This window comes from Macrotis lagotis, chromosome 1 (assembly GCF_037893015.1).
Source record: "Macrotis lagotis isolate mMagLag1 chromosome 1, bilby.v1.9.chrom.fasta, whole genome shotgun sequence".
Taxonomy (NCBI): domain Eukaryota; kingdom Metazoa; phylum Chordata; class Mammalia; order Peramelemorphia; family Peramelidae; genus Macrotis; species Macrotis lagotis.
This window is the reverse complement of record NC_133658.1, coordinates 418,795,823-419,084,180: the sequence shown is the minus strand read 5'-3', so window position 1 is coordinate 419,084,180 and position 288,358 is coordinate 418,795,823. Positions and strand designations below refer to the sequence as shown.

At 35.2% G+C, this 288,358-nt stretch overlaps 1 protein-coding gene across 8 annotated transcripts; it reads right to left on the bottom strand.

The window, feature by feature from the left end:
• Window positions 1–107,567: 107,567 nt before the first annotated feature.
• On the bottom strand, window positions 107,568–277,539 carry VRK1 (VRK serine/threonine kinase 1). 8 transcript variants are annotated; one of them, XR_012473812.1, is made up of 16 exons: window positions 277,433–277,539; window positions 276,724–276,790; window positions 199,130–199,295; window positions 196,760–196,815; window positions 170,316–170,385; window positions 169,788–169,875; window positions 164,410–164,518; window positions 164,215–164,307; window positions 153,592–153,724; window positions 152,355–152,475; window positions 151,963–152,021; window positions 144,153–144,331; window positions 119,781–119,871; window positions 118,816–118,879; window positions 118,221–118,372; window positions 107,568–109,269 (listed from the first exon to the last, which is right to left on the bottom strand). XR_012473812.1 is itself a non-coding variant. In XM_074213045.1 (15 exons), the coding sequence occupies exons 3-14, from the start codon at window positions 199,287–199,289 to the stop codon at window positions 118,863–118,865; spliced, it is 1,176 nt and encodes a 391-aa protein (XP_074069146.1). In that variant the 5' UTR covers window positions 199,290–199,295; window positions 276,724–276,790; window positions 277,433–277,539; the 3' UTR covers window positions 107,569–109,269; window positions 118,816–118,862. The 8 variants fall into 8 exon arrangements, 6 of the variants coding, with proteins under 6 accessions (XP_074069146.1, XP_074069142.1, XP_074069143.1 ...); XR_012473813.1 differs by lacking the exon at window positions 107,568–109,269 and adding an exon at window positions 109,307–112,788; XM_074213045.1 differs by lacking the exon at window positions 118,221–118,372 and having other exon boundaries at window positions 107,569–109,269.
• Between the last annotated feature and the right edge of the window lie 10,819 nt (window positions 277,540–288,358).

The following is a 288,358-nucleotide window of genomic DNA, read 5'->3' as shown; positions in this document are numbered from 1 at the left end:
GGGTCTCCCCCGCCCAAGAGGTGATCTATGGTTTATTTATGCCTTTACTTTTCTCTCTAGTGCTTTTAAATCTTGGAAGTTTTCATTTTTTGATATCTTGAAATGTGATAATCCAGGCCTTTATTTGACTTTGGCTTTAATGGAATGGAAGGCTTTTTTGGTTTATTTTTCCAGGTCAATTGATTTTAATATGGAATACTTTACATTTTTTCCTTTTTTTCAGTTTTTTTAAAATTTTGTTCCAATATTTCTTGGTATTTTATGGAGTCATCGATTTCTGTCTGATTTTACTTTCAAGTAATCTGTTTCTTGGTAGAATTTCCTACCTTGTGTTCTAAACTAATCTTTCAATTCTTTCAACCATAGCTCCAATTTAATTTACAATTATATTTTATATTTTTGTTTCATTTCTTCTAAAAACTCACATAATCTTTATGGTGAATTCATTTTATTTCTCCTTGGTTATGTTTGTAATTATACCCTTTTACCATTGTTGATTATGACAGGAATCTGAAAACCCTGACCATTTCAGATTCTAGTGGAATTGTTCGTTAGAACTTTCTTATTTCTACTAGTCCTCTATAGGCCAAATCTTTCTCTTTAAAAAAAGTTTTCATTCCGAATTTAATGCCATATTAAGTACATTATTTTATAAACATAGAATGGGGGGGAAGAGTATTATACATGAAACTGTAAATCAAATGTTGAACTTGAAGTCAAAAAGGTATGAGTTCAAATCCTACCGCAGGTACTTAGACATTGTACAAATCATTTTGCCTTTCAGTCTCATTTTCCTTATCTGTAAAATGGAAAGAATTATAGTATCTACCATCTATGAGTGTTGTGGGGATCAAATAAGATACAAACTTTAAAGTACTAAATAGGGATAATTATTATATACATTTCACTTTTCTTTTTTAAGTATATAATAAAATCAACATGCAACTTTCAAAGTTGTCGTATTTGTCTGATTCACTCCAGTTTTTCTTTATCTTCTGTGCATCTTTTTTAAGAAATCTATTACCCTCTTTTTTTTTTAGGTTTTTGCAAGGCAAACGGGGTTAAGTGGCTTGCACAAGGCCACACAGCTAGGTAATTAAGTGTCTGAGACCGGATTTGAACCCAGGTACTCCTGACTAGCCGCCCCAGTTACCCTCTTTTCTTCCTCTCCTTTTGACAACTTGTCCCTCCTCTTCTCCCTATGAATTCTCTTTCCCCCACAAATCTGAAAAATAACAAAACCATTGTATTTAATATATATATATATATATATACATATATATATATATATATATATATATATATATATTCAAGTCAAACAAATCCTCACTTTAGCTGTGTTGGAAAATATACTTTAACATCAACTGGCTGATTTTTTTCTTCTGTGAGATGCATTTAAACCTCACCAATAGACTACAATACTAATTCAAAGTTAAAGAGAAGTAATTCGAAAATTTGTAGAATCAAAATTTAAACCCAAGTCTTGAAGCAAAAGTACAAGACTCTCTTCACCACAATCTGCTACCTCTATAAAAAACAAAAACTAAAATAGAAGAGGTTTGTTCCAAAACACAATTTTTTTCATATTTATATAATTAAAAGAAAATAATTCCCAACCAACTTTCAGATTCCAAAGATGTGCAAGAATTTGAGAAAATGTTAATAATTATGTATTTTATATTATATGAACTTTTTGCCATGTGCTGTCTGGGAATCAAAAAGTCAATATGTATAAACTGACAATCTTGTCAATGAGTGGAATTAATTTTCCTATTCTGCTGCATCATTAAACATGCTTTCAGACTGTCATGGAAATATTTAATATCCTTGTGGATGTGACCTGTAGTTGAAAGATAGTTATGTTATGGCTTAGAAAAAGCTGGCTAAATCATACCTACCTGAATCCAGAGACCATATTTGTGTAGTAGAATAAGTCACTAGCTTGGAGAGCACTACAGCACCCAATCACTCTAATGCCAAGGAGTTAGAAAATGTCAGAGTTTGAAGGAAGGTTAGAATATAAAATAGAATGCAAGTCAGAGTCAGAAGAGACCTTAGAACCAAGAAATTCCTTAGCACCACAGAGAAGAGGCGTGGAGGGAATCTTTAAAGTAATCTAGTACAAACTACTGAGACCCTGAGATAGACTGTGACCTGCCCAAGGTCATGCCATGAATTCATAGCAGAGCCTGGAATAAAGCCAAGTCTCCTAATAATTTTTCAGTAAAAGGGCAGTGAGTTGATACCTATAGAAAAGTGATTCACTGGTTGTTTAGGGTTTCCAGACTATGTCTCTTTCTGTTAATAGAATTACTGCAATCATGGTCTGTAAAAGCCCTGATCATATAAAAGCACACCTCTTCATTAAATGATCTTCTTTTGTCAGAAGAACAAATGGAAGTGCCAGTCAGTAAAAAGAATTTATTAAATGACTACTAGGTGACAAGAATTGTGTTAAGTGCTGCAGATGCAAAGAAACTCAAAATATATCTCCTCTGGAGGAGTCCTATAAGGGAAATAATATTTAATATGCATGTACAAATAAGTTATATATATTGAATACACTGGTGGTATCAGCACAAGAACGAATGGTCAGGAAAGTGTAACAATCCTCCTGGATTGGATTGGCTGTCTTTGACAGATAGGTCCAAGTCACTAAAGACCCTGGAAGTTTTCATTCTTTCTAGTTCAGAAAGGGAAAAAGCTAATAAGAAATCAGTACCAGAAGGCAGAGATATCAATTAAGGAGGAAGTTTTAATGGATCTTTCTAAAGATCCAGAGATCTTTAGAATACAAAGAGAAGAGGGGAAAGACTTTGACATCCTGGGAGTGGGGGGATCCCCCAATACCTAGGAGCATCTCCACATATACAGCTACTTTAATGGCAACATTGACAGCTTCCCTTTTCAAACTCAAGCCTTCAAGGAATACTGTGAGCATAAAAAGCTAAAGGAGTAGGAGGCATGAGAAAAAAAATCAATCATTTTTTTTTAAATCATGAGAGCTCCTTCATGGGGGTAGGAATGCTGAGAAAAAACAGACCAAAAGAAAGTGGTCGCCCTTACCCGCTTCCTCAGCCCTAATCTACCTTATTTAACTGGTACCCGTTTCTAAACCTGTCTTTTTAATCTATTAAAACTTTAATCTTTAAGATTTTTCTAATTTTATTTCTCATAGACACTTATGGTTGACCTTGTCCTCTTCATTATCCTGTTTCTCCTTCATTCACAACATGAAGGTATGGAATAATCTGAATGAATCCCTACCCTTTTTGTTAGAAACTTTTCTCTCTCTAACTAGGATCATAATCATAAACAATTTATATGCTTCATAACTATATTTCCAAGGGAAGAATTATTATTAATCAGGACATTTAAGTCTGTATCATAAGAAAACAAAATCTATAACACAGAAACACCCTAGAATAACAAAAGCATGGAAATATTAATTCTTTAAGTAACTTAATAGTCCTCTATGGCCACTGAAAGTCACTGAATTTCTAGTCCATTGAGCTCCAGTTTCCTTCAAAAAGGAATTTATTATATTCTGTCTTTTTTGTTTGTTTTGTTTTGTTTATTATGGGTCAATTCAACCTCTGGGGCAACTTGATGGCTCAATGTATAGAGTACCAAAAAGATTCAGGAAGACTTGAGTTCATATCTGACCTCAGACACTTATTAGCTGTGTGACCTTGGGCAAAGAATTTAACCTCTCATTGCCTTAATCCACTGGAAAAGGAAATGGCAAACCACTCTAGTATTTTTGCCATGAAAACTCCATAGATGGTATGATCCACAGGGTCATGAAGAGTCAGATATGACCTAACAACATCTATTTCAGTCTTTCCTAATAGCTAATTGTAACTTGAGGATAACTCTGAGTTCTTGAAGGCTATCCCAATAAAGCACAAACTCTGATAGGTCATTTTAATCCCAAAACACAATCTGGTCATTGACCACATCTGTTGTTCAAGACCTGGTCTAAGTAAAAGCCGAGAAGTGCAAAAGTACTGATTTGAATGGACAGGTGAGGTGGGGAGGTGGAGCAAGCTCATAAAACTTTTTACTAAAGTTGAAGGGGTCATGACCTTCACTGTTTGATTGGATCACCCACATTGATAAACTCTTCAGTCTTTGAAAGGATAACCTAAACTCTCCAATATTGTTTTTACTAGATCAAGAAATTTCCTCTAAATTATTCTGTGCATTGTTTAAAATGATTATTTTTATGGATTAACTGTGACATCTGAGTTTTCACTGTATGAATGAATTCATTCTTCAAATCCTTTTTAAAGAAACTGCAATGTTCCAGGTCTATGATAGGTGTTATGGGAGATAAAAAGATAAATAAGACATGATCAATAACCTGGAAGAGAGAGAAATTTAGTGGAAATACTAGATATAGAAATAGGCGTTAGAAGAGGATGTTGGGAGGAAGATAGGGGGTGAAGAGATTTATCACCTGTCCATATAGATAAAGAAGTTAATAAAGGCCAAGTAGAGCTAATAGAGGTCAGGGTAGTACATTCTCTGGGACTATTTGCTCAAGATCAGAAGCCCTGAGGATCAGTGGAGATTGGATAAGAGGGCTAAACAGTGCCAGTGCAAGCAAGTAAGAGTGGTATGCTGTAGGAAAAGCAAACCACATAAAACCCAAATCACAAAACCTTCCTCTTCCTTGTACTTAGTAAGGTACAGATAAGGGTAGGAGGTGGAGATAGATTCATTTGCATTGACTATCTACACTATTTACTTCCTGGTGCCTTTCTTTCCCAAAGAAAACAGAAGTAAAGAAAGGGGAGAAGTCTTCTTTCCTTAAATGCAGGCAGTTATCATTCCAGGCAGCCACCATTCCAATCAAATTCTTCCCCAATTGCTTTTAGTCAATTCATTGCTTATAAATGGATTTTTATTGATATAAAAGCTAGTGGCCATCAATCCTGATAATCGATAGCACGATTAATGCCCACAAAAGACAAGATTGGTGAGGAGAGGTTACTTGTGTTTCTTTTTCTTTTTGTACCAGGATACTGGAGATCACTAGTGAACAATGGTTTCTTAAGTCCTCTTATTTGAGATCCTAGGATTGCATGACTATGCCCAGTGAAATGGTTCTCCCCAACTTTTGTGGGAGAAAGAAGAACAAAAATATTTCAAGAGGCAATAACAGTGTGCAGATTCCTTGAGGAATCGTCATTGGCACCTCCAGAAATGTCATTGTCCCAAATAGAAGAGAGATTGACATGAATAATACTTGGAAAATTATGAAGCGATTTCCTTATAACAAACTTCTAGGTTAAAAATATTACTGACCCCATTTGAGAAATGGAGAAACTGAGATTCAAAGGACTGATTTGTATAGTCAGGTACTTAGCACTGGGAAAATCTGAGACTCCAACAATGGTGTCTTGATTTCAGGTCCAGTTAAACTATGTTGTCTTCCCAATTGGTCTCATTTTTAATAACCTCTATTATTCTAATACTAATTCTCATGATCATATCACCATAATGAAAAGATACAAATGCCTGTAATATCTAAATGGCTTTTTCTTCCCAGATCAGGAGAAAGAACATTGCCATATGAGAGGGAGATTGGATATGGTTTTTTTTTTGTCTTCTCATTTACAAACTGGATAAATATGGATTCTCTGAGCAAATATTTTTTCATGTTTATATGATGTGGCTTTTTTTTAGCTGAAATTAGGCAGCTGGATAATAGCATCCCTCTGGGAGTAGTACTAAGAACAGATTTTTTTTTTCATCTTGGTCTTTTGGGCTCCTGCCCCTAATTGGAGTTTAGTGTCCCACTAATGATTTTCTCTCCAGGGATGCATATGACCATTTGAGCTCTTCAGTTGCTGCCTAATGTACTACTGAATAAAGAACCTTGTCACTTTGTCTTAGAGGTCCTCTATTATATATACAGCAATCCTCAATTAACCTTGTTTAAAAAAAAAAACAGCAGCATGAAGATGTAAAGGCTAACTCCTTAGGAAGATGTTGGTAATCAATTGCTAGGATGTAACTGTTTCCCCTCTCCTCCCCTGATGCAAATATTTCCTTGTACAAAGACCAGCTTGCCAACCATATGAGCAGTTGACTCCAGGCACCTTGGTGATTGTAAAACAGATTTAAATGGAACCTGAATCAATTTCCATTCTTTGATTGGTGAGTATCAGTTTCAAGTCATTTAAGATCCTGAAAAATGAATGTCTTATTTACCTGGTGGGAATAACAATTTTCACAAGTCTTCTTTAAAATAACTCACCATCACTTCCAAGCCTACATATTGTACTAGTAATAGAACATTTTTAAATAGAGAAAAATTTCTATTTTCACATTTTTTCCTTTGAGCTTAATAGGCTCATATATCCATGGAGAATCTTCTTAGTTGCTGTCCTGGTTCTGGTGGACCACATGGGTCCTTTGAGTCCTGCTTCTACCATGTGTAATTCAGAACAAAAAGGCTTGCATTTTGTTATACATATCCCTATATTCATGTGTTTGTATATAATGTGTGTGTTTGTAAACCCTTGAATATAAATATATGCACATGTGTGAGTGTGCAAACATGTATATACATATAAAATATATATGCATGAATTTTAGTTATATCTTTACATACATATATGTGTATAAATTATAGCCTTTTTTAATGTTTTTGCAAGGCAAATGGGGTTAAGTGGCTTGCCCAAGGCCACACAGCTAGGTAATTCTTAAGTGTCTAAGACCGGATTTGAACCCAGGTACTCCTGACTCCAAGGCTGGTGCGTTATCCACTACACCACCTAGCCGCCCCTTATTATAGCTTATTTTCAATTCTAAACTCTCACTATCCTCTTACCACTTCTCCCACCTACTGAAATACAGAAATCATCATAAATATGAAGTCATGAAAAACAAATTTCCACATAAGCAAAATATTTACTTTAATCTGCACTCTGAGAACAATAGTTCTTTCTCTGAAAATGGATACCATTTTCCATCATGAGTGTTTTTGAACTGATATTGGTCATTATGTAGAACTTTCACAGTTGCATATCCTTACAGTGTTTCTGATACTGTATAGATTGCTCTCCTAATTCTGTTAACATCATTTTGTATCAGTTCATATAAATCTCAGATTTTTCTGAAACCATCACTTTCATCATTTTTACAAGCACAATAGTATTCTGTTAAATTCATATACCATCACTTCTTCAGTCACTCCCTACTTTATGAGCATTCCTCAGTTACTAATTCTTTGCTATCCCCAAAATAGCTATAGTATAAATATTTTTGTACATATGGGTCCTTTGTTCTGACTTTTATTTCTTTGGAGAATAGATCTAGTGATAATATTGCTAGGACAAAAGGTATGTATTGTTTAATAGTTTTGGGGGCATAGTTCCAAAGAGCTTTCTAGAATGGGGAAACTAATTGAGAGCTCTACCAATGGTGCATTAATGAACCTATTTTCTTACATCTCTAAATATTTTTATGTTTCTTTTCTGTCATCTTAACCAATATGATAGACTTGAGATGTTAACATTTAAGTATTAGTGACTGAATATTTTTTCATGTGACTATTGATAGCTTTGATTTCTTTCCTCTGAAAATTACCTGTTTATGTCCTTTGATCATTTACCAATAGGGGAATGGATTTTATTCTTAAAAATTTGGTTCAGTTCTCTAAATACTTTAGAAATGAGAAACTATGTGAAACTTTGATCTCTTGTCTGGTCATGAATTCTTCTCCCATCCATAGATCTGAGAAGAAAGTTCTACCATACTGACCTATTTTCAAAGTATTTCACCCTTTATATCTAAATCATGTACCCATTTTGAACTTAGCTTGACATAAAGACATTCACTTAAAAATTTAGAAAGAAATTTAAAAAGAAATTCACTTAGAAAGTTATCTGTAGAGCAAGAAGATCTTTCCCTAGAATTGAGAAGGAAGAAACAAAACTCTCACTCTTTGCAGATGACATAATACCTAGAGAATCTCAAGAAATCATCTAAAAAACTACTGGAAACAATTAGCAACTTTAGCAAAGTTGCAGGATATAAAATAAATGCTCATAAATCCTCAACTTTTCAATATATGACTAGCAAGATACAGCAGGAGGAGCTACACAGAGAAATCCCATTCAAATTGACCTTAGAAAATATAAAATACCTGGGAGTCTACTTGCCTAGGCAGACTCAGAAACTTTTTGAAAACAATAACAAAACACTACTCACACAAATAAGATCAGCTTTAAATAACTGGGCAAACATCAATTCCTCATGGATAGGTCGAGCTAATATAATAAAAATGACAATTCTACTAAAACTAAATTACCTGTTTAGTGCCCTACCAATCAAAATTCCAAAAATTACTTTAATGAGTTATAAAAAGTGGTAAGTTAATTCATATGGAGAAATAAAAAGTCAAGAATTTCCAGGGATTCAATGAAAAAAAATTCAAAAGGAGATGGCTTAGCTCTACCAGATCTAAAATTATATTATAAAGCATCAATCATCGAAACTGTCTGGTATTGGCTAAGAAATAGAGTGGTGGACCAGTGGAATAGACTAGATGCAATAGCAGGAAATGATTATAGTAATCTGTTTGATAAACCCCAAAAGTCCAGCTATTGGGATAAAAATTCTCTCTTTGATAAAAACTGTTGGGAAAACTGGAAGGCAGTATGGAAGAAACTTAGATTAGACCAACACCTCACACCCTATACCAAGGTAAGATTCAAATGGACACAGGATTTAGGCATAAAAAACATTATTATAAGCAAACTTGAAGATCAAGGAGTAGTTTACCTGTCAGATCTATGGAAAGGGAAGCAGTTTATGACCAAGGAAGAGTTGGAGGACATCATTAAAAACAAACTAGATAATTTTGATTACATTAAGTTAAAAAGCTTTTGCACAGATAAAACCACTGTAACCAAGATCAAAAGAAATGTAGTAAATTGGAAAACAATTTTTACAACTAGTATTTCTGACAAAGGACTCGTTTCTAAAATATACAGAGAACTGAATCAAATTTTCAAAAGAAAGACAAGCCATTCCCCAATTGGCAGATGGTCAAAGGATATGCAAAAGCAATTTACAGATAAGGAGATCAAAGCAATCCATAGACATATGAAAAATTGCTCTAAATCATTACTTATTAGAGAAATGCAAATTAAAGCATCTCTGAGATACTACCTCACACCTCTCAGACTGGCCAATATGACCAGAAAGGACAATGATCAATGTTGGAAGGGATGTGGGAAATCTGGAACACTAATGCATTGTTGATGGAGCAATGAACTCATCCAAAATTTCTGGAGAGAAATCTGGAATTATGCCCAAAGGGCAACAAAAATGTGAATAACCTTTGATCTAGCAATATCACTACTGGGTCTATGCCCTGAAGAGATTATGAAAAAGGGTAAAAACATCACTTGTACAAAAATATTTATAGCAGTCTTGTTTGCGGTGGCAAAGAACTGGAAATTAAGTGAATGTCCTTCAACTGGAGAATGGCTTAACAAACTTTGTTATATGTATGTCATGGAACACTATTGTTCTGTTAGAAACCAGGAGGGATGGGAATTCATGGAAGCCTGAAAGGATTTGCATGAGCTGATGCTGAGTGAGATGAACAGAACCAGAAAAACACTGTATACCCTAGCAACAACATGGGGGTGATGATCAGCCTTGATGGACTTGTTCATTCCTTCAGTGCAACAATCAGGCACAATTTTGGATTATCTGCAATGGAGAATGCCATCTATATCCTAAGAAAGAACTGTGCAATTTGAACAAAGACCAAGGACTATTACCTTTAATTTAGAATAAAAAACTGATATCTTATTGTCTTGATCTTGCTATCTCTTATACTTTATGTTTCTTCCTTAAGGATATGATTTCTCTCTCCTCATTGGATCAGTGTATACCATGGAAACAATGTAAAGACTGGCAAATTGCCCTCCATGGGGGGCTGGGAGGAGGGAAGTAAGATTAGGGGGAAAAATGTAAAACTCAAAATAAGTAAAATCTTTTAAAAATAAATAAAACAAAAAAGAATGGCTTTCCTTTATCATTTTTGCCTACTGACTTTCAATGCATTAAGTTCCAACTAAAATCTCATCTTCTACCAGAAACCTTTTCCAACCCCTTCTTAATTCTAGCACCCTCACTATCATTAATTTCCTATTTATAATATATATAGCTCATTTGTACATACAAGTTTCCCTCTCACTAGTTTGTGGACTTCTTGAGGGCAATGACTGTTGTCTTTTGCCTTTTTTCATATTTACGGAGTTTAATTGCAGTGATTAGCATATAGGAGGCATTTAATAAATGTTTCCTGACCGACTAGTCAATTGCTTCAGTTAATAGATAGAAGGAGCAACTCATCTCCTCACCGCTTTCTTTCTTTCTTTCCTACTAGAAACTGTGTCAGAACTGTTTTGAAGATGTTTAGGGTACTGAAAGTGTAGAAAAGGAAGGCAAAGTGGCCTTGCTGTATAGTCACTTTGCCTTCCATATGGCCATAAGCAAATTCACATATCCTGCCTAGGCAAGCCTAGTCCTGGGTTTTGGTAACTATATGTTCTTATTTTGACTTGTATTGATATTAGATGAGTAAATAATTTTGAAATGGATATATTCAAGTTTGAATGTGACTTGTAGGTTTACAAGGTCCAGAAGTTCCATCAGATTGAACGTTAATGGTAGAAGGGGAGGAGTGCCCAGAAACTACTTCAACTCTCAGGATAGAGAAATATGGTGAAGGGCAGAGCCAAGATGGTGACAAGAAAGGATGGGGTCTTAGGCGCTCTCTGATAAAACTCATAAGCTAAGGACTCTAACTAAACTTTCGAGAGACAGAACCCACAGAGGGTCCCAGTGAGGCAGTTCTCCTACTCAAGGTAACCTGGAATAGAGCAGAAAGGCTCTGCTCCCCAGGGTCAAAGGGGCAGCCTGCAAGAGGGGTGTCCCCCCAGAGCGAAAGAACTTCAGCCTCCTGGAGGCAGCTCCAGATGCCTATACCCCATTGAGTATATATGCTGTTTCCTCTCCTAGCCACCTCTGATGAGAGCAAAGGTTCCCTCATTCCCCCTTGTCTTTATGATAAGTCCATGGCAAAAGTTACTTCTATATTTTTCCGCCGTTGCCATTGTTCATTGCAACTCCCTACTTTCATATTTCTCTACTACCATGTACTATATCCACCCATCCCCCTGAGAAAGAGATCCCAAAAAACCAACCCCTAGGAATATTGTAGCCAAGTTCCAGAACTCCCAAGTCAATGAGAAAATATTACAAGCAGCCAAAAGGACACAGTTCAAATATCGTGGAGCTGCAGTCAGGATCACACAGGACTTAGCAGCAACTACACTGGAAGCTCATAGGGCTTGGAATATAATATACCAGAAGGCAAAAGAGCTTAGAATGCAGCCAAGAATGAACTACCCAGCAAGGCTGAATGTCCTCTTCCAGGGAAAAAGATGAACTTTCAATGAACCAGGGGAATTTCAAATGTTCCTGTTCGAATGGCCAGAGCTGAACAGAAGGTTTGATCATCAGATACAGGACTCATAGAGATTGGAGAAGGGGAAAATATGAGGGACTTAACGAGGATGAACTACATGTATTCCTGTATAGAAAAATGACATTGATAATACCCATATGAACCTTCTCAGTTAATAGAGCAGGTAGAGGGAGCTTTTATAGTTGAAGCACAGGAGAAAGCTGAATTCGAAGATAAAATATGGTGTAAAAATGGAGTCAATAGAAAAAAAAGAGAAATGTAATTGGAGAAATAAAAAGAAGAGGAGGAATAGGCTAAGATATTTCATATAATAAGATTTTTCTTTATTACAATGAGCTATTGCAAGGATATAGAATGGGGGAAGGCAAGGGGGAATGAGGGAACCTTTGCTCTCATCAGAGGTGGCTAGGAGAGGAAACAGCATATATACTCAATGGGGTATAGGCATCTGGAGTAAGAAGGAGAGGGGGGACAGGGGGAAGGGGAGGATGTGAGTCATGGAGGAGAGGATGGATCATGGGGGGAGAGTGGTAAGTTATAACACATTTTCTTTTTTACTTCTTGCAAGGGGCTGGGATTGGATGGCCGGTCCAGGACCATAGGGCCAGGTGGATGCTGGGCCTAAGGGGTAGTATGGGGGCTCAGGGCCTCTTGGCCCCAGAGCCGGGGATCTGTCTGCTGCACCACTCAGCTACCCTACAGCAGAGTCAGAGTGAAAGGAGAGAGAAAATATAGTACATGGTAGTGGAGAAATATGAAAGTAGGGAGTTGCAATCAACAATGGCAATGGCAGAAAAATATAGAAGTAACTTTTGCCATGGACTTATCTTAAAGAATGTGATCCACCGGCGACAGATTTGTTGGTATTGGATCAAAGACTCAAGCACATTTTTTATTATTATTGTTTTTTGGAGGGGGTGTAGGGCAAATGGGGCTGGCCTGCCTGGGGCCGCATAGCAGGGTGATCATTGGGCGTCTGAGGCCGGATTTGGACCCAGGTGCTCCTGGCTCAAGGGCCAATACTCTGTCTGCCACCCAGACACTCCTACTATTATTACTATTTTGTTTTATTTTGGGTCTTTTTTTTTCTTTTTTTCTTTTTTTTGGTTTTTGCAGGGCAGTGGGGGTTCGGGTGGCTTGCGTGTCACACGGCTGGGTGATTGTTGGGTGTACAGGGCTGGATGTGGGCTTGGGTGCTCGTGGCTCTGGGGCTGGTGCTCTGTCCATTGTGCCACCTGGCCATACCTACAATTAATACTATTTTTTTATTTTAATTTTTTTCTCTCCCCTTTACTTTATCACTCAAGCAAGTCTATATTTATGGGGGAGGGGGTATTTCATTTACTCTTAAACAAGAATATTTTATTAATGTAAAAAAATTATTTGTACAAAATGAGAATAAATATTAAATAAAAATTTTTTTTAAAGTAAAAAAAAAGAAATATGGTGGTCCTCCTCCAGATTGTACTCTGATGTGCAACCTGGCAGATAAGATACCAAGAGATTTATATGAAGTTGAGTTGGTACCACTATTTGAAAAGGCTGATCCCATTTGGGAGTTATTCCTTATGATGGATCTTCTGCTGGTCAGAATAGAAAGTGTATATTCATCATTTTCTGTGAATAGGATACCACACAGGATTGACCACATTCTTAAAAAATTGACTTAACTATTTCATCTTTCAGCAGCAATTTGCTGCCATTTGGATTGGATTAAAGAACTATTTTTGTGTATATACTCATCTTTTTTTTCATTCTCTTTTCCTAAATGCTTTTGAACATTATTGGGTTTACAGAGTTCCCTTATTGTAGAAGTTACAATGCTTGTATGATTTTAGGCACCATTTCAGTAGTTTGAAAGAAATCTGAGCATACTATTATATCATGATTTTTGTAGAACCTCTGGTTTCTTTTTTTTCATTTAAGATAGACTTCATAGAAGTATGAGTTTAAATAAAAGTACAAGCTAGCACTTTGTCTTAGTAGTTTTAAGAAATTAAAGCAAACAAATTTCAGCTTCCTTGTTTTGAAAATAATCTATGATTACATGTTTTGCCTTTTCAGAAGTAGGTTAGCTGTGTTTTAAATTGTTATGACTTCACACCTTTTTTTAAATCTGCCCTACAAAATCTGTTTGACTTCAACATCAAAGCCATGGTAATTTGTTCCCTGATGTGATTGTATTTCCAATTTCTTGTTCATGTAAGATTTTGATAAAACTCAAAATTCTATTTTTTAAAAAAGCATGAGCTGCAGAAAAGGTGCCCAACTGTACCAGGAAAGGGAATTTCTCACATAGGAGTTCCTTTTAGCATGGAAATCCCAGATCTAGTACCTATTCTTAATTAAAACTAAGATTTCATTAGCTTTCCTAGCTGCTAGATCATACTGCTGAATCATATTGAACTTTAAGTCAATAAAATCTCCAGTTTTTTTTTCACTAAACTACTGTGTGCTAGGCAATAAATATTTATTAGGCACTGTACTACGTTTTGGGGATACAAATATGAAAAAGAAAGCTAATCCCTGCCCTTAATGAGTTTATGATCTAATAGGTTAAGAAAGAATCCAAAAAGAAATTAAAGTAGGGTGGGGGGAGGGGAAATATCTGATACTAGATCTTGATGGGAAAAATGCAAAAAAAAATGCAGTTGCATGAGAAATTAAGAGATGACCTATCTGGGTACCCTCCTTAAATGGAGATTTGGGAAAGATCTCTCTGTTCTGTCCTATAACCAGAAGGGCCCCTAGGGCAGATTATTTTTGTTTTGTTTTTTTTAATAGGACCAGTGACATCACAGGATAATGTCTTGACTTTTGCCCTTGATTTGGATTCAAGGATTCAAGTGAGGAAGAGTTGTACAAAATCCTCAACCTCACTCTATCTTCCAGTCATCAAAGTCCAGTAGCAAGACGAATGTCAGGATGACGGGCAATGGACCAAAACAAAGGGAATAACCTTAGTATCTTCAATGTCTAACCAATTTCTAAGTGCTCCAAAATGTTGACTTCATATGTCTTCAAGGCTTTTGAACCAAATTATTCTCATCCACCTATTCTACTAAATGATTTCTTCACATGCATGGAGTAAACATTCCCTTAACTCACCAACAGTTTTCCTGACACCAAATTCAGCATTCTATGTATTTTGTTATTAGAAGAGAAGGCTAGAAAGAGGCATCCTAATGATCAAAATCATCCAACCACAGTTAACACCAGCACACTTATTTTCTGAAAATATAGATAGATGTTTACTAGGTTTAAAATGTTTGAGGAGAGATTCAATAAGTGACACTTGGTCCCCCTTAGAATGCTAACTGGACCTCAGAGACTTAACTTAGAAAAAAAAAATAATACTATCAAAGCCTTGTTCTCAAACCTCCTGCTTACCCCAACCCAAAAGGTGGGGGGAGGGGGAGCTTCCCAATCTTCAAAGGTCTGGAGAATCCCAGCACCACCTCTGAGACAAGAGCAGTTAGAGACATTGTCTACATTGTAAGCCAAAGCCTAGATTAATAAGCAAATTCAAAGCTTTACAAGAGTTTAGTAGAAGAATTACATCTTTACTGTGGGAACATCTTGAAAACCACAGCAAAGGACATTAACTATGAATTAAGTCTTCAAAGAGTGTTTACTGTTTCTCCTCCAGGGTACAGGCTTAGCCTTGTAAATTGGAGGGACCCCTAATGAACACTATGCTACAATGTACATTTCCTTATTCCAAAGATAAACTTTTCAAGTTTTTGACCAGTAATAAACAATTTGGATGTAAGGTGCTTTGTAATATAATTTGAGATCTATTGTTAAGTAGTGTAATAATTTATGTGGGTTTTTTATATCCTGCTATTTTGCTGGCTATTGTTTCAATTAATTTTGTAGTTTTATCTATGTGATTACAATAATTAGATCTTCATATTATCTACAAAAATATTTTTAATTTCACTTTAACTTAATTTCTTTTTCTTGGCTTACTATTCTAGATATTTCTAGAACAATATCAAATAATAGTGATGAAAACGAACATTTTTGATTTGCTCCTGATCTTATTGGAAAGGCTTCTAGCTTTTCTCCATTATGAAGAATGTTGGTTCTTGGTTTTAGGCAAATAATACTCTCTCTCTCTCTCTCTCTCTCTCTCTCTCTCTCTCTCTCTCCATACATATATATATATATATATATACATATATATACACACATATGCATATATGTCTATATATATAATATGTAGGTATGTAGGGAAGAACTCTTATTTTTGGTATTTTTATAGGAAATGAGTTTTGCATTTTGTAAAAAAGGACTTTTTTCACTTATTGATATAATTGTTGGTCTTGTCATTAATATTTATCTATTATGTTTCAAGCTTTCCTAATAATGAATAATGAATTCATTAATAATTTTTAATGACAACTCTGCATTTCTGACATAAATCCAACCTAGTTATGGTGTATAATATTTTTAATATGTTGCTAGATCCATTTTGTGATAATGTATTCAATATTTTATGACAATATTCAGTTGAGTTATTGATTTACAATATTATAAAGTTATTTATGTATGGAACTTGAATTATAGTTTTCCATTTTGTTTCTTTCTAATTCAAGGAAGAATTTGGTAAGATTCTTCCTTTTCGGGGTGGCTAGGTAGCGCATTGGGTAAAGCACTGGCCTTGGAGTCAGGAGTACCTGAGTTCACCTCAGACACTTAATAATTACCTAGCTGTGTGGCCTTGGGCAAGCCACTTAACCCCATTGCCTTGCAAAAAACAAAACAAAAAAAAAGATTCTTCCTTTTCCTTTGAAAAAATTACTTTATTAATATTGGAATTAAGTGCTACTTAAATTTTTGATACAATGCACTTGATAGATCCTAGTGTTTTTATTTTTTAGAACTTATTTATTGATTGCTCAATTCCTCTTTCTGAGATATTAATCTTGCAGTTCTGTTATCCTTGACCTTTCATATTTTTATAAATATTCATCCACATCATTTATTATATGGGGCATTAATTTCCTTTATTTTTGATTCATCTTGCTGATAATTCTTTTTAATTTTTAACATTGAAATTTAGTTTTTCTATATTTTAATAATACTGATTTATAATGTATCTTCTTTACAAGGTTTAAAAATCATATTTATATTTTGATGGATTGTTTTTATTTTTGTAGGAGAATTGCTTTTAATTTTAATCTCTTATTTTATCTTTCATAATTTGTTTTGGCAATTAGTTGAGGTTTTTGATTCATTGGTTTTTTAATTGGCATGCCCAATTCATTGGTATTTCTCTTTTATTTATAATAATATATAAAGATATACATTTTTCCCTAAGGACTTATTTGGCTGTATCTCAAAAGTTTTGACATGTCTCATTGTCATTTTCTTCTATGAAATTATCTATTGTTCCTATATTTGTTCTTTGACCCACCAATTCTTTTTTTTTTTTTGGCAAGGCAATGGGGTTAAGTGACTTTCCCAAGGCCACAGCTAGGTAAATATTAAGTGTCTGAGAACAGGTTTGAACTCAGGTATTCCTGACTCCAAGGCCAGTGCTCTATCCACTGCACCACCTAGCCACCTCCCACCAATTCTTTAGCATTAAAATAAGTTATTCTTCATTTGAGTCCTTTCCTCAAAAGCCCTTTACATTATAATATATTGTAAAGGATGTCTAAACTTTCCTGAATTTGTCAGAAAATTGCCATAGTCCATTGGCAATTTTTCTCAGTGTACTATGTGTTGCTTTTAGCAGTCACCAGTGTTTTATCATATTTTTTTAAAATTGTAATAAAGTCCTTCTTTCTTGCTTATTTTTTTTTGTTAAATATATGTAAGTTTAAAAGAAGTATACTGAAGCTCCCAATTAATGGAGTTTTGCTATCTACTTCTTATAATTTTGTGAACTTTTCCTTTAAATACTCAAATATTATGCCATTCAGTGTTCCTTGTTAAACACTGATATTATTTCATTGTGCATGGAAACTTTAAGCATTTAGAGCCATTTATAAGTCACACTATCAAATGCATATCACCCACCCACATTTGTGTTTAAAGTTCAAACCCCATTAGAATGTAAACTTCTATGAGGCAGGAATATTTTCCTTATATTTGAATCCCACTTAATCATTGCATTATCATTTATTCATCCATTCAATCATTTATTCTTTATCTCTTTTCACCATTTTTTATCTCTTTTCACCACTGTTGCTTTCAATTCATTGCTTTCCTAGGTACACAAGAAGAGTCATTGTGAATGTGATGGTGTCCTCGTATCTTGGATTGTTCTCATGTGGCAATTGCCTCAACTTCTTAGTCTAAAGTAGGAGATTCTAGGGCAGAATCCATGAATAGATTTCAGGAGGGACTGTGAACTTGGATGGAAGAAAAATTCATTTTTATTTTCACTAATTTCTAGCTAAAAATTTAGCATTTCCTTTAATTGTGAAATTTTTAGGAAAAGAATTTCTTAGCAAAGATCCACGGGCTTCACCAAGCTGCTAAATGGGGTCCATGACATAAATATACAAAGGTTAAAAAAAATCCTCTACTTTATAGCATATAAAGACTTCAGAGTGACTCCAGATTAAGATAAGCTTTCCCAATGCTAGTGAAATGAATGATTTCAGAAAGTTACTTGAGAATTTAAACAACTTTAGCCAGTTTTCTCATGGATCACCTTCCATCCTGAAACTCATTTGCTGGCCCTTACAGCATTGTGATCAGAGAGTTTATTTGTTCTTTGTCTGCTAATGCTGCTCTGCTGCATATGGAATGTAATTTCACAGGGCAGGGATAAGGTAACAAAAGTATGGCTTGAGGAATAGGAGGTGATGAATTATTGAATACCAGTGTTTTGTTTTATGAGTTCCGGCCCCTTCATTCCCTGCCAAACCCCCTCTCTATAGCGCTGGAACCCCTTAAAACTTGAAGACTTGTCAGATCTTTCCCACATGGTGAAGAAGAAAGTAATTTCCTTAGCAGGAATTGTTCTTATTATTCCCTTTACTAGAAATAGCATACTACTGTGAAATTTCCACTGAAGGCCAGCTCTCTCTTTTTGCTCTGTCAGGAATTGTTTAATGGTTTTAATAAAATACAACAATTAAATGTAATGGATTAGATGATCTTTCAGGTCCCTTCCAATTCTGCCAATCAAGGATGTACTGTAGTCCTAAGATTCCATGGTTCTTTAATACTTTGAGAGTCTGTAGTTTGGAGTCAGAAGAACTAGGTTTAATCTCAGTTCTGCTATTTATTTATCAACTTTGGCAAGCCAGTTAGCCTCTCAGAGCCTCAGTTTCCTCATCTAGAAATTGGATTGTATGAATTCTAAGGTCTCTCCCTGCTCAAAATTACAGTACTACCATTCTAAGATATCTTCCCACATTAATACTTTATAATTCAGGAAACAGAACTGCTATATTCTCTCACCTCATCCCTCCGAAGAGGAAAAAAAGCAGCAATATTTACAGAATATATTGAAAAATATAATCTCTTCATCAAAAAGAGAAATAATTATCTATGTAGGAAAAATGTAATTTCTTAGATAACTGTTTTGTGCATATGGTCTATTGAAATTTACTCTATTAAGATTTATAATATTTAATCATGGGTTAGGAATCATATAAACAATAACATTTTCATGTAAGAGGAGTGGTATATAATTCAGGCTAGTAAAAGCTCACTCAACAGCACTCTGTGAAACTTAAGTACATAGATGCTCTGCTACTCAATTAATGTCAAGCAATATGGATCTCAATCTGGCTTGAAATATATTTAAACAAATGAAGTAATATACGAATGTTGGCTCTTTGGGCAGCTAGAGCTAAAAATCCATTTTCTACCCCATTTATAATAAGAACTAATTTGAATGTAATTTATCTAAGGCATAATATGTTTCCTAATTTTTACATGTAACCATTACTTAGAGTTTAAGTAATAGTTATATCCATGGATCTTAGCACACTTAATTGAAAATGCATGTTATTAAAATGCAAGACTTAATCCTTCAAAAATAAGGGCATTATCCTAAAGAATAATGGAATACTCAGACTATGAGCAAGAGTAAAAAGGAAAAAAAAAAAGCTTTCAAAAAGGAAGAAAAAAAAGAATCCCCCCCTCTTTAAATACACCACTTCACTCTCTTTATGCCATATTAGAATTATGTCAGAGTGAAATTAGCCACTCTCGGCCACTATTTCAATTCTGATTACCCATCCCTTTCATCTAAGTGTCACATTTGGCACCCACGTCCAATCCTTCTGCTGCAGAGTGACATGTCAAGGGTGACAGTGACAAATTGTCACTAAGTAAGGAATATCGCATGACAGGGCATGTGGTCGTAATGAGATATATGCATGCCTAGAGAGCGTTGGGAGGCACGAGGCTGAAGGCAGAATGCTGGGAGCTCTTAATGTGGGGAGGCCTCATTAAGGCTCCACACCTCCTCCGATGTGTTTTTAGTCAAAAAAATAAATAATAAATAAGCATCTAAATGAACAACATGGGGGCAGAATGCTTCTTTTTTTAAGCCAAAGAGTTAGAGGGTTTTTGTGTGCTTTAATAAAAATTGCAGGAAACCTTTTAGTCATAAACTTTACCCAAATCTGACTTTGCTCAATGTTTTTGTCCAATTATAAAGTGGTCATTTTAGTGAAATTCAAATCCCTAAGCCAAGTAGTTTCATAGAGATGTAGATATATGCATTTATGCCCATATATGGATCTATGGATAGATAAATATGTATGTTGTTGCAGAAAGCACAACAACTTGGAGAAGACCTGGGTTCAAATCCAAGCTTTGTCTCCTCAAATCATATTGTATTGATTGTGAACATATTGTGTTTATATTTATTTGTGCACATATTATATACTCTGTTAGCATGTAAGATCCTAGAGGACTGGAACTATTTTCTGTGTATTTGTATGCCCATCCCCTGAAATATAGAATAGGGATAGAGTTCATGCCTATGACTTCATTGATATACAAAATTTCTACATGAGGAAACGCTCTTGCCCAATTCAGATTGATAGCTTTTGTGAACTGCCTGGAGCACTGAGAAGTTAGGTAACTTGTTCAGAGTTACACAGCCAATATGTGTCAGAGATAAAATTTGAACCCAGGTCTTCCTGGCTCCAAGGTCAGCTTTCTATCATGTTGCCTTTAGCTTAGTACACAATACATTCATAATAAATTTTTGTAGGCTTATTGATTATATGACTGTGAACAAGTCACCAAATACTTTACTACCTTTCTTTCCATATCTATAAAATTAAAATAATTAATCAATCAATAAGCATTTGTCAGTTCCCAATTTTGTATCAGAAACTAAACTAGGTGTTAGGGAGACAAAGAAAATGAAAGACTTTCTATTCTCAATTAGCTTACACTGTTTTCAAGGAGACTACAAGTAAATATATAAGTATACACAGAATAAACATGAAGAGATTAGCATGTTTACAATAAATACAAGGTGTTTAAGCTATTAATGTTTGAAATTTCATTAAGACTTCTGGAACATTTTACTTAATGAGACCCAGGATAGTAAAGGGAAACTAGATTCAAATTCTGATTCTAATGATTACATTCTATGTGACCTTGGCTAAGTCACCTCATCACTGTAAACTGACACTGTAGGCTCAGTGTCCTAACCTACAAAATTTTAAAGTTGATCCAGATAGCCTCTAAGACCCTTCTGGCTCAAAATCAATGGTCCTATGATCTTTAGGAAAATAAATACAAGGTAGTAAGAGAGGAAGGGCACTAGCACTTGAGGAATTAGGAAAGGCTTCATGTGATATTTAAACTGCATCTTGATAAGCTGAAGTTGCCTCTCTAGGGCAATGGGGAGGAGGGAAAGCATTCCAGATATGGAGGACAGTCAGTGCAAAGGTACAGAGATGGGGGGGGGGTGACATGCCAAGTGTAAGGAAGAGAACAGACAGTTTGACTGGATTTTAGAGTTTAGGAGAGAGAGAGAGAGAAATGAACATTGAGACTGGAAAGACAGATTGCAAGGGGGTTGCAAAAGCCTTCAAAAGCAAAATAAGGAGTTTCTATTTATCTCAGAGGCAACAGATCCTAGCCACTGGAGTTTACTGAATATAGGAATGACATGGCAAGATCTGCACTTAAGAATGTCACTTTGACAGCTGTGTGAAGGATAAACTGAAGAAGGTGACTTGAGACAGGGAGACCAATTAGGAGGTCATAGAAGCAATCTAGTTAATGGGTGATGAGATCCAGAACTAAGGTAGCAGCTCTGAGAGGGGAGAGAAGAGATTTGATGCAAGAGACATTGTAGAATTAGAAACAACAAGCTTTGGCAGCTGACTGAATATGTGGGGTGATGGAGAGTAAGAAATCATGGAAAATAACAAGATTACAAACTTGGAAGTTTGGAGGAATGATGGTTCCTTTGACATAATTAAATGTATTTCGAATAGTTAAATAGATTTGGAAATCTGTTTTGGAAAAAAAGACAATGAGATCTGTTTTGATTATAATAAGTGTAAAATGTCTCCAGGACACCCAGTTTCAAATGTCTAATAGGAGCTCAATGCTTGATAGAGGCTCAGCAAGGGAGACTGAAAAGGAGAAGTTAGAGAGAAGTATGAAAACCCAGAGAGGAAAGAGTATTCAGAAGACAGTGGTCCATAGTGTCAAATACTAAAGAGATCATGAAGGATGGGGACTGAGAAAATATATTCACATTTGTTAAGTAAGAGAGCTTTGGTATCATTGGAAAGAAAAGTTTCAGTGAGTGATGGGATAAAAAATCAGACTACAAAATAGTTACAGTCCCTGTGAAACTGGAGCAAGTCACTTCACCACTGCTGACGCAGTTTCCTCAATTGTAAAGTAGAGATAATAACAGCTTTTGTGAAAATTAGGTGAGATATTGGGGGGCAGCTAGGTGGCACAGTGGATAGAGCACTGGCCCTTGAGTCAGGAGTACCTGAGTTCAAATCCAGCCTCAGAAACTTAATCATTACCTAGCTGTGTGGCCTTGGGCAAGCCACTTAACCCTATTTGCCTTGCAAAATCCTAAAAACAAATTAGGTGAGATACTTATAAAGTGTTTAGCATATAGCAGGTGATTAATAAATGCTCTAGAGTCAAATGTTAAATTTTCAGTCTGAACATTTATACCTTGGAAATTAGTAAATGCTACAAATCCAGGGTTGATTTGTTGTTTTGCTGATCATCTAAACTTGAAAAAGTAATAAAGAAAATGTGCAAATTAAATAATTGAATAATAAATAAATAATATTAAATAAATATTTTTTTAGAAATGTGGTTGTTAAACATTTACTAGCACACCCTTGTGAATGACCTACCCTCTTCCTTACTTCTCATCTGAATTTGGTGTCAGGATTATCTGAGCCAATTCCTAGAGAAATAAATGAAGAGATTGGTGTCCTCACCAATAGGAAGAAATGTCAACACACAGAAGAAAAGGTATACCTGTTGCCTTAAGTGACCTTGGCTGTGAGTCTTGAGTCCCTTAGTGCCTATTCTGATTTATTTCTTTTTTGAGTAAAAGCAACTGAACATCATCCTGACATGTACACGTCCAACCTTTGAGGACACCTTCAGTTTGATATGTCTAAAGTCCCCATCTCCTCAGTCAATGCCAACTGAACTTCAGAAGTATCTTTGCTTCCATTCCAGTACTTGCTGGATGACAGATAATGAAAATACTACCCTTACTCCAGAATATACTCAGAAAATACTACCCTGATTCAACCTACCAGAAGATACAGTCCTGAAGGAAATTGTTTGGACAATGAAGATCTGAGAGGAAAGGTGAAGTATTTAATGAGTGGCTCCACAAAATTTATCACATCTTGTTATTTTAAGGGTTATACCCTCTTTCTGGGAGAGTATAAAAGGAGTTATGTTACTGCTACTTATTTAAATTTTTTATATAATGTTAAGTTAACGTTCTTTTGCGTAAAGGAAATGCATGAGTATCTTAGACCTGATTCATCTTGTAAAGGATGTCAGAAAAGTCTTAGTGCAGTCTTAAGCTATTAAAGTTAAATAAAAAATTGTAGCTTAAAACTACACTAAAACTTTAGAGGCAGCTTATAAATTGATATCTTTCTACTCCCTACCTCAGAGATAACAAATAATAATAGTAATAATAATATAATATAACATAATGTAATATAATAATAATAAACATTTATGTAGCATTGACTATGCACTGGGGATTATTCTAAGTTCTCTTCAATTTTTGTCTCATTTGATCTGCACAAGAACCCTGTGAAGTAGGTGCTCTTATCCCCATTTTACAGATAAGGAAACTGAAGCAAGAGGTCAAATGACTTCCCCAGGACACAGAGAGTAGGTGTCTTTGTCCGGAATTCAACTCAAGTCTTCCTGACTCTAGGCCCAACACTACCCACTGTACCACCTACCTGGTCTCAGGGAGACTTTAGATATGAGACAAGTCTAAATTTCACACAAATTTCCCCAAGGCTCTGGGATAGGGGCTTAAAGAATCAAAAAGTGAGACAAATTTATAGAAAATGACATCCACATCCAGAAAAAAAAAAAATTATGAAATCTAAATGCAGAACAAAGCATGCTATACTCACTTTTTAAAATTTCTTATATTTTTTTCTTTTTTTCTTATATTTCCTCCCCTAGTTCTAATTCATCTTTCACAAAAGAATGAATATGTAAATCTGTTCATCACAATTGTACACATACAACCTATATAAGATTGTTTGCTGCCATGGAAAGAGGGAAGGGAAGGGAGGCTGGCAGAAAAACTCAAAAGCTTGCAAAAGATGAATGTAGAAAACTACCTTTGCATGTAACTGGAAAAAATAAATTAAAAACTTTTAAAAGAGAGACAAAAAGAGCTTGACCCTTCTTTTCAATGTTCTGGCTTCCTCAGGAGTAAATCTGGTCCATCATATATGCAAAAGTCCAGAGAAGGGAAAAGACCCTTAGTGGAGAAGGCAAGGGGCGCACAGAGTCCATAAGTGGTTGTGTTGATAGAAATGCAGCATGTGTGTCTGTGTGTGTGTGTGTGTGTGTGTGTGTGTGTGTGTGTGCGTGCACACACATGCGTACAGGGTGACCAAGGGAGGGAGTGAAACATGGAGACAGAAAGAGAGTTTCTATGTAATTCTTTTACTTGGATACCAAAAGAAAATCATTTTCACCGGTATAAGATAGAGGAAACATGGAGATAGCACTTTTATGAAAAGAATCTTGGGAATTTTAGTGAAATGCTAGTTTAATAGGAATTAGCACTGAAGTTTTAGGTAATATTAAGAGGGGCATCATTTCCTGGATCTTACTAGCCTCTGCTCTCAGCAGACAATCAAGAATACTGGGCCTTATTCCCTGTAACATGGCTTAAGAAGGACATTGGTATATTGGAGGATGTCCAGAGGAGGACACCCAAGATGGCAAAGTGCCTTATGACATATGAGGACTGTAGAAGGAACTGGGAGAAGATTCCAAAGATTCAAACAGTAGGAGAGTTGTCGGGTGGTAGAAGAATTAGACATGTTCTGTTTGGTCTCAAAAGGCAGAACCAGGATCTATAAATGGAAATTACAAAGAGGCTCATTGAGGCTCCATGTTAAAAAAAAAAAAAAACTTCCTAACAATTAAAACTTCCCAAAGTAGAAGGAGCTAACTTATGAGGTGATAACATTTTCCCCATAGAAATCTTCAGAAAAAGGCTGGATTCCCACCTATCAGGATAGCATATATTCCTATGATATATGAGTAGAATTAAGTAGTCAATAAAGTCCTTCTGGCTTTCAACTTCTGAGACCTACATACAATCATATACAGACATGCACATGTGTTTATGATCTTAATGCAGAAATTTCCAATTTTCTTTTAGAAATTATTCTGGGGCAGCTGGGTGGCACAGTGGATAAAGCACTGGCCCTGGAGTCAGGCGTACCTTGGTTCAAATCCAGTCTGAGACACTTAATAATTACCTAGCTGTGTGGCCTTGGGCAAGCCACTTAACCCCATTTGCCTTGCAAAAACCTAAAAATAAACATTATTCTGACAATTTGATAATATAAACTTCACTGGAAAAATTCATATTAGCCACAAGAACTCAAAAGGACCTTTAAGTGACTGTGGTAATATCAAAATCTGACCATAACAAGAGTTTAAGGAGCTACTGCTAAATGGAATCTTTTCAAAATGATCTGGTTGTATTATATACATAGTTAATGAAATTTTTGTTTAGTTCTTTAATAAACTCTTTTCCAAACAAGAAAATAAATTTAGTAAAGTTATAATTTTGAATGGAAAAACATCTACAAATGACTAATAATGGTTTGTTAAAAGAAAAAACAAGAGAAAGCTACATATTGAAGTTCTGGGATGCAGCATCTTCAATTCAGAAAAACCCTAAGAATTTGAGATTATAAAATCGTGATGTCATTATAATTGTTCCATTTCATATATTATATATGTATATATACATATATATATATATGTATGTGTGTGTGTGTATCTGTGTGAATATGTATAAAGGAATTGCTGTAAATATGGCACAACATGTCAACAATACCTAACCACATGAACATTTTCTGAAAGGACCAAACAAGCATAAATTGTATTGTTCTCTGGTATAAATCATTGTATTTTTCATTCCAGTTGAATACATTGTATTTAGGGGGAGGAAAAACACAAAGATGAAATATGAAAGAAACAAACAGGAAAAAAAGTATTATTTTAAGAAATTAAGTAGGTCACAAAATAAATGGTCAAGGATGGCTATTAAATTTCTCCTCAATTTTCTCATTCTTTCTTTTCCCCCATCCATATGGGCTCTGTGAAATTGTTTGGTGCCCAAGCAAGAGGCAGTAGTTTTCAACCCTACTTTGTTCCTTCTATATTATGAAACTAACTTAGTCCCTCAAAGAATTCACTTAGACAGGATGAGCAATGTCACAATGGGAACAATGAATGAAATAGAAATAGAGAATAGGAAAGAACACAGCTATCATTAATAAATTAGTGTTCAAAATGATAATTGTATTTTACAAATAATGAAAATGGGAGATAAAGCAACCACAAAACTAACAATAATAATTGGTTCTTTGTAAAAAATTTTATTTATTTAAGGCAGTGGGGTTAAGTTTACGCAGGCCGAGGTTATGCAGCTAGGTAATTATTGAGTGTCTGAGGCTATATTTGAACTCAAATCCTTCTGACTCCAGGCTGGTGCTCTACCCATTGTGCCACCTAGCTGTCCTCAAAACTTGTATGAATAGCTTGGTGAAATGGTAGGCCAGGAAGCAGGAAGACTTGAGTTCAAATCCAGCCTCAGACACTTACTAGCTATGTGAATCTGGGCAAGTCATTCAATCCTGTTTATCTCAGTTTCTTCATCTGGAAAATGAACTGGGGTGGGGCAGCTAGGTGGGGCAGTGGATAAAGCACCCACTCTGGAGTCAGGAGTACCTGGGTTCAAATCTGGGCTCAGACACTTAATAATTACTTAGCTGTGTGGCCTTGGGCAAGCCACTTAACCCCATTTGCCTTGCAAAAACCTAACAAAAAGAAATGAACTAGAAAAGGAAATCCAAACCATTCCAGTATGTCAGCCAAGAAAACCCTAAATGGGGTCATAAAGAATCAGACAAAATTGAAACAACTGAATAACAACAAAGGGGATCCATTACCTCATTGATGTAGATACCTTTTCCAATAATATAGATTGCAACCCATACATGCATTCTTCCTGTTAATCAAGCAACAAATATGTTCTAAATGTTATTCTTTTCCCTATCCTGCCATAAACTCTCTACATGGTATACTCCAAATGTATTGGAGACTTTCTAAATATTTTACATTATTTAGGCTACCTACCTCACTACATGAAAAGAAAACATTTAAGGTTTTTGGACTTCATTTTCCATTTTTCTAGTCTATCCTAAGAGTCCACACAAGAAAAACAAAATGAATAAGAACTACGTATTGCCCAAATTATGCAACTGAATAGACAGACATCGAGTTGGCATACACATATAAACATTTGTTTATGTATGGGAGGGTAAGAGATCATCCCAGCTGATGAACAAGAAGCAGAGTCCAGAATTTATTAGAAACTAGAATGAGAAGAGAGCAAGTTGACTTGTTTCTGAGTACATCACTTTGAATGACACCAAGCTGCTCCCTCAAACAAAAATCTATCTTTTACATAAGAAGTCTTCTTGATATAGCTCTAATAGTTTCAAATTATTATCTGCAAATAATCAAATGCCCAGAAAACAAGATATTATCAGGGTGAAATTCTGTCTTAGACAGATAATGGGGCATAAAATAGGTATAGAAACAGTAGAAGACATTATTGTTAGAATCAACATAGCCTCTCATTATGTAATAATTATAATCTATATAGACTTAGCTACACAACAGATTTAGATTTTCTCTAATGACTCTGTGGGAACAACTGGAGAACCTCTAGTTACCTGATTCTGGAGTCCCTCACTAATGACATTCCTCAACAGAGCTAACATGGCACTTTGTTTTGCATGTAATATTGGGCATAATAGCTGTCTGTTTATGATTTCTACCCTTCCTGAATAAATTCCATAAAAGCACAGGTCTCATTTTATGTAACTTCATCTCTACCTCAGAATCAAGCAAAATATGCTAAATTCAGTAGTATAAATTAAACTAAAATTTATTAAATCAGTGTTCTGTTCCAAGTACTCTGTTAAGCACAGTATAGAATTTAACAACAAATTCAACAACTCCACAAATTATTTTCTAAAGTGCTAGGCACTGCAGATACAAAAAAAAAAAAAATACTTCCTGTCTTCCAAGAAGTTATAATCTATTGTCTGTTGAATCATGTCTGACTCTTTGTGACTCAGTATGGGGGTTTGCTTGGCAATGATATTGGAGTGGTTTTCCATGCAGAGGTTAAGTGGCTTGCCCTAAAGGCAAAGATAGGGCAGGGATAATCTTTGCCCTAGAGGAGTTTACATTCTAATGGAGGAAGAAATTTTATAAAAGGAAACAAAATGAGATGGGAAGGGTATAATAGAAAAAGTCCAGAATGAAATGAAGCCTGGAGAAGAATGAAGAGCATCTCCTAAAATGGTAGTTCTGGAGAAGCTATCCAGTCAGAGGGAGAACCTCCAAAGACAGAAGTGGAAGCTCCTTCCACTGGGTGAATTTCAGAGCTAGAATGAGTTTCCAGAATGAATAACTTTCTGAAGCATGGTGGAGAAATTTGGAAGTTCAGTCGGGGGGGGGGGGGTGGTAAATGAAATATTTTAATGAAAATATAGGATTGGGATTGTTGCAATTCAAAAACATGAACATTTTGGGTAGAAGAATCCATATGAAGATAGGTATGCCATTAACCTGTTTATTTAGCTCAAAAAACATTGAAGACATTTCCTTGAGGAGGCATTTCCTTATTTTCTCCCCTTTTTATGTAGCAAAGTGACTGGAACCATACTGTAGGAATATAATCAATACTTGAATGTATAAATAGCTAATATTTATATTGTATTTTAAAATTATAAAATATTTTTTCATTCTGATCTCATTTTAAAGCAAGAAAATTAAACTTCCCAGAATCTTATGACTATCAATCAATAATTAATCAATAAACTTTATTAAGCACTTACCATATGCCAGGCACTATGCTAAGTCAATGTCAAACCCGGAGGGTACAAGGTAAAATGGAAGGAATCCTGGATTTGTAGTTAGTGGACCTAAATTCAAATTTTCCCTCTTTTACTTTCTAGCTTTGTGATTTTTGACAAGCTTCCTCTCTTGGAGTTTCAATTTTTTTCAAAGATAAGTGAGGACATTAGACTAGAGCATTCCAAAGGTCAAAGCCCTTTGATGCTATGACTTTAAGTTCAGTAAGTTTCTATAAATTGCACTTCCTTTTCACAAAAAATACCCAACAACAAATCAGCAAATAATTACTGTTATGCATAGTTATTCTATACAAGGTCTTCTGAGGGATTCTAAAAGGTATATGATAGCTCCTGTCCTTATATAGGCTTATAATCTAGTTGAGAAGACCAGGTTTATACACATGAACTTTCACTGCACTCCCTATGAAGCTTTTTTCTAATAAGCTGAGAATTGGAGAACTGGGATCCCAATAGAATCACAAGAGTCATGTAATAAAGCCCAAATTCTTTAATAAGAGGAACTTCAAAAAATTCCTGGTGCTGGTAAAATTCCAATTGAGAGAGGCCACCTAATTAATTTCTAGGACCTTGGGAAATCAGAGGAAATTTTCTGGGGACATATCCCAAATCTCTAATTAAACGGACTCCCCCTCTCCCCTTCCAGCTCAATTATTTTTCCCTGATCCCCCTTTCATGTTCATGAATCCCATCCTAGTGTTTCCTCTCTTGCCAAGAGGGCAGTCTGTGTGGGTTCTACTTCTTGCCATCAGCCCATCCCTCACTGAATCCATTCCCTGCCAGGGCCAACCCCTGGGCCTCTTAGCTCCCACTCAAGCACTAAAAAGTTATGGCTATTGGGCCTCTAAACAGCCCCCATGACTAGAACTATAAACATTGGGCTCGTTCTCTTCTCTCCATAACAAATGAGTTTTGTGAGTTCATAAATTTCAATTACTTGGTCGAGTTGATGCCTTTTGCATTCTATGTTGCTATTGCTATTTTGTGGAGCCATTGTCATTAGAACTGTGAAAGGACAATCCAAATATCAAGTATGGCCTTTGCCAGAACAAGAGGTAATCACCAAATAGAGTCATTCACCATTTAATTTCAGTAATTCCACCAACAATGGAAAACACCAAGTCATTTAGATTAGTGAATGAATAGCTAGTTGGCCATGTTGAAAGATACAACTACTTTTCCATATCAACCACACATGCCACAGAGAGACCTATTTTTATACTGGATCTGCCATTAATCCTACCAAAATTAACAACACAATATAGGTCATTTTCCCAGGGCTTCAGAACTTGACCTATCTTTCATCCTTTTGTTTTTGTTATTGCTAATTTTTTTATAACTCAGCTTCTTAGCTATCAGATACCTAGAGTCAACTTTTCAAATTTAATCTTCTTTCTTGAAAAAAAAAAGGTATAACCACATACACTGAAATGAAATGGCAAAGTGCCAAGTCTTGATTTTTCCAAAGAGGTGATTTAGTGTAGTAGAAAGAGATCCATTCTGAGTTCAAGTGCTATGCTTATACCAAAATTTTAGTTTTAATTCTGCCATTGGTTTTCTGCATATTTGGGGGCAAGTCATAGGTCCTCTAGTCCTCATCTAAATACTATCCAGCCCATTTAATAGTAGGCTGTTGATTTAAAGTGAATGCAAGTGAAATACATAACCACTAACTAAAATTCTTTCCATTTCTCAAGTCTTTCATACAACCTTTAGTATTACATTTGAAGTGGTAAAGTAGTATGGAAAGAACATAAACTTAAGCGTCAAAAGACCCTTAGAACCTATATGACTTTAGGCAAGACTTTCTGAGACTTAGTTTTCTTATCTGATAAATGGGGATAATGAATCCCCAGAAGCATTATGGTGCAGAGGATTGAAACTTAAAGTCAGAAAGATCTGGATTCCAGTCCTGCCTTTGATACATAGTGACTGCATGATCCTGGCAAGACTCTAAATCTTTCAATAAACTAGCTAAATTTTAAAGAAGTTGTTGACCCGTATTGGTAGAGATATTGGTAGACCTGCATTGGTGAGTTCCTTATACTAATGAAATCCTCACAACCTATGATTCTATGAGTCTCAATCCCCCAAATGATTCTTAGACTGCTTTTCTTCCACAGTTATTGATAAGAAAGTTGAATGATTTTATATCAATCAATAAGCATCTATTTACTTTATAAGGCCACAAATTGGGTATTTAATGAATGTCAACTGATGGACTGCTTGGATTACAAAGACCCTCAAAGAGCTTGCATTCTAAAAGGAGGGACAGTAAGCATGTAAACAAATATAACACAACTCATACAAAATGGATACAAGATACCTTGAAGGCAGTCATTGGGGAACCCGGAAAACCCCGATGTGGAAGATAGCTTTTGAGCTGAGTCTTGAAAGAAACTAGGAACACCACAAATAGAGGTGAGGAGAGCATACATTTCTAGTTATGAGTTTAAGCTTGTTTGAAGGTTAGATATGAGAAATAGAGTATGATGTGTGCGGAACAGCTAAAAGACTACTTTGGCTAGACCATAGACTGACCACATGAAAGGGAATAATGTGCTTTAAGACTGGAAGCACAGGATAAAGTTAGGTTGTGAAGAGCTTTAAATATCTAATTTAGAAAATTATATTTGATCCTAAGAAGGTATTGGAGTTTATTTAGTAGGGGAGTGACATGGTCAGACCAGTGCTGTAGAAAAATCACTTTGTCAGCAGTGAATAAATAGATTAGAGTGGCAAGAAAGTGGAGGAAGACTAATTAGTAGATAATTGCAGTGGCTTAGAAGAGAGGTATTGAAAGCCTGAAAAAAGTTGGTAAGTGGATAAAAAGGGTGCACAAGATGCGGAAACAGACATACGAGATTTGGCAGCTGATGGGTTATGGAGTGAGTTAAAGCAGAATCACAAATGACCTGAGAGATTGGAAGGGTAGAGATTGGAAGAGTAAGAGGGAATTTGGAAAAGAGTATATACATAATGAGTGAATAATGTGATCAAATCACTTAGTGACTTTATCTGGAATTTGACTCATGAAAATTTTCTGCATGTCAGGAACTTGTAGTCTAGTTTAGAAACACACGAAATCACTACAACATTGAATGTTTCACCAATTCACATGACTCTACTCTGCAGTCTGATTTTCTGGAAAGTTCATGGAATTGAGTCAGTCCTCCAATTTTAGAATCCCTCATTCAATTATATGAGGCTTATAGCTTGGAGAACTGGAGAAGGTTCTAGTTGGGAATGGTGTGGGAGGGATACTGGAAGATTGGGAGCTTGTGCAGGGGAGAAAGAGAAAAGGACTGGGAAGCACTGTCTATCTGAGGCAGAGTGGGTCAAGAAACTCTGAAAAGAAGTCCTAAGTACTGACAAATAACTTTTGATCTAGTCATTAAATGTTTTGATCAAATTTTGACCTCTCATCTAATAAAGATAGAACTTCAGGCAAGCTCAACCATGAAAAGGAATCAGGATAAGTCACATGAAGTTAATTACTCTTATAATTAAATAAATATTGGGGGATTGTGAGGTTTTAGAACTATGGGGAAAAAGTCAGGATACCTGGTTTTAGGTCTAAATCCACTAATTTGTTTGATACCCTTAGGCAACACTTCCTTTCTCAAAAATTCAGTTTCTTTAGCTGAAAACTGAAGGATTTGTATTATGATATCTGAAGACCTTTCCATGTCTAAATTACAGTTATAGAATTGATGATAATGAGCATGATTCAGGCATCTTGTGGATAGAGAATTTAAAATTGGAAAGAATATTAAAGATTATTTAGTCAACATCTCCAATCCCCCTTCTTTTTTTAACCAATGAAGAAACTAAGACTCAGGGATGTTAAAGATGCAAATATAAGTGCAGTGACAAATTTGAGCTTTGAAGTCCACTGACTGACTCCAAATCTACTGCCATTTCTATTATATCATACCATAAAGTCAAGAGATTGGGTAAAATGTGCTTGTAAGATGGATTGCCTCCCATAATAATAATGTAATATGATTTCTCTATCATTACAAGTCAAAACTTAAACTGATCTCTCAGGAGGATTGACCCCAAACTTCTACCCTTGAATAAAGAGAAGGAATATCTAGGAGTGCCAACTGCCAGAGCTCTAATGAGTGTATGTTAGAATAGTATTTTTTTTTGGTAACAAGAGATTTCTAATGTACTTTGAACAGAAAGAAAATATTTACCTTATTTGGCTTATAAAAAGGAAGGAAGGAAGGAAGGAAGGAGGAGGGAGGGATCGAGAGAAAGAAAAGAAAAGAAAAGAAAGAAAGAAAGAAAGAAAGAAAGAAAGAAAGAAAGAAAGAAAGAAAGAAAGAAAGACATGGATTTATTAAGCAACCATAATGTGTCAGGCCACGAGATAAACATTTTAATTTTAATATTCACAAGAACCCTGTTGTTATCACATTTTATTATTGAGGAAACTGAAGCAGATGGGAATTATGTGACTTGCCCACTGAAGCTGTATTTGAACTCAGGTCTTCCTGACTCCAAACCCAGCATTCCATCCTCTGTACCACTTAACTACTTTTTACCATCAAAACCATTGCAATTAATTTTATTCCTAAAAGGAAATTTCACTTCTATTTCTCTAGTATTTATCCTCAGTTTGATAAATCCCAAATCAGATTATTATTTTTTTTAGTTTTTTGCAAGACAAATGGGGTTAAGTGGCTTGCCCAAGGCCACACAGTTCAGTAATTATTAAGTGTCTGAGTTCGAGATTTGAACTCAGGTACTCCTGACCCCAGGGCCAGTGCTCTATCCACTGTGCCACCTAGGCGCCACCTAGCCACCCCCCCACCCAAATCAGATTATTGATGCTTGCATTCCCTTCACTATATTACTTTATTAGGGTTTCAAACATCAGTGAGGTGTTATAAGGTGTCTGGTCAAGGGACCATAGAATATCAGAAATGGAAGCCATTGTTTGGTCATAAAACACCAGTATAGCTGAAAGAGAGTTTAGAATATAAAAATGTTAGAACAAGAAGGAATTTAGAATATAAAATATATTCTATATAAAAGAAAATAAAAGTTCAGGATTAAATACTAAAGTGTTTGAATCTTAGTGTACAGAATGTCATAACTCTATAGAACTCTATAGAAAAGGGATTCTTAAACTTTTATATCCTAAACTCATTAATAATCTATGAATTCCTCAGTCTATGGATTCCTCAAAATAGTTTTAAATGTATAAAAATAAATATAGAGTACTACAAAGAGAACCAATTGTATTGATATAGCCTATAAAAAGTTTTAAAAGTCAAATTCATGGATTCCAGTTAAAGAACCTCGATGTAAATAAATCTCCTTTTCTTCTAAAATACAAAAACAGAGACCTAAAAAGATGAAGCAATTTATCCTATTTCCTCAATAACTGCAATAAATATTTATTTAATGTTTAGAGCATGTTGCACTGGGGATTCAAAGTTTGTCTTGCCATTTACTAGCTAGGTCATCTTATATAAATGACTACTTATGTCAGTCTCTTTCCTCATTTGTAAAATAAAGGTTATAATAATGCTTGTCATCTACTTCACAAGATACTCTGGAGGAATATGTTTTATAAGCCTTAAAGTGCTATATAAAAATAAATTATCATTATTATTTAAAAGATAAATAAGTTCTTAGAAGTAAGGCTATTGGGGAGGTTAGATAGTTCATGGAAGATCCAGGACTAGAACTCACGTATCCCATCACAGTATTTTGTTCATTCTACTAAGCTCAAATCTTTTTTTGGTGGGGGGCACAAAACGGTTTATTTAAGTATTGCTGTAGTATATAGTATATATATGTAGTACAGCAGAAACTAAGGGAAAGAAAGAGCTGATCCTCTAAGGGGATTAGCATCAGCAACATCAAAGACATAAGCCTCCATGAAAGAATGAGCAGTAAGAAAAGATATAGGAGCATGAGAGGTTTACCTGAAGAATCACATTCCCCAAAAGTGACTTAATTTCAAAGTTACTCCTCCATACAAATATGCATAAGAAAAACAAGAAATAATATTATCCTAGTTCATTCAATTCAGTTCTGTCTGACTCATTTTACAGATGGGGAACTAAGGTAAACAGGGTTATATGACTTGCCCAAAGTCATACAGCTAGCAAGTGTCTGAGGCTGGATTTGAACACATGAAGATGCATCCTCCTGATTCTAAGGCCTGCTCTCAATCTATTGTGATTCATTGATGCTCCTATATTTTGTTAATAGAAGCAATATGCCTCATACTCCTCAGACCGTATCTTGGGTCTTATATGAAGCTCTGGTATCTCACCTAGAAGGAACATTCACATTTAGAAGGCAGATAGAGAAGAATCAGAGGAGAATCTTCAGAATAGTGAAGGAACTTCCCCCCTGGAATCAGATAGATTTTTAACCCAGAAAAGAGTTCTTAGAGCTCAGGGTGATCTTGGAGGTGATAGAGTTGAAGGATCATAGATTCAGAGCTGCAAGGAGAACCAAGAGAAAAATACAATAAATTTCTCTTATTTTAAAGATGAAGAAATTGAAGCCCTCATAAGTTAAATGGCTTTCCCAAGATCATACAGAAAGTCAAACGGTTATGAATTGAACCCACATTCTTTAAATCAGAATCCCTTTTACAATAGCCCCTTCATTCAGTCTTTCTTTGAAGACCTCCAATAGAATACTACTTTCCAAGACATTCCATCACTAAAATTATTTAAAAGGAGGCAGTATGACCAATTGTTGAGGTTGTTGTGGATAGGTTAAATAATTTGGCTACCACTGGGCTAAATAATCTGTACAGTCTCTTCCAACCTAAGACTATTTGAAAACAATTTTCAGTCTTAAAAAAAATCATTCACCTCATATGCCCAAGATGAATTTTTTTGTCTTCCAGTAAATTGAGAAGATTGTAGATCTTAGTGGTAAGTGTGACTTCCATTGGAAGAAAGTAAGCTAGTATTTAAAATTGTACAGTCTAGTAAATGCTTTATACTTATTGCCAGATTAGACAGTTGCTTCATTGCTCAATGCAAAAACATTATAAATAAGAGAGGTATTATTTTCTCCTCACTTGAAAAAAGAGAGATTAAACAGTAAAATAAAGATAATTCTTGGAATTGAAATTTGGAAGAGATATGACAAAACTACAGGAGAAAAAGGTTACTTAAGATTTTAAAAAGTGATATAAAAATTCATATTAAACCAGGGAGTTGAATTGAACTTAGCAGGCCTTTGGAATAAGATCCTCAGTCAAACCTAAGCTTCTGAAATTAATGTATAGAAAAAAACAGGATAAGAAAATAATACAGTGATAGCTTTGGGTCAACTCAAAAAAAAAGTTTTCTCATGTTCTTGAAGATTTTTTTAAGGATTGGAACTTTGACCTTTCTCTGCCAGTTCTTATATTCAATGTTCTATAATTTAAACATGATTCTGCATATGGGTCCATGACTGTGTTCTGTTTTATATTTCTTTTTCTCAGAACATAACAAACATCTGTGTCAAAATAGCCATGTTCAGGAATTGAGATTATGAATTTAAGAAATCTATCAAGTCCATGTAGTGTCATTAACTGGTATCCAGGGAAGCTTCTTCATCAAAAAGATGACCACTGAGAGAAGCATAATCAGGTAATATTTGTAATGTTTCAAAATATGGTAAAATGTTACTATGTTTATTCTGAGGTTCCATAAACTTCTTTATGTTCTGATGAATGAATAAATTAAAGCAGGGCTGTCAAATCTTACTTCTAAAAGTTTTTTATTGAAACAATAGACAATATATTTGATTTGTAATTTTAATGAGAGCTCTGTGGTAGCTCAGCTTCATTTACTAAAGCATTTGGTAAACCCACAGGCAGGCCACATAAAATTGCCCTGTGGGCTGCATGTGGCCCTCAGCTGTATTTTGGACAACTCTGAATTAAAGAATGAATGATTATCTGCCCTACTGCCTGCTACAATGCCACCTAACAGAGATTATGCCTGGGAATAGCTAAACTACTCATTTTAGCACACCCAAGTAGCATGTATCCTCCTAGGAATTCTCAGTCATGCCACCATTTGTGTGCTCTATCCACTCCGTCCTTTTCCACTTCTTACTGTAAAAACTATAATAAAATCGGCATTATAATTTTCAAGATCTTTTGACTCCCCTATTTTACCATGAAACATCTTTGTAAATTCCCAGACCACAATTCCCTTACCTAGTTACCACTCCCCTATATTTGTTATCTCCTCATAAAAATATAAAGTTCTTCAGACCAAGGACAGTTTTTGCTTTTGTATTTGTGTCTCCCAAACACATCTTGGTACAGATTAAGTGTTTAATAAATGCTTTTCATTCATTCATTTCCTTCAGAAGATCAAGAAGAACAAATTTCTCATATCATACAATAGTACCTCACTTTGGAACTATCTAGCTACAAATGCTAGTTCATAATAACTTAAGCATGAAAGTGAAAAAAATCAAGAAAACTAGTGTCATTGCTAATGAATGGAGGAATTACCATTATACCTGAATGTTGTTGACCTAATACCCTATCAAACAATAACAGCTTTACCATCTATCCATGGGTCACTCCCACAGAAGTTTTCAAAGAGATGACTGAATAGTATCTAGTTTGAATAGATTATCATGCAAAGCACTGAACACAGAAATATTGTATCTGTCCTTCCTTAAAGAATAATGAAAGCATTTATTCCACTTCCATGTGTAACAGATGGGGAGATCGTGCCTTATTCCTCTCTAAACTATCCCATCTGGAAATTTTCCAGGCAATACTATAAAGTAAGATAAGGCCAGTAGGAGTTCAATACAAGTCAATCTACAGGGAGGATGAAGTCAATGAAATACTAAAGGCAGAGAATCTTAAGTCATTTTAGAGGAAACTTACTAACATCCCAAATGGTGAGAAATCAACCTAAAATTTTTAAACACTCAGATAATGGATCATAAACACTTTTCTCTATCATCTTAAAATATTCTGAGGGGGGGAGAGAAGTGAGATTGGGGGGAAATTGTAAAATTCAAACTAAATTAATTAATTAAATAAAAAAAATCTTCTATGAGATCACAGAAATCATAAAACCATGAACTTTTAGAGCTCAAAAAGACTTTAAAATCATAGAACAGATTGTTAGAGTTGGGAAAAGTCTTAGCATATTGATTATTAGAGCTAAGAATATACTTAGAATTATAGAACATTGAACATAAGAGCTGGAAGAGACCATAGAATCATAGTTCCATGGAATTTTAGAACCAGAAGTGTTAGAACATCAAATGATAGAGCACAGTATCACAAATAGATGGAACTTCGGCAATCATTTAGTCCAACTCTTTCATTTTACAAGTGAGAAACTAAGATTTGAAGACTTGCTCAATTACATGACAAAGTAACAGAAAAACCAAACCTAAACACAGATTTTCTGACTCCCAGGTTGGTTCTTTTTCTAGTAACATTATATAGAAGAAATAAAAGACTAAAGAAATTTATAGTTCATGTGATCAGCTTTAGTTAGACATATATGTAACTATAGCTTCAATGTTAAGTGAAAATTTTAAGGGCAATTAGCAGACATAGAAAATCCCATGAAGTAATTTCCTAGAAATTTATCAGGAAGTCACTATGAAATTTTCTTGAAAAAAAATGCCCATGATATTTACTCCTTCACTTACAGACCTACAGTTTGTAGTGCAAGGAAAAGTTTTCTGATACTATTATACTTCCTAATACACTGAGCTCATACTTAACGTGTATTGTAGCTCAAATTTATATCATATTCCTATATCATAAATTGTAAGTTTCTTGAGTGAATAAGTAAGTCCAAAAAGCAATCTTATTACCTAACAAAACAATAACATACACTTAAAAAATTAAAAAGGATAAACAAGGAAACTACATTTATGCTGAAAAGAACTATGGGACATAACTACTATTAGTAATAAATTTATGTATTTCAAATTCCTTAGTATCTAAATTCATGAAGTTAAAATTAACTGAGCTACAAGAAGACATAGACAGTAAAACAATAATCACAGAAAATTTAAATATCCCTATATCCATTTCAGATAAATCCAAGGAAAAAGATAAACAAAACTGAAACAAAGAAACTGAGCAAATTGCTAAAAAACTAGAGTTGAAAGATTCATAGTATCTTCTAAAAGGGATTACCAAGGAATCTACAATTTTCCTCAACACTACTTGGAACTTTAAAAATGTATTTATGCATTAGGGTACAGATATGTGGCAAACAAATATTTGAAAAAACAGAAATACTTTATTCATCCTTTATAGATCATAGCACAATAAAAGTTAAGTCCTTAATTCATGGTTTAAAAACAAAAGACAGACTCAAATGAAGACATAATAAGAAAATATTAAAAAGCAAATGAATCAAAGACAAATTATAGGAACAGTTAATAATAATGTAAAAGAAAATAATAATGATGAAACAACAAACCAAAACTTCTGGGATGAAGATAAAGTAGTCCTCAGGAGAAAAAATCATATCCCTATAATATACATTGACAAAATAGAAAAAGAGGAAATTAATTAATTGAATTTTTTAAAATAGGAAGTCAAGAAATAAGCAAACTTTAAATAATCCCAAAAGAAGAGAAATCAAAAATTAAAAGAGAAACCTAAAGTCCATAAAATTGATAAATAAAACTAAAAGTTCATTCTTTGAAAAGATTAATAAAATTGATAAACCTTTAGCTAATCTGATTTAAAAGGGGCAGAGAAAAATCAACAAAATAGAAAATACACAAGGCAAAATCACAACAAAACCTGAAGACATAAAAAGAATAATCAAAATATTTTAAATTCAGTTGTATGCTAAGAAAACTGAGAATACATAAGAATAAGAAAAAGAAAACTAAAAGGGAATTATAAAAAGATCAGATAGGGAAATTAAATAACTCAATCTCAGAAAAATGAAGTAGACTTTTGAAAAACCTAACAAAAGTAAAAGAAAAACTCCTAGTCCTGATGGATTCACAAAAGAATTCCAACAAACTGTTATAGAATAAGTAGCACTTCAGGAATTATTCCCCCAAACTGAGAGAGAATACATCTTTCAATAATCTTTTTTTAAGATAAATATAGTCTTAATACCTTAACCAACAAAAGATAAAACATAGAAGAAAAACTGCAGGCCTATATGAGTAATCAATATTGACTCTAAAATTTTCAACAAAATACTGTCAGAGTACAGTTATTTATATAAAAAAATCCTTCATTATGATCAAGTGAAATTTATACTAATGATGCAAGGATGGTTCAACATTAGGAAAACAATCAACATAATTATGTTAAAAAACCAAACATTCAAAACCACACAATCATTTTAGATACAGAAAAAATCTTTGACAAAGTACAACACTCATTTGTGCTAAAAAGCTTACAAAGAGGTGGCTAGGTGGTACAGTGGATAAAGCACCGACCCTGGAGTCAGGAGTACCTGGGTTCAAATCCGGTCTCAGACACTTAATAATTACCTAGCTGTGTGGCCTTGGGCAAGCCACTTAACCCCATTTGTTTTGCAAAAACCTAAAAAAAAACACCTTATAAAATATAGAAATAAAGGGATTTTTCTATATCATGCAAAAGCACTAATCTAAAACCAAAAACAAACATCATATACAATGAGAACATTTTTTTCCAGGAATATGGATAGTATGCTTGGAAAACTCCAAGGAATCAGTAAAAATCCCACTGAGACAGCTTTGCAAAGTTGAAGACTATAAAATAAACTCAAAAATGAACAATATTTCTCTATGATGATAATAACAAAATTTAAGAATAAAACATAGAACAGGAAAACCCATTCCAAAATAACTACAAAATCCATTAAATATCTCAGGGAGCAACTTATCAAAGTGCATAAAATACTTATATAAATTCAGTTACAAAGTATTCCTTAAGGAAATAAAAAACAACTTAAATAATTGAAGGAATATTCAATGCTCATGACAAGGCCATGATGATACAATAAAAATCAAAATATTCTAAAATAATTTGTAATTTTAATGCTATAAAAATCTAATGATATTTTATAAAACTTAATAAAATAATAAAATTTATTTGGAAAAGTAAAAAATCTAGATTACCAAGGAAAACATTTAAATAAAAAAGCCATGAAAGGAGGGAATAGCACTTTCAGACCTCAAACTAAATTATAAAGGAGCAGTCATCAAAACCATCTGGTACTATTTTTAAAGTAGAGAAATAGATCAATGGAACAAACTAGATGAGAGAGAAGCAAAAACAATAGTACTTTGTAATCCTGTGTTTGATAAAAATAAAAACCATAAATTGTGATGTAATTATTAAGTGTCTGAGACCGGCTTTGAACCCAGGTACTCCTGACTGCAGGGCCGATGCTTTATCCACTACACCACCTAGCTGCCCCATCATACTATGTTTTTAAAGAAGAAAAATATTGTGATGTATATTACAGACTATTATTTTTCTGAATAAAATAAAAATAAATATTGCTAGTATTTACATAGCCCTAATATGTTCCAGACACTGTGCTAAGCCCTTTACAAATATTATCTCATTTAATCCTAACAATGACCCTGGTGGGTAGATGCTATTATTATCCTGATTTTATAGATAAAGAAACTGAGACAAAGAGATTAAGTAACTTGCCTACAGTCAAATAGTTAGTAAGTGTCTGGGGATGGGTTCTATCTCCTGCACCACGAGTAATAAGTTCAGGAAACAGAACACAAACTTGCCATAAAAGCAAGATTTAGTAACAATGAAGGATTCTAATTATATGGATACCTATTAAAGCTGTGAATTAAAAGCAGAGATTTTGATAATTCCTGATTAATCTTAATAATAATTTCATTCTTTAAAATTTAGAGGAAGCATGCTGTGTGACTAATTGCTTTCCTGGTTCTAATTTTGACCAATAAGGAGAAACTGTGTAAAAATCATCAAAAAGTAGAAGTGGCTATTTCATTATAGATAGGGAAAGGAAAATTGAATATGGTCTAATATGCTCTCTAGATTTTGGGTTAGGATCTTCTGAAACCCAATTGAAGTGTCACTTCTTTTTTTTTTTTTGAAGTGTCACTTCTTGTAAGACCTTTCCTGCAACCCTTGTTTGGTTAAACCCTCCCACAATAAAATTGTTTTGCATTTATTTTGCTGATATTTTATAATTATTATATGTACACATATTATTTCTTCTAAGATAATATAAACTCCTTGAGGACAGAGACTTTTATTTTGTCTCTGCTTCCCCAGCAACTAAATCATTATAGATATTTCATAAATTTTTGTTGAAAGAATAAATGGATTTATTATGTAACAAGAGTATACTATGGCCTAAAAGTCTACTGGGGAAGCCAATTCAACAGGAATGATATGTTGTAAAAAATGAAATTCTGATAATGAAAAGCAAAAGTTATTCCAATGAAGAAGAAAAAGGACAGTTATGTAAAGTAAGATAAATGAAAGATTAACTTATTATCCAACATGTATTTTAAAAAGACATTTTAAAAGATGGAACCAAGAGCAATAACTGAATATAAAAACAAAAAAGTGGCACAATCCTGAAAAAATGTTATAGCCTAGAAAAAAGTTTTCAGGTTAATGAAAGAACATGATATTGTATAACTGTAAAAAAAATACAATTACAAAGTCCATGACTGGAGTTGGTCATATATTGCCCTGATTTTTAAAAGATGAAAGAGAATTGAGTGGTCAAGCTAAAGGTTACTGAACATAACTTTAATTCTTGGTCATTTTCTAGAGAACATTATTAAATAATTGATAAAAATCACCATTTATGGTAAAAGAAGAGGAAGAAGAAAAAAAAAGAAAAAGAAAATGAAAAAGAAAAAAGTAGTGTTTTTGTAGAAGCTAAGTACTAGAAACAAAGTAGAATGGGAATGGTTAAACAATTTGTGGTATAAGAATGTTATCAAATGAAAGAAAAGAAAAAGTGATGAAAACAGATAATAACTGATGCAGAGGTAAGTAAGCAGAACCAAGAAAACAGTATACACAATGACTACAACAATGTAAAGGGGGAAAACACACACAAACACATAAAATCATACAAAGTATATGTTGAAAAATTACAAAGAATAAACATGGCTCCAAAGAAAGTATAGGAGAAGGTAGTCCCACACCACTTCTTTTCAGTGCTGGGAGATCTACAGCTGTAGAATATTACTTATCTTTTTATAATTTTTTAATGAATTTTAAAAACTTTTTCTTTTAAAAAATATTGCTTTATGAGATATTTCTTAGCTTGGGGACAGGAGAGGGATACTGTCAGAAATGTCAAACAAAAGGTATCAGTGAAGGGGCAGCTAGGTGGCACAGTGGATAGAGCACTGGTCCTGGAGTCAAGAGGACCTGAGTTCAAATCCAAACTCACACATTTAGTAATTGCTAGCTGTGTGACCTTGGGCAAATCACTGAATCCCATTGTCTTGTAAAAACCAAAAAAAAAAAAAGATATCAATAAAATTGCTTTTAAAAGAAAATATTGGGGTGGCTAGGTGGTGCAGTGGATAGAGCACCTGCCCTGGAGTCAGGAGTACCTGAGTTCAAATGCAGCCTCAGACACTTAATAATTACCTAGCTGTGTGGCCTTGGGCAAGCCACTTAACCCCATTTGCCTTGCAAAACAAAACAAAACAAAAAACTTATAAGAAAATACTATTAAATACGGTACAGAAACATTTGTACATATACATTTAAATAAAGAAATAATAATTACAAAAAATAAACTTGGTTTCAAATAATCTAAAAATGACAGCCTCCTAGAAAAACATAATGAATCCCAAAAAACCTAAATGTCAGGTTTCAGAAAATTGAAAATTGCCTATTGGCATGAAGTGTGAGAGTACAAATAAATAGAACCCACAAATCACCACTCAAAAGGAAACTCAGACTTAACTCTTCTAAAATCATTATTGCCAGACTCCAAAATTCTCATCTCAAAGGAGAAAAAAAATACTCAACTGACCAACAAAAGATAAGCCATTTACCAAGGATCTACATTCAATATTGTCCAAGACTACTCAGTACAACTGGAAAGGAAAAAGTCTATTTTACTTCTTTTTGATAAATTTTTGATATACCAGAAAACTAAGGAAAATAATACAGGAATAACATCCTGCTAATTCGAGCATTCTTTTTAATGAGGGTGGGGGAAGGGGGCAGGCAGGGGAGAATGAACTTCTAATAGAATTCTAATCATTCTTTGATGAAAAACAGAGAAATCAGCACAGTAGTTTAAAATGAAAACATAACGTTTAATAGAAAAACAGAGAAATCAGCACAGTAGTTGAAAATGAAAGCATAACATTTAATAGAAAAACAGAGAAATCAGCACAGTAGTTGAAAATGAAAACAACGTTTAATAGAAATTGGTTTTTTTTAATTATGAGTTTGAATAGCTCAAAAAAGGCAAGGTGATGACTTAATGCTTAAATTCTGAAATTACATGAAGAACCTTTAGTTTCTTAATAATCCCCATGGTCTAAGGATGACTGAGACTGAAAAGAGATGAAATATGGGCTTTCGAATACCCTAGGAAAATAAAGAAAGTAAGTACTTTCCATTTCTTATAACTGGGATACTGTAGGTAATGGTAATTCAAATACTGAGGTAAGGTATAGAGGGGAAAATATTTCATTAAGAAACAAAATATTCTTATCAAAGAAGGAAAAATCACTATATAACCTGAATGCTCCCTTGCTATATGTCTAATGCCAAAAGATTTAGAGGAAGAACCTCAGTTTGTTGAGTAGATATATTATCAATAAAAGAATATCAATAAGAATTACATGGGATGGGCAACTTGAATATATTAATTAAATAATTGATAAAAATAATCATTTATGGAAAACGAAGAGGAAGAGAAAAAAAGAGGAAGAAGAGGAGGGAAGAGGAAGAGAAGGAAAAAGAAAATGAAAAAGAAAGAAAAGTGTTTTGTGAAAGCAAAGAAGTAGAAACAAACTAGATCCTCACAAACTTGGGAATGGTTAATGGGAGGTAGTATTTACTTTGATGATGAGGTCCCAAATCAAAGTATTAATACATAGTTTAAAATGCATATTTCAGGGGCGGCTAGGTGGCCTAGTGGATAAAGCAGTGATCCTGGAGTCAGGAGTACCTGGGTTCAAATCCGGTCTCAGACACTTAATAATTACCTAGTTGTGTGGCCTTGGGCAAGCCACTTAACCCCGTTTGCCTTACAAAAAAAAAAAAAACACAACTAAAAACTAAAATGCATATTTTAATTATTTTTCTTCATATGTATTTATTCATTCTCTATTCCTTTCATGTGATCAATTTTTGTGCTCCGATGCTAAAAATAGATATATTCCTTAAGATTCCACCTTAAACATTATCAGAATTCTCTCAAAGCTAGTTTTTCTAACATTCTGTTCATATCCTTAATTTATTTCTTCTTTGTCTTTTCAATTAGACTGGTGCAAAAGGTACTGTGAAAGTCACCAACAATTGTTGTTTTATCTATTTTATTTCAGTTAGATTTTCTTTTAAGTACTTTGATGCTATGTCATTTGGAGAATGCTTATTTAATATTTATATTATTTCCTTGACCATGGCACTTTAAAATAAACTATGGTTTCTTTCTTTATCTTGACTTTATACATTTTTACCATTTCTTTGTCTAAATTTATTGAATTGAATCCTCTTTTGGAGTCCACTGAAGCATCATAGATTCTACTTTAGTCCATTATTTTATCTTTATGTGACTCTTGATTTTAAGCATATATTTTTTTACATAGTAAATTGTTGGAGTGTGCATTCTAATACATTTTTCCACAATTTTTTCTACTTTGTGGATGTTTATCTTATTTACATTCATAACACTGATTGTTCATTTTTTCCTCCATCAAATAACATGATACTACTGTATTTCTTTTCAAATAACTTAAAAGAAATTTTAAAGAAAAAAAAGAATCAATAGGTATCAGCAATTTATATTGCTTGGAATAGTCAAAATCCAATTTTTCACTTCTTTCTTCTCTCTCATCCCATACCCAAATCTCCTCCCTTCAACCAATGCCACCACCATTACCAATATCACCTTGAAAATAAAATCAACCATAGTACTCCAATTCCTGACCCTTCCTTTTGCTCAGATACTCCTCTGCCTCCCCTCCCTATCTCAGACCAGTACCTTGCTACCCTTATTCTACTTATAATACTATGCTCTACTCATAACCTTCCCTTGCCTGTGTCTTTTTGAACAAGTCATTTCAATTCTCTAAGCCTTAATTTGCTCATCTCTGAGAAAATAGATAATAATATTTTACTGTCTATATCTCAGGTTTATCATGACAAAAAATTCTGTTTAAACCTTGATGTGCTATAGAAATTATTATTGTTTATATTGATAAGTTGTAGAAGAAAGTTCAAGTAAGTTATAGAAGAACATTGGATCTGTCCCAGCTTTGCCACTAATTCACTTAAAAGGTATTGTGATCTAATAGAAAAACTCCTAGGAGTTAAAGTTCTGATAGTTTCCCATTATCCCAACTCCATCACTACCTGTCACCTAGAGACAGAGATAGAACAGAGTTTGGGCTTTTAATTCCCACTACATGTATAAAAGGTTTACATAAGTGCAGGAATACTGTCAGATTGTGATGTGCTGGAACTTGGTGCTCATGGTTAACACCTCATTTTTCCAGAAATCACTTGTTACCTACCCAGATCTTTGCTCAAATGCTGGCAACATTCAAAATGGATGTTATTGAGTTGTTCTAGCCCATGTTATTCAGTCATGTCCAACTCTCCATGATCCCATTTTGGGGTTTTCTAGGCAGAGTTATTGAACTAAACTTCTATTTCCTTATCCAGTTCATTTTATGAGGAATTGGGCAAACAAGGGTTAGGTGATTTCCCAGGATCACACAGTTAGTAAGTGTTTTGGTCAAATTTGAACTCAGGTCCTCTTGACTACCAGGCTGCCTCTCTATCCACCGTACCACCTACTTACCCCCTCTCTGATGCTGCCCCTACCATTCATTGCAGTTGTAAAATACATATTAGCTTCTAGCACAAATAGAGCAAGTCCTTCATACAAGACACTCCATTTGCCAATTCTGGGAATTTTTCCCTGGTTGTCTTCAATGCCTGGAATACTTTCCCCTCTCATATCCATCTCCTGGTTTTCCCAGCTTCCTGAACTCCCAGCTAAAACTCCACCTTTTATAACAAACTTTCCCTCTGAAGTTATCACCTATTAATCAAGTACATAACTGGCTTGCCCATAGTTGCTAGTATGTTGTCTCCCCCTAACCACCATTAAACTGTGAATTCCTTGCGGAATCTGTCTTTAGCACTTCACCATAATTTCTGTCATGTATATGTTTGTTGACTTAACTTTAAGGTTTGCAAAGCACTTTTTATGTTATTTCATTTGATCTTCACAATAACCCTATGAAGTAGATGGCATTACTATCCCCATTTTATAGATGAAGAATGTAAGGATAAGAGAAATTAAATGATTTTTGTCCAGGGTTATAAGGCAGGATTTAAACTTAGGTTTTTCTGATGCCATGGTCAGGACTCTATTCACTATGACTTGTGGCTGCTATGATTCAGTGATTTACTACATGCTCAGAGAAAAGCTCCATAGGTCCACAGTTAGAGTTTTCCTATCCCTTTTTGTGCATATGATTCTAACAAACTTTTCTAATTCGTTTTCTCACCTTAACATTAGAAACCACAAATTAGAAGAGATTATCTAACTACCAGATGAAGCCACATTGATCATACAAAAATGGTAACAATGATCATGGAGAAGACAAAAAAAAAACATTAAAAACAGAAACAATGGAGCATGGATCTGAAGTTAGAAGGTATCTAAGGGGCCATATCATCTTATGTCATTATTTTAGAAATGAAGAAACTGAGACCCATGGAAGCAGGAAGCATTAATAGAATTTGGAGCTGGAAGCAACCTCCAAGTCTTCTAGTCTAAGGCCATCATCTTTCAAGATGAAATTGGGGCCTCAAAAAGATTAGTTAATTAACAAAAATCTAAACTTGTGTTCTTTGACTCCAATCTTTCTATTTCGCAATGAGTAAAATAAGGTTGAGCTAGATGATTCCCCTCCAGATCTAAAGCTTGTGCTTCTAGGTATGTTGGGGCTTAGAGCCCTATTCATTGCAACAGGCCCTGAGAGCATCATTTTATTGCACTAAAGGACAAAAATGGTTACTCATAATGATGGCTTAGAAGCTTAGGGGGAAAAAAACTAAATGAAGTCCCTTATCCCCATGCTTTTTATGTTAAAGTGTGCATACTCTGAACCAGGGATGCCAGTACCTTGTATACATATGTATAAAAGTATAATGATATATGCATTTATATATGTATATTTAAGAGATCAAAGAAAGAAGAAAATAACCTATACATATGAAATTACTCATAGCGGCACTTTTTGTTGTAGCAAAGAACTAGAAATAGACTGGATGACTTTTAGGAAAGGTTAAACAAATTAATGTATATGAATTAATGGAATATTATTATATCATAAGAAATAATAAAAGGGAAGCATTCAGAGAAACTTGGAAAGAGTGATGTAAACTGATTTGGAATGAAATGAGGCAGCACAATGTAATGATTAGAGTACCAGACCTGTAGTCAAGAAGACCCGGATTTAAATCCTGCTTGATTTACTTTTAGCATGTGTGATCCAAGCTTTGAAAGAGTAAAAAGCCATGATCAACACGTCCCCTCTGAGCTCACTCTCTCAACTTGCTCTGAATAGGCAAGTCTGGTACCCAAAGGATGATTACTACCTCTAGGATGAGGTTTCTAGTATGTCATTTACAAGCCCCCATCTGATGTGTTTCTCAGTGACTATCAATCAGCAGTCAAAATTAATTATCTTTTAGGAAAAGGTATTTATTATATTTGTAATAACCAACTACAAATCAAGAAGAATAATGAAAAAGCATGATTTCTGCCTTTTAACAGAGATGAAAGGGTTATATTTCATGTACCTTCATGTACAAAAAAACATAAGTGGCTTGCTAAAGGTGTCACACATGACTTATGATTCAGACACAAGAAGATTCCAATCCAGATCTCCCAACTCTCAATACTATAGATTCTCTATTATACCATAGTTGTCTCATTAACAATGTCTCACTTTCCATTTGAAACTATTTTCTTTCTGTTTGATTTTTTCGTGTCATTTGATAAAGCCTTAGCACAAAATATGTATATATATATATGTATATATGTATATATATATATATATATATATATATATGGCTAGAATGTGTGACTTTTTTGTTAGTCTTTTAAAGCATCTTAAAAAGCATACCCAACTTATAAAAATAGTTGAAGATTGTTGTACTTTTGTACACTATTATTCATTAGTTTTTTTTAAATTTCCAACAAAGTTTTCTATCAATCCATGGTATTACCTGAGCATACATTGAATACATTTAAGTATTCAAGGATTTCTTCAATGACCTAAATATATAAATATTTTTATCTTTTTTCATCCTCACCATTATTCATGGACATCTTAGATCCATGAAGCTTTCTCCAACAAGCCTTCACTGATTTCCTAAACTGCAAGTTACCTTTCCCTCATCTAATCTCATAGCACATTACTAATATGTTCCTTATACCTATACTATATTATGATTTGTATAATAATCATTTATTATCACCCTTACTCAACTTTAAAGATACTTCAGATCATATTTATCTTTGTATCTTTCAATTCAAATTACAGAGCTCTGAACATATAAGGTATTTAATGGGTGTTGGAGGAATGATTCAATGAATCACAGAAAAGTAGGCTTGGAATCAATTAACAAGCATTTATTAAACACCTACTATATGCTGAGAGGGACCTTGCAGATCCTCTAATCAAAATTCTTCATGTTAGCAATGAAAAAAACTGAGCTATAGCATTGGGGTTAGTAGAGAGTTGGAACTCAAAATCTCTTCTCTTGAGTTCTAATTCAGGATTCCAGAACTTGACTTGTAAATCAGGGTCCATACATGTTGTAATGAACTATATATAACATTTATTGTCTTGGAAATCTGTCAAGTGTTTTGAGACATGAGACCCAGAACAATGGAACAGACTCAGAATTTCTGGGAGGATTTTCAATTAGAAAGACAGGAGATTTCTCTATGTCACATTCTTTTGGCCACCTCTACAACTTTCCCTGAGCTCTCTTCCTTATCTCTTAACTATCTCTCTCTTCAACTCTTTATGTATTGAGACTGTGAACCACCTGGAAAGGGTCAGGGTAAATTGTACTACATAGTTTGTTGTGAATGTTTAAACTTGGAATTTTTGGAGGAAGTTGAAACCCTGTACACATGGCTACATTACTGAAACTCAAAAGAGGCAGTCTTATTAATTATAGCTAAACAACTTTCTTTCCTGAAGTCTAGTCAGTGCGCTATTGTCCATTCATTTTTGAGTAATGCTTGACTTTGTGACCCATTTGGTGTTTTCTTAGCAAATATACTGTTTCAGTTCATCTTACAGGTGAGGGACTAAGGCAAACAACATTAAGTATTCTTCATGGACCAGCTTTAGGTGACACTTCTTCCATCAAGCCTTCCCTGATTTCCTAAAGTAAGTATCTGAGGTCAGATTTAAACTCAGGAAGAAAAGTCTTCTTGACTCTAGGTTCAGCTTTCTCTAACCACAGCACCACCTAGTTGCCCAAGTCAGTGTTCCAATCTGTATCATAGGATCATCAGAGTATTGCTTTAAAGATGGAAAGGACCTTAGAGAACATCTAAAATAATCACTTAATTTTGTGGCTGAGGAAATTGATGCAAAATCAGGTTGAAGCTTTGTCCCTTATTATAAAAATGAAGTCTAAATAATAGATTGTTTGAGTTGGAACAAATCTTAGAGTGAGAGAACATGGAAGTCAGAGCTAGAAGGGACCTGAAGATTGTAAAACAGATGTCAGAGTTGGAGAGAACCATAGAAATGATTTACTACGACCCTTCATTTTACATGAGGAAATTGAAACCCAAAGAGAAGATGTTTCTTGTCCTATCCAATCTTGCAAAACTATAATTCAAAATTTGAGTCCTTACTGGCCATCTGATGCTTCACAAAACCTCAATAGGAAAGAATTTCAGAAATCAGTTAATTCTACTTGTAACTTAAACATAATCACCTCCATACCATATTCCCAGCAAGGATATTTGAAGACTAATGATGGGGGAACCCACTAGATCCTAATACAGCATATTCCCATTTGGGGATGGTTTTAATATGATTGCTTGCATTGACCTGAAATTTGTCTCTCTGAAACTTCTGTCTCATGTTTCCAGTGCTGTCCTCTGAGTCCCAGGAAAACAGAGTTAATTACCTCCCTCTCATCCCCCAAATCCTAAAACATTTCAAATACTTGAAGATACATGTTCCACTCCCTAATTCTTATCTTCTCAAGAATATCCTCATTCCCTTCAACAAGTTCTTGTATGCCTTAGTAGCAGCTGAAGGGGCAGCATTTACATAGCACTTTTAAATCTTACATAACACTTTATCTACAAGTTCTCATTTGAGCCTCATGACAATCCTTCACAGTATTATTCCTGCATTATATATTTGGGACCTGAGACTCAGAGAGATGAAATGACTCATCCTGAGTCACGTAACTGAGTGTCAGAGGCTGAATTCAAATCCAAATCTTCCTGCAACAAGATTAGTGCTCTGGTCATCCATCTTTGAATAAACTCTAATTTTTCAACACCTTTCCTAAAAGATGACATCTAGCTTCTAGAACATAGAATACGGAATGTCATTGTTGAACTCTTAGAACCCAACAACATTAGAAATGGAAGAATAAGGACAAATCAGAGCAACTAAAAGACAGGGTGAGAGAAATAAGAAACCTTGCCAACAGTAGCCACTGATTCAGAGCCCAGGAGAGATTTCATGGGTGCTCAGCAAAGGAAAAGGCAGGACCCACACACCTTCCTTTTCAACCAGCCAAGAGAGAACTCAGTCCTCCATACCACCTTCAATGGTGCAGTTTGGCAGAAGATTAAGATTCCCATTTGGCATGAAGAATGGGAAAACAGCTTGTCTCAATCCCCCTCTCCCTGTGCCCCTGGCTCTCCATGCTGAGAACTAAGCCATTTGAGAGGATGAGTAAGCTAATGATGGAATTTGCAGTTGTTGCTCCACATCAAATGGCCCTTAAAACTTGGAAGAGGAGGGAGGGGACTCATTTCTAGGGGCTTTTAAGAGCTCTCTCTCTCTCTCTCTCTCTCTCTCTCTCTCTCTCTCTCTCTCTCAGAGGTATTTGGGTACCTCTACCCCCTTAAACAATCCAGTGGAGGGTAGTGTTTCTCAAACCCAGCTGGCCTCACTGGCAGCAAGCCCAATTCGGTCTTCTAAATCCTGACTCCAACCTGGCTGGGTCTTGAGTGTGGCAATTGGAAATCAGCAAATCTGGCTCCAACCCACCCCTCCTCCTGATTACCAAGTCAAAGATACAGGGAAAGTGGGCATTTCTCTATTGAACACTCAATCCAATGATTACTATTATTATATAATTGGTGACACAAGGAGCAACAGATTGAAATGTCACCATCAGGCTGAGTCTTCTGTTTTTTGCATGACACTCAGTTCAGCTGCCATAAGACATGAAAATAGAGCTAATTGTAACTTAAAGAGTCTTCCTTGTAGTTTGCTGTGGTTAGTCTCTTTTTATTCTGTGATGGCATTCTTGCAGTCATTGACTTTCAAATACTACTTTCAAATGCTACATATTTTGCTTCAAAGGAATTTTCCTGGCAAGGATGAGGTAGATGATAGACCTGGAATTGCATTTCATTAGGGAATTCAACTCCATGGAGTGGAACACTTTAAATTATCACCATAATAGCTAACATTTATGTAGTACTTTAAAGACTCGCTACCCTATGAGTAATTATTATCTGCATTTTTCAGTTGAGGAAACTAAGGCAAAGAGAGGTTAAGTGACTTACCTAAGGTCACATACCCAGCCATATGTCTGAAGCAACATTTGAACTCAGGTCTTCCAAACTACCAGTCCTATATCCATTACCCCCACCTAGCTACCTACAGATCGTGCTCCCTGCAGATGCTGCATAACCGTTACATCTTAATAAAGCAATGTGTATATATTAGTTACCATTTACATAGCTCTTTAAAATTTGCAAGTGCTTTCTAAGTATTACCTCATTTTCTCCTCAAAACACCCTTGGAAAATAGGAACTTTTTTTGCAGTTGAAGAAATTGGGGCATAATAAGATCTAGTAAGTGTGGGAAGCTGGAGTTGAAGTCAGGTCTTCCTGACTCCAGATCTAGAGCCTTTGCTCTATGCAACCTAGCTGTCATCTATGACGTTAAGTATAAATATGTGAGAATATGGGTATATCTAGCTTTGTTCCACTTCACTCTAATGAACCTCTAAGATAGTGCAACTTTGTAGGTTTATGACAACCCTATACTGAGTGAGTCTAGTGGCACCATTTTTAAAACATCATATCACATTTTGGCAATTTTCACAATATTTCAAATTTTTTCATTATTATTATATTTTACAGTGATCTGTGACCAGTGATCTTTGATATCAAAAAGCAAGCTCATATAAGACAGTGTGCTTATAATAAATGTGTGTGAATCCTGACTGTTCCATTGACCCACAATCTCTCTCCCTCTCCTCCAGGCTCCCTATATACAATCATACTAAAATTAGGACAATTAATTACCCTATTATGGACTCTGAGCATGCCAATGAAGAGTCAATCAATGGGGCAAGTGTCATACATTAAGAAATTGTCATAGTCACCACAACCTTCAAGAATCATCACCCTCATCTGTCAGCATCAAGGCAAAACCTACATAAGCAAAAAGATTGTTGTTCATCCTTCAGTACAAATGACATCACAAGATCATCTTGTGATGATCATTTAACTTTCAGATGAATTGAATTTAAGTGAGGTGGAGTTGCAAAGTAAAGGCTTCAGACTCATTCACTCTTCCAGAGTCAATGAAGTTCAGGAGCAAATCAAGATGAATGCAGATTGCCCAGATGTAATGGATGACTTTGGTGTCTTTGATATTTTGACAAAATATTATTGCACACTTAACAGTACAATACAATATTATATAAACATAACTTTTATATGCACTTAGGAATCCAAAAATTCACATGACTCTATATTGGGATATTTGTTTTATTGTGGTGGTCTGGCATCAAACTTACAATATTTCCAAGGTATACGTGAGCCATCTTGGAGATTCAGAGAAACATGAGAAAATTTGTTTTGGTAGATATGGAATGAAGTTCATCTAGCAAAACGATATTATAAAGACCACAATAATAGAACCAAAAATATTGTAAAAACAATGCTGAGGATTTTGTGATTGTATTGACCAGAGAAAACACAAGGAAATACATCTCCTTTCTTTCTTTGGAGAGATAGGAAGATTGTTTTTCACTATCAAATTCAGTCTCTGAATAAGTTAGAATTGCCTGATTCTTTTGCTTTGGTAAGGCAGGGGTGGGGAACCTTTTTCTGCCAAGAGTCATTTGCATATTTATAACATTATTTGGCTGCTATATTTGATCAAATATTTGATTAATTCACTCCTAAAAAGCTCCTAGTTTTATTGAATTTTGAATTTACCTCTGGGCCTGATGTTAAGCTCTGGGGTGGGGTGAGGAAGGGGAAAATCTTTGGAAATGACTGCATGGATTCATTTTAATTCCTCAAATTTTTATTAAGCACCTGCTCAGTTAAGCACTATTTTAGGTCTTGGGGAGGGAGGAAGAATTGTAGAAAGATAAAAAATCTCCTGACTCGACTCCAAGGAGTTTACTTTCTTGACATAAATTGGGGAAAGAGAGGAACAGGTTGTCTTTGTAAATATTTCAGATACCAAAATGACAAATGGGTTATGTAGTAGGCCTATTCATCAAATCCAAGTCCTCTGACTCCAAATAAGATATTTTATGTAATACATACATACATATGCCCAGATATACATATGTGTATGTATATATGTATGTGTGTACCTTGAGTAATTATTCAGAGTTCAGAGTTATAATAGTAGTAGTAGTAGTAGCATTTATATAGCTTATATCCTGTACTAAGCACTGTGCTAAGGGCTTTACAAAATATTATCTCACTTGATTCATACAGGAACCTTTTGAGGTAGATTATATTATAATCCCCATTTTAGAGTTAACAGAAACAAACAGAGGTTAAGTAGTGCAGGGTCACCTAGTTAGTTAAGTGCTTGAGACCAGATTTGACTCTAGTTTCCCTGATTTTATTCCTGACTCCTGAGTAAGCTGGAGAGTGGGTCCACTGCTAGCACCTACAACAGTATCTACAAAACACAAAAGGAACTGTGTGATGCACTTGATAGAAATTTGTAAAATGGGGGTAATAATGGCATCTATTTTACATGGCTATTATGAGTATGAGATAATATTTATAAAATTCTTTGCAAAGCTTAGGTGCTAAGTAGATACTAGTTATTATTGTTATTATAGATGCCTTATAAATGCTGATTGATCAGCAATGTATAATCAGGTAGTAACTTACATGTGTTGCAAAACAACTGAGGACAGCAAACTAAAAGAGAACTCTTGTCAAATTTAATATTCTGTGACTTTTCTGGATTTAGTGGTGTGCTAGAAATGTCTAACAACCAACTTCCCTCCTCCCAAAAATATATTCACAGGATACATTTTTAATTTCGATCTACATAATTAACCTTTTCCTCATCATTTTCTTCAGACTAAACAACAAAACAATAAATTAACCCATGATTTGCAGCATTTACTAATTTCTGAAATGTAACAATTTCACTAAAAATTTAGCAATCAGCTCTTGCAAGCCAGTCAGAACTGGTTCTAGAACACTTCAGCCTAGATTCCTATTTTTTATTATAAAATTTAATTTTATTTTTTCAATTACAGGCAAAGGTGGCTTTCAGCATTCATTCATTTGCAAGTTTATGAGTTCCACATTTTTCTACCACCCTCCTTTCCCTCCACCATGGTGGTGAACAATCTGGTAAGAAAAATCATGTTTAACATATTCCCATATTAGTCATGCTGTGAAAGAGGAATTAGAACTAAGGGGAAAAAATCATAAGAAAGGAAAAACATAAAAGAAGTTTTAAAAGTGAATATAGTATGCTGTGCTCTGCATTCAGATTCCATAGCTCTTCCCCCCCTCTGGATATGGATAGCATTTTCCATAACAAATCTCTCTCAGAATTGTCCTGTCCTTGATCACTGAACTGCTGTGAGGAGCTAAGTCAGAGTTGATCATATCATAAAGTAGTTAATGTGAACAATGTTCTCTTGGTTCTGCTCTCTTCACTCAGCATCAGTTCATACATATCTTTCCAAGCTTCTTTAAAATCCGGCTGCACATGATTTCTCACAGATCAATAGTATTCCATAACATTAAAATACCATAACTTATTCAGTTATTCCCTAATTGTTGGGCATTTCCTCAATTCTGGAACTCTATTATTATCAAATCCAAAACCTGCCTATGCTCACCTTCCAGAACTTGTGATATAATTCTTTTGATTCAGTGTATTCATTTCACAAACTTCTGGCTAATACTGATCTTGGTTTGAATTTAGTGATTCTGTGTATTTGGGTACTTGAAGTACCTGCCTGTAACTGACCCTCCCCAGTAAAACACTTTGCTTCCCCACATCCTGCTTCCTTCCCACCCTTGGATCCCCAAACAAGGAAGACTATAATTAACTTTCTGAAAGTTATCCTATCTGTGATAGAGTTCAACCCCAACCTTTCATATCTATTTTTGTATCTATTTAAATATATACATACTGTCTCCCTGGGTAGAATCTAAGCTCTAAAAAGAGCAGTGAGTATTTCATTTTTTAACTTTGCAAACCCAGAGCCTAGCATAGTGCTAGGTTTGTTGTTTTTTTCTTGGGTTTTTTTTTTTTTTAGATTTTTGCAAGGCAAATGGGGTTAAGTGGCTTTCCCAAGGCCATACAGCTAGGTAATTATTAAGTGTCTAAAACCAGATTTGAACCCAGGTACTCCTGAAGACTCCAAGGCTAGTGCTTTAATCCAATGCTTTATCCACTACACCACTTAGCCACCCCTAGGTTTATTGTTAATAAATGTTCTTTGTTTAATTGTTTTAGTTGTATCCAACTCTTTGTGACCCTTTTTATGGTTTTCTTAGCAAAGGTGCTAGAGTGGATGATCATTTCTTTCCATAAATATTTAGTGGTTAACTTATATAGATGAAACTGCTTTCAAAAGTGGAACATTTGGATCAAGACTAATTTCAAGAAGAACATGGGAAGCACAAACATAACTGAGTTCAGTAGCTCTTAGTTTCATGACAATTCATCAGTCCTTACATTTCCTCTTCATCCTTTTCTCTCACATCTGCTCTGAGTCTTTCCCATGTCATTCTTTAGGCTTAGAATGGCTCTCACTCTACTTATTCAATTTAACAAGGATTTATTAACCATATAGTAGACACTGGAGTTTTTTTTTAAATGGAAATGCCAAATGAATGCCAGTATTAGTGGCTGCTGGAAATAGATAGAATATGAGGTTTGCAAAAACAAACAAACCAAAAAAAATTACAGGAGCTGAGTACAATTCCAGTTCCAGCTATTTTTTAGCTTTGTGATCTATTTAGTCTATATTTACCTGAGTTTCCTCATCTGTAAAATAGGAATAACTAGCACCTGAATCTCAGGGTTGCTATGAGAATCAAATGAGATATTTGTAAAGCGTTTTAACAGAGATCTGGACACATAGAAGGTACTAAATAGATGCTTATTCTCCCCCGCCCCTACTAATAAGGGATTCTCTCCAATCCCATGGTAACCTCTACTCTCCTTTCTGGAAAAGGCAAGGAGAAAAGACCTAGTGAAAAGAAAAGAACTATCAATTTTAGGGTGTTGTGTATCTTAGGAATTAAGCTTCCTCAACAATTTTCTGGTCTGTTATGTATTGTTCTCCTATTCAAGGCTAAGCAAATAGTAGGAATATTATTTCACTTCTTCAAAGGAAACCTGATTTGTTCCAGAAGGATCACTCCATCCACCAACTGAAATCATTCCAAGCCTTAGTAGACAATCTCATGAATTGATTTGTCCCCAAAATAATCAATGACCTCCTGGTGTCATATTTCTCCATATTTAGCTAAACTGACTCTTTGATAATCAAAAGCCTTTCTGGCCATGTAGGAGACTGAAATTGAATTATCCCAGCATAGTCTTCAAGACCTCAGAGCCCTCTCCATTCCACAATAAGACACAGAGGAGAATTTCAATGTGGAATTCTGGTTTTCGTAAATAATAATTGATACTAATGATAATCAGGGTGGAGAGTAACTCTAGAATTTACAGAAGAGTTATTTCCTCTGGAGCCATATCACTCTGACTCCACTGAGCATTTATCGTAATGCCTATTTTTACAGCTTGCTATAAAGGGATGAGGCTGGTTGTTTTGAAATTAAAAAACAGACCAGAAGTGATACAATTAAATGAGAGACAAAGTGATCCAAATTAGCTATTGGAAATGGGAAGCAAACTTATGCCAAGGATGCTGCCACTGTTCAAAGCAAAACTGGATGCCTCTTGGGGAATGACCTTAGTAGTTGGTATAGAATCCATGCAAGAAAATTAGTTTCATCATTTTATCATTAGTCATATCTTGATTCCGACCTTAAACAGGAAAGCTCATTTTGACCACCCCACAATTTTGCTACAGGTAATTTATGGAATGTTTCCAGAAATCAAAAGATATAATTTCTCAAAGGATAAAACTTTGCAGTGATTATTAAAGACAATAGTGAGTTATCAAGTCCTTTTGAGTCTATCTTCCTTCTATCTCCTCTATTCTTACTGTCACTGCCTTTGTTCATTAATATTCCCTTAGAAAAATGCAATAGATTCCTTTTTAAAATTTTTTTATTAAAGATATTATTTGAGTTTTACAATTTTTCCCCCAATCTTACTTCCCTCCCCCCCCCCACAGAAAGCAATCTGTCAGTCTTTACTTTGTTTCTATGTTGTACATTGATCCAAAATGAGTGTGATGAGAGAGAAATCATATCCTTAAGGAAGAGACAAGAAGTCTAAGAGGTAACAAGACCAGATAATAAGATATGGTTTTTTTTTCTCTAAATTAAAGGGAATAGTCCTTGAACTGTGTTCAAATTCCAAGCTTCTTTCTCTGGATACAGATGGCACTCTCCTTTGCAGACAGCCCAAAATTGTTCTCGATTATTGCACTGATGGAATGAGCGAGTCCTTCAGGGTTGAACATCACCCCCATGTTGCTGTCAGGATGTACAGTGTTTCTCTGGTTCTACTCATCTCACTCAGCATCAACTCATTCAAATCCCTCCAGGCTTCCCCAAAATCCCATCCCTCCTGGTTTCTAATAGAACAATAGTGTTCCATGACATACATATACCACAGTTTGCTAAGCCATTCTCCAATTGAAGGACATTTACTTGATTTACAATTCTTTGCCACCACAAACAGGGCTGCTATAAATATTTTTGTACAAGTGATGTTTTTACCCTTTTTCATCATCTCTTCACAGTATAGATCCAGTAGTGGTATTGCTGGGTCAAAGGGTATGCACATTTTTGCTGCCCTTTGGGTGTAGTTCCAAATAGCTCTCCAGAAAGGTTGGATGAGTTCACAGCTCCACCAACAGTGTAATAGTGTCCCAGATTTCCCACAGCTCTTCCAACAATGATCATTATCCTTTCTAGTCATATTGGCCAATCTGAGAGGTGTGAGGTGGTACCTCAGAGAAGCTTTAATTTTAAAAATGCAATAGATTTCTAACAGCTCTTCTTGCCTCTTTCTCTACCACAATCTATCCTTCTTACTGCTGTCATAGCAACTTTTTTTTATTTTTTTTAGGTTTTTTTTTTTTGCAAGGCAAATGGGGTTAAGTGGCTTGCCCAAGGCCACACAGCTAGGTAATTATTAAGTGTCTGAGACCCGATTTGAACCCAGGTACTCCTGACTCCAGGGCCGGTGCTTTATCCACTGTGCCACCTAGCCGCCCCTCATAGCAACTTTTAACACATAACTGTAAGAATATCATTTTTCAAATCAAAAATCTTCAGAGGCTCCCTATTGCATCCCAAATGAGGAAAAACTTCCTTACCTGGAATTTAAAACTCTCTAATCTTGTACCACCATACACTAGCTTTATCTCATATTACTACCATGTAATATCATTTCTTCAAAACCCTAGCCAAATTGCACTGCTCTGTACTTCGTAGATATTTAACAAATGCTGGCTAAAATTTTTAAAAATTTGAAGATTAAATGACTTGAATAAATGTATTTGGAACATTCAAAAAATGTGCTGCAAATTCAGAGAGCAATTCACACACACACACACACACACACACGCACACACACACACACAGGTTCCCAAATTGTTTTGAGCAATGGCAGCCTCCTAGGTGATAATTTTGAGGACAATTCTCATGAGTTCATAAAGTTATAATATGGTATGTAATTAGAAATTCTTGCAAATTTATAGTAAAACCATGAATATAATGGCTACCTGAGAAAGTCAAAGCACCTTCCAGAAGTTTTATGATAAATGATCTGCAATTCTTTTTAGGCTAGGAAGTATGGATCATAGGATCATAGAATATTATGGCTAGAAGGTACCTGAGAGGTCATCTAGTTCAACCCCATCAAATTTCAGATAAAGACACTGAGTAGCCAAAGAGGTTAACTGACTTGCCTAGGTTCACATGACTAACTATATTCAGTAGTCCCCCCAAGAAATGTTAATCAATTTGACAGGTCAAATACTAGTTTTTAATCTATTCTCTATCACACAGTTCTTCTTCTACTTATTGAACTTTTTGGGGGGCGGGCATCAATGGTTTATCAGTGTACTCAAATAATCTCCCAAAGAAGGAAACTCTGGTGTTCTAGGGCTGGTTTTGGCTCTAGCAATAAAATAGGAAATACTCTAGCTTACAGTAAATTATTAGAGATACATCCTTGAGATGTTAGAGAGCAAATGAGAGGATTGGCATTTCTGGGTTGCAAATTACAAATTGAGGTGCCTTTCTCACTGCTAAGGGTGACCACTATGACTTGCTTGCTTTTTGTTTGAGTCTGTTCAAAGTGTGACAATGTCACTCGCCCAGAAAAGTTCACTTCCCAAAATACCACACTATAGGTAAATGGAAGAAAGGTCAGAATGATATAGGTATGCTTGTTATAAATCATTTTGTACATAAAACTGCCTAATTACCAGGAAGATAGGATAGAGGACATGATATTGCCATAGCAGTGGATGCTAAAGATGAGAAGGTGGCAGGGTGGGAATTCGAGAGCATATTGTGGAAATACATTAAACCACTATAATTCAACACTTATTTTTCTCTCTAAATAAAATGCTCAAACATATTTTGTAATCAATAAAGCAACTGAGAATCACAAAGGACCTTGAAGAATATCTACTCTAATTCTTTCATTTTATAATATAAATAAGAAAAATTGAGAGTTAAATAAATAAAAACTTTTGTCCAAGTTCATGCAAACAATAATTTACTGGATTCAAATCCTGAACTCCGAAACCCAAATCCTGTATTTTGTCCTTTTTCCCCAAGGTATTCCTACATCCCACATTTTTAAAATACTCGAGGGTTTACAAATCACTTTCTTTCCTGTAATCTTTGGAGGGAAGTACTACAAACATTATATTTAAAGTGTCTTATTTCGGGGGCAGAGCCAAGATGGCAACATGAAGGGATCCAGTCTTAGGAGCTCTCTGATAAAAACTCATAAACTAAGGACTCTAACTAAACTTTCGAGAGACAGAACCCACAAAGGGACCCAGTGAGGCAGTTCTACTCAAGGTAACCTGGAAAAGAGCAGAAAGGCTCTGCTCCCCAGGGTCGGAGGGGTGGGCCGCTGCAGGGGTGGCCCGCCAGAGCAAAAGAACTTCAGCCTCCCAGAGGCAGCCCCAGGGCACTGGGAGCCGCGGCTCACAGCAACAGGGGAGTCTCCTGAGCTGCACCCTGGGGAGCACTGGGCACAAAGTGGGGGACCGGTGGGGGACCTCTGCCAGAGTGAGCAAGTGGAGACCAGGCCCCAGGGCACACAGCAAGCAGCTTGGTGTTTCAGCAGCCTAGACCTGGAAACAGAAGCAGGTGTAGCCAGTAAGCAGGAGCCCCCAGGGCATGAGCCCATTGAGCTGAGGGAGGGGAGTGAAAAGAGAGAGACTGCAGAGCTCTGTCCTCTGCCCCTGGAACAGGACTCTGGGGCTCTAATCATATTCAGATCCTGATCCCAGTCTAGGCCCCCCCATAGAACAACAGGGCCCCCCCACCTCGGCCCCATGGCAGAGGGGGGCGCTTATGGTCATTCACAGACCAGGAGGGAGGACAGAGCCTCACACACTGAGACCCTTGTGGGAGTGTCCCAAAAGCTCAGGAAGCACCCCAAAAAACAGGCTTAGGCTGGGAAAATGAACAAGCAAAGAAACAAGAGGGAGACCATTGAGAAATATTTTGCAAATGAGCCCAAGAAGGATCAAAATACTCAGTCTGAAGATGAGGAAGCACAAGCTCCTGAATCTAAAGACTCCAAGAAAAACAGAAATTGGGCTCAGGCTATAATAGAGCTCAAAAAAGACTTTGAAAATCAAATGAGGGAGTTGGAAGAAAAACTGGGAAAAGAAAGGAGAGAGATGCAGGAAAAACATCAAAATGAAGTCAGCAGCTTAGTCAAGGAAATCCAAAAAAAAAATGCTGAAGAAAATAGCATGCTAAAAACCAGCTTAGGTCAAATGGATAAAACAGTTCAAAAAGTTATTGAGGAGAAGAATGCTTTAAAAAGCAAAATTGGTTAGATGGAAAAAGAGAAGAAAACTCTCTGAGGAGAACAAATCCTTCAGACAAAGAATAGAATTCAGGGAGATTGATGAATTTGCCAGAAATCAGGAATCAATATTTCAAAATCAAAAAAATGAAAAATTAGAAGAAAATGTGAAATATCTCATTGAAAAAACAACTGATTGGAAAACAGACTTAGGAAAGATAATTTAAAAATTATTGGAATACCTGAAAGTCATGATCAGGAAAAGAGCCTTGACATCATTTTCAAAGAATTACTACAGGAAAATTGCCCTGATATTCTAGAAGCAGAGGGCAAAATAAAAATGGAGAGAGTCCACCGATCCCCCCGAGAAAGAGATGCCAAAAAACCAACCCCCAGGAATATTATAGCCAAGTTCCAGAACTCCCAAGTCAAAGAGAAAATATTACAAGCAGCCAGAAGGACACAGTTCAAATATCGTGGAGCTGCAGTCAGGATCACACAGGACTTAGCAGCAACTACATTGGAAGCTCATAGGGCTTGGAATACAATATAAAGGAAGGCAAAAGAGCTTAGAATGCAGCCAAGAATGAACTACCCAGCAAGGCTGAATGTCCTCTTCCAAGGGAAAAAGATGGACTTGCAATGAACCAGGGGAATTTCAAAGGTTCCTTTTGGAATGGCCAGAGCTGAACAGAAGGTTTGATCTTCAGATACAGGACTCAGGTGAAGCATGGAGATTGGAGGAGAGGGGGGAAATATGAAGGACTTAATGAGGATGAGCTGCATGTATAGAAAAATGATACTGATAATATTCATATGAACCATCTCAGTTAATAGAGCAGGTAGAGGGAGCTTTTATAGTTGAAGCACAGGAGAAAGCTGAATTTGAAGATAAAATATGGTGTAAAAATGGAGTCAATAGGAAAAAAAAGGAAATGGAATGGGAGAAAGAAAAAGGAGAGAGGAAATAGTACAAGATATTTCACATAATAAGATTTTTTCTTATTACAATGAGCTATTGCAGTGATATGGAAGGGGGGAGGCAAGGGGGAATGAGGGAACCTTTGCTCTCATCAGAGATGGCTAGGAGAGGAAACAGCAAATATACTCAATGGGGTATAGACAACTGGAGTAAGAAGGAGGGGGGAGCAGGGGGAAGGGGTGGGGATGTGAATAAAGGAGGACAGGATGGACCATGGGGGGAAGAGTGGTCAGATATAACACATTTTCTTTTTTACTTCTTTCAAGGGGCTGGGACTGGAAGGCCTGCCCAGGACCATAGGGCCAGGTGGATTCTGGGCCTAAGGAGTAGTGTGGGGGCTCAGGGCTTCTTGGCCCCAGGACCAGGGATCTGTCTGCTGTGCCACTCAGTGACCCTACAGCAGAGTCAGAGTGAAAGGAGAGAGAAAATATAGTACATAGTAGTGGAGAAATAAGAAAGGAGGGAGTTGCAATCAGCAATGGCAATGTTGGAAAAATATGGAAGTAACTTTTGTGATGGACTTATCATAAAGAATGTGATCCACCCACGACAGAGCTGATGGTGTTGCACTGAAGCACATTTTTTGTTATTATTATTATTTGGGGGAGGGTGCAGGGCAAGTGGGGCTGGGTGGCCTGCCTGGGGCCACATAGCAGGGTGATCTTTGGGCGTCTGGGGCCGGATTTGGACCCAGGTGCTCCTGGCTCGCCAGTGCTCTCTGTCTGCCACCCAGCCACTCCTACTATTATTACTATTTTATTTTATCTTGGGTCTTTTTTTTTTCTTTCTTTTTTTGGTTTTTGCAGGGCAGTGGGGATTGGGTGGCTTGCATGTCACATGGCTGGGTGATTATTGGGTTTAGGAGGCTGGATATGGACTCACATGCTCATGGCTCCAGGGCTGGTGCTTTGACCATTGCGCCACCTGGCCATACCTACAATTATTACTATTTTTTTTAATTTTAATTTTTTTCTCTCCCCTTTACTTTTTTGCCCAAGCAAGTCTATCTATATTCATGGGGGGGAGGGGTATTTTGTTTACTTGTAAACAAGTATATTTTATTAATGTAAAAAAAACATTTGTACAAAATGAGAATAAAAAACAAATAAAAAAATAAAGTGTCTCATTTCCTTGCCTTATTAGACCTTATTAAGGATTCCAAGATAGGATTCCAGAAAGAGAAATCACCAGGAAAGATCCTCAATCCTCAATTGTGTCCACATGATTAGATAAAAATTTCTTCAAATAAATATTTCAGTACTTTGAGGATCTATGATTTCATTAGGGTGATTACCCCCCTCCACTAATGCAGACTACAATTTTTCTACCACTTTGTAGATGGTCTACAAGAGTTACTAAAGTGAGGGGAAATATCTAATGCAGCTAACCTGGTGATGTCACTCCAAAGTTAGAAGGTTTAGTGTTCAGGTTACAGATATCCAAACTAGTACTCAAACTAATACTCAAAACTTCTCCAAAAGTTTGACTCTTCAACCAAGACATTGCATTCAGTAAGGAACCAGGTTAGTTAAGGAAGGAAGGGACTTATCTAATAAGATATAATGCCCCAAAGTTAACTTGTTGAGAATTCTGTGAAAAAATAAAAGGACTCTTAGGTTAGGTTGAAAAGTGATGGATGCACATGGCGGGGAGGGGGGACAGGAAGGTGCAGTGAATAGAGTTAGGTGGTACAGGTGAATAGAGCACAGGCCCTGGAGCCAGGAAGACCTGAGTTCAAAACAGACCTCAGCCTTGGGCAAGTCACTTAAACCCATTGTCTTGCAAAAAACCTAAAAAAAAAAAAAAAAAGTGATAAGGCAGCCTCCCCTCCCCCCACATCCAATCCAACATGTTCCTTACAAATTTGCCTAACTACTTTAATCTTGAGCCCATTCTCCCCAAGGAACAATATCTCCTAGGAAAAAGCTAATTTATAAAAACCGATTGATCAGTATTAGGGAGAGTGTTCTAAGAATAGGGAAACAGTCAATGGAAATGTTTAGAATCTGTAAATGAAGTGTCAGGAGTAAGGGATAGCAAGGGAGCCAGTGTCAATGGATTATGGACTATGGGGGTAGAGTAAGGTCTAAGGAGACTAGAAAGGTAGGAATGGGTCAGTTTATGAAGTCTTTAAAAATCAAACAAAAGATTTTATTTTTGATCTTGCTTTTTTAATAATTGCAGGTACTGGAAATCAAAGGACAGCTTCCTCACATATCTGTGCTCCAGGGAGCTCTCCAGGCCAATAATGTAACATTTATATTGGTTTCTTTTGACAATCTCTCTTAATCACCATCCCAAATTCCTCCAACAATCTGAAATCACATTTCCTTCATCTGCATCATCCTCAGCATCACAGACTCAGAAATATCTCAGCTAATTAAGACTCTCATCATCTTATCAGAAACCATGATCTTAAAGACCATCCACTAGTAAGTTATCTACCTCAAATGTAAGGAGGTATTACAAAATCTACTCTAAAAGTTCCACATCATCCCCAGGAAATTGAAAAAAAAGATGAAAATAAAATGGAAATATTCAGTGTCAGAAGAGTACTTTAGAAAGATGGAAACAACTAGTCCAGTTAAGAAGGAAACATGAAAAGTTGTAAAGAAGTATAGTTCTTTCATATAAATATCTGAAAACATCTGAAAAGGATTTCAGAAAAAACCAATGAGGAAAAAAATTGAAAATAAACTGAAATAATATCCTCCATTCAATACAAAATTCCTTTAAAAAAGACTGGAACATACCAATAAAGGGATCCCATTAGGGAAGCCCCAGGATGAGCTCAGATAAATGGGAAAATGGGCAGAGGCAAGAAGGGAAGCCACACTATAAAAATCCAGCAAGAGCACAGGCAAACAGGCAAAAAATTGGGGAGATGCCCCCCTCAGTGCTCAACATGAGTTGAAACAAAAACAGAATCCTTAAAAAGGAAGAAAGGAGTCAAGGTGGGGAAGCCAGCATGAACAAACACAAAGGGACCTAAAGTCAGCTAGCATTAACCAAAGCAACATATGTTCCAGAAATGGGGCCGGGGGAGTGTAAGAAGGAAGCATAAAGACAGACCCCCAACCCAGCCTGTCAGAACAGCAACAAGGGAGAGATTAGCCTCCATAAGTCACTGTCTAGGAAGGCAAAGTCCAATTCAGTGGAGCATTGAGAGGAAACAGAGCCAACTCAACATCTGGGAGCCAGTACCAGGGGATCATGCAGGAGGCCTGAGACCAACATCATTTTGGATTGGGGCTTGTCACTAGGGCTTGCCAGGGCAAGAGCAGGAGATGGAATAAGCTCCTAATTGGAATCTTACAAGGAAAAGAAGACAGACATCTGCTGAGGCTAAAACCCATAGTAGAACACCAGAGGAACGAAACAACAGGAACTGAGGCAGACAGTAGGGTGTAATAGCAGCTACTTTATCTAGATCAACACTGGCAGCCAAACTATGGAGAGGACAGGACTAAACAAGGCAAATTAAACTCATCAAAGAGAGACTGGGGGCAGAAAAACGAGGAAGAAGTAGAAGGGGAGGGAGGTAAACTGACCTGAGTTATAAATAGCAATCCAATAAATGAGATTGAAATCATGAGCAAACAACAGAAAATATTGAAAATAATGAAGAAATGCTATAGCCTACAAAAGGCCTAAGAAGAAACTCAGACTAAGAGAGTAATCAGTAAAACAAATGTACGGAGATTCTTGGGGGTGGGGAGCTCGGTCATAAAAAAGCCAATAGTGACTGGAGGGGCTGGCTAGGTGGTGCAGTGGATAGAGCACCAGCCCTGGAGTCAGGAGGACCTGAGTTCAAATGCCGCCTTAGACACTTAATAATTGCCTAGCTGTGTGACCTTGGACAAGTCACTCAACCCCATTGCCTTAAATAAATAAATTTTTTTAAAAAGAAATTATAAATCATGTTTGGAACAAAAATAATAGCTTAAATTTAAAACAAAAAGTGGAAAACTTTATCCAAGTAACAGATCCCCTGAAAAAAATAGAATCAAGCAAACAGAATTCAATGATCTTAGGAGAAAATAAGAAATTCTAGAATAAATTTTAAAAAACTGAAAAAAATTAAGGTAGATATCAAGAGAATCTGTTCAGGAAAATTAATTTTTAAGAATTATCAAACTCCCTGAAAACTATAATCAAACAAAAAACCTGGGTATAATATTTCAAGAAACCCTAAAAGAAAATACTTCATATCTATTAGACCTATATAACAAAGTGAAAATTGGGCATTTTTTTATCAATTTAAATATTTTTATTTATTTGTTTTTCCAAAAACATGCAATGGTATTTGTTACCAATCATCTTTTTGCAAGGTTTTGAGTTTTACATTTTTTCTCTCTCCCTCCCTTCCCTCCCCCCTCCTCCTGACAGAAAGCAATCTAATATAGGCTCTACATGTGTAATTATGCTAAACATATTTCCATATTAATTATGTTGTGAAAGAAACAAATTCAAATGGAAGAAAAAAATCAGTGAGAAAAAATGACAAAATATAAGACAACTTTTAAAAATCGAAGATAATAAGCTTTAGTCTTCATTTAGACTTCATAGTCCCTTCTCTGGATATGGATAGTATTTTCCATCATAAGTCTTTTAGAATTGTCTTTGATTATTGTGCTGTTGATCCATCAGCTGATCATCAACCATTGTTTTTCTTAATATATATAATGTTTTTCTGCTTCTGCTCATTTCACTCAGCATGTAATCTTTCCAGGCTTTTCTGAAATCCTGTTCCTCATGATTTTTCATAAACAATACTGTTCTGTTACATTCATATACCGCAATTTGTTCAGTCATTCCCCAAATGATGGATATCTCCTCAATTTCCAATTTGTTGCCACCATGAAAATAGCTGTTATAAATATTTTTGTACATGTGGATTTTTAACTCTTTTTTGTGATCAAAAGCTGAGCAATTGTTTTTTTTTTAGAATTTTTTTTTTGGCAAGGCAATGGGGTTAAGTGACTTGACCAAGGCCACTCAGCTAGGTAATTATTATGTGTCTGAGGCTGGATTTAAACTCAGGTACTCCTGACTCCAGGGCCAGTGCTCTATCCACTGTGCCACCTAGCTGCCCCAGCAATTCTTGAAAGAAAATTCTAAGTACAAAAATACCCAGAAGTATATAAAAACTACAGAGCTTCTAGATAAAAGAACAAATTCTGCAAGCAACCAGAAAGAAAGAGTTCAGGAAACAAGAAACAACAATCTGCATCTTATAACAATCAGCAATAGCTTATAAAGAGAGAAGTTTTAGTCTAAAAGCAAAAGATAAATGACTACAACCAATATTACTTTACCCTTTTAAGCTGAGTATAATCCTACAGGGAAAAATAACTAATGCTTAATAGAAAAGAGGATTTTTAAGCATCTTTGATTAAAGGCCAGGAGTGAGTAGAAACTTTGAAATGTAAACATACGAGTGAAAAAACATTAGGAAGATAAATATATATAACTAATTCAAAGAAAACTTGCACTCTCATGGGGGAGAAGAGAGGAGTTTCCCTTCAGAATTCTAATGTCTTCAAAGGTCTTAAAGACAGTTACATTAGATAAACACAGATCCTGGGTGTGATTTTGTTGTTCTTAAGAAATAAAAGAAAAGGGAGTTTAAAAAATAATATACTAGAGGGGCAGCTAGGTGGTACAGTGGATAGAGCACTGGCCCTGGAGTCAGGAGTACCTGAGTTCAAATCCAGCCTCAGACACTTAATAATTAGCTGTGTGACCTTGGGCAAGCCACTTAACCCCATTGCCTTGTAAAAACTAAAAAAAAAAAAAAAAAAAAAAGAAAGAAACAATATACTAGAAAAGAAATAGGGGAAAAGGGGAAAAATCTTACTATTTCCCATAAATGTTGTAAATGAGAATTTACTATTTTATTTAACTAGAGTGACGTAGAAGAATAATACATAAAAATGAATAAAGTGAAAGATCAAACTTCTAATTACTTCATTATTTTCCAAACTGGATAGAGGATTAAACATACATACACATGTGCACAAAGGCCTACATATAGACATTCATTCATGCATGCATGAATTCTCTTCAGAAAGGGAGTGGGGGTGGTAAAGATACTTTTAAGTTTAATCTGCTTTATTGACACTTTTTTTGTAGCATTTCCTGATTTTTGAGGTGTAAATGCTGGCACTGAAAAATTTAACATTTGGCTCTTATAAGTTGATATGAACTGGTTCCAGCATATCCATGGGTGGGGGCTAGGGGGGAGGGGGAGGAGACAGACAGAAAGACATAGAGACTCAGAGACTGAGAGACAACAGAGTGACACAGAAATACTGAAAGAGACAGAGAGACAAAGAGTGACAGAAAGACAGAGATAGAGAGACACAGAGACAGAGAGAAATTCAGCAGGATAAGGCAGAGATAGGGAAAAGACTGGGATCTGAGATAAGAGAGGAGGGAAAAGGAGAAAGAACTAATGTCTTCAAAGGTGTGTTGCTATTTTTGAACGGATTATTTCTTTCTCTACCCTTTTTTTTCTTTATAAAGAAAGGGAGAGAAGGAAAAGAGGGAAATGTGTAAGAATTTAGGATAGAGGGAAAAACAAAATAACAGTGAAAATGAATGAGATGAATTCACTCAAAAAATTAGAAGTGGAGAGCAGAATGGATTAGAAAGCAGAATCCAATATGTTGTTGACAAGAAACAAATTTTATATTGTAAACAATCACAGTTAAATTTGGGGAGCTTTAAAAGATTTCATTTTGATCTAGGAGAACTTGGTAAAGCAGGAATATTATGATCTCAGACAAGACAATAGTAAAAATAATAATGATTAGAAGGTACAAGAAAATGACATTAAACTTAAAGGTAAGAGAGTATTAAATACTATCAAATTAAAGCTGTCCATATGCCAAATGACAGTGTACTTACAAAATTTAATTGAATTACAAGGAGAATTATATAGCAAAACCAAAATCATTGGGCTCTTTGTTGTACCCCTCTTAGATCTAGACAAATCTAACAAAAAGGATAAATAAGAAAAAAAGTTAAGGGTATGGATAGAATTTTAGGAAAATTAGATGAGATCAATCTCTGATGATTCTGAATTGAAATAAAAAGGAATCTCTCTCTCTCTCTCTCTCTCTCTCTCTATATATATATATATATATATATATATATATGTATTTCTCAGTTGTGCTTGAAACCTTTACAAAAATTGCCAGTTGTGTTAGTGATTAAAAAAACATAAATGTAAATACACAAAAATTAAGCATATACTTTATTGACCATATAATAAAAATTATAATTGACAAAAATACATTTAAAGAAAGGACGAAAACTTAAAGGAGTAAATAATTTAATACTAAAGAATCAGAAGATCAAAGAAAAAAATCTTAAAGCAATAGATAATTTCATCAAAGAAAATCACAACAGGGACAGCTAGGTGGTGCAGTGGATAGAGCATGGTCCCTGGAGTCAGGAGTGCTTGAGTTCAAATCCGGTCTCAGACACTCAATAATTACCTAGTTGTGTGGCCTTGGGCAAGCAACTTAACCCCGTTTGCCTTGCAAAATCCTAAAAAAAAAATAGAACTAAGTGATGAATTGAACATAAAAATTTTAAAATTCAGGGAAAAGAACAACAAAATATTCTAACTAAAATAAGAAATTATGAAAATCAATTTTTAAAACTCAAACTAAAAACAAATTGGAAATAAAACCAGGAGTTGGACTTAAAAAATAATAAAATAGGTAAAATATAAGGTAGTTAAATTTTTAAAAAAGAGTGAGGCAGGAAAATTGAAGTACCAGTATGAAAAAATAATGAGAATTCACAATTAGGAAGAGTTAACAAAAGGAAATTATTAAAAGCTATTTTGTTCAATATTTTGTCAACAAAACATTCTATAAATGAGATAAATGAATTTCTGATAAAGTTGGCAATGTGTTAGAATCTAGTAGATTTATGATCTCAAACAAATTAATAAAGCTTTTAAAACCATACCAGAAGTGAATGTAAAGAAAAACAAAGAAAACTAACTAAGATCTTCCAACCAGTTGAAAGCTATATATTAAAAAATAAATAAATAAAACTACAGAAAACTGTACAGGAACTGAGCAGAGGCAAGCCAGGAGAAGTAGAAGATACAGTATACAAGTAGAGGAGACCCAGAGCAGGAGATACACAAAGTAATCAACCCAGGGAGCCCCTTCCTGAACAGAGTGCCAGATCAGCAACCAAGCAATATAGTGCCCAAGGAGTATACCTACAGCAGGTGACACAATGAAGGGGAGTCAAGCCTGCACCTGCCCTATAGCAGAAGATAGACCCAGAGAATCAGATAGGCATCCCAAAACCCAGCTGCAGCAATAAACAAAACCAGATCAGCAGAGTGCTCAGTCAGTCATTTTGAGGCACAGTAGGAGACAAGGGGGACAGACCAACATAAAAGAGCACAATATCAGAGAGCATTCAGTACTGTCTGAGCCACAGTAGAAAATAGGTATGGATAAAGTATCAAGGCAGTATACAACTTGGGCAACTCATGCCCTTTTCACAGGAGGAGAGAGGGCTGGGTGAGCCCCTGGCAGCACAGCCCCTAAACAAAAACTTGTCAAAGTTCAGCAGGAAAATCGCTCAGCAAAGTACCTGGGATCTTATGGGAAGTCTACCTCAGCAGTGGTTCCCAAAGGGTTGACAACAGTGCTTGGACTAAAAATTCTTTGATGGTATCTTAAGCAATAAAAAATTGCTCAGTTGTGCTACAAATATATTTTTCCTCTTTGGTAAAAAGTATTTATGTGTTAAAAATGATACAGGTTTATTTCTAGAGCAGTTAAAAACCATTATGATTATACATATAGCAATATGAGTGTTTCTACAGCAAATATATCAAACTCCAACTACTTCTGAGGAAACACAATGTGCTCTTGTAGTTTTTCAATAAGTCATCAAATTGTTTTCAAATGGTCCCAAGGGTCTGATATTAGAGTACAATCCAATTCATAGCAGAAGGTCAGGTTGCATGTATGCCCACATTTTCATTTGCAATCCAAACACTTCTGCAGAGGAGCTGCCTCATTCTCCTATGTTGCCCTGCATTTGTACCCCATCAGCTATATAATGATATAATTGAGATGCTATGAACATTTCACAACACATGAATGTCAGCTATATCTCTGGAAGGGGTCCTGGTCGATGGCTCCTGTCCCTTCTTATTCCATACCTGGCTCAGAGTCACTGGTCCCTCTCTCCTTGGAGGGTTCCATGTACCTTGGGGAAATGGCTCAGGTTCCCCTTAAGTGGTCTGTTTCCTTTCTCTGTAAATAGTTTGAGTTACTTCTTCCCAGAAAATGCTTGAGGACCAAGGAGCTATTATTGCTGCTAAGATTAGGTGGGGAGGTTGAAATAGTTTCTGCATAACTATAGTATTTGTATATTGAACTAATAGAAAGGAATTCTTTAGCTGCCAGAAGGTAATAAACTCTAAGCCACTTTATTGCAGATGGTCCTGTCCCAATGACACATAGTATATAAATCAGAAATGTTATCATCTGGACTGTACCTGTGTGGTGTTCTGAATGCCACTCATGCTCACTGACATCCATGGTGAGATCCTCTGTAACCTTTTTCCAACATCACCCAATACATGACAAATCTAAGATAACGTTATTCATATTTATACTTGTTACTAATCAGTTCCCCCCATTCTCAGAGAAAGTTAGAAAAATGTTGAACAGGAAGACTTGCCCCTGACCTTGTAAAAGTGCTTTTGTCTCGTTTGGAGTAGATTTTTATCAAGTTGACTTGGAATCACTACACAGAATATATTCATAATATCTCATACCTTGAAGGACCTCATGCTTCTTTCAGCCATTGGTAGGCAGTTAGAATACATTTCATGGTGACTATGTTAATGCTACCCTTTTCAAATACTGTGCTTGATTCCTTCATTTCTGAATGAAATTTACATCCATTCTCTGGAGCAGAAAATCCCAGTGGTGCTAAGAGGTTAATCTCAGCTCCCAGTATAATCACCATCGTCTGTTGGGTTTTAGAAAAAAGAACAAAGGAACATTTTAGCAAGAGGAAACTTAAAAACTAAAAATATCTTTCCTTATTTTGGATACTAATAGTGACACCCACAGGAAAGAGGCCCATCCAGGTACTAACAGTTTTGAAAATAATCTTCAATTATACTAACCAGTTTAATTCAGTTAAAAAGGCATTTTCCACAAAGGCATTGTTAGATGCTAAATTAAAAAGCAAAAATTAAAGTACCTATCTCAAGGTCTTTACAAACTACTAAGGGAAATAATACATACAATGATAAATAAAAAAGGGAAAGCATTAAAAGGGAGGGGATGGCAAGAAGAAGAGGAATTAGAAAAGGACTCCTATTTAATGTGGCAATTGATCTGAGCCTTAAAGGGCTAGAGATTCTAAAAGGGGAATCAAGGTAAGAGAACATTCCAGGAATGGAGATTAAACTGTTAAGAAGGATAGTTTAGCTAGGATACAGACTTCTTGAGGGAAAGTAAAATTTCAACATTCTGAACACGTACTGGTAAGATAGGGTGAAGTTAAATTGTCAAAGTTTTAAACTATAGAGGAGTTTGAAATTTATCCTATGGTCTAAAACTTATGTATGGGAATAATCAAGATGAATGAGTTCTTCATTTTACCTATAAGGAAACTAAGGCCTAGAAAAATAGAAGTACTTTTGCACAGGGTTATATAAGAGGCTCAACCAGGACTTTCTACCTCCCATTCAGATTTCTTTCAACTCAACTGGGTTTGAATAAATATAATAGGGATAAACAAATATTGATCTGAGGGCATAAAACAATGTGTTTGCTGTTTTTTAAATGATATGAAGTTGAGACTCATAGTTTCATATTAAGTCTTTTTATGCTTTGTTCTGTATAAGGAAATTATCTGGGAATTGGAATATTAAGTGCAGAATTTTAAAAATCAAATTTTAAAAACTATTTTTAGATAAGATGTACTTTGAATTAAGCTGCTAGATGGTACAAGAATAGAAGACCAGGGCTGGAGTCAGGAAAATCAAAGTTCAAATTTGGCTTCAGACATTTACTAGCTGGATGAACCTAAGCAAGTCACTTAACTCTGTTTGCAAACAACTCAATTATTCTTGCCATTAAAAAAAACTGAAATGGCATCCAAAAAAAGTAGGAAAAGACTGAAACCATTCAAAAACAAATACCTTGAATGCATTTGGCTTAAAGATTTCAAATGAATGTTCACCTATGTCTGTTTATAACAGTACATCAATACAGATCCAAGCCATCATGACTTATATTTTGAAAGATTGGTTTGAAGTTTAGAGCAGTGAAGTGATTGTCAAGGGCCACACATCAATAATCAGAGACAGGTTTTAAGTATAATTGTTGACTCCAAATCTAAAACTTTATCTACTATGCTGCTTCTCTTTGCCTATGGTATTTTAGAAATGCTAAAAATGTAAACTGTTGAACTTGTTAAGTATTTAGAGACTGGTTAGTAATGTAGAGGAATTATGGAAGAGTTACAGGATTTCTTAGAGATTATCTAAGAATTTTGTCTCTAAATTATAGAGGTTTATCTCTAAACCTCAGAGATTATCTAGTCTGGTCTGTATCAGAATAAGAAATTCTCTCTATTATATTCTTGACAAGTACTCAGACTGTTGAAATATCTTAAGTAAAATGAAGCTATTATATTCAAAAGCATTTTTTTCAATTCTTTTAGGAAGTGTTTCTTAATAAGGAACTGAACTTGTCATTTCTGCAAATTCCAGTTCTTGCTCTTAGTCACCTCTCTGGTATCAAACAATGTCAAATTTAATCCTTCAATAGTCAACAACCATTTATTAAATGCCTTTTATGTGCCACCTATTATACTTAGTGCTGGGGGTGCAAATACAAAAAAAGAAAACAAAAGAAAAGGAAAAAAGAAAGACAATCACCTGCCCTCAAGAATCTTAAAGGAAGGAGGATTATTGCAAAGGAAAGGGGATTAGGGAAAAGAGAAGGTGCCAGACACAGGAGCATGGTGGAGAACTCAGAGAAGTCCCAAAGTAGTGCTGCCAAGTGAGAAATGAAGAAATGACCAATCTGAGGTCCCTCCCTAAATAGAAGTTTTGGGAGTCAATGGCTCCTCCCTCCAGAGTGGCAGAATATTAGTAAGGTGAAATATAGGGATGATAGAATCTTTCAAGATGTCAAGTTTTCCCACTAATGAGCCTCCTTGGGCATGGTGGAAAAGTAAGAGAAGACACAGAAGACCTAGAGGAATGCAGTGAGGTGAGGAATGGCAGCCTCTTCTATGAGAGTCTTCAAATACTACAAGACACCTCTCATGTGCCCACTCCCAACCATTCTTCTCTTCTTCAGGATAAATATCTCTAGTTCCTTCAACTGATCTTTGCATGGCATGATTTTTAGGGTCCTGGTCACAAGAGTTAATGCCCTTTTCCCCTTTGGATACTTTTGATGCATCAGTGAGGAAGGTGAGCTTTACAAGTCTTTCTCAGTCCTCCTTAGTCTTAGTGCCTTCCTCTCTTAGATTAGCCCCAATTTATCCTGTATGTATCAGCTCCAAACCACCACAGTAAAGCAAATATTGCAATAAAATTGGTCACATTATTTTCCAGTGCATATAAAAGTTATGTTTTATACTTAGTCTAGTAAGTGTGCAGAAGTATTATGTCAAAAAAAAACAACATACATATCTTAATTAAAAATACTTCATTGCTAAAAAATGCAAACTATCATCTGAGCCTTCAGCAAGTCACTCTTAGGTAGAGTATCTTGCCTCAATGTTGATGACTCCTGATTGATCAGGGTGATGGTTGCTAAAGGATGGGGTAACTGTGGCAGTTTTTTTTTAAATAAGACAACAATGTAGTTCAACACATCAACTGACTCTTCCTTTCACTTGAACTAGTAGAGGTTACTAAGGAGTATTACTTTTTCTAATTTCAATATTGTTATTTCTCAAAGTATAGGAAAACCCAAGGAGAGGGAGACAGATGGGAACAGCGATCTATGGAGCAGTCAGAACAGTCAAGATCTATCAATTAAGTTCAGTTTTATGTGGTCATTGTTTGTGGTGCTCCAACACAATAACAATTGCAACATCAAAGATCATTGATTACAGATCACAGTAACAAATATAAAAATAATGCAAGTATTACCAAAATGTGACAGAAAGACATATGTGAACATATTGTGGGAAAAACAGCACCATAGACTTGTTCAATGTCAGTTTCCCACAAATTTCAATTTGTTTTTTAAAAACTACAATATCTGCAAAGCAAAATAGGATGAGTTGTGCCTGTATACCTAGGGATTAGCACAATGTGTGGCAGAGAAGGTGCTTAATAAATGCTTATTGACTGACTGGGAAATGTGGTATTAGGAAATATAAATTTTACTAGCAGGACCTAGTCAGTGAGCAGAGGATACCAAAAATTATAGATATCCTTCTGAGATACCTTGTGGACAGTGAATTGTTTTTTCTGTGTCACTTAGGCAGCTAGATGACACAATTGATGAAGCCCTATAACTGGAGTCAGGAAAACCTTAATTCAAATCTGACTTCTAGCTATATGGCCCTGGGCTTAACTTTTTGTGTGCTTCAGTTTATAACTCTGCAAAATGAGAATAATATTAACACCCATAACACCCATCTCTCAGGATTGTTGTGAGGATAATATTAGATATGTGCAAAAATGCCCTGCAAGCCATAAAGCACTATATATAAATGCTAGTTGTTAATATTATCTTGCTTTTATATGATAAATAATAGTACATTCTATTTGTGTAGACTTCAAATTTTTGTTGAATTGGGGAGAAAATCAATTGCACAACTATAGGATGAAGATAAAGACAGAACATTGGAGACTTCCTCCCTGGTCTTCCACCATTGAAGGAAGGCTCTGAGTAATTCATCTTATCATTTCCCACCCAGCAGCTTCACAATCTCCAGAAACTCTTCACTCTGCAGTATAAAATCTTCTTTGAAACTCTCACCTCCTCAGATCATTTCCCCCCAGGGCCACAGGGTTTCAACATTCCTTTGAGCCTCTCCCTCTCTCACCCCCCTCAGTTTTTCAGCTCTTTTTTTGTGTCCCCCCCCCCCCCCCCCCCCCCGCCCCAGAACTTCCCCAAGAGTTCCTTGAGGGCAGGAGGTATCACATTTTTAGCCTTTATTTGGATCCCCAGCAACTGGCCCAGTGCCTGGATTATAATAGATTCTTAATAGGTATTTATTGATGCTATTGACTACTTAAAAAGCGATTTAAGATTATGATGGACTGCAGCATCAATGCTGATTCTTTATTTGATAAGGAAGTCAAAAGTAAATCCTTGTTCCCATCTGTCTCCCTCTCCTTGGGTTTCCCTACACGTTAAGAAATAACAATATTGAAATTAGAACAATTAATACTCCTCAGTAACCTCTACTAGTTCAAGTGAAAGGAAGAGTCAGTTGATGTGATGAACTACATTGTTGTCTTATTTTGTCAAAATCTTATGGTAATATTTCAGCGATTTGATTTTAGTAGATGGTAGATTGCTATTGAGGGTTTCCTGTACTACTACTACAATTTAGGAGACAGAAATTTAATGATATGAGAATGTTTCCTGTGTCCCTATTAAGAAGTAAACACGGGCGGCTAGGTGGTGCAGTGGATAGAGCACCAGCCCTGGAGTCAGGAGTACCTGGGTTCAAATCTGGTCTCCGACACTTAATAATTACCTAGCTGTGTGGCCTTGGCCAAGCCACTTAACCCCACTGCCTTGCAAAAAAAAAAAAACCCTAAAGAAGTAAATACAATATAGCCCCTTCCAGTTTCTCAAATAAATTTTATCTTTTTGTTTTTATAGATTCCTATGTTCCATTTTGAAGACATTCTTTTCATAAGGATGCTTAGAAGTCTTCTATTCCATTAAACATCCATTTTTTTTTCCTCTTGTAGGATTGTATTCAATTTTGCTAGGTAAATTATTTGTGGTTGTAAAATTTTATCTTTTGCACTTTAGAATAGTGGTCAGCAAATTATGGTCTGTGGGCCAAAACCACTACACTTGATTCAAAAGCTAAGAATGATTTTTATATTTTCAAATAAAATTTTATTATATTTTAAAATATTAAAAATATCTCTCAACTTTTACAAAAATTGCTTACAGAATGCATTTGATCCTCAGACCATAGTTTACTGACATGTTTTAGAATATGATATTCTAAGCTTCCTCATTCTTTATAGTGCTGGCTGCCAATTATTGTGAAATCCTGACCATATGCCCCTTTATTTATGAACTCTTTCTAGTTGTTAGCAATGCTTTTTCTTTCACCTGGAAATTCTATACTCTGTCTATGACATTGCTTGGAGTTTTCATTTTAAGGTCTTTTGAGTAGAAGATCAGCATTTTTTTTTTCAATTTTCACTTTATCCTTTGGTTCTTTTATGCATGGACAGTTTTTATTCATAATTTCTTACAATATAATTTTTTGAATGGTCAGGGTTTTCAGGTAGTTCAAGTTTTAATTTATCTCTCCTTGATTTGTGTCCTCTACCTCAGTTGTTCTTTATAATAGATACCATACATTTTCTGATATTTTTTCAATCTTTTATTTTTTTTCCTGGTAATTTTTGTCTCATGGAGTTACTGACTTTTGTTTGATCAATTCCAGTTTTCAGAAAATCAGTCACATGGACAAAGTTTTTGTACCTTTTATGCTTCTCTTGTTTATTTCCCTTAAAAAATATTTTCTTTAGAGTTATCATTCTTTTTATAATACTATTTTAAAATTCTTGCTTCATTTCTTCTAGGAATTTTACTTGACTTTATGGTCAAATTGTACTTTTATTTGAGACTTTGCTTATAGATATTGTGGAGTCATACTCTTCTTCATGGCTTGTTCTTACACATCTGTGAATCATTTTCTTTTTTTACTCATTTTTCCAGTTTCACTTCTGAATGGAAAATTTGTGTCAGGGATAGAATTTACCTACTTCTAGAAGGAATGATGAGCCTTTGCTTGATTAAATTTTGTTATCAGTTGGTGTTCTGCTACTGCTTCCTCCATGTATTTAGGTCTTTGTTCTGCAAGGTTCACAAGTGTAACTAGCTAGTAGACAAGCAAATTTTTATCACCATAAGAAATCTGATCTGGGGCAAAGTCTGATATAAGCTTTGTATTATCTTTAACTCATTATTTTTCTTTCAGTTTCTAATTAGTTAATTTATTTTTCCAATTAAATGTAAAGATAGTTTTCTTTTTTTCTTAAGGTTTTTTTACAAGACAATGGGGTTAAGTGGCTTGCCCAAGGCCACAAAGCTAGGTAATTAAGTGTCTGAGGCCAGATTTAAACTCAGGTACTCCTGACTCCAGAGCCATTGCTCTATCCACTGCACCACCAAGCCACCCCTAAATGTAAAGATAGTTTTCAATATTTTTCTAGTTTTCTCCCTCCCAACTTTCCATTCCCCATCTAAGATAGCAAGTAATCTGATATAGGTTATACATGTGCAATCATGTTATACATATATCCATATTAGTCATGCTGTGAAAGAATCAAAACAAAATGGGAAAAAATTATGCTAACTTATCTTTCTTTCTGACCAGTAAATATCCAATCAGTTCTCAAGTTTTTTTTTGTTTTGGTTTTTTTTTAGTTGTTTTTTTTTTTTTTGCAAGGCAAATGGGGTTAAGTGGCTTGCCCAAGGCCACACAGCTAGGCAATTATTAAGTGTCTGAGACCAGATTTGAACCCAGGTACTCCTGACTCCAGGGCCAGTGCTTTGTCCATTGCTCCACCTAGCTGCCCTAGTTGTCAAGTTTTAAAACTGTTTTTGTTAAACTATATCTCACAGAGCAAGTTGGAATTATGCCCAAAGGGTAATAAAAATGTGCATACCCTTTGATCCAGCAATACCTCTACTGGGTCTACTTCCTGAAGAGATCATGATAAAGGGTAAAAACAGCAGCTCTGTTTGTAGTGGTAAAGAACTGGAAATCAAGGAGATGTCCATCAACTGGGGGATGGCTGAACAAATTGTGGTATATGTACACTATTGTTCTATAAGAAATCATGAGGGACAGGATTTCAGAAAAGCCTGGAAAGACTTGCATGAATTGATGCTGAGTGAGATAAGCAGAACCAGAGAGCATTGCACACCTTAACAACAATATGGGGTGATGCTCAACCTTGAAGGACTTGCTCACTCCATCAGTGCAATGATCAGGGACAATTTTAGGGGATCTCTTATAGAGAATATCATCTGTATCCAGAGAAGGAACTGCAGAGTTTAAATGAAGACCAAAGATTATTATCTTCAATTTTTAAAAAGTTGTCTTGTGTACTACATGATTTTGCTATCTCTAAAATTTTTTCTTCCTCATGGATATTTTTTTTCTCTCAACACATTCAATTTTGACCTATGCATATCAAGAAAACAAATGTAAAGGCCATATCAGAGTGGCCTTCTGTTGGGGGGAGGGGGATGGGGGGAATTGTAAAATTCAAAAATCTTACAAAAATGACTGGTAGAAACTACTATTGTACATAACTGGAAAACAAATAAAATATTTATATAATTCTCTTTTTTTAGGGTTTTTTTTTACAAGGCAAATGGGGTTAAGTGGCTTGCCCAAGGCCACACAGCTAGGTAATTATTAAGTGTCTGAGACCGGATTTAAAACAGGTAATCCTGACTCCAAGGCTGGTGCTTTAATCCAGTGCTTTATCCACTGTGCCACCTAGCCACCCCTATTTATATAATTCTTAAAATAAATAAATGAAACATCTCTCACAGATATAACCTTTTCTCTACTCAAATAAGCAACATCCTATGTTCTTGTACCCATCACTAGACTTTTGAAGTATTCTTTTTTTTTTTAGATTTTTTCAAGGCAATGGGGCTAAGTGGCTTGCCCAAGGCCACAAGGCTAGGTAATTATTAAGTGTCTGAGGCCAGATTTGAACCCAGGTACTCCTGACTCCAAGGCCAGTGCTCTATTCACTGCACCACCTAGCCGCCCCCGAAGTATTCTTCTAATTAGTCTTTTCACCTCAATTATCTCCCCATTCCAATATATCTTCCACATATAGTCAAAGTAACTTTCCTAAAGTACTGGACCATATCACAAACATGTACAACTCAATAAATTCTACTGGTTCCCTAATACTTCTAGTAACAAATATAAACTACTTTGTGCAACCAACAAGCAGGGTCCTGTGGTGAGGGGGGAAGAAGGTGAGGCAGAAGTCATCTGAGGTGTGGTTCAGCTCTGCCTTACCTGCTACCCCCTCACTGCAGGTCCCTTCCAACAAGATGGAGGAATAGACATTTTATAATCCTTATGACTTCTCAAATCTCTTCAAAATAGAAATTCTGTGCTGGAGATAAAGCAATTTTAGTCATCCTCACTCTTTGGGACCACAAGAAACTAAACAAACTAAAACTCAATAAACAACAAAAAAGACCAATATTCCCTTAACCTCTTACAAGCATTCACTTATCAAGCCCTCTGCCACTGCCAACCATGGTCCTAGTTATATAAGCTGACTGCATCCTAGGGTTTACAATAAAATCCTACTCCATACTCCAAAGCCCCAGTCCCTTCTTCCTGTTGTGGAAATCTAAAACTCCAAATGGAAGAAATTTGTTCAATAGTTGCATGGTAGTAGTCTGTGCCATAACATAGTGTGTAGGAGAACAGAGAAAGGAGTCTATATCTGGACTTATAACATGTTGAAACCTTGGAGTCAGGAGTACCTGGGTTCAAATCTGGCCTCAGACACTTAATAATTACCTAGCCTTGTGGCCTTGGGCAAGCCACTTAGCCCCATTGCCTTGAAAAATCTAAAAAAAAAAAAGAATACTTCAATAGTCTAGTGATGGGTACAAGAACATAGGATGTTGCTTATGTGAGTGGAGAAAAGGTTATATCTGTGAGAGACGTTTTATTTATTTTTTTTTTAAGAATTGGGGCCTATTCCTCCCAGGGCTCCTGGTAGAGATCCAGATTCCAAAGGGCAGAAATTTTGTCAGGTCATAATAACTCTGGGACCATTTTATTCTATAACAGAGTTTGACGAAAAAAGAGAAACAGAGAGCACAGAGCAGAACAATTGAATGGACTTGTAACAGAATTCAGTTGTACAATCTTATCTTTTTCTTTCACAAAGCTGAAGAGATTCAAACTTTAAATAGCAGAAATTTGCTGGGGCTACAAATGAAGACTAGCAGCTCTTTACACTGTTGATCTAGAGAACTGAAGAGCAAAGGAAAGAACTGGAACAGTGCAGGGTTGTGCAACATTCCACTAAGCCTGAGGGAAAGAGCTAGCACCTAACTGGGATCAGATATGACTCCCTCACCTCCATCCCCATCTCACCCCCAAATACCACTGAAGTAACTTGGGGGCAAAGATCTAGACTGATGAATTGCAAATTATACAGTGAGAGAAGGCAGAGATGCTCTGAGATCCATTCTCTATGAATTTGGTTGGTTGGTAGGAATTCCCTATCAACAGAGGAGAGGGAGTCAGAAAGTAAGAGAGGAGAAAATTGGCGGGGGGCGGTGTTGGGGGGTCATGAAGGGGGGGTGGGACTAAAATTACTAAAAATCTCCAAAAGGAAGAAAACTCAAAGACTTTGAGCAATTATCAGATAAAACAACAGAGAAGATATTAATAGTAGAAGGAATTATGGCCTCTAGATCTAGTAAAAGTATGCAGGTATAAATGAATAAACACTACAAAACAAAGGAAAATGATTCACCATGATGAAGCAGAGGGCCCTCTGGATTTTGAGGGGAGCACAACTCCACTGCACACTGTTCCTAAATATTAAAAAAATAAGAATTGTGAGAGCAGAATTTTTGGCCTGCACAGTAGAAATAATTGGTAGAATAGAAAAACTTGAATCCATAGTAACAAGTATCATCAAAAAAACAAAAGGAGAGGATTACTGATTAGGAATGCAAAAATGTGGAAATAAAGGACAATCCAGAAGAAAAGTCACAAAAAGAACTTATAACAAAAGAAAACATGCTCTTCATACAAGTAAAGACTTCATAGACAGGATACATAGAGACAATTTAAAAATTATAGGCTTCCCAGAAGAACAGGATTAGGCAAAAAATTGGAACATAATATTAAAAGAAATAAACTGCCCAAAAATTCTGAATATAGAAAACAAAGTGGACATAGATCATAACCAGCAAAAAACCCAAAGCTACAAATGTCAAAATACATAGCCATTATATTTAACAATTTCACTGAGAAGAAATTCTGCAATTGACCAGGAAAAAGATTTTCACAAAGAAATAAAATTAAAATAACAGAAATCTATTTTGAACTACCAGAAAATGCAGTATGGAATTTTATTATGTGTTTTGAAAAGTAAAGAAGCTCAAGAAGTAGCTCTAAGTGACTTTACCATGCAAATGTGAGCCTAACCAGAATGAAAAAGATGAATTTTTATTAATAAAGAGACAGAAGAAGAAATCTTTTTGCTTGCTTTTGTTTGCTTCTCAAACACCTCAGAGTAAACAAGAGTAAACAAATACAGAAACCAAGGACAACAACAACAACAAAAAAATAACAATAGAAAGATGACTAAGAGATATCCTTCTAAATGTACATAGTAGACAAGGATGAATGCAGAAGCCAAATAGAAGTGATGTTGGGCAAGTCTTAAATATCATGAACTCAACCTCATAACACCCTTTCTAGAGGTGAATCAATGTTTTTTTTTTGTGGGACTAAATTATGAAATGTGAGGGCACATAAGAGGAAAACCGGGAGAAAGAATATAAAGAGAAATATATTACTTACTCTACTCAATCTAAAGGTTTATTATAGTGAAATAAAAATAACTCCTTGAGTCTATCAGGAACTCTACATGTTTTTGGTGACTTTTGGGGTGGTAGTGGGAGTGCTTTAAGATTTTTCTCCCCTTCTTTTTGTTTTAGTATAGTCTGTGCCATGAAGATTGTAAAATAAAAGCCCTGAAAGCAATTCAATGGTGAAAGGTCCTCTAGAAAATCTATAGAACCTTGCTACCATGGGAATGATCAGTGATGGAACCAGAGTTTTCTTGTTTCCCTACAATAAGATTTAGTTTTCCCTAAATGATAAAAGAAAAACTGTCTCTGGGACTTGATTGGACCTTGCCTCCCTTGTTGTAGCTTCTTGGTCACCTAACAACATAAAACATTCCATCTGCCTAGAGTTGGTGTATGAAGATGAGATTCCAGAGAAGCTAAGGGCCACTCTATACTTGTTGCACATTCTTGCGATATTAGAGCAGCCAAAACTGCTTTTTGAAGGAGTTTTGTGAATGCTTCATTTCATCCTAAGATCAAACCTCAACAGGGTGGTATGCCCTATTAGATCCAACCTTAACATAGATGACTCCAAGATTTATACATCTAGAACATTGTTTCATGAACTACATTACCCCACCAATCTTGCTGATTATGTCTTCCTGGTTGTGTCATTAGCATCTCAAATCCCACATGTTTAAACAATTCATCTTTTCTTCCTCATCTATTCATCATCAAAATTTATTCATTTCTATTGATGGCCTCATCATCCTTTTTGTTACTTTTGATTTGTCCTTCAACCCTCACATCCAATCAATCACCAAGTCTTGTCATGCCTATCTCCAAAACATTTCTTTCACTCATCCTTTTCTTTTCACTTACATATCTACCATCCTACTTCAGGCCAATATTATCTTTCACTTGGAATATCATTACTTGTCTCCTCATGGTTTTCCCTGCTTCCATTCTCTCTCCCTTACATTCATCTTTTATATATTTATTCAATTCTGTATTTAAATAAAATATAGATCACATAAGATTTCCTTATTGACAAGTCTTCAATTGCTTATTATCTCAAAGACAAATAAGACCTCAGAGTGGAACTTAGGAGTCATCTACAATCTACCTCCTACTACTTTCCTAACCTTATTTCATAATTACTCCCTTTCACTTTACAGTCAAACTGGCCTACCAGCTCTTTTGGGTCTGTGTCTATTTTTATCTGTTCTCCACATTTGGAACCAATGTATCAATAGTCATTTATTAACACTTACTATGTTCCAGGCTCTGCTCGAAGGACTGAGGATAAAAAAAGACAAAACAGCATCTGCTCCAAAGAAGCCATCATTAGGGTGAATAAAAAATGTTTGTCCTTCATTCTCGAAGAAGACCATGACATCAGGGAGGTGATGCCACGATGAAAACATGAATTGTTTTTGAGTGAGGGGTACTGTGCTAAGCCACCAGCCTCACTTTCTCCTCCAGTCATCTGGTTTCAGTGACCAGATATGAATCAGGATGACTGGAGATGGTCCTGGATGTGAGGCAATGAAGGTTAAATGACTTACTCAAGGTCATACAGCTAGTTAATATCTGAGGCTGGAGATTTGAACTCCTGTCCTCCTGAATCCAAGGGCAGTGCTCTATCCATTGTACCACCTAGCTACCCTTCAGGATAATCCAACCCCTTCTCACTCCTACAAGGTAGTCATTAGCTTCCTTCAAAGCATAGTTCAGTTGCTTCTTCCTAAAGAAAAGAGTTTTGATTATTTTTTAATTTTATATTTTTAAAAGAAAGCATTTTCATAATATGGTATGATTTTTAAAAAAGATGATTGCACATGAAAGTATAAATCTATTATGTATAGCTTGCTGTTCCCTTTACATAATAAAGCCATCATGTGTATTTCTTTTTTCCCTTCCCCCATCCCACCCTAGAAATGACTACCATTAAAAACAAATATGTATACATATAAAATCATTCTAAAAATCCTTCTATTTATCAATTTTCTCTTTCTGTGGATGTAGGGAGCATTTTCCCTTCATATGTCCTTTTTGTTAATTTGGGTATTAATAATAATCAAAAAATGACTTACTTGAAGTTGTTCATAAGACAGTATGTTACTGCATACAATATTCTCTTGGTTCTGCTCATGTCACTCTTTATCATTTCAATTTAAGTCTACCCATATTAGCTTCCATTATTATTAGCATTCTCTCTTTGAAATAATTTTTTATGCATATTGTATTTACTTGCAAATGTTTCTATTGCCCTTACTCTCCCTCTAGTAGGAAGCAAGTTTTGTTAGGGCAAACATAGCTTCATTTTTGTCTTTGTCTCCCTGTCATCTAGCAGGGTTCCTTCTGCCTAGAAGGGATTTAATAAATATTTGTTGAATTGAATTGAACACAATTAGAGTTGGCAAACCATGTTTACATTTTCTCACTTACCAGTGGACTAGATGGTCTCTGAGGTCATTAACAGATCTGAGAGTCTATGATCCTAATCCCACAACTCCACTAGAAGACATTTGCTAAAAATGTCAGCTAATCTAACAACAACAGCAGCCTAATCTAGTTTGTATCACAAAGTTTAAAACTGTCACTATAACATACCTCTTAAGATTTAGGAAAACCAAATTAATGTTCCATAGAGGAGAGACAGGTGGAGGGGTAAAAGGGAGGTAAGAAATCTAGGATTATGATAGATACAAAATATCATGGGGTGGTAAAATAATCAGAAAGTTTTTTTAATTTGAAAAGTTAAGAAAATAAATACAATTAATAAGGGAATGAGTGCTTTGAGCCTGTTCTGGCTTGCCTACAGGCTTTTTTTTTAAATGTCTGGCAGAATGTTTTACAAACTAAATTCAACAAAAGCTACAATTCTACCAGAAGGTGTTTCAGATGGTTTAGTTAATAATTTTGATCAACTGAAATAGAGAAAAAAAATGTAATTTCATTTATTTGCTTTCGGAAAACTGTCCATTTTAAGCTAGAACAATAATTGTCCCTTTACCACTCTCTTTCTTCTACTGCCAACCAGGATCAAAATAGAGGGTCCACATACCAAACAAGGTGGGGGGGGGACTTGTGATGGAAGCCTGCAGAGGGGGAAAAATACTTATTTTGGTATGCTTGGTATTCATATCTAGAATGGTCTTTCACCATACAAAATTTGGTAAATTTTGTGAATAACTTCAGTAGAAGAAAACGTGAGTTTCTTCAAAGGACTCACTGAAGGCTGGCATTGCTACTGCTGCAAACATGTAAGTGCTAACCACCATATATTGGCTTTTGTTTTAATAGCCTTTTAACCAACTTTGTTAATGGACTGAATGTAATTTAGATATGGAACTTGGCTAAAACGTAGCTTCAATTGGCTATTAAAATTTAAGAGCCAACTAAGATAGCTAATTACAAAAAAAAAAAGCTCCAGTGATAATGCTGAGCAGAATTAGTAATAGCAAATGACAGTCTGTCTAGTCTTATTCCCATAGGGAAAGAAACTCTTAACTGAGAAGTCAACCAGACAATGTGCAGCAAACCTAATTGCATTACTGGTATTATGGCATCCAAATCTGGCAGCTCACTGGGACAAAACAGTGAGTAAAGTCTGTCAAACTCGTCAGTGAGCAACTGACCCTCTTTTACATAGAATTTTCTGTAGGTAATCGAGCAGATTCTGGGAAATTTTATTTTTATTCATAGTTTATTGGTGAGTTCTTTTTATTTGAGAAATATTCTAATAAAACCATAAGGAGGGAAAAATAGATCCTTCAAGAAAGTACTATTTTAAAGGGGGAAGTGAATCTTTTATCTCCTTAGAATTAGATTCTCCTTTTAGATATTTTAGATCTTAAAAGAAAAAAACGACCAACATAAACATCTGACTGCTAAATAGTTGAGCTGGGCGGGGGGAGATTCTACTTCTTTGCTTCATTATAGATATCCTCATTATGCCATCAGTTGAAGTGCGGACTGGTTCTCCTGTGAAGATTTATCATGTATGGTGGCTACTTTGAATTGGGGGTAGTGGAGTCTTTAACATTCCCTAGTCAAGTGTCTCCCTGCTGTGCCTGTAAATGTCAGTCCAGTTTTTTCATGGCTGTGCGCACAGATTAGAAACAGCAGGAGAGCTTAGGAGTAGGACTACAATACCAGTAAGGACACTTGTCTTCGTAGTACTGCTCAAGTGATTCTTGGAATGCAGGACCCTGCTGTTTTCTAATATTTACACACAACTGGAGTCATCAAGAACAGCAAATGCCGTATAAAGGCAGCTTGCTTTCTTTGTGTTAGAGACTCTACATTCAAATAGGGATATCAACAACAAAAAAAACTACCTCCCCAAATGCTTCATATTTCCCCTCAATTTTGCTGATAAAAGACAAAACTACAGACTGTATTATCATGGCTGTTCACTTAGCTCTCCTCCTCCATCAACCTGGCTTGAACACCAAGTGCCCCCACCCCCATCTCAACATTTTCTTTGTGCATCTTGCAGTTCATTGGGAACAGCAGGAGTTTTTCAATTCCTGACCTCAAACTATGTTTTTGCCAGCTGCAGTTTCGATGACCTCTACAAGAGTAGAAAGGGCCTTAGAAACCATTTTGATGTAATCTCGGGCACCTTTGCTTCCAGTACAGCCTGCCTGGAATATCAAAGATGGATTCTGGAATGGTGGCTAATAGAATTCAGTTTCTCCCTTAAGAACATGATGGAAACTTAAAAGAGCATAGGGGCCTATATGACATTTCAAATGGTCATTCAAATCTTAAGAAACTTCCTGGATAATTTAAAATATTCAAGAATTTAGGGTAAAATAAAATTTAAATGTAATTCTTATTGTGATGACTAAGTATGATGTTTCAAATTCTGTTGGGGAATTGTCCCCAGCAAAACATAAACTGCTCTAGGACTGAGAGCAAATCATATACATTTTTTATCCCCTCTACATACTGTAGCAAGAAGCTATTAATTACTCAATACTTTGTTAAGTTGAATTGACTCATGTATTACCAAAATGCTTTATAACAGATGTCTACAGGGAAAACCCCAAAAAGTAGTCCTAAAATATAAACACCTAGAGCAAAATACCTGTAAATCTTACTTTTTTCTCTCTTGAAAAAATCTGACTTCCAGAAAAGTTTGAGAAGCAAGCTATTAAAGAATCACAAAATCTCAGAGTTGGAAAAGGATTTCAGAGGCCATCAAGCCTAACCCAGGATTATGATTCTCCTTTATAATGTCTGCTATAAGTAGCCATCTAGCCTTAATTTTAAGATTCAACTGAAGGTAACATCCTACCTCCCGAATTTTTTGGATAACTTTAGTTTTTTACTAACATCATGTCTTAACCTTCCTCTCTCAATTCAAATCACTGCTCCTAGTTCTACTGTACAGAACCAGAAAAAGCCATGCGAATCCCTGATTGAGCTCAATTTTCTCCCCTCCTCACCTCATTCCTTAGATACCTTCTACCACTTTCTTCTCCTTTGCCCCTATTATGAAGTGGCCCTTCTTGCCAAGGCAAACCTCTCTACATACATTGGTCATCTCTTTACAACTCACTCTCTCCTGCAGATTATCCCCTCTATCATCTCCACTCTCATTTATATTTAATTTCTTCCTGTCTACTATCTCCCCCATTCTCAAAAACCCCTCACTTTCTTCTTACTTCCTTACCTTTCTAAATTTGGGCTTATAACCTCACCATTCAACCAAAATTGCCCTCTCCAAAGTTACCAATGATCTCTTAATTACCACATCTAATAACCTTTTCATTTCCACAATGCTCTGCTTGAATCCTTCTTGATCTGTCTCCATCTTTTGACATTGTTGCTCAATTATTCATACTCTCTTCTCTCTAGGTTTCCATAACAACTTTCTCCTGGTTCTCCTCCTACCTGGATATGCCTCAGCTTCCTTTGTTGAACCTTCTTCTAAAATACAGGAGTGTCCCCAAATTCTGTTAGGTCCTTTTCTCTTCTATACTAATTTAGGAAACAGTTCCTAAAGAGTTATCTTCTTTATGTCAATGATTATCACATCTACTTATCCATCCTCTGACCTCATCTTCCATCTCCAACACCTATTGGATATCTTGAATTGGAAGTCCCATAGACATCCTAAATAAAATATGGACAAAACTGCTTATAACATTTCTCCAAAACATCTCACATGTCTAACTTTTCTCTTACTATTGGGAGAATCACTATTCATTCCATTGACCCATGCTCACAAACTAGTCACTCTCAACCTTCTCAATACAATTTAATTTTACTTTGGTAATATCTTTCACAATCCTCTAACAATGTACCTCCTGACACAGACCCTCATCACTTCAACCTGGACTGCAATAGCCAACTCATTAGTTTCCCTACCATGAGTCTCTCCCATCTTCCACTCAGCTGTCAAAGTGATCTTCCTAACAGGTCTAGGATTAAATAAAATCCTGTTTCATACTAAAAGCCTTTATAACCTACCTCTTACTATCTTTCCAGTCTCCTTTTTTTAAAAAAAATTATTTTTATTTTTGCACAAATGATTTTTTATACATTACTAAAATATCCTTGTTCAAGAGTAAACATAACCCCCCCCAAAAAAATATAGACCCTCACAAGAAATAAAGTAAAAGAAAGACAAAAAAAATTGTGCTTCAGTATGTGTTCTGACACCACCAGTTCCATCTTGGGTGAATCACATTTTTAAATCATAAGTCCATCACAGAAGTTACTTCCATATTTTTCCATCATTGCTGCCACAGATTCCAACTCCCTCCATCAACACCTCCCCACTACCATATACTATATTTTCTCTCTACTTTCACTCTGTCCCTCCTCCAAAATGTGCAGGGTAGGCAGTGGACCAATCACTGGCCCTGAGGCCAAGAAGCCCCAAGCCCACGTACCACTCCTGAAGCCTAGCAACCACCAAGCCCCGTGGTTTCAGTCAAGTCATCCAATCCCAGCCCCTTGCAAGAAGTAAAAAAGAAAATGTGTTATATCTGACCACTCTCCCCCATGATCCACCCTCTCCTCCATCACCCACATCCCCTCTTTCCTCCAGTCCCCCTTCTCTCCCCTTTACCCAAGATGTCTATACCCCATTGAATGTGAATGTATTTGTTGTTTCCTCTCCGAGCTACCTCTGGTGAGAGCAAAGCTTCCCTTGTAGACCCTCATCTTCCTCCATCTCATATCATTGCAATAGCTCATTGCAATAAAACATCTTGTTATATGAAATATCTTAGCGTATTGCACCTCTCCTTTCTCTTACTCGCAGTACATTTCCCTTTCACCCACTGACTCCATTTTTACAATATATTGTATCTTCAAATTCAGCTCTCTCCTGTGCTTCATCTATATAAGCTCCTTCTGTTTTATTAAATGAGAAGTTTTATATGAGTATCATCAGTATCATTTTTCTATGCAGGAATACATGTAGTTCATCATCATTAAGTCCCTCATCTTTTACTCTTCTGCTCTTCTCTCTATGCATCATCACCTGAGTCCTGTATTTAAAGGGCAAACTTTCTGTTCAGTTCTGGATGTTTCAACAGTAACAACTGAAATTCCCCTGGTTCATTGAAAGTCTATCTTTTCTCCTGGAAGAGGATGTTCGGTTTTGCTGGGTAGTTGATTCTCAGCTGCATTCCAAGGACTTTTCTCTTCTGGAATATTATATACCAAGCCTTAAGAGCCCTTAAAGTTGCTACTGCTAAGTCCTGTGTGAACCTGACTGTAGCTCCACAATATTTGAATTGTGTTCTTCTGGCTGCTTGTAATATTTTCTCTTTGACTTGGGAGTTCTGGAACTTGGTTATAATATTCCTGGGGGTTGTTTTTTTTTAGGATCTCTTTCCGGGGTAGATCAGTGGATTCTCTCAATTTCTATTTTGCCCTCTGCTTCTAGGATATCAAGGCAATTTTCCTGTAGGAATTCTTTAAAAATGATCATGACTTTCAGGTATCCCAATAATTTTTAAATTATCTTTCCTGAATCTGTTTTCCAGATCAATTGTTTTTTCAATGAGATGTTTCACATTTTCTTATAATTTTTCATTCTTTTGGTGTTTAAGTATTGTGTCTTGATTTCTTGTAAAGTCATCAGCTTCCTTTAGCTACATTCTACATCTGAAGGATGTGTTTTCCTCAGAAAGCTTTCTTACCTCCCTCTCCATCTGGCCAATTCTGCTCTTTATTTTTTTTCATTTTTATTAAAGATATTATTTGAGTTTTACAATCTTCCCCCAATCTTGCTTCCCTCCCCCCACCCCCACCCCACAGATTGCATTCTGTCAGTCTTTACTTTGTTTCCATGTTGTACCTTGATCCAACTTGGGTGTGATGAGAGAGAAATCAAATCCTTAAAGAGAACAGAGTTCTCAGAGGTAAACAGATCAAACAATAAGATATCTGGGTTTTTTTCCGAATTAAAGTGAATAGTCCTTGAACTTTGTTCAAACTCCAAAGCTCCTTATCTGGATACAGATGGTACTCTCCTTTGTAGACAGCCTAAAATTATTACCAATTGTTGTGCTGATGGAATGAGCAAGTCCTTCAAGGTTGAACATCACTCCCATGTTGCTGTTAGGGTGCACAGTGTTTTTCTGGTTCTGCTCATCTCACTCAGCATCAGTTCATGCAAATCCCTCTAGGTTTCCCTGAAATCCCATCCCTCCTGGTTTCTAATAGAACAATAGTGTTCCATGACATACATATACCACAGTTTGCTAAACCATTCCCTAATTGAAAGACATTTACTGGATTTCCAATTCTTTGCCACCACAAACAGGGCTGCTATAAATATTTTTGTACAAGTAATGTTTTTACCCTTTTTCCTCATCTCTTCAGGGTATAGTAGTGGTATTGCTGGGTCAAAGGGTATGCACATTTTTGTTGCCCTTTGGGCATACTTCCAAATAGCTCTCCAGAAGGGTTGGATGAGTTCACAGCTCCACCAACAATGTAATAGTGTCCCAGATTTCCCACAATCCCTTCCAACAGTGATCATTATCCTTCCTGGTCATACTGGCCAATCTGAGAGGTGTGAGGTGGTACCTTAGAGAAGCTTTAATTTGCATTTCTCTAATAATTAATGATTTAGAGCATTTTTTCATATGGCTATGGATTGCTTTGATCTCCTCATCTATAAATTGCCTTTGCATATCCTTTGACCATTTGTCAATTGGGGAACGGCTTGTTTTAAAAATATGACTCAGTTCTCTGTATATTTTAGAAATGAGTCCTTTGTCAGAATCATTAGTTATAAAGATTGTTTCCCAATTTACTACTTTTCTTTTGATCTTGATTACATTGGTTTTATCTGTGCAAAAACTTTTTAATTTAATGTAATCGAAATCATCTAATTGGTTTTTAGTGATGTTCTCCAACTGTTCCTTAGTCATAAACTGTTCCCCTTTCCATAGATCTGACAGGTAGACTAGTCCTTGATCTTCTAATTTGCTTATAGTATTGTTTTTTATGTCTATGTCCTGTAACCATTTGGATCTTATCTTGGTAAATGGTGTGAGGTGTTGGTCTAATCTAAGTTTCTTCCATACTAATTTCCAATTGTCCCAGCAGTTTTTATCAAAGAGGGAATTTTTATCCCAATGGCTGGACTCTTTGGGTTTATCAAACAGCAGATTACTATAATCCTCTCCTGCTTTTACCCCTAGTCTATTCCACTGGTCCACCACTCTATTTCTTAGCCAATACCAAACAGTTTTGATGACTGATGCTTTATAATATAATTTTGGATCGGGTAGTGCTAAGCCACCTTCATTTGCATTTTTTTCATTAAGCTCCTGGAAATTCTTGACTTTTTATTTCTCCATATGAATTTACTTACAATTTTTTCTAACTCATTAAAGTATTTTTTTTTTGGAATTTCATTGGTAGGGCACTAAACAGATAGTTTAGTTTTGGTAGAATTGTCATTTTTATTATATTAGCTCTACCTATCCATGAGCAGTTGATATTTGCCCAGTTATTTAAATCTGATTTAATTTGTGTGAGAAGTGTTTTATAATTGTTTTCAAAAAGATTCTGAGTCTGTCTTGGCAAATAGACTCCCAAGTATTTTACACTGTCTGAGGTTACTTTGAATGGGATTTCTCTTTCTAGCTGTTCCTGCTGTTTCTTGCTAGTCATATATAGGAAAGTTGAGGATTTATGGGGGTTTATTTTATAACCTGCAACTTTGCTAAAATTGCTAATTGTTTCCAGTAGTTTTTTAGATGATTTCTTGGGATTCTCTAGGTAGACCATCATGTCATCTGCAAATAGTGAGAGTTTTGTCTCTTCCTTCCCAATTCTAATTCCTTTAATTGCTTTTTCTTCTCTAATTGCTAATGCTAACATTTCTAATACCATATTGAATAGTAGTGGTGATAATGGGCACCCTTGTTTAACCCCTGATCTTACTGGGAATGCCTCCAGCCTCTCCCCATTGAGTATAATGCTTGTTGATGGTTTCAGATAGATACTGCTAATTATTTTAAGGAACAGTCCATTTATTCCTACACTCTCTAGTGTTTTTAATAGGAATGGATGCTGTATCTTGTCAAAAGCTTTTTCAGCATCTGTTGATATGATCATATGGCTTCTGATAGGTTTGTTATTGATATAATTGAGTATACTAACAGTTTTCCTAATATTGAACCAACCCTGCATTCCTGGAATAAATCCTACTTCATCATAATGTATTATCCTAGTGATGACATGTTGCAGTCATTTTGCTAAGATTTTATTTAGGATTTTTGCATCTATATTCATCAGGGAAATAGGTCTATAATTTTCTTTCTCTGTTTTAACTCTTCCTGGTTTAGGTAACAGTACCATGTTGGTCTCATAGAAAGAGTTAGGCAGAGTTCCATCTTTCCCTATTTTTCCAAAGAGTTTATATAGGATGGGAACCAATTGTTCCTTAAATGTTTGGTAGAATTCACTTGTGAATCCATCTGGCCCTGGAGATTTTTTTTTTAGGGAGTTCAATAATGGCTTGTTGAATTTCTTTTTCTGAGATAGGGTTGTTTAGGTATTTAATCTCTTCTTCATTTAACCTGGGCAACTTATATTTTTGTAAATATTCATCCATTTCACTTAGATTATCAAATTTATTGGCATAAAGTTGGACAAAATAATTTTGAATTATTACTTCAATTTCCTCCTCATTGGTGGTGAGTTCACCTTTTTCATTTATAATACTAGCAATTTGGTTTTCTTCTTTCTTTTTTTTAATCAAATTGATGAGAGGTTTATCAATTTTATTGGTTTTTTCATAATACCAACTTTTGATTTTATTTATTAATTCAATAGTTTTTTGCTTTCAATTTTATTAATTTCTCCTTTAATTTTTAAAATTTCTAATTTGGTATTTGTTTGGGGATTTTTTGTTTTTTCTCTAATTTTTTTAGTTGCATGATTAGTTCATTGATTTCCTCTTTCTCCAATTTATTCATATAAGCATTTAGAGCTATAATATATCCCCTGAGAGTTGCTTTGAATGAATCCCATAGGTTTTGGTATGTTGTTTCATTATTATCATTATCTAGGATAAAATGGTTAATTCTTTCTATAATTTGTTTTCTGGTCCACTCATTTTTTAAGATGAGATTATTCAGTTTCCAATTTGCTCTGGGTCTATATCTCCTTGGCCCAGTATTGCATATGACTTTTATTGCATTGTGATCTGAGAAAGAAGTATTCACTATTTCTGCCTTTCTGCAGTTGATCATTAGGTTTTTATGTCCTAGTACATGGTCAATTTTTGTATAAGTTCCATGTACTGCAGAGAAAAAGGTATATTCCTTCCTATCCCCATTCAGTTTCCTCTATAAGTCTACCATATCTAATTTTTCTAACAATCTATTTACCTACCTAATTTCTTTCTTGTTTGTTTTATGATTTATCTAGATCTGATAGTGGGAGGTTCAAGTCTCCCACTAGTAGAGTTTTTCTGTCTATGTCTTCCTGTAATTCTTTCAGCTTCTCCTCTAAGAATTTGGATGCTGTCCCACTGGGTGCATATATATTCAATATTGAAATGACTTTATTGTCTATGGTGCCTTTTAGGAGGATAAAGTTTCCTTCCTTATTTCTTTTAGCGCTATGTATTTTTGCTGTTACTTTGTCTGAGATAAGGATTGCTACCCCTGATTTTTTTACTTCAGCTGAAGCAAAATATATTTTGCTCCAACCTTTTACCTTTACTCTATATGTATCTCTCTGCTTCAAATGAGTTTCTTGTAAGCAGCATATTGTAGGATTCTGGTTTTTAATCCACTTTGCTATTTGCTTATGTTTTAAGGGAGAGTTCATCCCATTCACATTCAAGGTTATGATTACTAATTCTTTATTGTCCTATGTTTGTATTTTCCCCCCTCCCCCCCTTTTATCCATATTCCCCAGTATTTTGTTTTTGAATACCACCCCCTTCACTGTGTTTGCCCTCCTATATCACACCCTCCCCTTTCTTTCCCCTTTCCCTGTTCCCTTCCCTTCCTTTTGTTATTTCCCTTTATTTCCTCCACTCCCCTTCCCTTTCTCTGTCCCCCCTCCCCCTTTCCCCTTTTAATTCTTGAAAGGTTAGATGTTTTATAAATTAACTGAGTATGTGTAGGTTGACTTTAAGCCAAGTCTGATGAGAAGATGATTCAGGTGTTTCTCCTCTACTCCCTTCTCCCCCTCTATTACCATAGGTTTTTTGTACCTCTTAGTGTAATGAGATTTGTCCCATTCAATCCCCTCCCTCCTCCTGTCTCTTTCCTGTCCCCCTTTTTAGGGAGGTAGTGTATTTTTTTTTAGATCATTCTATCTAAGTCATAGAAAATTCTGAGTGTCTGTCCCTTCTAGTTCAGTATATTCTGTTGAATAGAGTCCAAATTCCTGAGAGTTATTAGAGTCTTTCTCCCCAGTGGAGTTAAAGCCAGTTACATCCCATTAGATATCAGTCTCATGGATAGGTCATGGATGTCCATCATTTCTGGCTAGGTATATTCTCTCTGTTAGAGTTACATTTCTCAGAATTTATGAGAGTCTCTATCCCCCACCCCCCATGCTGGGATATAGCCAGTTTCAACTTGCTGGATTGCATTTTTTTCCTTTTACCGCCCCCCCCTTTTTTTTTTACCTTTACATGTGTCTCTTGAACCTCCTGTTTGATATCCAAATTTTCTGTTTAGCTCTGGTCTTTTCATCAGAAATTTTTGGAATTCTTCCATTTCGTTAAATGTCCATCCTTTTCCCTGGAAGAGAAGGCTCAGCTTTGCAGGAAAGTAGATTCTTGGCTGCATTCCAAGCTCCCGTGCTCTTTGAAATATCTGGTTCCAGGCCCTTTGATCCCTTAAAGTTGATACAGCCAGGTCCTGGGTGATCCTTACTGTGGCTCCTTGATATTTAAATTGTTTCTTACTGGCTGCTTGCAGGATTTTCTCTTTTATCTGATAGTTCTGGAGTTTGGCCACAACATTCCTTGGTGTTTTCATTTTAGGATCTTTTTCTGGTGGGGATCGATGTACTCTTTCAATAACTACTCTGTCCTCCGATTCAATGATGTCAGGGCAGTTTTCCATCACTAGATCCTGTAATATTAAGTCCAGGCTTTTTTTCTCTTCAGTGTTTTCAGGAAGTCCTATAATTTTCAGGTTGCCCCTCCTCGATCTATTCTCGAGGTCAGTGGTTTTGTTGATGAGGTATTTCACATTTGCTTCTATTTTTTCTAGTTTTTGATTTTAACTGACTCTTGCTGTCTCGTGGAGTCATTAGTTTCTGTAGACTCCATTATTTTTTTGGGGGGAGGAGTTTTCTTCATTAACCTTTTCCAATTGGTCAATTCTACTTTTGAAAGAGCTTTCCATTTGACCAATTGAGATTTTGAGAGAATTAATTTCTTTTTGCATTTGCTCATTTGAGGATCTGAGAGAATTGTTCTCATTTTGTAATTGTCCAATTGATGATCTGAGAGATTTATTCTTTTGTGTTTGTCCAATTCTACTTTCTAAGGTTTTGTTTTCTTGTTGCAAGGTATTGTCTCCCCCAAATTTTCCAGTTGATTTTTAAACTCCTTCCTTATTCAAGAAAGTCTTTCTGTGCTGGAGACCAGACTGTATTCTCCTCAGATGTTTCAGGTCTCTCTGGGTTGGGGTCTTTTTCTTCCAGGAATTTTTCTATGGACCCACCTTTCCGCTGACCCTTCTTCATTATGCTAAGACCTTGAGTTGGGTGGGGCTGGTTCACCTGGGCTTGGGATCTCTAAAGGCTTTACTGAATGCAGTTTCTCTGGCTGGCCAGTAGGAGGTGCTGGTTGCCCTCTCTGGGGTGTCTGTGACCTTGGTTGCAAGGCCTTCTCCCTTTGCTTGAGGGAGGGAATTGGAGCTATTGAATTCTTTTGCCTTCAATCAATGGTGGGCTTTACCCTGGCCTGAGGTGATTCCTCAGCTGGGCTGGTTCTTTTGCTCACACACCTGGGCCTGAGGCAGAAGTAATTTGTATTTGTTTGGGAGGAGGCGTCAGTGCAATGGAGGCATGGGCTCAGAGTTTCTTAGACCATTATAAATATGTACTATGCTTTGTTTAGTTATAGATCAAATAATGGTTATATTTGTAATTTTTTGCTACTATAAAAATATTATATTTTAATGAAGATGGGACTTTTCTGTGTTTGACTTCCTTGAGCTTAAAGACCTCTGATAAAAAGGTATGACTATTTTAGTCTTTTTCTTAACATGGTTACAAATTGCTTTCCAGAATAATTGCACCAGTTTACCAAGCCAAACAGTGTATTAGCATACTTGTTTTTTTCCCATTTTGATGTAGAACAATCTTTCAGATGACTGTTTACAATTTCTACTTCTTTTTAGAACTATTTATTCCTATTCTTTGACCACTTATTCAAGGGAATGACTCTTTGCCTAAGTTCCCTAGAAAAATAAGCTTTAAGAATCTAATCATATCTATTTTTGTAAAGGCATTTTCCCCCATAAACAATTTTCTTTCTTAGCCTTGTGCCATTAATTTTGATCATACATAAGTTTTTAAGCTTAAGATTAAAATTATTTATCTTTTGTGATCACCGCCATCCCTTTAAGTATTTTAGTCAGTCATAGCCATTCAGGTTGTATATGCATTTTTAAGTATTTTGTATTCTTTGGTATAATGTATTAAGCTGACACTAAATTTCTACTAAACACTTTTTCAGGAATTCTTGTAAGACACAGAATTCTCCCTAAGTATTAAATTCTCAGGTTTAACAAACATTGGTTTTTCTCACATGCCTTTTTAGTCTATTCCTCTCCAGTTTCTTCATATGTGCTTGTAAACACATTCACAGACCTCGTACAAAGAATTAAAAAAAAAATTTAAACAGCCTTCTCTTTGTCTTTATGCTAAGTACAGACTCATATTTCTCTCTTTTTATCTTTGGGAATGAGCTCCTAGAAAAATTTGCCTAAACCTACTGAACTTTCTCACTATCCATTCTTTACTCTCTTAGTCCCTTATGGTTCTGTTCAGACCACTCAATTGAAAGTACTCTCAATAACGTAACTGAAAAATTCCTTTATCAATCTTGATTTAAAAAAGTGATCTGAGAGATACTACTCACCTTTGCTGCCATCCCATCCTTCTCCCTTAAGGCTTTAAAAATACCACATTCTCCTCAGCTCTTTAACAACTCCTCCTATATTTTCAGTTTTCCCAACCCCATATTGGTGATATTTTCCCTTTCTTTAGCAATCAATCTATTCATTTTCAGGACTGTAACATCGATTCTAAACTCTCCTTTGAGCTCCAGATCTGAGTTTCAGCTTGTTATAGGCCATTTCCCACAGCCACATGAAAAGCAATATGGCTAAAAAATACCCAACTACTTATTCATCCTTGTAACTTCACTATACTAACTCAGTATACCTATGGTCAATTCCTTTGTACTATCCTTTGGCTCCTCCCAAGTCTTCAAACTTTATGTCAAAAGAGTTACTAAGAGTTACTGATTTCATCTCTGCAAAATTTTTTCTTCTAAATTCTGTTTGTGTTATGGGGCAGCTAGGTAGTAAAATGGATAGAGTATTGAGCCTGGAACAAGGTTAGAGTTAGGCTCAAATTTAGCCTCAGATGCTTCCTAACAAGTAACTTAACCCTGTTTGCCTCAGTTTCCTCATCTTAAAAATGAGTTAGAGAAGGAAATGGCAAACCACTTCTTTATCTTTGCCAAGACAACCGCAGAGTCATGAATAGTCAGACATGACTGAAAGACAAAAATAATCAACAAGATAATGACTTAAGTCTCTTAAAATGTGTCCCTAACTCCATATCATCCTTCCTCTCATTGGTATACTTATCTTCTTTAAGATTAGATCTGGAGGTGGCTAGGAGAGGAAACAGCATACATATACAATGGGGTATAGCCATCTGGAGTAAGGAGGGGGGGAGCAGGGGGAAGGGGTGGGGATGTGAATAAAGGAGGAGAGGATAGACCATGGGGGGAGGGTAGTAAGATGTAACACATTTTCTTTTTTTACTTCTTGCAAGGGGCTAGGATTGGATAGCCTCTCTGGCACTATAGGGCCAGGTGGATGCTAGGCCTAAGGGGTGGTATGGGGGCTCAGGGCCTCTTGGCCCCAGGACCAGGGATCTGTCTGCTGCACCACTCAACTACCCTACAGAAGAGTCAGAGTGAAAGGAGAGAGAAAATATAGTACATGATAGTGAAGAAATACAAAAGGAGGGAGTTGCGATCAGCAATGGCAACAATGGAAAAATATGGAAGTAACTTTTGCGATGGACTTGCCATAAAGAATGTGATCCACCCACGACAAAGTTGTTGGAACAAAGACTGAAGCACATTTTTTATTATTATTTGGTGGGGTGCAGGGCAACTGGGGCTGGGTGGCCTGCCTGGAGCTGCATAGCAGGGTGATCGTTGGTTGTCTGAGGCAGTATTTGGACCCAGGTGCTCCTGGCTCAAGGGCCAATGCTCTTGTCCACCACCCAACCACCCGTACTATTATTACTATTTATTTTATTTTGGGTCTTTTTTCTTCTTTTTTTGTTTTTTGCAGGGCAGTGGGGTTTGGGTGGCTTGCATGTCACATGGCTGGGTGATTGTTGGGTCTATGGGGCTGGATGTGGGCTCGGATGCTCGTGGCTCCAGGGCTGCTGCTCCATCCATTGCACCACCTGGCCATACCTACAATTATTACTATTATTTTTTTAATTATAATTTTTTCTCTCCCCTTTATTGCTCAAGCAAGTCTATATTTATGGGGGAGGGGGTATTTCATTTATTCTTACACAAGAATATTTTATTAATGTAAAAAAATTATTTGTACAAAATGAGAATATTAAAGACTAATTTTAAAAAGCATAGTATGGAAAAGGCAAAAAAAAATTAACTGTTACATGTAGTTAGGAAAACAAATAAATAAACTATCCAAAAGATTTTTCAAAAAGTATGGGATCTAAATATATAAAAAAAAATTAGATCTGAACTTTCAGGGCAGAATCAAGATGGTATGAAGCTAGCATACTCCTGGAACTTTTCCCTTCACAACATTAAATGAAGCCTCTACATAGACTTCAAAGCTACAGATTTTAAGTGAAGGTCTGTCTCTTCTGGAGAAAAAAGGTAAATAGAACCCTAGGCAGGAGAGCAGGAAAGCCAGTGGGAGGCCTCAAGCCACAATGCAGCGCAGGTCCCAGTTCATATACAACAGCAGCCCAGGTCCCAGCTTAGCTAGACAGCAGATCCGCTGAGAGGGTCCCAAACTCAGACAAAGTCTGAGCTCTGGAAACCCTGAGTTAACAGACAGAACTGAGTAAAGAAGAAACCATTGTATAAGGCAAAGCCTGGGGGCAGCTAGGTGGCATAGTAGATAGAGCACTGGCCCTGGAGTCAGGAGTACCTGAGTTCAAATCTGGTCTCACACACTTAATAATTATCTAGCTATGTGGCCTTGGGCAAGCCACTTAACCCCATAGCCTTGCAAAAAATAAAGGCAACGCCTGGGCATGAAGAAGAAACAAAGTTCTGCAAAGCCAACACCTGGATTGCATAGGCAATAAGTCAGGGATCAGACACCAGGCCCAGTACTTTTGTTCAACACTATATTCCCTATATCCCAGAAGCAGAGCTCAACTATTAAAATGAGCCAAAAAACAGAAACCGTGTTATATAGAAAGCTACTTTTCAGACAGGGATGAAAAAAATGCCGTCTCAAAAGAAAGCCAGTGACATTACATGGAAGACTCAAAGGAGTTTATGAATTAGACTCAAATCCAAAACCTCATGGTAGAGCTTAAAAAAGATTTTAAAAACCAAAGAGAGGAAGAAGAAAAATGGAAAAAAAAAGAATTGAGAGCTATGCAGGAAAATTATGAAAAATTGACCTTTAAAGTAAAAATAATAATAAACTGGAAAAAAAGAATGTAACTTATCATAAAATCAATCAACTGGAAAAGGAATGCAACTCATCAAAAAGTCTAATTGATCAAATGGAAAAGGAAAGAAATTCAACAAAAGGTAAAATTAACCAAGTGAAAAAGGAAACACAAAAACTGAGGAAAATGAAATCATAAAAATTAAAATGGGAGAAATAGAAACTAATGATTCTATAAGACACCAAAATTCTAGCAAACAAAATCAAGAGGTTGAAAAAATTGAAGAAAATGTAAAGTATCTTTTAGGAAAAACAGGCAACCTGAAAAATAGATTCAGGAGAGATAATTTACAAAGTATTGGTCTACCCAAAAACCTGGATCAAAAAAAAAAAACAAAAAATAGAAAATTACCTTTCAGGTAATTATCATAAAAAACTATCATAATATACCAGATCAAGAAGACAAAAGAGTCCTTGAAAGAATACAAATAACACCTCCAGAAAGAGAAACCAGGGAAAAAAAAAACCTCCAAGGACTTCAAATTCCACAATTCTCAATTAAAAGAGTGAATACTGCAAACTGTCAAAGCAGTAATTTAAATACAAAGGAAACACAATCAGAATTACACAGGACTTATCAGTTTCTACATTAAAGGATCTGGAATAAGATTTTTTGAAGAGCAAAGGACTTTGGATTACAACCAAGAATTACCCTGCAAAATTCAGCATATTCCCTCAGGAGGAAAAGATGGATTTTCAGTGAAAAAAGAGGACTTCCAAAATTTTCAGATAAAAAGACCAGAAGTGAACAGAAAATTCAAACTCCAAACACAAGACTCAAGAGATGCATAAAAAGTAAAAACAAAAGGAGAAAAAAAGAAACAGCTGAACAAGAACATTAAACTGTACACATCCCTCCAAGGGAAGATAACACTTGCACCTCTTGAGAATAGTATTTCTCTTATGAAGTTAAAGGTTAAAGTTAGTTGAAAATATCAGACTAAGAGAATGTGGGTATTTCCTATAGAGGCAGAGGGAGGGAGAATACTTAGAGCCTCTATACATAACTAAATCATGAAGTGGCCTTACTTTACTAGATACTTTAGTAAAGGAGGGTTATAGTACAATAGGGACAAAAGGTAGGAGCATAACACTTAGAAGAGTTGGACATAAATAGGTTTGGAAGTAATCTTGCCTTAATCCATACTTCAGTTAAAAGGGGTTATAGTACCAAGGCTGGTGTACTAAAGGGACAGAGGGAGAGAGTATAGGAGATACTTTGATTGGGGGAGGGTTGTAGGGCTATGGTTGAAGAAAAGAGCTAGTCACTCCTCTGCTCAACAATCTTCTAGGGTTAATCTCTGCCTAATGTTCAAAAAACTATGTAAAACCTTTCTCAATGTGACCCACCTTTCCAGCCTTATCTAATACCATCTTTGTTAGTTACTACACACTCCAAACTTTTCTCTTTCCTTGTTAATCAAGGGAAATCAACAATAAATGTCAACAAAAAGTGCAAACTTTTGATTTACAGTCCAACCCCAAAATTCTTCAGACTCCAAATGTAACAATACTTAGCTGTCAACTAGGATTTTGATTTAACAACCACATTAAGGGGAAAGAACAAGACATTATTATGTACTGGGACCTTATGACTGGAGATTGCTGGAAAAAATTTGGTGATGTAAATATCTAAGGTTAGTATCATGAGGGAGAAGCATGTCTTATAATGTGCCTCTGTATTGCTGTCAAAAAGACTCTATATGGTGATTCTTATGTTCTTAAAAACAGTGACAATTATCTCATGCTATTCTTCTGGAAAAGACAGAAAGATGTAGTCTAGATGACAATAAATGCAATTAGGTGGGAAAAGACATAATCAGAGGACTGCCTTGAAAAGTTATTACAGGTCAGGGAGGATGTAGAGGGAGACCATATGTGTGTTGAATAATGGGGATTATTAAGACAACACTCCAATGTTTATATTAACATTAAAAAGTATTAATGTATTGAGAGTATTTCGATGGCCTAGTTTGAAGAATGGTTTCTAATAAAGCAATGACAATGTGGCAGGAGAGCTCCAATGGGGTAACCCAAGGATCTAGACTTGAACCTGGGCTATTTAACAAATTTTATCAGTGACTTGGGATTCCCCTATTAGTCTTTAAAAAGAAGTTGGACAACTACTTGTTTAACATAGTTTGGTGGGGATTCTTTTTTGTGGAATGATTTGATTTAAATGGTGGTTTCTCAATTCTAAGAATAAGCGTCCTCCAAAACTACATCTTGGTTCTCTGTTTAGTCTTTTCTATGGTGTGATCTCTTAGTGTCCATGAGTTCCAATTATCATTTCTTCCATAACCTCTAAGGCATTGACTAATGTTTCTTCAGAACTTTTCCCAAATACTCAATTGACTGCTGTACATCTTCACCTTGCTGACCTTTTAATAATGTAAATTATCTAAAACAGAACTAATCAACTCTCTACCCAAATCTTTTTTCTTTTTCCAAACTCCTTTAAAACGGTATAAACTATATTCCCAGGCACTTGGGTGGGCAACCTTTGATTCCTCTTTCCTTCATTCTCCCCCTACTTGTCAGTTGTCAAATCTTAGTGATTCAACCTCAATTATCTTTTCAATCTACCCCCTTCTCTCCACTCCCAATGTTCATTACTCTAGTTCAAATCCTCAATACCTCTTGCCTGGTTTATCAAAAAAAAAGGCTAATAAACAGTTTTTCTCCTCTTTAAAAACATTTTTACAGGTGTCAAAGTAGTTTCTTTAAGGCATATGTCTGATCTTGTCAATTCTTTGCTTAATACTCTTTAGTGGTACTGGAATTTAAGGCCCTCCCCAATCTAGATCCTGCTTTTCCAAACTCATTCCAAAATAACCCTTTAGTGCATTCTATAATCTAGCAAAATGGCACCATTCCCCAATCTTCTGCTTCCCACTTAACAGCGTAACTTTTCCCTTATGCTATCTCATTTCTACCTTCCTTAAAGGCTTCTACCTTCCTCTACCATTCCCTCTGTGATGTTTTTTTTCTGATTTTTTTCCAGTTGTTAATACTCCTCCCTCCTCAAATTACTTTGTATTTCCTGACTTCTGAAGAATATGTCTCAGTAAAACATAACCAAGGAGGCAGAGGCCTTTTACTGTATCACTAGCATATAGTGTAGTGCTTTGCATATCATAGGCAATTAATAAATGTTTGCTGGTTTATAATACGCAAATCTGTTTTTCATTAACTCCTACAGTCCTGCCAATATAGTAACACTAGAGAAAGTGCCAGCACTTGTTAAAAACAATATGAATAGAAAAGTTGTTTTCTTACTATTTAACCAACAGGTTTTACTATGTTTATATAATTTGAAAAATAGAAAGGGTAAGGCACATACACAAAATACATACAGCACACATTTTTCCTATTTTAAGCCTCAATATGTTCGAAACAGAACTTGAGAGTTGATTTAGGTGTTACAAATAAACTTGGGACACTAACACTTCAATGACTAAAATCTGGCATTCTGCAAAAATCAGTGATATCCCCCCCCCATCATAACTCTATTCTGGAATCAGAGCTGTCTAACCTTAGTCTTAAAATTTTTTTTACTGAAACAGACAATATATTTTGATTTGCCATTTTAGTGAGAGTTCTGTAGTAGGTAGCTAAGCTTCATTTACTAAAGCATTTTAGTAAACCCATAGGTGGGTGGCATAAAATAGTCCTTTGGGCTGCATGCCACCACATTTTGGACATTTGGTCCTTTTGTAAATGGAGACAGGTGGCACAGTGGATAACATGCCAGGCCTAAAAGTCAGAAAGATCATTCAAATCTAGTCTCAGACCCTTAAAAGTTGTGTGTCCCTGATTATGTAACTTAATCTTCTTTGCCTCAGTTTCCTCATCTATTAAATGAGCTGGAGAAGGAAATAACAAACCACTCTAGTTTCTTTGGAAAAAAAGTCCAAATGGGTTCACAAAGGGTGAGACATGACTGAAAACAACAACAAAAATTTTTTGAGTATAACATTAGATCTTTGGAGGATTTTAAAAGAAGAAAACACGAATGGCAAAGACTCATCTGATAAAGGCTCATATGATAAAATAAAAAAGCAAAATTATTTATAGGCCTAAAATAAAGATATAATATCCCAATTCTAAATTCTGTAATATCTAAGATGGATTTGTAGATTATATGTTGGAATTATTTGAATATATTAACAAAATCTCAGTCAAATTTTTAAAATTTCATTAAACATCCACAAACACATTTAATGTATATATTCAATATTGTTTAATTCTTAATCAATAAAAATTAAATGCAGCTGTATATAATATAAACTCTAAAATAAGATAGGCAAATAATCTCATACTGATGGATTGGAAGGGTATATCCATTCACAAACATCTCATCAGAGGAGAAAGAAGTCTTAAAGAAACTTCATAAGACAACCTTAGCTTACAATGAGCATTTAAGTCACACACTATTCATTTGACAATTATGTAACTCTTTATAATTTTTGCTAAACTGTTTATTAACTTTCTGTGTGTATGTGTGTGTAGTATGTATATATCATTAATAATAAATATTTAATTAGCATGGGTGATATTATTCCCACTTTACAGATGAGGAAAGTGAGGCAGACAGAAGTTAAGTGCTTATTCAGCATTATATAATTAATAAGAGGCTAAAACTGGATTTGAACTTTGGTCTTACTGAATCCAGGTCCAGTCCCCCAATTACTATACCACCTAGAGGTCTGCTTTATATTCCTAAATATACTGCATGCTCTTCAAGGGCAAGAATTCATACCATCATAGCATTCTTTTACCTTCCATAGCACTACCTACATTATCATGCACCTGCACCTAGCATGGAGTTGAGGCCATATTGAATGGTTAACAAATCCAACTATCACTGAATATTTACTGACATAATCATAAATTGTAATATGAATCAAATACTGCTTGGAATTGTCTTTTTTTCCTCAAACAAGAAATTTTTATTATACCTATGTGTATATCCTATTTCATTGGATGACTGATAAGCTGTAGATAAGGTGGTATTGCTTGGAAGAAAAGAAATGCATTTTTAATTGAAAACTGAACTACAAAGTTAAGGTTCAGGAGAGAGGTTTCTTTTTGCCATAGACCTTGGATTAATTTATTTAACACTGCAATGAATCTGGATGAATGTCTGCCACTACCTCCCTTTAACCAAAATATTGTAAAGATAAATGAACATAAGTTGAGCATACCATTTTACAGCTAGACTATACCTAGAGGTCTGCAAATTACAAAACAATACAATTTTAAAGGTAAAAATTATTAAATATAATAATCATAATCTCTCAAAAATACCTATTCATTAATTACTAAGGTAATTCATTAATTTCAAAGGTACAAAACTTACAATAAACTTCAAATAAAAAAAAAACCACATATTTCAAAAGGCCAAGAATTCTTTACTTGAGAGAAAACCTCTCTTTTAAAATTCCACAGATAGGTAACTCTATGATGGAGGGGGAGGAAAAAAAATATCAAAATAAAGTGCATATGAAATACAATACTTTCTATCAAATAAATCTAAGTATAATGAGAAATTATCTTTGTAGAGTCTCCAAAGTATCAAATTGTATACAATTTTTTAAGTAATACTTGCTAACACTTAACTTCACAAATTTCATCATTTTCAGGATGTCACAATATGCATTAAATGATATGATTTGAACATTTCATAAATCGGACTTTAAAGCATAATAAATTATATGAAATATTTATTTTAATAAAAATCTTTAAACACTCTTCAAAGACACAAAGATTTAAAAAATATTTCTACTACCCTTTCTCCCAAGATTCACATGAAAATCAAATGTAACATAAAAAAGGAGAAAAGAATCATCATTGAAAAAAGGAGAAATGAAGCAAATTTCATATATGGGCTTATTGTATTCATTCTACTTCAGGACTCTCTTTCTGGTTCTTGAACCTTTAAAAATAAGAGAAAAATACAAATTAGAAACCAAAATATAACTCTAAATAATGAGAAAGTTACACTCATACAAAATACTTACATCACTAATGCAAACTACATGGAAAGGTAGAAAGTATTTTATACTAATAGCTAACACTGCTGAAGAGTTTTTAAATTTTACCAAATGCTAAGAATATTAAAATCTCATTTGATCCTCACAAGAACCTTATAAGTCGATCATGATAGATTATTACCTTCATTTTATAGATTAAGAGAGATGGGGAGAAGTGGGAAAAAGAAAAGACAGAAAAGGAGAGGGAGATTTTGTAGTTTGAACTACATAGAATAAACCTGGTTTACAGAGAAATAAGAGAATTGGAAGAATATTTTAAAATAGAATTTATTACAAAACATAAAAATGGATGCTACAAAACATAAAGCTGCTCAGAATTAGCTAATGGGATTTAAATCTAAATATATTGTCTTAAACCCTGTTTCTATTCTTCTGGTAGGATGTGGAATTGTCCTGAGAAGAAGTCTCTTCCACTGAAAATTATTTGATTCTACCAAAATGAAATTTAGAACAGGAAGTCACAGTTGATACCAAAAGTATTTTTTAGGTAAGAAATGTCAAAACTACTCTTACAATTAGCTGGATGGCTTATCTGAGACAACTGCTATATAAGATTTAATGAGCACCTACCAGCATGATTAACCACACTGGCTAATAAAACAAGTTTTCATCTCACCTTGTTATTATAAGATGATAACCATCAGAGTGAAAAAATTCTGGAGTCAATACTCAAAAATTGAATTTAAAGAGATTAAATTCTTCTTGAAAAGTTTTATTTTCATTTATGTCCCAAGCAAAAATACTGTATCTTCCATGACATCTCTAAAAAGAACTAGTATTAAGTATTTCTTACATGACAGATAACTTGGCTATTGAGAATTTTTATTGCTATCATTTGCTATCTAATATCTTTTACAACATTTCCCAATATAATTTTCTCTCTTTTACTCTGCAGAGAACCCTTATGAGAAATTTTAAAAAGAGAAGAAAAATAGTTTGGCAAAACTAACCAACAATCAATCAAGATATTATATGAAGTTTTCAAACCTGGAGTCACCCTCATATTTATAAACTGGGACAATCTAATTCATTACGATTTCACAGCATTAAATTCATACTATTTTGTTGTTCTCTTCATTTCCATTATTGTCACTATTTGAATATATATTTCTGGTTCTGCTAAGTTTACTTTTGTAATAATAGCAGATAAATCTTTTAATGTTCCTCTGAATTATTCATCATATCCATTTTGTTTCTTACAAGGTAGTAATATATTACATTTATTAAGACACTATTACATATATACCATAAGTCTATTCTTCCACAAGTATTGAAACACTATTTCTATCATTTGGCCATTCTGCCAATTTGTTGTATGAGGTAAAAACTCACAGTTGTTTTGATTTGCATTTCTCCTATTAATAGTACTTGGAACAATCTTTCATATCATTGTAAATAACTTTTTTTTGAGAATTGATTGTTCATATCCCTGAACCACCTATTCATTGGGCAATGGTTTTTGGTCTTATATATTTGTGAGCTCCCTATTTGTTTTGAATATAACAAGTATTTGATATAAAGATTTCCCCCCCAACTAACTACTATTCCTCTTATACTAGATATATACATTTATTTGAGCAAACACTTTAATATATATCAGATAAGTGAAATTTATTTTATATTTTGTCATTGATTGCCTTTATCCATTGTTTGCTTAAAGATCTTTACTTCTGTCCTGAGAACATACATCTATCTTCATTGATCTTTCTGCATCACATAGCATAAAATGATCTAACTGGAAGTTCTTAACTTGGAATCTGTGAAACTTTTTTTTTAATCACTAATTGGTTTCCACTGTAATCCTCAGGGTTTTATACTATGAAGTCATTATTATGATAACAAGTTCATAGGCTTCACCAGACTATCGAAAGAGTCCATTAAAAAAAAAAAAACTTAAAAGCCCTGAAAATTTTGAAATTTCCTAGCAAGTCTTTCCAAATAAGGTTTTCTGCACTTAATTTATATTACTGAGCTTATTGAATTATATAATTGAATTCAACTGATTGTTCCTTAATTAGTACAAATTATTGGATTTCCTTTGTATTTTGTGAGCAAGCATGAAAAAATTTTAATGATTATTAATCTATAGCTTAATCTGAGATCTAGAATTGCTATTTTTCTTTCATTCTTTTCCTTTACCCCCACATCATTCCCCTTGATATTCAAGATGCTTTTTCTTTCTCTCTATAAATTTTGTTATTATTTTGTCAAGCTCTATTAAGTAACCACACAGTAGCTTGATATAGCACTAAATCTATATAAATCCAATTAGGATATATTGTCATTTGTATAAGATTAGCATAACCCAGCCAGGAGCACTGATAATCCTAGTTAATTTAAGCCAGTTGTTATTTAAGGAACATTTTTCACTTACATCTATAGGTACTTAATGTACTTTGATAGACTGAATTAGATTTTTTGCCCATTTCGTAGTCATTTTGAATGAGATTCCCATTTCAATTATTTTTCTTCTAGATTTACAATACTATTGTATTAGAAATTCTTTTAGCATTTTTTTAGAATTTAGAAATTAATTTCTCTGTGGTTATGTTTAGTATCCTACTTTACTGAAAGTACTGTCTCAATTAGCTTTTAGGATTTGCAACATAATCATCATGTTACTGGTAAACAGTTTGTCTCTTCCTGTATTTCTCTTATTATGGTTAATATTTCAAAATTTCTGGCAAATAAGAATGGGGGAAAGAGGTAGATTTGCTTTACTCATGTATTTATAAGAAAGCTTTTAAAGTCTCCCCACTATACATAATGTTAGCTTTTGGTTTTTGTCCAAAATTGCACATAAATTGGATATGAATGAGGCAGAGTTGCACAGCCATCAGCCTCACTCTCTTCTTCAGATATTAGAGTCCAGTGACAAGACAAAGGTCAAAACAGCTAGTGAAAACCTAAGACGCAGTGGCTGACCTTGGCCTTTCTTGGGAAGAATATTAGATATGGTTGGAAAGGTTGGGTGACGCCACATTTTAAAAGGCCTTTATTAAGGAGAGTGAAGTCATGGAGTTACAGGATCAAATTTATAAGAAAGAAGACTATTCTGGAAAAGATATTAAGAGAGAATCTTTAACGGTTAACTTCAAAAGCATCATAAACTTAAGAACAGACTGATTTCATGTGTTCATTTTTGCTTTTGTATCCCTATTACCTAGAATGCAGAGTACATGGTATATGCTTAATATTTTAATATTGAGTTATTCATTCATTTAGTCATTCAACAAATGAGCGTTTATTCAATGGAAGGCACTTTTTCATATGAGTCCCAGACTAGGGAATGCTCAGTCTCCAGAACTTGGAATATTCACTTAACATGAAGGAATTTGGAAGAATGTCCATTATTCATCTCACCACATGTGGCAGTATGCAGTGGCAGACAGAAGGCCAACCTAGGATATAAGAAATACTGGTTTCAAGTTCTATTTCTGGGACTCTGAGCAAATCACTTAACCTATCGGTGCCCCAAGGCAACTCTGTTAGACTACAAAGATATCAGAGTTGCCATTTTTTATCAGTAGAGGTAGTTTTCTACCCAGGGAATTTCTCATATAGATGAAATATTGTGTGAATCAAATCAAAACAGCATATGATACAAATTCCTAGAATAGGACTGAAAGTAACCTGGTACTTATTATTTCACCCTCTCAAAATCTGCTGATTTGTGCTTAGTGTCCATACATTTAATAATTAAAAAAAATAGAGGGTCAAAGATTTAGAGCTATAAAGGAATTTACAGGTCAGTTAAGTCCAATTTTAATTATATTTAAAAAGTTCTAGAGAAATATTAAGTTTTGCTTTTTATTTTTGGCAAAAATGAATGCTGTACTTAAAAGTTTTTTTCCTTTTCCTATAACTTTTGATATAATCATGTGGTTTTGTTTTAATGATCATTTTTTATTCCTACAACTTAATCAACCCTGCTATAAATCCAACTTGAGCATAATACTTATACATACATTACTAGTCATTTACTGCCTTTATTTTTAATTTTTGAATCATTTATTAATGAAATCAATCTCTCTCTTGGAATATTTTATACTTCTCTGGACTCAGTATTAGGACTATATTCTTTTTTGTTTGCTTCTTGATTTTTGAAAAATAATTGATGTCATGTAGGAATTAATTGTTCTTTTGAAAGTTTGACCAAATTCTCTTATATATAAAAGAGCCAGGATCTCCTCATTTACATGTACTTGAACTTCCTTTTCAAAAATTAGATTAAAATTTCCAATTGGTATTCTATATTTTTGTAGTAAATCCTCTATTTCTTTTAATATTTAATGTTGTTGGCAGAAAACTAAAGTATTCTGATCACTTATGTCTTCTATGTTATGATTTTTAGGTTGTTCATTTTTCGTTAATTCTGATTTTAGTAGATTAGATATGAATGTATATATTTTGTAAGTGCTTTCAAAGAACTAGCTTTCACTTTCCTTTCTCAAGTGTGTTATGTTTCTAATTAATCTCCCCTCTAATTTCCAAAATGACTCTTTTCTGTTTGTTTTAAGTTTATTTTCTAGCTTTTAAAAATTGAACATTACAATTCAGTAATATTTTTAAATTTTAATTTTTCTCAAAAAAATATTTTTGATTGCTTTAGTTTTATTATATAAATGTTGTATGACCTGAATCACTTATCCTGCATTATTAAGGTTGCAACTAGTGCTTTGATTGCACTATTGTATGTAAAGGTTATCTTTAGCACTTCTACTTTTTAACGTTTATCATTTCTCTGTGTCCTTCATGTTGTTTTTGTAAAGGAATCAGATGATCCTGAAAAATGTTTATGCTTTAATATTTCTACTTGAATACCATTCAGTCTTTTAGTTCTAAGTTCTCCCAACTACTTGTTTAATTATATTTTCCTTTGCTTATCTTTGTTAGACTTATTTAGATCTAGGAGTAGTGTTTACTATTATTGTACTCCTTTCTATCTCTTTTGGAAATTCAGTTAACTTTTAATTAATAAATTTTAAGTTTGTCATTTGGTAAATGTTTAATATTAATATTGGTTCATCATTTATGTCTCCTAGGAGCATCATATGGGTTTCTTATTTATAACTAAGAATGTCAGCAAGCTTTTTTTGTATATATTTTTTTGCTTTCCATTTGATTAGTTTTAGGAAATAAAAGCTAGCATTTACTTATCACCTATTATGTGCCATATACTATGCTAAGCATTACCTTATTTGATCCTTCACAAAAATCCTAATTTGATATTAATCTGTGCCCACAACTGCTCTCCTCGTAGTCTGCATTTGCTTAACTTTTGCCTAGTCATGAATTTTAAATAACTGATTTTTCTTTCATTTATGGATTTTTTCTTCTCTTTTCCCCCATTCAATTAATTTCCCCCATTCAAAAATCTTCATACCACTTATTTTCATTAGTTTCATTTTACTTCCACTAATTTTGTTTTCTTTAGATTTTCTTGGCATTGTTCTCTTAATTATTTCTTTGCCTTTCAATGTACTCTAAAATTTCTGATGTATGCTAAATTTTGTTTTTCTTCTTTATTCTATGTCCCTCAAAGGCTTAAAGTTCATGGACTGCCAGTTTAAAGGTCTCTCTTCTAACAAATTTCTGTTATTGTGTTTTTAGATCTTGCCTTATTCTCCCTATTTATCCCTTGTTCTTCCTCATTCTTAGAAATAACAATTTGTGAGGGTAATAGTTGCTTTGTGGCTCAACTCCTGTGACCAAGACCTACTTCATGCCCACTGACCAAACTCTTTTTCAATGAAGTGCCTCTTATCCTTACTTTTATGATCCCCCCATTATTTTGGACACCAGCTGCTCCAATTGGGTGGTCTCCCAATGCATAAATTCCTTCAGATTACTGTCTTGAGGAGGTCCCCATCTTCCATTTCAAATACCTATCTCCTTTCCCATGTGAATGCTTTTCAACACTATTGTGGCAAGACCCTTTCCTCTCTACTAAACCCCTGTCTTAATACCTGCTATTTTAGACACATCCTCACTTGCTCAGAAACTACTGGGATTACCTTTAGCTTGCTATTCCCACTATGGATTTGGTATCACTTGTTACCCTCTGTTCCCTACATCCATTCTCTCTCCATTTATTCAACCTCCCACTCTGCAATTCCATTCTACACAGGATAATGATTCACCCACAGAAAGGTCAGTGGACTTAATCCATGGTACTTCAGTTCACCTATTCTACCAGATTCCTTATGTTCCATTAAGTCCTTTCCTTGTGTCCTTCTTTTTACCCTTTAATGATTTCTTAGGTCAAGCCTAAACAATTCTACAATAATTTTGCCAAATTTTCCTCTACTTTTCTAATTTTCTGCTACATGCATGTTCATTTCTCGCACTTCTTTTATAATACTCCTTGATATATTCAAAATGTTTCTAATCCATTCACTAAAATAGCAATTCTGCATTGAGTTCTAATTTCTGAGTTAATTTCTGAGAAAATCCTAATTTCTTCTGGATTTCTATTACTTTTTTGAATGATTCTTGAGTTTCCTTTTTCATATTCTCTTGGGAATTCAGACACCTTTTCAGATTTACTTTTATTTTTGTTACTATTTAGAAGAGCTTTGTATTCTTCAAAATTCATTCATCTTTCTTGTTTTAGGAGCTCTTCTATTGATATATCTACTAATCTTTTGGATTTCTGAGGTGCCTGTTTTTGATAGCTTTAATATTTCAGCTTTTATAAAACATTCCCAATTACTCACTTTCTTATTTTGTGCCTTTGATGGTGTGTACTCCAAAGTTAAAGTTCAAGTATGCTTTCAGGTTCCTCTAATTAGAGAAGTTAAAAGGTCTGCTAGTCTGGATCCCTCTCTTACCCAAGAAACTTCTGGGTAAGCATGGCCAGGCCCCAGCTGAGTTCTAGGATCATTTCCTTCAGGTATGATTCAACCATTTATGTGGGCACCCTTTCTGCTTCTTGTCCCATTCAGCAGCCACTACTTGCAGCATGCAGGGTATAACAGGCAGTAGTTTAGCAAGACTGATCCCTATTCTAGAGATGAGCTCTCCATAAGTTTGTTTATATTTCTGCTATGGATGTATGGAGGAAAACCTGGTGAAACTCTGCTTAGCAAAATAGGAATTCATAAAGGATTCTGCCTTATCAGGGCTTCTTTCTTCTAAGGATGTATAGTTGTAATTTCTATTACAAAATTCATTGAGGGGAGATGTGTAAAGATATTTGGCACAGATGTGCTGAAGCCAGTTTGAAGCTACTGTTAAGAGCCAATGGGCAAAATTTTCAGTGTGATCATTTATACTCCATAAATCAGGAAATAGTATATGTCAATTTCTTTTATTGCTTTGTCATGGATCTAGACTTAAGAAAGTAGTGGAGAAAATATTAATAATGAAAATTAAACATAAAATTGTTTCCTGCATTTACAGAGAATTAGTTGTTAAACATTTACCACCAAACCAGTGATGTCTGAGTTTGTTACTAATTTGTCATTTGCCTGTTCATGAAATTCAAAGATGATATTTTGATCATTTTTAAAACTGTTTTCTAACTTCCTCTTCACATTTTAGATTAAAAGCAAATTTCCAAATCATCTATTTAAAGTAAACTTCTAATTTGTAAAGTTACTTCACAGTATATTTTTATTCTTAATGCATGTCCCAACCTACAGAATAGTGAGCCTCAAGTCTGCTTAATCATTGGCTCAATACTTTTTTTACAATATATCCCTCACTTTATTTAAAATACTACGGTCCATGTCATTCCCTGGAGATTTTTTTGTACTTGTGTTAAAGTTTAACATGTCCCCAGAGTGTCACTTCTAATAGTTATATGAGCAAAATGTTCCAGAATGTATAATTCTATGAAATTCTAAAGAAATTATTTTTATTTTTGTTCTTATCTAAGTCATTTCTAATATTCATCATTAGTGATAAAATGTACAATAGTATATCAAATGTTAAAATGTGTAAAGTAATGCTCAGTACCTGAAAAAGGCAAATGACATTTCAACATTGCTATGAAATATATATATTAACATTTGAAATTTGTTGATATTTTGTTTTCAATTTTTTTTCTTGAAAATTTCTCTGTTCCACCAAAAAAAAAAAATACAATTAATGTCTTTATTTAGTTCTGGTCCCAAAGTTCAAGATTTTTTTAAAAAATAATATTTATAATAGTATGGAATAAAACACACATACATATAAACATACATAATATATATTTATATATAATGTGTTATTTAACCAATTTTACTATAATTCTTGAAAAATTAGCACTGATAAATTATACGTGATTTTTAAAGTTTATTTTGTGTTGAAGGAAAATGTATTTTCAGCCAAAAAAAACCCCAGTAATTGGTAAAAATTATGTCTCACATAAAAATAAAAGTATTAGAGAACCTTGTTCTTAGGAACAAACCCAATCACCCCCCCACTCTTTTTTTAGTGAAAATCTACACAATACACATTTTGAAAGCTTTCAGAATAGGTTCTTACACAATGGACCACCAACTATTCAAAATGAATTTAGGTATATCAGGGAAATAATACATATTTTCAAATGGTCTAAATAGATATTAAAAGAAAGCTGCTCCCAATCTGCCTTGTAGAGCATTCTAAAAGATCCCATGGTGAGCAAAATCTCCTACCGTATTATAAACCATAAATTGTGATTGAAAATAAAATTGTTAATGAAGAAAATGACATTTCTAGAACTACTGATGGAGGTAACTGTACTGTTGAAATACTTTTGTGACACTAAATGTGAAAGCCTCAAAACATGTACTGAATTTTATTATGTATCCAGCAAAACCAAATGGAAGTATGTTTTCTTTCTATCTAAAGTTTTCTTGACCTGATGAATGATGTTAAATCTCTCTCCTCAGAACGTCCCTCTCAAGTAGCTGCCATCACTGTGCCTTCGCAGTTGAAGATTATTTGATTGACGAATACTTGAACATCAGTTAATCTTAACTAGTCTGCTATTTCAGAGAAAACATAAAGCTACTGAAGAAAAAACAAACCAAAGCACTGATTTGAATAAGGGAGAATCTTCTCAAATCAAAAATTATTTCAACCACTTTCAAGTTTCTAATATCAAATATCTTAATTGCTCCCCCACTTCAGAAGCATTTATTCCTTTTCTTTCCCCCCATTCATTATTTCTTTAGTTAAGAAAAGACATAAAATTCAGCTATTACAACTGAAATGTCAATTAAACTAAAATGCTCCTAATTTACTTTGTATGTAAAACAGATGTATTTGTATAAGTATAATTAAAAACAACCATGTGGGTTTCCTTTAGCTATAATTTCAAACCTTAAATATCAACTCTTCTAAAATTCTCTTGATTTAGCCAAAGCTAAACCAATTGTTTTTATCAAAATATAAGGTACTTAAAAATAAATATTCCTCTTTTTATTACTACTCTTAATTCTTCTTCCACTCACTGTTGTAGCTGCTGCTGCTAATCTCTGGTTGAGATATGCCATGATCCTTAGAACGCATCACTTTCTAACAGCAAAATGAACAAGACAAGGAAAGTGAACAATGAGAAGATGGAAGATGGCAACAGGATATAAAGTAGAAATATTTATCCTCCTTAACTTTACCCTCCATAGTGTTAACTGAATATGCCCTTTATAAATTAATTTTTTGGGGTTTTTTTTTGCAAGACAAAGGCATTAAATGACTTGCCCAAGGTCACACCGCTAGGCATTATTAAGTGTCTGAGGTCATATTTGAATTCAGGTCCTCCTGAGTCCAGGGACAGTGCTCTATCAACTGTGCCAACTAGCAGCCCCTAAATATGCTCTTTTTACAAGATGTCTGAAGTATAAATATGGGTGTTGTTTAAAAAATACAAAAGAATTAGATAATGAATGAGAGATTGATTGTGAATGAAAAGTAAGGAATAATGTTCAAGGCATAGGCAGATTTCAGGAAGAAGAAACAACTGCCATGTCTTCTCACAAAATGTCTATGAATGGATACATCATTAATTTGACCATAAAAAAATGACCATAAATTTTGCTTTAATTGTAGCTCTAAGAACACTTCTTGAAAATATTTTATATGACTGATGTTTTTAAAGTAGCAATGCAAAGCAATGACAAATATGCTGACAGAACCCATAAGTTGTAAGGAACTTCCAGTTTCAAGTATAAAATGGGTAAATATCTACCACATCTAAAATAAATGGTTATTGTGAGGATTAGTTGAGATACATGGGAAATCATTTTGAAAATTATGAAATGCTATAAATATGCATTATTTTAATTAAGAAAATTTTCATGACAAGCAATTTTAGCATAAAAGTTAATATTATAACAAGATACTTTCCAATATTTGTCCATGATGAACAAATCCAAGTGACATTTATATAAGAAGCAAAGAAAGTTTGTGTTCAACTTACGAGTTTGAGATCCCTCTGATATATTTTGATGTGAGATTTCCATATCTTCAGTCTCTGATGCTGTACTTTCCTCTACCTCTTTCTTTCGCTTCTAAGATAAAAAACAAGATCCGACATAAGCAAATAGATAAATTTATCACATCACAGTAATATAAATAGCATATGTAAGCTTACTGAAGGCATATATAATCACAACTCTAAGCTCTTATCCACATTCTTTCTCTAGTAAAAGAAAATAGCCAACTCAACATTTATATATCACAACTATTCACTCATTCATTCAGCACTTCAAGTACTTACTATGAATAAGATTGTGCCACCATGCAAAAAAAGAAAAATACAAATATGTAAATATCAAAAATATTATTAAATTGATTTTAAAGTTTGAGAAATTAAGGTTGGGGGAGAGAGAATGTGATTAATCCTAGTTCATATAGGAAACCACATACTCTGTGCAATTCTTTTAAAATATTATAGTTGAAAGATATTTTATTTAACAGCTAATTCTTTATGTACCTTATTTCACACCTGGGGAAGGAGGTCACTTTTTATACCAAAAAAAGTCATTTACGTGTTTCATCTAACATAAAATATCATTGACTGCTCAAACAGAAATAGTGGGAGAATTCTAAGTCAACTAACAATCATTTACAAAAATGTTCACTATGTGTGTGTCAGGCACTGGGCAAGTGCTGGGAATAAAAAGAAAGGCAAAAAACAGGTTTCTATTGTCAAGGAGTTCATATTCTGAAAAAAGGAAACAAAATACAAAGAATTATGTACAAGAAGATATATACCAAGAAGATGGAAAGTAATCTCAGATGGAAGGCAATCAGAGGAGAGGTATAAGCAGTCAGGGCTACTTGGATAGGCCTCCAAATCTTAACTTTTAGGTTTTTGTTATATAGGACTAAGTTAGGAGAACTCTGCACACTTAAATAACATGTCTTAACATTTGCCTCACAGAATAATTTAATGGTTTACATAGGTTTAAAGATAAGAGGTCTGCTCCTAAATTCTCAAAATGGGTCTGATCTTTAAATCTTTTCCTATCTTCTATGTTTTCTTCCAGCTGATTCATGTAGTCAGGAACTAATGTAGACATTGTGTTTTCATTCTTTTCTATTACTGCTCCTGCTACCTTTGTATTACTAGGTTTACATTTAGTATTTTACATTTATTCTTTTTGAATTATGTAGATAATCAAAGAACAAGTTTCAAAAACTTCTCAGCTTGGATTTTTTCAATGTAAATTTAAATTTTAAGAATCTAACAAATTCCAAATTTTATTCCCATACTATCCCTAGTTTTCATAGCAACCTTGTCCATTTACATCATTTGTAAATAATGCAATATACATAAAATCTCATTATTTGAGAATATAACAAATGTCCTCATATTTTCTAGGAATTAACATTAAGTTAAACTTTATCAGAATCTTTTTTTTTTTGCTTCAGACCATTTTTGTAAAGCTATAAAAATGTCTAACACCTGCTGACAGCACATTTTTATTTTTCCTAATGGCAACCATGGATTTTACTCCAGAGAACTACATGAGAAAGCTGAACTCTATTCAAGTCACATTACTTTAAAATCTCAAAATGGACAGAACTGTTATTATCTGTGTATTACAATTAATCCAACTACTTCAAAAATATTCTTAAGATAGCTATAGAAATATTGAAACACAAACTGAAGTACACACACACACACACACACACACACACACGTTTGTGTGGTTTGTGTGTATTAGGTATATATAGTGTACCAAAAGGATATAAATGATAAATGCAAAAATAACAACTTGACTAAGCCTTAAGAAACTTCAAGTGGCATTCATTTAACAGCTTAAGATACAGAGGTATTACTTTACTAAAATAGCTTTAAGAGTGGTTAGAACTTCACATAACTGATGAGAGAAGGGGAGAGTGCCTTACATCTTTCTTTTTCCAAAGTGTTGCTTCATGATTACCATCTAAACCCTGCTGGGCTGAACAGATTGGTTCGATAATTACATACAATAACTGCAGTGGGCAGGTAACCCTCAGCTGGCACAGGGCAGCTCCCCTGTGAGAACTTCCATATGCAAACTGCACTGATGGAGTGCATTAGGTACATCTTTCCTGCCGGTGCACAGGCCTGATTAACGCCAGCCAAGACTCCAAGGTTAGGATGTCAGCAGATTTGTGATGCATTAGGCAGGAATAAACACAGACACTTTTGTTCATTCTGATCAAAATTAAGGAGGAATATTTCAGCACTGTATTGCTTTCCACACAAGAGAAAAAACATTTCTCCAGGTTGTAACAGGGCACATTTTTAAATACTCATCACCAGAAACGTTATTCAATAAATTCTACACAACTGCATAAATATATCCATATTGTTTTCAAGTTTATTTAATAAAAATATAGCTTTATTCATTCTGATGCAAATGAATAAAATGGTAATGGAAATCAGACTTCCATTTATCCAACATAAGAAACAAATGTATTATAAGCTGCATATGTTAGGTAAAATACAATGAATTCTACTAATCTACATTTCAGGTATTATCTTTATACTCATTCAGGAAGTTTGGACTCCTAATTTCACAGGTTAAAAATCTAAAAAAAAAATTTCAAATTTAATATCAGTATTAAGAATCAGCATTACAATCAATAAACAATATGAAATACTGGCTTAACAGGTATCTAATTCCAATGCCAAATTGATTCTATAATTTGTCATTTCCTCTGATGATCTAAAAGTGTTACAATTTTACCTCTTAATTGTCTCAGGAACCAACTTTTTTTTTTTTCAGGCATCAACTTTTAAGTTTTCTAACTTTCCTTTGTACAGGAAAAGAAATTGAAGTACTTTTACAAGGACATGGTTTAAGTCTGGTGTGACTGGACTCATAGGCTATTTATTTGCTCTTTTGTATTAGAAAAGTATACTTAAATACTGTATTATTAACACTAAAAAATATAAAAATAAATGAAGAAAAAAAATCAAACATCCATATTCTTAAAATCTATTTTACCATTCCTGAAACTTCAAATAAAGACATTTTGAAACTATCTGAAACTACATTTTATGGAATTGTCAGATGCTGCAGAACTAAAATTAATTGATTGTATTTAGAAAAATGAATTACTAAGAGCACAAACAACTAACTGAAGAGTTGAACATAGACAAAGTTGCTTTTACATGAAAAGAAAATAATAAAAAATTTTCACGTGTATAAAGGATAGAACAGAGTTCCCATTTATTTGTTTCTAAAAACTCAACATTATAGATCAACAAATCATTATAGGGCTGTCTCAATGTTTATGGACTTCCAATAAAATATGAGAAAGAAAAGAAAGGGTAAGACAGCTTCTATTGTTTAAGTCTGAGGAAAAAGATATTTTAACTAAGGAAAAATATGTAAAAATGGGTTAAGATGGAGAGGGAGTAGGGGGAAAAACAGCAGTCCAGATGCCAATTTTAAGGGAGAATTTGTCCACAGGCTATGTTAAGAAGAGAATTTGGTAGAGTGAATGAATGCTTTAAAGCAAATGTTTTAAAAGTTTGGATCCACTCTTCCCTATTGAAGTAGGAGAGAAGGAGGACCCACTTAGAGGGTATGAATTTTTATTTTCGTTCTTACTATATCTTCATAAATAAATTGGCTTTATTAATTAGTTAAATAATAGTAAATAGTACTAGTGATTTCTATTAGAGAAAACACAAACAGTAGACTGTAGTCTTAAGCCAATAACATTAGAAATAACAGCCCACTTTTCCCCACCAAGTGAAATCCTTAGAATCATTAGAGGAGGTTCCTCCCTCTAGGAAACTAACTTTTCAGAGTGAATGGGAGTCCTTATCCCTATTGGGATACAGATTCTTAGGGTTTAAATGCACTATAAACACAAGATAATTTTTTTTGAGAGGGAAGGTACTAGAAACTGGAGATATCAAGAAAGATTTCATGTGGAAGGTGGCACTGGAGTTGAGTTTTGACCAAAACAAGAGATTCTAAGAGTCAGAAGTGAGAAAAGAATATACTCCAGGCATAGAGACAGTTAGTACAAAGGCACCAAGATGGTTTTTAAGTATCATACAAGTATGATAAAAAGCAAGGCAAATTAACTGGACCATCATTTGTTGAACAGAGACTAATGGATATAACAAGGCTGTCTCTCTCACACAGGCATCAAGAATTAGAGGTCTAATGATTTTTAAAAATGTCTTTTGGATATGGCAAATTGCAAGAGGAAAAAAACCTAGTACTTTTCAAATCAAATTAATCCTAAATACACTACAACCTCATAAACTTCTCTGGATATAGGCAAGACAATTAAAACTAGACAAAAAAAGTCTTTCAAAACATTCCTTGATTGTGGGGCTAAAGCAGATCTTTCAAACTGTTAAAGCCAAGATGAAAATTAGCTGGTCCTCCTGAATTTATATACCAGGTCTGATTTTCTTTTCTTCTTCATTGTTCCTATTCCTTTCCATACTCAAGGAGTTTGGGGAATCTTTGAAGATAGGAAGTGATTTATAGGATCACAGTATCAAAACTAAAAGATCTCATAATTTATCTAGATTAATAGTCACATGATCATACAGAATATAAACACAAGGTATGTTTAACTGTAAAGATACCTATGTCTTTCAATATATAATCTATATCACATAGCTTGCTGTCTTGGGGAGGGGAGAGGGAAGAAAGGAAGAGAGAAAAACAAGGAACTCAAAATCTTACAAAAATGATTATTGAAAACTGTCTTTAAGGGGCAGCTAGGTGGTGTAGTGGATAAAGCACCGGCCTTGGAGTCAGGAGTACCTGGGTTCAAATCCGGACTCAAACACTTAATAATTAACTAGCTGTGTGGCCTTGAGCAAGCCACTTAACCCCATTTGCCTTGCAAAAACCTAAAAAAAAAACCTATCTTTTACATGTAATTGGGAAAAAAACAAAATATTAAGAAAAAAGGGAAAAACATTCATCTGACAAGTTGAAAAGGATCTTCTTAAATTTTACAAAAGTGAAGATTAGAAAGTTATTTATTACAAAAAATAGTTGCTAAGAAAATAAATAGTAGTAACATCACCTCTTCATTGGTCCCCAAATCAGGGGAAAATTCCTAATTTTCCTTCCCATCTTTGACCTAAGATTGATTCCCCCGGAATTGTCAATAATTTTATAAACTGAGGAAAGATCAATCTTAACACCTCCTCTCCCCCCACCCTCTCAAAAAGCAAATGAGAGTTAATATTTCCAAACTGGTAATGGAAGTTCTTCCTCCTACCATTAATTTATGTACTTTCTTAGTTTTTTAACCTAGATTTAAATGAATTTCAAATACTGAAACCTAATTATTAGCTCTGAATGCTAACCAAAAAAGTGCATAGATTAATTTTAGTTTTTTTGCTTATGTATGAATAAGCTAAAAGTCCCTTAAATTCACTGTGCAAACTAAAGTTTTAACTTACAAACTGCTGTGTTCTTAAATTAAATGAAAATATTATAATCTGAATTCATACATTCTTCCAAGGAAATAAAAATGGAAATATCTCATTTCTCTAACAAAAAGATTGCAAGGCAGGTAGATGAAAGCAGAATCCCATTAAAATCCAGGAAATCATGGTTTAATTTGCATGCTGCAACAATTAAAAGTGGCATAGAAACTAGAACCCAGACTTCTTTATTTTCCTTCTACTATATCAGGACTGTTCAAAATATGGCCTACAGACCACATATAGGCCACAGCGCAATTTTATGTGGCCCATCTGTGGTTTTAATTTTCACAAGAGAAAAAATAAAACAATAATTTCTATGGAATACATATTAGATTTTTTCATTCTATCACTAACAAATAATCCAGGTTGATGTTAATTTTCTTTGGTGTTTTTAAATAGTATTATGATGAAACATATTGCATGGAATTTTCAATTGCTTTATGATATATATTCTGTCTGCACAATGCAGAATAGTCAGTATGCACCTACCTTTATACTGTTGTGTTGTTTCATTTGCTTTCACTCTTTGCACCTTCACCTGTCATATTGATGACATGTGTTCCCCCAATTTCTAAGAAGTTAAAAGTACCATGACTTTTCATAGCACTTGCTAAGCCCAAGGTAAGACTACAAATTAACTATTATATTAGTGTACTGTATTTTTTATACTAGGTATGGTCCTTGAATAATTATTTTATTTTAATGAGTCCCTAAGATAACCTAAGGTTGAACAGTCTTGTACTAGATTATGCTGCCTCCCTGTGTGGCTTTTTAATATATTTTTTAAAACTATCATTTTTAAGATGATTCTGGTTAAGGGAAAGGGCTATAGTACTACACAACACTATATATACTATGATTTCAAGAAACAGAATGAGTTTAGAAGACAGAGCCCAAGTCCCTCAAAACTTAAATATTCTTTTATTGGACATTATATAATCACAAACATTTTAAGAAAAAGGTCATAAAGATATTAAGAGGGGCGGCAAGGTGGCGTAGTGGATAAAGCACTGGCCTTGGAGTCAGGAGTACCTGGGTTCAAATCTGGTCTCAGACACTTAATAATTACCTAGCTGTGTGGCCTTGGGCAAGCCACTTAACCCTGTTTGCCTTACAAAAAAAAAAAGATATTATTAAGAAATGAGAAAGGAATAAAGGGGAAAAAAGAAATGACTAGACAAACTGAAGAACAATGAACAAAAGAAATTTTAATTGAAAATACTTATTGTTTTAAATGAGTTTGTTGGAAAAGACCAAAATAAGAAAATAGACATTTTTTTTGGTTCTTTCAACACCAGAGAAAATATTTTATATCAATAATTCCCATGAAGAGAAAAGTATCATCTCAATGAAGATGGTTGTTGAGCCCATAGGACCAGGTCCAGAGCATGAGTCATGTTATTTGTGTAGCCTCAGGCAAGTCATTCAAGCTTCCCCAACCTTCCCAACATTGAAATGAAGGTCTGAGACCTGAGGCATCTGAGGTCCTTCTAGAACTGGATCCATGGCAATCTTATACTATGATACTAAAATACAGACACAAATGTAAGTCCTTCTTGTATAGCTATCCTCAGGGTTCAACTACTCCCAAAGATGCTTTAAAAAAAAGGTAATCTGAGTTCTTAAAAAAATAGTAACAGGAAGAGATCTTAAGGATCATCTCTTTAGAAGGAGGAATAAGTACTACACCAAACAATCAAATGACTGGAGGAATAAGTTGCATAACATTGTTTATAATAGGGAGAGGTATTCTGTACAAGGTATCCTTCTCACTTGGCTTAAAATCATTCTATCTCAGAGTCTGATTTATAGAAAACAGGACCATTGGAGATGATCTGGCTACGGAGGGCATTTCTTGACCTAAAGTGGTTTCAATTGCTCCAGTATCAGTGAGACACCATGGCACATCATCAACACTAGCCTGTGCTATGTAGTGACAGAATGCAACAATCAAGTACTTCCTAAACTGTCTCTCAAGGGGCTAATCAACAGTATGATCTTTCCTCTTAAACCTTCCATCTTTGAGTTTTGATCATCATCAGCATGATACAATTGGCAATAGTTTAAGACTAGGACAATGTCAGCGTGCTATTCGTAGGGCTATATAGTCTTCTACTGTTAGTACACTCCCTAAGAGTTCAATCTCGTCAGATGCCATCAGAATCACGACACTTTCCAAGACTCAGGCTCATCTCTCAGGGTGATGCCCTATACTTCATAAAGAAAGGAGAATTCTCCCAAAAGCTCCCACTGTCTTCTCCAGCACTGAATGTTTTGCAGCACCCATCTTCACAACTCCAGATTTGGGAATGAGCCTGAATCCCCTTCAATCTGCTGAGGGTCTCAGAAATGAATGAATCATATAGAATAGAACTCTTCTCCCCGTCAGATAAAAACAAGATTCAGAGAAGAGGAAACTGAGACCTGAAAGTAAGTTACTTGAAGGAATTCATATCATGTGTCCAAAATGTCTTAATGTGGTTCTACGCTATATACTTTTGGGTTACCCTGATCAGATAATAAATGGCAGAACAAAATCTTAAAGCATTATCTCCTAAATCTAAGACCAAAGTCTTCCTACTATATTATGCAAATTCATGAACTCAATTATGCAAACTCCCAATTCAGTATGTCAGCATGTAGTTTTCCTTCTATATTCTAAATGCATCCATTCAACAAAAATTTGAACACCATTTATTATATGTAAAAGAGAATCCGGGTTTTACAAAAACTTGTTCAGACTAAGCAAAAATGTCCATAGTCCATGTCATTGAATGATGTTCAAGTAGACTTATCTAATATGGAATTCCACTTTAGAATGAAGATTCAATTTCCATAAAGGAGCATTAAGTGATCAATTCTAGATTACTCAGGAGTCTTTTTAGCAGGTTTTCATTTAAAGTTCTCTTTCCTGTTTACCTTTTAGACAATTTTACTGCTTTCTACCCTCCACAAGAGATTAAAAAGAAGTAGTAAAATTCAAATTATTCAATTTTAATTCTTGTTAACAATTATTACAAAAAACTACGTGATAGAATACATAGAAATGATATTTAAACTGAAGGATTTGCACTATCAGGGTAAGTTGCACCACTGACTGAAATTCACTATCTGGAAACATCACCAAAATAATTGTTTAATGGAATAAGTTTGAATTAAAAACACAGGTCTTTAACTTATTGGCTCTTCGAGAATGCTATCATGGGAAAACTCCCTACTGGCTGGTAGCCAGGTAATGTTCCATAGGCAAGAAAATACTTTTGGGCAAATGAAAGCTACCCTGAATTCACAGCATAACATAATTTGTCTAATGATGTCGTTAAGTGGTTTATTACTAAACAGTTATATTACTTCAAGTTCTTTAATTCTATACTACACTGCTATGATGCTCCTGTTGGGAAACAAGTAAGTTTTGAAAGGGGAGGGGAATAATGAGGACTCTTGGATCTGTTGAGTTTGAGATGTTTATGAGAAATGTGGAATGTGTCTAACAGTCAGTTGATGAAGGAAAGAGGCTAAAGCTGACAATGGACAATCTCTGAGTACAGATGACATTGACTGCAGAGAGTTAATGAGATCAATGAAAGGGTGGGAATACAAAAAAGAGAGGTAATATAGAGTGGTCCATACATCCGCAGAATTAAGAGACAGAAGGCCAAGATGGCGGAGAGAAGACAGGCACAGTTCTAAAGTCTCCTGATCTTTCCCCATCTATCATAAAAAACAAACCTCTTAACAGAAATCTGACCCACAAAACCAAGAAAGAAAAGCCAGGAGAAAGAACATCTACCTAAGAATTTCTCTGGGGGGAGTCCTGGTGGGTGAGTCCCAGCTCAGACAGCAGATCAGTCCCAGATCAGCCAGATTAGCAGCTGAATTGGAGCCAGGGAGCCTGAGGGCCTGAGAGACAGACCTGCTGGATCAGCTGTGGGGCTAGACCACAGGGGCTTGAGTCAACTAGGGAGCAGAGGCACTCCTGTTAGCTCTGACCCTCTGGAGCTTGCGTACAAGGCTAAGGGGAGAGTTCCGGTGCAAGAGAGCTGCAGACACCATCTCTCCACTGCAGCTGAAGCCTTTTCCCAGAACAAACAATTGCAGACTACTTCTGCCTCAGGCACAGATGTCTGAGCACAAGAACTAGCCCAGCTGACAAAAGGCAGAGGGAGGACTTCACCCCAGGGTAAAGCCCAACATTGATGGAAGGTAAAAGGATTCAACAGCTTAAACCCCTCCCTTCAAGCTAAGGGAGAAGGCCTCAATCAAGGTCAGACACTCCAGAGAAAGCCACCAGCACCTCCTACTGGCCAGCAAGAGAAATTGCACTCAGTGAGTAAAGCCTCTAGCAAGTGAACCAGCCCCTCCCCAAAACAAGGTCTTAGCAAAATGAAGAAGGGTCAGCAGGAAGGTGGATCCACAGAAAAATTCTTGGAAGGAAAAGACCCTAACTCAGAGAGATCTAGAACACCTGAGGAGACTATGATCTGGTCTCCAGCACAGAAAGACTTCCTTGAAGAAATAAGGAAGGAGTTTAAAAATCACCTGGAAAATTTGGGAGAGGCAATTAATACCTTGCAACAAGAAAACAAATCCTTAGAAAATACAATTGGACAAATACAAAATGAGACTAAATCTCTCAGATCCTCAATTGGGCAAATGCAAAAAGAAAATAATTCTCTCAAAAGCTCAATTGGTCAAATGGAAAACTCTTTCAAAAGTAGAATTGACCAATTGGAAAAGGAGTTTCAAAAGTTTAATGAAGAAAACTCCTCCCTAAAAAAAAGAATGGAGTTTGCAGAAACTAATGACTTCATGAGACAGCAAGGGCCTGTCAAACAAAAATCAAAAAATAGAAAAAAGTAGAAAATGTAAAATATCTCATCAGCAAAACCACTGACCTCGAGAATAGGTTGAGGAGGGGCAACCTGAGAATTATTGGACTTCCTGAAAACATTGAAGAGGAAAAAATGCCTGGACTTAATATTACAGGATCTAGTGATGGAAAATTGCCCTCATATCATGGAACCAGAGGAAAAAGTAGTTATTGAAAGAATATATTGAACCCCTTCAGAAAAAGATGCTAAAATGAAAACAACAAGGAATGTTGTGGCCAAATTCCAGAACTATCAAATAAAAGAGAAAATCCTGCAAGCAGCCAGAAGAAACATTTTAAAAATCAAGAAGCCACAGTAAGGATTATGCAGGACTTGGCTGCATCAACATTAAAGGATCGAAGGGCCTGGAACTAGATATTTCAAAGAGCAAGGGAGCTTGGAATACAGCCAAGAATCCATTATCCCACACAGCTGAACCTTCTCTTCAAGGGAAAAAGATGGACATTTAATGAAATGGAAAAATTCCAAAAATTCTTGATGAAAAGACCAGAGCTAAATAGAAAATTTGGACATCAAACAGGAGATTCAAGAGACACATGAAAAAGGTAAAACAAAGGGGGGGGGGTAAAAGAAAAAAAACTTCTATCGAATAAGTTGAAACTGGCTAAACTGGCTATCTATCCCAGCATGGGGGGAAAGATTCTCATAAATCTTGAGAACTATAACTCTAACAGAAAGAATATACCAAGCCAGAACTGATGGACATTCATGACCTATCTATGAGACTGCTATCCAATGGGATGTAACTGGCTTTAATCCCACTTGGAAGAAAGACTCTAATAACTCTCAAAAATTTTAACTCTTATATAGAATGTACTTAGCTAGAAGTGACAGATACTCAGAATTTTCTATGACTCATGGAATGATTTTAAAAATACTACCTCCTTAAAAAGTGGGACAGGAAGGAGATGGGAGGAGAGAGGGGATTGAATGGGGTAAATCTCATTACACTAAGAGGTACAAAATACCTATGGTCATAGAGGGGAAGAAGGGAGGAGATGAGAAACACCTGAATATTCTTCTCATCTGACTTGACTTAAAGTCAACATACACACATACTTGGTTAACTTAAAAAACATCTAACCTTTCAAGTAATAAAAGGGGAAAAGGGGATGGGGGACAGAACAAAGGAGGGGGGGAAAGGGGGAACTAACAACAGGAAGGGAAGGGAAAAGGGGAAAAAGGGGAATGGGAAAGAAAGGGGAGGGAGTGGATATAAAGGGGCAAACACACTGAAAGGGGTGGTATTCAGAAACAAAATACTGGGGAATATGGATAAGGGGGGAAAGGGGGAAAATACAAAGAGAGGGAAGATAGCATGGAGGGCAATAAAGAATTAGTAATCATAACTTTGAATGTGAATGGGATGAACTCTCCCTTAAAACATAAGCAAATAGCAGAGTGGATTAAAAACCAGAATCCGACAATATGCTGTTTACAAGAAATTCATCTGAAGCAGAGAGATACATATAGAGTTAGGGTAAAAGGTTAGAGCAAAATATATTTTGCTTCAGCTGAAGTGAAAAAAGCAAGGGTAGCAATCCTTATCTCAGACAAAGCAGCTGAAAAAATAGATAGCACTAAAAGAGATAAGGAAGGAAACCATATCCTCCTAAAAGGCACCATAGACAAAAAAGTTATTTCAATAATGAGTATATGTGTGTGTGTGTGTGTGTGTATATATATATATATATATATATATATATATATATATATATATATATATGCAACCAATGGGATAGCATCCAAATTCTTAGAGGAGAAACTGAAAAAACTACAGAAGACATAGACAGCAAAACTCTACTAGTGGGAGACCTCAACCTCTCAGAGCAAGATAAATCGAATCATAAAATAAACAAGAAAGAAGTTAAGGAGGTAAACAGATTATTAGAAAAACCAGATATGGTAGACTTATGGAGGAAACTGAATAGGGATAGAAAGGAATATACCTTTTTCTTTGCAGTACATGGAACTTATACAAAAACTGACCATGTACTAAGACATAAAAACCTAATGATCAACTGCAGAAAGGCAGAAATAGTGAATACATCTTTCTCAGATCACAAAGCAATAAAAGTCATAGGAAATATTGGGCCAAGGAGATATAAACCCAGAACCAAATGGAAATTGAATGACCTCATTTTAAAGAATGAGTGAATCAAAAATAAATTATAGAAAGAATTAAGCATTTTATCCTAGATAATGACAATAATGAAACAACATACCAGAAGCTATGGGATTCACTCGAAGTGGCTCTCAGGGGATATATTATATCTTTAAATGCTTACATGAATAAATTAGAGAAAGAGGAAATCAATGAACTAAACAGGCAACCAAAAAAATTAGAGAAAGAACATAATCTAAGTGAAATGGATGAATATTTACAAAAATATAAGTTGCCCAGGTTAAATGAAGAGGAATTTAAATACCTAAACAAGCCTATCTCAGAAAAAGAAATTCAACAAGGAATTATTAAACTAGGTAAGAAAAAAATCTCCAGGGCCTGATGGATTCACAAGTGAATTCTACCAAACATTTAAGAAACAATTGGTTCCAATTCTATATAAACTCTTTGGAAAAATAGACAAAGATGGAACTCTGCCGAACTCTTTCTATGAAACCAATATGGTGCTGATACCTAAACTAGGAAGGGTTAAAACAGAGGAAGAAAATTATAGACCTATCTCCCTAATGAATATAAATGCAAAATTCTTAAAAAAAAAATCTTAGGAAAACGATTACAACAAGTTATCACAAGGATAATACATTATGATCAAGTAGGATTCATCCCAAGAATGCAGGGTTGGTTCAATATTAGGAAAACTGTTAGTATATTCAATTATATCAACAACAAACCTATCAGAAATTATATGATCATATCAATAAATGCTGAAAAAGCTTTTGACAAAATACAGCACCCATTCCTATTAAAAACACTCGAGAGTGTAGGAATAAATGGACTGTTCCTTAGAATAATTAGCAGTATCTATTTGAAACCATCAACAAGCATTATATTCAATGGGGACAGGCTAGAGGCATTCCCAATAAGATCAGGGGTGAAACAAGGGTGCCCATTATCACCACTACTATTCAATATCGTATTAGAAATCTTAGTTCCAGCAATTAGAAAAGAAAAAGAAGTTGAAGGAATTAGAATTGGGAAGGAAGAGACAAAATTCTCACTCTTTGCAAATGACATGATGTTCTACCTAGAGAATCCCAAGAAATCATCCAAAAAAACTACTGTAAACAATTACCAATTTTAGCAAAGTTGCAGGTTATAAAATAAACGCTCATAAATGCTCAATTTTTCTATATATATCTAGCAAGATACAGCAGGAAAAGCTAGAAGAGTAACCTCAGACAGTGTAAAATACGTGGGAGTCTATTTGCCAAGACAGACTCAGAATCTTTTTGAAAACAATTATAAAACACTTCTCACACAAATTAAATCAGATTTAAATAACTGGGCAAATATCAACTGCTCATGGATAGGTAGAGCTAATTTAATAAAAATGGTAATTCTACCGAAACTAAACTACCTGTTTAATGCCCTACCAATCAAAATTCCAAAAAATTACTTTAATGAGTTAGAAAAAAGTTTTAAGTAAATTCATATGGAGAAATAAAAAGTCAAGAATTTCCAGGAATTTAATGAAATTTAATGAAAAAAGTAGCCCTACCCAATCCAAAATTATACTATATAGCATCAGTCATCAAAACTGTTTGGTACTGGCTAAAAAACAGTGGTGGACCAGTGGAATAGACTAGGTGGATTAGCAGGAAATGATTATAGTAATCTGCTGTTTGATAAACCCAAAGAGTCCAGCTATAGAGATAAAAACTCTCTTTGATAAAAATTGCTGTGAAAATTGGAAGTTAGTATGGAAGAAACTTAGATAAGACCAACACCCCACACCCTTTACCAAGATAAGATCCAAATGGTTACAGGATTTAGACATACAAAACAATACTATAAGCAAATTAGATGATCAAGGACTAGTTTACCTGTCAGATCTATGGAAAGGGAAGCAGTCTATAACTAAGGAAGAGATGGAGAACACCAAAAACAAACTAAATGATTTCGATTGCATACAATTAAAAAACTTTTGCACAGATAAAACCACTGTAACCCAGATCAAAAGAAATGTAATAAATTGGGAAACAATCTTTACAACTAATGATTCTGACAAAGGACTCATTTCTAAAATATACAGAGAACTGAGTCAAATTTGTAAAACAAAATGCCATTCCCCAATTGACAAATGGTCAAAGGATATGCAAAGACAATTTACAGATGAGATCAAAGCAATCCATAGCCATATGAAAAATTGCTCTAAATCATTACTTATTAGAGAAATACAAATTAAAGCTTCTCTGAGGTACCACCTTACACCTCTCAAACTGGACAATATGACCATAAAGGATAACGATCATTGTTGGAAGGGTTCTTGGAAATCTGGGACACTATTACACTGTTGGTGGAGCTGTGAACTCATCAAACCTTTCTGGAGGGAAATCTGGAATTATGCCCAAAGGGCAACAAAAATGAGCATGCTCTTTGACCCAGCAATACCACTACTGGATCTATACTGTGAAGAGATGATGAAAAAGGGTAAAAACATCACTTGCACAAAAATATTCATAGCAGCCCTGTTTGTGGTGGCAAAGAATTGGAAATCAAGTAAATGTCCTTCAATTGGGGAGTGGTTTAGCAAAGTGTGGTATATGTATGTCATGGAACACTACTGTTCTATTAGAAACCAGGAGGGATGGGAATTCAGGGAAGCCTGGAAGGATTTGCATGAAATGATGCTAAGTGAGATGAACACAACCAGAAAAACATTGAACACCCTAACTGCAACATGGGGGAAATGATCAACCTTGATGGACTTGCTTATTCCATCAGTGCAACAATCAGGAATAATTTGAGGCTGTCTGCAATGCAGAATATCATCTGTATCCAGAGAAGGAACTGTGGAGTTTGAACAAAGACCAAGGACTATTCCCTTTAATTTAGAAAAAAAAAAAACTGATATCTTATTGTCTGGTCTTGTTATCTCTAAGACTTTTTGTTTCTTCCTTAAGGATATGATTTCTCTCTCATCTCACTCAATTTGGATCAATGTAAAACACTCCAAAGTAAAAACTGACAGATTGCTTTTCATGGGGGGGGTGGGGGAGAAGGGAAGCAAGATTGGGGGAAAACCTGTAAAACTCAAATAAAATCTTTAATCAAATAATAGAATTAGAGACAGAAAGATCAGAGATCAAATCCTATTTTAGATACTGCTTTACACTGAGAAAATCATTTAACTACTAGTCTCACTTTTATCTCTAAAATGAAAGAGGTCTCTTGGGCCCTTTCTAGGTCTAGATCTATGTACCCAGAGAAAAAGAGGAACCAGGACAGAGAATTAGCCACAATTAGGGTTTAATGTCTTACTGATAGTAGAGCAAAGGCAATTGTAAAGAAATGATCTGAGAGGCAGAAGGAAAATCAGATGATAACTGTATTATGAAGACCTAGACTGAGATTAAGATTGAGGAGATGAAGGTATTAAGATAACATTAATAACTTTAGAATAACTGTTGGCATCCTTCATTTTTGAAGTAATTTCAGTGAAGTGTGAGGTCAGAAGCCAAAGTAGAACTGTGTTGGGGGGGGGGGAAGGTGAAAGCAACGGCTAGAAACAACTCTCTAGGAGTTTGGAAAGTACATCAGAAATGTAGAATGACAGCCTACTAGAAAACCTAAGTATGTTTATGGGTACCAGAAAGAGTGGAGAGTTTAAAGATTAATGAGAAAGGTGACATGATTATACAGACAATATGAAGATTGTCAAGTAAAATTATTTCCCCTTCCAGTAGATTTGAAAAACAATGAGCTCCTCAGAGGAAAAATGTTATGTAAATGCATAATGATAATAAAAATAATAATAAACTGACTGTATGGCCATAGACAAGTCATTTAACCTCTCCAGTTTTAACTTCCTCAAGTATGAAATGATTTATCTCAAAGATGCTGCAAAATAATAGATAAGTGTAAAAATACTTGGTAAAATACATAGTACTACACAAATGTTCAATAATAATATAAAGTTGAAAGGGTGACCATCCTATTACCAACTTTATGCCATCTAGTTCTTTAGAGAGTTTTATAAAGATTTTAAATTAAGAAAAAACCACAATGCTTTTAAAGCTAAAAAACTGGAAATTGAGAAATCAAATATTTCTAAAAATAAGCATGTAAAATCTAGCATTTAATTTGTTTCAGGTAATAATAGTTAACAGTAATATAGCACTTTAAAGTTTATACAATAATGCTTACACACACACACACACACACACACACGGTTTAATACTTGATTGATAATATAGCAAAAGAAATAGAGAAAAGTGGTCCAAGAGCAAGAAGGACAATAAGATGATAGCTTTATAATAAGGGAAGTCAAATGTTTGTTATTCTCACTGCATCTTATCACCATGTCCCTAAGACTCAGTATCATCATTAAATGAGAAGAAAAGCTCATCAATCCATCATCTCTTCCTGAAATTGCAATCTTATACTTAGCTCTAGTCCTCCATAGAGTCTACCTACTCTGACCCATGTTAACTCCTTAAAACTCTCATTCTTAGATTTCTTCATCTCACATTCTTTCTATCCTCTTGTACTAATGAAATCTCAACATTCATAGTTATCTCAAATACCATATGGTACATTTCTGAGGACAAATGTCCTCAGAAATGAAGGATTTACAAATATAGAAGGATTTACAAATTTTACAAAATGAAGGATTTACAAATATAGAAGTCTATATTTTACATAAGAAACAATAAGAGTGTACCTATAATTTATTTATTAGAGAGGCAAAGTGATCAGATCTGTATTTTAAAAATGTCACTTTGAGAGTTATGTGGAATATAGATTTGAATGAGTGGAGAACTGAGGTATAGTTATGGTAGAGATAAAAATGGATAACAACTGAATATGCAGTGTGAAAGAGAGTGAGTATAAGAAAATGAGAATAAAGATATGTAGAATGAAAATGAATGCATGTAAAGAGAGTGAGGGGGTAAGGATAATAGCAAGTTACAAACCAGGGAGACTTGGAAGAATGGTGCTTCTACGTTGTAAAGATAATGATGTGAAGTCTCAAAACAGCGAGTTTAGCAGAGCCAAGAGGACGGTCTGAAGGCAGCATTTCCGGGGAACTCCTCCCCAAAACTCCAAAAAACAAACAAATGAGGACTCTAGTCAAAATTTAGAGGGGCAGAACCCACAGAAAGACTGAGTGATACATTTTCCCTGTCCAAGATAACTTAGAAGTTCCATGGGAAAGGTGTATTTCATCAGGACTGGTGGTTGGCAAAAGAGTCAAGGCCAAAGTGCAGCCCAGCCAGAGATCACCAGCAACAGCTTGAAGGGGCAGGAAGAGTACTCTGCTACACCAGAATGAATGTGGAGTGAGGAGCACTGGCCGCAGAATCTGCAGCAAGAATCGGAGAAAGCAGCATGCACTCCCAGAGACAGTGAAGGAAGTCTGCAGAAATTTCTTTGCTTTCCCTTGGGGTAGGACTCTGCTGTTTGCCTAAACTCTGATCCAGGTTGCAGTTTGGGCTTCCATACTAAGATAGCAGGATCCTCCTTATTGCCCCAAGGCAGAGGGAAGTACAGGGGTCATCTACATTATCAGAGCACAGGCAAGAGAGCATAAGACCTTGGAGAAATAAAGGTACCAGTGGGGTATCCTCCCCCAAAAAACAAAAAACCCAAAGCCTTGGAAGTGCTGTCTTAGACTGAGGAAATGAGTAAACAACAGAAAAAGAAGAATCTGACCATAGAGAATTATTCTAGTCCCATGGAAGATCAAAACACATAATCAGATGATGACAAAGTCAAAACTTTGGAACCCAAAACCTCCAAGAGAAATAGAAACTATGGATGAGCTCAAAAAAGACATTGAAAAGAAATTAAGGGAAATGGAGGAAAAATTGGGAGGAGAAATGAGAGTGATGCAGAATAATCATGAAAACCAAATCGAAAGTTTTGTGAAAGATATACAAAAAAACACTGAAGAAAATAATATGTTAAAAACCAATTTAGGCCTAATGGAAAAAGCAAATCAAAAGGCAAATGGGGAGAAGAATGCCTTAAAAAGCAGAATTAGTCAGCTGGAAAAGGAGATAAAAAGGCTCTCTGAAGAAAATAACCCCTTCAAATGAAGAATGGAACTAAAGGAAGCTGATGACTTTGCAAGAAATCAGGAACAAATAAAACTCTTCAAAAAAAAAAGCAAAAAATTAGAAGAAAAATGTGAAATATCTCATTGGAAAAACAACCAACCTCAAAAACAGATCCAAAAGAAATAATTTAAAAATTATTGGGCTATCTGAAAGCCACTATCAGAAGAGCCTAGACTTCATTTTTCAAAAAAATAATACAGCAAAATTGCCCTGAGATCCCAGGGGGTAAAATAGAAATCGAGGGAATTCACTAGTCACCTCCTGAAAGAAATCCCAAAAGGAAAAACTTCCAGGAATTATTATAGCCCAAAACTCCCAAATCAAAGAGAAAATTCTAAAAGCTGCCAGAAACAAACAATTCAACTACCAAGCCTCCATAGTCAGGATTACATAGGATCTGGCAACATCTACATTAAGGGCGTGTAGGGAATGGAATATGATATTCTGGAAGGCAAAGGATCTTGGTTTACAACCAAGAATCAACTACCCAACAAAACTGAACATCCTCTTTCAGGGGAAAAGATGGAATTTCAATGAAACAGAGACTTTCAAACTTTCCTATTGGAACAACCAGAGTTGAACAGAAAGTTTGATCTCCAAGTACAGGACTCTGGTGAACCATAGAGGGAGTGGAAGAGAAGGACTAACTGTGAGGAAGGAGTGGAATATAATGGTATTATATAGTAAAAAGATGGAATCATGGGTGATAAAGTAAAGTACTGGGAAGAAGGAAAAAGAGATGAAAAAGAAGCTAAGACATTTCATATAAAAGTCAAGAAAAGCTTTTTCAATGGAATGGAAAGGGGGAAGGCAAGGGGGAATGAGTGAGCCTTCATTCTCATCAGAAATGGCTCAGAGAGGAAGTAACATACATACTTAATAGGGTGAGGAAATCTATCTTACCCTAGAGAAAAATAAGAAGGAACAGGATAAGGGGGGATGGGAGGAGGAAAGTGGGGCACAGGTGATAGAAGAGAGGGAAGATGGAGGAGAGGGCACTCAGATTCAACACACTTTTGGACAGGGCCAGGATGAAAGGGGAGGGAGGGAGGGAGGGGGAGAGAGAGAGGGAGAGAGAAGAAATAAGTGGGGAGAAACAGAGTGGAGGGAAATACATTTAATAATAGCAACTGTGGGAAAAATATTGAAGCAACTTCTTTGGTGGGCTTATGATAAAGAAAGCAACTCATCCTAGAGACAGAGCCATTGAAATCTGAACACAGACTGAAGTACAATTTTTTTTTCTCTCTCTCTCTATTCTTGAGGTTTCTTATCTTCTTGGGGGGAGGGAGGGGGTTTATGTTTACTATTATAACACATTCAATTTACATCAATGTATAGCATGGAAACAACACAGAGACTATCAGCCAGTCTTCGGGGGGGGGGGGGGAACTGCAGAACTCAAAAGCTTACAAAAAATGATAAGTACATATTACTACTGTATATAATGGGAAAACAAATAACATGTTAAAGAAGCAAAAAACAAAACAAAACCAGTGAGTTTAAAATGTTCAATAGGCAGGTGGTGATGTGGAAATCTAGCCCAGGGAAAATATATAGATCTGTATGTTAATAGATTCATGGGAATAGATGAAGTCACAAAGAGAATATAGAGAAAATGTGCAAAAATAGATTATTGAGAAACACAGTTAAGAGGTGTGACTAATGTTTGTCCTTCCTCTCAAAGAAGATCATGACATCAGGGAGTGATGCCATGACAAGCACATGAACTGGATTTGAATGGGGGAATGGGTTTGTGCTTTGTCACCAGCCTCACTTTCTCCTCCAGAGCCATCTGAGTCCAGTAAGTAAATATGAATCAAACAACTAAACAGTTAGTGAGAGACATTTGAGGCAGCATTTGAACTCTTGTCCTCCTAACTCCAAGACCAGTGCTCTATTCACTACTCTACAGCTGTCCTGATTCTTTTCTGGCCACTGGACTCAAATGACTCCCAAGAAGAAAGTGAGGCTGGTGACTTGGCACAGCACCCCCTCACTCAAATCCAATTCATGGGCTTGTCATGGTCCAGAGGTGTGGCTAATGAGCAAGAGGAGACTGAGAAAGACTGGTCAGACATAGAGCAGAACTAGCAAAGATTAATATGACAAAAGTCCAAAAAGGAGGCAGTATCTAGGAGGAAAGGAGATGTAGCAAAAAAGTTCAAAAAGAATGATGACTGAAACAAGGACATTAGATTTGATAATTTTAAAAAAAATTGTTAACTTTGTGGAGAGCAGGTATAGCTAAGTTTATTGTAAAGGACTGAACAATACAAAAGAGAAAAAAAAATGGAAGCAAAGAATATAGATTATTTTCCCTAGGACTCTAGCTGAGAAAAGAAACAGAGATACAGTTCAATAGTTAGAAAAGCTGCTTTTGGATGGGGGAGTCTTGGGCAATTTGGAAGTCAGTAAGGAAGGAATCAGTAGATAACAGATGATTGGGGACAATCCTTGAGTGAGAAAAAAGGGATCAGATCAAGAAGTTGACCTTTGCATAGAGAACTGAATGAAGGAAAGAAAAAGTGGGAGATGTTAAGGTTTTGAGGTGAAGATAAGGGAAGAAGAGGGGGCTAATATAAATGGCCTCAATTTTATTAATAAAGAAATAGACAAGATTTTCAATTGAAAGGGTAAGGGGATGGCGAACTGTGGGAGGCTTTAAGAGAAAAGGCTTGGAATAGCTTCTGAGGAGAGTGAAATAGGAAAATAATTGGTGTGGTGAGAAATAAGAAAGTCATGCTATCATAATGATCCACTTAAAGCTGGATATCACAAATTTGGAGTGTACACTATCAATAAGTATGTGTGATGACTTCTAGCTCCATCCAATCAGTAGAATGAGATTAAAATAATTTTATTATCAATTTTACTATATGGTGGGAGATGATACTTTAGTTGCTGAACACCATGAAGGCTTTATTTTTAGCAAATGCTTTTTAAAAAAATCAACAAGTACCAAATGAAGGATTATTATATTCTTTATAACCTTTATTTAGTTGAGTGATATGGTCTGAGTAGAAAGTAATTTTCACAATTCACAGTGGTATAGTTAAATGGAAGTCTGTGATGGGTCAGATCATGCAGCAAAATTAATGCAGAATTCAAATCAATCAATCATTAAATATTTATTAAGAGTTTATTTTGTGCCAGGCACTGGGCTAAGCACTAAGGGTACAAAGACAGGCAAAAGACAACATGCAAATAATTATATGAAAACAAGTTATTTATATATGTGTGTGTGTGTGTGTGTGTGTGTGTGTGTGTATGTGTGTGTGTGTGTGTGTATATATATATGATAAATTGGAGATAATAACAGAGGGAAGCCACTAAAATTAAGGGGGATTATGAAAAGTTTTCTTGTAAAAGGAGAAATTTCTAGTTGGCATTTGAAGGAAGTTAGGATGCAGAGATGAGTGGGAGTATTCCAGGCAAACAGTACACAGCCAGTGAGAATGCCTAGAATCCAGAAAACGAGTTTCTAATTCAAGCAAGTCAATGTTTTGGGGGTATATAAGACTGCAAATGTATTAGGGAAACAGGGGAGGTTATGAAAGGCTAAGAACAACAAGAGAATTTTATAATTGATCATATAGAGAGCCAATAGAATTTATTAAGGATGCAATATGGTCAGATCTGCATTTTAGAAAAGATCAATTGCAAGAAGGATGGAATGGAATGGGAAAATTCTGGTTTCCATGAAATATTAAAAGAATCAGAGAAAGGCCTCTATTGAGTAGAAAACATAAAGAAACATCTATAGAAATATGGGCAAGAATAGGTAGCACAGAATGAAAAATCATGGAATGCTGTGGACTGCACCAAAAGAAGTCACAAATCTTTGGTCATTTATTCACTAAAGTAAAAATATATGGTCTTTTTGACCACATATGTAAAATCTATTGTTCCTTAGCTAAATTACCACTTTTTTTTTTTTTTATCAAAAATGGTATATTAGCTTTCTGGCTCTCCGAATAATTTTGGATATCTTTTAATAGAGTGCACTGTTTCAAAGAAAAAGTCATGTGTGTATATAATAAATGCAAATTTGGATATTACTTTTTATATGATATACATTACTACAAGCTATAACACATTACACCTAATATATGCATGAACCCAGTCCCTCCACAAATGTTCTATTCTAATATCTCAAGACTGTATCCTTCTAAGACCTTCTTTCAAAAAAAAATCACTCATCCTCAAACTAGTGAAGACAATAAATTTATACAATCTACATTTGTTCTTTAAAAAAAATAATAAGCAGATTCATAGAATTATTTGTATTCCCCACAATTTTTTCATAAAAAAAGTTTGAAGTGCTGACTAATGTCTCCATTTATACTACAAGTCTCTTTCAGGAATTCTCTCTTTAAAAATAAAACGTTTTAGAGTGATTTGTCTTTGAAGAACACAAAATATTAAAGAACAAATGCTAATCACTCCTTAATCCCTACAAGATGAAAAAGAAAAACAGGAAGTAAAATAAGCAGGAAGAACAGGAGAACAAATACATAGACAGATAGTAATGAATTTCTAAGAAGCTCATCCAAGCTCTTTGACCCATTTACAATCCAAATGAAGAACACTTTAAGCAACCTACACTGTCAATGTCCCAGAAAATGTTGATATTTCTGTTAAGGGTCAGACAGTTATTGTGAAGGGGCCCAGAGGAATCCTCCAGAGGGATTTCAATTATTCAATGTTGAGCTGGGTCTCCTTAGAAAGAAGGAAAAAAAGTGTCCAAGTGGACAAGTAATGGGGAAATTGAAAGAACTGTATGAACAATCTGCAGTCATGTAGAAAACATGATCACAAGTGCTACCCTGGATTTTCTTTTCAAGATGAGATCTTTGTATGCTCACTTTCCCCATCAATGTTTTTTTATTCAAGGATTGGCTCACTTGTAGAAATCACATATTTCTTGAGTGAAAAATATATCTGAAGAATGTGGATGAGACCAGGTGTTGCTTGTGTGGTTTCTCAAACCCCAAAAGACGACTCAATTCATGAAGGAAATGATATTGTATTTGTATCAAACTCAGTTACCCTAATTGAACAGGTCACAACAGTCAAAAACAAGGATATCATAAAGTTTCTGGATGGCATCTGTGTTTCTGAAAAAGGTACAATGCAATGAGCTGACAAATAAGTTGGAAAAGATGCCAAAGGCTGTGTCCTAAGGATTCAATACTTATTCAGATGTCAAAATAAAAATACTTTTTTGTCAAAAAATAAAAAAGAAGCTCATCTAAGTCTCCATATCAAAGATCCAAGTTAAATATTAGGACTTCGAATTTTGGTAAAGATGTAATTAAGAATTAACAATTTCTGAAGTAACATATCTAGAAAATAATTACCAAAATTAACTTTTAAGCAAATGATTATGGACAATTACATACAAATGTTAAATTAAAAAGTGCCTTTCTAATGACAAAAATAAAAATTTAACTAGTTAAAAATATATTTATTAAAAAAATAATTAAATCTTTCATTCTCCCACAGAACACAATAGTGCCGTGTATTAAACCCAAGGACACCAATTACTGGGGTAATAACTCCATATTCAACAAAAATTGATTGGAAAACTGAAAAGCAGTCTGGTAGATTACATTACTTAGCATTTACAACAATAATCAATTAAGAAGAAATTATCATCAATTATCATAAATCAAGAAGAAAAAACAATGTCTATTTTTAAACACAAAAAAATCATTGATATCATAAGAGAAATTACCTTTGGTGCTATTTTTTTTAGCAAATCTCCAATTTCCAAGACACACGAGTCCAGTTTGCTATCATCCTTATTTCCTGAAGCCTTTAACCCTTGCAAAAGAATTTCTCGTAAATTCTGATAACGAGGTTTTTCTTTGTAGCCCAATAATTTTACTTCTTCCATATACTTAGCAATTTCATCTAAAATAAAAATAAATTAAAATTTTCATATTGAGTTTATTTATATCTTTATCATAACGAATGTGATCACTTGTCAATAAATTTATTTTTCAACAAAATTAAAATTGTTATATTAAAAGTTCTATAGTCCAAAGTTGTTCATGGTATTAATATATTTGAAAGAAATTCTGTGAATTTATCAAATTTCTTATATTTTTTCATCAGGACTAACTTTATTACATTGAGAGTTCTATAGTCCAATTCTATTCAAGGCATTAATATATATGAAAGAAATTCTATGAATTTTTAAAGTCCAGTCATTGAAAAAGAAAAGAAAAATTTGGATTCAGGAACTATAAAGTTGCTGTGTTAAAAAATTAATTAACTTGTGACATCAATACAAAGATTACTAAAAAAAGATTTTTATAAAAATAGCAGGAAGTTTTCAAGAGTTAAAAGAACACTTTTGTTTAAACTACAGAAAGTACTAATTACAAAAATAGGAAAGCTGATCCATGGAATAGAAAAGGTAAACAAGCTCCAGATGCAACTGAACACAATAGTATAGTGTTTGCTAAACCCAAGGACAAAAATTACTGGGGTAAAAACTCCTTATTCAACAAAAATTGAGAGAACTAAAAAAGCAGTCTGGCAGATGAAAAAAAAAAAACCACACACTATTATTGTACCATTTACCATCATAATTAAGAGGCACAGATTATACATATATTTTGTACCAGGCATTCTACTGGATGCCAGTGATAAAAAGACAAAATTAAAAGTCCGTCTTCACAGAGTTTATATTCCATTGGGGAAACAACATGTAAATATATAAGTAAATACAAAATGGGTATGAGGCAAAAAGGATACAAAGTGAGTTTTTTTTTCTAGCAGGGAAAAGAAATTATAGACATATAAGTAAATACAAGTTGAATACAAGGTGAAAACTTCATGTAAAAGGTTTTCCCATGAACTGAGTCTTAATGGAAATTAGAGTCTCTAACCAGCTGACTGAGGTGAGGACAGAGTGAACTAAAGGAATGGGGAACATCCAGAAAAAATGTACAGAGATCAGAAATGGAATGCTGTATATACAAGATAGTAAAAAAGTTTAGTTTGACTATAAAATATAATGCATGAAGGTAAATAATTTGAAATAAAACTGGAGAGGTAAATCAGGACCTAGCTGTAAAGGGTTGTAAAAGCTAAATAATGGAACTTTCTGTTAACTATGAGAAAAAAGTAAAAAAAAAAAAAAGCTGAAAAATAAAAGACAATTATTATCAAAAGCAAATAACCTGGAAAATTAGCCTAAGGAAGATAATTTAAAAATCAATGATTAAAAAAAAATTTTTAAGTCAAAGTCAAATTACTATATATTCAAAAAACTAAAAAGATATTTTCCCAGATCTACTAGAATTAAAAGATAAAAAACAAAAAATTTAGTATTCAGATTCTGAAAGAAGTCCCCAAATTAAAACTCTAATGAATGTTATAATCAAAATCAAGAACTTCCATGTCTAATAAAAATGCTGCAAGCTGACAGAAAGGAAGCAAAGTTATACAATGCTGCAAGCTGACAGAAAGGAAGCAGTTATACAATCACAGAAGGTTGAGCGGCCACTATTATAAATAACAGGAAAGTTTGGGGAGAAAAAGATTCCAAAAGACAAAACATTAAGTCTTACAACCAGGAAGAATTCATCCTGCAAACTTAATATAATCCTAAAGTGGGGGAAAATGTTAGTTAAATTAAGAGGACTTTCAAGGTTTCCTGATGAAAAAGAGAGTAAAAGCTATGAAATGCAAACAAAAATTCAAGAAAAACCTAAATTCAAGATATTGGAAAAGGTTATATACAATGATGAAATTCTAATTTTCTAATTAGACTCAGAAGAAACAAATAAAAAAAACAGATGCACTGAGGGCAAGTTTTAGTGTTTTAATGATTTTCAGGTATTCTAATAATTTTTAAATTATTTTTCCTAAATCTGTTTTCCATATCAGTTGTTTTTTCAATGAGATGTTTCACATTTTCTTCCAATTTTTCATTCTTTTGGTTCTGAAGTATTGTGTCCTTATTCCTTATAAAATCAGCAACCTCGCTCAGTTCCATTCTTTGTCTGAAGGATTTGTTGTCCTCAGAGAGCTTTCTTAAATCTTTTTCCATCTGGCAATTCTGCTTTTTAAAGCATTCTTCTCCTCGATAACTTTTTGGACTGTTTTATCCATTTGACTCAAGCTAGTTTTTAACATATTATTTTCTTCAGCATTTTTTTTGGATCTCTTTGACTAAGCTGACTTCATTTTCATGTTTTTCCTGTATCTCTCACATTTCTTTTCTCAATTTTTTCTTCTATCTTCCTCACTTAATTTTCAAAGTCTTTTTTTGAGCTCTGTCATAGCCTGAGCCCAATTTATGATTTTCTTGGAGTCTTTAAATGCAGGAGCTTGTACTTCCTCATGTTCAGATTGAGTGTTTTGATCCTTCCTGGGATCACAGGGAAAGTATTTCTTAATGGTGCTCCTCTTTTTTCTCTGCTTACTCATTTCTCCAGCCTGTGCCTGGTTTTGGGGTGCCTTCCTGAGCTTTTGAGTGTGTGAGGCTCTGTCTTCCCTCCAGGTCTGTGAATGACCATAAACGCACCCCTCTGCCACAGGGCTGAAGTGGGGGGAGGGCGTCCTGCTGTTCTATGAGGGGCCTAGACTGTGATCAGGATCTGAATGTGGTCAGAGCCCCAGAGTCCTGCTCCATGGACAGGGGACAGAACTCCACAATCTCTCTCCACTCCCCTCCCTAGGCTCAGCACTCATGCCCTGGGGGCTCCTGGTTACCGGCTCTGTCTGCTTCTGGTTCTTGGATCTGGGCTGCCATGGCCAGGCTGCTTGTTGAGTGCCCTGAGGGCTGGCCTTCATGTGCTCGCTCTGGCAGAGGTGCCCCCCACTGATCCCCCAAGTTGTGTCTGCTGCTCCCCTGGGGCTGCCTCCAGGAGGCTGAAGTTCATTTGCTCTGGCGGGCCACCCCTCCGATGGGCCACCCCTCCCGACCCCATGGAGCCAAGCCTTTCTGCTCTTTTCCAGGTTACCTTGGGTTGGAAAACTGCCTCACTGCATCTCTCTGTGGATTGTCTCTGGAAAATTTAGTTAGAGTCCTTAGCTTATAAGTTTTGAATGAGAGCACCTAAGAAACGATCCTCTCTTGTGGCCATCTTGGCTATGTCCCCACCCCCCACTCCCACCCCCATTTTAATGCTTTTAAGAGAAAAAAAGCAAAAACAAAGTGAAAGGAATTGTTTAGGGAATAAAAGAGGATGAAGGGAGTTATTTCTCATAACAGGGATAGAGTGTGAGAAGGTATACAGAAGAACAGCTGGAGAAACTCAAATTACACAATACACACAGACACAGAGTATAGATAGACAAGACAGATTGATAGAGGGGAATGTAATAGTATGAGAGAACAGTCACAAAGAAAACAAATATTAACTTCAGAGCATGGATTATGACATAAGGATTTATTTTTTAAGTAATAATCAATGATTCGGATTAGGAATAGGGAAAGAAAAGTAGGGCATTGAATTCAAAACATTTCTTCAATAACTGATATCTAACTTTTAATCAAATTCTCTTTCATCATCGTTTTTTTAAAAAGAGATGGGGCAGAAGCAGGTGCAGCTAGGTGGTGCAGTGAATAGAGCACCAGCCCTGGAGTCAGGAGTAGCTGAGTTCAAATCCTGACTCAGACCTAGGGCAAGTCACTTAACCACATTGCCTTAAAAAAAAATTTTTTTTAAACTTTAAAAAAAAGAAAGAGATGGGACAGAGTGGAGTCAAGAAGGAAGTAGGATAGAACAACAACAAACAGACAACAAATAACTCAAAAGCTTTATTTCTCAAGAGTTTTAATGCTGGGGAGTGGAGCCAAGATGGCACCAGGAGAAGAGCCTTTCCAAGGTATTTCAAAAATCTTAAAATTAGAACTCTAACTAAATTTTCAAGAGGCAGAACCCATAGAAAGATATGGTGAGGCAATTCTCCAGCCCAAGGTAACCTGGAAAATAGTGGGAAAACTTTGTTCCATGAGGTTAGAGGGGCAGCCCCTGCCAGAGTGAAGACACTTCAGAAAAAAAAAAAGGAACCTGACCATTGACAATCACTTTATCTAATGATCCCAAGGAAGATCAAAATACTCAATCTGAAAATGAGGAAGCACAAGCTTCTGCATCTAAAGACTCTAAGAAAGTTGCTGAATTTATGAGAAATCAAGACACAATACTTCAACACCAAAAGAAAGAAAAATTAGAAGAAAATGTAAAACATTTCAATGAAAAAACAATTAATCTGGAAAACAGATTCAGGAAAGCTAATTTAAAAAATTATTGGGATACCTGAAAGCCATGATCAGGAAAAGAGCTTTGACCTCATTTTTTTTTTTAGGTTTTTGCAAGGCAAACAGGGTTAAGTGGCTTGCCCAAGGCCACACAGCTAGGTAATTATTAAGTGTCTGAGATCGGATTTGAACCCAGGTACTCCTGGACTCCAAGGCCGGTGCTTTATCCACTACGCCACCTAGCCTCCCCCTTTGACCTCATTTTTAAAGAATTCCTACAGGAAGAAAAAAAGAGTTCTAATGGCTCATATACTATCCTTATTTCCCAATTAAATCATTTAGGTTATCTTCTAATAAGTTGTATGATTTCTACTAAAAGGATACATAAGAAACAAAACATTCCTAGAAAAAACTACAGAAGAAAAACTACACTGCATATAATAAAGGAAATGACTAGTTTTTGAATGAGCAAATGTTGGATAATCAAATCTATGTCAAATCTATGTACATGTATGAATATATGTTCATGTATGATATACATGTGATTATCTATTTTGCTATGTATGTTTAAAGGGAATACTATAGGTCATTATCACTGATATCTATCAGACATCATGGAAAAAGGATGACTAAGTGACAGACAGATGACGTAATAAGTGGTTCTACAAGATCCAGAAACTTCTCTAGGATTTAATTTATGTCAGAGAATTGAAAAAGTATCAATCCAAAGAGGTTGTTGTTTATGCTGCAGCTAATCAGGCTCCCATTTTGTCAAAGAATAAATCTGAGAATGATGAGATTTTGCTGCTGTTAAATGCAATCCTCTTGCCCTTCATACTGAAGCTGCTGGTAAGAGTTAAGAATTTTGAGTATCAAATGCAATACCAATATTCCCAAACAAGTAGACAAACACAATGTAACACTTACCTGGTATGCTCATTTAGATGAAAGCGCAATGATAAAAGATAACCGACCTGACAAGAAGGAACACACAACAACCCCTCCCTCATCACCAGAAGTATTCCCCAAATTAAAGTAATCTTTGAAAATGTTATAAATGACATCTAAAAACATATCTGTTGTAGATCAAAGGACAGGAAAGGAGAATTAGATTAATACTGTCAAATAATAAAGGCCAATTGAGCAAAGAAGATTTTAAGTGACTTGTCCAGGAAACTGACAAATACTAGGCTGAAGATGAAAAGCAGAGAGACAAGGTACTTTCCAAGAACTCAGAAAGAATCTCATATTTTTTACCCCAAAGGCTATAGTAGAGAATAAGAAACTTAAAGAAAAACTGTTGATAAAGACAAATAGAAGATGCCAAAAAGCATGCTTGGAGAAATTCCAGGTGATTGATAGAACCTAGCCAAAAGATTCCTCATCTGACCCCTCCATTGAAGAGTTTTACTAAATGCACTAGAAAAGACAGAACTGCAACTTTTCAAAAACTGAAGAAGTCATATGAGTAGCCAAACAGTGAATTTTTTTTTTAATTTTAGGGGTTTTTTGCAGGGCAGTGGGGTTAAGTGACACACAGCTAGGTAATTATTAAGAGTCTGAGGTTGGATTTGAACTCAGGTCCTCCTGACTCTAGGACAAGTTCTCTATCCACTGTGCCACCTAGGTGCCCCAAACAGTGAAATTTTTAAAATAACATTTAAGCTAATGTATAAATCTAAGTATTCTGAACTCTTGAATACATGCAGAGAAAGAGAGGTGAATAACAAACTTGATCAGCACTGTAGAATAGTGGAATTGCAATTCCTGTACTGAAGAACAAGCATCTATTTAAAATTAGCACAATAAAAAAATTGCAGTTGTTCAGGAAGATTAAATGTAAGGTTAAATCTCTTTCTTGAAAGAACTAATTCACTTTAAAAAAAACTAATCCATATTCCATTTTTACTTGGAAAAACTTGACTTAGGATTTACTTAACATTACAAAACAATTATTGTGAAGCAACTTTATCTTTAAAGTCTTTCATATACAAAATATATATAATTTACAAAACAGAATTATTTTCCAAAAAATAAATGGTTAGAAGATATGAACAGGCTACTTTCAAAGGCAGAACTCCAGTAACCATTAACAACCATCAGAAATATCAATATTCAAATTAAAAATGCACTAAAAACACTAATAATTAGGATTAATTAAAATTTAAGCACCTTTGAAGTTCTATCATACTCAAATTGGCAAAAATGACCAAAAAAAGAAAATGGCATAAGTTGGAGACGTTATAGCAAAACAGGTACACTGTTGGTAGAGCTAGGAATTGGTCTAACCTTTATGGAAGGATATTTGGAAATACATTCACAAGGTCACTAAATTACATACATATACTTTCAGCAAATTATACAACAACAACAACAACAATTATTGTTGTTCAGTCATTCAGTCCTATGTAAATCTCTGTGACCCAAACCTGTGGATCACATTATATGTGAAGTTTTCTTGGCAAAGATAATGGAGTAGCTTGCCATTTCCTTCTCCAGTGAAGTGACTTGCCCAGGTTCACAAAGTTAGTATGTGTCAAAGGGTGAGGGTGAACTCAAGTTTTGCCGACCCCTGACCCAATGTCTATTCACTGGGTCATACAGCAGCCTATGTGGTCTACATAGCAAGGAAAGAGGAAAGAGCTCTATATGTACAGGAATATTCATAGCAGGAATTTTTGTTGGAGGAAAGGAAAAAATCAATATATATTAAGAACCTACAACTGTGCTAAGTAATTCAGAAACATTATCTCATTTGATCCTCACAACTCTATGACTTAAGTTCTATTACTGCATTTTACAGCTGAGGAAATTGAGGCAGACTAATGTTACATTACTTGCCCAGCAGGATCAAATAGCTATTAAGTTATCTGAAGCTAAATCTGAATTCAAATCTTCTTGACTCCAGGTCCAGTTCTCTATTCACTGTGGCATCCGGCTACCCTTGACCCAAAATTGGAAACCAAGAAGTTACTTCAGAGTGACTAAACAAGCTGAGGCATTTAAATGTAATTGTATCTTTCTGTGCATTAAGAAAATGACAAGATGGAAAGTTTCAGAGCAAACTGAGACCTCCATAAATGATGCAACATAAAGTGAGTAAAACCAAACCATTCTATGTAATAATGACATAAAATAACTTTAAAAGACTTTGGAAATCTGATCAACACAATGATAAACTATGATTCTAACAGAATAAAAACGAAATATGCTGCTGTCCTTCTGCCACAGAAGCGATGCTCTCTTGGCCAGTAGAGGAATTTGTAAGAAATTATATTATTAATACAATTTTTTTTTCTTTCCAAAACAAGAATCTTCCTACCTGGCTTATTTTTCTCAGGAAAACACTTGTCCATCAAACTTGCAATATTTTCTCTATAGCTGAGAAAGATCAAAGAATGAATAATTGTTTAAAGTCTCATGCTGGAGTAAATTGTTAATTAAAAAAGAAAAGATTAACTAGCATATTTAGAATGAACTTACATGAGATATCCTAGATATGGTAATGACTATGCTTTTATAAAAAATTATATAAATAATGGCACATGCAAAGTCTACCTAATTACTTATATCTACATGGGTTGTTAGTTAAAACTTTTTCTCAAAGCAGAATTTAATCCAAATATTCTTGTCTATTTTAACATAAAAATGCAAGTACCCAAAACAATTCTATTACAAGTTAGTTGGGAGAAAAAAAATAACATTCTCCTCCACCTAATTTTTGAATCTCTAACGTAGTTAGGATCTTTCAAATTGTCCTCCCAAGGGAGATGGCCACTGAGCCACTGGATCATGCAGTAACCTAGTATTTCCAAGTCACCCCGTCTTGATGGCGCTGAAATATAAAACAAGTAGAGGATTAGGCATGCCAGATATTTTAAATAATTACTTTAAATAATTGCAAAAACAAATTAGAAAAAATATTGAAGTCTTTCTTAAAATGAAAAATTCCATGCCTTATTTAAATCAAAAATAGAGATAATATAAAACTTTGACTTCTCTTCAAGTAACAGAGTCATTGAGCATCTCAAATCTGTAATAATTCAAGAACCAATACTGAAATACACAGACCCACAAAGAAACAAAACTAAAAAGATTTTACTGATACAGTGATTTCAATATTATTCTTAGGAAACATAGATGCAATCAAAAAGATCATTAGGCTCTTAAAGAAGAGGTGCAGTTTTCAGAATAGCTTGAGTATTTATGAATACTCAGATACTAATTGAAATATCATTTAAAAAGGTCTTCACCTTTTTTTATACAATACCTTACTGGTAAACACATAAGACAACTTTGAGTCAGAATTATTATTATTATTTTTGTTTAGGTTTTTGCAAGGCAAACGGGGTTAAGTGGCTTGCCAAAGGTCATATAACTAGGTAATTATTAAGTGTCTGAGACCGGATTTGAACCCAGGTACTCCTGACTCCAGGGCCGGTGCTTTATCCACTATGCCACCCCTATTTTTTTTTAACATATGACAACATTTGGTTAAACTGAGAACAATTCTTAAAGAAAATTCAGGAAATTAAATGTATTGTTTTAAATAAAAATAATAATGTAGCTAGCATTTTTTACAGTGCTTTAACATGCATAAAACACTCAACAAACATCTTATTTTATCATTAAAACAACTCTTCTGGTAATATTACCATTCCTATCTTATTGATAAGGAAACTGAATTAGATACTATATGACTTGCCCAAAGTCACAAGGCTAGTAAGAGTGTGAAGTTAGATTTGAATTCAAATCTTCCTGACTCCAGATCCAGGCAGTAGGCCATCTAGTTGCCAAACATTTAAAACTTTCTCCATTTGAAAAAAAGGAAAAAAACACTTTTTTTCAAAAATGAAAATGACCTTATATCATTGAATTGTAATTCTAAACCAAAGAATTAGGGTTCAAAATACATTTGCAATTTTAAAAATACTAACCTTAATTTACTTACCCACACCCTTATGTGCATCAATACTTGTATACTCAATGGTTCCATCATGACATCTTTTAGGGTCTTCTTTGTATTCTTTATGAACTCCTTCTGGACAATATCGGTAAGCAAGGCCATAATCTACTAAATATACCTATAAATTTCCAAAAAAAAAAATCACAATAAGATTAAAGCCAGTCTGACACACACACACACACACACACAACATCCATATGGAAGTTGCCTCAAAATAATTATAAAAACAATAAAATAAAAATAAATATAAACAATATTCATGCATTTAAAAATAATTTACTAAATAAGAACTAATAAATAAGAGGCTATGAAGTTTAGACAACATTCATTCAGACAACTAGCATTTTGCAAGCACCTACTATTAACCAGGTACAGTGTTACATATGGCAGATACAATGACAAGTCAAAAAAGTCCCCTTTCTTAAGGAACTCAGACTAAAGGAGAAGATGACATGTACATCTATACCCTAAGAAGATATATAAGAGAATAAACTATGAATAGTTTCAGAAGGACAACTCCAAGAAGGAGTGGGAAAGGTTTCTTGGAGGGAAAGGATTTTATTTTATTTTATTTTATTTACTTATTTTTTTAGGGATAGGATTTTAGCTGAGATTTAAAGAAATTTTCAAAGTATAGAAAGAAATTTTCAAAGTATAGAAAGGACTCTTAAGCATGGAAGATAGTGAAATTGCTCAGTCAGGAGCTGGAATCGCATTTGAGAGTTAACATTAAAGAGGCTGTTTTCACTGAATCACAGAGTATATAAGGGTGGGAGAGGCCTAAGGGGCTAAGACTAGAAAGGTAGAAATGGGCCAGGTTATAAAGTCAAACAAAGTATTTCATGTTTGATTCAGAAGGGAATATGGAGATACTGAAATTTATTTACTACTGAGTAGAGGGTGATATAGTCAAAACTATATTTTGAGAATATCATTCTAACAGTTGAAGCTGAAGAAATATAAAAGTGAAAAGAAACCTGAGATAGGAAGAACAACTAAAAGGCTATTGTAATAATCCAGGTAAGAGGTGAGGAGAACCTGCAACAGAATAATGGCAGTGTCAGAGAAGAGAAGGGAGAAGGGAGAAGTTACAAAAGTACATAGAAGAGAACCTGATAAATGAATCAATGGAAGAGAAGAAATAAGAGTGGAGATTGAAGGATGACACTTAGGTTGCAAGTCTAGAAGACTGAAAGCGTTACAGTACCCTTAAAAGTAATAGAAAAGATTGGAGGGGGGAGACATAGTGAATTTAATTTTGGATACTTTGTGTTTAAGGCAAAGTAATTTGAGGTGACTAATAGACAGCAGAGATATGAGACTAGAGGGTCAGCAGAAAGGTTGGCTGGATAAGATTTGAGAATCTTAAGCAGAGATTTAAAAATGCACAGGAGCTAATTTAGTCATTTTTCCTCACTAAAGAGAGGTAGAACAAAGATATGGTAAAAAGGAGAAGAATGAAGCCCAAGAGAACATTCATAGTTAATGTGCATGACCTAGATGAAGATCCAGCAAAGAAAATTGTTAAGAGAACCAAGAGAAATTAGTGGCTCTAAAACATAAAATAGCCTATCAACAAGAACAAGTGATCAACAGTACCAAAGATAGTGGAAAAATCAAGGACGATGACAGTTGAAAAGCCATTAGATTTGACAATTAAGAGCAAATTAATAACTATGGAGAAAGTAGTTTCAGTTAAATGAGATTAGAAGAGAGACCTCAAAAAGTTAAGAAGAGAGTAAGAAAAAAAGAAATGAGAGCACCTATTACTTATGGGCTTCTTATAGCATTTAACCCCCAAAAGAAGAAGGGATATAGAATGATAGTTAACTAATGTAAAATGATGAACAGGGGAGAAGAAAGAGCCCTCTGTGAATGGCTCTAGTCTCTTCAGCTGAGGTGGTGAGGGGAGAGAACTGTAGTAAGTTTGAAAAACAAGGAAAGGTTTGGTAAATCTGCTGCAAAGAGCAATGTTAGCTTTAGCAAATAAGAGAAGACAAAGAAACTGAAGAATTAAAATAGGCAATGTAGACAAAACTTTCATTCTTTGCAGATGAGATGATGGTATATTTAGAGAATCGTTGCAAATCAACTAAAAGCAGCGGCTAGGTGGAGCAGTGGATAGAGCACTGGCCTTGGAGTCAGGAGTACCTGAGTTCAATTCTGGCCTCAGACACTTAATAATTACCTAGCTGTGTGGCCTTGGGCAAGCCACTTAACCCCATTGCCTTGAAAAAAATCTAAAAATAAATTTTAAAAAATCAAATAAAAAACTATTTGAAACAATTAACTAAAACTTTAGCAAATGAACAGGATATAAAATAAATCCAACAGTATTTCTATATATGACCATAAAGCCCAAGACACAGGAAAAAAAATTCCATTTAAAGTAACTGTAGACAACATAAAATTATTGAGAATCTACCTTCCAAGAAAAATCCAGAAACTACATAAACACAATTTACAAAATCTCTCTCACACAATTAGAAATTATTTATGGTTAGGCCAAGCTAATATAATAAAAATGCCTCTCCCCAAATTAAATTACATATTCAATGCCATACCAATTTATCAAAAAACTATTTTACACAGCTAGAATGTATATTAACAGAAAATAACTTTAAAAACATAGTAACATCTGCAATAACAAAAGGTCAAGAATATCAAGGGGAAATAATGAAAAAATGCAAAGGAAGGTGGCCTGGCCATACCAGATGTAAAGCAACAGTCTCAAAATTTTCTAATAATGGCTAAGAAATAAAAGAAGTGGATCAGTGGTTAGATTAGTTTTAAAAAAAAGAGAAAAAGGAAAAAAAAAAAGAAACCGTAGTAAACGACTGTTTGATAAACTCAAAAGCACTAGCTTCTGGGATAAGAACTGACTATTTGACAAAAACTGATGGGAAAACTGGAAAACTGTATGGCAAAAACTAGGCATAGACCCACACCTCACAACCTATTCCAAAATAAGGTCTATTACAAGATTTAGACATAAAGGGTGATACCACAGACCAATTAAAATAACAAGAAAAGGGCAGCTAGGTGGCACAGTGGATAGAGCACCGGCCCTGAAGTCAGGAGTACCTGAGTTCAAATCCAGCCTCAGACACTTAATAATAATTACCTAGCTGTGTGGCCTTGGGCAAGCTACTTAACCCCATTTGCCTTGCAAAAACTAAATACATACATACATACATACATAAAAAGAACAAGAAATACTCTGTCAATTCTATGGAGGGGGAGAAGTTTATGACCAAACAAGAGATAGAGAACATTATAAACTGTAAAATGGATGCTTTTGACTATACTAAATTAAAAAGGTTTTGTACAAATGAAGCCAATGCACCAAGATCAGAAGGAATGTGGAAAGCTGAGAAACAATTTTCATAGCTGGTGTTTCTAATAAAGGACCTATTTCTAAAATTTATCAAATTTTATATGTATCAATCAAACCTATAAAATTACAAGTCATTCTCCAACTGATAAATGGTCTATGGATATAAACAAGCTGTTTTCAGATGAAGAAATAGAAGCTGTTCATAATGATCTGAAAAAATGCTCCAAATAATTATTGATTAGAGAAATGCAAATTAAAGCAACTTTAAGGTATCATCTCACACTTATCAGGTGACATAACATGACAAAAATAGGAAAAGGATCAATGTTGGAGAGGATGTGGGAAAACTGAGACACTAATGCATTATGGGGGGGAGTTGTGAACTGATCCAACCATTATGGAAAGCAATTTGGAATTATGCCCAAAGGGCAATCAAACAATGCATACCCTTTGATCCAGTAATATTACTACTACGTTTATATCCCCAAAGAGATTATAAAAAATGAGAAAAGTTTCACATGTTTAAAAACATTTATAGTAGCTCTTCTTGTAGTAACAAAGAATTGAAAATTAAGGAGATGCCTATCAACTGGGGAATGGTCTAATAAGTTATGGTATATGATACTATTGTTTTGTAAGAAAACATTAATTTTTCCAGAAAAGTCTGGAAAGACTTGCATGCACTGATACTGAGTGAAGTGAGCAGAACCAAAACATCATTGTACACATTAACTCAACATGTGAGATGATCAACCATGATGTATACAGATACTCTCAGCAGTTCAGAGATCAAAGACAATCCTGAGAGACATATTATGGAAAATGTTATCCACAGCCAGAAAAAAGAAACTATTGAGTCTGAATAGAAAACAAAGTACTTTGTTTATTTTTTTTAAAACTTTTTATGTCTTTTCTTTCTTACTCATGATTCCCCCCCCCCTTAATTTAATTCCTACTTCACAATATGACTAAAATGGAAATATGTTAAACATGATGGTACTTGGACAAATTTTACCAGATTGTTCCCTGTCATGGGGAGGGGAGAGGAAAGGGAGGGTGATAGAAAAATGTGAAACTCAAATCTGCAAATGGATCAATATTGAAAACTACCTATGCATATATAATTGAAAAATAAAAATTTTTTAAATGGAAAATCTGCTGTGGTGAGATGGAAAGGAGATCAAATACAGAGGAGTAAAAAGACTGCCTGGCCACAATGAGGACCCAGTTGAAATAATGTTATCTAAAATTGTAGTGTTTCTAGGCATCAAGGTTTTGAGTCCTTTTGCTGCTTCATTCAGTTGAAGTTAAATAGGAACAAGGCAGCACACAGTGAGAATAATCTAAGCTGGTATTTAGTAGAGAAAGATCTTAAACAGGAAAAAAGAGCAAACGACTTGAAAGAAGAGTCCAGTTTACAAAAGGGTCACAGTAAGAAAGGGAAGAATATAGTACAGCACAGGAGCACTGCCTTTTTTAAAATTTTACTTTTTATTATTAGGGACTTGGCAAAGAACACATACTAACATTTCTCTATCTTACTTTTATCTCCTGCCAGATGAGAAATATTATATGACACCATGAATATCCATTACATGCTATTTGGGAACTGTTGTTGTATATCAAATTTGTTGTCTTCTTCTGAAGCTCCTGTTCCCATTTTTGTTTTAATGTTTCACTGATGTTTTCTTTTCTTCAGTATTAGTGTCACTACTTCTCACTCTTTCCCTAATTCACTTCCCCCATCAAGAAAGTATAAGCCTTCATAACAAATATACTTTGTTACTCTTAGTTTGTCATATCCCTGCCTGATGCAGAAAGTATGATTATCCACCATTTATTTGCAACGAGGAATTAGAGCTCTTATGGCTCTCAAAGTTGTTTTCCCTTACAATGTTGTAGCTACTGCATCAAATTGTTATTCTGGTTCTGCTCATTTCACTCAGCATCAGTTCATACAAGTTAAAAGTCCTCACAGGTATTTCTGAACAAATCCATTTTATCATTTTTAAAAGCAAGATAATATTCCATTATATTTATATTAAAATCATTATATTAATAATTTGTTGGATATTTTTGTAGAGAAGGATCATTTCCTTCTTTCTTTCATCTCTTTGACATATAAAATAAAAACAGTATTATTACTGGTTAAAAGGATATATATATATAGTTTACTGAATTGGAGGGTAGGAGCTATAGAGCTTAGCAGTTACAAACTATTTTCCAGAATGCTCAGACCACAATTCCACCAAAAATGCCTTATTGTGTTTATCTTCCCAAAGCCCATCCAACAAATATGGCTTTCCTTTATTGTCATCATGGCAATCAAATGGGTGTGAGATATAATTTCAGGATTGTTTTTATTTGTATTTCTTTTACTTAAGTATTAGGAGCATTTTTTTTTCAAATTGATAGCTGAGAGTTTGCCTTTCTTATTTGTAGATATATCTGTTTTTAAATCATCTGACCAATTATCTACTGTGGAATAATTCTTCTTCTCCTATGTTTGTATCAATTCTGTATGTATGTCTTGGATATCAAACTTTCAGACGAATTTGCCAAAGAATTCTTTGGTAAGTTATCTTTTTCCCTTCTAATAATGTTCATCCTTCATTCTTGAAGATCATGACATCAGGGAGGTAATGCCATGACAAGCTCATGAACTGGATTTGAGTGAGGGGATGCTGTGCTAAGTCACCAGCATCACTTTCTCCTCCAGAGGCATCTGGTCCAGTGGCCAGGTTATGGATCAGGGCAACTGGACATGGCCCTGGATACAAGGCAATCATGGTTAAGTGACTTGCCCAAGTCACACAGTTAATAAATGTCTGAGGCTGTATTCGAATTCCTGTCCTCCTGACTGAAAGAAGAGTGCTCTATCCACTGCACCACCTAGCTGCCCTTTTCCCCTTCTAATTCTAAATGCATTAAGTCTATTTGTACAGAAGTACTTCAATATTTTTAAACTAAATTTGCCCATTTTATTCTCTGATCTTTATTCTTTTTTGAATAAGAACTCTTGCCCTATTTACAGTAAAGGTTTTTCTTTCCATGATTCACTTTAATTGTGATTTGATTCTTTATATTTATGTCATAGATCCATTTGAAGTTTCATTGGTGTATATTCACTTCAAAGTCTATAACTGCTGACTAATCACCTACAGTATATGCCAGACACCATCCTGAGGGCAAAGGATACAAAAATAAGTAAAAAATATTCCCTGCCCTCAAGGAACTCACAATCTAATGGAGACAACATGCAAACAAATATAAACAAAGCACATCATATACAAAATAAAATAGAAAATAATTAAAAGAGAGAGAAAGCGCTGGAATTAAAAGTGGTTGGAGAAGGCTTCCCCAAAAATATAGGACTTTAATTAGGACTTAAAGGAAGCCAGGGAGGCCATTAGTTGAAACAGAAGAGTATGTTCCAGGCCTGGGGACAACCAAAGATAATGCCTGGAGCCAAAAGGTAAGAGAATTATTCAGAGAAGATCCAGAAGGTCAGTGTCATTGGGTCAAAAAGTACAATGGGATAAGACTGAAAGGTAAGAAGAGGCTAAGTTATGAAGGGCTTTGAATGACACAGAGAGCATTCCTGGAAGCAACAGGTAGTCACTGAGTCAGTGAGAAGAGGCTGATGGGATAGTGAAAAGATCAGATCTGTATTTTAGGAAAATCACTTTATTAAATGGAGAATGGAATGGAGTAGGAAAAGACTTAAAGTAGGGGCAACCAACTCACAGGCTACTTCAATAATGCAGAACCGAGGTGATGAGGGCTCATACTAGAGAGATGGCAGTATCAGAGAGATGTGGAACCAATTAATTACTGCCAGACAGGTTTCCAATTTTCCTAGTGGTATTTTTCCAAAAGTTGAGCTATTTGAGTTTATAGAACCCTATGCTACAATATTTGATTGTTTTAGTACCTTGAGTGTCTAAATTTATTTCACTGTAATTTTGATGTTTTATGCACTTTATAGTACAGTACTTCATAGTGGGATCTGGGTACAAATACCAGACCACTACACCACACCATCGCTTACTTTTCACTTTTTTAGAAATTAATTTTTTGATCCTTTTTTCTCCAGATGAATTTTGTTATTTTTTTTTGTCCTAGTTCTTTAGAGTAACTCTTGGGTAATTTAATTGGCATGGAATTTGGCAAATTAGGTACAGTGACAATTCATAAACCTAAATTCAATGATTATCACAGAAACTTTAACTTGCTACATTTCCCCCCTAGAGCCAGTATGCTCCTCCTTAGATGTTCTGGCAGCCTTCCACTCCTGGGCAGGGCTGAAGGGATTCAATATTTGAGTACTGAACTTACTGTTGGTCAATAGAGACACTTTAGCTCCACTAGTTCAGAACTCCTGAAGTTAAGTAATTCACCAGCATCAGCATGCTCAACTACAAGGATACAATGCCAAACCCAGATCATGCTGACTCTATTTCCTAGTGTTTACAATAACTTTATGCTAAAAGGTCTTTGAATATGAGACTTTTAACATCGAAAATTTTAAACAATCTCCAAATGACTAAAATAACTTCTATTTGTCAATAGTTCTTAGTACTTGATATATTAATATGTACCATTCCCTAGTTATAAAGTCTATTAATAGTCTCATCTCTCCAACTAGATTATAAAGTTCTCAAGGGTAGGCAATATGTCTCATTTAATCTTGTGTCTCCTATGGACCTTGCACAAAGTTAAACATATAGGAGACATTTAATAAGTACCTGTTGACTGATATAATTAGCTATTAGATGTTTCTTACCTCACCACCAAAAAATTTTTAACTCTTAATTATGCTTGTAAGCCTCTATTGTAGCAAAGATCCAGTTTCTCAGACTGATTTATAAGATAAATGCAATATCTGTTCAGTTCATAAAGTGAGAAGCAGCATAGTAAACTAAAAAGAGTAGTGGATTTGGAACCACAGGACCTGGGTTTGAATTGAAGTTCTGCTACTTTCTACATACCTTTGAGAAAGTTATTTGGTATTTCTGTGCCCCAGTTTTCTTATCTATAAAATGTGAAGCTTAGACTAATCAATCTTTAAAGGATTCTTCTGTTCTAAGTCCTAAAAAATAAGATTGGCATGATATTTTATAGATTACAAAACTTAACTGGTAGATTTACAGATGATGTTCCCTATACAAAAAAACTAAAATATACTGCAGAAAGTGATTTTTTTTTTATTATACAGAGAAGAGGAGAAGATGAAGCCCAGAACTCAGAAGTAAAAAGATCATGATTTTGGTTTTATGTGGGTCATCAAAAAAAAAAAAAAAAGAACTTAGAAATCATCCTTCAGGAAATGACTGAGGGTAACTATCTTGATATCCTAGAATAGAGGGTAAAATAGGAATGGAAAGAATCAACCAGTCACCTCCTGAAAGACATCCCAAAATGGAAACTCCCAGGAATACTATAGTGAAATTTCAGAGTTCCCAGGTTAAGGAGAATATAGCAAGCAGTCAGAAAAAAAAATTAAAGTATCAAGAAGTCAGAGTCAGGATGAAAAGATCACAAATCTTGGCATATGATATTCAGGAAAGCAAAAGAGCTTGGATTACAATCAACTACCCAGCAAACTGAGCATGCTCTTTCTTTTTATTTTTTTGAATAAACATTTTATTTTATTTTTCCAATTATATGTTATGAAACTTTTTCAACATTTATCCACTTGCATATTTATAAGTTACAAAATTTTCTTCCACCCTCCCTTTCCACCCCCCCCTTCAATGGCAAATAATCTAGTGAACACTGTACATGTACATTTGTGTTTAACATGCTTGCATATTAGCCATTTTGTGTTTGAGGAATTAGGACTATGGGAAAGGAAAGAAAACCATGAGAGGGGAAGGAAAAACATAAGAGAAATTTTTAAAAAGTAAAAATTTTTTTTTAAAAAAACAACTGGTTGCCTTCAAGAATCAACTCAACTCCTGTTTTCTACAGGAAGCCTTCTGTAGTTCCCCAGCAATTAGTGAACTCCCATTCAAGTATACCTTACATCTGTTTCCTATGTATTTTGTATTTACTAATATCTATATGTCTCCTTCATTAGAATGAAAGTTTCATGAAGACAGGAATTGTTTTGCTTTTATTTTGATATTCCCAGATCTTAGAACAGTAGTACATTTGAGTTATAAATAATAAATGCTAATTTTAAGTTGTGCCAGATTGTGCATCATCTGGAAACATAGGAAGGGTAATAGAATAGCATTCACATTCAAGGAATTAGTTTAATACAGGCTGTAACATGGCCTCTGTAATAAGTCATATCCTTCAAAAACTTCCCAAGAATATGTTTGAGTTATGGGTTGGGTTTTGTTTTCTGATATCAGAGGCACAAGAATATTGTATATCACATGATTATTCACTTTGATAGTATTAGCTGCTAAATGTTGGTGAATGGATATAGAAAAGCTTGGATGCCTTTTTGAGTCTTGGAATTAATGAGATTAGTAAAATTAAAAAAGAACAATAATCTAATAAAGATAGTCAAAATATAAATATTCTTTTAGATCAACTTAGAAACTAGAATAATTGTTTAGAAGTTAGGAAACATTTATACAGCTAAAAAATGCTTCATCTTTCTATTATAAGTCAGTACAGTGCTACTTTTATCAAGTATATAGTAACATAGATATAAGTGAGAAATTTATTAGACCTCACTACTCAGGCAGCTATTAAAAGTACAGTAAAATTAGTTTTTATTCCTTCCTAATAAAGTCAAAAATTGTGGAGGAACAAGGAAGAGACCATGGAAATACACATTTGAATTCTAGACACTAAAGAGCAGACAGCTGAGATATTTCTGTAAAACAACTGATTTGAATAATCAACATGTTAAAGACCAAATTTTCCAAGTAAGAGAAGACTTACATTTGATGGATTTCTTGAACAAAGGAAATGAAAAAGTGACAAAGCAGACAGGCAAACATAATTCATTGGTGCACTATATAATTTTAAGCTTCCACCCCCAAATAGCTATTTGAAATTCATTTTGTATTCGCAAGCACTCCTCCTGAACATTATTTAGGGCAAAATAGCCAACTTGATAAAGTGTCAGCAAATTGCATCAAAAATATAGAATGCTAACTAGATAAAAATGTCAAGTAGAAATATTATTATTACTATATCCAATTCTAAAAAGTTAAAACTTCTGCTGGGGTTCAAAAGTTCAAATAACTTGATTTGTTGAAAAGATCTTAAATAGAAAAAATTTAAATAGAAAAAAGTTATAAAACTACCTGGTCAGGATTATTGTAGCTCAGAAGAAGATTTGAAGCCTTGATATCTCCATGTACATATTCATGTTCATGGATATATTCCAGAATATCCAGCTAAAAAAAAATCAACAAACAGAAATTAATGTAATACTAATTCCAACCAGCAGAGGACATGTACTGAATTTAAGTAACTTAAACAATATTACAAACACTTACTATTCTTAAGCTTAGCTGCAAGACAGTTTTCCGTGAAAACCTTTTGGCATTAGCTTCATACAACTTCTGAAGATCACTCCCAAAGCGATCCATTACCATAAACCTATAACTAGAGGAAAACAAAAAAATCAATGGAAGAAGCACAACTTAGTGCTAGTTTTAAAGAAATTATCCTTACCTCATTAAGGATAAGGGTCTTAGTAAATTATCCTGAACACAAATGCTTGAAAAACAATTTTTCTATTGGAAATTAACAAACTATTTCAATGACCTTTCTTTTAAATTTTTGCCTTAAACCAGTCTGAGCAAAGGTTAATAGGATAATTCCTGTAAATTCAGTATTAATGGACTTATCCTGATCAAAAGATTATGAATCTTTTCCCATTTTTAGCATCACTATTATTCTTATTATAGGATTATTTTCATGCAATAGCTCCTTAAATAGAAGATACCAAAGTTGCTAGATTTTTCTTAAAAGACATACTATGTCAAAAGATGTCAAATCATTAATATCTAGAATCAATGTGGTAGCTTCAACAATAGGGCAACATAATCAACTTGATAAAATGTCAGCAAATTACACCAAAAATATAAAATACTAACTAGATAAAAAGTTTTCACTATATATTAAACATTACATATAAAAAAAAACAAATTTTACTGAGTTTGTTTTTACTTTGACTGTCACTTTCACCATCTATATTTTTCTGAATACCTAACATAAAGGATACAACAGAAAGACTATTAGATTTGAGAATCAGAGGACATATCTTCAAATATCAGATTTGCTAGTTATTCTATGTATGACTTTAAACAAATTATTTCATTTTTCTGGCCCTCTTTATTTTTTAATCTGTAAAACAAAGGATCTGGAATAAATGTCTCCAAGCATCCCTTCTAGGTTCTAAATCCTTTGATTCTATACTTAAAAGCAACAGCATCCTTGGAGTACAAGGCATATATTCCTTACCTTAATAATGGTGCTATACATCAAATGCATATTCATGAAACAAAACCAAATGATATCTAACTTATTAAGACAGATTCAAAGTGGGTAAAATTTAAATTACAGATGTCTTAACACACAAAAAAGGTTTTAAATGATTTAAATTTCAAATAAGAGACAGAAAACAATAGTTTTATATCTAGATTATGCAGCACAAAGGTAACTAAATGCTAATGATGTCAATGTAAAAGTTGCAAGAAAGATTATATTTTTTACTTTATAACTTATAGAATAAGAGAACTTCAGGACTAAGAAAATCCATTGGATATTATCTATTATTCATTTCATTTAATAGATGAAGAACTTGAGATTAAGAAAGATAAGTAAGTATTCAAAGGTCACATGTCTAGTAAAAAGTAGAATGCAGATCTCTTGACTCTCATTCCAGTGCTGCTATCTAAAATATTCTTTTCTATAAAAAAAGATATATTCATTAAGTTATACCACAACCAGTGACGTAAACTGAAAAATGAGGGTTAGTGTATGGCAAGGAAGACAAGAAATTTTGACTGGTAGATTCATGACCAGACCCCAAGAGTGCTTACTAATAAATACAGGCAACTTGCAAAGACATCTCTAGTAATGTCCAATTTTAGTCAACAACAAATTAGTTAACATATTGATAACATAATTATTATATTTTCAGAAGCTGAATATCTAATGCTTTAACAAAATAAAGATGCCAAGAAGTCTCAAATTGGAATAAATGAACTCAATCCAACAAGATTTAATAGAAAAGGGGCGGCTAGGTGGCTTAGCGGATAGAGCACCAGCCCTGGAGTCAGGAGTACCTGAGTTCAAATCCAGCCTCAGACACTTAATAATTACCTAGCTGTGTGGCCTTGGGCAGGCCACTTAACCCTCTTGCCTTGCAAAAAAAAAAAAAAAACCTAAAAAAAAGATTTAATAGAAAAAATATAAGTCCTATGTAATTTTATACATTATTAAACTAATGTAAAAACTAGGCATTAAAAATGATGAGATAAAGATGAAATAATATTTTATCAAAAAGTCAAAAAGTCACTAATTTATTGAGAAAGAAAATGATATGGTCAGACTTCAGTTTTAAGAAAATCATTTTGGCAGCTGTGAGGAAGATGAGTTCAAGAGCAAGAGACTTGAAGCTGGAAAACCAATTAGGAGGAAACTACAAAAAGTCTAGGTAAGAGAAGATGGGGACTTGAAAGTATAGGTTGTATGAAAAGCAAGAAAATATAAAGTTTAGTCTTTTATACACTTTATGAACATATTGTTTCCACAAAATAAACCATAAGAATCTTGAGGTCAAGAATTATTTCAGTTTTGACTTTGCATACCCAACAATTAGCACACTGTCATACTTTTTTTTTCTTGGTTTTAGTTTTTCATGTATCTTGGTTTTTTTGTTATTTCTTGGCCCTATTAGTGTACATGCCTTTAGCAACATTCTAATCTGTCTAATTTGCTCATCCTAATCTTCTTTAGATTTAGGATTCAGAAAACCCAATTTAAAACATTGGGTCTAAAGTGAGCTTAGTCAGTTGTGGCTAAGGAGTTAAAGTATATGAACTTTATTGCAGAGACTGTGAAAACTTAATTCTGGCTACTTAGAGACTTTCTCCCAACTTACTCAAATTTAAGTAGATAAAAATTTATTAGATTTATTTCTTGCATCTCATGTTCTCTATTACATATTATTTTGCATTACAAAAAGTTACATATCTGTCATATCTCAAGACTTGGAGGAAAAGCAATATATATATATGTGTATATATATATATATATATATATATATATATATATATATATATATATATGTTATAGTATATAAACTATATATTTCCTCCCCAAAATCCTGTAGGTACTAGTGTTTATTGAATTTAATCAAGCATTAAGAATCAACAAAATGCATAAAAATAAAGAGATTTCATGGGGAAGACCTAAATAGTTGAGGGGAACAGGAAAGGCTACAGGTAGAAAATGTTACCAAAGGAATAAAGATTAGAAAAGAGTGAATTCTAGACTTGGGTAAAAGGCAAGGCAAATTGCATAGAAACAGGAGGTAGGGAGATAAAGAGATTTTTCTTAATTGATCATAAAGGGCATCAAAAGACATAATATAGAGGGTAAGAAAGAGATTGGGGTCAGTTAGTGAAGAGCTTTCAATGCCAACAAAGTTGATAATTTTATTCAAACAATAACAGAAGTCACTGGTGCTCACTGAGTGAGGGAATGACATGGCCAGGACTATGTTTGTGAAAAACTACTTTGGTAGACTGGATCAGAGAGATTTAAGGCAAAGTAAATAGGAGACTTTCTCACAGTCCAGGTGAGAACTAAAGAGAGCATGAACTATCAAGACCAAGGGAGTAGAATTAAAGGACAATATAGAGTATATGAAGGTAGAAGCAAGATTTGCCAACTCATTGCATTATGGGGTAAGACTATGATATTATTTCAATTTCTTAAAAGTTGTCATATACTATGTAATTTTGTTATCTCTAATGTTTTCTTTCTTCCTTTTCGATCTGATTCTTCTCACACAACATTCAATTGTAATCTATGTTTAGCATGGTTACAAATATAAAGTCTATATCAGATTGTTTTCTGTCATGGGGAGTAGGGGTAGTAGAAAGGGATGGAGGAAGAAAAATTGCAAAACTCAAAACCTTCCAAAATTGATAAAAACTACCATTGTATGTAGTTGGAAAAACAAATAAAATATTTATATAAATAGAAAAAGATTGTGATGTTAAAGATGATATCAAATTTTTGAAATTGAATATTTGTAACATGCCTTGAACAGCAAAAAGGGAAGTTTTGGAGAAAGGTAGAATTGAGAAAAAAATAGAGAGAGAGAAAGAAAGAGAGAGAGAGAGAGAGAGAGAGAGAGAGAGAGAGAGAGAGAGAGAGAGAGAGAGAGAGACTGTATATTATAATTTGGCATGTTCGAGTTTGAGATGTCTTCAGGACATAATTTTGAAATATTCGACAGATAACTGATGTTATGGGACTAAAGGCAAAAGAGACTAGGACTGGACACATAACACTGAGAAAGAATAGAGAGAGAAGGGGCTCCAGGACAGAGCCTTGAGGTGCATTCAAAGTTGTGAAAAGGATGTGAATAATGATTCAGCAAAAGAAACTGAGAAAGCATTTAAGTAGAAGAATAGAAGGCAGCCTCATGAAACCAGAGAGGATAATATTTAATAAGAGAGGGTTTTCAACAGCACCAATGCTACAGGGAGGTCAAGAAAGGTGGGAATTGAGAAAACACCATCAAATCTAACAAATAAAAAGTAATTGGTAGTTAAGAGAGTAACTGAGCAATGAGATGGGGAAACCATGTCATAACAAGTTGAAAATTGAATCTTCTGCTCCATTTGCAGTTCATTGCTGAGCTCCACCTAGCTAAAGTTGACAAAATGAGACCTCCAGACTAATAAATAATTACTCAAATGAATTTCAATAGGTTGAATATTCCCTCATAATACAGATGATAATTTATCCATTTCTATTCATTATATACAAGAATTCTCTATGTCCTCCCCAAAATGCATCACACATAGTTGCTAGAGGCCTGCCTCACCTTTCTCCTGATATTGCAAGGATACTGGTGGAACTCTCAGGCCATCTATGACCTCTCACTCATATCATAGAACCAACCTATCTATGCAGCTATCATACTTTCCCCACTGATTATCTTTTATTTGTGCTCTTTTTCAGTCTCATGGTTTCTTTCTTTCCCTTCTAAGTTTAATTCTCTCTCTCTTTGTTTTATAAATGTTAACATGTCAATATATATACAGAATAAAAAAGAACATGAAACTGAATTTGCTAAAAATGCTAAAGTTACGAAGTGGGAGAATTTTTCAAAGATTGTCGTATTAAGTCTTAAAGTCATAAAAATTCCAAAGATAAGTCTTTGATTCTGATCCCATGAAACAAATAATTATTATGTGAATAAAATATTAGGATAGCTAGGTAGCATGGTAGATAGAGTGCTGAGTCTGGGATCAGGAAGATTCATGTTTATGAGCTCAATTCTGGCCATATACATGAGCTATAAGCTTACAGTAACCTGTGAAAAAATCATTTAATCCTGTTTGTCTCAGTTCCTCATCTAGAAAATGAGTTGGAGAAGGAAACAGCAAACCACTCCATTATCTTAGGCCAAGAAAACCCCAAATGGGGTCATAAAAACTCAGACACAACTGAAACAACTGAACAACAAAATAAAAATCACAATTTTTCTATGTGAAAAGTCAAATAGATAAACCAAAAAAGCTTAGTGAATGTTATACTAAGTACACAAGATCATTGGAGGAATTTATTGTAATAAAAAAATTAAACATTAAAATGTTACATAAAATACTATGATGCTTAACTTTACCTGTTTCCATTTTTATCATGTAGTCCAGAACCCCAATACTTAGGAACACCCAGGTACTTCAGTTTATGGGAACGAATCCACTTTTGAACTACAAGTTAAAAAAAACAAGTTTATCCTATGTACCAAAAAATTTACTAATTCACTTAATACATAAACATTAAAGTATTTGTTAATGAATCATCACCTAAGAATTAAAGATTGAAAGTTAAGTCACTGCCTTGAAGCAGAAGTTTTGGAAAATTTTATATGTGTATCTCCAGCAAAGACCAGTTTGGCTAGATGACAAAGTATGGAGAGGGAGTAATATAAAATAAGACAAGGAAAAAAAGCTGGGATATCAAGTTGTCTAAGTTGTTAAGAACTAAAAAAAGAAATTTATATTTGATCCTAGAGACAACAGCAAAAAAAAACACATTAAAATAAATGAAAGTTTTATACTAAACAAGATGTAGTCTGGGTTCAGGTAATATAGATGGAATTGACATATGAAAAGAAAATTCACATTAAAATATGCAATAAACATCTTACTTAGCTCTGGTTTAGCAGCTCTCTGGTAGAACTTTAATTCTGTGAAAAGAGGTCCATTGTCACTTGGTTCCTTAAAATACAAATTATTTTAAATTAGTTCTGCCATTCTAAAATGAGATTTTCTCTATTAAAATCTAACATAAAATTATTCTAACTTTAATTTATCTGCCATATAGGAAATACCTATAGATGATTAAGCTTATCACCATACTCAAAATTAAAATTCAATATGGCAGGAAATTTTAAAATAAATTTGAAATATTCTGAGACTTTTCCTCTAACTTCTATTTTTACAAGGAACAAAATGGATAAAATCAGAGAAGTGGGATCAAACTTTAAAACAAAAGCTTGTGATAGTTTTAAAAAATTCATTTTTTATTTTGATATCACCTTTATTTCCTAATTTAACTCCTTACCTAGCCACAACATTTAAAAATATATATTTATTCTTTTTTTGCTTTTACATCACTTCCATTTCCCAATTAATCCCCTTACCTAATCACAAGATATTCTTGCAACTAAGAATGAAAAACAAAAAAGACAAACTAACCAACACAAATTGCCCCAGTTCAACAATATATAAAATATTCTATACTAATAAGTCTACCATCTATATAAAGAGATCATCAAATCCTAATTATTAAAACCCCACATCATTCAATTTCAGTTTTGCTGTCATGTAGAGTTTTCATAACTTTGTTCAATTTATTCTGCACCAGTTCATAGAAGTTTGTTCAAGACTCTCCAAAAGTCTTTGGATTTCTCAGTTTTGACAATGCAGGAATATTTCAATAATTTCCTAATTAATGGCATTTGAGTCATCAGTTATTTTTAACTGACCCTGAGGCTCACTAATTTTATTCTGAAGAGAGGTCATCAATCTATTTAGGTATAAATACTAACTGTGAGGCCAAGTATTTCAGACAAAATTTCACTCCTTAATTCATCACAAAATAACAGAATTTAAGAACTGAATGGGAATTCAGGGCCTTCTACTCAAATCCACCTAATCATGATTCCCCTCAAGTTGAATACCAGGCAAGAAATCATTTACACCATTCCCTAAGGTATAGAGGAGCTTAGAATCTCTAAAGGTTATCTATTTGTTTGTATCTTTCTAGTTGTTATAAAGATTTTCCTTAACTGAAGATCCAGTTTAGATCATTGTAGATTCTATCTATTGTTCTAAGGCTTACAATCCACTAAACCTCCCATATCTTTTTCTTACAAACTACTACATAACCACATGTTTATTTGGAAAGTTGTTGAGTTGTTTTTAAATTAAATTGTATCATTTTATATTTATTCCTCTTAAATTTCATTTTATTGTAATAAGTCCAATAAGTCTGTTAAAATCTTTTTGGATGACAACTCTATAATCCAAGGAATAAAGTTTTCCTCTTAGCTTTTGTTTGTTTGTTTTTTCCCAAGTCAGTAAAGAAAATATTAAACAACATGGATCGAACAGAAATCTATGGTAAATTGCTCACTGAAGACTTTTCTTTTTTCTTTTTTTCCAAGGCAAATGGGGTTAAATGGCTTGCCCAAGGCTACACAGCTAGGTAATTAGTAAGTGTCTGAGGCTGGATTTGAACTCAGGGACTACTGACTCCAGGGCCGGTGCTCTATCCCCACTGTGCCACCTAGCCGCCCCCACACTGAAGACTTTTCTGAAGCTGTTATCCAGTCATTAGTATCTTGAATATGGCATTCAAACAGTAAGAATACACCTGTGCTAGAATCTAGCCCACATTTCTCCAAATTTTTAATTTCTTATATATGCTGTATTTACTTATGTCCATACATATTTTGTTTCCCTCAATTGAATGTGAACAACTTGAGGAGGGGAACTGTTTTGTTTCTTTGTATTCCTACTGCCTAGCATATTGCCTATCACATGATAGTCACGTAATAAATACGTTTTGACTTGAGATGCTTTAACAAATGCTTTAGCAAAATCTAGGTATATACCTACATCATATTCTGAGTCCATAGTCTAGTTATTCTGTAACTAAGGAAAATTCAACTAGTTTTGCATAATTTTTTCCTTGTTTGAAGCATTACTGGCACTATGTTAGCACTGGTAATTTTTTTTAAGGGCAAAAAGCTGTGGTCTTCCAGGAGCATGCATTCTAAAGGAAAGACAAAAGATATGTGAAGAGGTACTTTGAAGCTAAATAGAGTAGAAGGAAAGTAATTTTAGACTAAGCTTGGTCTCAAAGAAGAGAGAAGCACCTTCCTCCCTTTACAGAAGTGGGGTACTATGAGTGTGGAACTAATGTATTGGTTACTTTCGCTAAACTGCTTTTTATTCTCTTTTGTATTCTATATTTTAAAGTTGAGTTTTCTGAAAGAGAAGTAAATGAAGGTCATGTAAAAACAAAAATTATAATTGGGTTTTTTAAATTACAATCTAGAATTTTACCAGGAATTGAATTTAAAGTCAGTAACCAGTGGTTTGCAGATTGCATTAGCCTTTCTTTTTTTTGAAAACTTTGTAAAGATATGTATCCTTTTTCGGTTCCCTATTATTCATCATCTTTAAAAAAAAAGTCTCTGAATCTCACTGTAATCACATCTGGCTGTTCACTTGGTATTCTTGAATATAGTAAATCATTCTAGATTTACTAGATAGAAATCAAGAACAGAGAGATGTCCTCTTATTATCTTCCAAATTCTCTTAGCTATCAACAATTACTCTTTTATTTCAGTGTTCCTGTTCAAAATCCATTCTTCTCAACAGACAATAGACAAAAAGTAATAGTTGATCTTGGTAAATATAGGAGTCAATAATGCATTTGTCTATTATTCAAAGTTCAAGGTTACATCCCTCCTTTCTGTTAATAACTAATAGATTGTTTGCAGGAAATGCTCTTTTATGTCCTTTTTTTCCTGTTTGGGTTATTTATTTGGAAGTATCCACTGTGCACTCAAGACCTATATCCAAATTCTTTAAAAAGTCTGAACATCAATGCCTTCTCTTTATTATCCTTTCTTGTATTCCCATTTATCCTGAATAAAGATCCTAAACTACTTTTATTTCTCTTATCAATAAAGTCCAAGGTTTCCTCAATAATCTTAGCTCAATTTAAATTTTGGCCCACCTGAAATGTGTGAATAAGTGGACCCGCCTCTATTGTTATATGACCATTCTGGAATATTCTACATATTTTTTAAATGTCAATTTACCCCTTTATTTTCTGCTTGTGTGTGTAAAACAGAACAGAAAAAAAACAGAAATGAACTTAGTAACTTCTTATTAAATAAATTCAAAGACCTTAGTTCTTGAGTAAAAACTCAATATTCTACAAAAACTACTGGAAAAACTATAAAGTAGTGTAACAGAAATTGAGTTTAGACCAGCAAATCCACCCCATACCAAAATAAATTCTAAATGAATGCATGATTTAGATATAAAAGGTCATATCAAAAGCAAATTAGAGGAACAAGGAGAGTAGTGATCACACCTCTTTCCAGATAACATCATGCTGAAAGCACTAAAAACTTCCCAATTCCCAAAACTAGAAAAATGAGCAAACATCAACAGCAAAAATACCTGATTAAAAAAAGCTACTGTGGTGACAGAAAGATCAAGACACAAAATCAGAAAACAAATAATGTCAAAAGAGCTATTAGTAAATTCTCAAAGAAAAAAAATGAATTGGACAAAAGTCCAACAATAATTTTTAAAGAGAAGGCAGTTAATTGGGGTGGGGGGGGGAATCTTTATAGCAGGTTTTTATAATAGAAAGTCTCATTTCCAGCATAAAAAAAGAACTGATTTAAATTTATGCAAACAAGCTATTCTCCTATTTATCCAAGAACATTATTTGCAAGTTTTCAAAAAAAAGAAATATCCAAGCTCTCAACATAAGAAAAATTGTTCCAAATAAACTAATAATGAAATGCAAATTAAAACTATTCTGAGGGGCTACATTATTTCTCTCAGATTGGCAAAAAATAAAACAATAAAAAAGAGAAAGTTAAATTGGTCCAGTCATTCTGGCAAGTAATCCTGAACTACACTCACAAAGTCAGTAAACTGTGCACATCCTTTTCCCAGCAATAGCAAGGACTAGAACTATAGTACCCATCACCATCCTATACTTCTACACAAAGTTAAAAGAAAAGGAAAATATATACAAAATATTTATAGCAGCTTTTTTCCTAGTGGCAAAGAATTGGAAACTAAAAAGATGCCTAACAATTGAAGAAGAGCTAAATAAATTATGCCTGAATAATATTGTACCATAACAAAGGATAAGAAACCCGTGAACATAAATAATGATCATTTTTAGAATCTTGGCTGTCCTAATACAGAGAGAACTAACAAGGAAAAAATTTATATAATAACAACATTGTTAAGATAAACAACTTTAAAATATTTAGGAATTCTGATTAATGCAATGACTGACCACAATTTCAGAGCACCAACTATCCACTTCCAAACAGAGATATGATGAAATACAGACCAAAAAAATAATACTTTTTTTTTGTCATGGCCAAAGAGAACAGGTCTTGTTTAATGCTAAATATTGGAGTCAGGGAGACATTGAAGGAAAAGAAAAGAAATGCTTTTTAATTACAAAAAAAGATAAAAAAAATTTTAAGAAAATCATTCTGGTGGCCATGTGGAAAATGGAGTGGAGTGCAAAGTGCTCAGGATATTCCTCCCTTGAAGTAGCTTCCTAGTAACCTCTGGCTGTATTGGTGGTCCTTAGGAGCATTACACATTCCAACCATCTGAAATCTAGGCATCCAAATGGCAGTAGCCCCCAGACTGTGCAAATGAGATCAGGGGAGATCTCATCTACCAAAGATAAATGCTACAGTAATGCTATTAAATATTCTATGTTAGGACTAAGTAAATCTCTTTTAGTTAACTACTGAATACAAGTGCCTCACTTTGTCCAAATATCTAACCTGAACTTAGAGGTTGATGGCCTGAGTCAGGCCCATCCTTTACAGACATAAAAGGCAACTACAATGGCCCAGGTGGGAGGTTATTGCTGCTGTTCATCCTTCCTACTTTAAGAAGACTAATAACATCATAATGTTGTGGTCAATGCACAGTGTGGATGATGAGTCCATTGTGTATTCAGAAGGTTCTACCACAAGTCAAGCACAAATAGGTCATTTTTGAACATTTGGGATAAAGTTGTCTCCAGATTTGCACATTTCATAATTTCTTTATGCTCCTGGGATCTACTTTGCTCACAGAGTTCAGCACCTTCTTTGATTTGGGCATGCCATGGCTGGGTGGTCCTGTGGTCATGTTTTCCATGTCTCATAACCCTTACTGAAGTTCTTAACAGAGATCTTGAGAGCATCTTTGTACCATTTCCTCTGACCTCCTTGTGAGAACTTGCTTTCTGTAAGTTCTTTGCAAAATTTTAAAGGCAAATGTACATTTGCCATTTAAACAAAGTGGTCAGTCAGCACATCAGAGTTGGGTTTTCAGCAACAGAGTTTGAATACTTGGAGGTTTAGCTCAAAAAAGTACCTCAGTGTCTACCTTATCTTTACAGGTAATCTTCAGAACATTTCTATGACAATTCAAATGGAAGCAGTTCAATTTTCTGGCACTTCACTGATAAATTGTCCAGATGTCATAGGCATACAATAACAAAATCAACACAACTCTCTAGACTTTCAGTTTATTATGTAGCCTAAAATTTTCTTTCAAAGTCTCCCAATGCTCTGGAGAGTATACTACCAAGGCAAATGAACTCAGCCAAAGTATTCAAAATTTTTATATTTTTGTTGAAACCAATGGTTCTACAGATGGACAATATAGTGCTGGCTGATGAGGAACCTTGGTTTTCTTTGGTGTTGATTATCAGGTCAAAATTAGCACAAGCAGCAGAGAATAAATTAATACTCTGGTACACCTTAGCCTCGGAGAATACATGAGTACACAATCATTTGCAAACAAAAAGTCATGCAGTGGAAAGTAATAGCCTGAATTAGGATGATAGTTACAGTCAGGTAAGTAAAAATGTAGGAGTGTCATTAGGCAGGAAAAAAGATATTGGTAAACAGGGAAAACAAGATTTTAGATTAGAGAGAGGGGATGTAAGCCTTGGTGAGAAGGTGAACCTCAAAGACTAGGCTAAAAAAAAAGTAGGGGAAAAAAAACATTGTCAAAGGGTTGGTGAAATGAAGAGAGGTAAAAAAAGGGGAGCAAGGCAAATGATTTAATTTTCTTAGTAAAGTATAAAGTCTTTAGCTGAGAAAATGGAAGAAAAAGAATAATGCTATATGTGTTACTAAAAGAGGGAATATTTGAAATATTTACTCTGGTAAATGGAATAAGAAAATCAATTAGGAAGACATACAGGCCCCAGACATTTACTAGCTATGGGCGAGTTGCTTAACTATTTAGGTAAGTTTCCTCATCTGTAAAAATAAAATGAAGAAGGAAATGGCAAACCATTCCATTATATTTCCCAAGAAAACCCCAAATGGAGTCATGAAGTGATAGACACAACTGAACAACAGAAGGATTCACTTTCTGCAATGAAAACAGTTAAGATTTGTAGAGGAGCAAGTCAGCAAATTTGCATGAATTTGTTGATGCATTCAGCAGCACATGAATAGGGTTCAAATCTTGAGTTTTACCTGCTATATTTCTTTCTTAAGGACCATGCCTAAATCCAATCACTCTGGCTCTCAATGGCCAACAACAGATACTAGTAAAGTCACACTTGGTAACTGTTTGGTCCCAGATTGGCTCAGAGTGAGGTCTTCACCTCCAAAAATGATTTTTTGGACTAGATAAAAGAGGCTATTTTTTGTCTCATTTCTTTCTTGCCTAGTCTTAAGCACTGAATGAATGGGCTTTGTCTCAGTCAAACTGATACCTGTTAAAAAGACATTAGTAAAAAAGTCAATGTCCCTCTACATCCAAGGCCATGGCCATCTTCAATATTCCTGGATCTTTTTGTGGCTACTAGACTTGGTAACTGGTAAAGCTCTTTCACACTTAAATTCAATTCACTTTCATGCCACAACCTCACCTCCTTGATATTATGGACCTCTTAGATAAATAAAGACAAGCAGCAACAGTGGGAGTATCCAGCATTGAGATATGAAAAAATTAACAGTGGTAGGATAAATGTAAGGCTGGAAGGAATTTGTGAAAAAATGGAAGCATAAAGCTGAATCGGTTCCCGTCAGAGTTTAAAATATGACTTTATGTTTTGCATGACTTCACATATATTAGAAGTTATCATATTGCTAGTCCTCTCAATAGGTGAGGAAGAGGTCTGAGGAGGGAAAGAATTTGGAACCAAAAATTTAAAAATGAATGTTTAAAAAAATTAAAATGTGAAAGGTGAAGAAAAAAGCTGGGATGATGACCTAGTAAAGTTCAGAGGTATGAATGGAATGAACATTGGACAGAGAACCATAAAGAAAAGGAGTAAGGCACAGGGAGAAATGAAATGATAAGGTATTAAATACAACAAAAGAACTGTAAAGTACTCTATGAAGTGATATTTGTCCTTTGTTCTCAAAGAAAACGATACCATCAGAAAGCTGATGTTATGACAAGTATGTAAACTGGATTTGAGTGAAGGAGTGTTGTACTTTAGTACTTATGGATTATGGCAAGATCAAGATCATGAATGTCACCATCCCTAAATGGAGCTGAAACAGAGCAGAAGATGGTCATGGAAATTAAATAAACCAAGAACTAGAGAAGTAGAGTTTTTGAAGAAAGCTAAGCATATGTGTTCAAGCTCACTAGTATGAGAATAGAATTTGGAATGGAGCTTTATCATAGGATGAAAGATCAAAAGCTTGAAGGGACTTCAGAAGTTAGATTATCTAGTACAACTTTATTTTATAGGTAAGAGTCAACTTGAAAAAAGAGGATGAATAGCCTCAAGTTAAGTAATCATTACTAGGATATGGATTAGGTAATAAATTTAGCTGCTATACATCTCAGAGGCAGCAAATTTGCTGAGTGATACCTAATATTTTTAAGTGACGATATATGTGACAATTTTTTTCCTTATAACTTCTAAGGTCCTCCCCCCCCCCCCAAATCTACAAGTCTTTCGTATCTAGTGATTTACTTATGTACAAAAGTTAATTCAAAAGCTCAATATCGGGGCAGCTAGGTGGCGTAGTGGATAAAATCACTGGCCCGGGAGTCAGGAGTACCTGGGTTCAAATCTGGTTTCAGACACTTAATAATTACCTAGCTGTGTGGCCTTGGGCAAGACACTTAACCCCATTTGCCTTGCAAAAACCTTAAATAAAAAAAAAAAGCTCAATATCAGCCACTCACTGACAAACATATACCATGTCATTGACACAGAGATGAAACTAGTTCATAAAGAGGTTCTTTTGGTATTTCCTAATCTAAGCTTCCTGAGGTGAGGATTACATGAAGTATAGCCTTATCAACTGAGGTTGAAGGGATATATTTATTCTGATGCCTGTATCCTCAAGAGTCTGCAAAATTTGTATAAACAAGTAGTATCTTCCCATGTTACCAAAAATTCCTAAGTGATTTTGTTAAGGTATTATTGCAGAAGTAGATAATTTGTATTTCTTGTCTGCTAGTTCAGAGTGGCATACTAAATTAGCCATTCTTACCTTTATACTAGATTTCATTTGTATTCGTTTGCAATATAATTGTAATTTCTAAGCACATTTAGGTGGAAAGAAAACCCCCACCTCTCATAATCACTAAGAGGAAGAAAAATTGTCTCAGGCATTTATGTTTTTGAAACTGAAAAAGCCTGGGGCACACATGTAGTTGTTATAAGGTAGTGGTCGATTTAATGCTTCCACAAGTTTTTCAAAGTGGTCAAAAGAGGTATGTTAGTCTGGGATTCAGCCAGTACTCACCCCACTAAAGACATGAAGAACTTCCTTGCAAAGAGAAGAACAGATTGAAAATGATTCCCACAGGAATAACTGCCTATCTCCACTCTTGATGTTACAATAAGCAAGCCTTTCAAGGCCCATTTGTGCAAGGAAATCAATGACTACACTGAAAATAGAACAGCAGGGCGGCTAGGTGGCACAATGGATAGAGCATGCGTCCTGGAGTCAGGAGTACCTGAGTTCAAATTGGACCTCAGACACGTAATATTTACGTAGCTGTGTGGCCTTGGGCAAGCCACTTAACCCCATTGCTTTGCCACAAAAAAAATAAATAAATAAAAATAGAACGTCAAGAAATCAGTGTGGAAACTTTGTGAAGCCTATTCTGCAAGAGGTCGTGACTTGGGTGAAGAATTTATGGGATAAAATTATTGGCAGCTGTGTTGCCAAGGCACTACTACACTGTAAACTATATGGTAGGCTACATGGAAAACAAGTGCTCATTTAAGGAAGGAGAGCTCTATAGCTGAACATGAGAGATTGGGGCCAATGGTTCTATAGAAAGTGGAACCACAAGAAATTCAGGATTTGGAGAGTTAAGACGATGTTCCAGAAGATGAAAAGACTATAGTGAATAAATATAGATTTTTATATGTGAATAAATGAATAACTGTAGTAATTTATATAAAAAATTATTTTAAATAAGATATCCCCTAAAAATAGGTCCCAAAGGTGCCTTTCAGAGGAAAGACTAATCTAACACAATCTTATTTTGGGGAAAATACAGTAGGAATATTTGTGTATAGGTGTAGGGGATAGGATAGGGCAGAGGGTCATGGGGAGTGGCATGAAAGTTAGGCTGATATAAATATTTAGAAGGCTCTCTCAAGGGCCAGAAAAAAGAAAAGATATTAGTTTATAATGTGCCAAGAATTGTGTTAAAAACTAGTGATACAAACTATCAGATAAAAGAAAAAAATCTGCAAGCAGCCAGAAAGAAAAAATTTAACTACCAAGGTTGTCACAGTAAGAATTATGCAAGACCTGGCCACAGCAACATTAATGGATCAAAGGGACTGAAATGCGATATTCCTAAGAGCAAGGGAGCTTGGAATGCAGCCAAGAATCCACTACTCAGCAAAGCTGAGCCTTCCCTTCATGGGAAAAGATGGGACATTTAATGAAATGGGAGACTTCCAAAATTTCATGGTGAAAAGACCAGAGCTAAAAAGAAAATTTGGACATCAAACAGGAGGCTCAAGAGACTCATGAAAAGGTTAAATTTAAAAAGGGGTAAAGAAAGAAAAAATGCTATCCAATAAGATGAAACTGGCTATATACCCACATGGTAGAAAGAGTCTCATAACGCTTGAGAAGTCTAACTCTATTAGAGAGAATATACTCAGCCAGAAGTGATGGACACTCATAACTTTTCTGTGACTCACATAGAATAATATAAAAACTATACCTCCTTAAAAAGGGGGACAGTAAGGAGATGGAAGGATGGAAGAGACTGAATGGGGTAAATCTCGTTACATCAAGAGGTACAAAAGACCTATTGTAATTAGGGGAAGAACAGAGGAGATGAGAACCACCTGAACTTCATCTCATCAGACTTGGTTCAAAGTTAACTTAGACACACTCAGTTAAGAAACTTACCTTACCTTTCAAGCATTAAAAGGGGAAAAGGAGAGGGGGACAAACAAGGGGAACTAACAGAAGGAAGAAGGGGAAAGGGGAAAGGGGTTGATATAAGAGGGCAAACACACTGAAGGTGATAGTATTAAGAAACAAAACACTGGGGAATATGGATAAGGGGGGAAAGGGGAAAAAATACAAACAGAGGGAAGATAGCATGGAGGGCAAAAAAGAGTTCATAATTATAACTTTGAATGTGAATGGGATGAACTCTCCCTTAAAACATAAACTAATAGAAGAGTGGATTAAAAACCAGAATCCTACAACATGCTGCTTACAAGAAACTCATTTGAAACAGATAGATACATATAGAGTAAAGGTATAGTAAAATAGTAAATAGTAAAGCAACATATATTTGGCTTCAGCTGAAATGAAAAAAGCAGGGGTAGCAATCCTTATCTAAGAAAAAGTAGCTGCAAAAATAGCATTAAAAGAGATAAGGAAGGGGCAAGGTGGCATAGTGGATAAAACACTGGCCCTGGAGTCAGGAGTACCTGGGTTCAAATCTGGTCTCAAACACTTAATAATTACCTAACTGTGTGGCCTTGGGCAAGCCACTTAACCCTATTTGCCTTGCAAAAACCTAAAAAGAGAGAGAGAGAGAGAGAGAGAGAGATAAGGAAAGAAACTATATCCTCATAAAAGGTACAATAGGCAATAAAGTAATTTCAATATTGAATATGTATGGACCCAATGGGATAACAGCCAAATTCTTAGAGGAGAAGCTGAAAGAATTACAGGAAGACACAGCAAAGCTCTACTAGAAGGAGACCTCACCCCTCCTCTCAAATTTAGATAAATGGAATCATAAAATAAACAAGAAAGAAGTTAAAGAGGTAAACAGATTGTTAGAATACCTAGATATAATAGATTTATGGAGGAAATTGAATGAGGATAGAAAGGAATATACTTTTTCTTTTCCTGCAGTACATGGTACTTACACAAAAAAATGGCGATGTACTAGGGCATAAAAACCTAATAATAAATTGCAGAAAGGCAGAAATAGTAAATATATCTTTCTCAGATCATAATACAATAAAATCATATGCAATACTGAGCCAGGGAGATACAGACCCAGAACTAATTGGAAGCTAAATAACCACATTCTAAAGAATGAGTGGATCAAGCAACAAATTATAGAAAGAATTAATTATTTCATCCTAAATAATGACAATAATGAAACAATATACCAAACTCTATTGGAAACACTCAAGGTAAGGTGGCTGTCAGGGGATATGTTATATCTTTAAATGCTTACATGAGTAAATTGGAGAAAGAAGAAATCAATGAACTAAAATTGCAACTAAAAAATTAGAGAAAGAACAAATTAAAAACCCCCAATTAAATACCAAATTATAAATTCTAAAAATAAAAATGAAATTAATAAAATTGAAAACAAGAAACCTATTGAACTAATAAATAAAACCAAGAGATGGTTCTATGAAAAAAAAAAACAATAAAATTGATAAACCTCTGCTCAATTTGGTTTAAAAAAAGAAAACCAAATTGCTAGTACCATGAATGAAAAAAGGTGAACTTACCACCAATGAGAAGGAAATTAAAGCCATAATTTTATCCAACTCTATGCCAATAAATTTGACAATCTAAGTGAAAGGGATGAATATTTACAAAAATTTAAGTTGCCCAGATTAAATGAAGAGGAAATTAAAAACCTAAACAAGCCTATCTCAGAAAAATTAATTCAACAAGCCATTATTGAACACCCTAAGAAAAAATCTCTAGGGCCAGATGGATTCACAAGTGAATTCTACCAAACATTTAAGGAACAATTGTTTCCAATTTTATGTGAACTTTTTGGAAAAAAAAGGTGAAGATGGAAGTCTGCCTAACTCTTTTTATGACACCAATATGGTGCTCTTACCTAAACAAGAGTTAGAACAGAGAAAGAAAATTGTAGACCTATCTTCCTGATTAATATAGATACAAAAACCTTAAATAAAATGTTAGCAAAACAATTACAGCAGGTTATCACTAGGATAATACATTATGATCAAGTAGAATTTATGCCAGGAAAGCAGGGCTGATTCATATTAGGAAAACTGTTAGTATAATTAATTATATCAATAACATGCCTATCCGAAATCATATGATCATATCAATAGATACTGAAAAAGCTTTTGACAAAATACAGCACCCATTCTTACTAACAACACTAGAGAATGTAGGAATAAATGGATTGTTCCTAAGAATAATAAGCAGCTTCTATCTGAAACCATCAGCAAGCATTATATGCAATGGGGATAGGCTAGAGGCATTCCCAATAAGATGCCCATTATCACCACTACTATTCAATATTTTATTAGGAATATTATCTTCGGCAATAAGAGAAGAAAAGGAAATTGAAGGAATTTCAATTGGGAAAGGAGACAAAACTCTCACTCTTTGCAGATGACATGATGGTATACCTAGAAAATCCCAAAAAAATCATCTAAAAAACTACTGGAAACAATTAGCAACATTAGTAAAGTCGCAGGATATAAAATAAAACCTTATAAATCCCCAACATTTCTATATATGACTAGCAAGATACAGCAGGAAGAGCTAGAGAAATCCCATTCAAAGTAACCTCAGACAATATAAAATAGCTGGGAGTCTATATGCCAAGACAGACTCAAAAACTTCTTGAAAACAATTACAAAACATTACTCACACAAATAAAATCAGATTTAAATAACTGGGCAAACATCAACTGTTCATGGATAGGTCGAGCTAATATAATAAAAATGACAATTCTACCAAAACTAAATTACCTGTTTAGTGCCCTACCAATCAAAATTCTAAAAAATTACTTTAATGAATTAGAAAAAGTGGTAAGTAAATTCATAGAGAGAAATAAAAAGTCAAGAATTCCCAAGGATTCAATAAAAAAAAGTGCAAAAGAAGGTGACTTAACCTTATGAGATCTAAAATTGTATTATAAAACATCAATCATTAAAACTGGTATTGGCTAAGAAAGAGTGGTGGATCAGTGGAATAGACTAGGTGCAAAAGCAGGAAATGATTATAGTAATCTAGTGTTTGATAAACCCAGAGTCCAGTTAATGGGATGATAAAAACTCTCCGACAAAAACTGTTGGGAAAACTGGAAGTTAGTATAGAAGAAACTTAGATTAGACCAACAACTCACATCCTACACCAAGTTTAGATCCAAATGTATACAGAATTTAGACATAAAAAACAGTATTATAAGCAAACTAGAAGATCAAGGAGTAGTTTGCCTGTCAGATCTATGGAAAGGGAAGCAATTTATGACTAAGGAAGAGATGGTGAACATCTCTAAAGACAAACTAGATGATTTTGATTACATAAAATTAAAGAGCTCTTGCACAGACAAAACCACTGTAACCAAAATCAAAAGAAATGTAGTAAACTGGGAAAACAATCTTTACAACTATATTTCTGACAAATGACGACTCATTTCTAAAATATACAGAGAACTGAGTCAAATTTAAAAAAAAAAGTCTTTCCCCAATTGACAAATGGTCAAAGGAGATGCAAAGGCAATTTACAGATGAGGAAATCAAAGCAATCTATAGTCATATGAAAAATTGCTCTAAATCATTACTTATTAGTGAAATGCAAACTAAAGCTTCTCTGAGGTACCACCTCACACCTCTCAGACTGGCCAATATGACCAGAAAGGACAATGATCAATGTTGGAAGGGATGTGGGAAATCTGGGACACGAATACATTGTTGATGGAGCTATGAACTCACCCAACCTTTCTGGAGAGCAATTTGGAACTATGTTCAAAGGGCAACAAAAATGTGCATACCCTTTGATTCAACAATACCACTACTAGGTCTATACCCTGAAGAGATGATAAAAAAGGATAAAAACATCACTTGTACAAAAATATTAATAGGAGCCCTGTTTGTGGTTGCAAAAAATTGGAAATTAGGTGAATCTCCTTCAGGTGGGGAATGGCTTAACAAATTGTGGTATAAGTATGTGTTGGAACACTATTGTTCTATTAGAAACCAGGAGGGATGGGAATTCAGGGAAGCCTGGAAGGATTTGCAAGACCTGATGCTAATTGAGATGAACAGAACCAGAAAAACACAGTTCATCCTAACAGCAACATGGGGGTAACGATCATCCTGGATGGACCTGCTCATTCCATCAGTGCAATAACCAGGGACAATTTTGTGGTATCTGCAATGGAGAATAACATTTGTATCCAGAGAAAGAATTGTGGGGTTTGAACAAAGACCAAAAACTATTACCTTCAATTTGGAAAAAAAAGCTTTTATCTTATTATGTAATTTTGCTATCTCATACTTTATTTTTCTTAAGGATATGATTTCTCTCTTATCACATTCAACTAAGATCAATGTATACCATGGAAACAATGTAAAGACTGGCAGAATGCCTTCTGTGGGGGGGGGCAAGAATGGGGGGAAAATTGTAAAACTCAAAATCTTTCTTAAAAAAACTGGTGATACAAAGGAAGGTAATTAAAAAAATAACCACTTCAGTTCTCAAAAAGTTCACAAGACCATATGAAGGGGGTAAACAACATGCTAACAACTTTGTACAAATAAGACATTCAGGATAAGCTGGACACAAACTGGGCAATAAGATTAAGGATGACCTACAGTCCTCTTGCAGAAGGTAGGATTTTAGCTGAGACTTGAAGTAAACCTGGAGGAAAAGAGAAGGAAGGGAGATCTGGACACAGATAATGCAAATAAAGGAATCTGAGTCACTGGACCTTAGAGCAGAAGGAGGGGAACAAGATAGAAGACTAGAAAAGTAGGAAGGAGTCAGTTATAAAGGGCTTTAAAAGCATTATATTATATTTTGATCTTGCAGGTAATAAACCGCTACTGGAACAAGAATATCATGTGTTAAAAGAAGTAGAAGAAAAAACAAACCTTTGAAAATTATTCTGGTTCAATTCTTTAAGGTTCTTCACATTGTTTTCCAACTACTGCAACAGCTACTTGAGTTCCTATCATTTAGCATACCTCCTTTAGCATCTAGTGCTAATTCACTATATTCTCATGTTTGGCTCAAATATTCACGTGGTCTCTACCTGAGGTTATAAGATATTCTTTTTTTAGGTAGGGATGTATAAACAGCTTTAACTTCAGTTTTTCTGGTGTTCAGAACTGAAAAGAACCATGAAAAACATATAATTTTTTAGATTGAGAAACTAAGTTCCATGAAGAGTTAACCAAATTCAGAAAAGCAACAAATACAGACAGAATTTGAATCTGGGTTATGTGAATCTCAATCTGTACTCTCTTTACAGTTTCCTGCAGTCATATGTGAGAAAAGGCAGCTAGGTGGTGCAGTGGACAGGACACTGGCCTTGGAGTCAGGACGACAAGTGTACAAATCTAGCTTCAGATACTTGTTAATATACTAGCTGTGTGACTTTGGGCAAGTTATTTAGCTCTGATTGTCTCTCATCCAGGATCATCCTCAGTCATATTGATTCATATCTGGCCAATACACTCAGACGGTTCTTGAAGACAAAGTGAGGCTGATGAGTTATCCTAGCATCCCCTCCCCTTCAAATCCAATTCATGTGTTTGTCATGATGCTACTTCCTCAATGTCATGGTCTTCAAGAATGAACAAATATCATCTTGTGGAAATAATGCTAGTGAGCCTATCAGCCCAGTGAATGTACCCAAAACAGCCTGGGTGTGGGCCTGAAACCAGGTCGAACTCAAAACAATCAGCTCTCTACCTCCCCTCTGCCAAGCTGGTTGGTTGATTGGTTCTTGTCCTTTCCTCTGGAAAAGGATGAAAATGACATAATTATGAGAATGTTCTTCCCTAGGTCAGGCACAAATAGTCTATGTGAACACTTCAGGTGGGTTCCCAATTAATGTTTCCTTTGAGCTGCTTCAAATCTGCCTTTCTCGAAGTATAGCATCCCATGAGCGCATGCCATGCTAGGCGGTCCTGTGTCAGTATCTCCCATACTGCACAACTTCAATGTATCCTTATATTGTTTTTTCTGAACCCCCAGGGAGCACTTGCCCTGTGTCAAGTGTCAATAGTCTTCTGGGCATTCTTGTGTTTGGCATTCAAACAATATGGCTAGCCCATAGTAATAACATTGAATGCTTCAGTTTAGCACGATAAATATTATTGTATATTATCCCTCCTGGCAAGCTTAAGAATCTAAAGCAATTTAAATGGAAGTGATTCAGTTTCCGGCCATGGTGCTGGTAAACTGCCCAGGTTTCACAGGTATAAAACAGTGAGGTCAGCAGAATGACTGTAGACCTTCAGTTTAGTAGTCAGTCTAATACCTCTTCTCTTCTACACTTTCTTTTGGAGTCTCCCAAACACTGAGCTAGCTCTGGCAATCTCATTATTCATATGTATCTCTCTTGTAAGTGAACTTATCCACATTATTCAAAATTTCTCAATTTACTGTTATCAATGGTTCCACATATATGAATACTGTGTGACGGCTGATTGAGCACCTGTGTTTTTCTGGTGTTGTTAGGTAAAATTAACACAAGCAGCAGAGAATCGATCCATACTTTGTTGCTCTGCTTCATAGGCTATAGTGAGTGCACAATCATCTGCAAATAGAAGGTCATGCACTAATACTCCGTCTATTTTGGTCTTGGCTTGTAGCCTTTTCAAATTGAAGAATCTACCATCAGTATAGTAGCTGACCTTGATGTCAAATTCACCTTCACTGAAGGTGTTCGCTAACATGACTGTAAAAAAAAAATCATACTTAAAATCATGGGAAAAGGGACATGGCCTTGTTTCACTCCATTGGTGCCCAGAAAATGAGATCATCCACTATCCAAAATCTAAGCAAGTATGTCTCATGAAACTGATGTACAATACTGATGAACTTCTCTAGGCAACCAAATTTTGACATAATTTTCCATAAGGTCTCACAATTGACAGTAACAAAGACCTTAGTCATATCTACAAATGTTGTATATAGACCTCTATTCTGCTAATGGCATTTTCCCTGGAATTGTTGTGCAGCAAACACTGTATTGACTACCCCTCAACACTTTCTGAAGCCACACTAGCTTTGCCAGCAATGATTTAAGAGACAAAGCCTACCCTGGATTGTCACAGGACAATCTATTCCCTTTACTTTTAAATAGATGTACAATAGAGGCATCCTTGAATTCCTGGGGGATAACTTAATCATATCATTTAACCTGGAAAATTTCAGTCAGTATTTGGATGAGCAATGGACCTCCATCTTATAGATCTCGACTGTTAATAGAATCAGCACCAGGTGCTTTTCCACATGAACAGCGCCTTCATAAAATTTTTCTATGACTTCATCAGAGATGGGATTATAGGCACTGATGATGATGGCATGGTGCTTTCCTGCAAGTGGAAATCTCATTATCATGAGCCTGTCTTTCACTCCTTTTGGTAGGCATTCAAACTTGTTGACTAGTTTTGTTGGTTTTTTTTGGTTTTTTTTGCAAGGCAAACAGGGTTAAGTAGCTTGCCTAAGGCCACACAGATAGGTAATTATTAAGTGTCTGAGACCAGATTTGAACCCAGGTACTCCTGACTCCAGGGCCACTACGCCACCTAGCTGCCCAGACTAGATTAGTTTTGATTGCAAAACTTATCCCAGCTTCACAGTGCTCCCCTTCACCATGGCCACTCCAGAAAAACGTGCATCCAGCTCCAACTTCAGTAAGCTGGCCTTCATTTGCCAGGCTTGTTTCACTCAGGGCTGCTATATGGATGTGATACCCGCTAGGTTCTTCTGCATCAAGAGCTGTTCATCATTCAGGTCTATTGGATCTTGTATTGTCTATTTATGTGCACCCATTCCATACACTGATAGTGAGTGGAATCTTCTTTGAGGAAATTTTTCTACAATTTGTACAAGTTTTTTTGTGTTTCAACCACAGGGATGGGATCCCCATTTACCACTATAATCAGGTCAGGGTTGCATAAGCAGACAATTTTAAGGCACCTTAAACCCTTTCCTAACACCAAGAGGTGATCAGTGTAATTTTTAAAAAACTGGTCAGAACAAATTTCACTGCTGCTTCCAGTCAGGAGACAACCCTATGACTTAACTACAAACAGCTCTCAGTGTTTCCAAAATGATTGCTTCATCACTTGCATATCACCACAGGACTTTGAGACAGGTAAAAATTGTTGAAATTTTGAGTGACATCTCTTGATTCATGTGTAAATTAGAATTAAATGAGGCAGAGTTGCATGAAGTCATCCACCTCTGATGATGGTTTAAGAAAAGTACGTGACCTTGGCATCTTCAATGTCTAGCCAAGTTCTAAGTAGTCCATAGAGGCTGCTTCAGCTGCCTTCATGGTCTTTGGAACAAATTATTCTCATCCGTACATTCCACCAAGGAAAGTCTTCATATGCTTGGGATAAATATTCCCCTAAGCCACCTACAAGTTTGAGATCCCCTTGGTTACCCTCAACCTAGTTTAAGCCTGTCATCCAAAACAGTTTACCAGGTGTACAGCTGTTGTGCATGTTACAGCTTCCTGGAGCCACAGGTAAGAGTTAGGTGACTCTGGTTGACCTCAAAGTGGAAAACAGCCCTAAAAAGGTATCAGCAGCCCTCACACCAGAGGTACTAGTCTTCTTTGAACATACCCTACACCCTAATCAGACACAAAAAGAAACAATGATCACTAAGGACAGCAGAAATAAGGTCTTTGCCAATAAATAACTCAAGATCATAGCAACTATATTTCTTATAGATGAGAAAAATATAACTATAGAGATAAGTGACAACTGGTTGCACAATGGTGACAAGAAAATATGAAAACAATAAAACTACTCAATGACAATTTGTTGCTAAATATGGACGATAGGGCTAGAATCTAGAATTATGACTTCACTAACAATGATGGAAGCCACACATCCCTCATGAGGAAATTCATACGCCATCTTGGAATGGAATTTCTTTGTATGTTAACTTGGAGAGATAACTAGTGTACTGAAAGATTAAATATTTTTTCAAATCACTGAATCACACAATAAGTAGGTATCACTAGAAGGATATATACTAAAGAATTCCTTATGCTGAGATCAGCTCTTTACTCACTACAGTGTGCTACCATTATAATCTGGTTAATACCAATTCCCAAAATTCCAGTTTGAACTCAGGTTGTCCTGAGTTACTAGCATTTTTTTTGGCCAGAACCAAATTTTGAAAATTGACTTAATTTTACTAATGTAGCTTGCCCAAATAGTCATATTATCAACAAGCTTATGGCAAAAGTAGAGATAGGAGTCAGTTCACTGTATCATGGTGCCTCAGGTATAAACTCATATATATCTGTAATTGGTGGTTGCATGGAAAAAGTTTTCAGACTCATTTTTTATTTTTCTCATGAGTGATGATATGAATTTTCAAATCATATTTCATAATTTTTAGTAGGGAAGATACATTTCAAACAACTTTATTTCTAAATGGCAGCCAAATGCAATCAGATTGTGCCACTGAAATATATCACATTTTAATGACTTTTTTCCCCCTGTTGTCATCTTCATTTTGACACCTAGAATTCTTAAAGATACTTTTGGTGATATTCCGGGTTAAAATGTCAGTCCTAATTTCTTCTTTAAACCCTGGATATTGTAGACTTGGCAAAGCAATTCAAATTTGAAGTATGTTAATAAAATAGTCTTCAGTTAAAGTATTGTTCTTCTACAGAAATAGATAAGGTTTTCCTACAATGAATGCCAAGGAAGTGTCTCCTTTATTTTGTTATAATGGAATTCTCCACTGTGAAGGGGGAAAAAAAGCATGAAATGAGTTCCATGATCCTTCCTTGTAGGGGGATTTTCATTATAATAGCTTGAGTTACACTGGTTGATTCTCATTATTCCAAGTTTCATAAATTAGTGCCTGAAGGAAAACTTGAAAATTAAAGTTGGTACATCAGTAAGTTCTAACTGAATAAATCAGAGCTTTATACGTATAGTAGTAGCTTCCTAAAATCTGTCCAAGAATAACTGCCCTTGAAAATTTTACATTTTAAAATAGGGATGCCAAAAGTTAGACCCTAACACTAACTTTGTTTCAGAGGATCTTTTCTTCCTGACTTCCCATTTACTTCTTCACAGTTCCATAAGTGTTTAACTGAAGGACCCTCTCACTCTTTTGTCATCATACTAACACTTCTAGAAATAGAATTGTCAATGGCTGCCCTATGCCTAAGGCTTCTTGGCCTGGCATATAAGATTCTTGACAATCTAGCTGCAGTCCTAGTCATATCCTGAAGTACTTCACATTATGTATTCTGAACTCCAACCAACTGGATTGCTATTTGTCTCCTAAACAAATCCTAAGTTTTCCTCTTTTCTAAACCTTGTTTACTATTCTATTCTCTAGATTTGAAATGCCTTTTCCACAATTCTTACTATTGACAAGGGGTAAGTGTCAGGAGGACCTGAGTTAAAAATCAAGCCTCAGATACTTACTATCTAGGTGACTTTAAATAAGTCACTTAACCCCGTTTGCCTCAGTTTCCTCATCTGTAAAATGAACTGGAGCAGGAAATGGCAAACCACTTCAGCATGTTTTGCCAAGAAAATCCCAAATGGGGACACAAAAATTTGGATAACTGAATGACTCAAAAGGAAAAACTATTGACAACTTTCTTTTTTTGAAGGCCCAATTTAATTGCTATCTTCTTCAGTAAAACCTTCCCTGATAAGCCCCCAAGTTATTTCTCATATATGATGTCATAGTACTTTACATCTGTCTTAAGTAACTTCTAATTTATATAAATTAGATTTGCTATAATGGGCATTTTTCTTTTTTTTTTTTTGCAAGGCAAATGGGGTTAAGTGGCTTGCCCAAGGCAAGCCCAGGTAATTATTAAGTGTCTGAGACTGGATTTGAACCCAGGTACTCCTGACTCCAGGGCCGGTGCTTTATCCACTTTACCACCTAGCCGCCCCCATGGGCATTTTTCAAAACCTCATTTATTCCAATGCAAAATGTGAATGAGTTTGCTTCTGTGGTTATTTCTTCAGTGAAAAAACAGTTAAAGAACATAGAAAACTGCAATACTTCAATATAATTTACAAGCTGCAATATTTTTTGACACCCTATTCTACAAGTAAACATCAGGTCTATCAAAGTAAAGTGTTATATTGGTTGTACATATTCTGGCACAACAGGCGCAGAAATGGAGAAGACTTGGTCCTCATCACTCCCTTTCACCCTTGCCTCCACCCCAAGTGCCACAGTGGTGGCCTGCCCTAGGGAAGGTCAAAAAAGCAACCCAAGACCATAGGAGGCATCCACTATTTATTGCAATATTTCTTAACCACTAAAATGTGCAAAATTATGTTATAATTTTATTAAGTTCCTATTATTTTAATGAGTCACTGATAGTTTTTGAATGTTGCACCTCATACCCCATTTTTCCATTTAGTTTTGTGGGGGTTTTTTTTATTAGATGACTGTGCTTAGTTCAGTGCTTTTTGGGACCATATCTCAAATTATAGGAGAACTGACTAATTCCCCCTAAAGTACAAGAACCATTCCTTATTTATTAGGTATCTTCAATAATGCCCTAGCACAGTACATCAAACATATTTCAATTATTCAAGAATCTATGATTTTGTGTGTCCTTTAACCATCATTGTTAAAACCCTATAATTTAGCAGATGATTTTCAAGAACTGTTATGACCTCCAAAGTTATCATCCTACAGACAACTAAACATAGCCAAGCTGATCCTTGGAAAAGAGATATTCTTCCACCAGGCCCATATCAAGATTTTCCAGCTTAGAGGAGCTATTAAAGCTTGAATTCCAATGGCATAGCTTTTAAGATACTATTGTCATTTCTAAAACACAAGACATTAGAGTAGAATTTTAATGTTTAAATTTTTGGTGAATGAATGAATCACAAAAAGATCAAAACTTAATAAATAAGAAGTTGGCACAAATATGTTTATGAAGGTTGATAGCAGCAGAAATAATTTGGTCTTGAAATTAGGAGATCCAGATTCAAGTTCCAAATCTTCCACTTACCTATGTAAACCCTGAGCAAGTAAGTTTCCCTCTCTAGTAGTCTTCATTTGTATAAAGAGTGTTGGACTAGATGTCAGCTCAAATTTGGCAATCAATTATACTTATGAAGTTGTACTTTGCAAAGCAAAAATGAAAGAGCATTGCTATGTTTCAAGACAAGGCTAAAAATCATATTGATGGTGATGATCAGGAAAAAAAACTTTTCAAAAATTAACTCAAAAATTGCACATCACAGACCATTTACAGATAAGAGCAGAAACATATCTATTTGCAAACTGGCAAAGAAGTCCTCCTTTCCATAACAGCTCTTGCCTATTTTGTTGTGGGGAGAAACATGAGCTGTTTGGTATTTCTATTAAGTAGAGGAATCATCATAAACGACTACACAAAGTGTTTATCAGTGTATAACACATCTAAATTAGGATTTTGGGGGTGGCTAGGTGGTGCAGTAGATAGAGCACCAGCCCTGCAGTCAGGAGGACCTGAATTCAAATCCGACCTCAGACACTTAATAATTACCTAGCTGTGTGGCCTTGGCCAAGCCATAGAGCACCAGCCCTGGAGTCAGGAGGACCTGAATTCAAATCTGACCTCAGACACTTAATAATTACCTAGCTGTGTGGCCTTGGGCAAGCCATTTTAACTCCATTGCCTTGTTAAAAAAAAAAAAAAACCCTAATAAATTAGGATTTTGTCCCTCTGAGATATGGTTAAGTTCCTCAAGGAATAGGGACCTGGTCTTATTTAAACCATGTACTTCACTAGCAGGATAAATCTTTGTTGTAATATGTCCATTTATCTCCCCCATAAACTTTTCCTGATATTACTCAAATAGAAGGACACATATAACTTCAAAAGCATTTCAGAAAATTTTCTGGATATTTTGTAAATATCTTCAACTTATATGTAAACACCTCTTTATTGTAGAGAAAGTCAGAAGTTTCATCAAATGTTAGGCTAAAAGAAAAAAACTTGTTACCTTTCCTCACAGTCCTCATCTCCTCCTAAATACTCTTATTTACCAAGACAATTATCAGATACTCACCAATTCTTGTTAAAATAAAAAAAAAATTTCGGGACAGTTAGGTGGCGCAGTGGATAGAGCACCGGCCCTGGAGTCAAGAATTATCTAAGTTCAAATCTGGTCTCAGACACTTAATAGTTGCCTAGCTGTGTGACATTGGGCAAGTCACTTAACCCCATTGCCATAAATAATGAATGAATGAATGAATGAATGAATAATAAAATAAAATTTCAAGGCATTTTATGGAATCTTGGTTGGTCAAAGACCTTAAACACTTAGACCAATCTTCCCCACAAAGAAGAAAATCCTCTTAACAGAAGAACCCAACCTCTGATTGAAAACACCTCCTGTCTAGAGGACTATAACAGTTCTATAACCATCTGAGTTCATCACTAATTAAGCCAAGTCTTTATTGCCCAATTCCTAATCAAACTACAAATATAACCGGCATACAAAATATCACACCAGTTTTTATTAGATATTTGAAAATTTTTCCAAAAGTTTACAAAAGCAAGAATTTTTTTTTCCTCTCTAAAGTAATTTAATTATGATGGGTAAAAGATACTGACACACCACAATTGTTTCCTATTTATTTGGAAACTGACATGTGTATCTCCAGATATTTTATGCTTTGTTTCAGAAAAGCTGATCTGCTTATTTGTGAGTAGGCACATTTTTTACAAAATCAATTCAATTTACAATTTTACAAATATTTTTGAAGACCATTTGTATGAAAAGGGCCCATTTAATAATCAGTATTTGAATTACTTCTTAAAAAGAAGTTTTAGCAACCATTACCACTGGTATGTTTTTCAACACATTCATGAAACAAACCTGTAAGTTGTTAAAACAGAGTTAATTCTTTAAATAATAGAATTCTGTAACTTCATACATGTAAAATTTGGTAAGCTTGATTTCTCTAATTCACATTGTCTTTCTATGTTCTGAAAGCAAACAAGAAAGTACTGAGAGGAAACAGAGATGAAAAACATGGCATCAACTTTAAAAAATAACAATCTACAAGTGATAACATACATTTTTCTATATATGAAATATTTGCAATCCAGCAAAATTTGCTGAAAAATAAAATTATTTTATTGATATATTTTCATTAATTCCTATTTATAATATAAGAGATAGATTCTAGGGCTGGTTAAGTTGAAAGGATTTATATGCAGAAAGCAGAGTTAGAATTAATATGGTTTTTTTGCCCTTTTTTCTCAAGGAAGACTATGACATCAGGGAGCTAATACCATCACAAGCACATGAATTGAATTTAAGTGAAGAGGTTCTATGCTAAGTCACCAGCCTCACTTTCACCTCCAGTCATCTGGGTTCAGTGGCCAGATACAAATCAGGAGATGGCTCTTGATGCAAGGCAATCAGGGTTGAGTGACTTATCCAAGATCACATAGCTAGTAAGTGTCAAGTATCTGAGAAAGGATTCAAAATTCTGTCCTCCTGACTCCAAGGCCAGTGTGCTATCCAGTGTGCCACTTAGGTGTACATTAAGAACTGAGTTAAATAAACAGTACGTATCAGATTCTATTTTTTAGAATTAAGGTCAGTCTCTTCAGAAAAATATTGTGAAGTAAATATTTTCTATTTAAAACTTGAGAATTAAATTGTTTGTGATCATTTTTAAAATCAAAGCAAAAATGAGTTTAGCAATACCAATCTTTTTTTCCCCTGAAAAGTTAAACTGAGATACAATTATGAAAAGAATGTTAGCTTGTAAAATAGCTATTCTGTTTTAGTTTCTGTTCATTCCTTTAAAAATAGCTGACATCTTAAATCAATCTCATTCTGCTACACTTTAAGGACATAAACAAATTAGCACACATACAGGAGTGTGGAGGATCATGAAAATATCTTAGAAGGCCCAGATGAAAAACAGAAGATTAAGAGAATAATGATAACTATTTCCAAATGATAAAAAGTATAACATATGGAAGAGATTACATTTCTTTTACTTTTCCCCAGAGGATGGACCTAGAAGCAGTGGGAGAAAAAAGGGTCAAAGAAGCAGATTCTGATTTAATCTAAGGAAAAACTTCCTAATTAAAGCATTTCAAAAGTGAATTGGTTTAGGGTATTTTCCATTACTAGAGGTCTTCAAATGAATGCTTAACAACATTTGTCAGGAATAAAATGGAATTGCTTTTCAAGTACAGTTTGGATTAGATAACCTCTGAATTCCTTTATGAATCTGAGATTCAAAGTTTCTATAAATCAGGCTATTCTTTAAATAAATATAAGGGTGAGAAATAGGAAAAACATCCAAACAACAGCTAACAAAATTCAATTTAGATTTCAATAGGTAAAATATATTATTAGCAGTTAAAAATGTTCTCTGAATGCATTCAAGGCTTACTAAAAATACTAATAGCTATTAAAAGCAAATAATTATTACATCATTATCCCAAAGAAAATTTAATGAGGCCATAATAATTATAAATTATTAAATCTATCGATTTTTTAAAGTCTTTGAAAGGGTACTAAAAAGATTAAATGGGTACATATACAACATAAAATATGATAAAGTTCTAATCTAAATATTTTCATTGTTTCCATTTTGTTGAATTAAATATAAGAGCTTCTCTTCAATTGCAAAAAGCTAAAGAAAAAAACTAACAATTTTTGATTATATTCCTGTCCACCTCAAGCTTAAGACTCTTAATGACAGCAATCTAATTTTAAGAGATGAGAGAAATTTTTGAAACTCTCAGGAGACATTTATGATACATACTACTCAATATATAATTTTACAGTTAAATTAATTCTAATTTATTTAAAGATATTTCAAAAGACACATTAATTAGTAAATGAGAAGAAAAGAATAAATCAATTTAAATGTTTTCTTACCACTTTTATTACATAGAGGGCATCACCACCAACTGATTTTGAAGAATTAATATCAGCTGTTAAAAATAATTCAATATATCAGAATACAAAGCCTATGTAACCTTCAAGAGAAGACAAAATATACACTTTATCCCACCTCCTCCCCCCAAATCAAATGGGAAAGGTAAATTATACCAAATTTTAAATTTAAGTTTAAGTTTAAATTCTGTTCTCCTGCCAACTACAGAAATTTTAGGAAAGGTCTCTGTTATTTTATTTCTTATACAAAAAAACCCTCTGAAAGAGCAAAAATAATAAGATTGTCCACATCACATTAAAACAAACACTTTCCATCATTTAGGAAGTAACATTCCAAGGAAGACTGTATCATTCATTCTTCACACTTTAAAGAGGGAGCTTTTTAGTCCAAAGATAGTTGAATGGACAGATGGGAGAGGTCTGAGCTCCTTAAGGCATAGCCCCAGGAAACATGTCACTTAGATAGTGCTTAAGTGATGAAGAAAACATGGTCACATTAAAAAAAAAAATTTAGTTCATAAAAGAAAGACAATATGAAGTTGAAATAGTTGCACAAAATGATTATACAAAGTTGACTGAGAAAGAGGGGTGTGAGAAAGAGGTACCTAAGATTCAATTTTATAGAATTATATCTCCCCCTCCAGGCTGATTAACTAAGGTTGATAGAAATGTTTATCCAGAAATGACTCTAGATTCCTAAAATATTTCATAATTTGTCTAAAAATTAAAATATTTTACACACCTACTGATGGTAAATATTATTACAAAAGAGCTAGCGTGAACACTTGATGTGACAAAGATTACAAACAAGAAAAAGTATAACCCCTAATTTCTAGCTTACTGATTTAACTCTACTCATACCATACCTACACAAAATAGAAAGGGGCAGGACTATCATTAGAGTGGGGCTTTTTAACTGGGGTCCATGAAGGTTTTTTTTTAATTTTGCTAGCTGTAGCTCAATATAATTGGTTTCCTTTGTAGTATGTATCTTATGCATTTGAAAACATTATTCTAAGAAGTGCACTTATGCTTTATCATGATCCATGACAGGTCCATGCCACAAAAAAGTTCGGAAACCCCTGCTACTGAACAAATATCCACCTGCAGGACCATCTTATGAAATCATTTATCCTAACCTTTGTGAAAATAATTAAAGTAAATAACCTAGGCTGATATATCTTTGTCTTCATCAAAACTTGATATGGAATCAAGCTCTTGCGAATTCTTCTTGAATCATGTTCACCTTCCTTTTCCAAAAGCTAGACAGTTCACTGGGGCTATTTTTTATCCCCCTTTCAAAGACACAAAATCAATAACTATAAAGTTGATTTGGGGAAAATTAGACATATCTTATATAAAAGTACTAATTAACTTCTCTAAGTCCACAGAAAATGCAGACTATGGTATGAAGAAAAGTATGAACATAAATATCCTCCCCTACCCACTAAGGACCTATATTCCTAATCCTTTTCTTCAGTCAAACTCCTTGAAAAAGTCATCTATACTTAACTGCCTTCACATCTCTCCGTTGAACTCAATGCTCTTCAATACAGTTTCTGAATCCATCCACTCAACTGAAACTGCTCACTAGATCTTATCATCAACACTAGCTAAACTCCTACATCTCAACTCCATTTCTCCCCTTTCTGAGGGCATAGATTGCTTCAATTTTGTCTTCATATGCTCAGTTTCACAGAGTGCCCAGAATAGTCATTTAATAAATGATTTGCACTACCAGCTACCTCATAGGCAGTGAGAAAAACCATTTTGGGTATTAAAAGAGTTTTGTAAAAGTGAAGTATTAATGTGATTATTACTACCAAATACTCTGGTAAAGCAGGCTATATTTGAAGCAATCAGATTAAGAACTTTTTTTAAAAGGTTTTTAATCAGCAAGGTCCAAGGATCCAACAAGGAATCTCTTCATGATCCTTTAAAAAAAAAATTAAACCATCTCCACACTTCATTTTCCTAATACTAATGTGTGTTAGTTGTTTTACAACTTCAAAGTTTAAAAAAAAGAGAAATCAAAAAAATGGCTGGGAGTAGAGTTGTTTTTGTTTATATTTGTTATGAAATTTTTTGCAATACAAATGTAACATAAGATTATGCTTACCCTTCAGGCACTGATCTAACAGATAATAAAATACCAAAGAAACTTTTATATTTCAATGATTTAAAACAACAAAACTCTGTTTACCAACTCTACTGCAGAGAATGCCATTTCAATGTAAGCTCACAATGTTTATTACAGTCACTTAGCCAACACCAATTAATAAGAAAATATATTTAGAATGTGTATACATGTGTATATATGTATATATTGTGTATTTCAGCCCCTAAACTTACCGAGATAAATGCAACCAAAACCACCTTGGCCAATGGGCTGTCCTACTTTCCATTCCTTTTTGGCCAAGTCAGTTAAAACTTCCCCTGCTGCAAAATGTTCTGCTAGTTTTCTCCGGGGAGGACCTTTTTTTGCAGGTTGAGATGTTTTCACACGAGGCATTTTTCACTACAAAACAAAACAAAGTCTGTTAAATTGTATTCCAATCTTGTAACATCCCTAAAAAAGGTTCAATTTCTTAAATGTTTCCAAGCAACAAAATGAGTTGTTAAAGTTTCTGCTATTGCTAAGATTTCAAAATGGATGTTAGTTCATTCTGAGTTATTATACTGGCCTAGAGCTGAGACAATTCACCTTTCAGCCCTGATAGAAAAAACACAGCTAAAATGATCAATCTATTCAGCTACTTTCAAGAAAAAAAAACTACAATGCTTTTAGTTGATACATAGTTATTTCCATAAGTCAATATTAATTATTTATGATAATCTTTTTATTATTTAAAATTTTCAATTTTGATCAAATAGACTGTAAACAACTAATAGCAATATAATGAATCAGTTTTACAAAGGAAAAGGCATCTATGACTACATTGAGAAGTAGAAAGTTTAAAAAAAAATAAAAAATTCTATAGTATAAACTGATCACAATGGAGACATACACAACAAATAATTTGTTGCAATGCATTTCATTTCATGGATAAAAAATGGTCATGCTACATTTTCTTAACATTTTCTATTTGTATTTATATGTAAGATCATTTTATTTTTTAAGACAGAGGTTTAGCTCAGAATCCAGTTAATTGTGACATATGGGAAAGATGTTAGAAAGTTGAGAAATAGCAATTCTAGTTCTGGTTCTATATTAATTAGGTATGGGACCTAGGAAAAACCCCTTAAATATGCAAAGGCTGAATGATAATCATGAAATTCAATAAGGAACTACAGTGACATCTTTCATCCCCAAACTATAATCGATCCAAAATCCATAGATAATAGGAAAGAGGTCATGCAAGCATATCAAGCACCAATATGACCCTCTGAATTAAGATATGTATAGTGAAGAAGGTTCTTTGTCTTGAGACAGCAGAAAAAAATCCCAATTTCTGGGAATAGCAAGCAATTTGGTGTATAAGCAAGACAACTCAAGTCTATGCTGAAATGTCAGAGTCATGATGATCCAAACCTCTGAATTACAAAGATAGGGTATGGGATGTGTGGGGGGAAGGTTGGTTCCCCAACAGGGGTGTCTAACTCTGAAAGGTCAAGGTCTGCACTTTGGGCAAGGTGCAATAAGTTCCTGGGTGAGACCAAGAAATACCCAACAACCCACCCCAAGGAGTAGAATTTAGCCCTGGAACAAAGTTTCAATTCAAGAACTAAAGTAAAGAGATAACTGGAACCAAAGATAGAAATGTCATTTTATTAAATATTTGACATTTTACTAAATTGCTTTCTCATCTATTTTTTTTCTTTATTTTTTAATTATTGTTTAAAAGAGATGGACTTCTGGGGTATGAAAGTAGGGAGCTGGGGAGATGCAGAGGGAAATTTAAACAATGTAAAAATAAAGGATATAAAAAAAGTTTTTTTAAAGATTTCATTAAAAAAATTTGAACCAAGATTTTTCTGGTTTTCAGATCACTCCCTCCCTCCCACTGGAAACTAAATTTAAATTTTAAAAGAAAATTCTTAGAGAGAAATGATAATAAGGTCAGTGACCTCAACTTTGAAAAGTTCTGTCACAAACTTAAGAATGTTAATAAAGGAAAATATTACTGAACTGCAGTTACAGCTGTTAAAGAATAATTTAAAATTATGCATCCAATGAGACCAGCATTTTATATGTCTTCATGAAATGGAAACACCTAAAATGAATGCAAATGATTCAATTTTCCTTAGAAATAGGATAATTTGCTATTACTAGACTAACATTCAAGACCTAAATTGTCTCATCTCTTGAAAATTTCTTTTTCATCACATAATTATTTTAGATACTGTCTACCACAGAGCTGCCCAAAATGCGGTCCATAGTAAGATTTTATGTGGTGCCCTGTAGGTTTACTAAATGCTTTACTAGACAAAGCCTAGCTACTGCAGAGCTCTCACTAAAATGGCAAATCAAAATATACTGTCTTTGTTTCAAAATGTTTAAAAGTAAAGTTGGGGGGGGGGCAGCTAGGTGGCACAGTGGATAGAGCACCAGCCCCTGGAGTCAGGAGTACCTGAGTTCAAATCCAACCTCAGACACTTAATAATCACCTAGCTATGCGGCCTTGCACAAGCCACTTAACCCCACTGCCTTGGAAAAAACCTTAAAAAAAAAAGTGAGGTTGGACAGCCCTATTCTACCACATAATTTTGGTAAATCTTTTTTTTTAAGAGTTTGTTTTTTTACTGATAATTTTTAAAAACCCTTTTTGAAAAAAATGCCTACATTTTCCTCTTTATTCCTCCATCTCCCCACTTTATTATCCCAGAGGATCGTCTCTTTTTAAAAAGAATTTTGAAAATAAAGATTAAAATAAGAACATTAAGCAAATCTTATCAAAAGAAAAAAAATCTGACATTTGCAGTGTTCCACAGCCAGACTCGCCTTCACCCCTACAAAGGATTTGAGGTTAGGTGCCTTCTCTTATCCTTGTTTTTGAAGGGTCAAAGTTTGTAATTTTGTAACATTAATTTTCAGTTGTTTGTTCTTTCCATTTACATTGCTGTAGTGATTGTACATAGTTTTTTCTGGTTGTTTTTCCATTCTTCTCTTTATTTTCCATTCTTCTCTTTATTTCTTCTACACAGTAATATTTCATATTCATATCCATTAGGATATTCTAGTGGTGTGGCAATGGACAAGTCACTAATGGTAGAAAAGACATTGGTAAAGTGTTTCCTTATCAATTAGTCACTATTATTCCAGTCCAGTCTTTATGCTGATCTTCTATTTCCATTCAAATAAGGAAAGGGAGGTTCAGGATTCAGAAAATATTAAGTAACTTTTAAACTAAATACCTCAAAACAGCATAGTACAGTTTACTTTAAAATAACTAAAATATATATTTCACATACCAAAGTTGAAATACTTATGTCCTCTGCTGTGTTACCTAATCAAATTGCCAAGATACAGTCCCCTGATTAACTATTAGTAATTCACTAAAAGTTAGTATTTTCAAATTACTTTAAAATGTTTTTTGATTTCTCTATAATTCAGCAAAGTAATTAGAATATTTTTTGTATTTTTCTGGACTATCCTATCAAGGGGAATGATAAAAAGACGAGTTTTATATGAAACAATTCTAATTTTCTACTCTATCTTCTATTTCTAGTCTAGAATAAAAACTTTTTTAACTATAAATTTTTCTTCAATAAATTAAGCTGTTTGTCTTGGCTCTCAGTTTTCTTCATGTAGCCAGATAATTGAAATTGATAGTTGTGATTAATGATGGTTTGGAACAACTTTATTTCTTTCCTTAAATAGTCCCAAAGAATGACTGTCACTCTGGTGAATACTTAAATCATTGGTGTTAATAGTAACAATCAGCATTATACAAAAACTAGAAAAGGGATGTGTGCTTGTCAAAGAACAAGTTCAGTAACAAAGACATTATCACCTTTGAAAAGATTACTGAAAGTAGGTAAGTTGCATTTATCTTTTGCATTACTGAATATTCTCATTCCTTGTACCCAAGAGAGCAAGGAAAACAACCCTTGTTCAACCCTGATGCATGTGTACCTAATTCCATGGTCATACCCTCAACTTCTCAAGATAAGTTGTGGATTCATTCAGCCTTCAACTCTGCCACACATATTCACATGCAAAAATGCACATACTCATAAGCATAAGTGTATGTGCATGCTTTAACACACACACACACACACACACACACACACACACACACACACACACACACACACATCCCTTGAAAATAGCCCTGGGCAGGTGCAACACCACTACCACCATCACATCCTTCAAGGATCATCATATTAAATCTACCCCTCATGAAAATCAGCATGAGAGGGGTCATGTATCAGAACCCTATTTGTTAAAGGCTGCCAACCCCCAAATGGTACAGTAGGAAATCAATGGATATAGAGTCAGAAGATTCTAGTTGAAATATGAACTCTTATCATTCATGAAATTCTTGAGGTTTCAATTTCCTCATCAATAAAATGTCAAAGTTGGCTCACATAACCTCCAAAGTTCCTCTGAAGCTGTAAATCCATGGTTCTGGGAAAGTTTATTCAGATGTCTTTCACTCTTACATTCCTTTTCTAGCTCTAAATCTAGAGTCTTATAAATATCCTTATGCATATAGCCTTCACTCCCTCATGACCCTTGACCTCTTATTTTCACTGAAATCCACTTTCAAAATGACTATACATCTACACAGTTCTATACTTTCTAAATCAATTTGGTCCTCAGATCGTGATCATCTGCTGTAGGAGTAATCATAGCCCCAATGGCAAAAGAAGATCTGAAATCAAATGATCTGGGATCAGATGCCAACTATATGATCTTGGGACCAAAATGCCATCAGTATGTTAGAGTAAAGTCACATTATGTCTGACTGTACCCAATCAGACCAATACAAACTTGGAATGTTCTACTAACTTCTCTGGACCCTAGTTTCCTCATCTGTAAATTAAAAGGACTGGAATAGATTATTTCTAAGTCTCCCGCTGATCTCTTAAATTCATAATTATCCTATTACTTTGGGTTCCTCCTCAGGACTCTCCTGACCTCGGGGGGATTCTGGAACAGTTTTCCAGTTTGCTGTCATAACTCCAAGCTCAGATATATTTTCAGAATTCCCCCTCAGGGAATATTCTGCGGATTAATGCAATTCTTAACCCCGAAGGACTCCCTCCACCCTCACAACCAGTACAAAGGCAATTAGACTTAAACTACCAGAATCACAAAATTGAAATAAGTAAGGAAAGGTCATCAAGTTCTATACATTCTTAATAATTAATCCCCTTTATAACTTCCCTGAGAATTATTAAGCTGCTATTTAATGACCTCCAGGAATGGGAAACTCAGTATCCCCAAAAAGAAATTACAGAAATTAAAGAGGGAGGAAAGAGGAAGGAGTGGGGAAATAAGTAGAGAGACTATGTATACTTGGACACATGGTTGGCTGTTGTCCATTCTCAGAGAGGACCAAAATGCCATCAGTATGTTAAAGTTACACTGTGTCTGACTGTGACTGAATAGATTGATTCAAGCTTGAAATGCTCTACTACAGGTCCATTATCAATTGGTCATGTGATCTCATTAGGGGTGAATTCTCTAAATATACGCATCTCATGTTTCTTTTCAGCTACTACAATTCTGCTTTGCACATAGAGCACAGCACCTTCTCTGAAGAGGGTACACCATGCTGGGCAGTCCTGTGCCAGTTTTTCCCAAACATATACATACAAGATTCCTTGAAAGATTTAACACTATTCAACCCTCTCATCAAATGAGGTAAAAATGTTTGCCAAAAATGGATAATTTTAATAACATTAAATTGAAAAGTTTTCACACACACAAAAATACCAATGCAATCAAAATTAAAAGGAAAGCGCAAGAGGCAGCTAAGTGGCACAGTGAATAGAGTACTGGCCCTGGAGTCAGGAGGACCTGAGTTCAAATCCGGCTCAGATACATAATAATTACCCAGCTATGTGACCCTGGGCAAGTCACTTAACCGCAATGCATTGTTAAAAAAAAAAAAACCAAAAGGAAAGCAGAAAGCCAAGAAAAAATTTTTACAGCTAGTGTTTCTGATAAAGCCCTCATTTTAGAAATATATATAGAGACTGAATCAAATTTATAAGAATGCCAATAATTCCCCAATTGATAATTGGTTAAAGGATGTGATTAAGCATTTTTCAAATGAAGAAATTAAAGCTATCTAGTCATATACAAAATGCTCTCAATCACTAATGATTAGAGAAAATCAAATTAAAGCAACTCTGAGGTACCTTATCTATCAGATTTACTATTATGAAAGAAAAGGGAAATGATAAATGTGGAAAGGGATATGGGAAAATTGGGACACTAATGCTCTGTTGGGTGGCATTATGAACTGATCTAACCATTCTGGAGTTTCAAATTATGCCCAAAGGAAAATAAAATGGTACATACTCTTTGATCCCACAATATCAATACTAGGTCTGTATCCCAAAGAAATCATAAAAGGGGAGAAAAATGTAAAAAAAAAAATATTCATAGTAACTTTTTTGTGGTGGCAAATACCAGGAAATTGAGGGGATACCCATCAATTAAGGAACGTTTTGAACAATTTAGGGGATATAACTATAACTGAAAACGGTTGTTCTGCAAGAAATCATGAACAGGCAAATTTCAAAATAATCTAGAAAGACTTAAATACACAGCAACATTGTATGATGATCAATTGTGATAGACTTAGCTCTTCACAGCAATACAGTAATCAAAGATAATTCTATCACTTCTGACAGAAAAAAAAATGCCACCCATATCAAGAGAAGAAGTATGGAAACTAAATGATTACAATTTTCACTTTTTTTAAATTTGTTTTTTCTTTCTTGTAGTTTTTTCCTTTTGTTCTGATTCTTCTTTCACAGCATGACTATATGGAAATATGTTTAATAGGATTGTTCATGTATCTATCAGGATGTGGGCAGGGATAAGTAGGAAGACAACTTTTAAAAAATGATTGTTAAGGGCAGCTAGGTGGTGCAGTGGACAGAGCACTGGCCCTGGAGTCAGGAGTACCTGAGTTCAAATCCCGATTCAGATACTTAATAATTACCTAATTATGTGGCCTTGGGCAAGCCACTTAACCCCATTTGCCTTGAAAAGAGCCTAAAAAAAATGATTGTTAAAAACTAATTAGATCCAACCTTTCTGGAGAGCAATTTGGAACTATATCCAAAGAGCAATAAAACTGCATAACCTTTAGTCCAGCTAGACTAGTATTTAGCCTGTATCCCAAAGAGATTATAAGAAAGGGTAAAAAACTCACATGTACAAAAATATTTGTAGCAGTTTTTTGTGATAGTAAAGGAGGACATCTCCTCATTTTCCAATTCTCTACTATCACAAAAAGAGATTTCCATCAACTGAAGAATAGCTTAACAAATATGTAGGATATGAACTACTGTTCTGTAGGTAATCATGAGCAACTAGATTTCAGAAAAGCCTGGAAAGATTTGCTTGAACTGACATGCAGTAAAGTCAGGAAAACCAGAAGAACAGTGTACACATATTAACAGCAATATTGTGTGATGATAAACTAGGAGAAACTTGCTCTTCTCAGTAGTACAATAATCAAAGATAATTCTAAAGGATTTGTGATAGAAAATATCATCCACATTCAGAGAAAGGACTACTAAGTCAATGCAGACCAAGGTTTACCATTTTCAATTTTTAAAATTTGTTTTAAGTTTTACAGTTTTTCTCCTCATGGCTTCCCCCCCCCCCCCTTTATTCTGGCTCTTCTTTCACAACATGGGTTACATGTATAACTATATCACATTGTTCTCTGTCAAGGGGAGGGAGGTGGGAAGGGAGAGAGAGAGAAGAAAACGTGGAACTCAAACCCTTACAAAAAATAACTGTTGAAAATTATTTTTAAATGTAGTTGGAAAAACAAACATTTTATGTATAATAAGAAAAATATATTAAATAACTAATTATTAATAAAAATTATGTTTACCAACAATGTCTGTTTCAGGCATGGAGGATATCTGGAACATTATGCAAATGGAAAAGGTCCATAGATAACGAGATTTTCCAGGTTCTCCTGTTTACAGATAACACTAGGTTTCAAATCCTGGAATACTACAGTTTCCTAAATGAATGCCACTTAAGAGAGTTTGGTCTAACCATTCAAACAGAAAAGTCAAGTGGATGAAGAATATCTACCATTCAGACTATGACTTGCAGTTGGAGCGATACAAATAGCAATGAGTTAGGAGGAAAATCAAACAGAAGGGAGAAGAGAATAGGCTGAATTACATCTGGGAAACTGAATAATGCTATTAAAACCTCCCCAAACTTCTTCCCAAAATGTAGAACTCATCTGTAAAATAATAACATTCATCTAGTGGTGCTCTCTCTACTGGTGACAAGTCATGTAATGCCACAGTTTCTAAAGAATTAAAGTTGTAGATCACATAACAAGAACTGAGGAATGTACATTTAGTCACAAATTAGGTACCAATAAAGTTATCAGTAAAATATAAAGCTGGAAAAAGAAAGTAAGCAATTAGTGAGGGACAACACAGAATAACTAAAGTACAGTTAATATATGCTCCCTAAGTAACAATGTATGATCACAAGATTTAAAGGAAAGCACCAGCAACACATCTGGTACCCCCTCTCCACATGAAGATTTATGGAATAATATGAACAAAAGCTTCACAGTATCATTAAATGGGTTATTATAAGGAAAGATACATGAATATAAATGAGTTACACCATCATCAATAATAACACATGTACATCTCAAAGTTGATCCTGACATATGAAATCAAAAATCAAGGAGGAATGGAGAGAGGAACAACTCTTTATAAAGATACAACATTCCTAGTTCCTAATCCTTTATGTTACATTTGTGATGTTATAGTTTACAACAGGTAGAAAAACAAGTTTAACTTTTTTTTTCTTCAAGGATATTTTATTAAAAATATTACTAGTAAAAATATCCAATATGCAAAAGATCTATTATTTTTATCATTCTTAGTTCTGTTGATGTCAATATTTTTCAGTCTCCCAAGTTTACATCCTCTATGATAACAGATTATTCACTCATTCACCCCACATATCTAATCAGTAACCAAAACTTGTCATTTCCACCTCTACATCCCTTTTAAATGTAATTGTATACCTCCATCCATAGTCACCCCAAGAGTTCAGGTCAACATCACCTCTTGTAATAGCCTCTTGAAGGCAATCCTGCCTTTAGTCCCCACCCTAATGCTTCCTCTACATAGTTTCCAGACTGATGGACGATTCTGACCACGGAACTCCAGTCCCCTTTCTCAATAAACTTCAGTGGTCCCTATTATCTCAAGAATCAAACAGAATTCTCTGATACTTAAAAGTCCTTCCTAAATTGGACATATAATACATTACTCTTCCTTCACATCATTTTACATTCTTTTGTTTCATAGAGTATCATGAGATATAATTTGGTTCCAAGTGACCTAGGGCCACTGATGATGAGACTTTTTGAAATCTGCTAAACTAGTCCTCAAAAAGCAGATTCAGTTTGTTGCCAGGACTTACTCAGATCATTCTGAAAATTTTCTTCTCTTACCTCTATTCTGAATGTTCACAATTTCAAACTTAACTTGCCTAAAAGCAAATACTTCTGAGCTTTGACTCCAAAAATCTCTTTTCTTCATATTTAACCATTTCTGACAGTGATACTTCCATTCTGCCAATTCCACAGATTCAAAACCCTGAGGTCATAATTGATTCTTCTTGCTCTTCCCATACCTCATAATCTCTACATACTACCTATTCTTCCTTCATGATGTTTTCCAAAGCTGACTCACCTTTCTAGTCTCATTTCCATTTCTCAATATTTAGTTGTTAGTAAGTTCCATAAAACAAAACTGTGACAACTACTAAAAAGCAAAAAAATCTTCTAAAGTATATTAATATAGTTGTAATATCCATATAAAAGTAAACAATAATCTCATTCTACTCTCAAGTAGTCAGATCAAACTAAAATAATGTATTCAATTTTAGTTACCACAATTTAAGTGACAGACTCAAGCACATAGAGAGACAACTAAGATGGTAAGAGATTTCAAAATTATGTTACTCAGTAACTTTTAAAGAACTGGAAATGTTTACGATAAAGAAGGCAGAGACAATGACTGTCAGAGATCTTGAGAAGTCTTGACTTGGGGGGGGCAGCACCTATTGTACAATGGGGAATGTAGGATTTAAAAGTCAAAAAATCTGGGGTCAAATCCCTCTGCCACTTACTATTTATGTGTCCTTGGACAAGCCATAACTTTTTGGGATTTTAGTTCCTCACCTATAAAATTTGAAGGTTATATAATATGACTTCTGGAGTCCCTTCAACATCCAAATTATGACCCTACATCTTTTACAAGTTTTAATATTGTGTGATTTTTTAGTTCAAGTTTTCATTACCTCACACCTAAAATACTTTCACCACTACTGAATATTTAACTATGCCCTACAATTCCTTCAAGACTTATCTGAAGCTCTTCCTCCTTCATGAAGCCTTGCTTTTTCTCAATGGCACTATACACAGATCCTCCCACTTTGTGGTTTCCTCTGAGTTCCTAAATATATCATAATATTTATTTCATATTCAATATATGCTATAATACATTTGTACAGAAAGTGAAAACTTGAAGATCTAAGACAGGAGTTTAAATCCTGGCTCTACCACTTACCAGCTGAAGAATTGTGGAAAAATCCCTTAATCTTCACTTTGTCTCAGTTTCCTTATCTGAAAACTTAGCTACAATTATTTGCATTACTTAACTTCCAGGATTGTTGTCAACAAGTATTTATTAAGCCTTAATTATATATCAGACACTGTGCTTAGAATTGAGAAAACAAAGAAAAACAAAAACTTCCTGCCCTCAAAGAATTCACAATTTAATTATGAGGGTGAGGGTAAGGATGAAGGACAGGGGGGAAGAGTGGGCAACATTGCAAATAATTACATTACATTCAAACTAGATAGAGAGCAAGAGAGACATGTGCATGTGTGTGTATGTGAAGAGACAGAGATAGGCAGAGGAAAACTTGGAATAACTTCAAAGGAAAGGTAATAGCAGCATTAGGGGGACCAGGATTCTTGCAGAAAATAGGATTTTAGCTGAGACTTAAGGAAAGCAAGGAGACAGAGGTGAGAATTCCAGGCTTGGAGGACACTCAGTCAAAATGCATGAGATAAAACTATCTTGAATAAAGAAAAAGCAATATCAGTCACTAGATTCCACAGTATATGGGGGAAGTAAGATATAAGAAAACTATAAATGTAGAAAAGGATCAGGTTATTAAGGGTTTTAAAAGTCAGAGGTGGTACAGTAAATAAAGCACAAGACTTGGGAGTGAGGAAGACAATGGAATCTGCCTCAGACACCTTACAAAAGCTGTATGTCCTTAAGCAAGTCATTAATCTAACAGTTTCCTCATCTGAAAAATGGGAATAATAGTACCTATTTCACAGGTTTGTGTGAGATCAATTGAGTTAACATATGGAAAACATTTTGCAAGCTTTAAATCACTATATTTTAATAACCATATATATAGTTAATATTATTTTCTAATTGATCCTAGAGATAATAAGAAATCACTAATGTTTATTGAACAGAGGACTAAAATAGTCAAACTTGCGCATAGGGAAAATAACTCTGATAACAGAGTAGACTATCAACTAGAATGGAAAGAATTTTAAGGCAGGGAGATCACCAAGGTTTTTGCAGCAATTCATATATGAAGTGATAAGCATCTGCAATAGGGTGGTGACAGAATCAGAAAAGGGAAGGAGCAATATATAAGAGATGCTGGGAAGGTAGAAATGATAAGATTTGGCAAAAAAAATGGCACAAAATTGGATAATCAACACATTATACAAATGCAAACTTTTATTTTTATTTTATTATTATTATTGTGAAAAATATTTATGTGTATTGTCTCCTCATCTAAAAATGAGTTGGTTGTTATCCTTCATGCTCGAAAAAAGACCACAATGACATCATGATATAGGGGTAAAGGTACCAACCAGTCCAAAATAAACTCAGAAGATGCTAACACACAGGTCAAACACAAATAGTCCATATGAACATCTGCAGTAGAGATGTCTAAATTTGCACATCTCACATTTCTTTTGAATTGCTACAATTCTACTTTGCTCACAGAGCATAGTGTCTTCTTTTGATTTAGACAAAGTAAAAGCCCTTCAAGGGAAAGAGCAATGCCATATCTCACTGTACCCCATGACTCAATTTATTTGACAATGATGAAAGGAAAATCTTGCTGGACAAAAAGTTTTCATGCAAATTTCCTTCAAATGTTTCAATACTTGCTAGTATTATTAGAGTAGTCTTTAAATATGAAGATTTGATTGTGACATGAGCAGCTAGCATGTATCACTCATAATACATTAAAATTCAAGAAAAGGATGAATCATTTTATTACATTTTTTTCTGATGGTGCTAAAGCCTCCCTGACCAACAATGCTAGTAGAAGATACAAAATCACTTAGTTTCATCAGAGACAATATACTGGTTTTAAAAAAACAGGTGAGAGAGAAATCTTTTCTTTCCTTGAACTAATTTATTCTAAATAAAGAAATAATTTTGAAAAATGGAAGGGAAAAACACTTGTCAAAAAAGATTTCAATAAATTCATGAAGCAATACAAGAGATATTAAGGAAGACAACTGATAACCCCAACCCCTTTCACAACATATGCTCTAGTTTATACATCAAAGAGAATACTGGTCAAGAAGATCACCTAATATGGCAAGATTTCTCTTACATAAAGCTCTTTTTATTGTCTTAATAAGTACAAGGAAAAAAAGGAAAGTGAAGACTGAAATATAAGTCAATAGTTTCTGTTTCTCCTTTTTACTTAATATTTCAAAGGATGAATGATTTTACCCATGTAGCTGTTACCTTTAGTTGATGAAGACCAGAATCCAACAACACTTTCTCAATCTGGATGAATTCATGTCATTACACAAATTCTCACTTTAAAATGTATGCAATGTGGTTGTGACCTTCCTATAGATCTAATATTCCAAAGAAACTAGGTGACACAGTCAATCAAAACTGGGCCTGAAGTGAGAAAGACCTGAATTGGAATTCAGCCTCAAGTCACTTCCTAATTGTGTGACTGTAGGTAGGTCACTTAACGTGTCTGCCTCAATCTTTTCAACTATAAAATGGGAGTCAAAATAATGCCTACAGAACAAGGCTGTTATGAGGATTAAGTGAAATAATAACTGGAAAACACTTAAGACAATTCCATAGCAACAATTTCAACACTCAAGTAGTAACCCCAACACTGTTTGGGGTGAAGAGCACCTGAATTCAAATTCCACCAGTGCTGCTTACTTGTGTGACTTTGCTGAAGTCATTAAACCTATATGATCCTCAGGTTCCTCATCTGTAAAATAAAGTAATAGAAGAGGACCTCTGACAATCATCCAGCTCTAGTTATATTTACTTCACAAAAGTTCGACTCTATTGTTTTATTAGGATATAAGGAGGCACTGAGACCTCAAACATTATGACAGTAGAGTTGAAAGCAATTTAATCCAATTCCTTCATTTTATTGTTGTGGAAATTGAAGACTGGAAAGCTAAAGCAACTTACCTAGGATCATAAAGACAGGCCATGAGAGAAGTAACATTAGAATAAAAGTCTCCTGATTCCTGGTCCATAAGTAGTATGTACGTGCAAACTTTTTCACAAGTCAAAAGAAGGTATAAAAAGAAATCAAAGGAATTAGAATAGGGAAGGAAGAGACAAAACTCTCACTCTTTGCAGATGGCATGATGGTATACCTAGAGAATCCCAAAAAATCATCTAAAAAACTACTAGAAATAATTAGTAACTTTAGCAAAGTTGCAGGATATAAAATAAAGTCTCATAAATCCTCAACATTTCTGTATATGACTAGGAAGATGCAGCAGAAAGAGATAGAAAGAGAAATCCCATTCAAAGTAACTTCAGACAATATAAAATCCATGGGAGCCTACCTGTCAAGGAAGACACAGAAACTTTTTGAAAACAATCACAAAACACTTCTCACACAAATAAAATCAGACTTAAATTACTGGGCAAATATCAGCTTCTCATGGATAGGCTGAGTTAATTTAATAAATATGACAATTCTACCAAAATTAAACTGTTTAGTGCCCTACCAATCAAAATTCCAAAAAATTACTTTAATGAGTTAGAAAAAATTGTAATTAAATTCATATGTAGAAATAAAACTTTGAGAATCTCCAGGGATTTAATGAAAAAAAAAGTGCAAAAGAAGGTGGCTTAGCCCTACCAGATCTAAAAGTATATTATAAAGCATCAGTCATCAAAACTGTCTGGTACTGGCTAAGAAATAGGATGGTGGATCAGTGTAAAAGACTAGGTAGGTGCAAAAGATTATAGTAATCTGCTGTTTGATAAACCCAAAGAGTCCAGCTATTTTAATTAAAAACTGTCTTCGATAAAAACTGTCGGGAAAATTGGAAGCTAGTATGGAAGAAACTTGGATTAGACCATCACCTTATACCCTATACCAAGATAAGATTCAAATGGATACAGGATCTAGACATTAAAAACAATATTATAAGCAAACTAGGAGAACAAGGAATAGTTTACCTGTCAGATCTATGGAAAGGGAAGCAATTTATGACCAAGGAAGAGATGGAGAACACCATTAAAAATAAACTAGATAATTTTGATTACATTAATTTGAAAAGCTTTTGCACAGACAAAACCACTGTAACCAAGATCAAAAGAAATGTAGTAAATTGGGAAATAATTTTTACAACTAATGTTTCTGACAAAGGACTCATCTCTAAAATATAAAGAGAAATGATTCAAATTCTTTTAAAAAAGACAAGCCATTCCCCAATTGACAAACGGTCAAAGGATAATGCAAAGGCAAATTACAGGTAAGCAAATCAAAGCGATCCACAATCATATGAAAAAATTGCTCTAAATTACTAATTATTATAGAAATGCAAATTAAAACCTCTCTGAGGTACCATCTCACACCTCTCAGACTGGCCAATATGACCAGAAAGAACAATGATCAATGTTGGAAGGGGTTCGGAAAATCTGGGACACAATCTGGGGCACTAATACATTGTTGATGGAGCTATGAACTCATCTAAACTTTCTGGAGAGAAATCTGGAATTATGCCCAAAGGGCAACAAAAATGTGCATACCCTTTGATCCAGCAATATCACTACTGGGTCTATACCCTGAAGAGATGATGAAAAAGGGTAAAACCATCACTTGTACAAAAAATATTCATAGCAACCCTGTTTGTGGTGGCAAAAAATTGAAAATTAAGTGAATCTCCTTCAACTGGGGAATGGCTTAACGAACTGTGGTATATGTATGTCATGTAACACTATTGTTCTCTTAGAAACCAGGAGGGATGGGGATTCAGGGAAGCCTGACGGGATTTGCATACACTGATGATGATCGAGATGAGCAGAACCAGAAAAACATTGTATACCCTAACAGCAACATGGGAGTGATGATCAACTTTAATGGACTTGCTCATACCAACAGGGCAACAATCAGGCACAATCTTGGGATATCTGTGATGGAGAATGCCATCTATATCCTGAGAAAGAATTGTGGAGTTTGAACAACGACCAAAGACTATTACCTTTAATTTTTTTTTAATATTATCTTATTATGTAATTCTGCTATATCACACACTATATGTTTCTTCCTTAAGGATATGATTTTTCTCATCACATTCAGCTTATGTCAATGCATACTATGGGAATGATGTAAAGACTAACAAACTGTCTTCTGTGGGGGATGGGGGAGGGAAGCAAGACTGGGGGTAAATTGTAAAACTCAAATAAAACTTTTTTAAAATAAAAAAAGTTTAAAATGGGGAGAGAATTAAAAATCCCTTTAGACATAAAATTTATGTTAAAGGATGTATTGTTCCAAAGTACACTGTAATGAAATTGCATCTTTGGTGATTTCTTTTTGTTTAAACCAAATCTCTTCATGTTAGGCAATGTAATTCACAGATTTCCAAAATAAAAATTATTTTACTTTTTAAACTGACCACTTCTCTTCTTCTTCAGAATTTATTATCTGAGGAAATTCAAAGGCATAAATCAATGTATAAAGTTTTTTAACAAAAGCAATTAGCATGTTAAACATTAGCATGTTCACTATAACTTAACTGTAAACAAGGAAATTATGGTCCTAAAGTTATCAGTACACAAAGAAAGCTTCCAAATGAATATATTCAAACAGAATTTCAGTGGTAGATAAGACTATTACATATAAAGCAATACTCTAAAATTAACAAATCTGAAAGTAAAAATGGTCTCCATTTTTAGATACTATTTCAAACATTTTGCTATATTTTAAATTGCATTCTAATGTCACAAAACTTTATTTCAATAGATGTATTTGTCATAATACAGTATTTTAAGTATTTAAACAAATGACATTTAAGAAGTCCTAAATGCAATTCTGAAAGAGAAATTTGCTAATTTCTTTTTTTGTTGCTAAAAGTTGAAATTATCAAAACAATCCAAACCATAAAGAGAGCATTATATCCAAGTTTGGAAATTATGATATATTTAAAGGTGTCTTATTTCTCTATTTATTAAATGACTAATAAAATTTAGTAAAAATCACAGAACTGGAAAGTTGGAAAATATCAAATGGGGCATTTAATACAATTCCTATCCTTCCAATATTGTATATTTTCATTACCTTCAAACATAGTCTACATGAAGACCTAGCAATCCTTTTCAATTAGAATAGAAAACTGCTTCCTTGTTGCTATTACCCCTTAGTTCTACATTAGTCTTCTGGGACTGACTGAGGACATGTTTAATCTCTCTTCCACATGAAAGCATTTCAAATACTTAAGCAGTTACCATGAATACAATGTTGGAGGGGCTGTGGGAATACAGGCACAAAACTACCTGCTAGAATCTTATGAAATGGAAAATATTTTCAAATTAAATAAGAAGTTATTAATTTGTTTATTACCTTTCACTCCGAGATCCTAATATTGATTTTTCTATCTCAAGGAGGTAAAACCCATACGTATTACAAAATACATAGGTAGATGATGACTAGATAGACAGACAGACTAGATAGGCAAATACATTCAACCATGGAACCAAATACATTCAACAGAATTTCAGTGGTAGAAAAATTTTTACAACCCAAATAAAACTCTAAAATTAACAAATTTGAATGTAAAATTATCTCAATTTTTATATACCATTTCAATTATGTTGAATATTGAACTATGTATATTAAATTAAAATCTACTAATTTTTTCAAACTTTATTTAATAGATGTGTATAATACAATACTGTAAGTACAATATTTAAAATTACACATATATTTATACATACACACAAATTTGATACATAATATATATTCATAGCACTATTATTCACAAAAGAAAAACTGTGCCTAAGATTAAGAAATGTCTGAACAAATGTGGTACATGCCTCACACCTATTAGATAGGCTGTGACAGAAAAGAAAAATTAAATTTTGGAGACATGGAAAAACTGGGACACTAATGCACAATTGTGGAGTTGTGAACTGATTCAATCATTCTGTAGAGAAATTTGGAACTATGCCCAAATGGTATAAAACTGTGACTACCCTTTGATCCAGAAATACACACTAGGTCTGTATCCCAAAGAGATCATAAAAGAAAAGGACCCACATGTACAAAAATATTCATAGCAGCACTTTTTGTGGTAACTGCATAAGTTAATGGTATATGAATGTATTAGAATAATATTATTTTATAAGAAATGATGAGCAAGATGATTTCAGAAAAACCTGGAAAGAGTTAAATGAACTGATGCTAAGTGAAATAAGCAGAAGCAGGAAAACACTGTACCCAGTAACAACAATTTGGGGTAATGACCAACTATGATGGACTTAGCTCTTCTCAGCAATACAAGGATCGAAGACAATTCTAAAAGACTTGGGATGGAAAATGTCATCTATAGCCAGAAAAATAACTGTGGATACTGAATGCAGATGAAAGCATACTATTTTTATTTAAGTATGACTCCGTAAGATTGATGGTGAAGCATGGCAGAGAGGGGACAAACTGGGGGGGGGGGGGGAATGAAACTTACTTTTCAAATAAGGTCGATTTGTGGATCTTATTGCATGATCAGACTTGTTTGTTTCAAGGGAGGGATTTTTATGAGGTAGAGAGATTGAGGGGGCCCTCTGAGAAAAAAACTACATTAATGAAGAAGAAAAATTATATTGATATTAAAAAGGAAGAATTGATTGTCAACAAATCATTTTAAAAATAAACATGAAAAGACCAAGTTAAGAAAGAGATATATAAACAAGGGAAGTCTTTTTTTAAAGGATGCATAATGGAAATTCAGTTTCATATATGTTCTCCTTTTCTGTTCTCCATTGAGAAAAATTATTCATGTTGTACAAAGCACTGTGATAAGCACTGAGGATACAAATGGATTGTCAATTAATAAGCATTTATTAAGTATCTACTATGTACTAAGCACTGTTCTAAGTATCGGTGGGGGAGAAACAGAAACAGAAATAGAGAAATAGGTGGAAATGGCAGACCCCCTTCACTTGGATGATCACTGCAAGACTAAACTAGAAGAACATCAAAGGTAATCTAGCCCTACCCAAGTGAGATCATGAATCCCATCAAAAGTAGCTTCAGGGGCGGCTAGGTGGCGCAGTGGATAGAGCACCGGCCCTGGAGTCAGGACTACCTGAGTTCAAATCCGGCCTCAGACACTTAATAATTACCTAGCTGTGTGGCCTTGGGCAAGCCACTTAACCCCGTTTGCCTTGCAAAAAAAAAAAAAAAACCTAAAAAAAAGTAGCTTCAACAAGTGATCATCTAGTTTCAGCAGAGACCTTCAGAGAGGAGAAATTCACTACTCCATGAAGTCAACCATTCCCATTGTTGGACAGCTCTAACTATTGAGAAAATATTCCTTTTGTTTAAGTGGTTCCTCACACCTTGCATCAAATGATCCTAGTTCTGCCCTTATATACCAAGTCTGGTTGAAGAGTTAAGACAAAAGTGGAAATGAAGATAGATCACAATAGTGATCTATTTACTCAGTGATTGAGGCAGATATCATATTCTCCCAGAGAATTAAGAATTCATAATGGTAGTCTTAATTTAGAAGGTGTTGATACTAATTATATATATATATGAAAGTTATAACATTAAATAAAGAGTCATCATTCAACTAGCCAGACTAATACAAGGAAGCATTATTATGGCCAATTTAAAAAGATTAAGCTGAATTTTGGATAAGCTCTACTATAGCCCAGAAATATTTCTATCCTAAAGCTCACTGTGGCTTTGGGTCCCCCAGTAGCCTTTCTCTAATTAGAGGACTCCTCTCAGAACTTCCATTTAAGAAAGACTCTCAGGCTAACATCTCATCCCTCTCCATGTTGCACTCTAGACTTTATCATGTCCCAATTTGAGTGCCTCCTTCTTCTTTTCCCTCCCCTTGGTGAGTACTGGGGTTGTCTACCCCAAGCATGTGAAGTTTTCCACTGGTAGAAAGGGCAGAGGAGAACAATTCCTTCCAACAGTCACAAAGCCAGTTGAAGTAGGTGCTGTGCAATACTTAAGAGTTTTGTTAGACTTCAAAGATGCCAAGGTCATCTACTGCATCTAAAGCCATCTTGGCTCTGTCTTGTCATGCTGGATTCATGATGACTGTGCAAGAAAGAGTGAGGCACTTGATCTCTTGCAGCTCTCCCTCACTTAAATCCAATTTACACATGCAATAAAAGACATCACTCACAACCATTCCTCAATGTCCTGAGGTGACAAGAAAGTGACAAAGCCCCAAGTGCAGATTCACTGGGAGATGTAGTCACAACTCTGCAACACAGACCACCCAGGCCATAGGGTCATTTCTCCACTGAAAGCAGCAGTGGGATTTGGCAGCACCCTGGGTGACTGAGCAGCCCTTTTAAGGATAAGATGGCTCACCTCCTGATGCAAGAAAGGGGCTAGAAAAGGTGCCCTAAATTGTCTCCTTACCCAACCCTGACCTGATTACCATAGTGGGAACGGAATCCCACCATGCAATCAAGACACAAAAAAAATCTACAAAAACTTCTCCTCATCATCGGTGCAAAGAATGTGTACACACTCATAGATGACACACAATCCAATAGACCTGAAAGACAAACAGCAAGAGAACTCATTAAGTATGGTATGGTAGTCCTGAGTTAAACAAGGTTGGCACATAAAAGCCAGGTAAATGAAGTGTGAACTGGATACAGGTTTATCTGGAGTGGTTTCAGTGGAAGGAAACACCATGAAGTTGGGGTAGGTTTCGAAATCAAAACTAATCTAGTCAACATTCTTGAATGCCTAACAAAAGGAGTGAATGACAAGCTCATAACAATGAGATTGCCATTTCCAGGAAAATGCCATGCCACCATTATCAGTGCCTATGCTCCCACCATGATGAACACTGATGAAGTTAAAGAAAAACTTTATGAAGACCTGGAGACTCATATCCTCAATACCAAAAGAGTACAAGCTTATAATTCTGGGTGACTTTAATGGTAGAGTAGGCTCAGATTTCCAGATAAGGCAGGAAGTCTTTGGGAGGAAGAGTTGGAAACAGCAACATCAATGATCACTTGTGCATCTCATGACCTTCTCATCACATACACTGTCTTCCATTTACCTAAACTCAACAAAACCTCCTGAATGCACCCTCATAGCATTAGCATCTATTAGACTAAGAGATTGTAAGGAGAAGAGACAGACAGAACGTGAGAGTGATAAAGACAATGTATGGTACAGAGTGTTGGACTGATCACAGACTCAGTCTCTATAAGCTAAACATTCAGATTCAACCCAAATAGCAATCCCAAAGCAAAATGAATACTATAAGAATTAATGTCAAGAGATTAGAGTATCTCTCTGAGTGAGAATAGTTTGTTGCTAACTTGAAGGGAAAACTGAGCCAACACAGTTGGCAATAGTGGAGGAGAAAAGGAGTGGCAGCTTTCAGAGATCTGGGATACTACACTGTATTTGCTCATCTGAGCCATGACACTCACAAATACCAAAACTAGTCTGATGAAAATAATGGGGAAATAAAGAAAATGCTAAATGAAAAATGAGAGCTCCAGTATTTACCAGCAGGATAATTCATCCATTTCCAAGAAGGTAGCATTTAATTCCATTAAAAGTAAAGTACAAGCAAAACTTAGAGAGAGATGTAGGACTCTTGGCTCAATAAGGAGAACAGATAAAATTCAATTTTATGCAGATAGTAACAAACCAAAATTCTTCTATGATGCCCTGAAGGCTATTTGTCAGCCAAAGACATATGGTGCATCTCAACTAATCAGTGCTGATAGATCCACATTGATTAACAATAGAGACTAAGATGAATTGAACACTTCCATACTGTTCTTACCAGACCATCCATCAATCAATGCAAAATTCATTGATTGTTTACCTTAAGTTGAAATCAATCAGCCCCTAGCGAAAGTTCCAACTGAAGAAGAGGTTTTGAATGCCATTAGACATTTGGTGCTGATTCTGTAATAGCTACGATCTACAAATTGGAGGGTCAACCAAAAATTGACTGAAATTTTCCAGGTTATATGGCATAAAAAGGTTATCCCCCAAGAATTCAAGGATGCCTCCATCATCCATTTCTGTAAAGGAAACAGATTGTCCTGTGACAATCACAAGGGTATTTCTCTTTAAGTCATTGCTGGTAAAAATCTTAACAGAATCCTTCTCAATAGGCTGATCCTTCCCCTGGGAGTTAGTCACCTCCCTGAGAGCCAGTGTTGAGCCAGAAAGGGTAGAGAAATAGTTAATATGCTGTTTACTGCTTGAAAACTTCAGGAAAAATGTCACGAACAGAAGAGAGGTCTGTATACAACATTTGTATACACATCTGACCAAGGCCTTACTGTCAGTTGTTAGGGTTTATAGAAATTTATGGAGAAGTTCATCAGTATTGTACATCAACTTCATGAGAACATGCATACCCAATTTCTAGTTAGTGGATGATGCTCTTAAGATTTCCTGGTCATAATGGAGTAAAACAAGGATGTGTCCCTGTTCCCATTGTCCCCATACATTTTTTAGGATGATGTTTTCAGCCATGTTATCAAATGCCTTCACTGAGGATGATCATGGCCTCAAGGTCAGCTATCACACTGATGGCAAATTCTGGGCTACAAATCAAGACCAAAGTGGAGGGAGTGTCAATGAATGAACTCCTATTTGCAGATTGCACACTCAATGCAGTCTCTGAAACTGAGATGCAACAAAGTATGGATTCTCTGCTGCTTGTGCTAATTTTGACCTAACAATTAATACCAAAAAAACAGTTACTCCATCGACCAGCACCACACCATCCATACATGGAACCATCAATTATAGCAAATGGAGAAGTTTTGAGTACTATGGACAAGTTCACTTACCTTGACAGTATCCTTTCCAAGGAGATTGACCATGAGGTTGACACTCACATTGCCAGAGCTAGCTCAGTATTTGGGAGGCTCCAAAAGACAGTGTGGGAGAGAAGAGGTATTAAATTGACTAACAAACTGAAGGTCTACAGAGCTGTTATGCTGACCTCATTGCTATATGCTTGTGAAACCTGGACAGTCTACCAACACCATGCCAGGAAACTGAATCACTTCCATCTAAATTGTCTTAAGAAGATTCTGAAGATCACCTGACAGAAGAAGATCCCAGACACTGAGGTCCTTTCTCGAGCTAAACTGCCTTGCATTCCGACATTACTACAGAGAGTGCAAATTGACAGACATATGCTTGCCAAAAAAACTATTTTTATGAAAAACTCACTTAGGGTAGGTGCTCACACAGGGGTCAGAAGAAGTGATACCAAGACACCCTGAAGGTCTCATTAAAGAACTTTAGAAATGACTGTACAGCATAGAACACTGGCACAGGGTCACCCAGCATGGCGTGCCCTCACCAGTGAGGGTGTTGCACTCCATTAAGGAAGGCAGAACTGAAGACACTCAAAAGAAACATAATATCTGTAATTTCAGAGTACCCACCCCAGGTGTTCACAAGGACTATTTGTGCTCAACCTGTGGTAAAGCATTCCAAACTAGTATTAATCTGATCAGCCACAGTCAGACACACTGTAATTTGTCTTAAACATGGTGATGCCATTTTAGTCTTCAATTACAAAGGGACAAGAACCAACCAACCAATTCCTCTCCTCCCTCCCATCAGTTTCCTATTATATGTCATCTTTTTCCATTAAAATCTAAGCTCCTTGAAGGTAGAGATTGTCTTTCTGCATCCATTTATAGTTGCAGCACTTAATACAGTATCTGGCACAATGTAAGTGTTCAATTAATGTTTGTTGAATGACTGCAATCATTTTAAACAAACATTTTCTTTGTTATTTTAGATTCTCTAGTTATTGAGTTTTATCAACATTCAAATATGCAAATATAAACAAAAAAAAAACTACATGACCAAACTGTTATATATATATATAGATAGATAGATAGATAGATAGATAGTATCACTTTGAAAAGGGTACATTAAATCTAACAAGGTTATACTTATATTTTGATAGGGATTGAATGATATTCTGAAAATTTGTAAGTCAGTGAAAAAATTGAAATCTCAGGAGGCACAAGAAAGCATATCTACTTTATTTAATACTGGGGATTGTTTGTCACTCAATAAAACACATAGTATCATCATTTTGACTCGTCCAAAACACAAACCAAAGAGCTGCATTCTTTCCACACTAGATATATTTATAATTCAAAAAATAAGTGTCAAATTAAAATAAATTTCCTGGGATGGGGAGGTAATTTAATATTTTCCCTTAAATGTCCTTCTGCTGAACTTCATGAGGGAGTAAGAAAAGAAAAATGGACAGTTTAAGGGGAAAAAATATCACCTATTTTCCTTGATTATATCAGTTAAAAACTTGAAAGCAATACTTTGAATACAATTCACCTGCAATTAATCCAAGGGAGAACACATTTGGTATTATAAATACTATTAAGTATAAACAGGACATTAATCTAAACAATCAAATACAGAATCTTAAACTCAAAGTCCCTTTTCTCCTTATAACTCAAAGAATCTTCACATCCTTATCTCAACTTAATCTTGAAAATGTCATGTCATGCATGTGCAAAGTAAGCATGCTAATGATCAGTCTAAGCAGCTATATATCACAATATGAACAAAATATAAATTTTATGCACTATTTTTCTGTAGTTGTCTAGTTAAGTTCTCTTTCAAAGAAACATTGTTCCCATTGAAAATAATTATCAAAAACACTGCAAACTACTAACAAACAAATGAGACTACTCCAAATCACTAATATTAAGAAAAATGCAAATCAAAACAACCCTGCTGTTTGTCTTGGAAATCAAACTAATTGACCTGACATTCAGTAAATTGCAAAGATGAAGAATGGTGAGGGCTACAGTAGGCACTCCTGGTAGAACTATAATTGATCTTACTCACTGAAAAGCAATTGTTATGGCCAAAAAGTGACTAAAATATCCCTACCCATTGACCTAATGATCCCATTACTGAGTATAACACCCCAAGAAAGTCAAGGATAGAAAAAGTTTCATATGTACAAAATATTCATAGCAACATTTTTGATAACAAATAACCAGAAACAAAGTTTAGACCAATTGATATGGGAATGACTAAATAAATTATTGTATGTGACTACACAAGAATATTAATAAAGTGCATTGTAAGTATGAAGAATTGAAGAAACATGCTAAAAATTTATGTCAATTAATTCTTACTGAAGTAAAGAGAATCAGGAAAACAATAAATATGCACAATGACTACATCTACCTTTATTCTGCATCCTTAGTTGCCTGTGATGAAGTGATTCCACTAAATTCTTGTAAGCAATTAGCAGTGAAAAACACAAGGTATAGCAGCAAAACCAGACAAAATACATAAAGAAAGCAGCACTTTTAAAAGGTATACCTAGATATCAGAAAATAGAGGATACCAAAAAAAAAAATCACATATCCTGTTAATAATTTTTAATGAGAAACTGGAAAATAATCAATAGCTAATTCATATGCCTATTTTCCTATCTCTATAAAATCTTTAGGGGAATAATTAGCACCTGCACCAAAAACATTTCTGACAAAGCCCCAAAGAGATCAAAAAAAGAAGAAAAGACCCATATATAAAGTCACTTGTTTTGTGGTATTAAAGAATTGGAAACTAAAAAGGGTGTCTATTAACTAAGGAATGATGAACAAATTATGGTAAACATGTATACAATGTATGCTTCACAAAACATCTACAATGTAAAATTGGAAAACTTAACAATATTCATTTATAAAAGCAGAACAAAGTCACAGAGAGGTAATGTCATTGCTCGAATGATCATGGAGCTGGAGACATATTCTACTCACCTTATATCCCAATGTTTCTCTTAAGTTAAGAAACTAAGGTTGGATAGATGAATTCTTTTAATACTACTAACATAAAGAGATCTTGAAAATCAAACTGATAAATGTAACACAAGAGATGACATTAGCTAAAGGTCAACTTTCAAAGATTAAATAAGAATTCCCAAATTTCTATTAAGGTTAATTTTTTCTGAAACGGTTTGAGCTAAAATTTTAATGTAATCATTTTAGCCTTAAGTAGGCAGCACATATATAACAAGCTAAATAATAACTCACTCAACACTCCAAAGTATACATTAGTGTAATCTGTTTTTTAGATATAACCTGGAAGAGATTTGCAAAGAGGTCTAAAAATTTTCAGAAAAGAGGTAAGGGGGGAGGAAAAATGATAGAAATTGAGTAATATTTTCTTTTAATTATTTTGTATTCAAAACCAAAAATGTAAATAATTTGTTCTTAACAAATGAAGAAAAATATTTGAGATAATTAGTCTTATTATTTCTTCAAATTCATTCCATATAGTTATACAATAAAATTTTTATGTAAAAATAATTTCAAAAATTAAATCACTTATTTCCTTTACATGACAGTTCCTAAAGAAAAAAAAAAAAGATGTTTTCCAAGGAACACTGCCACAATAACAAAAGGAAAGGATTCAGGGACAGCTAGGTGGTTCAATGAATACAGCACTGGTCCTGGAGTCAGGAGGACCTGAGTTCAAATCCAGCCTCAGACACTTAATAATTACCTAGTTGTGTGACCTTGGACAAGTCACCCCATTGCTTTGCAAAAACTTAAAAAAAAAAAGGAAAGGATTCATTGGGTTCTTTCTTATGAACTTCCTGTTGACTTTTGAACAAGATCAGCAGCTTTGTCTTTGTCCTCTTAACAAAGCCTCAAGGAAAAACAGATACTTGTGGTAGCATTACTTTGTGTCACTTTGGTCTTTTCCTTTTCAATACATCACTATCTAAGTACCATGAAATATCTTCTAGATTTATTGAATACTTTTCAGTATGATTCTGATGCCATAGAAATTATATGAATCAAACATTTATAACATGCAGGGCACTGTCCTAGGCACTGGCAATAAATACAAAGACAATAATAAAACAAAATGCTCAAGGACTATATCTATTGAGGGAAACACAAAGTAGTGGAAAACAGTAGGAACAATTGGTTCTAGAGTCAGAGGGTTTGGATTCAAATTCTAATTCTATTGCTTATCACATGAGTGATACTGGGCAAATCACTTTGCTAGGCCTCGGTTTTCTTATTTGTAAAATTAGAAAACCATATTAGATAGCCTGTAAGTCTTATTTTTGTCTATAAATAACACCACTGAGGTTTTTAATTTTCCTTAAGTCTATAGTTCCTTTTATAAAGCTTTGTTGCTTTCTCTTTCTTTTTCCTTTCCTTTCTTTCTTGCTAGCATTTATATAGAAATTCAAGCTTTGGAAAGCATTTAACAAATAATATCTCATTTTATTCTCATCACAATCCTAAGAGGTATTCCATTTTTATCCACATTTTACAGATGAGGACACTGAGACAAACAAAAGCATGGAGATATTGGGACAAACACAAATGACCACTAGCAAGTATCAAAGATTAGATTTGAAGTTCATACTTTCAGACTCCAGATACAACACTGTCCATTGGTTTACATAGCTATTTTGCTGTTTTTCTTGAAGATATTGATATGGGGCATGATTACGGTTTAGATAATCCAGATATTTATAATATATATATATATATAAAGGGCTAACAAATGAAGATTAGGAAAAATAAACAACTCAACTCCAACAAGAATATACCATGTAGGAATGCTAGGAAGATTGCAGTAACAAAAGGTATCCTAGATCTACTCTGGACTAACACATCAAAAAGAAGTGAAAAGTACAAATACAACAAAAATGAAGATCAACTCACCAACCTTTTACTCCATGATCAGAAAGCAAAGGAAATATTTAATATAATATAATGGTATTGTTTAATTTTGCAAAAAACTATTTTGCAATGAACTTCTGTTGGTAGGAGATCTCTGCTCTTACTAAAAGATTATCTCAACTCTGCGGTCCTGGATAAAATGGACTTGCAAAAATAACTAGTCTCTTCCACTTTGCTGTTCATAAGAAGTATATTTCCCACCCCAATCACAAATGCTGTCAAATTTCCCTCAGAAAAAAACTTTCATTCTCCTCATTTGCTACCTCACCATCTGTACCCTTTTTTCTTCTTTGAAAAATACTACAGGGCAGCTAGGAGCTCAGTGGACAGAGCACCGGCATTGGAGTCAGGAGGACCTGAATGCAAATGTGGCCTCAGATATTTAATAATAACCTAGTTTTGTGACCTCGTGCAAGTCACTTAACTCCATTGACTTGCCAAAAAAAAAGCAAGATATTATATATCTATTCTAAATTTACATAGAATGCTCATAACTGGCTCTATACTTTAAGGAGACTGAAAAAATTAAATAAAACACAGATAAGTAAATACTAAAAAGTTAAAGATGCTAGCAACAAGCAACCTTAACTTGCTAATAAATCTTTTTTTCCATTTGGCCAAACACTATAAAAATATCAGCTGCTGTTGTTATTGTTATTATTGTTAATATTATTATTATTATGCAGGACCTCTGTGGACCCTTCCAACTATGAATCTGGGGTCCTATGATCTCATGTTCGTGTAACATAATGAGTGGAATATTCCCAATAAAACATTCTTAGGTTTAATATTCCTAGTGAAATCCTCTCAGGGTTAAGAAATATAAGAACCAACTATTATTCTTAAATTATTTCTAAAAGAAAGTCCCTTGTATTTCAACAGGTGATTCACTCTCCTAACTTTTGATAAGACTACTTTTAGAAGGATAGTAGACTTTTTCTTCCCAAGAGAAAAACCTTGTGTTCCAAAGAAGCTAATAAGCCTCCTATTTGGTGATGACTATTTTACTGACTAGGAGGATAGTAGAAGACCTTGCATACTCAGACATTATTTCATTTAGATAAACATAAAAGGTCATTAAAAATGTTTTTGATGTAAGGTGATATATTATGAAAATATTTTATTCTCTTTTTGTGTAAAGATTGTAATTCTGAAAACCTTAACCAATTAGGTTGGAAGAGATGGGGCTGAGTGGGAAGGGGGATATCACACTAGGTCATGTAATCTTGTTTGACTGTCATTTAGGGGCAGCTCCTTAATCTTCACCATCTTTGTGAGACTTGAAGTATGATCTTTTCTTTTCTTTTTTTTAGTTTTTGCAAGGCAATGGGGTTAAGTGGCTTGCCCGAGGCCACACAGCTAGGTAATTATTAAGTGTCTGAGGCTGGATTTGAACTCAGGTACTCCAGACTCCAGGGCCGGTGCTCTATCCACTACACCACCTAGCTGCCCCCTAGTATGCCCTTTTCTTGAGAAAAGCCAAAATAAATTTTTTTTTTCTTTTTTCTCAGAGGAGTCTCACTATATTTTTTTACAGTGATTTTTGTAATCTCACACAATAACAGGCAACACAAATAAGAAGACTCAGACATCTTGTGAGTAGTCAAATTAGATAAACAGTGTGCAGGAATTGCTACATAATACAATAATTATGAATAAGGTTTTTCATAAGCAGTTTTTGTTCCCTATAAGCCATGATGTGATATAGTAAAGACAATGCTGGGTCTAAAATCAGAGGACCTCTAATCAAATCCCAGATCTCCCAATTATTGCCTGTGTAAGCATGGGCAAGCTATTTTGCTTCTCTGAGTTTCAGATTCCTTATCTACAAAATGAGGGGGGGACAAGATGACCACTCAAGTCTCTTATAAGAAAAAGAGTCCTCTTTGTTTTCATTTACCTATAAGTGAACTAGCTTTAAAAAAAAAATTTCTCAGAAAAAATTGCTCAAAAACATTATAAGATAGAAAAGTACAGAGAAAGGAATCCCAAGATTAACTCACTAAAACACATCTCTGTAAAAATTCTGAACTGCAACTTAAAAGAATAAATTTTATATACAAGGAAAAAGCCCTAAGAAGTACCACTTAGAAAAGGGCAGAATGACTCTTACAAGAAATTAAAGAAAAAATAGTAATGTGATCTTACAAAGTATAAAAAACTTCTATCAGTAAGCAACAACAATGTAACAAACATGAAATACTGAACCTATAAAACAATGAAGAAAACTGACATGTTTCAATACGGAAAAGTTCTAATCATTTCATCACAAGAACTCAGAGGTTAACACCTACAAAATAACCCAAAAGCTCAAAGTTGAAAATTTTCAGAAAATGAAGACCAGAAAATGGAGGTTTTCTTAAATTGATCAGTCATATCTAAAACCATCAACAAGCACTATCTATAATGGGTTCACAATAAGATCAGGGTTCATGAAACAAGGTTGTCCATTATCAATTCTATAATTCAATATTTTATTAGAAATTTTAGCTTCAGGGAGCGGAGTCAAGATGGCGACAGAAGAAGAGCCTCTTAGGTGCTCTCTCTCAAAACTTATAAAGTAAGGACTAACTAAATTTTCAAGAGACAAAACCCACAAAAGGATCCACTGAGGCAATTCTCCAAACCAAGGTAACCTGGAAAATACCAGAAAGGCTCCACTCCATGGGTTAGAGGGGTGGCCCACCAGAGTGAAGGAACTTCGGCCTACTAGAGGCAGCCCCAGAGTGCCTGGGAGCCGTGGCTCACGGCAGCAGGGGCAGTTTCTTGACCTATACCCTGGGGAGCACCAGGCACAACTTGGAAGATCAGTGGAGGACCTCTGCCAGAGGCAGAATGTGAAGTCCAGCCCTCAGGGAACTCAGCAAGCAGCATGGCCACAGCAGCCCAGATCCAGGAAAAGGAATCAGGCAGAGCCGGTAAGCAGGAGCCCCCAGGCAACTGAGCCTTGAGTACTCAGCCTAGGTAGGGGAGTGGAGAGAGACTTCCAAGGTCTGTCCTCTGTACCTAGAACAGGACTCTGGAGCCCTGACCACATTCAGATCCTGATCACAGTTTAGAACCCCCATAGAACAGCAGCCCCCCCACCTCAGCCCTGTGGCAGAGGGGTGTGCTTGCGGTCATTCACAGACCAGGAGGGAAGTCAAAGCCTCACACACTGAGATCCTTGGGGGGGGGGGTCCCAATAATACTCAAAAGCTCAGGAAGAACCCCAAAAACAGGCCCAGGCTGGGGAAATGAGTAAACAGAGAAAAAAGAGGAACATCACTGAGAAATACATTGTCTATAATCCCAAGAAGAATCAAAATATTCAATCCAAAGATGAAGAAGTACAAGCTCCTGCATCTAAAGACTCCAAGAAAATCAGAAATTGGGCTCAGGCTATGACAGAGCTCAAAAAAGACTTTGAAAATCAAGTGAGGTAGATAGAAAAAAAAATGGGAAAAGAAATGAGAGAGATGCAGGAAAAACATGAAAATGAAGTCAGTAGCTTAGTCAAGGAGATCCAAAAAAAAAAAAATGCTGAAGAAAATAACATGTTAAAAACTAGCTTAAGTCAAATGGACAAAACAGTTCAAAAAAGTTATTGAGAAGAACGCTATAAAAAGCAGAATTGGCCAGATGGAAAAAGAAATAAGAAAGTTCTCTAAGGAAAACAAATCCTTCAGATGTAGAATGGAATTTAGGGAAGCTGCTAACTTTACAAAAAATCAAGACACAATGCTTCAAAACCAAAAAGAATGAAAAATTAGAAAAAAATGTGAAACATCTCATTAATAAAACAACTGATGTGGAAAACAGATTCAGGAAAGATAATTTAAAAATTATTGGGATATCTGAAAGTCATGATCAGGAAAAGAGCCTTGACATGATTTTCAAAGAATTACTACAGGAAAATTGCCCTGATATCCTAGAAACAGAGGGCCAAATAGAAATTGAAAGAATCCACTGGTCTCTCCCGAAAAGAGATCCCAAAAAACCAACCCCCCAGGAATATTATAGCCAAGTTCCAGAACTCCCAAGTCAAAGAGAAAATATTACAAGCAGCAAGAAGGACACAATTCAAATATCATGGAGCTGCAGTCAGGATCACACAGGACTTAGCAGCAACTACATTAAAGGCTCATAGGGCTTGAAATATAATATTCTGGAAGGCAAAAGAGCTCGAAATACAACCAAGAATCAACTACCCAGCAATACTGAACATCCTCTTCCAGGGAAAAAGATGGACTTTCAATGAACCAGGGGAATTTCAAATGTTCCTGTTGAAATAGCCAGAGCTGAACAGAAGGTTTGATCTTCAAATACAGAACTCAGGTGAAGCATAGAGAATGGAGGAGAAGGGGAAAATATGAGGGACTTAATGAAGATGAACTACATGTATTCCTGCATAGAAAAATGATACTGATAATATTCATATGAACCTTCTCATTTAATAGAGCAGGTAGAAGGAGCTTTTATAGATGAAGCACAGGAGAGAACTGACTTTGATATATACTGTAAAAATGGAGTCAGTGGCTAAAAGGGAAATGTAATGGGAGTAAGAGAAAGGAGAGGTGGAATAAGCTAAGATATTTCATATAAGATTTTTTTTTAATTACAATGAGCTACTGCAATGATATGGAAAGGGGAAGGTGAGGGGGAATGAGGGAAACCTTCACTCTCATCAGAGGTGGCTAGGAGAGGAAACATTATATATACTCAATTGGATATAGACATCTAGAGTAAGAAGGAGAAAAAGGAAAAAATCAAAAATATAAAAAATAAAAAGGAGAGAAAGGGGGCGGGGAAAGGGGGAGATGTGAGTGATGGAGGAGAAAGTGGACTGTGGGAGAGAGTGGTCAGATATAACACATTTTCTTTTTTACTTCTTGCAAGGGGCTGGGATTGGATGGCCTGTCCAGGACCACAGGGCCAGGTGGTTGCCTTAGGGTGGCATGTGGGCACTGGGCCTCTTGACCCCAGGGTCGGTGATCTGTCTGCCATACCACACAACTACTCTACAGCACTTTGAGAAGAGGGACAGAGTGGAAGGAGAGAGAGAATATAGCATATGGTAGTGGGGAAGTATGAATGGAGGTAGCTGCGATCAGCAATGGCAACAGTGGAAAAATATGGAAGTGACTTTTGTGATGGACTTCTCATAAAGAATGTGATCCACCCACGACAGAGCTTGAGGTGTTGGAACACAGACTGAAGCACTATTATCATTATTATTATTATTATTATTATTATTATTATTATTATTAGGGATGCAGGGCAAATGGAGTTAGGTGGTTTGCCCAGGGTCGAACAGCTGGGTGATTGTTGGGGTGGCTGAGGCCAGATTTGGACCTGGGTGCACCTGGCTCCAGGGCCGGTATTCTGTCTGCTGTGCCACCTGGCCACCTCATTATCATTACTTTATTATTATTATTATTATTATTATTATTATTATTATTTTAGGGGGGTTGGTTTTTGCAGCGCAGTGGGGTTGGGGTGGCTTGCCAAGGGTCACACAGCTGGGTGACTATTGGGTGTCTGATTTGGGCTCAGGTGCTCCTGGCTCTAGGGTCAGTGCTCCATCCACTGAGCCACCTGGCTACCCCTATTATTATTTTTTAATTTTAATTTTAATTTTTTTCTCTTTATTGCTCATGAGAGTCTATATTTTGGGGGAGGGGTATTATCTTTACTCTTAAACAAGAATATTTTAGTAATGTATAAAAAAACATCAACTGAAGGAATAAAAAATAGGCAATGTTGAAATAGCAATCACTCTTTGTGGACAAGCAGGAAGAGAGAGAAATTCCAATGAAGATAACAGCAGACAATATAAAATATTTGCAAGTCTACCAGCCAAGACAAAGCCAAGAATAATATGAACACAATTACAAAATACTTTGAACACAATTATAAAACACTTTTTACATAAAGACAAATTTAAACAACTATAAAAATATTAACTGTCAAAAAATCAAAAACTATATTAACAATATTACAAAACACTTTTTACACAAATTGTGAAAGATCTAAAGAACTAAAGAAATATTAATTTCTTATAAGTAGGCCAATCCAATATGTATGGTGAAGTTCCTGGTGAAGTCCTCTCAAGGTTAAGAAATGATTTTGTCAAAAAAAAAAATTGCATTCCAAAGAAGGCTCAGAGCTAACTGCTTTATGATATAGTAAGACTATTTTGCAAACTGGGAGGGCACTCTGACCGTAGATATTACTTCCTTTTAGTTGAGATAATTATGAAGGTCTTAAATTACCTCACCACCTGGTGGGGAAAATAGTATGAAAACATTTCATCTTTTCTTTGTGCCTGTTGCTGAGGTAAATTTCAGTAAATAGATTATACCCCCAAAACCTCAGCCAATGGGTTAAAGGGGAGGAGGGTTAGGGAGAAGGGGAGGGGGGGGGGTCTCTATATTCTTGCTTGACTGTACTTTGAGTGCAGCTCTAGAACTCTCACCACTAGATGAGATAGTGAGTCTATCCTTTTCTCAAAAAAAGCAAATAAAACTTTTGCTCAGATGCAGTCTCTGAGAATGTCTTTTTGGGTAAATTTGTTCCATACAAATGTAATTTAAAATGATAATTCTATCTAAATTAATTTACTTATTCATGCCACATCAACCAAAGAATTATTTTATTGAACTAGAAAAAAAAGTAACAAAATTTATTGGGAAGTACAAAAGATCAAGAATATCAAGAAAATCAACGTAAAAAAAGATGTAAAAGAACAAAGCCTAGCAATACCAGATTTCAACTTATATTACAAAGCAGTAATCATGAAAATAAATATGGCACTGGTTTAGATAGAGTGGTAAGTCAGTAAAACAGCTTAGGTACACAATTCAAGAGAGTAGAACACCGTAGTAATCTAACATTGATAAAATCCAAAGATTCAAGTTTCTAAGGCAAGAACTCACTATTTGATTTTTTTTTAATTTATTGGAAAACAGTTTGGCAGAAACGAAGTATAGACAGACACTGAATGCAAACATAAGCTCAAACTGGGTACATGATTTAGATATAAAAGATAAAAGAATAAACAAATTACAGAACCATGGAAAATTTTACCTGCTGGATAAAGGAAGAAGAGATAGAAAGAAAGAATCATGAGAAATAGAATGGCTAGGGAAATAGAATGGATAATTTTGATTACATTAAGTTAAAAAGATTTCACACAAATAAAACCATTCAGTACTAGTGGGAAAAAATGTACTACAAATGTATTTGATAGAGAGTTGATTTCTCAAAAATATAGGGAACTAAGTAAAATTTATCAAAATAAGAGCTATTCCCAATTAATAAATGGACAATGAGGGTGGCGCAGTGGATAAAGCACCGGCCCTGGAGTCAGGAGTACCTGGGTTCAAATCTGGTCTCAATAATTACCTAGCTGTGTGGCCTTGGACAAGCCACTTAACCCCATTTGCCTTGCAAAAAACCTAAAAAAAAAAAAATGGACAATGGGTATGAAGAGGCAGTTTTCAGAAGAAATCAAAATCATCAATATTCATATGAAAAAATAATTTAAGTACCACATGATACCTATCAGAAACTGCTATCTATTACCTACTATAAACAATGTTCTTCTGGTTCCACTGCTGCTTCATTGCACCGAGATGACTGACCCTGTGTGAGGAATGTCTAAATAAGTTGTCTACAATATGTGAAAGTGTTAGAATCCTATTGTGTTCAAACTTAATGTCAACAGATTAAAGTATTTCTCCATGTCCGAACAGTTTGTTACTAATTTGAAAGGAAAGATGAGCCAACATACAGGTGGCAACAGTGGAGCAGAAAAGAAGTGGATAGCATTCAGTAATTTGATGGAAAACATTGATTCCTTATCTCAGTCAGAACACTCACAAACATCAAGATTGGTTTGATGAAAATGATGTGGAAATTGAGAAGTTGCTAAATGAAAAACTACAACTCTACGATTTATCAACAAAATAATTCATTTATCTCTAGGAAGGCAGAATTTAACTCTATAAAAAGCAAAGCTTAGAGATGCTGGATTCTTGGTCCATTAAGAAGGCAGATTAAATTCAGTTTTACGCTGATAGCACAATCCAAAGCATTTTTATGATTCCCTAAAGACCATTTTTTGCGTCAAAGAACTGTGGTGCATCTCAACTATTCAATACTGATGGAATCACACTGATGAATGATGTGGTCACAATCCTGGAAAGATGAACTAAACAATTCCATTGTTCTCAACAGATTATCATCAAGTCACTGAACCTCAAGTTGAAGTCAATCCCTCTCTAGCCAAACTTACAAATGAAAAAAGAGATTTTGAATGCCATTAGATTCCTGTTGTGAGGCAAAGAGTCTGATGTTGATACTATTCCAGCTGAGATTCACAAGGCAAGGGGCCCACAGCTCCACTGCTCATAAAAAAGTTGACTGCTACCTATTTCCTTTTCCTTGAAAGAAATGACTATTGGAGACAACCTTGAACTCATGAGGGATAACCTGTTCTTATCCATGTAACCCTTAAGATTTCAGAGGTTCTCTACCAGCTAGCACTGCAATATTCATACATGGAACCATTGGTTACAATGAATGGAGAAATTTTGAAGTTATAAGTTGCCTTGACTGCAATGCCCACATTCATGACAATTTCCACAAAGTGAATGATTCAAATACATGATAAGCTTTGAACATGAGATGCATAAATTTAGAGACATCTCCATTACAAATGTTCATATGGAATATTTGTGTCTGAACTGTACTAGTCTTCTAATTCTAAGTTTGTATTGGTCTGATCAGGCAGTCTGAGGCACTGAACCTTGACACTGACACAGCGATGCCATTTTGATCCTCTTTGAACACAAAGAACAATCAATCCTTAAAAAACAAAATTAAAAGCAAAATTTAAAAAGAGATTCTGGTCAAAGTACTGCTTAGATCAATATAAAAATTCCAACACCAGAATGGGGAGAGACATGGGAAAAAATTTTTTTATAAAATAGTAGAGTGTCAAACTCAAATAGATACATGTACTTGGTTACAGCACAATGACTTAGAAAATCACAAGTTAACATTATCTATGTTTTATTCGATTTTATGTATGTTGTCAAACATTTCCAAATTCTATTTTAATGTCATTCAAGTAGGACTAGAGTTTTGAAGAGCAGCTGGCTGAGTTTGTTACTTCTGATCTGTAAAATAAAAGATAAGTCCAAAATAACAAACATGCAAATTGAATTAAATTAAACACAAGAGTTACACAACAAAGAAGTTGAAAAACTCTTAAACTTCTGTGGAAAACTAAAAATTGATAGATCTGGATATCATACATAATTAGTGGCTCCAAAGCTTCATAGTATGTCATGAATAACTAATAAAGCCAGCTTCTGCTCAGATTTGTCTGATTCTACCTTTTTTTAACAGAAGGCATTACATAACCATTACCAAAAACTTTATCAGTAATCTCTCCAAATACAGACCAATTACATATTTCAGTGTTGTATACCTAAGTATGAAGTAAAAATCATTCATAGCCTGAATCACAAAATAAAACAAAACACTGAAACATTTGAAGAAAATTCAGTGTGGCAGAAGAATACATAGGGGTAGGCCAAAAAGTCCAAGGGGTACAGAACAATTACTATATTGCCCATTTGATAATTACTAAACAAACCATTCAAAAGCAACATAAAATTTAAATTTCCTATGTTGATTATCTCCAAAGTCTTTGATTCAGTCCCACATTACAGCTTAGTTAATTTACTACAAATATGTAAGAGAGACAAATAAATTAAGAATATTGAAGTAAAGTTCAAAACTGTTCTCTGTTTTAAAGGAGCCACCAACATAATAATGGCAATATTAATTCATACAAAACTGAAATTTTCCCCAGCTATGTGACCTTGAGCAATCACTTAACCCCATTGCCTTGGCCAAAAAAAAAAAAAAAAAAGAAAGAAAGAAAGAAATTGTCAAGGCTACTTGTAGCTCTCCCAAGCCTTAAATCAATTAACACTTCTCCTAAACTAAGGAGGCATCAGTGCCTAGAATACAGTAGGTGCTTATTAAATATTTTTGCTTTATTTACCTTACAATTTTAAAATAGGGTCAAAACAAAACATGCTATCAGTTAAAGTATGTGAATGACATCATGCTATATGACCCATCAAAAAATTTCTTTCATCTCACAGAATCTTCCTCCATGCTATCAAAATGTCATTTAGAATAGAAAAATGAAAAATTCTTAACATATGATAAGAAAAGTTAGGCACTTAGGGTCTGTGCTTAAATCCAAAGATCACATTGAAATAATGGATTGAGGTGACATCTACAAATAACTTGATTTCTCCCAGGTGAGATATACTGAGCATAAAGACATCAAAAAGAAGGTTATGTCTAAATCTAAAACCTAAGTTACATAATAGGGAAATCAAAAAAAAAAATAACTTGCTTTTCTCTCTGGTACTATGTTACATCATGGATATTTTAAATTAAACATTAAGATCTATATAACAGGCTTAATACATAAAATAAACTTTACATGATTTTTAGCATGTCATACCAAAAAAATCTAAAAGATTATAATGAAAAGCAGGGCGACATAGAAATAAAGACAACATAGAAATAACACTGCCTTGTCAAAAAAGGAAGAGGACTGATAGTCACTTTTAGAGCACTGACAAACACATAAAAATCAGTAATATTTTTAGAACAAGCAGACATCATTTCATTAAGCAACAGTAAAGGTCCATAATAAATACACACCACTAATTTCCAGGGTTTAGAGGCAGCTAGGTGGCGCAGTGGATAGAGCACTGGCCCTGGAGTCAGAAGTACCTGAGTTCAAATCCAGCCTCAGACACTTAATAATTATCTAGCTGTATGGCCTTGGGCAAGCCACTTAACCCCACTGCCATGGAAAGAAAAAGACAGAGAGACAGAGAGAAAGAAAGAACGATAGGATATTAATGACTGTACACAAATTTGAGTCTGAAAGCAACCCTGTGAATAAATACTTTAGGTATTATTATCTACATTTCACTGTCACATGGTTAAGTGCCAAAGGAAGAATTTTAACCTAAGTTCTTCTAATTCACAATTGTAATATTATCTACAGTACCACTCTGTAGACAAAGCAACTCTTCTTGTAGTTGTCCCCTCCCAAAAAAACAGCTGTATACAAAGTTGTTGCCAATCACTGGAGAATGAATAAACTGTGAAAAATCAGTCTAATAGAAGAACACTACTGTGCCACATAAATTAACAACACATGAAAAATTGGAAAAAAAGAAATACTTGTGTAAATCAATAGTTAAGAGAAAAGTGAAGCAATGTGCATACTCAATGTTCTAAACAACTCTCTAAGATTATAAATTGCAGAGGTTACAATCTGTATTATTTATTAAACAAAGCTTCCTCACCCAAAAGTACTCCAAAACAATGAATTTATAGATCTAATCCCTATATCCAATAAAAGAACCAGGACAATAATATACAGAATGATTAAAGTTAATGTAAATAAAAATAACATTAAAGATCAGCAGGTTATAGATTATTTCATTTATTTTTAATTAATTTTTTCAATTAACATGCATTTTTAATCTTTGTATTCTCCAACTTACAAAAACTTTTAACACATAAGCATAGCCAATGAAAATTAATTTCCATTTCAGTCATATTCAGTCTTATTCTGTATATTTAGTCCAATGCTTATCAGGGGTGATTAACAATCTGCATCATCAATCTTTGGAATCATGATTGGTCATTACATTATATTGTTAAGCTTTTTGAAGTTGTTTCTTTTTTAAATGTTAATATAAATTATTCAACTTGTTCAGTTCATTCACTTTTGTTTGCATGTATTCAAACAAGTGATCTCAGATTTCTCAGAAACTATCCCTTTTACTGGCAAACTGCCTTCTGGGGGGTGGGGAGTAAGATTAGGGGAAAAATTGTAAAACTCAAAATAAATAAAATCTTTAAGTAAAAAAAGAAACTGATACAAAACAAATGCATTCTATCACATTCACAAGCTATATTTTATTTAGTCATTCCCCAAACAATAGGCATCTTTTTATTTCCAGTTTTTTACTACAACAAAGAGATTATAAAACTATTTTAGCATTTAGTACTTTTTTCTCTTTTATCTCACTGAAATAAGTCCTGGTATCATTGAGTAAAAAGGTATGCATGGCTTAGTAACTTTTTAAAATTATATAGCTTATATAGTTTATATAGCTTCAAACTGCTTTCCAAAAATGGCTGTTAACTCAGCTTCACCAATAGTTCAATAACATAACTATTTTTCCCCAAAGTCCAAAATTAAATGAAATAACTAGTGAGTAGAGAGTAAGCAGATGAAACACAGTTTCCTACTCAATATAAGAAGAGATCAATGTGTAGAATTTTGAATATGCTGTCAGATAGATATATAGCTGATGTGATGATTAATTTTGTTTAATTATTTATTACAAGGAAAGTTCAACTTTTTAAAAGGCATTAAGTATAACTTTTAAAATAAAATAAAGGATAAAACAAACTGATTTCTCCTGGCAAGTATCTTTACAACTTGGGACTTCACTTAAGTATTTTTAAATAATTAAAATAACTATACCCCAAAGGGAAAAAAAAGGTATGAGTCACAATTCTACAAATCTTTTGTGCTCTCTAGAGGCCACATAAATAAGTACACATTCCAGAGGTAAAAGGTCTCTGTTTCAACAGGTTTAGGTCCCCTACAAACCAAGTTGGCAAAGGAAAGAAAGTCTTATTTGAAGTATTCCCATGATGTACAATAGAACAATTATCTTGATTGTCCCCAATTGTTCATTTTCATAAGAGCCAAGAAACTCTTATATACCCAATGGAATCACAGTCAGAAGCTGGATTAATGATGACATCCCTTTATCCATAGGCGTGAAAGCTCAGGATGGACAGACGTTTGAACATACAGGACTGGGAATCCTGCCCTCAACAAATACACTAGATGCAGATACATGATTTCTTGGCTTCCTGTTCGCATGCCCATCTGTCAGGATGGCACTGTGCCTGCTCACATGTTGGTCAAACTGTCACTAGGGCATAGGTGCCAAGCAATGATAGTTTTGAATGGGCAGCTTGCTAACACTGTAAGAACTTGCTCTTCTGCAGAAAAATCTCTCTATGGGGATATGGAAGAGTTGCAATCATAAACTGACTATTCTTGATAAAATCTATAAAAATTTCTGTGATAGCAAAGATAAAAGAGAAGATATTCAGACCAGAAGTAGTTGACTCAAATAGGAAAGTCAATTTAATAACAATGTTATCAGAAAAATGCCTTCAATATAACCATATACCATTTAGGTAAGTCAAATCAAAGATCTTATACATATAATTCTGTGCTCAAGTCATATTTGATAATAATAATAAAAAACCTGCAATATATACTTTCCTATTAGAAGGTAAAGTCAAAGGGAATTGTCTTTAATAACTCTTCACGGAGAGAATAAATTCTATTTGCTTGATGCTGAAGAGGTATTTTGAAATTAATAATCTAATTTCATATGCCTGATAAAGTTTGTTGCAAAAGTGCAAAATGAAAACCAAATTATGACTTCAAGTGAAAAGAATTTTATTTATAACTTGGTTAATGAAGAAATTAAAAAATAAAACAATATTAAGGTGCCTCTAATCAAAATTTGGGATAACATAGAGGGTTACTATTCTGATACCTGAGAAACAATCAAGGGGCTAGTTAGTATCTATCCTATGTCCTTACCTACAAGGAAATAAAGGCAGGGGCTAAACTTGTTCATTCCCAGCTCAGGAAACTCTTCAATTTAAGAACAGGATCTACCATGACTATTATCTTTCCTATCAGTGGTACATTTAATGTAAGTTGGATACATACAGCACATTTTTCAGTTTCCATCACTAAAAACAAGAGCAAAGTCTGAAATCTGTACCACACCCTTCCAGAAAGCTGCTAAGGATATATCACATCATCAAAATGGAGTAAATTACTTTTGTCAGCTTGCCAGTAATTATATAGCCCAATACAAAATCATAAGCTTCAGTAAAGTGACTAAATATTTTTGGATATGGTATCCTACAGAAAATTCAGAATAATCTGCTTTTAAAACACTATTAAATCATTCATGCCTAAAGAAGAGGCAATGCACACACACATATGTATATATAAATATAATGCATATTACATACTCACATATACTAACATTATTATTAGTGTATTAAATACGTATATATTCTTTTTGTGTATACATTATCTATCCAAAGTAGTACACTGGTATCACCTTAAGCACTATAAATAAACAATAAAACAAAACAAGAAATCATCTGGCACATCAGGTAAACTAGGATAAGATGGGGGGGGGGGGGACAAGAATTTCACAAGACCAAAAAAAAAAGGCTGTGATCTGTATCAATGTGTAAGGGATCCATATATAAAAACACAGATCCAAAGTATCAAGATAACAGTCTATCATATCACATCATTGTCCAAAAACCACCATTGAGTGGCAAACCAGTTAGTGATACTCACACCTGAATTTCAAGAGTCATAACTCCCCAACAAAATATTCAAGCTGGGATGTTCTGCTTATTTAGAGACAGTATTACAAAACAAATAGATTAATGAAGACCTTGATTCGAATCCTATCACACAACTAGCAGTAAGTAGGGCACTGATTAAGCAAGTTTTCTTTAAGCCTTAAAATTTCCTCATCTATAAAACTGGGAAAATACCTACAGTACTTGCTTCACATTACAGTTCTGAAGCTCTAATTATATTCTATGTGAAGCACCTTGTAAAGCCATATAGAGTTACATAAATAAATATCAGTTATAATTATATTATTAGGTTCCTAAATCTAAGCTACTGGATTATAAAGCTCCAGAGCAGGTTCCATGTCTTAATTATCTTTTTCATCTTCCTCAGTGCCTAACAGGATTTTGCACAAAATGCAATCAGTTCTGCTGTAATTGTTTGCAAAAATACAAATTTGTTCTAATCCGACTAATATATTAGAGAACATTTAAAGTTTCCTTCTTCAAGATTCTTTGAGAAATACTGAGACTGCAAAAATTTTCACCAATAAAACAAGCTACTTCCCTTCCAATGCCCTCTTCCACAAGTAAACTTCAGATCTCTATCAAAGTGAAATGCCACATTAATTGAATATCTTCTGTTGAAATTGGAGCTGTAAAAGCAGCAACACTCCAACCCTTCTCCATCATAACCTTCACCTCAAGGCCCCAAGATGCTACCAGGTCAATTTGCTCATGCAACCTAGATTATTACTATTTATTGTGATACTGGTGTATTTCCAAATCATTTAACAAGTATAACACCTGTCTACTATTTTTTATTAGATTCCTATCTTTTTTTAATATGCTACTGATGTTTCTGAGAGCTGTGCCCTTAACCCAATCTTCCCCATAATCTGTGGGCATATGATTTTCCAAAGTGTTGCGTTTTGGGGAACAAGTTTGTTACATTATAGCAGGACTGTATATATATGCTACTACATAAATGCTAATTAAACAAATGTTGCTTCCTTTTTCTAGAAAGCTGCCTTGTGCTTAAGTAAAATCTGATTTTTTTTCCTTCAAATTTCAAAATGCAATGACTTTTTTTCCTAGCTGACTAGTATGGACAAGATAGGTATGTTTCACTCTTTCATCCTTTCATTTCCCTGTGCCTTAATAAAAAAAAAATCAATCTTAAGGATTTGAATGGGCTTTGCTACAAAAGACTACAGGGTAAGACAGATTGTGTGGGGGGATGGGGGAGGGAAAGTGAAAGAGAAAGGGAGGAGGGGAAAAGAAGATAACTATACCAAAATGAAAAGGTTAATAATCCACAATGAATAAAAGTTGTTATTATATAATACTGACCTTCAAGAGTTGCAGAAATTTCTTAATTCCCTCATCTTCCACTTGCCATTAGTGTTCTCATTTTGATCCTGATATTAATTCAAGTCCAGGACTACAGCTGGAGAATTGCCTGTCCAGTACCATCATTCATAGCCTTCAGAATCTAACTTTAACCCAACTTATGGCATACAAAACAGGCTGCAGCCTGAGCAAGAACTTCCCTTCTTTAACTCATTCTCTTGGGAAACCATCCTCTGGGGCAGTATTTGGAAGGCATACTCCCAAGACACCTATTTGAATTAAAGGCAGACTACCCAACTTCCATATTCCTACTCCAGTAAAACCTTTTGGTTTACATCAAACTAAATGATGATCAAGAAATTCAATAAAAAGTTACAGTAAATGATTTCTTTTACCTCAGAATTAAACAAAAAAATCCATCATATGTCCACAGCCAATAGGAAAAGGAACTCAGCAATCAGCAAAGCAAATATTAGAAAAAGGTGCATCCCAGCATAGCCGGAAACTGGTCACAAATCTGTGTCCATAATCAGCAAGTACAAACTTAGAGAAGTTCAATGGTAGTTAAAAAAAAAAAGTCTCAGTGCAGGGACCTTTAAAGCAGCAACGTTACAACTGGCCCATGACTGTAGCTCTCAAAATAAGACATCTGGAGCCAAACAACCAGAGAAACCTAACACTGTCTTGAGATGCCAGAGCACCCTGAAGATTCAGCACTATGAATCTCAAAGATCCAAAGGAGTCTAATTTCAGAAGGTAAAGAACAATGCAGGAACCAAATAACAAAATATCAAGGTATAACCACCAGACACAAAAAATACAGTGGGGATCCTAGCACAAAGTCCTAGATCAGAAACTAAATTAAGAGTGATGAATAAATAAAGCATCATCTAGTATTAAAAACTACTATAAAGCAAAGATCTACAAAAAAGGAAATAAATAACTCTGTAACAACTATAAGTAAAGATGCAAGATGGAAAAAAGTGGATTTTCACAAAGATTAGATGAATACCTAGAAGAAAGATTTGAAAAAATTAAAACTCTGGAAGAAATAATTATAAGAAAAAATTGCTTGGATCTTTACAACTAATGTTTCTGACAGAGGACTCATTTCTAAAATATACAGAAAACTGAGTCTAATTTTGAAAAAAAGCCATTCACCAACTGACCTTTTGGTCGAAGGATATGCAAAGGCAATTTACAGATGAGGACATCAAAGTAATTCATAGTCATGAAAAATTGCTGTAAATCATCACTTACGAGAGAAATGAAAATTAAAGCTTCTCTGAGGTACCCCCTCACACCTCTCAGACTGGTCAATATGACCTGAAAAGATAATGATCATTGTTGGAAGGGTTATGGTAAATCTGGGACACTATTACATTGTTGATGGAGCTGTGAACTCATCCAACCTTTATGGAGAGGAATTTGGAACTATGCCCAAAGGGCAACAAAAATGTGTATACCCTTTGATCCAGCAATACTACTACTGGGTCTATACCCTGAAGAGATCATGAAAAAGGGCAAAAACACCACTTGTACAAAAATATTCATAGCAGCCCTGTTTGTAGTGGCAAAGAATTGGAAATCAAGTAAATGTCCTTCAATTCGGCATGGCTTAACAAACTGTGGTATATGTATGTCATGAACGCTACTGTTCTATTAGAAACCAGGAGGGTCAAGAATTCAGGGAAGCCTGGCAGGATTTGCATGAACTGATGCTGAGTGAGATGAGCAGAACCAGAAAAACACTGTACACCCTAACAGCAACATGGGAGTGATGTTCAACCTTGATGGACTTGCTCACTCCATCAGTGAAACAATCAGGGACAATTTTGGGCTATCTGCAATGGAGAATACCATCTGTATCCAGAGAAAGAACTGTGGAGTTTGAACAAAGACCAAAAACTATTACCTTCAATTTGGGAAAAAAGGCCTTTATCTTATTATGTAATTTTGCTATCTCATACTTTATTTTTCTTCCTTAAGGATATGATTTCTTTCTTATCACATCCAACTGAGATCAATGTATACCATGGAAACAATGTAAAGACTGACAGAATGCCTTCTGTGGGGGGTTGGGGGAGGGAAGTAAGATGGGGGGAATCGTAAAACTCAAAATAAATAAAATCTTAAAAAGAAAAATTGCTTGGAAAAAAAAGAAGTAAGCCTCACCCAAGAAATACCCCCTGAAAACTAGAATAAACAAAATGCAAAATATGAAAGAACAAGAAATATAAGAATAAAACTAAAAAAAATGGGGGTAGGGATAGAGAAAATGTGGAAAACATACCAAGGATAGGTTTAAACTCCGGAAAACAATATTTAAAAAAAAATTTAAGCATGGCCACTATTTATTTTTAATTTTTAATTTTTTTTCTTCAGCTACACGCAAAAACAAATTTCAAGATTTACTTCCAAAACCTTGAGTTTCAAATTCTCTCCCCTCCTCCCACTCCAGTTCCCTTACTGAGAAATACAAGTTATTTGGTGTAGTTTAAAAATAGGTATTCATGAAAAAATTACTGCAACAGTCATGTGGTAGACTTCCGGCCAAGATGGCGGAGAGAAGACAGGCACAGTTCTAAAGTCTCCTGATCTTTTCCCAATCTATCACATGAAACAAACCTCTTAAAAGAAAGCAGAACCAGGAAACCCAGAAAGAAAAGCCAGGAGAGGAAGATCTACCTCAGGATTTGTCTCCCCCAGCAGCCTTGGCTGAGTACCCGCCCGCCCAGGTGTGTGAGCAGAAGAACCAGCCCAGCTGAGGAATCACCTCAGGCCAGGGTAAAGCCCACCATTGATTGAAGGCAAAAGAATTCAATACCTCCAACTCCTGCTTTCAGGCAAAGGGAGAAGGCCTCCCAACCAAGGTCACAGACACCCCAGACAGGGCAACCAGCACCTCCTACTGGCCAGCCAGAGTAACTGCACTCAGTAAAGCCTTCAGTGATCTCAAGCCCAAGTGAACCAGCCCCCCCCAACTCAAGGTCTTAGAATAATGAATGGTCAGCAGAAAGGTGGATACATAGAAAAATTCCTGGAAGGGAAAGACCCCAACTCAGAGAGACCTGGAATCTCTGAGGAGAATACAATCTGGTCTCCAGCACAGAAAGATGTCCCTGAAGAAATAAGGAAGGAGCTTAAAAATTTGGGAAACACAATTAATACCTTAGAAAGTACAATTGGACAAACACAAAAGGAGAATAAATCTCTCAGATCATCAATTGGACAATTACAAAATGAGAATAATTCTCTCAGATTCTCAAATGAGCAAATGCAAAAAAATTAATTCTCTCAAAACCTCAACTGGTCAAATGGGAAGCTCTTTCAAAAGTAGAAATGACCAATTGGAAAAGGAGTTGCAAAAGGTTAATGAAGAAAACTCCTCCCCCCCAAAAAATAATGGAGTCTACAGAAACTAATGACTCCATGAGACAGAAAGAGTCAGTTAAACAAAATCAAAAAATAGAAAAAATAGAAGCAAATGTAAAATACCTCATCAACAAAACCACTGACCTCAGGAATAGATTGAGGAGGGGCAAGCTGAAAATTATGGGACTTCCTGAAAACATTGAAGAGAAAAAAAGTCTGGACTTAATATTACAGGATCTAGTGATGGAAAACTGCCCTGATGTCATGGAATCAGAAGGCAAAGTAGTTATTGAAAGAGTACATCGATCCCCACCAGAAAAAGATCCTAAAATGAAAACACCAAGGAATGTTGTGGCCAAACTCCGGAACTATCAGATAAAAGAAAAAATCCTGCAAGCAGCCAGAAAGAAACAATTTAAATATTAAGGAGCCACAGTAAGGATCACGCAGGACCTGGCTGCATCACCTTTAAGGGATCGAAGGGCCTGGAACGAGATATTTCAAAGAGCACAGGAGCTTGGAATATAGCCAAGAATCTACTTTCCTGCAAAGCTGAGCCTTCTCTTCCAGGGAAAAAGATGGACATTTAAAAAAATGGAAGAATTCCACTAATTTCCGATGAAAAGACCAGTGCTAAAAAAGAAAATTTGGACATCAAACAGGAGGTTCAAGACACACACGAAAAAGTAAAAAAAAAGGGGGGGGGGGGGGAACGGTAAAGGGAAAAAAATGCAATCCAGTAAGTTGAAACTGGCTATATCCCAGCATGGGGGGGGGGGGGGGGCGGGTAGAGACTCTCATAAATTCTGAGAAATGTAACTCTAACAGAGAGAATATACCTAGCCAGAAATGATGGACATCCATGACCTATCCATGAGACTGATATCTAATGGGATGTAACTGGCTTTAACTCCACTGGGGAGAAAGACTCTAATAACTCTCAGGAATTTGGACTCTATTCAACAGAATATACTGAACTAGAAGGGACAGACACTCAGAATTTTCTATGACAGATAGAATGATCTAAAAAAAATACACTACCTCTCTAAAGAGGGGGACAGGAAAGAGACAGGAGGAGGGAGGGGATTGAATGGGACAAATCTCATTACACTAAGAGGTACAAAAAACCTATGGTAATAGAGGGGAAGAAGGGAGCAGATGAGAAACACCTGAATTTTCTTCTCAGACATGGCTAAAAGTCAACCTACACATACTCAGTTAACTTATAAAATATCTAACCTTTCAAGTATTAAAAGGGGGAAAAGGGAGGGGGGATGGAGAAAGGGAAGGGGAGTGGGGAAAATAAGGGAAATAACAAAAGGAAGGGAAGGGAAAAGGGAAAAAGAGAAAGGGAAAAGAAAGGGGAGGGTGTGATATAGGAGGGCAAACACACTGAAGGGGGTGGTATTCGAAAACAAAATACTGGGGAATATGGATAAAAGGGGTGGAAAGGGGGAAAAATACAAACAGAGGGAAGATAGCACAGAGGGCAATAAAGAATTAGTAATCATAACCTTGAATGTGAATGGGATGAACTCGCCCTTAAAATGTAAGCAAATAGCAGAGTGCATTAAAAAACAGAATCCTGCAATATGCTGCTTACAAGAAACTCATTTGAAGCAGAGAGATACATATAGAGTAAAGGTAAAAGGTTGGAGCAAAATATATTTTGCCTCAGCTGAAGTAAAAAAAGCAGGGGTAGCAATCCTTATCTCAGACAAAGCAGCAACAAAAATAGATAGCGTTAAAAGAGATAAGGAAGGAAACTTTAACCTCCTAAAAGGTACCATAGACAATAAAGTCATTTCAATATTGAATATATATGCACCCAGTGGGACAGCATCCAAATTCTTAGAGGAGAAGCTGAAAGAATTACAGGAAGACATAGACAGAAAAACTCTGCTACTGGGAGACCTCAACCTCCCGCTATCAGATCTAGATAAATCAAATCATAAAACAAACAAGAAAGAAATTAGGGAGGTAAATAGATTGTTAGAAAAATTAGATATGGTAGACTTATGGGGGAAACTGAATGGGGATAGAAAGGAATATACCTTTTTCTCGGCAGTACATGGAACTTACACAAAAACTGACCATGTACTAGGACATAAAAACCTAATGATCAACTGCAGAAAGGCAGAAATAGTGAATACTTCTTTCTCAGATCACAATGCAATAAAAGTCATATGCAATACTGGGCCAAGGAGATAGAGACCCAGAACAAATTGGAAACTGAATAACCTCATTTTAAAAAATTAGTGGACCAAATAACAAATTATAGAAAGAATTAACCATTTTATCCTAGATAATGATAATGATGAAACAACATACCAAAACCTATGGGATTAATTCAAAGCAACTCTCAGGGGATATATTATGGCTTTAAATGCTTATATGAATAAATTGGAGAAAGAGGAAATCAATGAACTAAACATGCAACTAAAAAAATTAGAGAAAGAACAAATCAAAAATCCCCAATAAAATACCAAATTAGAAATTCTAAAAATTAAAGGAGAAATTAATAAAATCGAAATGCTAGCATCAGCAATTAGAGAAGAAAAAGAAATTGAAGGAATTAGAATTGGGAAGGAAGAGACAAAACTCTCACTATTCGCAGATGACATGATGGTCTACCTAGAGAATCCCAAGAAATCATCTAAAAAACTACTGGAAACAATTAGCAATTTTAGCAAAGTTGCAGGTTATAAAATAAACCCTCATAAATCCTCAACTTTTCTATATATGTCTAGCAAGAAACAGCAGGAAGAGCTAGAAAGAGAAATCCCATTCAAAGTAACCTCAGACAGTGTAAAATATTTGGGAGTCTATTTGCCAAGACAGACTCAGAATCTTTTTGAAAACAATTATAAAACACTTCTCACACAAATTAAATTAGATTTAAATAACTGGGCAAATATCAACTGCTCATGGATAGGGAGAGCCAATATAATAAAAATGACAATTCTACCAAAACTAAACTATCTGTTTAGTGCCCTACCAATCAAAATTCCAAAAAATTACTTTAATGAGTTAGAAAAAGTTGTAAGTAAATTCATATGGAGAAATAAAAAGTCAAGAATTGCCAGGAGCTTAATAAAAAAAAAAATGCAGACAAAGGTGGCTTAGCACTACCCGATCTAAAATTATATTATAAAGCATCAGTCATCAAAACGGTTTGGTATTGGCTAAGAAACAGAGTGGTGGACCAGTGGAATAGACTAGGTGTAAAAGCAGGAGAGATTATAGTAATCTACTGTTTGATAAACCCAAAGAGTCCGGCCATTGGGATAAAAACTCCCTCTTTGATAAAAACTGCTGGGATAATTGGAAGTTAGTATGGAAGAAACTTAGATTAGACCAACACCTCACACCCTTTACTAAGATAAGATCCAAATGGTTACTGGACATAGACATAAAAAAACAATACTATAAGCAAATTAGAAGATCAAGGACTAGTCTACCTGTCAGATCTATGGAAAGGGGAACAGTTTATGACTAAGGAACAGTTGGAGAACATCACTAAAAACCAATTAGATGATTTCAATTACATTAAATTAGAAAGCTTTTGCACAGATAAAACCAATGTAATCAAGATCAAAAGAAAAGTAGTAAATTGGGAAACAATCTTTACAACTAATGATTCTGACAAAGGACTCATTTCTAAAATATACAGAGAACTGAGTCATACTTTTAAAACAAAAAGCCATTTCCCAACTGACAAATGGTCAAAGGATATGCAAAGGCAATTTACAGATGAGGAGATCAAAGTAATCCATAACCATATGAAAAAAATGCTCTAAATCATTAATTATTAGAGAAATGCAAATTAAAGCTTCTCTAAGGTACCACCTCACACCACTCAGATTGGCCAGTATGACCAGGAAGGATAATGATCACTGTTGGAAGGGACTGTGGGAAATCTGGGACACTATTACATTGTTGGTGGAGCTGTGAACTCATCCAACCCGTCTGGAGAGCTATTTGGAAGTATGCCCAAAGGGCAACAAAAATGTGCATACCCTTTGACCCAGCAATACCACTACTGGGTCTATACCCTGAAGAGATGAGGAAAAAGGGTAAAAACATTACTTGTACAAAAATGTTTATAGCAGCCCTGTTTGTGGTGGCAAAGAATTGGAAATCCAGTAAATGTCCTTCAACTGGAGAATGGCTTAGCAAGACGGACGGGATTTCAGGGAAACCTGGAGGCTTTTGCATGAACTGATGCTGAGTGAGATGAGCAGAACCAGAAAAACACTGTACACCCTAACAGCAACATGGGAGTGATGTTTAACCTTGAAGGACTTGCTCATTCCATCAGTGCAACAATTAGGAACAATTTTGGGCTGTCTGGAAAGGAGAGTACCATCTATATCCAGATAAGGAGCTGTGGAGTTTGAACAAAGTACAAGGACTATTCCCTTTAATTTGGGGGGAAAAAAAACAGATTATCTTATTGTCTGATCCTGTTACCTCTGAGAATTCTGTTCTCTTTAAGGATATGATTTCTCTCTCATCACACCCAAATTGGATCAAGGTAAAACATGGAAACAAAGTAAAGACTGATGGAGTGCTATCTGTGGGGTGGGGGTGGGGGAGGGAAGCAAGATTGGGGGAAAATTGTAAAACTCAAATATCTTTAATAAAAATAAAAAATAAATTAAAAAAATAAATGAGGCAGCAATAACAGGGAAAAAAATAGTCATGTGGTAAAAATACACAATCCCCTCCCCCAAGGAAAGAGAAACCTTAATAGAAATAAAGTGAGAAAGAAAAAAGCATGCTTCAGTCTTTATTCAGACAGCTGAGAAATTGCTTCAATATTTTTTCCCCAAAGAAATTTTTTTGTCTATGGGAACAGAAATGGAAAAAATTTTTCTATTACTAGCTGTATTTCCCTCCATTCAATTTCCCCACCTCACCCCATTTAGTCTATTCTCTTTCCTTTCATCCTGTTCCTCTTCAACTGCATCTGACTACCCTCTCCCACAATATTCACTTTCTTCTATCTCCTACACAGCCATTTTCCCACTCTACCCCACCCCCACCCTCTATCCCTTTTCCCCCATCCCTTTCCTCTCCTATTCTGTTTTGGGGTAAGATAAATTTCTATACCCAATTGAGTGTGTATGTTAATCCCTCTTTGAGTCACTTCTGATGAGAGTAAGGCTCACTCACTCCCCCTTACCTTCTCCCCCTCCACTCTATTGCAAACGCTTTTTCTTGACTCTTATATGAAATAACTTGTCCCATTCTACCCTTTTTTCCTTTCTCCCAATACATTAACTCCATATATTTGATATAATATACCTTTAAATTCAACTCCCTCCTGGGCCTTGTATATAAATGTTCCTTTTAATTGCCCAAATGAGAAGGTTCATGTAAGTTATAAGTATCATCATCTCATGGAGGAATACAAGCAATTCAACATCTTTAAGTCCCTCATGATTTGCCCTTCCAGTCCCCCCTCTCTATGTTTCACTTCAGTCCTGTACTTGAAGATCAAACTTTTTGTTTAGCTCTGGTCATTTCATCCAAGAAGTCTGAAAATCCCCTATTTCATTGAATGTCTATCTTTTCCCCTGAAGGAGTAGGCTTAGTTTTGCTGGGTAGTTGATTCTTGGTTTAATCCAAGCTCTCTGGTCATCTGGAATATCATATTCTAGTCCCTACAAGTCTTTAATGTAGACATTGATAAATCTTATACTATCTCCCAAGGACTCCCTGCCATGTCTAGTAATCTGAGTCTATACAGCATTAAAGTCACCCAGAATTATAAGATTGTCCTCTTTTGGTACATTAAGGATAATGGTCTCCAGATCTTCATGAAATTTTTCTTTAACTTCATCAGTGTTAGTCATGGTGAGATCATGATAGTGGTATGTTTTCCTGAAAGTGGCAATCTCATTGTCAGGAGCCTATTGTTTCCTCCTTTTGGTAGACATTCAAGAATACTGACTAGATTAGTTTTGCTTGCAAAACCTACCCTAGCTTCACAGCATTCCCTTTCAATGTGATCACTCCGAAAAATGTATATCCAGCTCCAACTTCAGTAAGCTGGTCTTCATTTGCCAACCATGCTTCATTTAGGGCTGTTACACGTATATACCTGCTAAGTTCTCTTCATCTTTCAGGTCTAAAATTCAGCCAGCAGAGGGTGGTTTCCATCCACTAACCTCTGGATTATGGGGCCAGCACACTTCTATTGCACCACTCAGGTAGCCCAATAGTCTTTAAATTATCTCTCCTGGATCTGTTTTCCAGATCAATTGTTTTTACAAGATATTTCACATTTTCTTCTACTTTTTTATTCTTTTGGCTCTGTTTTATTGTTTCTTGATTTCTCACAAAGTCATCAGCTTCCCTTAGCTCCATTCTACCTCTAAAGGAATTAGTTCAGAGAGCTTTTGTATTTCCTGTTCCATCTGGTCAATTCTACTTTTTAAGGCATTCTCCTTGTTGGCCTTTTGGATTGCTTTTTTCAACTTGATCCAAACTGGTTGAGTATTTTTTTTGTATCTTCTTCACCAAGCTGCGAACATGGTTTTCATGATTTTCCCACACTGATCTCATTTCTCTTCCCAACTTTTTCTCTATCTCACTTACTTGATTTTCAAAATATTTTTTGAGCTCTTCCATAGCTTGAAACCAATTCATATTTTTCATGGAAGCTTTGGATTCAGAAGCTCTGACTTTGTTATGTTCTGAGTGTGTTTTTTGATCCTCCATACATAGGTCCAAAGTAATTGTCTATGATCAGATTGTTTTTCTTCTGTTTGCTCATTTCCTATGACTTGGTTTTAACTCTGTTAAGGTGAGGCTCTGCTTCAGGGTGGAGGATGCACTGTCCCAAGGTTTTGAGAGTTTTTGCAGTTATTTTCAGGGACACCCCCCCCCCCCAGCATCCAGAAACCTGCAAGTTCTCAATTCCTCCAAGGTCTTGTGAGAGGCTCTCCTGGTCTGTGATATGGTCTGTAGATGACCACAAGCACTCCTTCTGCCCTGGAGGTGAGAAATCTCCCTGCACCACTGCAGACCATAAGTTCTGTTTGTGCTTCTGTTACTTTTCCTGAGACTGAAGCTTCAGACTGCAACCCAGTTCTGAGAGTGCATAAAGTCATAGAACCCTGCCTTAGGAATAGATAAAAGACCTCTAAAATCTCCCTCAATCTCCTTACCATTGTGGGCTGAGCTCTCTGGAAGCAGCTGTTAGGTGGCTTCCCAGGACTGCTTCTGGTCTCCTAGGGCCAGGACTATACTAAGGCCTGTGCTGGACTGGGCTTAGCTCTCACTCTGGTGCAACAGTTTTCCTGCTGATCTTTCAACTTGTCCTTGGCAATCCCTGGACTGAGAGGTCTGAAAACCACCCCATTGCCATGGACCAACGTGTCCCAAGGTCTGTTCCTAGATGGCTAGATAGATGGCTAGAGTCAGTTTGCTCTGGCTTGATGCACTGTGACCCCTTTCTACCCCCAGCGTAACATATCCTTCCCTTAGATCTTCCAAGCCTTCTTGAGCTGGAAAATTGCTGCTCAATCTTTTTGTGGGTCCTACCACTTTCGAATTTGGTTAGAATCATTATTTAAAGATATTTGGAGAGGCTTGGGGGAGACCTCAAGAGTCCCTACCTTTAATCTGACATCTTGGCTTTGCTGGCCCATTGGATATATCTGGTCACTGTATTATAATAAATTACAGAGGTGGAGTCAGGGTCTGGCTATGCTGTGGGGAATGAGCTCCAGTCTTCCAGGAGCAGCCCTCAGGGCACATGGGTCTCTGGGGGCATCAGTTCAGCAATAACAAGATTTCCCAACCCAGGGATCACCAAGCAAAATTCAGAAGATCAGAAAGGAAAATTCTGCTAGAGTGATCATGGAACCCAGACCAGCATGACCCTCAGCACAATCCCTGCAGAGCCACGCAGCTTGGAGTCACCTGGTGCTGCGCCCCCAGAAGGTAAGGGAGTGGGGGAAGACTATCGAGGTGTGTCCTCTGTCCCAGGGGCAGGACTCTGTTGCTCTGTCCATATTCAGACCATGGTCACAGCCTCCTACTGTCACAGCAGAACAGGGACCCTCCTCATAGCTTTAGGGCAAAGGCAGTGCTTGTGGTCATCCACAGACCAAAGCACAGGTCAGGAAAGCAGTCAGAGCCTCTAATAGGACCTTGAAAGAACTGAGGTCCTTGAAGGGGTGGCATAATAACACTTAAAACCTTAGTTAGGAAGCACCTCAAAACCAGGGTACAAATTGGGGAAGTAGTAAACAGAAAAAAGAACCTGGCCATAGACAATTATTTTGGTCCCATGGAGGATCAATATATACACTCAGAAGATAAGAAAGTCCAAGCTTCTATATCCAAAGCCTTCAAGAAGAAAAGAGTTGGGCTTAGGTCATGGTAGATTCAAAAAAGATTTTGAAAATCAAGTAAGGGAGGTAGAGGGGAAAACTGGGAAGAGAAATGAGAGAGATATGCAGGAAAAACAAGAAACTCAAGTCTGAAGATTGATCAAGGAGATGTAAAAAAAAAATGCTGAAGAAAACAATATGTTAAAAATCAGTTTAGGTCAAATGGAAAAAAAACAGTCCAAAAAGGTAAGTAGGAGAATATCTTAAAAAGCAGAATTGGGCAGAGCCAAGATGGCGACAAGAAGTGATCCAGTCTTCGGCGCTCTGTGATGAAACTTGAAACTAAGGACTCTAATTAAACTTTCGAGAGACAGAACCCACAAAGGGGACCCATTGAGGCAGTTCTCCCACTCAAGGTAACCTGGAAAAGAGCAGAAAGGTTCTTCTCCCCAGGGTCGGAGTGGCGGCCACAGGAGGGGTGGCCCACCAGAGCAAAAGAACTTCAGCCTCCCGGAGGCAGCCCCAGGGCACTGGGAGCCAATGGCTCACAGCAGCGAGGGAATCTCCTGAGCTGCACCCCGGGGAGCACCAGGCACAAAGTGGGGGAACAGCGGGGGACCTCTGCCAGAGCGAGCAGGTGGAGCCCAGCCCTCAGGGCACACAGCGAACAGCTTGGTCTTTTGGCAGCCCAGAGCTGGAAACAGAAGCAGGCTGAGCCAGTAACAGGATCTGTTACACATGCCCCCAGGGCATGAGCCCACTGAGCTGAGGGAGGGGCTTGAAGAGAGACTGCAGAGCTCTGTCCTCTATCCCTGGAACAGGACTCTTGGGGCTCTGACCACATTCAGATCCTGGTAGCAGTCTAGGCCCCCCCCCATAGAACATCAGGGTACCCACCCCACCTCAGCCCCATGGCAGAGAGGGGTGTTCTGCTCATTCACAGACCAGGAGGGAGGACAGTGCCTCACACACTGAGACCCTTGTGGGAGTGTCCCAAAAGCTCAGGAAGCACCCCAAAACCAGGCTCACGCTGGGAAAATGAGCAAGCAAAGAAATAAGAGGAAGACCATTGAGAAATATTTTGCAAAATGAGCCCAAGAAGGATCAAAATACTCAGTCTGAAGATGAAGAAGCATAAGCTCCTGCATGTAAAGACTCCAAGAAAAACAGAAATTGGGCTCAGGCTATGATAGAGCTCAAAAAAGACTTTGAAAAGCAAATGAGGGAGTTGGAAGAAAAACTGGTAAAAGAAAGGAGAGAGATGCAAGAAAAACATGAAAATGAAGTCAGCAGCTTAGTCAAGGAAATCCAAAAAAATGCTGAAGAAAATAGCATGCTAAAAACCAGCTTAGGTCAAATGGATAAAACAGTTCAAAAAGGTATTGAGGAGAAGAATGGCTTAAAAAAGCAAAATTGGACAGATGGGAAAAAAGACAAGAAAACTCTCTGAGGAGAACAAATCCTTCAGACAAAGAATAGAATTCAGGGAGATTGATGAATTTACCAGAAATCAGGAATCAATACTTCAAAACCAAAAAAATGAAAAATTAGAAAATGTGAAATATCTCATTGAAAAAACAACTGATACGGAAAACAGACTTAGGAAAAATAATTTAAAAATTATTGGAATACCTGCAAGTCATGATCAGGAAAAGAGCCTTGACATCATTTTCAAAGAATTACTACAGGAAAATTGCCCTGATATTCTAGAAGCAGAGAGAAAAATAAAAATGGAGCAAATCCACCGATCCCCCCCGAGAAAGAGATCGCAAAAAACCGATTATAGCCAAGTTCCAGAACTCCCAAGTCAAAAAGAAAATATTACAAGCAGCCAGAAGGACACAGTTCAAATATAATGGAGCTGCAGTCAGGATCACACAGGACTTAGCAGCAACTACACTGGAAGCTCGTAGGGCTTGGAATATAATATACTGGAAGGCAAAAGAGCTTAGCATGCAGCCAAGAATGAACTACCCAGCAAGGCTGAATGTCCTCTTCCAGAGAAAAAGATGGATTTTCAATAAACCAGGGGAATTTCAAAGGTTTCTTTTGGAATGGCCAGAGCTGAACAGAAGGTTTGATCTTCAGATACAGGACTCAGGTGAAGCATGGAGATTGCAGGAGAGGGGAAAATATGAGGGACCTAATGATGATGAACTGCATGTATTCCTGCATAGAAAAATGACACTGATAAAACTCATATGAACCTTCTCAGTTAATAGAGCAGGTAGAGGGAGCTTTTATAGTTGAAGTACAGGCAAAAGCTGAATTCGAAGATAAAATATGGTGTAAAAATGGAGTCAATAGGAAAAAAAAGGGAAATGTAATGGGAGAAAGAAAAAGGAGAGGGGGAATAGGCCAAGATATTTCATATAATAAGATTTTTTTATTACAATGAGCTATTGCAATGATATGGAAGGGGGGAGGCAAGGGGGAATGAGGGAACCTTTGCTCTCATCAAAGGTGACTAGGAGAGGAAACAGCATATATACTCAATGGGGTATAGGCATCTGAAGTAAGAATGTGGAGGAAGCAGGGGGAAGGGGTGGAGATATGAATAAAGGAGAACAGGATGGACCATGGGGGGAGAGGTCAGATATAACACATTTTCTTTTTTACTTCTTGCAAGGGGCTGGGATTGGAAGGCCTGTCCAGGACCATAGGGCCAGGTGGATTCTGGGCCTCAGGGGTGGTATGGGGGCTCAGGGCTTCTTGGCCCCAGGACCAGGGATCTGTCTGCTGCACCACTCAGCGACCCTACAGCAGAGTCAGAGTGAAAGGAGAGAGAAAATATAGTACATGGTAGTGGAGAAATAAGAAAGGAGGGAGTTGTGATCAGCAATGGCAACGTTGGAAAAATATGGAAGCAACTTTTGTGATGGACTTACCATAAAGAATGCGATCCACCCATGACAGAGTTGTTGGTGTTGGAACAAAGACTGAAGCACTTTTTTTACTATTATTATTTGGGGCAGGGTGCAGGGCAAATGGGGCTGGATGGCCTGCCTGGGGCCACATAGCAGGGTGAACTTTGGGTGTCTGAGGCCGGATTTGGACCTGGGTGCTCCTGGCTCAGGGGCCAATGCTCTGTCTGCCACCCAGCCACCCTTACTATGATTACTATTTTATTTTATTTGGGGTCTTTTTTTTTCCCCTTCTTTTTGGTTTTTGCAGGGTAGTGGGGATCAGATGGCTTGCATATCACACGGCTGGGTGATGGTTGGGTCTATGGGGCTGGATGTGGGCTCGGGTGCTTGTGGCTCCAGGGCTGGTGCTTTTTCCATTGCGCCACCTGGCCATACCTACAATTATTACTATTATTTTTTTAATTTTAATTTTTTTTCTCTCCCCTTTACTTTATCACCCAAGCAAGTCTATATTCATGGGGGGGAGGGGTATTTTGTTTACTCTTAAACAAGAATATTTTATTAATGTAAAACAAAATTTGTACAAAATGAGAATTAAAAAAATAAAATAAAATAAATTTTAAAAAAGCAGAATTGGCCAGATGAAAAAGGAAATAACAAGGCTCTCTGATGAAAACAACTCCTTCAAATATAGAATGGAAGAGAAGCTGGTGACTTTGCGAGAAATCAAGGAACAATGAAACAATACCAAAAGAATGAAAAACTAGAAGAAAAAGTGAAATATCTCATTGGAAAAACAACTGACCTGGAAAACTGATCCAAGAGAGACAATTTTAAAATTATTGGGCTACCTGAAAGTCATGATCAGAAAAAGAGCCTTGAGTACATTTTTTTTACTACATTTTTAAAGAATTTCTACAGGAAAATTGCCCTGATATCCTAGAAGCAGGGGGCAAAATAGAAATTGAAAGAATCCACCTATTTCCTAATGAAATAAATCCAATAAATAAATAAATAAATAAATAGCTCCCAATTATATTTTAGCCAAGTTACAGAACTTCCAAGGCAAAGAGAAAATGCTACAAGCATCCAGAAAGAAACAATTCAAATACTGTGGCACTCCAATCAGGATTACACTGGATTTAGCAACATCTACATTAAGGGCTCAAGGGGTTTGGAATATGATATTCTGGAAGCCAAAAAAGCTTGGATTGCAACTGAGAATCAACTACCCGGCACAACTGAACATCTACTTCTGGGGAAAAGATGGACTTTCAATGAAAGAGGAGAATTTCAAACTTCCCAGTTGGAGACAAGAGCTGAACAGAAAGTTTGATCTCCAAGTATAGGACTCAGATGAAACAGAGTGACAAGAAGGGTAAATCATGAGGAATTTAATGATTTTGAATGGCTTCTGTTCCTGCATGGGAAGATGATACTAATAACTTATATGAACCATCTCAATTAATAGAGCAGTTAGAAGGAGCATTAATAGACAAAGCACAGGAGAGAGCTAAATGTGAAGGTATGGTATATTATAAAGATGGAGTCAATAGGTGAAAAAGGAATAAAAGGAAATGTACTGGGAGAAAGGGAAAGGAGAGGTAGAATGGGCTATGATATTTCATGTAAAACAGTCAAGAAAAAGCTTTTGCAATAGAATAGGAGGGAAAGTGAAGAAGAGTGAGTGAGCCTTCATTCTCATCAGAAATGGCTCAGAGAGAAAATAACATACACACTTAATAGGGTATAGAAATCTCTTACCCTAGAAGAAAAAGGAGAGGAAGGGGATGGGAGAAAGGGTACAGGGGGAGGGTAGAGAGGGTGTAGATGACAGAGGAGAGGCTAGATCATGGGAAAGGGAAGTCAGATACAACACACTTTTTTTTTTTTTTTGCAAGGTGGTAGGATTAAGTGGCTTTCCTGGGACCACAAGGCTGGGTGGTTGTTGAGTGTATGGTGTGGACTTTAGGTTCGGGTCTTACTGGCTCTGGGGCCAGTGTTCTCCACTGCGCCACTCAGCTGTCCCATAACACATTTTTGAGGAGGCATAGAGTTTAAGGAGAGAGAAAACAGAATGAATGAGAATGGGGAAGAATGGATGGAGGAAAATACAATCAGCAAAAAAAAAAAAAAAAATGGGAAAAAATATGAAAGCAACTTCTCTGATAAGACTTATGATGATGTGATCCACCCCAGAGACAGAACTGATGGCATCTGAACAGATTGAAGTACAATTTTTCTTTCTTTTATTTTGTTTTTCATGAGGTTTTTCTATTTCTGTGGGGGAAGGGAGATTTATACTTACTCTTACAAGATTTTAGTAATGTGTAAGTAAATTAAAAAATATAAAAAGAAAATGAAAACATCAATGAAATTCTAGAGGTGGAGCCTAGATGCAGGAGAGAAGCCAGCAGGTTACTTAAGGTCTCCCCAGTTTCCCACAAAAAAAATGTTAAATTAAACCTTTAAATAGATTCTGAAATGACAACCAATAAAAAGATGAAGTGGAAAAATTTTCCAGCATAAGATAACTTGAAAGGACTTTCAGGAAAGGTCTGTCCAACCTAGAAAAAAGGGAAAGCACAGACCAAAACAGGTGGGGTGAGGGGAAGCCAGCAGAAGGCTCTTAGTCACTGTACAAATCAACAAACTGAGGCCCTTCAGTCCCAGTTCAGCAGGACAGTGGCACAGCAGACCAGTTAGTGTAAGGCCTACAGTCCTAGTGCTGGAGGCAGATTGTGAGCCCCAAAACACCAACACAACAGGTATGACTAGGTCAGTAACTCCAGTGAAGGGAGTAAGCCACAAGCACCTTAGATCCTGCCTGGAAAGTCAATTACCAGACTCCTGACCCCCATACAAAAAGCTTGGGACAGTGTGACATGTGCTCCAGGAGAAAAGCTCAAAATTTAAACATGAGGCAAAATAGAAAAAAAAAAAGCCCTAAGCACAGAAAATGACAAGGAAGATCAAAACCCATCTCAAAAAGAGAAAAGCAGTGACAAAATGCCTACACATGAAGCCTCAAAGGGTAATATGAATTGATCTCTAATCTAAAAAGTCCTCTTTGAAGAGGTCAAAAAAGGATTTTAAAAATCAAAAGAGGTAGAAGAAAAACTGAGAAAAGAAATGAGAGACAGCTAGGAGAATTATGTCAGTCAACAACTTGGAAAAGAAAACACAAATATTGACTGAAGAAAACAACTCCATAAAAAAATAAAATCGATCAAATGGAAAAACTCCACTGAAGAAAACAACTGTTTGAAAAACAGAATTGGCCAAATGAAAAACAAGGTATAAAAAACTAAAATGAGAAAAAGAATTCCTTAAAAATTAGAATTGAACAAGTAGAAGCTAATGACTCTATAAGATATCAACAATCCCAACCTCAGACACTTAATAATTACTTAACTGTGTGTGGCCTTGGGCAAGCCACTTAACCCCAATGCCTTGGAAAAAAATAAGGAGTTGGTGGAGATATCAACAATCAGTCAAACAAAAATCAAAAGAATGAAAAATTATTGCAAAAAATATAAAATATCTCACTGGAAAAACCAACTGACCCACAAAATTGATTCAGAAGAGATAATTTAAGAATTACAGAACATGGACACCATCATTTCTTTTTTTTTTCCTTTTTTGTTTTTTTTTTTTAGTTTTTGCAAGGCAATGGGGTTTAAGCGGCTTGCCCAAGGCCACACAGCTAGGTAATTATTAAGTGTCTGAGGCCAGATTTGAACTCAGGTACTCCTGACTCCAAGGCCAGTGCTCTATCCACTGCGCCACCTAGCCGCCCCATCCACGGAGCCACCTAGCCGCCCCGACACCACCATTTCTTATCCAGCAGCAGGAGATAAGAGAAATTTCATTTAAATTAAATTGTGTAGACAACACAAAATACTTGGGACTACCTGCCAAGACAAATCCAGGAACTATATGAACACAAAATATTTTTCACACAGATAAAGTCAAATCTAAGCAACTGGAAAAATATCAATTGCTCATGAATAGGTTAATATAAAAATGATATTTCTACCTAAATTAATTTTTTTGGAGCCAGACCAATCAAAATACCAAATATATCATTTTACAAAACTTAAAAAATAAAATTCATCTGGAAGAACAAAAGTTTATGAATATTAAGGGAATTAATGGGGGAGAAGAACAAAGGAAGGTAGTCTAGCTAAAACTATATTATAAAGCAATAATTATCAAAACTATTTGGAACGTGTTAAGAAACAAAGTGGGGAGTCAGTGGAATATATTAGGTACAAAAGAAACATTATAGTGAATGACTTCAACAATTATGAATGACTATAACAATATACTGCCTGATAAACCCAAAGACTCCAGCTTCTGGGATAAGAACTCACTATTTGACAAAACTTCTGGGAAAACTGGAAAACTATATGGCCGAAACTAGGCAGAGAACAACATCTCACACCCCATATCAAGATATGGTCAAAATGGGTACAAGATTTAGATATAAGTAGTTATACCTTAAGCCACATAGAAGAACAAGGAATAGTTTGTCAGAACTCTGAAAGGCAGAAGAATTCATGACCAAATAAGAGATACAGATTATAAAATGAAAATTGGATAACTTTGACTACATTAAAATAAAATGGTTTTACATGCAAAAAGACCCAATACAACCAAGATAATAAGAAAAGTAGAAAGTTGGGAAACAATTTTTACTGTCTGATCATTTCTAAAATTTGTAAAAAAGTCAAATTTAAAAGAATACAAATCATGTTCTAATTGGTACGATCAAAGGATATGAACAGGCAGTTTTCATACAGTCATATGAAAAAATACTCTAAATAAATATTGATAAAAGAAATTCAAATTAAAACAACTCTGAGGTACCTCCTCACATCTATCAGATTGGCTATTTATGACAGAAAAGGAAAATGACAAATGTTGGGGGCGATGTGTGAAAACTGGGACATTAATACACTATTAGTAGAGTTGTGAACTGAGCCAATCGTTATGAAAAGAAATTTGAAACTATGCTCAAAGGGCTATAAAACTAACTGCACACCCTTTGAACTAGCAACATCTCTATAAGTTCTGTATCCCAAAGAGATCATAAAAAAGGGGAAAGGAACCACATATGCAAAAATATTTATAGTAGCTCTTTCTGTGGTGGCAAAGAACTGGAAACTGAAGGGATGCCCATCAACTGGTGGCTAAGACTGCAAGGTCTCTTCTCTGGAAGTATTCCACTATTTCACTCCCTAACAGAATCAATGCAAGGTCTTTCTGGAAACAGTCCACTGTTCCACTCCCTAGCAGAATTGCTTGACTGGGGATACAAGGCCTCTCTCCCTCTCCTAAGAATAGTCTAAGGGTAATAGACTGTCTTTGTTTTAATGATTTTTAACGCTGAGAGGACTTCACAAAGACTATTAACTCTTAAGAGTTAATGCAACCTTATTATTAAAGATCATAAAAATTGTAAGATCAGGGCGGCTGGGTGGCATAGTGGATAGAGTACAGGCCCTGGAATCAGGAGTACCGGCCCTGGAATCAGGAGTATCTGAGTTCAAATCCAGCCTCAGACACTTAATAATTACTAGCTGTGCGGCCTTGGGCAAGCCACTTAACCCCATTACCTAGCAAAAACCTAAAAAATAAAATAAAAAATTAGAAGATCTAACTCTACAGGTGGGAGATGTATTCTTAACAAGAGATAGAAGAAACTACAAAAAAATAAATAAATAACTTTTCTGACTTGAAGTTGAAAAGCTTTTGCAGACAAAACTAAAATATATCTAGGATAACAAGAAAAGTAGTCAAATGAGAAAAAAAAAAACCTATCAAATTTTTCTGAGTTTGTCATCCAAATTAGCATATGGACAGTTTTCAAAAGAACTGTAACATATTCAGAACTATTAAAAAAAGGTTCTTAACAAGGACTATATGAGCATGAAGGTAGAGCAATGGATATATGTTTATTGATAATGCAGTTGCAAAAGGGGTTGTCCAACAAAAAAGGCAAACCCTTACAAAAGCAGAAAGCAATTATTTATCCCTAAACCTGGAATGCAAAGCCCTCCTGTTTCCCCATAGGCTAGGTACTACAGAGGTTACAGCTATCCCAAAAAGGCCTAGTACAGTCTCCACTCATTTACATCTCCCCGTCCTCCCTTTTGAGAGATTTGGTCCTTAGGTGGACATGTTCAGCAGATTCTCACTCAGGTCTGTTTTTTTTTTCTGCATTTGAACAAGTATCTTTATTAATGTGGACAACCTATTTCCTGGTGGCCATGCAAAAACAAAATACAGCTGATGATTCTTAGCAATGGGATTATACATCTATATAGTTAAGCTTTTTTACTATTTTTATATTTATTACATTCCCTCTTCTTGGTTTTCCCAAAATTTAGTTTTCATATTCTCAAATTTTCTTAGGAAACATTCACTTTCTTCTCTAAACTTATTTATGTCCTTTCTCTAATAAGTAAATGTTGTTTTGAGTATATTGTTTGGTGAGGGCTGTTTCAATCAACCTTTTGGTTAGCCAGAAGGCTAATACCCCCTGCGATTACTATCTGGGAGGTTAAAAGACATCACCATTCCTTTCCACTTCCCAAACCATGTCTCTAGTCACTATATTAACGGGTTGTCAGTTCCTGAATTTTCTAGCCATTCTTCTAATGGGAAGTAAGATCCTGTAATGCCTTAGTAATTGTTCCATCAGGGCAGTATTATTGGGAATAAAGGTACAACAGCTTCTTCCCATCATAAAACAGGCACACTTTTCTCAGCTAGAATCAAATCTAAAGTCATCCTATTTTCCCATGCCATTCTACTGATGATATCCAGCTGTACTGCTATTCTCTAATGTAATTTATAAATATTTGCTGATTATAATATATATTTGATCCAATCTACATTTTTGTAGAATAAGAATGATTTGAATCCTAAGGCAACTTTATTCCTAGCCTTGAATTCACCAGGTACTCCTCTTGGAAGCCCTATACTATCCAGATAAATTCTTTCATCAAATAACCCATATGGTATGTTTCTTTTGCTCCTATCATTTTCCCTAGTTTGATTTGATTCCCTTTCTCAAATGCAAGGGTAAAAAGAATGGCCAAATGAACCAATGAACCCATGCAGCTCCCAGACAGGGTGAATCTTGAGGGTGTTTCCTCTGCAAAGGTATAGTCAAGGTATGTCCATTCCAGAGAAATTACCAAAGCTAACTTTAGTTACATTCCAGGTTGAATGCACAATGACAAGGTTCCCAGGTGCTGGAGTCCTTCACCCTGCTGTGAGAGGCAAGCAGAGTGATTTCTAGGAACAAAACAGGAGGGTGATATAGTTTAGTATTTCCCTTCTTTATAGGAGGAAACAAATATAACTGAGCACTGCAATTTTCCCCAGGGGTGATATTTTCAATCAGAAGGACCACATATTTGAATTCACCTTCATGTCTTCCCATGCCCACAGAAAATGGTACTATCTGGGCAGTCAAGCAATCAGTAGCATTGGCATAACAACTGCTTTTGTTCAGACTTTTTAACTATTTTACCCATTCTACCCCAGCATTAGTGTTTCTATTTCATTGTCTGCCTTAAATCCTCAGCTTTTATCACCTTTACAACCTTAGGGTTGTTCTGGATTCTAGACTGGCCACACAATTGATTTTCTCTACGTGAGTGACTTGAGCTAGTTGAGTCTGTGGGTGAGAGTGAAATTGGTGGTGAATGGATTAAAATGTCGGATTTCTTACAGAAAATATTTTAGAGGCACCCCACCCTTTCTTCTTCACCTCCTTCTTCTTGCATTTGGGCAAATGTTTCATTTACATCCTGTTTATCCCCCCCTTTGCTCCAACCCACCTGCATTAGGTACTGTGGGCAAACATGTTTCATGCTTAGGTTGTAAGATCACATCCTCAGCCAATGAGGATAAAGATCAGCAGTGGGCAGAAGCTGTGTCAGGGACCCTATATAGTGCCCTCACTACTTGTACTCGCTGCCTCCTTTAAGTTGCTTATTCAGTGAAGGTGATATCCACTTCTCCTGAGAAATGAATATAACCTTTCATTTTTCACCTAGAAACATCTCCAAGTTTTAATTTTGGTAAGAGTTGGCTCCCGTGCCAGGCAGTGGGCACACCATTTGTATGCAGAACCTTCCTACAGGGTCCCCTGCCTGTCACATCTGTCACATCTGCTTCCATTCCAAAAGATTTACCTTTTTCAAAATTAATTCTTTTTTATTGTTAATTATTTGAGGATTACATTCCAAAAACCTTACAATCAGGAGGGGTAAAGCCTCAGTTCAGGTTTATCTTTTCCTTTAAATTCCTGGGTAGGGGTGTATGTCCAGCCTTTATATTGAGTTCTCTACAAAACTTGACCCCAAGTTTGACATGAGGGCCCCACAAACACAGTATTCCACACATCTGCATATATTTATCTATATCACTTAGATGTCTTGATCTTCTGACTCCCAGATTCAATTACTTGGCAAGCATCAAACTGTACTGTCTGAGGTTCCTGGGTTTCAGTAAAATTTAATCAAAGTTTTACCCTAGTATTAGTATACTAGGAACACTCATATTTTCTGTTGTCCTCTTCATCACAGGCTATGCCCTTCCTGATCTGTAAAAAGTTTAATATTAAGAGGTGGTATCCCCACCTACTCAGTATTAATTTCATTCTTAGGTCTTCCGCAAATCAAGTTGAGGGAGGCAAACTTACAGTAAGATTATTAGAAATGAGGTCTCCAGGAGGGACGGGAATTCAGGGAAGCCTGGAGGGATTTGCATGAACTGATGCTGAGTGAGATGACCAGAACTAGAAAAACACTGTACACCCTAAGAGCAACATGGGGGCGATGACCAACCTTGATGGACATGCTCATTCCATCAGTGCAACAATCAGAGACAATGTGGGACTGTCTGCAATGGAGAATACCATCTGTATCCAGAGAAAAAACTGTGGCATTTGAACAAAGACCAAGGACTATTACCTTTAATTTAGGGGAAAAAAACTGATATTTTATTGTCTGATCTTGCTATCTCTTTTACTCTATGTTTCTTCCTTAAGGATATGAATTTCTCTCATCACATTCAATTTGGATCAATGTATACTATGGAAACAATGTAAAGATTGACAAATTGCCTTCTGTGGGGGGTGGGGAGAGGGAAATAAGATTAGAGGAAAAATCATAAAACTCAAAATAAATAAAATCTTTTTTAAAAAAAAAGTGAGGTCTCTATCCAGAAGAATTCTTCCCCTTTGGGTTTTATAAAGGGAATAATATTTCTTTCATTGGATCAAAGTTTTGTCACAAAGCCCAAAGAAGAGAATTACAATTAATAATATCAACAATAAACCTAAAATAAAAATGTAGAATAAAAGCAAACCTAAAATAAAACAGTCCAAATTCATCAGTAATTTCAAGCTATTGTCTTCATAATGTGAGCATCCAAGATGAGTTTTATCTTCAAATTCCCGTGCTGAAGGGTCAAGTCTGACTTGCCAAAGTTCCTAACAAGTCCCTTGATCCTGGTATAGTAAGTCCAATGCTTTCCGGCCTTCCAAACAGCAGACTCTGTGGTAAGAAATACCTAGTAAGGACCTTCCAACTCAGGTTGCAATTTCATCCCTCTCCAAGACTTGATCAAGACCCAGTACCCTGTATCTATCTTATGTATAGTAAATTCCAGTGATGGAGTCTGAGTCAACAACCCCTTTCTCCTAAGACTACAGAGAGAAGAGGACAAAGCCGACAATATAATCCTTCAAAAACCTGTCCTTTATTTCCACCATTGGAATGTACCCAGTCACCCCTAAATAAGGTAGAACAAATAACATTTCAAAAGGAGATAATCCTAAACCTTTCCCCAGGGCAGTTCTAACTCTCAAAAAAGCAATGGGTAAGCTCTTGGTCCAGGGAAATTTGGTTCCTAACACTAGTTTAAACAAGTGTCTCTTTAAGGCCTGATTCATATAGTCGACCCTTCCTGACAATGGAAGATGCCAGGGGGTATGGAAATACCAGAATATTCCCAAATGTTCCATCACTCTGCAAAACTCTGTAAGTGAAGTGATTACCACCGTCAGAATCTCTATTTTCTATCAGATCATATCAAGGGATGATCTGTTTTAAGATCACTTGGACATACCACAGGCAATCACCACTGGGATAGGCCTCAAACCACCCTGCTGTTAGGTGATCAACTGTGACTGGAACATATTTTAGTTTACCTACTTTTGTTTTGGCACTTCAGTCAACCTGGATCAGAGAGAAATGATCTCTTTCATAATTTGCTTACTTAACATTTCTCCCCGATCCGGTAATAGCCATCAACCTTCTTCTATTTCTATCAACCCTAGTTCTATCAGATCTTTCTCTTGGTCAGTGAAAATCAACACTGCATTTACTTTAGGAACTAAAGGGGACAGAGACACTTCCTTAGCCATTTAATCAGTTAATCTATTACTTTAGGCCTCAAATGAGTTTTCCTTCTGGTGCCCATTCACATACTACTGCAGTTTCATTTGGTAAAAACAAACTTGTTAACATCTGCTTGGGGGCAACTAGGTGGTGCAATGGATAGAGCATTGGCCCTGGAGTCAGGAGCACCTGAGTTCAAATTCAGCCTCAGACATATAATCATTACCTAGCTGTGTGGCCTTGGGCAAGCCACTTAACCCCATTTACCTTGTAAAAACCTAAAAAAAAAAAATCTGCTTTACCTGCTTTACTCCATGTATTAATTAATAAAGGAAACCATTATTATTATTATTAATCAGTCCTTTTAATCCCAAATATGTGAATCACCCCATAGGCATATTTAGAGTAAGTGCAAATGGTTCCCTCTTTTATACTAAATAATTTTAAAACCTGATTTAAAGTATATAGTTCGCAGGTTTGGGTTAACTAGTTGTTTGGTAAACTATCCAATTCTTCTAGTGAATTTCTATCTCCACCCACTATATCATATCCATTGAGTCTTTTCCCTTCACTTCCTCCACAGGACTCATCAATGAACAGACGACACTTTTTGTGAAGTGGAGTGACTCTTAAATCTGGGCTGCCCTTGTCTGATATTCAATAATATCTAAACAATTATGTTCATGATCTTCATTCTGGGTTCCACCTCTTCATAGGGAGATGGCCCAGCTCAGGCAAAAGTCAGTGATAAGCACAAGATCATCCTTTTCCATTAAGACTCATATTTTAGGATCTGAGAGTTAACTACCTTCCAATTCTTTGGTTTAAAACTGTTCTAACTTGAAGCATTGTACTATCAAAGTGCTTCCAAAGGTTAATTTTCTACTCTTTTCACATAATATGACAGTGACTGCCATTGTTTGTATACTCTGGCCAATTCCTTGAGACTGGATCTAGTAATTTTGATAAGATAGTCACTGGCTTTCGTTATCATCCCCAGTTCTGAGTAAGGAATCCTAGTGCCATTCACATGTCTACTATTAGTAATAGATGAAATGGTTCCTCCAGTGAGGGGAGGACTAATATGGAAGTTAAATTAGACCTTGTTTTAATTTCTTAATGGATTCCTTCTCCTCTTGGGTCCATGGGAGCATGTTCGATTCTTGTCCTGGCGATTGGAGATAGTTTCTTAGTCTTCTGGGCATAAGAATCGATCCATAACCTACCATATCCGGTCAGACTTACAAATTTCCTAAACTCCCTCTTACTCTTTGAAAGAGGAAGGTGAACTATTCCTCTGACTCTTCCTGGATTAATTCTCCTCTGTCCTTTACCAAGTAAGTGGTCTAAATACTTCTTTCTCAGTATATTATAGTTTGCTTTTAAATACTCTCAATTCTTGCTCCTTAGAAAGTTCAATAGTGCTGCCACCACCTTCTTCCTTTTCCTCCCAAAGGTCCAGAAAATCATCCATCTATTGAAACAATGCAATTCCCAGAGGATGGGGAAAATTTTCCAGTACTTGTTCTAATACTTGAACAAATACATTAGGAGACTCTGTGAAGCCTTGAGAGAGAACAATCCACCTAAATTGAGGTTTATACCCACTAAGGGGATTTTCTCCTTCAAAAGCAAACAAGTTCCTACTTTTTTGTGCTGGGGCAGCCCCAAGAGGCATCCTTCAAATCAACTACACTGGAACCATCCAAGATCAAATGCAATTTTGCTAAGTAAGGTATAAGGATTGAGTACTACTGGATGCCTGATTAATACTATTTTGAGAACCCTGAGATCTTGAACTGTTTGGTATATCCTGTCAGGTTTTCCGACTGGCAAAATAGGAGTATTAAAAGGGGACACACCATAGTTCAGGGGGTCCTCTTTTATTAGATTGTCTATTACTGATTGTAGTCTCTTTCGTCCCATAAGGGAAATAAGATATTGTTTCAAAAGTACTACTTCTCCATCCTTTCTAAGGATTATCCTTAGTGGGAAAATTTTCAATCTACTCTATTCCCCTCTCCTTTACCCAGACAACTAGATTTATTTGTTTCTCATCCTCCTCAGTGAGGTCCTCCATGGCTGTCCTCACGGTAACCATAACTAGTTTGACCTGCACTATTAATTTCAGATCATAATGTACTATTAAATCTCTTCTTAACAGATTGCTTCTTGCCTCAGGAATATAAAATAATTTTTCTTTTATTTGTTCAATATCCATCATGAGAATGAGGGGTTCAAATATTAGAACTTGAAATCCTTCCTCTTTAACCCCCCAATACTATTAGGTTCTGATCAGAAAATTTTATCCCTTTCAGGCTTAAAGCTCAAAGAAGACAGAGTGACCCAAAGGATTCCTGGTAGAATGTGCTATCATAGAACCCTGGACCTTCCTATTCATCTTCATCAAAGGTACTCTTTTGTTTTATCTCAGAACATTCCCATTTTATGTGAACACATGATTAACATCCAGGGGAGCTTGAAAGATAGGATCAGGTTTGGCCCCTTTCCTGCTTTTACATCCCTCCCATCATACCTCCTCTTCCCTTTTTTCCAATACCCCCTCACACCCTTCCTGTCACTGGTTCCATTCTCTTTTTTAATCATTTCTTCATGGCCACTACCAGGATCATCATAACCTTAGTTTTCTGCTTCTGTTTCTTCTCTTCCCTTTTCACAAATACTTTCTGTGACTCTCCTAGTAATTTCTCTAAGGGTTTCTTACTCCATCCATCTTTGTTCTGAATTTTCTTTGAATAACAGGATAACCTTTGGTAACAAAATTTATCTTTAGGAGGTCCTAAGCTACTTGAGAGTTGGAATTCATGCCCAAATACTTCCTCATTTAGTTTCTTAGTCTTTATAGAAATGCTGACAGAGTCTCATCTTTTTCTTGCTGTTTCTCAAAAGCCTTTGAAAAGTTTTGAGATTTGGGAGTGATTTCCTTTAATCATTAAATTCCTTAAGTCTCTCATATTCCCTTAGTTGTCCGAATTATTATTGTCCCAGTTGAGGGACAATATTTACAAATTTCCTAAGCTCCCTCTTACTCAAGAGGAAGGTGAACTATTCCCTTGACTATTCCTGGAGTATTGGGAAACTTTTGTTCAGCTGTCATCACCCCCAGGTCAGAGGGATATTGTTTTTCCCATTCCCTCATGGCTACCCTTCTTATACCCCTTTCTTCCCCTATGAATAGAATTTCCATTATGGCCATCATTTTCAATGCTATAGAAAAGCTGAGTCCTAAAAATTGACCTAACTGCTCAGATAGTCCTACTGGATGCTAATAAGGAGTTTTAGTTCTTTTTTTAAAATTCCTTAGAGTAGAGTAAGGATAATAATGGATATCAAGACTTTTTTTGTCCCTTTATTTGATTCTATTTCTCTGGTCTGTGGTCTTAAAAAAGCATAGCTGGTTATCATTCCCATCTTTCCAGCAGGAAGCATAATCTGATTCTTCATGCAAAAAGAGGTTTCTTTTCATTTACATAAACATTCAAGGCTTGACATGGTCAATTTTCACTTATCCCATATTAAGGTCAAAAAACAGAGGAATGTTTTGTTTTGGCCATATGGAACATCAAACAATATTTTAACATTTTCTTTTCATTCTTCCTTTTAGCACAATCTGTATCATCATACCATCCTCCCTAAAAGAATTTCCAGGGACTTCCTCACCATTCTCTAGAGCCTTAAAATTTCTTTTCCCCATCTAAGTTCTTAGCTAGGATTCTTATCCACTGCTGTCTCTCACTTCATCCTTCTACAACTGTGTACCTTGCAGGATCAACAGATCCAAACTCCACACTCACTTCATATCAAGTATGTCTCAATCACACAGACATACAAAAAAACCTTTCTTATACACACACACACACACACACACACACACATAAAATACCCAAACTGACAGAAAACCAGATAGAGATTTTAAATAACCCATTATCAGAAAAGGAAATAGAACAGACATTAAAAGAATAAAGAAAAGACTACTCATCATCACGACAGAGAGGAATTCTGTCAAACTTTTAAGGAACAATTGCTACAATTACTACACAATTATTCTCTAAAATTGAGAGAGATTTAAAAAAAAATCACCCCTTCAGATTCCTTAAGTAAGACAAAAATGGTTCTAATCCCTAAACCAAAGCACAGAAGAGGCAAACAAAGATCAATATCATTGATGAATAATAATTTACAACTTTTAAATAAAATCTTGTTAACAAGATTATCATGATTTATTTAAAAAAAATCACTCATTATTACCAAATTAGATTTATCATGGCAGCTGGTATAATATTGGGAAAATAATCATCAAAATTAATTTGTTTAAAATAAAACATCCAAACTTACATAATATTGCGATATAATGCAGAAAGTCTTTGACAAAATATAACACTCATTTTTATGCTAAAAAACTAAGCTGGCAAAGAGGGACCTTTTATTTTGAATAATATTAAAGATATCTAAATCGAAAAACCAAAGGGATACACTAGAACCTTTTCCAATAAATATAGTAGTAAAACAAGTATGCCCACACTCTGAACCATTATTTGAAATAGTTTTTAAAATGCTGGCAAATAGCAATAAGACAAGAGAAAAAGATTATAGATATAAAATAAAAAGGAAATAAAAGTATCCCTATTTGTTGTTGATATGGTAGTTTATTTGGAAAATCCTTAAGAAATCGACAAAGCCGGAGTAGCTAGGTAGGAACAGTGACTCATCGGCCCTAGAATCAGGAGTTGAGTTCAAACCTGGTTTCAGGCACTTAATAATTACCTAGCTGTGTGAATTTGGACAAGTTACTTAACTCCATTGTCTTGAGAAAACCAAAAAAAAAAAAAAAAATCAGCAAAGTTAAGATAGATAAATAAATCCTCAAATAAATAAATCCTTAAAAATCAATTACATTTTTATGCAATAATGACAAAATTCAAGAAACTAGAGAAAGAAAAATCCCATTCCAAGTAACAATAGAATTGATAAATTATCTGGGGACCAATCTATCAAAACATGCAAAAGTTTTGTAGAGATTCAAGTAGAAATCTATACAAAATTCATTTGGAAAAATAATAAAATATCAAAGGAAATTATGAAAAGACTTTGGAACAAAGGGAGATCAGAACTTCCATAACTCACACTATATTACAAAGAAGTAGTCATCAAGACCATCTGATATTGGTTAAAAAATAAAGGTAGACTGATGAAAAAGATTAGGACAAGGGTAAAATAGATACAAGGGCACTCAATAATTCAATGTTCAATAAATCGGAAAACATAAAAACTCAATTAAGAATTCCCTATTTGATTAAAAAATAAACTGCTAGAATAACTGGGAAGTAATGTGGCAGAAATTATACTTAGAGTATATACTTTATACCATACTCCTCAATGTATTCTAAATAGATTAAAATTAAAGAACATACTAGGTGGCATAGTAGATAAGAGTAATTGGTCTGAGAGTCAGGAAGATTCATCTCCACAAGTTCAAATCTGGCCTCAGACTACTAGCTGTGTGATCCTGACCAAGTCACTTGCGTGCCTCAGCTTCCTCATCTATAAAAATGAGCTGGAGAAGGAAATGGCAAACTACAAGAAGAAGATAACTGGAATATTACTGTATTATAAGAAATGATGAATATGATGAATACAAAAAAGCATAGAAATATCTGCATACAAAAAAGCATAGAAATATCTGCATAAACAGATGCAGGGTAAAACAATGTAAAAGAAAAAAAAAGACCCATGAAGAAAAATTAAAACTGCAAAATTATGCATAATAGGAAGTCATTATTCTATAAACCTTTATCAGTAAAAACCTGAGTGCTGCTAAACTACAATAGTTATCTGTTACACCAAATTAAAAAATCCAGTCAAAATTACTTTGAAAGACAGACAACACACTACCTGAAGATTGTGCTTCTTGGTATAAAGTCTTTTCAGTTGTATCTGACTCTTCATGACTCCAGTTTCCTTGACAAAGATACTGAAGTGTTTTGCCATTTCCTTCTTCAGTTCTCATCTTCAGATAAGAAAACTGAGGCAAACAGTGTTAAAGTGACTTGCCCAGGGTCTCACAGACAGTAAGTATCTGAGGTCAAATTCGAACTCAGGAAGACCCATCTTCCTGACTCCAGACCTGGTGGTGTTCTCTCACTGAAGTCATTAATTGGTGGCTCCTGCTACTATCTAATAGTTTCTTTAGCTAACAGATACTACCATATCTACCTAGACACTATTTTACTAAATGCCCTAAATAGGAAACATGAGTAACATGTACCCAAACTGAACAGTAAAACAGTAAAAATATTTATAAAATACTAAATGCCTTAATTTCCCTCTTTAAAACCACAAATTTTAATTACTTTCTAAAGTAGCAAGACTAAAAAATGCAATATAATACAAGGTAATATGGTGTAGCTTGAAAATCAGTGCCAAAATCTAGGTCATTCTAAACATTTCCACTCTGAGAAACTATTGCAGCTATGCCCAAACTAGCTCCTGCTCACAAACCTAGTGCCTCTAGGATGAAATGCCAGATCCTAAATTTATCATTTAAATTCCTTCACAATCTGGCGTATGTTTCCAAGATTATTTCACATTACACACTGCCCTTTATAGACTACTTTCTGGTCATAGTGGCCTACATGCTATTCTCAGAATTTAGTTCTCCCGTATCCCACTTCTGGGCCCCTTCACAGGCTTGTTTCTCCCAAAACTGTAAAATTCATCTCTACTTGGAATCAATACCTTCCTTCAAGGCACAGTGTTTATGCCACCTCCTATGGGAAGTTTCTTTCCATAAATGTTTGCTGATTGATTCATTTCCAGGTCAGGTATGCTCCCTCTCTTCTGTTTTTTAAATTAGCATGTATATACTTATCTGTTTTTATGTTTTATTCTCCCATTTGAATCTTAAGATTCTTGAAGATAAGAACTAATACTCATTTTCTTTATATCTCTTGCTCCTAGTATGCAAACTTATACAGAGTTGGGGCTTAATATATCCTTGTTGGATGTAATTACGAATGAATGACTAATATCTTCAGGATTTTCCATTCAATCTTTCATAACAAGCCTCCAAACTTGTCTCATGAAAAAAGTGGGGAAAATAGGAATAAACCCATATGTGCATCCTGGGGAAGAAATTTTTTTAAAAATCATTTTGAATGGAATCCAACCAGGATAAAATACAAGATAATCGTATCATGTTCCTTATAGCTACTTTCTTTAAGATAATACAAGATCACCTTAGTTTTTCATTGTAGGCACTTTTTTGGCTGTTATGTTATTGATTTTTACTGAAAACCCCCAAATCTTTTTCCAAAAAGTGGCTACCATAACATACCTCAATCAACTTGGGTTTAGAAAGGTAAGTTTTTTAATCCAAATGTAGCTCTATTAAATTTCATTTTAGTTTGACTGAAAAAAAATTAAAGAAAAAATCTTCTGAAGTGGATGAGTGCTACCAGTTCCTGAGGTAGGAATAAAAAGTTAATGTTGAAAATATCTATCTGCTAGATTCAGAATAATCAAAATTTAACTAAATAAAATAAATCTGTAAATTACTTAAAAATAGAAACTTTTTACAGGATTTAGACATAAAGGGTGACAGCACAGATCAAACTAATAGACCAAGAAATATTCTATCTATCAGATCTATGGAAAGGGGATAAATTTATGATCAAACAAGAAATAGAATACATTATAAACTTCCAGATGAATGATTTTGACTATTTTAAATTAAAAAGTTTTTACACTAGTAAAATCAATGCTGCCAAAATCAGAAGGAAAGCAAAAAGCTGGGAAACAATCTTCACAACTAGGAATACTAATAAAGGTCTAATTTCTAAAATGTACAGAGAATTGTATCAAATTTAAGATTACAAGTCATTCCTCAATTGATAAATGGTCATAGGATATGAATAGACAGCTCTCAAATGAAGAAATCAAAACTACATACAATCATATGAAAAAATGCTCCACATCATTATTGATTAAAACAACTCTGAAATATCACCTCAAACCCAACAAACTGCTAAGATGAGAAAAAGGGAAACTGATCAATGTTGAAGAGGTTGTGGGAGGATTGAGACATTAATGCATTGCTGGTGGAGTTGTAAAATGATCCAACTATTCTGGAGAGAAATATGGAACTATGCTCAAAGAGTAATAAAAATGTTCATTCCCTTGACCCAGCAATTCCAATCCTAGGCCTATATCCACAAAATTAGAGGGGGGGCTAGGAGGCGCAGTGGATAAAGCACCGGCCCTGGAGTCAAGAGTACCTGGGTTCAAATCCGGTCTCAGACACTTAATAATTGCCTAGCTGTGTGGCCTTGGGCAAGCCACTTAACCCCATTTGCCTTGCAAAAAAAAAAAAAAAACCTAAAAAAATCATAAAAAATGAGAAAAGTTCCATATGTTCCAAAATATTCATAGCAGCTCTTTTTTGTAGTGGCAAAGAATTGGAAATTGGGGGGATGCCCATCAATTGGGGAATGGCTAAACAAGTTATGGTACATCAATACCATAGAATATTATTGTTCTGTAAGAAACCATAAATGATCGAATTCTAGAGAAGCATGGAATGAGTTACAGGAACTGATGCTGAATGAAGGAAGCAGACCCAAGAGAGTGACATCAACAACATGTGAGATGATCAATCCTGATGGAAGCAGCTCCTCTCAGCAGTTCAGAAAGCTAGGACAAATGTATTAGACCACCTATGGACAAAGCTATCCCCACCCAGAGGGAGAAAAACAAAACAAAAAAAAAAAATCTTCACAACCTGAAGAATACTTTATAAAAAATATCTCTTGCATCTCTTTCCCTTAATCCTAATTTCTCATATTGAAAATGACTACTCTGCAAACATATATATCACAAATATGTATGTAGAATGTTAACATGACTATTTGCCACTGAGGGGAGTGCAGTGGAAAGGGAGGATGGAAGGAAATTTTTGTAACTTAAAAATATACAGATACATATAGACAAATGCTGAACGACTTTCATAATATGTATTTGTAAAAATAAGATATCAATAAAAATAGAGCAAAACAATAATATAACAATAATAACTTTGCATTTATACAAGGTTTACACAGTGCTTTCCTTATACACAACTCCCCTATCAAGGCTGCCATCTTTGCAGAATGAGGATATTATCTCTAAAAATGACATTCTCATTTATATAACAATAATGACTACTTTTCAAATTATCATGTGGGTGTGTGTGGGTGTATGTACGTGTATAAAATCTGCCCATTTGAACCTTAGGTTCTGGAGCAAAAACTATTATTTTCTTTATATTTCCAGCCCAAGAACACTAACTTACAAAGAGAAGATGCTTAATAAATGCTTACTGTATTTGATTAAATCGAATGACAAATATCTTCAGGATTAGATCAAAAGCACTCTACAAACTTACCCCTTATTACTTTTTTTTTATTGTCCTGTCAGATCCTTTGTCATCTCACTTGGAAATTTCCTGGCAAAAGTACTGGAGTGCTTTGCTATTTCCTTCTCCAGCTCATTTTACAGATGAGGAAACTGAGGCAAACAGGTTAATGACTTACCCAGGGTCACACTGCTAAGAGTTCTTCCCAACTTCAGGCCTAGTATTGTATCCACTGAGCCACCTGGCTGCCAAAACAGCATGAATAAGTAGTAATATTACTACTAAGTAGCATCTCTACTTACAACAATTATGACTTCTATTTCTAGGATGCTTTGAGATATACTAAGTGCTCTCCTCTAAGCAACGCAAATCTGAAGCTGGTTATGACCAAACAGCTAAATCCGAGGAAACTGCCTCAAACGCAGGTGAAACGACCCGGCCAAGAAGTGTTCACAAGACAGATGGGAACACAGGTCTTCCAGATGCCAAGCCCAGCTGTGTCTGTGTGTCTGTGGTCTCCCTCTCCACTACATCACCTTGCCTCAGAAGAGGGCAGGATGAGTCTCTACCTTCTAACTAGGATCCGGGCGCAGCCAACGGGCCCACAATGCCAGGAGGCGAGGGGATGGATGGAGCTGCCACCCTCCGCACCTCTGGCTGAGTCTGGGAGTTAGAGGAGAGAGAAGGCTCAGCATCCGGGCACCAGAAAAAGACGCCAATAAACCCGGGCACGGGAAGCTTCGGCCGACCTAGGATGGACGCGGCGGGCAACTCTCTCCCCAGCTCCCCTCGAGTGTGAGAGAGCCTCGGCCTCCGAGCCCGCCCGAGGGTCCCCACTCCTAGTCCTGTGGCTCCCCAAGACCCCACGGCCCCGTAGCTTCTCCCACCTGAAACCGCAACGCGGGAGACTCCTTCCTAGAACGAACTTCCCGCCGCTTTCGCCGACTCCGGATTCCCCGAGCACCTCCCGCCACAGCCGCACTACGCAATATCCTCGTTTTCCATTGGCTACTGAAAAGGCCGACTTGATAGAATTGGTCCCTGCTCTTCTTCCACCGTCCCCTTTAGGCATTCTGGGATTTGTAGTTCTGGAGCTTCCGAGCTGCGCCCCCAGTTGCATGCTGGGATTGAGCCTCCTGGGAAATGTAGTTTAACATTGTCTGGAAGGGATCGGATTGGATGATTGCTTCTAACTCTTAAATGTTCAGATACTGTGGTGATATCCGTCGTTTTAATGCAACAAATGTTTTCTGGAAAAGCTGAATGTAAATCTGTAGAAATGCCTTCTTGCTTTCAAGGAATTTCCTGCTCGCCAACTCAGAATACATCCTCCTCCATGTAATCTTCCCTGCCCCACCCCCACAACACCCTCAGATGAAAGTCATCTATCTATCCATCCTCATATTTCACCTACTTCTTTGCCTGAACCTGGAGTCCGAGAACCTGGGCTCACCTTCTAACCACTCGCCTCACTCTACTTGATATTATTGTTATTCAGTCTTCTGACTCTGCATGCCCCCATGGACCATAACTTCAGACCCTTCTATCCTCAGCCAACCTTTGAAGTCTGTCAAGTTCATGTTTGCTGTTTCCATGACACTATAAATAACCATCTTATCCTCTGTCGCCCCCTTTTCTTTTTGCCTTCTATCTTTTCCAACATCAGAGTCTTTTCCAAAGAATCCTATCTTCTCATCTATGGCCAAAGTATTTAAATCTCAGCATCACTATTTGACCTTCCAGTGAATAGACAGAATGAATTGCTTAATTTGACCTCCTTGCTGTTCGAGGGATTCTCAAAAGTCGTCTCCGACCCCACAAATTGAAAGCATCAGTTCTGCTGGGCTCAGCTTTTCTTAGAGCCCAAGACTCCCAGGCATACATTACTAGTGGAAAATTTATTGTATTATTAATTATATTATAAGCTACTTAAGAACAGGATCTGTCCCATCCTATCTTCCTATTTCGAGTCCTAACATAATGTTTTGCACATAATAAGTGGTTAATAAATGTTTGTTGAATAAGTAAATGTAGACTTAATATAATATATAATAAATATATGCTTAAAGAATAATAATTATGATGATCCATATTAATAAAACACTTCCTCATCTCTGCCTCCTCCCTCCCTGTCCTTTCTTCTACAAGGAGCCTTTTCCAAACCTAATTTAATCTGAGTTTCTTCCTTCAGGGATTATCCAAAATTTATGCTATAAGGATCTAGAAATAAAAATCCTGGAGATGATTTCAGGCCTTCTACAGATCACATAAAAGATCTTTACAACCTGATGGTAAAGGACATAGTTCTAAATGAGGACTTGTAAATACAGCTATCTCTCTCTTATTCAATGTCAAAGCAAAAAAAAATTTAAATTGGAAATTATCAAGTCTAAATTAGCATAAAATATTTTAAGTACCATGAATGAATTCCAAAAAGTTCTTCAAATATGGTAAATTCCTAATTATCAAAGTTTCACCTTCCCTTGGTCAAAGCAAGGAGGTTACATTTTCTTTTAGAAGGCTCAGATTTTTAAGGTGGCTCAGCTTTCTAAATCAGAGAGAAAAATATCTCATAAAACATCTAATCAAAGCACTCTATTAGAAAGCAAAATTTTATCAGACCTTTAAAATTTACTTTATATTTTTATCTTTACTATATTGCTAGAAATTCCTACTCATTTTGTGCAAGGGTTTCTGCCATAATTCTACAAATTGATTTTGAAAAGGACTAAATTTGTTTTAACTGAAAGTAACCCTTAATTATTTCACATAATAGCTCAATAACCTTGTCAATTTCCTTTCAGATAAAGACTTGAGAGGTATAGCACTTGGTTAACCCATTGTTTGTTTTATTATCAAATCAGGTGGCTTAAATTTTGTAAAATGCACATCCAGACTTGCTTGTTAAGTACTTGATTGTTTTTGCATATTGTCTCTCCCATTGGCTGATGAATCCCTTGAGAGCAAGATCTGCTCTGCTTTTGTTTCCGTTTTTTTTTGTCTTGAATTTTCAGTTCTTATCACAGTGCTGGGCATCTATTAGGTGATTCATAAATGTTTACTGATTGACTAGAGGACACTTGCAAAGTGCCTTATATACATAATCTTCTCACCTGCATAAACACACACACACACTCACACACCACATACACCCCTTTTAGCCCTTCCAATAACTAATTAATTGATTGCCTTGTATGAGTCATTAATCTCTCTGGCTTCCTTGTTCTCCAAATGGGTTGAGTGCTATAAGCACAAAGAAGGATCAATTCAATTCATCCTACAGTTATTAACTGGCTGCTATGTGCCCCTTTTAGGTACTAGATATACACACTTAAAGAAAGAACTGACTAGGACTGAGAGCTAAATCCTGGGAATAGACACATTTAAACAAAATAGTTTTTGTCCCCAAGGAGTTTACAATCTAGTAAAGATTTATGAGAAATCACTGGTAAAGAACTGCATGGGTCCATTTCAGCATTAACATAGGAGATTATTGTTTCTCCTTTGTTCCAAAGAGAACCAAAGACATCATGGTTAATGTCTTGAATTGTGTGTGAATTGGATTTGAGTGAGGCAGAGTTGCACAAGTTGGTAACCTAACTCTGTCTTCTAGAGTAGTCAAAATTCAGTGGCAGGACAAAAGTCAGGATGACTGGTGATGGCCCAGGATCTGGTGGATGATTTTGTCATCTTGGATGGCTAATCTAGCTCTAAGTACTCCACAATGACTTCCTCAGCTGACTTCATGGCTATTTAGAACAGATTATTCTCATCCATCCATTCCCTTAGGGGAAGTCTTCACATGCTTGGGGTAGATATCCCCTTTGCTCACTGATGAGTTGGAGATCCATTGGTTACCTTCAGCCTCTACAGAGATAGTTCTACTATGATATGACTGTTGCATTTCAGCTTTTCTCAGAGCCACGGGTAAGATCTGGGTGAATCAAGTGGATGAGCAGCCGGGAAAAGACTCAGCAAACCCTTACACCAGAGATGCTAGACCTCCCTGAACCCTCTATATACTCAAACAAGGAGATAAAGGAAAAAGCCTTGGAGTGTAGAAACAAGAGATTCCCATCTTATAAGCAGTGTGACTTTAAACAATCACTTATTCTCCTTTGCTGTCAGTTTCTTGAAATATGAAATTAAATGATTCTAGGCTACAAATAATTAGTATAATGACCAAGGATTCTGGAACTAAAAAAACTTTTCTGCAATGCTTTAATGCTTTTTAACCTTCTCCATATCCTCATTTCTTACCTGGTTGCACCACTCTGGAACTTCTCTGACTTCACCACCCCCAGCAAGCTTATTATTGGGAAAAACTACAAGATCTCATCACCACTCTGTACCTCTGACTGACTAGAAGGTGGTATCATGATCTCCAACATCTCCATGTGAGGAGGGAACTGAACCCAGATCATTTTTCACCTGGCTCTGCTAAACTGGGACTTCCCTGACTTTTCTACTACCTTGCTTACTCCCACCCTCTTTTCAGCTCCCTTTTATGTGTTTCCTTCAAATATTAGATTATAAGCTCTTTGGGGGGTAGGGGATAGGGGTGAAGAACTGGCAGTCCTATCTATTTCTGTGATTATATACCCAAGGCTTAAGTGCCTGGTATATAGTAGGTACTTAGTAAATGTTTAATTGATTGATTTCTTTCCATAATATTTGGTCTCTAGAATTTCTTTGATTTTTTTTAAATTAGGTCTATAGAGATACGGTTTACTTCTAATAATTTTTTAAATGTATATTCTTCATTGTGATTTTGTTTCTTGGAATTTTTTAATTATACATTGATCATACTAAGTAATGGTAATGAGTCAATATTACTTGTAAATAAATATATATATATATGTATACATATATATATATATAGTTAAGCTATATGTGTGTTTGTTTGTATTTATATCACAGAACATGCGTTGTGACTAGATTTATTTCAAGAGAAAGGCATTTACAGGTGGGAACTCCCTAGATCAAGGAGCCCAGTGGTGCAGGGAAAGCCTTGGTATTTAAGTTACAGGGAAAGGGAGAAATCATAGGGGTGAGTAAAAGAACTAATTCCCTCTGGACAATGGCAAAAGTAGCATTCTTTTCTCTTGGGAACTGCTAGACCATGAAGACAGGATGGTCTGCTTATCTACAAGGGCCCCAGCCTGGTTTCTCAGCCTGGTGCAAACTGATTGGCACCTGTCTTAACTGCCAAGGACACATAGGGAGTCCAGCTTGAGGTTCAAACAACAAATTATTTCCTTGCAGAGGGAAATGAGATTGTTCTCCACATGCTCAGGACTTCCTGCAAATTCTGAGTCCAGTAGGTCTGGGAAATATGGCAACTCAAGAAGACAAATTCATGGAGCCCTGAATAGTATGCATACGCACATTTATAAATCACCAAATTATAAGATCTGCAATCCCTCTTGTTATTTTTGAAGTTTATTCCTCCTATTCTAAAGAATTTCAGCTAGCATTCCACATATATTATACCAAAGGGGAAAAAATCACAAGTTTCATTATGAGAACTCTGAATCATTGTTGAGAGAGCAACCTAAAGCTCTTCTCCTGGCACTTTCCAGATAATTGGCATCAGTATTAATTGTTCCTTGCTTTTGCCCTTTATTCCCAAAATTAGCTGAAAAGATCTCTTCATGTTTTCCTAACAATAAACTCATAAAGAAAGTGTCCATCTGGATCCACAGAACCTCATAGCACATGACATCACAGTTAAGATTTTTTGCATTCCCCTTATTAGCTAACCTAGATAAGCATCCTGGAAATCCTTCAAAAAGAGGAGCACCTTAACTTGAGTCAGAATAAAATGCAAAGAGGGAAAACACAGAAGCCATCACCAGTCACAATCTACCCAAATGCCACATCATTATCTTAATCTGGATATAGATTTAGAGGATAGGAGATTCAAAATAACCCAGTCCTATCTCCAATCATCTATAAAGAATAAACTTTCTCTCACCACATTCAACTTAGATTAATGTATACCATGGAAACAATGTAAAGACTAACAGACTGCCTTCTGTGGGGGATGGGAGAAGGGAAGCAAGATTAGGGGGAAATTGTAAAATTCAAAATAAATAAAATCTTTCTTTTATAAACAAACAAAAAAAGAATAACCTTTTATAAATTCTCTGAACAAGTGAATGGGTTTCCTTTTCCCTCCCCCTCAAAAGTATAGGTGCCTCTGTAAGGGTGAATTGTTGATTGAATAAGTCAATCAATTGATATTACATGATGAAATGCTATACTCTAGGACTTGTATTTCAATGTAATCAAATCAAAGCCATTCTAATTAAGTTGAACCATTAATTTTGTGGAGTGATGTTACGAAGAAAAGTATTTAGATAGATTGAGGAATATAATGACTGAATGAGAGCTGCCTTGGTCAAACTGTGACCTAGGAAAGACCTAACTTTAAAAAGCCAAGGTCTCCCACTACATTGAGAGCCACCTCCATTGTTCTATCCATACCTGGCCACTGAACCCAAATGGCTCCAGAGGAAAAAGTGAGACTGGTGACTTTGCACAGCACTCCCTTACTTAAATCCAACTCACTTGTATGTCATGACATCATCTCCCTGATGTCATGGTCTTCAAAAATGAAGAACAAATAACTTCTGTGAGTAATATAAGCAACCCCACCGCTGGCAAATTAGGCTACTCAACTTGCTCCTCTCTTCTTCTTCCTTTCTTCTTTCCTTCCTTCTTTTCTTCCTTATTTTACCTCCTTTTCTTCTCTATTTGTGGGTACTCTGCCCAAAGGCCTAGTGAGTTTTCTTGTGTTTTATAGGCCCAAAACACTCTGGATCCCCTTGATTGGTCAACAATGGACCACTTGGCCAATATTTGGGACCTGATTGGGTCCTAAGTGAATTTAAACAGCAATTTTTTTCTGTTTTGAAATCCTGAGGGTCTTTCCCTCTCAAACTGACTTTCTTTTTTTTTTTTTTTGGACAATGCAAAAGGTGCTCCTTCTTTTCTTTTTATCTGTTTAAATCACTGAGATACCCTGAGGATCTTACCCTTTTTTTGGAAGTAGTCTTTCCTCTTTGCCTCATCTCTCTCTTATCTAGCCTTAATGACTGATTGCCTCAGTCAGCTATGACCTGGTAAAGAGCTGGCTTTAAAAAGTCAAACAAAGGGGCAGCTAGGTGCCCCTGGAGTCAGGAGTACTTGGGTTCAAATCTGGTCTCAGACATTTAATAATTACCTAGCTGTGTGGCCTTGGGCAAGCCTCTTAACCCCATTTGCCTTGCAAAAAACCTAAAAAAATGTCAAACAAGGTCTCCCACTATTTCTAAGGCTGTCTCTAGTTGACCTGATCCATATCTGACCACTGGACCCAGATGGCTGCCATAAGAGAAAGTGAGGTTGATGACTTTGCACAGCACCCCATCACTTAAATCCAACTCACTTGCATGTCATGGCATCATCTCTCTGATGTCATGGGCTTCTTTTATACCATTTTCTCAGACACTTAAGATTGTCTAGCTAAATAATTCTAAACTGATAATCATAGCAAGAAGCATACTAGTGAGAACTTTTGGTCTGGTTATCCCAGAATAGGCTATAATAGTTTTCCTTCTAACTAAATCCTTATCACTTTCTTATAGTAGAATAAACCTCATGATCAGGATGGAGAAGTTATAAGTAAAATTAGTGACAATTTTTATGTACTAATATGTAACCTGATTGGTTGATTGCCAAAATTCTTATGTTTTTTTAGTCTCTTTTCTATAAAAATGCCCCTAAAACTCTGTACTGGAGTTGGAATCTTTAGTGATACTGTCCACCCATTGGTTCAGTAACATCCCAGAGAATAAAACTTCATGAATAAAACAGACTTTTTTGTTATTTCATTTTAGCCTAAGAAAAATAAGGTTAACAGCATCAAGATGCAGTGTGTCCAACTGTGACTGATTAGATGGACACAAGCTCAGAGGACTATCACAAGTCAGGCATAAATAGTCTATATAAACATTTGGAATGGAGATATCTCTAAATTTGCTTATTTCACCTGCCTTTGAGCTACTCCAATTCTGCTTTACTTATAGAATACAATGCCTCATTTGATGCAGGCACACCATGCTAAATTGTCCTGTGCCAGTATCTTCCATGTCTCAAACTGATTTCAAAGTTCTTCAGAAAAATCTTGAGAGGGTCCTTGTGTTGCTTCATCTGCCCTCCATCTGAGTTCTCCATAAAATAGTCTTTCAGGCAAATGCATTTTTGACATTTGAACATTGTGATCACCCATCATAGTTGTACTCTTTTGCAATATAGTTTTTGAATGCTTGGCAGTTCAGCTCAAGAAAAGGCCTCAGTATCAGGTAACTTATCCTTGCCAAGTAATCTTCCAATTCTTCCTAAGACAATGCAAATGGGAGTTATTCAGTTTCCTGGTAAGGTATTGGTAGACTTTCCAGGTTTCACAGGCATACAGCAATGAAGTGAGCACAAATATTCTGTAGACCTTCATTTTGATAGGCAGTTTAATGTCTTTTTTCTCCTATACTCCTTTGCAGACTCCCAAATATTGAGCTAGCTCTGATGATGTGTTCTTCAACCTCCTCATCTATGTGAACAGCCTTGGAAAGTATAAATATTCACTCATGGAAGGATCCAATGGACAAGAGAAACTGATTAAGAACCCATTCATGTTAAGGATCCTCCCTTCCAGATACTGCAGTAGGTGGCCCTATTTTACTATAACTGCAAAGGTGTCAACGGGGGATTTGCCATTGGTAAGGCTCAAGAAGAGAATATAAGCTAATTAGCTTCAGTAGTAGTTTGGTAGAAGGAAGGAAGTTAATAAAAAAAATCCTGCCACATATTCCATATCAATGTTTAAAATGAAGATTGGGGAATGGGGGAAAGAAATGCCAATAACAAGTATTGTTTAAAAACAAAGTACTTCAATGTGTAAATCAATTAGCAGTTAAGTAGGCAAAGTTTCAGTGCTGTTGGTTTGAAAAAGAGCTGAAATTATAATATCACATTTCATAACATCATAGTTTTAGAACAGGACAGGCACTTCGAGGTCATCTCATCCGACTATCCATTGTATGGATGAGAACAGTGAGACACAAAGAAGTTATGGACTTGTCCATGGTCACACAAATAGCTAGTGACTGAGACAAATCTAAACTCTTACTTGAAATCCAGAACTATTTTCACTGTAACATGATTTCAGTGTTTCACCCATCAGTGTTTTCTTTCCAAAAACGCAAACTAAAACCCTTTCATGATTGAATAGATGTATCTTCTTGAGTGGAAAACATTAATCCCCTGATGGTCAAGATTTTGGTGATGAGTCTATCTGATCCAGATAGACTGTGTAGTATCCATAATATAGTCTTTCTAGTTGGATAGGACCTGTTAGAACTTGCACTTCCCAGACATAGTGTCCTGGAACTAAAGTGAAGGACAGTACCGGAGGAGTTTGTTATGAAGCCTAGCAATTAAGTAGGAAAGCAGCAGCATCTAGGACAATAAGTACATAGGTTTGTAAAAGCAGCACTGATTCTACCCATGACTCGCTGCCACCTCCTGGCCTCAGTCTTTTGATCTGTGGGATGAGAATAATAATCCCTTCCTACCTACCTCAATGCCTCAAAGAGGATGCTGAGAAGATCAATGAGATAATGACTATGAAGTATTTTGATTTCCTGGGAATTAAAAGCTGTAAGATGTCATCATTCTATGCTGTGAGAATAATTGCAACCTTTTCCTTTGGAAGCTGACTTGCCAGACCGAAGCATTATGATGCTAAAAATGAAAAACAGAATTTAACAAGCATCCTGCCTCTGACAGCTATGTAACTGTGGGCAGTCTCTTAAGCTTTCAAGGTATCAGTTTCCTCATCTGCAAAATCAGAAGGTTGGAAAAGAGGACCTGTAAAGTCTCTTCTCATTCTACATCTATGATTGTATAATTCTGAATATGTGCAAAACAATTTGCAAGCAACAAGGTTATAGAAATGAAGGTTATTATTATTATTACCATCATTTCATTCTGATCTTTTTCTACAAGGTACAGATGGAAATAGTTCTAGGACATACTATCCTATTATTCTTTCAAACTTAACAGTTTACAAACTGTTGCACAGATGTATAAAAAGCTTTTTTTGTAGTTAAATGAAAGCATTAAGCTGTGAACTAATCATCTATGGCTCACTTAAAACATTCTCTATACAACTAAAGGTCCAGACAAGACAACAAAGGTGACAAATTCTGTTCCTACATGATTTTGATTTCCTATGTTAGGTTTCTATATTTTTAAAGGGTTTTTTGTTCCATTTGGCTCATAGATTAAGAGTATTTTTTATTGGCATAAACTATTTTAAAGCTATTCTTAAATATTCATGATCAGTTTTATGTCTGAAAGGTTTTTGGAAACAATTTAGTCTATGATAAAAGTCTTACTTCAGTAGAGTTTAATGGTTGAGATCTGTATTTGCAGTATGGTGATTTATCATCTGTCAGTCCATGAAAGATAGCAGCTTCTGACGTATGATTCTAGTCATGAGATCCTATTTTGCTAAGTACTCCTTTGGTGATAAATTTAAAAAATCTTTACATCTTCTGCCATTCATTGTGTAATCTACATTGATTACCAAATCCAGGTTCTTTAAAAATAACTTTTCTGTAATTTTTATGGCAATGAATTCATCCTGAATGCTGTCATAAATCCTTTAAGTTTTATAGGCAAATTTGAATGACTTAACAATTTGTTCAATTCTTCTTTATCAATATATTATTGCCTAAATTTATGTGATTTTTCTCTTATATAGGGTCTTTTGATTCCATTTTTGGATCTTAACCAGTTTACAAGTCTTGGATCTTAACCAAGTTTACAAGAACAGGTAAACCACTTCTGGTTACATTTGATGAATTCTTAAGTGTACATGTATTAGCATCTTTTATTATTCAAGGAAATCATATATATTTGTTCTAAAAATATATCTGTGGGCCTGTCTTTTTTTTTACCTGGTTATCATGTGTTCTGGGAATTATTATTGTTATTATTAACAAGACAATAATATAGATTTTATAGTTTATAGTTCCTTTTTTGGCAATAAACTATTATTCTTTATATAGTTATCTTAGGACCATGAATTTCGTGTTTCATTCATATTGTAGTTCTTTTTAGGTTACTTTCTAGATCTAGTATGGACCATTTTATGGTTTTGAAAATGCATATTAACACTGGTACTGACTTCCCCTCAAGATGGCACCTAAGGCAAAGAAGTAAATTGTTATCTCCCTCAAGACAAAAACCAAGTCAAAGACCTTAAAAAGCCAAGAAGATGGAGTTGAAAGGGTGTACATAACCACAAAAAGGAGTTAATCCAAACATTTCATACTTTCCATTAATCCAAGGTTCTAAAGCTTTAAAGACAACTCAAATCCTCTGCCAAAAAAGCTCCCTAGGAGAAAACAGTTCAATAACTACATCACCATCAAGTTTCTCTTGACCACTTAGTCTTCTGCAAAGATTGAAGGCAGCAACACTTTGAAGGCATTCTTTGAGGGTGTCAAAGACAACAAACATCAAATCCATCTAGCTATAAACAGGCCATGTGATGGTAAAATGGCCAAAGTCAACATACTGCTCCAATATATGGAGAGAAGTTTTATGTTTCGTTTATATCTCATTTATCCCAGACTACAAGGTTTTGGATGTTACTTTAAAAAATTTTGAAATCATCTAAACTATATTCAGCTAGTTTATTCTACATATAATTTTTTTAAAAATTGCAGATGCTAATTGCTTTCAATATGTTGTACCTATTC

Excerpts from the sequence above, each read along its gene's own strand:
- VRK1 (XM_074213041.1), bottom strand. The coding sequence starts at position 199,289 with ATGCCTCGTGTGAAAACATCTCAACCTGCAAAAAAAGGTCCTCCCCGG. Across the intron at positions 164,519-169,787 it reads CATGATAAAAATGGAAACAG|TTATAGGTTTATGGTAATGG; the intron begins GTAAAGTTAAGC and ends GTTTTCCTCTAG. Across the intron at positions 152,022-152,354 it reads GTTAGAGATTCAAAAATTAG|CTATAGAGAAAATATTGCAA; the intron begins GTGGAGGAGAAT and ends GATCTTTCTCAG.